At 42.7% G+C, this 288,358-nt stretch overlaps 8 protein-coding genes across 19 annotated transcripts in view; 4 read left to right on the top strand and 4 right to left on the bottom strand.

Moving 5' to 3' along the window:
* Positions 1 to 440: 440 nt before the first annotated feature.
* Positions 441 to 66,128, bottom strand: crtc3 (CREB regulated transcription coactivator 3). Of its 6 annotated transcripts, none has more exons than XM_015953969.3 (15): positions 65,806 to 66,128; positions 63,520 to 63,630; positions 52,734 to 52,862; positions 49,544 to 49,605; positions 33,002 to 33,064; positions 26,000 to 26,103; positions 15,812 to 15,850; positions 15,644 to 15,729; positions 13,905 to 13,954; positions 12,566 to 12,786; positions 11,158 to 11,393; positions 10,210 to 10,377; positions 9,222 to 9,305; positions 3,148 to 3,367; positions 441 to 850 (listed from the first exon to the last, which is right to left on the bottom strand). In XM_015953969.3, exons 1-15 carry the CDS (start codon positions 65,935 to 65,937, stop codon positions 645 to 647), a joined length of 1,911 nt encoding a protein of 636 aa, XP_015809455.3. In that variant the 5' UTR covers positions 65,938 to 66,128; the 3' UTR covers positions 441 to 644. The 6 variants fall into 6 exon arrangements, with proteins under 6 accessions (XP_015809455.3, XP_070410580.1, XP_070410579.1 ...); XM_070554479.1 differs by having other exon boundaries at positions 11,158 to 11,396; positions 49,544 to 49,603; positions 52,732 to 52,862; XM_070554478.1 differs by having other exon boundaries at positions 15,812 to 15,862; positions 49,544 to 49,603; positions 52,732 to 52,862.
* Positions 66,129 to 70,768: 4,640 nt separating this feature from the next.
* On the bottom strand, positions 70,769 to 148,901 carry iqgap1 (IQ motif containing GTPase activating protein 1). Its single transcript, XM_015953972.3, has 37 exons — positions 148,652 to 148,901; positions 147,495 to 147,597; positions 104,220 to 104,376; positions 100,352 to 100,429; positions 98,664 to 98,740; positions 96,569 to 96,636; positions 96,077 to 96,190; positions 94,678 to 94,856; positions 93,504 to 93,591; positions 93,256 to 93,413; positions 93,097 to 93,181; positions 92,852 to 93,015; positions 92,158 to 92,318; positions 91,957 to 92,081; positions 91,554 to 91,717; positions 82,499 to 82,589; positions 82,248 to 82,415; positions 81,687 to 81,829; positions 81,445 to 81,615; positions 81,278 to 81,361; positions 81,132 to 81,203; positions 80,779 to 80,848; positions 80,331 to 80,695; positions 80,091 to 80,254; positions 79,624 to 79,848; positions 78,799 to 78,939; positions 78,610 to 78,694; positions 77,266 to 77,498; positions 76,979 to 77,111; positions 76,789 to 76,891; positions 74,948 to 75,083; positions 74,781 to 74,868; positions 74,107 to 74,316; positions 73,860 to 74,026; positions 71,593 to 71,715; positions 71,389 to 71,497; positions 70,769 to 71,290 (listed from the first exon to the last, which is right to left on the bottom strand). Exons 1-37 carry the CDS (start codon positions 148,695 to 148,697, stop codon positions 71,177 to 71,179), a joined length of 4,962 nt encoding a protein of 1,653 aa, XP_015809458.1. The 5' UTR covers positions 148,698 to 148,901; the 3' UTR covers positions 70,769 to 71,176.
* cartl (cocaine- and amphetamine-regulated transcript-like) lies at positions 134,783 to 155,048 on the top strand. The gene is made up of 5 exons (XM_015953973.3): positions 134,783 to 134,871; positions 152,207 to 152,310; positions 152,387 to 152,697; positions 153,135 to 153,248; positions 153,695 to 155,048. The coding sequence occupies exons 3-5, from the start codon at positions 152,560 to 152,562 to the stop codon at positions 153,800 to 153,802; spliced, it is 360 nt and encodes a 119-aa protein (XP_015809459.1). The 5' UTR covers positions 134,783 to 134,871; positions 152,207 to 152,310; positions 152,387 to 152,559; the 3' UTR covers positions 153,803 to 155,048.
* A 49,144-nt stretch (positions 155,049 to 204,192) lies between these two features.
* cart3 (cocaine- and amphetamine-regulated transcript 3) lies at positions 204,193 to 205,517 on the top strand. Its single transcript, XM_015953974.3, has 3 exons — positions 204,193 to 204,470; positions 204,811 to 204,894; positions 205,006 to 205,517. The coding sequence occupies exons 1-3, from the start codon at positions 204,279 to 204,281 to the stop codon at positions 205,111 to 205,113; spliced, it is 384 nt and encodes a 127-aa protein (XP_015809460.1). The 5' UTR covers positions 204,193 to 204,278; the 3' UTR covers positions 205,114 to 205,517.
* Positions 205,518 to 232,002: 26,485 nt separating this feature from the next.
* cdkn2aip (CDKN2A interacting protein) lies at positions 232,003 to 239,873 on the bottom strand. Its single transcript, XM_015953982.3, has 4 exons — positions 239,528 to 239,873; positions 239,077 to 239,320; positions 237,501 to 237,625; positions 232,003 to 233,825 (listed from the first exon to the last, which is right to left on the bottom strand). Exons 2-4 carry the CDS (start codon positions 239,316 to 239,318, stop codon positions 233,236 to 233,238), a joined length of 957 nt encoding a protein of 318 aa, XP_015809468.1. The 5' UTR covers positions 239,319 to 239,320; positions 239,528 to 239,873; the 3' UTR covers positions 232,003 to 233,235.
* A 72-nt stretch (positions 239,874 to 239,945) lies between these two features.
* Positions 239,946 to 254,695, top strand: tubgcp4 (tubulin gamma complex component 4). Its single transcript, XM_015953981.3, has 18 exons — positions 239,946 to 240,134; positions 240,461 to 240,589; positions 240,876 to 240,998; positions 241,079 to 241,132; positions 241,206 to 241,262; positions 249,481 to 249,560; positions 249,826 to 250,027; positions 250,101 to 250,266; positions 250,342 to 250,466; positions 250,573 to 250,623; positions 250,695 to 250,800; positions 252,247 to 252,354; positions 253,072 to 253,216; positions 253,294 to 253,468; positions 253,608 to 253,742; positions 253,818 to 253,934; positions 254,010 to 254,149; positions 254,232 to 254,695. The coding sequence occupies exons 1-18, from the start codon at positions 240,057 to 240,059 to the stop codon at positions 254,236 to 254,238; spliced, it is 1,998 nt and encodes a 665-aa protein (XP_015809467.3). The 5' UTR covers positions 239,946 to 240,056; the 3' UTR covers positions 254,239 to 254,695.
* The window catches only part of tp53bp1 (tumor protein p53 binding protein, 1), a 37,309-nt gene continuing 3,632 nt past the window's right edge, over positions 254,682 to 288,358 (bottom strand). The window contains exons 2-29 of one of the 7 annotated variants that reach the window (XM_015953978.3): positions 271,077 to 271,296; positions 269,810 to 269,888; positions 269,636 to 269,711; positions 269,284 to 269,351; positions 268,101 to 268,187; positions 267,933 to 267,984; positions 267,681 to 267,850; positions 267,108 to 267,234; positions 266,930 to 267,024; positions 266,666 to 266,844; positions 265,428 to 266,397; positions 265,160 to 265,273; positions 264,921 to 265,088; positions 264,781 to 264,841; positions 264,162 to 264,254; positions 260,792 to 261,059; positions 260,437 to 260,505; positions 260,201 to 260,353; positions 259,825 to 260,045; positions 259,401 to 259,571; positions 258,594 to 258,991; positions 258,232 to 258,423; positions 257,980 to 258,159; positions 256,635 to 256,826; positions 256,385 to 256,479; positions 255,318 to 255,514; positions 255,087 to 255,223; positions 254,682 to 255,011 (exon numbers count right to left, since the gene is read on the bottom strand). In XM_015953978.3, the coding sequence (XP_015809464.3) occupies positions 254,809 to 255,011; positions 255,087 to 255,223; positions 255,318 to 255,514; positions 256,385 to 256,479; positions 256,635 to 256,826; positions 257,980 to 258,159; positions 258,232 to 258,423; positions 258,594 to 258,991; positions 259,401 to 259,571; positions 259,825 to 260,045; positions 260,201 to 260,353; positions 260,437 to 260,505; positions 260,792 to 261,059; positions 264,162 to 264,254; positions 264,781 to 264,841; positions 264,921 to 265,088; positions 265,160 to 265,273; positions 265,428 to 266,397; positions 266,666 to 266,844; positions 266,930 to 267,024; positions 267,108 to 267,234; positions 267,681 to 267,850; positions 267,933 to 267,984; positions 268,101 to 268,187; positions 269,284 to 269,351; positions 269,636 to 269,711; positions 269,810 to 269,888; positions 271,077 to 271,256 (4,995 nt within the window). In that variant the 5' untranslated portion in view covers positions 271,257 to 271,296 and the 3' untranslated portion in view covers positions 254,682 to 254,808. Of the gene's footprint in view, positions 255,012 to 255,086; positions 255,224 to 255,317; positions 255,515 to 256,384; positions 256,480 to 256,634; positions 256,827 to 257,979; positions 258,160 to 258,231; positions 258,424 to 258,593; positions 258,992 to 259,400; positions 259,572 to 259,824; positions 260,046 to 260,200; positions 260,354 to 260,436; positions 260,506 to 260,791; positions 261,060 to 264,161; positions 264,255 to 264,780; positions 264,842 to 264,920; positions 265,089 to 265,159; positions 265,274 to 265,427; positions 266,398 to 266,665; positions 266,845 to 266,929; positions 267,025 to 267,107; positions 267,235 to 267,680; positions 267,851 to 267,932; positions 267,988 to 268,100; positions 268,188 to 269,283; positions 269,352 to 269,635; positions 269,712 to 269,809; positions 269,889 to 271,076; positions 271,297 to 288,358 lie in introns of those variants that run through there. The other 6 variants (XM_015953979.3, XM_015953976.3, XM_054732532.2 and 3 more) reach the window with 6 other exon arrangements.
* On the top strand, positions 271,626 to 287,710 carry LOC107382025 (THAP domain-containing protein 6). The gene is made up of 6 exons (XM_015953983.3): positions 271,626 to 271,763; positions 271,909 to 272,098; positions 285,468 to 285,569; positions 285,825 to 286,032; positions 286,153 to 286,280; positions 286,529 to 287,710. The coding sequence occupies exons 1-6, from the start codon at positions 271,684 to 271,686 to the stop codon at positions 286,613 to 286,615; spliced, it is 795 nt and encodes a 264-aa protein (XP_015809469.3). The 5' UTR covers positions 271,626 to 271,683; the 3' UTR covers positions 286,616 to 287,710.

Raw genomic sequence — 288,358 nt, forward strand, 5'->3', positions numbered from 1 at the left:
GGCTTTGAGTTTTCTAGAAGAAACCCGTCGGCGGTCGCTGCTCCAGCTGCGAGCGGTAGCTGGAACTCTGCGCTGGGCTCCGCTTCTTTATTACAGCAGCGAGAAACGTAAATTATGTGTTGGCATTTCTGCTTCTCTTCTGCACGGTGATGGGGTTGCTATGGTGTGTAACCATGGTTATAGTGTTTCCATGGCTTCAGAGAGGAGGAATATGGGGCTGTGAGCTGGTGATGAGAGAAAAACACAACTCTGGATGGTCGCTTGTTTGTGTTTTCCGTTTTGGTTTTCAGTAGAGGCCGTCTGCAGGGAGCAAAGACTCAGAGCTGGACCTGCATCCGATCCCAGAGCAGGTTTCAAACACACGGCTGCATCGTTTTAAACAATCTGACAAACGTGAGCACAAGCATGCATCAGAAGCAGGTGTAAACAGTGTTCACGAGTCTCCCTATTCAAAGATGAAGAAGTCAGTCTGCAAGCTGCTCGTCTTTCACATTTCATGACTCTTAGTGGTGCTGGATGCATGCATGTGGTCGTTTCCACAGTGTGTGGCATGCATTTTAAGATTTAGACACTTTTACACTGTAAATCCGTGTGTGTGTGTGTGTGTGTGTTTTCTGTCTTAAACTGGGTGAAGCTCTTCATATTCAGAGTCTGTCGCTGCGGAAAGTATCCTCCACAGATGGGTCCGGCAACACCATGTCGGGATCACTGAGCATGCTCAGACCGTCCAGGCTGAGCGGCTCGATGCGCAGCTCGTCCTCCAATGGGAAGCCTCCCTCTGAGTCGAAGCACTCCGGTACAGTGGAGAGGGCGTTGCTGATGTCCTTCGACAGGCTCGGGTTAGAGTCATCTGAGACACAAACAACAGACGGCGGTGGGTGAAAACACTTCCTCATACTATGGCCGCCCTCATCATTAGTCAGGATGGATCTTCCTCCTGAGTTTAAAAGTGTGGAGCTGAAACTTTAGCTCTGATCAGACCAGCAGCACCTACAGGAGAATCAAAGCAAGAGCCCGAGGCAGCAGAGTCAACTACTTCATCTCCCTCCGGTGGGAACTGCCAACTCACTACAGAAGCTTCGAAAAACAAGCCGCCCTCTTTATGTCTCAAACTCCAACAAATGTTTACTTTTAGAAGAAAAGTACAATGTAAACACTTCAGATGCCAGGATAAGGTCTGTCAATGACCAGCCAGTAAAAATTTAGAGTAATTTTAGCTGCTGCTGTTTGGACCGCTGGCTGTAAAGCACATAACACACAAGCTTGCAATATAAAGCAGGACAGCACCAGTCCCCCTCCAGCTCGGCTGTGTGACTGCACTAACCTGTCCTGTGGGACCCTCACCATGTAACCCTCATGTCCATGCTGTCTCTGGAGGAGCAGATAGACAAGTCTCCTGTAACTTCAAATGAACCAAAGCTTCCTCCCAGTTTTTCTTTAAGCTGAATTTAACATCAGTTTATCATCATGAAACTAAAGAATAAAGTGGAACAAGAACTTCTTTCTTCTATTTCTCTCTCCTTTTAACTTCTCCGTGACAGATGATCATGTTGCAGCCGCTGTCACTGACCCCGCCCCCTCCCCAAGACCGGATCTCCCGACATCACAACGCTCGGTCTGACTGAGCGCTTCCAGGATAAATAATAATGAAATTATGAAAATAATAATGCGTGTTTGGAGGAGCGTCCGCCGATCCTCTCGTGTGAGCAGACAATCTCCCACTCTCTCTCTCTCAGTCGCTGATCGAGCGAGCGGAGCGCGACAACCCACTCAATTAACATAATTCACGGCCCAAATCCAACAGAACCAATCGGGCTGATTGGGTTCGGTCTAAGGTTACAGCTCCAGCGCTCAGCCCTGCAGTACCACATAAAGGCAGCCCAAAGTCTCCTACCCGGTAAATGTGGAGAACACCGCTCTGACAGATGTGGATGCTGCGCCGGTGCCGCCGTTAAAATAACAAAACTACATTCCACTATAATTGATTATGGTACTCTTCTATGATGCAGAATCGTTAATGTTCGCATCTCTTATTTGATTATTTTCCTCAGCTCTATACACCTCCCGGTCGGCTATCGGGGGTGGAGGTGGGGGGTGCGCGTGGGGTTTGGGGGCCACAAAGACAGGGCTCCCGGGCCCGATGTGGTCCACAGGCCGCCAACTGAGTATCACTGAACTAGAGAGGTGATTATTAATAAAACGACATCAGACGCAATCTGTTGTGTCTACAACCCCTGATCGGAGACCCCCAGCCAAGCTGCTCTAGTTCTGTGGATAAAGAATCTTTTAACTTTATGCGAGATGACCTTCACCTTAATTTGCACCTAATGAACATTGTGTATGAGTGTAGATAATGATTAACTTGTTAAATCAAACATTACTGATCATATGATCTAAATGGATCATTGTAAGAACAATATTCATTTCAACTTCACTGAATTAGGCACAGATTATTCAAGCATTTCACATAACATCTGGTTCATTCAACCATATGATTATTTAACTCATGAGTTGTAAAAGTTCACTTTTTTATTCAGAGTGTGAAATCCAGCAGTCTGAGATAAGTTTGACAATCTTGTCTTCATGGAATGTCAACAAGCACTGCAGACTCTTCTGGGTGTTAGAAGATAGAATAGAACATCCACCTAGATAGTGGAATTACGCCTGTAGGTGACCGGAAACATGCCAGTGTGTCATAAATTAATCACATTTTGAATGGAATTACTGAAATAAATCTGCTTTTTCATGATATTATCCTGATCCTGAAGACCCTGCTCTTCAGAGAGCATCTTCTTAACTAGCACCCTCCCTGCACCCATCCCCCCTCTCTACTGTCCACTCCTTGTTCCCTCCTCTCCATGACTGATGTCAAGTTGTTGTTATTGTTGTTGTTGTTATTGTTGTTGTTAGCCTCGGGCAACATGCCGGTTATCACTTGTAAGTCGCTTTGGACAAAAGAGTCTGCTAAATACATAAACATAAGCATATTCTAATTTAATGACCAGCACCTGCATATGGATCAGAACTTCTCCTCGCTAATATCCAAATACTAGAATATTGAGTTTTTCTGTTAATTAAAAAATAAAATAATAAATAATAATATTCATAATAGAGGAGACCAGAACAGCCATCAGGCCTCCGACTCACCTGTGAGGATGATGTTGGGCAACCCTCCACTGCAGTTGGAGTACAGCATATTGGATCTCATGTGCATCGGGTCCTGCAGGCTGCCGTGGCTCCCCCCCAGCCCTGACAGAGCTGCCTGAGAGTGGTATAGGGAGGACGAAGAGGAGGATGATGAAGGATCATAGCAGGACCCCCCTGCTGTGGAGCTCAAAACATTTTCCAGCAAACTGAACTGGTCCAACTGGGCAGCAGATGGAAAGAAAAGAGGCCATCGGGAGAAAACACAAGTCAGTCACGGTCAAACTGGCAGTCCCACTGGTGTCACAGCTCTTACAACGCTTCCTAATAACAAGGACTAAATAAAACTCTGTTGGGGCTCACAACTGTTCAGGGGCCAAGAATAACGGACAAACATAACCCCACAGTAAAGCTCTACAATGGAAAGACTGGTTTCCAGGGTATCTGCAGGTTTAAGGGAGCCAAATTTAAGACTTTTTAAGACCTTTTTAAGGCCACTTAGACCAAATTTAAGCTATTTTTAAAATTTAATTTCTGCTATAATTTCCAGCTATTGCCTGGGACCGGAGCTAACCACGTCACGAACGTGGGATTAACCATCCAGTTACCATTAAACTTGCACTTCTCCACGGCACAAGCTCCCACTAGCTTAACCAGCTAATGTGCTCATCTAAAAATAGTCCCCTTTCACAACCAACTGAATGTGTATGGTTCCGCTTACGCCAACATCATACACAAAAAATGCTGAAGACTATCTAGAAATTCACAAAAATGAATAAAATAATCTAGTTTATTGGGTCTTTGGTAATTTAAGACCTTTGGAAACTGTATTTAAGGATTATTTGTAATTTAAGGATTTTCAAGGCCTTAAATTTGGAAAAGTAAATTTAAGACTTTTTAAGGACCCGCGGATACCTTGGGTTTATGGGGGTGCGCTCATGACGTTAACTCATCCTGTCTTGCGGTTTGGCTCACTGAAATCCGCACAATGTGCCACCTCGTTAGAGTTCTCACAGTGTGACCTACACGACAGCCGAAATATGCTCAGCGTGGTCCAGGCTTAAGCATCATCAAACCCAATAGACGCATTTTTGCAGCAAGCACAGCAGCACATCTCTTCCCACTGGAAGCTTTTCAGACACAAATCGGCAGTGAAAACCTTTCATGCTGCTGAGGAGAATTGGGAGAATTGAAAGATTGCGCGTGATATCGGCAGTTCACATACTGACCAGCCCATTCTGTTCCGTTTACCTCGACCACAACCATGATCAAAGGTCAAGACTTTTTTTTAAGCAGCTGTAAATCTGCAGGTCTTTTGTTTTGAAAGTTGCCAGACTTTTTACACTGCTCTCATGCTTGACTTCCTGTCCTTCCGATCGGAACTACTGAGCTCGACCCATTCTGGGAGTGTAGTGTGGAAAATGTAGACTGAAAGCCAACATTTAGTAGAGCAATGCGCCACTACACTTCTGGGACGTGTCCAAAACGTGCTGCCTCAGGGCCGGTGGAAACCCTCTCATTGACTAAAATGGTGCCCAAATGCTGTATACCACATTTCACAGATGTTAAAGGGGCTATAGGGAAGTTTGACAGCCAAAACATGTATAGAAATAATAAATTTCTTCTTCATACATTCTCCTGCAATGCCCTGGTCCTGTAGAATGAGCCCTGGCATTTTTACTGTGATTGCCTGTTTTTCAGTAAAATCACAGAAAAAGAGAGCTGCTCGGGTCGAGCAGGCTGCTTCATGCACGTTCACGCTCAGGCATCGCCCGTAGAATTTGCTATCCGTAGCTTTAGCAGCAGAGAGAGAGGCAGTGCCACTCAGCGACTTTGTCGCTGTTCCTAACGCCTAGTGATGAACCTAGCTACATTTCTGAGGACCCTTAGCTACTTTCTGTAGAACTTTCTTCTAGATATTTCCTGCAAATTAACAACAAAACAGCCATTTTCACTCCGAACCGTTCTTTGGTTTGATGTTGTTTAAGCTGTTATCAAGGATATACATTATACAGATACATCAAATGTATCTGTAAAAGCTCAGGATACTGTGACAAAAGTTTATATTTTGCGAACGTTGAAGAGGGTTGGGAAATGCTAATTTCCTAACGTTCCCATCATTACCAGGAAACAGGACCACATCAGTCTGGTTCTGGCTTCCCTGCACTGGCTTCCGGTTTGCTATCATTCACACTTCAGACTCCTCGTCTTTGTTTTTAATTTCTTCCAGGGTGGTGCTCCCCCCTATCTGGCCACGCTCCTGAAAACACATTCCCCATCACGTGCTCTGCGCTCCTCTGACCAAGGCCTGCTCGCTGTCCCTCGGTCTAGGTGTCATACTCGCGGGGACCGGGCTTTCTCAGTCCTAGCACCGTCACTATGGAACCAGTTGCCACCCTCAGTTAGGCTGTCCCCATCTCTGCCAGTCTTCAAGAGTCGCCTAAAAACCCACCTCCTCCGCTTGGCGTTTCCTGAACGTGTTTGAATTTGGCCCTCTTTTACGTTGATTTTATCTCACAGTTTTCATTAGTTCACTTTTTCCCTTGTTTTACACATTTGTCTTCTGCTAGAATGTTTCACCTTTTTTGTAATTTGTAATCTGTAATTTGAATTGCTTTTATTTTCTGATTTATTCACTATATTTAACTTTGTACTGTACCATGTTCAGCGCCTTGGGCTTCCTGACAGGGTTGCGGAAGGCGCTTTATAAATAAAGCTTTGATTGCTTGAATGTAAGGGTGAATGTCTAAACTTATGACGCGTTAAACCAGCTGTTCTCAGAACGAACCCTTTCTCAGCAGCCATTATACTCATTTACATAGGACATACTTGCAAACTCAGAGGGTGTGAAAAAGGTGACCCCCCTTTGTCTCGACCAACATTTTAGGCTCCCAATCCGATCTTTCAACTTCAAATCTGACCTGATTTCAAGTCCTGATCCGATAGTTTGCCTTTACTATTGAAATTTATAAAGCTGAAATATAATTTTAGAAAGTAACTCAAGTTAACTTTCCATGACTAATTTCAATTAAGCATTACCATTATTGTTGTAAATCCCACGAAATCAACTTCCTATTTTGAGACTGGATGTAGAGTGTTATATTTCCGGCAGCTTTATTTAGCGGTGAGTTGCTACGGTGGAGATGGACTCCAAAGTTCGAAAGAGGAAAGACTGTTTGGTTACAAAGGGCACGGGGTGGGCAGCAGCCAGTAACAGCAGCGCTCTCTTCGTTACTCTCTTTTTATTCTTTGCTTTTTCTTCTGTGTGTGTTTTAATGCCCTTAAGGTGGGCACAGCTAATGCTAGCTTTCTTTAGCAGCTAATTTCTCCACTTTAAACGTCGGTTCTGTCTCCAGAATTACAGAGAAATGATGCAGCAGAATTAGGCTCTAGAGGGGATGGAGATATAAACCATATCTATCCTTTGTGGTTATGGGGAATGTCCGCTTTCTCCCCAATAAAATGAAAGAGCTCTCAGCGCTGACCTGGCTGCTGCGGGACGACTGACAGCCTGATGTTTTTTTAGGGAGACGTGGATCAACAAGCTTATAGCAGACTCTGAGGTTTCCCTGGAAGGATTTAAACTCACGCGAGCTGACAGGAGAGCGGAGCAATTCGGTTAGTGTCCAGACATCTTGAGAAATGTAAATTGCTGCTTGATTCGTCATCCATTTGGCTGACTTCTTATGGAAAATACGACCGTAAGCAGGGCGAGACTATCACACAGGATAAGGAGCTCCCTACAGGAGTTTCCCCCCTGGAAGTAGCACAGGCTAACGTGCAATAGTCTATTCTGGGAGATCGGTAAGACTCGTCAGTTATAATTGCCGATCTCTGATCACTGAAAAATTAGAAGAAAAAAAAAATCATCCCGATTCGATCCAGGGATCCATAGGGTTGGGCATCGTTTGATTTTGAACGAATCTGATTCCTTGTTTCGATTCCGGGTCCCATCGATTCCCGATTCCGATTCTTTCAAGAGATGGCATGTTTTACATGAGCCGGCTAACCACAGGTCCTACTTGATGAAATAATCTTAACTTCAACATGAATTTTAATTCTATGAACAATAACATCACCTTCATTTAGACAAAAAGATGTTTTGGAGAAAAAAAAAAGAAAAAGATTTGCAGCACAACCAGTGTGTTTGTTTCTGACCACAACCAAAGTCTGGAAGAAGCCTCTGGGATGAGAGGCTAAATGTCTCCAACATATCCAGAAACGTCCAGCTGTTTTCAGCTAAAACTCTCAGGATGATCATGTCCAGGATGACTGAGAACTACACCTCCACGCTGCAGCAGCGTTCAGTCAGAACAGAAAGTGAAACTTAAACGTAGCTGCTGTCAGTAACAATCTAACAGATTTTAAACATTAAAACTCAACAGAAATAGTTCAGAAAGGAAATTAAAATGTTATTTATTATTATTATAATTATTTATGGTGGCAGAAGCTGGTGTGGTCCACCACAGAGAAACTTCTCTAGCATGATGACTTTAATTATTCTACAGGTTATTGTTCAGCCCTCTGACACACACACACACACACACACACACACACACACACACACACACACACACACACACACACACACACACACACACACACGTGTTGGTGAGGGGCTGCGTCTGACTGCTGATGCTCCGTGTGTGTTATTATTTCTGCAGTGAGACAAACTCACCTCACATCGTCCAGAGTTTGTTCTTTAAAGCTTCTATTAAATCCACCGTGTTGACGTATTTTACAAGTTTCCTCTACGCTGCAGGAGTTAAAGTTTACATTACGGAGTAAAGGTCCGGCCCGAGGGCCGGGCTTCGGGCCAACGACTGTGTAATTACCTCGGACACAGGCCGGGCGCCTTTATTTTTTATCAAATTCATAAAAAAAAAAAAAAAAAAACTGAAACACTTGAACGCAGCAGCACCTGCCTGCTTCTCACGCACCGTTAGCTCAGTTAAGGTCTGTGTGGTTCATAAATGCGCCTATATAAACGAATTCTCAAACTGCTGTTTGAAACATGTGCCCCTATTCTAATATGCCATTTTATGTCCACTCTGATGTCAGAAACCATTTGTTTATTCTCATGAAAACGGCAGCATTCTGTTTTTCTGTGAATAAATTCGCTCTGCAGCTAAAAAAAATACAGCATTCATTGCTGGTTTTTTTTCTAACTTGAGAGCGCATTTTCAGAGCGGCAGATTAAATTTACAAACGCATCCAATTAATTTAATGTTCGTAAATTTCATCTGCCGCTCGAAAAATACGCTCCGTTAGAAAAAAAAGCTGCATTGATGCTGCTTTTTTTTCTTTTACTGCAGAACGCTTCTCACAGATAATTAGAATGCTGAGCATTCTATCACGCTAAAACATTATGAAAGGTTAAAAAAAGAAGAAGTCGGGCTCGGGTCAGGCCAGAGAATCCTGAAAACCTTTTCGGACCGGGTCAGGCTGGGGCTCCACCCCTTCGGGCCGGGCCGGACACGGGCTCAGATTTTAGGCCCGTGCAGGGCTCTAACCTGGATGATTGAGCACCTTCACCAGCATTAGGTTTTTATGGGGTTAAATACTGGCAGTGTTTACTCCGAACTCAAGCCCCCCCCCAAAAAAAAACAAAACAAGGAGCCTACTCTATGAAGGCAAATCCGCTAAAGTCCTTGACAGAAAACTGTTATTTGATGACTTTGTTCAATTTGACGAACTTTTAAGCTCAAAACCGCAGCGAGAAGTTGAAATGACAGTACTCGTAGCGCCGCTCTGTGTTGTCGTCTGCAGTGTGCCGTCTCTTTGAATGCGATTGTCCAAATGACGACACGTGACAAACACACCAGAACAAAGGTCGGTTGTGAACAAGAGGAATCGCCCCTCTCATTTCTCTGTTCTCACAGAGTGATTGAAGCCCAACAAAAGACCCCAAAGACATCCTTTGTTAATTACAAGTCAAGCAGGATGGCTCGCTGGCTGCTTCCAGGCGAGACTTTCAAATGTGACGTGTTGGAGACCACTGATCTACAAATTACCAAAGCAAACCCATATGTCCTGGTGGACTTCAGCTTTTCGTTGCATGACTCCTAATCTCTCACCTGATAGGGAAGAGTCTTGCCCTGGCGATTTGAGAAATGCTGCTCCACAAAGGGGTCCCCGAAGAGTGCCGCCATACTGTTTTGCTGTGGAGAAGAAAGGAGGACAGCTAAATTTTAAAATCAAATATTTGTATTCACTCTGAATGGACCACAAACTAGTTGTCATTTGTAATTAGGAAAGCATAGCAAAACCAGAGTTTCCCAGGCTGTACTGGGGACCCTTGTCCTGCATGTTTTTGGGGTTTTCCTGCTTCAGGTGATTTACATGAAAGCTAAAAGTTCTTATCAGGCTCCATCAGAAGTCTAATAAAGACCCACTCATTTGACTAAGGGGATCGTCAGGAGCCAGAGGAGGAAACGAGCTTTGGTTTGTTGTTTACTCGTTCTACGTTCATCTCTAGCCTGGAACTACTGCCTAACATCAACCTGGTTGTTACCGATCGTTTAACAGGTACTAACAGCAGGATGCAGTAAAAGCCACCTCGTTAAAACCACACAGTCTGTTTCTGATGCATCAAGTATTTCTACATTGTTTAAGTCACTACTTTTCTTTCCAATGCAGAACAACAGATTACTTTTAGGAGTCAACCCAAATCAAGATGGCCACCACAGCTTACCGTCATAAGCAAACAGGAAAATGGCCAAAAGTAATCATTTTCACATGTTGTAATAAAGTCCATGAATAATGATGTTTTTGAGAGGGTACCAAAACAACTGTAACTTCATTACTTTTCTACTTAAACTCATCTGCATTATTTACAGGAAATGACACTTATTTCTGTTCTTTTGCTAAAACAGAAAATCAGTTTGTGCATCAGTAACACACACGAAGCTGAAAATCTAAGAAACTACAACTACAACCTCTGAGCTGAAGAACTAGTTGACGGGGATATGTCTGGGTAGATTTTCACAGACCAGACTTTATTTCTACAAAACCGTTAAAACCCAAAATGCAAGTTTACGACGTGCACATGTGCGCTGCACTTACGTGGCCCGTGTTAAAGTCCAGTGGGATGTTCTGAAGTGGCGAAACTGGCTGCTGCGGCGGTGGCGGCTGGCGCTGTCGGCTCTGATCCACTGCATGCTGGGATTGCTGGTAGAGTGGATAGGGAGGGGGCGGTTCCCTTGGTATGTTACTGGTGTCCAAAGCAACTCCCTACAGACAAGAGTTACTACAAAGTTTAACAAACCAGATAGAAACAGCTGACTCAGTTAGACTTTAGTGGGGAGACTCACAACATCTCATCCATCAGAACAATTGCATTATTTATTATGTTGTCTTAACAGTTCTTTACCTTATTGAAATAATTTATTTTGTTTACATTTTGGACAATAAAAAATGTCCTTTATCATACAGCAGAAATGTTTTCTTCGTGTACTTTTTATTTCGTAGTTGAAATCTGGATCTGCTGTCGCCGACGCTGAGTCATGCCATTAAAGATCGATAATCTGCTGATGCTGAGCCTCAGTGTGAAACACAGTAGGGTTTGTGCTTAAAGTACATAAATGCTATTAAAAATTAATTCCACTGACACCTCGGTAGCTCTGCAATGCAGTAAAGAAAACACTGTTGGCTCTTCTGGTCATTTTGTTGTAGTTTCATACAGAAAGCAAAGATTTTCTGTCGTTTCTAACAAAAATAGCAAAGAAAATAGTTTTACATTTAAGATCACTTTCTACAAAAGGAACAGTTGAATACAGAAACATTTTAACACAAAATGGATTTATAGAATTTAAATGTTTCCATTTTATCCATTGATGAAACCGAGCGCAGTAGTAAACACTGACATGCTGATTAGCCATGTGCTCACAAGTAAAAACAACAGATTGGTTGTTAGAGGGTCCAAATCAACAAGGATCAGGATTCAGAGGTTAGTATTTGTTCATGATGATCTGATCCACTGAGCATGTTGCTGTCTGTGTAACGTGAGCGTACCTGTGTAATGGGGGACAGAGTGGGGGACATGGTAGGGGACAGCTGCTTGGCCAGGCCCCTGCGCTGGTCCTCTCCTGGAGACAGAGTGAGAGGGCTGATAGGAGCTGGTCGCCTCCGGGGTGAGTTGCTGGAATGACGCAGGGACGAGCTAATGGAGGGATTACTGAGAGACGACTGCAGCTGACAGTTGTTGAGAGAAGCCTGGATGGAGGGATTGCTGAGAGAGGAGGACAGACCTGCTGGGACAGAGAAGACAACACATCAGACAGGCCTAGGATTCATCTGGGTGTAAACCAGGAGAGCATGTGGTAGCTGCATGGATGTACATGATTTTCCAGTGCACTCTCTGGTCTCTGACATGAAACACTGGACTTTATTGTACAAGTGAGGAGAAAGAGCGAGCGATGGGAAGCACGGGGGAGAGGGAGGGAAGAGGAATGAAAAGAGCTGATTGTAGCGAGTGAAAAAGGGGGTCGAAATTCCTCCGTCGCTTTGGTGCTCGGCCAGGCTGAACTGTGTCGGACATGTGAGCCGAACAACACTTCTAAAGGAGAAGCAGTGGGTGTGATCTGCTGCTCACAGTGAGGAAGTCAGATACTGAGAGATGCCTCAGTGGAGGATTAATAATGTATGATCGGCTGGCAGATAAACACGGAGCAGGCTTCAGCTACTGAATCAGTGCTTCCAACATCTAAAGCTGGATGAATTCCCCAGCTCATTGAAACCAACAACAGAAAATCAACGCCAGATTCGTTTCAAGCAGAGCAGATAGTTTATGTCTTGATAACGATCAAAAAGCAGGCGTTTAAAGCTTAATTAAAACAGATGAAACTCGTTACAGCAGATGGAAATGTGATGTGGAGCTGTGCTGCTTGGTGACAAAAACCAGTTCTAAAACATAAAAAAGAAATCAGAGCTGAAACATTTATTAGTTAGCCTCTTTCTAGTGATCAAGTTTTAACACAGAACTAAAAAACAAACCAGAATGTAATAACTAGTAATACCAGAATGTTTCATCTATCTTGTAATTTCCATTTCGTATTTTGTAATTTGAATTTCTTTTATTGTTGATTTATTCAATATATTTACATACAACTGTACAATGTTCAGCGCTTTGGGCTTCCTGACAGGGTTGCGGAAGGCGCTTTATAAATAAAGCTTTGATTGATTGATTGATTGAAACCAGGAAAGTAATATGTTCACATTCTGTGCTCACAGGACTGTGATGTGATGTAGAAGAAGAAGAAGAAAATATCATTTCTATAGCTTTCTATGTGAGGGAGTAAAACAGCAAAAATATAAATAATTAGTTTTCTCCTCATCAACTCTTCAATCCAACAATGACCACTAATGTTCTGTAATCATTCCTTCTGTAAGTTTAGATGAAACAAACCAACCCTCCACTCACCCTGTGAGTTCCCAATGCCAAGGTGCATCATAGCAGCTGGCAGGTTTCCAGTGCTGTTGCCCCCGCTGAGGTTGGGGTACCCTCCGCCGTCTTCGGGGTCCAGCGGGGTGGACAGTGGAGACTGGAACTGCAGGTTGCTGAGGTCAGGCAGGGAGCCACCGGTACTGAGAGAGCCCTGGTAGTGGGACAAACCAGGGTTCTGCTCCGGGGACGGGAATATGCTGAAGTAGAAACAACGTATTAGACTGATGAATGCAGACTTTAATAACATCCTTTCTTTTATTATAATTAGACTTTTTGTCTAATGGTGTATTTTATGCTAATGTCAACACTAAATGGCTCATTATTTAGCAAACAAACTGGAACACAAAATTATGAACAAATGCTATTTATCTGCCTCCATCAACAACAACAAAAACAACTTACTGCCACCTTGAAGTCTTTTTCTGACAAGGACCAACTGTTGGTTACCAGATTACGAGGACGACTAAGGATTAGTCGCAGGGATAGAATCTATCTTTTGTTCCATCATGATTCAAACATAAATTTAAAAATGCTCTAAATTAATTTTAGTAATGACAATCAATACCACAATGTAAAAGGTGGAATTCACTGGAAGTGTAGCTTAAACAGATGTTTTAACAATTTAATATAAAAGAGCGCTGAATGTTAACCAAACTCAATCAGGTGTCTTAAAATCCTCGCGCACACACGCATGCACTCACTCACACACACACACGGATGCACGCACTCACTCACACACACACAAACGGATGCACGCACTCACTCACACATATACTCACTCACACACACACGCATGCACACACTTAGACGCACGCACGCACTCTCTCACACACACACACATGGATGCACGCACTTACACAGATACACACACACACACGTGCGTGCACACACACACACACACACACACACACGGATGCACGCAAACACGTACACATGGATGCACGCACTCACTCACACACACACACGCACACACTTGCACGCACTTACACAGATACACACGCACGCACACAAACACACACACGGATGCATGCACTCACACACACTCACTCACACACACACAGATGCATGCACGCACGCACGCATTCAAACACACAGACACACACACGGATGCATGCGCACACACACACGGATGCATGCACACACACACACGGATGCACGCACGCATGCACTCACAGACACACACACCGATGCATGTGCACACACACAGATGCACACAGGCATGCACTCACACAGACACACACACACGGATGCATGTGCACGCACACACACACACGTGCACGCGCGCGCGCAGGCACGCTCCAGATTTAACACTTACTTGATTCCAGGCACTTCATGTGAGTTAGGTCTTAGTGTCAGAGACTGGACCTGAACAGAAACAGAAACACATCACTGACACATATTTCCATCATTCAAATAATGAAAATCCAGCACTCTGATCTCACCTCACACATTTATCACCAGATTCACACATTCATTTGACTAAATTCTGCTCAAATATGCATTAAAAGGAGACGAGGCAGAAATCAAAACTTAACTCCTCGCTGTGCGTTCGTCTTTTTAACACCTTTATCCAACAGCTGAAATGTCTCCTCAGCCTTCATTAGTGTCTACAGGAGATATTCATCACTAAGTTAAACTAATCAGCTGTGTTCATGATCTAAGAAATAGAAATTACACTTTCTTCTTCTTCTTCTAAAACATGTGGGAAACGTGCTGGAACCAGACTGCAGCGCCAAGTATGTCAGCTTTATTTTAAATCCCAACAGAGCAACCTGCCAGTCTGAAGTTGCAAGTGGATATTCTGGTCACAGGAGGCGATAGGGGCTGGGAAGTCTTTCATTAACCCTGTGAAGGGTGGGTCATTTTAGCACATACTGGCTCAAGAAAATGATTTAAATATATGAAAATGTTTCAAAGTATCCCTTTAAAATCTATGGAAAAAATACAAGAAATTCTCATAACTACAGCCCCTAAAACCTGATGATTCTGATTATTTTAAGATTGAGAGGGCCCACTAAGACACACAATCACTTTCAAACAGAAAGTGTGGGTAGAGTACAACTCTGGTAGGGGGTGTCTTGCTCTTTAATGAAACCAGAGGGACTTTAGGTGGTTTCTGGACATTATAATCAAAAACCCAAATATTGGAAGAGTTTGGGAGTCCTTTGAGGATGATCCTTTGAACCTGAGACAGTTCGATAACTCTGGAATGTGATGAGTTTGTGTCAGATGGGTAAAACTGCTAAACCAGACCGGTTATGATGTCTGTAGCGAAGGGAACTTTGGGGAGCACTTTAACCACTGGGGAGTTCCTTTGGATATGAGGGAAGCTTAGTTATGTAGCTTGATTAAAGAAAACGAGTCTCTATTCTCTCTGTTTAAGACTGAGCAGGAAAGGCTGGTTACACAGGAAGGGTGGCGTGCTTTTGGTAAGGCGTCGCAGGAATCTAAGGTGTTAATGATCACCTGAACTGAACCTAGATGCTCTCAGACTGATGATTGAAAACAGCTAGAAAATCATACACACATTTGTGCAGCAGAAACAGAAGGTCACAGGGGTCAAACATCTATTTTATCTATGACAACTGAATGAAGCAGAAATCACGACAGTAAGACATTGATGTAAAAGAGGCTATTTATAAAACTTCACACATGGGGAAGCTTTTTTAAATCCTACATGCTGACTCATGCCTAATTATTTGACTCAGTCACACTCTGTGATATGGCAAAAGTGTGTGTTGGTTTACTTCTCTGCAGCAACAAAACTACAAACTGGTATTTCCTTTTTTTCTTTTACTTTTCTTTTTCTTTGTGTATGAAACACGCTCTGGCTGCTCCGGATCCAACCACAGGTTGTGCATTACTTCCTCAAACACCCTTGTTGTTATTTTATGCATTCGTGACGCCTAGGAAGTTCATTTATGATGCCTGACCAGCTGCTCAGGTAAGGTTTTCTAGAACGTTAGCTTACATGCTTAATTAAGGTTGACCTCAGAGGAAATCTAAGCCTTATTGTTTTTATCAGGAAAAATCAGGACTGAGTCTCAATCTTACCCTCTGGGCCTCCCGTAGCTGCTTGGGAAGAGGTTTACTGACACCTATTAGATTTTCTTCAGTAGGCAGAGACGGGAAAGAGAAGACTGCAGAGAGCAAAAACAAAGACACATTTTTAACCGGTCTTTAAAGAAATCCTCCATTTATGTTAAAATAATCCAAACTCACCATCTCCGGTGCCATCTATGTCTGCCTCATTTACACTAGCTGCATGCCAGCCTCCATGAAAAACAAGGAAGAGAGTGTGGGAGGGGGGTGATCGTTAAAGAACACACACAAAAACAAGAGCAGAGAAACATTAGATATTCAATATTAACCACCTGTTTGAAAATGCAAGTACAGGTGCTGGCCAGTAAATTAGAATATCATCAAAAGGTTGAAAATATTTCAGTAATTCCATTCAAAACGTGAAACTTGTACATTATATTCATGCAATGCACACAGACCAATGTATTTCCGATGTTTATTACGTTTAATTTTGATATTTATAGGTGACAACCAATGAAAACATCAAATCTGGTATCTCAGAAAATTAGAATATTCTAAAGGCCAATGAAAAAATGTTTGTTTCTCTAATGTTGGCCAACTGAAAAGAATGAACATGAAAAGAATGTGCATGTATAGCACTCAATACTTAGTCGGGGCTCCTTTTGCCTCAATAACTGCAGTAATGCGGCGTGGCATGGACTCGATCAGTCTGTGGCACTGCTCAGGTGTTATGAGAGCCCAGGTTGCTCTGATAGTCGTCTTCAGCTCCTCTGCATTGTTGGGTCTAGCGTATTGCATCCTCCGCTTCACAATACCCCATAGATTTTCTATGGGGTTAAGGTCAGGCGAGTTTGCTAGCCAATCAAGGACAGGGATACCATGGTCCTTGAACCAGGTGCTGGTGGTTTTGGCACTGTGTGCAGGTGCCAAGTCCTGTTGAAAGGTGAAGTCTGCATCCCCATAAAGTTGGTCAGCAGCAGGAAGCATGAAGTGCTCTAAAACTTCCTGGTAGACGGCTGCATTGACCCTGGACCTCAGGAAACAGAGTGGGCCAACACCGGCAGATGACATGGCACCCCACACCATCACTGACGGTGGAAACTTTACACTGGACCTCATGCAACGTGGATTCTGTGCTTCTCCGCTCTTCCTCCAGACTCTGGGTCCTTGATTTCCAAAGGAAATGCAGAACTTGCTTTCATCAGAAAACATAACTTTGGACCACTCAGCATCAGTCCAGTCCTTTTTGTCCTTGGCCCAGGCGAGACGCTTCTTGCGCTGTTTCATGTTCAAGAGTGGCTTGACACACGGAATGCGACACCTGAATCCCATGTCTTTCATGAGTCTCCTCGTGGTGGTTCTTGAAGCGCTGACTCCAGCTGCAGTCCACTCTTTGTGGATCTCCCCCACATTTTTGAATGGGTTTGTCGTCACAATTCTCTGCAGGGTGCGGTTATCCCTAGAGCTTGTACACTTTTTTCTACCACATTTTTTCCGTCCCTTCGCCTGTCTGTTAATGTGCTTGGACACAGAGCTCTGCGAACAGCCAGCTTCTTTAGCAATCACCTTTTGTGTCTTGCCCTCCTTGTGCAAGGTGTCAATGATTGTCTTTTGGACAGCTGTTAAGTCAGAAGTCTTCCCCATGATTGTGGTGCCTTCAAAACAAGACTGAGGGACCTTTTAAAGGCCTTTGCAGGTGTTTTGAGTAAATCAGCTGATTAGAGTGGCAGCAGGTGTCTTCTATATTCAGCCTTTTCAGAATATTCTAATTTTTTGAGATACCAAATTTGGAGTTTTCATTAGTTGTCACTTATGAATATCAAATTTAAATGTAATGAACATTGGAAATACATTGGTCTGTGTGCATTGCATGAATATAATGTACAAGTTTCACGTTTTGAATGGAATTACTGAAATATTTTCAACCTTTTGATGATATTCTAATTTACTGGCCAGCACCTGTATGTCTGGTGCAATAATCACCCCCCTCTGACAGAAAAAGACTCTTTGCAACACTCTGCAATTATCATTCAGTCTCATACACACAGCAGCTGGGTGTTTGGCATCGTGTTATTAATCAGAGATGAGGAATGGGGGAGAAAAATTGGTTGGGACTTCAAAGCCATGAGGAATAGAGGGAGTGTTACTGTTTTCCTGCAACAAAGAGGCCTTTTCTCTTCCTTCTCACTGCAGATTCACTTATAAAAAACATGCTTTTTGTTCTGGTCTCCTATATTTCATCTATTCTGTGACCAAGTCTGGGCAGCATCATTGTCTGAGCAACACTCGTGTTGCCCATTAGGAAAAATAAAAAGGCCTCCCTTAACGGCTCGCTCAAGTATCAAATGTGAACGTAGCAGCTTTCATTAGTCTTTTTACCCAGTGGCCACCCATTCCTGCTCCTTCCATGCACTCATTCTCTCTGAGGGAGCCAGCTTTCGCCTGCTGGTGCAGATGGGACAATGAGGTGATACAACACTCTGGCACCATTACATCCCCTCTTCAACGGTGTTTATTCACTGTAGCTCACACTTGCAACTAGGACAGAAGCGGGACAACTGATGTGGAAATGGTTGGCTCGTGTCTTTGGCAACATCAAACTCAATATGGATGTTGTAAAAGATTAAACAAGCTGTCTGCTGAATGAGAAAGCAACCAATCAGAGCCCCATTGGCTGTAGGGCGAATGTTAGATCCCCGCTGACTGAGGCTGCTCATTTTCCTCTGGCAGCAGCCAGCAAAAAATAAATTGCAAAATAAGAGTGTAGCTGAACTCGTCTGCTGAAAAGTGTTTCCGCCCGGTGGGGTGACTCATAGCTGTAATTCCTAGTTAGATGCTTCTTTAATCAGCCAGGGCTTAACACCACTCAAAGCCTGCTGAAACCCTGAGAGGTGTCAACGAGGCCCTGGGGCTTCACAGCTCTGTGCGCTCACGCTTAAGGCCATGAGGCAGCGCTGCTCGCTCTCAAACAAGAGCTGCCTTCTTTGGTGTCATGGTCTCTTTTAGAGGAAGCAGACTACACAGATATTTAGTATGCTTGCAAATAATGCTGCATGCAGAAAAGCATGCACGAAGACTAGAGTTTACGAAATGTAACCCTGAACCCAATTCAAATTCGGGTGGTTTGAAAGCACTCAAGACACGTTTCTAACTGATCTGTGCAACAATTCTGCAACTATTCTGAGAAAATATTTTTCTCAAGTGTTGAAAATTCAAGCTACAAAACATCAAGGCGAGGAAATAGAATTTCAGACAACTTTTACACAGTTGCAGCCCTGTGATATAACAGCTCATGAAAGACTGCAACACAAACTCATTGGTTGACTTTACAGAAGACGAAGGACACACGATTACTCAGGATCTTTTTCTGTTTGACCTATGACCCTCCTATAAGACAATACTAGCCATCCTATACATGTAAATAAAGTCTGGCCATGATGACCACGTAGACAGCTCAGTATGGGGTGGAATCTACAGTTGTTTTTCAAACAGTCTCCAAACACAATTGAGCAATGAACGTAACATATATATCACTAAGGAAATCAGCCAGACTCCATCAAAGAAGAAAAAGTATATACATCCTTTTCCAAAGTAAACAACTTAAGTACCTCTATATGTCCACGTCTCAAAGAAAACCCACGTCTAAATCATCCTAAGTTAATGTCAAAGCTGTTTCAAATGAGTGCCTTTACTGAACAAACACCATGTTTGTAGTTTTTCACCATCACAGCTCTGGTGCTAAGTCCACCCAATGTTTCTCTAAAGAACACTGTGGTTGGCCTGGCCTAAACTTGCCCGAGCCAATGGTGGACCAGCTGAGGCTACAATGGAGCGTGCCTAGGCTGGCCTGCAGAGCAAAATCTTTTGCTTCTGCTACAGTTTGTCTGGGTTTCTAGGCTCTGAGAATAAGTGTTGGGAACATTACTTTAAAAGAGTAATTAGTTATAGTTGTCAAAAAAAAGTAACTCAGTTTCTTTTTGAGTTACAAGATTATAAAAGTAACTAATTACTAAGAAAAATAACAATTTGGTTACTTTTTTCATAAAAGAATACAAAATGAAACCCCCTCTTAATTAATTTTATTTTACCATAAATTACTAAAGACTTGAACATAATACAATGTATGTCCAAATGTTTTTTTTTTTTTTTTACAAAATTTAACTTTTTAAATAAATGATCTCTTAACAGGAGGAACTACAAACGGGAATCATGACGCTAATTTAAACTATTCAAATGAAACAACACACGGTAGCGTGATGAATTGTCCATTTCTGACCTAAAGGCCCTGCTCTATTTGCTCTGCCCAAGCAAAGCCATAAGTTTCTGACACAAGCCTAATCTACAAGATATGGGCCAAGGCCACTCATGCTCTGTGCTCTTATCTAAACTGTTGCTTCCTCGGACAGCACAAGAAAGAACAAAGAAGACCAAGAAAACTACTAAATAATAATCAAATAACATTGTTAGTCCAAATAATCATGTGAAGCTAATGTTCAATCAATCTGTGAAATAAGAATATTAATTACTTGATATTATAATCCTATAATAGTGTATAATAAGTAATATAACTTGAAATATTTACACTAGACTGATCACACGTAATGCTAAGTCACATGACACATTTCCTTTTTCTGATCCAATCAGAACCTTCCAGATCTGACACGAGGCGTGGTTTTGTTGGTGCTTGGTAAATCCCCTTTTGTGGCAAATTCTGATTTGACCATAAATCAAAACATCCAAATTATAAAACTATGCCCCACATCATCTTAACTTGAGTTCAAAGCGTTCTAGAGAAGTTATTGGAGTAGCCAATCCGTAACTTTCCTCTTAAAGCCAAAATAACCTAACGACAAGCTGGATTAAATCTGTTGCATGTTCCACCTGCTGCAACGGTTCCTTCAGAATAAAAGCTGAACCATCATGGCCTTTCAGGGTCTCGCTGATGCCAATAAACTGTCGTGACCTGGGAGTAACTCAAGACAGGAAGGATCCGCAACCGCTGCTTATCTACAGGCGTCGTTTCCAAGAGGGTCTAAACGTGGACCACCGACATTCCGGATCTAAATGGGGACTTTCGTTGGGGTACGTAGACCGACAGATGGTGTCTCAATGTGTGTTATAATCTCCAAACTGAGCTTAGAGCGAAACACCATCTCACTCCCATCAGGACTAATCGTTTCTCCGAATTTGCTGGTTCTGAATATATTCACACATACACCATCCTCAGTCTTACTCCACCTTAGTTCATAATCACATAGTGTTTAAAGTTAGTCTTGTTTAATTTGTTTAGAAATAAATCTTTTAACTTTTAAACCTGACTCTCTCTTTCTTGGAGTTAAAACAAAGTGTTGCTCAATCCCTGCAATAAAAAGATCCGATCTTCTGGTTAAATTTATTCAAAGATCCATTAAGGTGATGTTTCATATTTTATAGTTTCTAATTAAATGTAAGAACATCTTCTCTACAACCCCAATCAACTAACATTTATAACTGCAAACAGAAAACACCTGTAAAGGATTCATGAATCTTTAAATGGTCTTTCAGTGTAGTTAAATACTGAAATAAACTTAATTTTGCACAGTACTCAAATATTTCCAGTTTCACATAATTGTGTGTTTTAGTAGCATTTATATTGCAGGTAATCTAGTAATGGTAAAATAAAATAAATAAAAATCCTCTAAAATGGGCCTAGAACAGGAACATATTTGAACTAGGACTTTAGTTTTCTAACTTGGGTCAGACCCAAACATAGAAGAGCTGAAGCTGTGTGGTGAAGACAGTAAGTTCTAGTGAAACCTGAGTGCCCAGTGTTACAGCAGGACTAAAGAAATGATCAGCAACAAGTTACAGTTGGATGATGTAGGGAGACAGAAGAATGTGACGAGGAATTAATGAACTGACGTGTGAGTGGTAAACAAGTGAGCGGACATTTGCGAAGTCCCGCTGTCACCTCAAGAAGGGTGCAGCTGCAGACCCACAGACCGCAGAGCAGATTCACGCCTGCAGATGTAGACTTAATCATCATGTCTTCCTCGTTCCTCACTGGCCGTGATGGGCTTGGATGAAAACATCCACTCCTTTAGCTCCCGATCAGCTGATGACAGCTTCCAACACACCGCGCAGCTGAATAATAGTAACACAAAAATGTTCTTATCGTAAAGGAAACAATGTTATGACAAAAGAAAACTGTAATTAGATTACTTGTTACTGAAGAAACTAACTTCCGTTAGTAACACTGCTACATCATCATAAAGCTCCAACTCCTGCTACCACATGGGTTGAAGTTGTTATTTGAGAGTAAAAACATTAGTTTTGTTAAAGATATGTGTAAGGCTTAATAAGTACAACATCTCGAGTCTGTGCTGCATGCATTTGTTTTATCGCGGCTTGATTTCTGCAATGCAGTGTATGATGGCTGAGTCAGGCAGCACTGAAGCGGTTGCAGTTGGTTCAGAACTCGGCAGCTAGATTCCTGACAGGCTCGAACAGCACATAACTCCTGTCCTGGATTCCCTACACTGGCTCCCTGTAGATTGCCTGGCAAAGTTTAAGGTCTTGTTGTTCGTCTTCCGGTCCCTCAACGGTGGTGCCCCACCATATCTGGCTGGGCTGCTTCAGATGCATGCCCCCCTACGCGCTCTCTTCGCTCAGCTAACCAGGATTTGCTCAGGAACAAGGCGGAAAACGAGGTGATAGGGCCTTTTCTATCCTAGCTTCAACACTATGGAACAAGATCCCACTTATTGTCAAACAGTCCCCATAATGAAGGTCTTCAAGAGTCGTTTGAAGACTTATTTTTATCGTTTGGCTTTTATGTAATATGGATTTTTAGAATTTTAGTCATTTATCATATCTGTTTTGTTATTTTATTCACTCTTTTATGGAGTTTTAATCAGTCTTGTGGTTTCTTTTCTCTTTAGATGTTTTTATATGTTCAGCGCCTTGGGATTCTGTAAAGGCAGTGGAAGGCGCTATGCAAATAAAATTTGAGTGATTTCTCGTCAATTAGTTTTTGCTCAAAATTGGGTATCTAAAAACAAAAACAGCTTCTACTTCATACTTTTTGCTTATATTTTTGTCTCAACAAGTACAAGAAATCATGAGCACACAACACTGGTGCTGGTTTTACTCCACTGGCTCCCCGTCCAGTTCAAGGATATGTGCCCGTGACCTCTGGAACAACCCACCTCTTCACATTAGATCTGTTCACATCCTTGGTCCTTTACAATATACTTCTACTCTCTGGCCTTTGGCACTAGTTAAACTGGTTCTCCTGTATCTCTCTAATGTTTTGATGTATTCACTGTCTTTTAGATTATTTTGTGCTACCCTTGGAGTATGTTTTACTGCTGTGAGGCACTTTGGCGCAGCTCTGGTTTCTATAAAGTGCTACGTTAAAATAATTGACATTCATCACAAAAATTATTCACTTTAAAAAGCAGGTTCAGGTGTCACTTCTCTCTCTGGAGCTTCTGTTTGTGTATGAAACTCATTCTTGGGTCACATCTTGATGTAACATCCTGTTTGGCTTAACGAAAGAGTAGAAATCAATTGAAGGAGCATTTTCCTCAAGCACCTTATCAGTGCAGAGATCAGAAAGAGGAAAGTGACAGGATGACCAGGATGAAGAAAAGAGGAAGGAAGCTCTGATGTTTGACTCAAGTTTTGATCTTTGACTTTGGCTCAGTTAGAAAATGAAAGAGTATTTTAAACAAAGAAAAGGGGAAATGGCAATGTGGCCGAGCTGACAAACAGCTGCCTGGATGGACTGTGTTCCCTGTTAATAAATGACCAGAGGAACAGAAACACAAACACCATAAAATGGGATGACAATGACAGAGGAGCGAGTGTGTAGACGCTGTGCAACAAGATATTCATCTCGAAAACATCAAGTAAAATGCACGGTATAAAAGCCAACTGTACAATCAGAATTATTTAATAATGATGAGAATCATCCTTGTTTGTCTCGCTGCCATGCTTCCTGCCCTTGTTGGGAGATAACATTCCACCGTCTTTCATCTGCAAACAGATCTCATCCGCTCTGTTCATCACATTCATTCACACTCACTTATAGAAGAGACAAAACACAGTGAAAGTTTCTCATAACAGTAAATGCAAGGTCAAACCATTTCTAATTCAGTGGCTCTTCATCCTAATAAAACCCAGACAGAACATGAAATATGTTCAATCGTTATACAAATTGATTTTCTAAGAATAAAAACAAATGAACAGACAAAAAATCCCATGAAACTGAAGCAATTACAGCGTCCAGAAATGACGAAAAGGAAAATCTGATTGGATATGGTTCTATTGGGAGGCCATTATGCTAGAGCTGAAATAATTCAGCGAGTAACACAATTAAGTTGACTACAAAGAAATCTTTGAGGGAACAGTCATTGATTCACCACTTCATTTAATTGATGCTGCATGCAGCTTTACTGGGTTCCAGTGATGGAACTCAGTAAGAAGAGCATTACCAAGAAACATCAAGGTGTTATTTTTTTATGTGAACAAATCAAAAGTTTAGCATCAAAGCCTTTCTTTTTTTTTTTTTTTTTTTTTTTTTTTTTTCACATAAAAAAATCTCAAGAGTCATCCTCAACAAGTTAAAGGTTTTGTTAGAAAATAAAGAAATCTGGCCCCTTTAAGTCTAGTAAATTGCTAGAAAACAGAATAAGTAAGAATTTGCATGTGAATATTGGAGTGCAGAAGGCCTTCCTAAGTAATTTCATAATAGAAAATACCCCAACAAAATAACTTTAGCAGCTCTTATACCAGCATACATGTGTTTAAAACAGAGCTCACTGCCTGGCCACATAAAAAGTTGCCATCTGGATTTAACTAAGCAAATAAATATGATTGTCCCATTGGATTATTACAGCAAGGGGGATTATCTTTCAGCTGGTAACAAATTATTTAACTAACTGCTGCATGGGTAAGAAGAGTTAGTTGAAAGGGATCCGCCCATCTTGCCTAGTGTCCATGTACACACCTGTGGGGGAGCCTATAATCTGGAGTTGTTGCAGTTGGTCAGGTCTAGGTTCAGAGACATGTTAAAGAATGAAGTTAACCGACTACCTGTACACACTGAATGACCAGGTGGCCTCCCTGATGGAACATGTATTTTCTAAGATGACAATGCCAGGATTCATCAGGTTCAAAATATGAAAGAGTGGTTCAGGGAGCATGAGACGTCCTTTTCTCAAATGGATTGGCCACCACAGAGTCCAGACCTTAACCACATCATTGGGATGTGCTGAAGAAGGCTATGTGCATTCATCAGACTCTCCCATCATCAGTACAAGGTCTTCATGGAAAATTAATACAACACTGTATGGAAATAAATATTCTTGGTAAAATTAAATATTAGTTTGTGAGGGCTTTTGTTTTGGGACAAACTGTATAATTTAAGTAAAGCCTTAAAAGAATGCATGTCGACTGACAGCTTTCAGGAATTGATCTTGTGGTCAAATCTTATCAAGCGTGAAATCAAACAATGCTAAAAGCTCTTGATGTTTTGGTAAAAGATACTCTAACAGTTATCATTTCAAATCCAATATTTTTTTACAACATATAGTATGCTGGGTGTGAGTTAGGGATCACGCTTAACCACTATAATTTTATTCCACTATCGGTAAACTGGTGGTTATGAATGGTTTTGTATTTTCTAAGGTTAACTGGTGATGACACTCATCCTGAAGTGGGTGGACTCTTGACATTAAACAGTTTTAAATGAACATCTCATGATAACTTTCAGTTTCATTAAAATCATCAGGTGGTTCATCAGATATTTTGCAAACACTACAAACAAGGAAAACCAGACAAGGGTAAAACCAAAGATACTTACCAAATACCCAAGTGGATGATAAACATTTACTCAAACATATATGCATATATTCAGTGATTATTTAAAGGTGTGGGTCACTGAAAAATAGTTATTAATTACTACTTCTGATTATAATCAGTCACTCAGAGTTTTTCATGCAGGCTGAACATGAAAACAGTCTCCTACACTTATCTGCTGATAGAAAATTGACAGTGAAACTCTAGGATTTGAAAAGTGTGACAGATCTACATCACTCTGTCACTTACTGTAACATTAACAGGGATGGCTGTTTTTGGTTCAGGGTACAGCAGAGTACATCTCGACTAGTAGAAGCTACCTGTTAGCATTAGCAACTACACAGCACGGCAGAACTCCTCCAGGCTTGTGTTATTTGTGGAGATAAAACATCAACATTGCAAAGTAAATGGCGTCAGTGGTAGAGATGTGTTGCTGTTAGCCAATCAGAGGTAAGAAAAAATGTATTTGTCTTACAATTAATATTGAGTTTTGAATAAGTGTGTGTGTATGTGTGTTACTCTCACCATTTCGCTGTGGGGGACCTCGGCCCATCTGCTGATTCATGCCAAATGGGTCCTGAGTGTTTGGGTTCATAGCACTTGTATGCAGAGCAGAGTCTGAGTTGGTTCTGAGTAGGAGGAAGAGGAGAATTATGCAGAGTATTCCAGCACCTTGGACAGAGGCAGAGGATTTCTGAAGGCCATAAGGTCAGTGAATCATCCTGCTCTGCCTCCATGCAGGCAGCATTTGTCTGCAGGCTCACGCTGACCTTACACATACACCCTCATAGCGCCAATCCAAGCAGTCATCAGTCTGTGATGAAAACACATTCTGGCTTTGGGACCAAATGCACGCCTTCCAGCAACTAATGTGAGAAATCTTCACATTTGCTGCCAACATTTAAACCAATTTTCCCCAGAAACACACTTATTAGAATGTGGAAATGCAGTCTCATTATTACTGCTTGTAAAAGTTCAGGGACATCATTTTCATAGAACTGACAAAATCATTGTACATTCTTTTTCACTAGCCTTTCATGTCTCCCGATAGTGATGGGATTTTGTTAAATGCAGCAATTACACTTTCTGTTTGAACCCTTAAGAGACAAGAAAATATTTATAGTGTCTATCTGAACAACTTAATGGTGTTTTTGTTTTTCACAGTACAGCCAAAAAGTTGAGATGGAATTAAAGATTCCCATTTGTAGAAAGCAGAAGTGACAATATTATGGAAGATGTGATTATTATTGTGACGAGTGGACTGGAGCGGTTTCAGAAATACAACCCAACATTGTGTTGTGTGGTTAGATGAGGCCATGTTTGAGTTGCTTTGGTGAGCTTTGGTTAAGCAACTGTGGAATTATCCATAAGTACCAGTAATCTACAGTGGTCAGCTGGCAGTCCAGTTTGGTTTGGTTTGGTTTTTAAAAACTATTTGGAGCATCATGAAGAAAGCAAGTGAAATCTATTGTCTGTAATCCTAAATGGTATAATCTAAAGAGTAGATAAACACCACTGTAAACATCTACCTCCCAACATTTGGTTTCTCTTTTTGGCAAATGAGAAAATGATTTAAAAACACGATGAAGTTGGTCAGTTGAGACACAATGTTTAAACACATGATTAGTACAGTTTTCACTGGAAAACTTTAAGTTTCTAGAAGAAGAAAAAAAAAACACATTGTACAAACACTTATTTTAAGTACTGGTTAAGTTTTACTGGTTGTAATATGAGCCGCACATCACACGTTTTATGTTCCTTTATTGGAGGATTTTAAACATAGTTTGAGTCAACTCCAGTTCTCTTGACAGCTTTCATTAATGTAGCCACATTTTCTTCATTCATGTGTGATTCTTTTACATTTAAATAAAGTATTGCAATAAAAACTAGTTCAAATTCAAACTGACAGGTTTTATTTGAGAGCAACAGCTCCACTGTCAGGTACTCGCAAAATCAGTTAGTCACGATAGATAAAATATAATTCATATATTTTTAAATAACTACTTTTAGAGCATTATTAGCTCATTTTGTTGTGGAGCTGAAAGCATAACTTACAATAATAATTTGCAGTAATTAGCATAACATCAACTAAAGTTTCGGTTTACCAGTTGTAAGGGTTTGCAAAATAAACATCATCTGGAGTTACATTGAGAGAAAAAAATATGGCTAGGCTGAGTTTCTCCCAATTCTGAACAGGAGTGATCTGTGTTGCAACCTTTAGATGTGCATTTAATAACTCTAACTGATGTATTTATTTACAAACTTTAGAGCTCTTAAAAGAAAAATACATGTCCCCATAGGGAGCCCAAGTCACACCCACCAACTTCCGGACCGTGGGTCCCCGGAAAAACAAAAAAATGAATGCAACTTTTGTACGTTCTTGCTGTGTTTGTCTTCAAATTCCATTTTTGGTTCTTTTTTTTAAACACAGATAAGGTTTTTCTTTACCTTGCTGACGTTTCGTTTGTGGCTGCAAACATCCTCAGAGCTGACGCTGATGGTGGCGTCACTTCCTACTCCGTTTTTCCGCGGGCAGCAGAGGACGTTGTCACCCTCTGCTGCCCGCTCTCCCCTCTCCGATGATGCAGTTCCATGCGCGATCCAATGTGTAGACTCCATCGTCTCTGTTCATGGTCCCACAACCACATCTCCTTATTTCTATAGCTTCCTTTATCCATCTGTTGTATTTCTGTTGTTCGATGTTTATGATCCTTGTGTTTATGTTTATTTATTTGGCAGACGCTTTCATCCAAAGCGACTTACAATTTATAACCTGTAGGGCATGTTGTGATCTGTGGGGGAAACCAGAGTACCCGGAGGAAACCCACGCATGCATGGGGAGAACACACAACTCCACATAGAAAGGCCGCAGCAGAGTTTTGAACCTGCGACCTTCGTGCTGCGAGGCAACAGTGCTAACCACTGCACCACCATGCAGCCCCATGGCCCTTGTGTTGTCACAGTCCATTATATGGTTTTCTATTGTGCAGTGATCTGTTACGGCTGATTTCTCTATTGTACTTTCTGCTTCTTCTTTTGCTGCTCTTGTGTGTCTTTGACCTGTTTCTTTCTAATACTCCTTTCTATGTTCTATTGTTCGTGTGTTGAGTTGGCGTCCGGTTTCTCCTATGTATGTTTTATTGCAGAGTTTGCATGGGATTTCGTAAATGACTCCACATTTATGTCCAGCTGGTATCTTGTCTTTTGGGTGTACTAGTCTGTTTCTAACTAGGGTTGTCACGGTAACCGGTGTAGTGGTAAACCGCGGTAAAAAAGTTGACAATAATAATAACCGTCTTGTTTTTTAAAAAACTATTATCTCGGTGGATTACCGTGGCTGCGGTGTAGGCGCGGCGACCCTTACCAGCCACCGTATCATCTGCTGAAGTTGCCGGCGGCACATACGCACTTTGTTGTTTACAACCAAAACTTTCTTGAAGCTAAAGCTGAAATAATGGCCAAAGGAGGAGACGGCAGCGCGCAGGACATTTCACATTTATTATCCCTCAAAGAAGACAAAGTGGGAAGTATGGGCATTTTTTGGATATTTGAAGAATGCCGAGGGACAGTTGATAGAAGACGGCTATCCTGTTTGCAGCAGGTGCAGAAAAAGTGTCTGTGAAAGGCAGCAACGCTTCAAATCTCATGACACATCTGCGTGATCGTCACCCACAACTCTACAGTCAACGCAAGGCAAGTTAACGTTAGCGTTTTAGCTAAAATGCGTGATCCGAGGATTTGGGTTGAGGGAGAATGCAACGAGTCGCTATATAAAGCAGCCGCAGAGCCGCTACCTGCATATAAACCGTGTCGCGGACACCCTCATGTTGAAATGACGCTATGCATTACGGGGCTCCCAGGGGCAGATAAGAGTTGGCCTCTCTCCGAGAATAATTATGAATTTAACAACGATTACTGCCTGATGACATTTTCCCAAATCTGCAAAGCTCACTGGAAGGACACAAACCGAGGACAATATTTTCCTGATATACGGTTTATTACTCAAGGGTAAAAAAGTATCTGATTAGAAGGCTACTTGAGTACTGAGTACCATCTGATCTAATATTCTTTAAATGATGACATCAAACAGACATAAAATAAGAAGTTATGGGCAAATATTGGCATTTTAAAGACTAAAGGGGAAAAATGTAAACAAATAAACAACATAATTACAAAAGAACAAATTTTAAGCAAAAATTAGACACAAACTGAGGACAATATTTTCCTGATATACAGGGATTATTTAGTTTCCTGAAAATGTAACACGTTTAAAAAAATACCGCGATAATACCAAAAAATGTGATAATTTTGGTCACAATAACCGTGAGGTTAAATTTTCACACCGTGACAACCCTATTTCTAACTGTTGTGAATGGTTTTGTTGGTTTGTTTATGTTGTGTTTTTTCATTGTTGGTCTTATTTTTTTCTGTTATGCCTTTGATGTACGGTAGGGTTATCACTGGTTTTGGTTCTTGTCTTCCTGGGTTTCTGGTTCTTTGCTTAGGTTGTTCTTTTCTTTCTGTTGTTGTTTTTGTCAACACTGCAAAAATAGCATAGAACTGGCAAAAGAACTAAAAATAGATTACAATAAAAGATAACGACACACTCATCTCACATGACGTCACATCCCTGTTCACAAAAACGCCAGCCCAAATAAGCATAGACATAGTAGTCAACAGGATCAGACAAGATAAAACTTTACACAAAAGAACAAACCTCACAACAGATGAAATAGCACAACTGATAGTACTGGTAGCTAACTCCACATACTTCACATATGATGACACAATATACAAACAACTGGAAGGCTTCGCCATGGGTAACCCGTTATCAGCCACCCTGTGCGAGTTTTTAATGGAAGACCTAGAAAAAAAAGCCATAGCCACTGCCCCTCCAAACTGTAAAATAAAATTATGGAAACACTACGTAATGACATACTGGAAATCATACCAAAAGGACAAACAGAAACACTAACACAACACTTGAATAACATTGACGACACAGACAACATAAAGTTCACATGAGTCAGAAACAGAAGGCAGTATAGCATTTATGGACATGAAAATAACCAGACAGAATGACGGGACCCTCAACATAAACACATATAGGAAACCAACACACACAGACCAATATCTATTACGGACATCAGAACACCCTACCTTACACAAAATGTCAGTAATCAGAACATTATATCACCGAGCAAACATGATAACATAAGAAAGAGACCATAAACAAGAGGACAAACACATAGACAATGCTTTAAAGACCTGCGGATACCTAAAATGGGCAATAAACAAAGGAAAACAACAAACAAAAACAGAAAGAAAAGAACAACCAAAGCAAAGAACCAGAAACCCAGGAAGACAAGAACCAAAACCAGTGATAACCCTACCATACATCAAAGACATAAAAATCAAGAGCAACAATGAAAAAACACAACATAAACACACCAACAAAACCATACACAACAGTTAGAAACAGACTAGTACACCCAAAAGACAAGATACCAGCTGGACTTAAGTGTGGAGTCATTTACGATATCCCATGCAAACTCTGCAATAAAACATACATAGGACAAACCGGATGCCAACTCAACACACGAACAGTAGAACATAGAAAGGTGTGTGAGAAAGAAACAAGTCGAAAACACACAAGAGCAGCAAAAGAAGAAGCAGAAAGTACAATGAAGAAGTCAGCCATAGCAGATCACTGCACAAGAAAAAACCATATAATGGACTGGGACAACACAAGGATTGTAAACAGCGAACAATAGAAATACAAAAGATGGATAAAGGAAGCTATAGAGATAAGGAGACGTGGATGTGGGACCATGAACAGAGACGATGGAGTTTACTTATTGGATCGCGCATGGGACTCCATCGTCGGAGAGGGGAGAGCGGGCAGCAGAGGGCGACAACGTCCTCTGCTGCCCGCGGATAAACTGAGTAGGAAGTGACCCCACCATCAGCGTCAGCTCTGAGTATGTTTGCAGCCACAAACGAAACCATCAGCAAGGTAAAGAAAAACCTTATGTGTTTAAAAAAGAACCAAAAATGGAAAATGAATGCAAGTCAATGGTGCTAAAAATGCTATTTTCTAATTCCGCTCGTTTTGTACCATGGATTTCACATATGATGTCCATAAATTTTAAACACTTTTTGATACCAAGAACACGCTTATTTCTGAACAGCGGGAAACACTATTTTAGGTTTTAAGTGAAAATAAGTCCAGGACTACAAATGCATTTTACGAAATCGAACCAGACACGGAGAAAACTGAGTGAAAAGGGCTGCAAGTTCATCAAACTTCCCACAGGAGGAAAGAACCACCATAAATCTGGTCATGTAGGAAGTAGCAGCTACATTGGGGGAGAGGAGATTATGTGGTGACGTCACATATGCGGCGTGCCGATTTCTGGTGTGTAGTCACGCTAATTACAAACTTTTACAAGCTGTACTACATGACTGGCATGGTTGAAAGACCCATCATTACTTTTCATTTTAATTGCAGTACAACATATGTGTGATCCAGGGCCTAATGCAAAGCGCATTAGAAAATAGCTTATTTTGCCCTGTTGGCTTGCATTCATTTTTTTGTTCTTCCGGGGACCCATGAGCTGACCGGAAAGGGAAGAGACTTAGGCTCCATATATAAGGTTCGGAGCTGGTAATGACTTCAGACATCCAAATATGAAGTGAAACACACACACACTTTAATTTTTCCATAATTTCTCACAAATTAGTTAAAAGAAAATTAGATAAGCCTTCAAGAAAAGGTCTACTTCTCCAAACTAATGTATCGGTTTTCTTCAATGATTTTATTACATTTTGCTAAGAGTGAGATCATATAAAGAAGATTGAGTAATTAAAAAAAAAATCTTCTTGAACATAGAAAAATCCTTCTGCCAATTAAAATCCTTCATAGATAAGAAAACTCCATTGTAAGGGTTAAAATTAAATCAGTCAGCTCTGAGAACAAATAACTGGAAAATTTTACTTTTGAATTGGGGAAAAGAGCTAAATACACTTGATGTTAAATTTACACAAGTATGCTTTTGGCTTTAACAAACAGCTAATTGCTACAAAAACAGTACAAAACCATTTAAAGTTTATGTAAAGATGCTGAAAGTAAGAAAATGTTAATAAGAGCCTTGATGTTAATCTGCATGTGGGCTGAGTCCTAAAGCTTGGTTAGTCAAAGAAAAATGATTAATGTTTCAGAAGTACCAGATTGGAATTATGAGAGCGACACCACAAAAGGGAAAAAAGGATGAATAAATCCATCATAACAGTTTGTGAGTGAAACATTGTCTATCAGTGCTCCAAAAAAGGAGAGGATTACAGAGAAGCTAAAAACCAGCTGGAAATAACAAAAATATGTAAGAGGAAGGAAGATATTAAAAAGCCGAAAGAAAATGCAAAAAACCAGAAAGCTGGACTGTTGTTCTGTGAGAGCGGGGGACAAAGCAGCAAAGACAGACTGAAGGAAACAGAGATCAGATGAGGGATGGAAGGGTCAAGGGTCACCTGTTGAGTTGTGACAATAATCTAAACCCAGGGCGTTTTTCCTCAGTCCATGGCTGCTGTTCCCTTCAAAGACAGAGGAAAACCGTGACAGACACACTTATCGAGTGAAAGCAGAGACCCCTGCTGAGAAAAGTGACATGTTTCAGTTGGAGTGAGCTGAAGGAGAATGTGGAAAGTAATCAAAGCCCGAACACCACAATTTCATGTATAAGGAAAATATAGAAAGAAAGGGAAATGGAAAACTGTAAGACAATAATACAGAACTGATTAACAGGACAGTATCTCAGGTTTATAAGCTCCATTCTGCAGTCAAAGTTTTATTCTCTCATTTTGAATCAAACAACAAATCTGGTCAAACACATCCAGCTCAAGTCTAGGAGGACAGAAAAACACTAGAAAAACCCAAAACAGAGCAATTGCAAAAAGTTTTTTTTTTAAACTGTTTATTGAAAATAAGATTGCTATTCTTGCTTAGAATTAAAATGGCAGAACTAGAAATGTTCTTCTGGTGTGAGTGCTGCTCAAAACGACCACGGACTAAAGTTCATATGTCAAAGAAATAAAAACAAAAACACTCATTTAAACCTACGACTGTTCTGGTTAGAATCTTCATTGTGTTAGTCTTAAAGGTCTTCTGTTAATGACAGAACTGAACCCAGAGAAGCTGCTGAGGAGTGGGAGCATACACATCTGCAGAATGGAGCCAAACAGGAGAAGAGACCAGCAGGTTGTAAATTAAACTGTTGAGAAACACTGTCAAGATCTTGTGCTGTAAGAGTAAAAACACAGCTTTTCTTTTAGTATTAACTTCAAAGAATAACACGGTGAGTGCATGTAATTATCACCAACAGGAATGAAAGAAAAAAGAGCTGGATCAACCTGCTGGAGCCGCTGGGAATTGAGATGAGCTCAGAGCACGATCATAAACTTTCTGCCCTACCATCCTGCTGCCTTAAGGGAAAACAGTACCCGCTTCAGTACACATCTACCACCAGGTTTGCTTCATCAGTGTAGAAAATGCATCTGAAGAGAAAACATCTCACCAAAAATAATGTTTGGGCTTAAACTTGCTGACTGACCCAATGCGTTCTCCAGCGTATGCTTTAGTACAACACGATGCAAGTTCAGCTACCCCTTTTGAATGGAAAACATTTGTTTGTATTTGTGACTAATAAATGTACATTGATTCAACAAAAACTTTAAAGGTTGAATATTGAACAATTTAATTAAAAGCATTTTTTTAAACACCTTGTCGGGGCATTAAGAGGTGTGCAGAATAAAAGGTACATCATTTCTTTAATAGCTATATTTTAATTAAAAAAATTATCAAATATTTATTTTGAGGGGCATGACACTGGGTTTATGCTTACATCTACCAGCCAATAGAGGACACTATTGCGGGATGCCAAACAGCCCGCTCTGCACAGCGAGGCTGACCCTGTGGAAAATGGCGGACTTGACGATTCAAGCAGCTGCTTCTGAGCTCAAAATATGTCGTTATCCTTCTCATAGAAACAAGTAATATAAAAATAAATAAGATGGGAACAATCACGTTAAATTTACCTATAATTCAGTTACTTGCTTTATATACCTCTCTTCACTAATATTTTCTTTTAAACACTACATTCGCACATAAGTGGCTGGGTTATGTTGCTGATTTTATCAATAGTTTCATTGTGAGTTTATTGAAAATGATCTAAATATGTGCTAGCTGGAGTTTCTAGAGTCTCCTGTCTGAAGAGAATGAAATTACTTAATAAGGTTGAACTTCATTCAAGTTAGCAAACTGTATTCCTGAAATCATCAAGTTTTATTAGCAAAGTCTAAAGTTAAAGGTGCATGATGAGAGACTGACATCCTGTGGTCAAATGTGGGTACTGCACTCCATGCATCAAGACAAACAAGTCCACTTTAAAGAACTCACCCTTTACAGATCAGTGCCAGAAGATATATTATGTGCAAAGAGGAGCTATATAGTTGTTAAGTAGTAAGTAGATACATGCATTTCAGTGTAACATAGAGTGGTTGATAAAAAAAAAAGTAGCTTGAGATATTATTTAGAGAAAACTTTTTTTATTTTTACCATCGACTGTGAGCATTGCTAGCTCAACGTTAGCCTCTACCCTTCTGTACATATTAAGAGTGAAACAAAATGAGTTTAACTTTATTTAGCTTATATTTTTTTGCCTTTTTCTTTTACATCTGGATCGCTCCTTTTACTGGTTTGTATTCTTTCCACAAGCTGCTGCTTTTTGCCAGACAATGTTGCGTTACAAATGCTAGACCAGTGTTTTGCTGCTGGAGACTTGGCAACATTGCAGCCAACATGATAGAGACAGACAGTTGAGTGTTGTTTTTTTTTTTTTTACCGTAAAAATCTTACTTAATTCATCTTTACCGTGGGTAATTATTGTTTTTAAGGTCAGTATTCAAATTTTAGGTGCAATATTGGATGCTGAAGGCAGGCATCATAAACAATAAACAACTAACTACTAAACTGTTTTACTTTAAATACTGTTCTGTTTTATTAAGGGTGTTATCAAACAAACAAATAATTTAATGTTTAAATTAATTAAATGAATGTTTCTCAGAAAAGGTTGATAATAAGTGAAAATATAACGTAAGAAAATTATAGGTAAAATAAATGTACCTAAAACTGAGCTTAATATTTTCAAAAACCCTTAGTAAGTACAGAGCAGCTACTTAAAAAACAAAACTAAATAAAAATGTGAAGTTGTTTAACACTAAAAATTTGTTTGGTTAACCAGAGGCCTGAATAATCCTCTCTGGTAACTGTTCTGCTGGTATTTCTTTATGCATTGTGTTACTTTGTGCGTAGTTTAAGAACAAAGCAAGCAAACTTCAGTAGCCCAGTGTGTATCACGTTACCTGTCCAAACGATGCGCATCACTTTAGGTTGTACGTCTATATTATATTTAGATACATGACGCAGGCTTTGGAATGCAGAGTAATGGTGGCACTCCCATCCAGAAAACAAATCTGGCTAATTCACACAATGACTTGCAGATTTTTTAGATTTTTATAGTCGTGAGTTTAAAACAGGGATTGGTTACGTGAAGGCTAATGTTATTTAAGCTTTCTGTTTGCACATGTTTCCGTTTTAGAAGGTGCAACAAGGAGTGCCCACGTTTCAGGAGTGTGGCAAGAAGCTTGTTGGTTTTACTATAAAGGAAAAAAAAATGAAGGATGAAAACCCTCAAGAATCAGAACAGAGTACCTCCCAAAGAGGCAGTGGTGGAAATGTTTCAGCTCTGTTCTCTGGAAAGCCTCTCTAATCTGCATTCTCCAGGGAGCATGGGCTGAGAGTTCATCCCAAGAGAAGTTGGTACATGAACAGCAGGCCAAAGATGGGTGAAAGGATGAGAGGGAGGGCGTGGGACTGCACTAAGGCTCTGACCCTCAAACAGATGGTCTCTGAGGGAACGAAGGATTGGACTCAGGTCTGATGTCTCCAGACTCTAGCTAGGAGTTGAAAACTCCAGCCCAGTTCACAGAGAGTTGGGAAATCATGAAAAAAAAAAAATATATATATATATATCCATGGGGAGAAGAAAGTCTGTTGGCTAGAATATGGTCATGGAGTGGTTAAAGGATATGTGAACAGTTCGGTTCCCCTGCATGTCTGATGTTAGGTCTGCTTTGCTCTCTCAGCACTGCTGTTAAGTTTCATCTTACAGAGGCAAGAAAAGCCTGACAACAGTTGTTTAAAAAAAAAAGAAAATACATAAATGGCCCACACTTGTATGGTGCCACTCAGAATAAGGACTCCAAAGAGCTTTACACCACAGTGTATCATTCATCCATTCACACACATTCACACACTGATGTTGATGAGCTACAATGTAGCCACAGCGTCTGGGGTGCACTGACAGAGGCGAGGTTGCCGAGCACAGGCGCCACCGTTCCCTCCGACCACCACCAGCAAGCAAGGTGGGTTAAGTGTCTTGCCCAAGGACACAACAGCAGAATTCTCTGTCCGAGCCGGGATCGAACCTGCAACCTTCCGATTACTGGACAACCCGCTCAACCTGTTGAGCTGCTGCCCCATAAATGTAGTACAGGCAAACACATTTATGTAAAAAATAAATCAGCTTTCCAAATATTGTGGTGTATTGCAATTAATTCTAGGCATATGAATCTTAGAGCAACTCACGATTGGATTCGATTCCGATTGTTGGGGTGCCGATTCGATTCAGAATCGATTCTCGATTCTCAATTTAAATCGATTCACAATCAGTATTAACAAAGAGTGTCAGCTCCAGGATTGACTACTTTGTTGTACAAGTTAGTTAAAGCTATGGGACATTTTTATTTGACTTTAAACTAGTCATGCTCCAAAAATGCTAATTTACAATGTAAAATAAAGTGATTCTAAAACTGTAAACAGAAACAATCTTTTGACCAAAATTCAACATTTTTGCGTACCTTGTAAAATATAACAAATCTGTAGTTCCTTAACAGTAGCTTTGAAAGTAATACGGCCAAATACTTTTCAAGTATGTGTAGAAACAAGTTACATGAGTAATCCTGAGTGCTCATTTATCAACTTAGAAAATAAATATGAGAATATCTAAAATTTCTGAGTATGGAAAAAAATTACATTGAAGAGCCCTCTTATTAGCAGATTGAAACATAAATCATCACAATTTATGGGACCAACAAAAGTAAACGGAGTACTGACTCTCCTAATAAAGATCAAAAAAGTGCATCTCACACCTGTAACATGCCAAATATTTCAGTTCTTGGAATCGATTCTGAATGAGAATAAGCATAATCCTAAATTTCTTTTCAGTACAGTTGCTAAACTTACACAGAATCATAGCTCTGAGCCATCTATTCCCTTAGCCCTCAGCAGCAATGACTTCATGGGATTTTTTTACAAGTAAAATTAATTCTATTAGAAACAAAATCAGCATCCTCCCTAATGCGATTTCTTCTTCCTCAGTAAGTGAGGCAGCATCAGAGGTGACTGTAGAACCTCATCTGTGCTTGAACCGTTTTGATCCAGTTGAGCTTTCAGAGTTATCAAAAATATTAGCTTCATCTAAACCTTCAACTTGCATTTTGGATCCAATCCCAACCAAATTATTTAAAGAAGCATTTCCTTTGGTTACTGCCCCCATTCTAGATATAATCAATCTATCCTTAGTAAATGGGTATGTACCACAAGATTTCAAGGTTGCTGTAATCAAACACTTAAGAAGCCTTCTCTGGATCCAGATGACCCAATGAATTATAGACCAATATCTAACCATCCATTTTTATCCAAAGTCCTGGAGAAAATAGTGGCCATCCAAGTATGTCAGCATTTAAACACTAATGCTCTGTTTGAGGAATTTCAGTCTGGTTTTAGAGAGTATCACTGCACTGAAACTGCATTAGTGAGAGTTACAAATGATATTCTCATGGCCTCAGATAAGAATCTTGTGTCTGTTCTAGTCTTGTTAGATCTCAGTGCTGCCTTTGACACAGTTGATCACAATGTTCTTTTAGAAAGACTTGAACATGTTGTAGGGATCAAAGGAACAGCGTTAGGCTGGTTTAAATCCTACCTGTCTGACATATTTCATTTTGTAAATGTACATGACAAATCTTCTTCATACTCCAGGGTTACTTGCGGAGTACCACAGGTTTGGTGCTTGGACCAATTCTTTTTACTACATATATGCTCCCAATTGGTAAAATCATTAGACAGCATGGGATAAACTTCCACTGTTATGCTGACGATACTCAGTTATACTTATACATTAACCCTGATGAACCTAATCGGTTGGGTAGATTACAGGCTCATCTTGAGGACATGAAAAATTGGATGACTTTAAACTTTTTGCTTTTAAATCAAGACAGACGAAAGTTCTCATCTTTGGACCAGAAATCCAGAAAAGGAAATTGCTTAGCCAATCGCCTGACCTTAATGGCATTACATTAATCTCCGAGAACAAAGTAAGGAACCTTGGTGTTATCTTTGACCAGGACATGTCATTCAAATCCCAGGTTAAACAGGTTTGTAGGATTTCCTTTTTCCACCTTCGTAATATTGCTAAGATTAGAAGCATCCTTTCCAGGAGTGATGCTGAAAAACTAGTTCATGCATTTATTACATCAAGACTGGATTACTGTAATTCATTGCTCTCAGGAAGTCCACAGAATGTAGTTAAAAGTCTTCAGCTTGTCCAAAATGCTGCAGCTAGAGTTCTGATGAGAATTAAAAAGAGAGATCATATCTCTCCTGTCTTAGTTTACCTACATTGGCTATCTGTTAAATTCAGAATAGATTTTAAGATCCTTCTTCTCACATATAAAGCTCTTAATAATCAAGCTCCATCATACATCAGTGATCTGATTGTTCCATATGTTCCTAACTGAGCACTTTGCTCTCAGACTGCAGGTTTACTGGTGGTTCCCAGAATATCTAAAATTAGGATGGGAGGCCGATCTTTTAGTTATCAGGCTCCTCTCCTGTGGAACCAGCTCCCAGCCTTAGTCCGTGAGGCAGACACCTTGTCTACTTTTAAGAATAGGCTTAAAACATTTTTATTTAATAGGGCCTATGGTTAAAATCTGATGTTAGCCTACATCTGGACAAGTGGGGGAGTAGAGGGGGGTGGAGTGTACAGTCAGTAAAGACGGCTCTCCCTTGCCCTGCCTCCAACGTGCCTCTATCTAAATAGGACAGATTATCCAGAGTTATCTCTGTAGTTATGCTGCTATAGGCTTAGACTGCTGGAGGATACACTGACCACTTTTCACACTCGACTACTTTCTTCTACAATTTGCTCTTTAACTGTATTATTTTCTGCAATTTCAGCTGTTAACTTTATTTTCTCTCCAAGTGTTTTTCTCCCCAGAAGAAGCTACAACGATGTTCTGCTGAGCTGTGGTGGCCTCATGGTGGTGGTGGTGGTGGGGGGGGGGGGGGGGCATCGGCTAGCACACTGCTGCTAACCACTTAAACATTCTCCCTCTCCTGATAACTTTTTGCTTTCCTTGACGTTGGATGTGCTACTACTAGTTTATCTGTTTAATTACAGATCCACTAGGATAAATACAATAAATTTTATCTCTCACCAAATAGAATATTTACTAAGAAATCACAATATAACTATAGACACATTACTTTGTCGTGTGTATGTGCGTGTGTGTGTGTGTGTGTGTGTCTGCTCGGTCTTCTCGATCCCCAGTGAGTCGTGGAGGATGGCTGCTTATACTGAGCCAGGATTCTCTGGAGGTTTCTTCCTGTTAAAAGGGAGTTTTCCTCTCCACTGTCGCTTTGTGCTTGCTTAGTATGAGGATTGCATCAAGTCACTGACATTAGTCAGTGACTTGATGCAATTTGCTGGGTTCTTTATATAGGAAACATTATTTCTGATTGGCTTATTGAACTGACCTGAATTGGAATGTTTATTATGTGAAGTGCCTTAAGACGACTCTTGTCGTGATTTGGCGCTACATAAATAAAATTGAATTGAATCTTTATAAATAAGAGTCCCGATTCAGACTTGAATATTTTTTCAGCACGTCTAGTTAATTCATGATTTGACAAGAGGGATGTGAGGTGGGGTTGCTATACATATCTGACTGCCTTAAGATAGTACCCAGTCTCTTAGGAAAACAACAGGATTCCTAAGGAAACAAAAAACTTCCAGTTTAGAGTATTTTATCTGTGTATGCTTTGTCACACAGGACCAGTGTGGGAACATATTCTCTACTCAATTACATTTAGATGTATTTGTAAAAACTGACTGGAATGGCCCTGTTGACTCAGATGAAAACAAGCCTGATTATTTATGAAGTGTCACAAACTTTTGGGTGTTGTTCAGAAACAAAGCGCATTTTCTTGGTTTCCTTGTGCTCCTGCGTGCAGATGTTTGCTGCGATGAAACAGTTACTGTGCTCTGTGGATCTTTTCCACAACTGAGGAAAAGTAATGAAGTGCAGATGTAGCTGGTGTTGTAAACACTTACTGCCCTACTCTCCCATGAGATCAACAAGCAGGGAATCTGCTACACAGTGCAGCAGCTCACATGTCTAAAACCCTACATGGATGATGACTATAAGGAGAATGTTTTCTTTTAATAATCTATTTTGAGTATGTTATAGGCACACTTCTAGATGAGTGTGTAACAAAAGAGAATTTTTTTCAACTTGACTTCCAAACTAAAGATCCAAGAAAAAGAGCCTCCCAGACTTGGCAGGACTTCTGCCCTGACAGATTTCCCACTTCCTGTCTGACACTCTAAGTTGTGTCTTTATTCTAAGCTACAAAATCTGTTGGCTGCCTGAAAGTAAAAACACAGTACAAATGACCCGAATGTACAGGTAATTTGGTATGCTTAAATGCACTAGTTGTTGGTAAGGAGCCGTTTGGTGACTTTAGATTGGTGCAAAACACAGCAGTCTTTCAGAATCCAAATAAAAAAGACAGAGTGCATTAGCCTGTCCTAAAAGCACCCTTTCAGGTCACATTTAAATGTATGGCGTTTAAAGCGTGCCACAACCCGTGCACGCGCATTGGGTCCACAGCGCGCGTGTGAACGGGACTCACGAGCGAAAATATACATGGCAGCGCGCGCGTGAACGGGACTCGTGAGCGAAAATATACATGGCGAGAGGTCATTTGTGCACTGAGAGGGAGCAAACTGTGTCTGTGAGCGCACAAGGATGTGCACAAGTGACAAACCTGCGTGCGCGCATTGTCAACGAGCACACGGCAGAGGAAGACGTGCCCGCGCGGCAGCCTCTGTGCGCGCTCGGTTTCTGACTCCTGCTCGCTCGGCTGTAAGGGCTTTTGGCACTCTGGAGGCGTGGCCTGTGGCAGATCTTCTCTGTCCTCTGATTGGTTAGTTCACCCCGCACTTTACCCTCTATCTATATAAAAAAGTCTGATATTCAGTAGTTGCTGGCATAGCTCAGCTGGGAGAGCGGGCGACTCTCACTCTGGAGGATCCAGGTTCGAATCCGGCCAAGTAACATAGAGTTGATGTCATATTATTCTTTCCTAATTCCTGTGATATTATTTTAAAGTTGTGACCGTTCAACTGTCATTAAATGTCCGAATGTTTGCTGGGCAGTGTTTTAAAAAGTGCACATAAGCTAGATGGTTTTAACCAGGTAAAAATAGACTTGTGGGTGTAGGTATGTTCAAGTTTAAAAAGTTCTTGCCTCATTAATGTATTGTTTATTTTTTTCAGCATTTAATTGACAAATTATCCTTTCAAATAATTAATTGATGAGTTACATAATTGTCCATTTAGAATTGTTGAATGGGCTGAGTCAAGTTTGGTGCACTTTATATATTTCAAAACATGTTTTTTTTAATTATGCATATAAATAATTTTAATGTTAATTTATTGAAATATTTATATTTCTTCATTACCTCACCCTTGTTTTGACAAAAACAAGACCTTGCTGGATAATATCACGGAGAAACTATTTGTTCACAGTACTTGGCTCAGTGAGGATCTGTATACCAAAGGAGGAGATGCTCAGAAATCTGTCTGCAGATTGTTACAACCCAGACTGGAATTGGTGGGCTGTAATAAGAAAGGAGACCAAACAGAGGAGTGGGGGGTTCAACAACTGATTTATTTAACCAAAGTCTGCCACTCCACAGGAACTGCCCCCGATGAACACGCAATGTTGCAGAGACGTGTCAACCATGACAGCCCTACAACATCCATAGCTTTGAGATACCCAGGACGAATCTCATCCGCCCCCGGGGCTCCGCCGCAGTGTAGTTGTTTGACTACCTCAGCAAATTCTGCCCCCAAGATTGGACAGTCCATCCCCAGGTCTCCCGGCTCCGGTTCCTCCTTGGAATGCACGTAGGTGGGATTGAGGAGCTCCTCAAAGTATTCCTTCCACCGTCCGACTATAGCCTCAGTTGACATCAGCAGTTCCCCATCCCCACTGTAAACAGTGTGAGAGAGTTGCTGCCTTCCTCTCCCGAGGCGCCGGACAGTTTGCCAGAACCTCTTTGGAGCCGATCAATAGTCTTTCTCCAGGGCCTCACCAAACTCCTCCCACGCCCGAGATTTTGCCTTGGCAACTGCCACTGCTGCAGCCCGCTTGGCTATCCGGTACCTGTCTGCTGCCTCCGGAGACCCACAGACCAGCCATGCCCTGTAGGCCTCCTTCTTCAGCCTTACGGCTCCCCGAACCTCTGGTGTCCACCAGCGGGTACGGGGCTTGCCACCACGACTGGCACTGGCCACCTTGCGACCACAGCTAGCAACAGCCGCCTCAACAATCGCAGAGTGGAACAAGGCCCACTCGCAGTCAATGTCCCCCACTGCTCTCAGGATGCAGTCAAAGGTCTGCCAGAGGTGGGAGTTGAAGACCGTCTTAACAGGTTCTTCTGCCAGGCGTTCCCAGCAGACCCTCACTATGCGTTTGGGTCTGCCAGGTCTACGCGGCATCTTCCCCTGCCATCTGATCCAACTCACCACCAGGTGGTGATCAGTTGACAGCTCCGCTCCTCTGTTCACTCGGGTGTCCAAAACATATGGCTGCAGGTCAGATGATATGACTACAAAGTCTATCATTGACCTGCGACCTAGGCTGCCCTGGTACCAAGTGTACTGATGGGCATCCTTATGTTCGAACATGGTGTTTGTTATGGCCAAACTGGCTTGCACAGAAGTCCAATAACGAAACACCACTCAAGTTCAGATCAGGCGGGCCATTCTTCCCAATCACACCCCTCCAGGTCAAGCTGTCATTGCCCACGTGAGCATTGGACAGCAGGACAATGGAGTCCCCTGATGGAGTACTATCTAGCACTCGTCCCAGGGACTTCAAAAAGGGTGGGTACTCTGAACTGATATTTGGCCCATAAGCACAAACAACAGTCAGGGCCCGTTCCCCGACCCGAAGGCACAGGGAAGCTACCCTCTCGTCCCTCGGGGTAAACCCCAACACGCAGGCAGAGAGTCTTGGGGCTAACAAAAAGCCAACCCCAGCCCTCCACCTCTCACCGAGAGCAACTCCAGCAAAGGAGAGTGTCCAACCCCTCTCAAGGACTTGGGTTCCAGAGCCAATGCTATGTGTCGAGGTGAGTCCGACTATATGTATATGACTGATTTGAAAGTCAAGATTGGGGAAATGAAACTTTAAGATGAAACTTGAAATGTGAGGACATCTTTAAAAATCCAGTCAACCAACAAAACAAAAACCCTGTTCAGCAAGTTTCAAGTCATTCATCCATCCATCCACCCATTTTCATCCACATATCCGGAGTCGGGTTGTGGGAGCAGTAGCCTAAGTTGAGAGGCCCAGACTTCCCTCTCCCCAGCCACTTGGGCCAGCTCCTCTGGGGAAATCTCAAGGCGTTCCCTGGCCAAGTGAGAGACATAGTCCCTCCACCGTGTCCTGGGTCTACCTTTAGGTCTCCTCCCAGTTGGACATGCCCGGAAAACCTCACCAGGGAGGCATCCAGGAGGCATCCTGACCAGATGCCAAAGCCACCTCAACTGGCTCCTCTCGATGTGGAGGAGCAGCGGGTCTACTCTGAGCCTCTCCCTGATGACCGAGCCTCTCACCCTATCACTAAGGGAGAGCCCAGCCACTCTGCAGAGAAAACTCATTTCGGCTGCTTGTATCCGCGATTTCATTCTTTCAGTCACTACCCAAAGCTCATGACCATAGGTGAGGGTAGGAACGTAGATCGACCAGTAAATTGAGAGGTTCTTCTTCTGACTCAGCTCTCTCCACCACGACGGACTGGTACAACGCCCGCATCACTACAGATACAGCACCATTCCACCTATCAATTTCACGCTCCAGTTTTCCCTCACTCGTGAACAAGACAGCGAGATACTTAAACCCCTCCACTTGGGGCAGGACCAAGCTTCCATAATACTGGTACTAAATTGAAGCCAACACTGAAGTGAAAATAATTGCAGTTCCACCCTCATCCGCTGGGGGCTGGTGTCAGAAGCGAGCAAATCCTCATTGACTCCCATGTTAAAAATACCAATTTCACAGCAGAAATAAACATGTTTACAGCCCGGGCCCGGATGTAGGCATGGGCAAGTGCAATAGTGACTGCCCCCCCCAAATGCGATGACATCTAGAAATCCCAAATTTCAAAAGATTTGATGAAAAGGGTCAGAGTTCTCTCTCTCTCTCTCTCTCTCTCTCTCTCTCTCTCTCTCTCTCTCTCTCTCTCTCTCTCTCTCTCTCTCTCTCTCTCTCTCTCTCTCTCTCTCTCTCTCTCTCTCTCTCTCTCTCTCTCTCTCTCTCTCTCTCTCTCTCTCTCTCTCTCTCTCTCTCTCTCTCTCTCTCTCTCTCTCTCTCTCTCTCTCTCTCTCTCTCTCTCTCTCTCTCTCTCTCTCTCTCTCTCTCTCTCTCTCTCTCTCTCTCTCTCTCTCTCTCTCTCTCTCTCTCTCTCTCTCTCTCTCTCTCTCTCTCTCTCTCTCTCTCTCTCTCTCTCTCTCTCTCTCTCTCTCTCTCTCTCTCTCTCTCTCTCTCTCTCTCTCTCTCTCTAAGCCCCACTCAAAGGGAGTTTGCAGTGTATTAGTGAGTCATATATTGTACAATCACAGTCATAAAGTTTTCAACCAGTAGTTTGATTTCAGTATGTATTTTTCCAGTATCACAAAAAATGTAATTTTATATGGTTAAAACCATCTAGCTTATGTGCACTTTTTAAAACACTGCCCAGCAAACATTCTGACGTTTAATGACAGTTGAACGGTCACAACTGTAAAATACCTGAAATTAAGAAAAGTAAACATGACATCTACTGCATTTTCCTTGCCCGGACTCGAACCTGGATCCTCCGGGGCGAGAGTCACCCGCTCTCCCAGCTGAGCTATGCCAGCAACTTCTGAATATCAGACTTTTTTATATAGATAGAGGGTAAAGTGCGGGGTGAACTAACCAATCAGAGGACAGAGAAGATCTGCCACAGGCCACGCCTCCAGAGTGCCAAAAGCCCTTACAGCCGAGCGAGCAGGAGTCAGAAACCGAGCGCGCACAGAGGCTGCCAAGCGCGCACAGAGGCTGCCGCGCGGGCACGTCTTCCTCTGCCGTGTGCTCGTTGACAACGCGCGCACGCAGGTTTGTCACTTGTGCACATCCTTGTGCGCTCACAGACACAGTTTGCTCCCTCTCAGTGCACAAATGACCTCTCGCCATGTATATTTTCGCTCGCGAGTCCCGTTCACGCGCGCGCTGCCATGTATATTTTCGCTCGCGAGTCCCGTTCACACGCGCGCTGTGGACCCAATGCGCGTGCACGGGTTGTGGCACGCTTTAAACGCGATATAAATGCCAACATTTTTAAACCGTGAGCTCGCATCACTAAATAAACTAGGCTCCGCAAAAATATATGCAAATAATCTGTGACTAAAACAGACAGTTAGCGCTTTTTCCGGGTACACTACCTGCGTTTAAACACAAAGATTGTTTTCAAACTGTTTTTCTACTTTATAAAATTCCCACATGTTGGTCGAGACGGAGACAGTTTAGACAAATACCACAGCAATAACACAAATCTCTTATTTTACTGGAGTTGTGAGCCAAAACCTACAGCTGAGGGGAAGTTTATCCATGTTGCACACTGTGACAACAATCTGCTGCAGGTTGGAGCAGGAGGCTAAATATGGCCTGCAGAGACATGACAGGGTTGATGCCAATCACAGAGCGGCATGGTTGAGCGAAGAAGAAAACACAGAAAAGTGACAGTTTATTCAAAGATGTTTACATAAAACTGTCACATCTGTCTTTAGGAACATGGATGCTTTATGCTGTGCTGTCATGCCCTCTACTCGTTTGAGTTAAACAAATTACAGTTTCACAGGGCTGCAGCTATATATCTGAAACTTGACTGAATATACAGTAACCCAGTATCAAACCATCAGGCTAATACCAAACATCTATTCTACTGATTACCTTAAACTATCCATTAGTGGAGATATAAAGATTCTCAATTTAACCTGATTTAATTCATATTAATTAGCCTGGATGACTAAAATTACCAATCAACAACTTAAAGAGAGCAGAAATGAAGAAGAAAATATCATTTCTATAGCGCCTCTCAAGATAAAAATCATGGGGCGAGTCACAAAAACAAAAAAAATGTTAAAATATAAAAAAGCATTTAGAAAATGTTTAAAAATATATTTAAAATGAGCAAAAATAGGCAATTGGGATTTAAAAGAAAAAATGTTGAGAAAGAGAGAGAGTGAATAGGAAAGAGGGAAATCAGTGGATCCTGAGGAAGGTTGAATAGGTGGGGAGAGCAGAATAAAGAGAGAGTGGTGAAGAAGGTCATGCAAAAGCCAGCTTGAACAAGTGAGTCTTCAGCTGCTTTTTAAAGGAGACCACCGAGTCCACTGATCTCAGGCTCAGGGGGAGAGAGTTCCAGAGTCTGGGGGCCACAGCAGCAAATGATCTGTCACCTTTGGTCTTTAGCCTGGTGCTGCACAACCAGTAGGCTTTGATCACTGGACCTCAGGGACCTGCTGGGGGTGTAGGGACTAAGAAGATCACCAATGTAAGATGGTGCTTGTCCATGTAAGGCCCTATAGACCAGAACCAGGATCTTGAAATGAACCCTGAAGTTGACTGGCAGCCAGTGAAGCTGCAGGAGAAGCGGGGTGATGTGGGTGTGTTTGGAGGACTTGGTCAGAAGCTGAGCACAGGCATTCTGAACCACCTGTAGACGGTTCAGAGAGGTTCTGCTCAGACACGTGAAAAGAGAGTTACAGTAGTCTAAGCGTGAGAAGATGAAGGTGTGGAGAACAGTCTCAAGTTCAGAGCGGGACAGAATGGGACTCAGCTTAGCAATGTTCCTGAGATGGAAGAAGGAAGAGCGAACAAGAGAACTGACATGAGAATCCAGGGTGAGAGCTGGGTCAAAGGTCACGCCAAGATTCTTGACAGAAGGTTTGGTGTGGGAAGTTGGGATCTCTGACCCAGTGGTGCTAGGTTGGCCTTGAGACATTTGATCACATGAGAGTAGAACTTAATTCAAATTTGAGAAAGAAAAGATGCCTCCACTGGCTGATTATGAATACTACAGAATTAATGTAAAATTCATGTTTCTGTGAACAGAGGGTGAGAAGATTTTGTTTTGTTGTTTTTTATCTCCTTTACTCTTAATCGCCACCACTTTAAGTATAGCGGCATTTTATACATTTTTTTGTTCCTGTTGAAACTCGGATATTACAAATGTATCATTCAAAGTACTTCATGAGTCCAGTAGGTATTTGAACAGCTATACTTCCTGTTTATTAAACCCACATTACATATTAGTTTATTGGTGGTCAGGTGATTAAAAAAAAAAAACAAAGCCTATTCTTCTTACACATTTGTTCCATCATCTTTTTATAACTGTAGAGTAATTTTCTCATGTAATAAAAAAAACTTGTAAAAATATAACACATGTCACATTTTTGATAACTACTGGGTAGGACCCGGGGTCGTAACCTCAAAGTTCATAATTCAAATGCCCATTAGGAGGGTTTGTGCATTTATTTCTCCATGAGAATAAATCTTCTGACAGTTATTTTACTGCTTTAATGATTTTTCTGAGTTTAAGGATTTTGTTTTGATGCACCTGTCTTTCTTTGCCATTATTGAGTACAGAACTTCAGTTAACCACACTAATTTGAAATGTGTTTAATAAGAAGCTCCCAGCTGTTTGTGTCACGTGTCTCAGAGAAACCCACTCACTGACAGCACTGACGTCTGGTTGATCTACAAAGACATTTGTTAGTCAACCTGTTTCTGTGCTGTCAACAATGAGAGGGTGTGGACTTTATTCATTTATTCAGTACAAGGCGTTACAGGTGCGCTCAATGCTGAGCTTGGTCGGCGTTTTTGTCGGTGCTGTGCAAGAAGACAAGGCAGGGTGATTGGCAGCTGGCCAAGGCAGCATACTAAACACAAGAGTAGAGACAAAGCAGCAAGACGGAGTGAGGAGGAGCTTGGCTGAGCTGTTTTATCACAGGCCCATAATTCACTCCCTTGTAAACACTGAGGAAAAGCTGTCTACCAATACACGGCTGCTCTACGTGGGCACAATCAGAGCTGGAAAAGAAAAGAAGCTTCTGGCACACAAGGCCAGCGCAAACACAATCAATGTCCTCAAGTTTCAGAGAAGTGAGAGATTCTGCACTACAGAGCACCGACAAAATCCCCCAACAGTTAAAGGTCTGCCGTTGGGTATGACCTTTAAAGCAAAAGGCTATCTGTCAAACACTTTCAGTCAGAGGCAGCCGTCCAAGGGTTAACACAGCATTTTCACACATGAAACATTTGAGCAGAAACAACAAAGGCCAACAGCTCCACCCATCACCTGGCCCTTGCCTCCCATTCACATCTCAGATTTGTGTTTGATCAAGGGAGACTGGTGTTTGAATCAGGACAGAAAATACTGGTTACTCCAGAGGCATGGCACAGGAAACACACTGGCAGGAGGAGGAAACGGTTCCAGATACAAAATATCCTACTGAGAGGAAGAAAAAAGAACAACAAGCACTCTGTCAGAAACTCAGCAGAGGTGGCACTCACCTTCTCCAGCTGTTGTCCGGAGGTGGCGACAGATACACCGCCCCGTATGGAGAGCTCTCCATGTAGGTTTTTGTTAAAGAAAATATGTGCACAAACACGCACGCACGCACGCACACACACACACACGCACGCGCACGCACACACACACACACACACACACACACACACACACACACACACACACACACAGGAATTCAGAAAAATTACATTTATTTTTTCCTGTTTTTTTTTTTATTCAGTCTAGGATAAGCTCTGCCCCTGCATCATGTAGCCCAAACTTTACAAGTATTCTATGAAATCAGCTAATAGTCTCACTATAAGGGAAGAGAACAACAGACAAGCCTCCTATGTCAAAAAAATTTAAAAGTTAAAAAAGCCACAGATAATTAGTTGATTTACTGCTTAGCAAAGTTCCTGGCATCATGTATGCAAACAGAAAAACATCCAGAACATGTTTTGTCTTGCTGTGAGTTGCTAACACAAACTATGGAGCAGAGCTGGCTCATCTCAAAGAGGCTGATTAGGAGTGGTGCTAAAACAAATACAAACAGAGCCACAGAAGACCTTTCACTGTCCCAAAAGCATTGGTTAAGGCCTCTAATCAATTAGTATCAGTAGTGAGCTAGAATTACACAGGCAGTAGCCAATCATCATGTTGAATACAAAACATGCGATAAGCCCCTTATAACACACACAAACACCACTAAATTGGCAAAGACTGACAGCATTACTGACCTTTCTCCACACAGAAGACAATAAACAGCTTTAAGACCGCTCTGATTACCAATGAAGGTCCCCAAATGTGCATAACACACAAAGTAATCAGCAGAACTGTTTTTCAGCACTATATTGCAGCAGGAACCACGCAATAGCAACTCCAATAAAAAATAATCCCTCCAAAGCAACAAAACTGCATTAATCATTGCTGCCTTCACAAAAAATGAAAAAGGGAAAACAGCTGCCAGGTGCTGCTGCCAACATGGAGTGGTAAACTAAGGGGTGGGGGGTTCCTTTTCTGTTCTTGAGCATACGGGCGTGTGTTAACACGATGCTCAGGAGGAACAACTAGTGTACTTTTGAATGAAGTTCCTGTTAAACTGTGATAAAATAGGGCTGGGTTCGGACGTTCACATTGAATTGTTGCTAAAAACTGAAATTTCAAATTTTTTGGAATTCAAACCCGAAGCACTAAGGAAAATGGAAAGTCTCATTAGTTGCCATGCACTGGTGAAATTATTTCTCTGCATTTGACCCATCCCCTGGGGGAGCGGTGAGCTGCAGACACAGCCGCGTTCTGGAAATATTTGGTGGTTCAAACCCCCAATGGAACACCTTAAAGCAGAGTGTCAAGCGGGGAAGCATTGGGTCCCATTTTTAAAGTCTTTGGTGAGACCCATGGATTTGAAACCACTGTCTCATAGTATAAGGGCTGACACTCATGCAACTAGACCACTGAGCTGGTTAAAATGGGGAAACACTCAGGTTTGTTTTTGTTCACATCACCCTGAACTGCTGATTTCAACAGCAAATTACTTTAGTACAAAGGACAGAACATCAAATCTTAGTATTTGAAACAAATATTCAGAACTTGAATCTCAGAGCAGAAATGAGAACACTAGTCTGCTAACTGACCCATACACTTAATTCAGATTCAATCCATCCCTGCACCAAACCCAGAGAGCAGGAGGTCCGGACCACGTCATTTTAGATGGTGGTGGTAAGGGGGATGCTGTGGTTCGTTGGGTGTGTGACCAGACCCAAAAAGACCCAGAGACGTGGGTCATGCAGTGGGGGAGCTTCTGAAGTCTGAGCCTTCTCCTTAGTCTGGTTTGGTAACCAGAAGTAAAGATAAATGTGAAAACTTATAAAGGTGCAGCTCTCTAAGGTAACTGATGTGTCAGCCAGGTCAGTCAGCAAATATTCCTTGTACTATCTATACTGAGGAGTGACCCTTCAGCCAACAGAAACACCAACCAGCTGTTTTGTTTATTTTAAAAGCATTGATTTCATGTTGAAGTGACATGTGATTTTTCTTTAAATATTATATATTTTTTAGCTACTATAAACTGCCATTTGTCCTTTTTATAATAAAATGATTTGAACACAAAAGCTCATACAGTTTAACATGGACCTGTAAATTACACATAAATGCAACCTGTGCATTTGGAGCGTGCTGTGACTTTCCTGCTGTCGTCTATCAGCCAGGCATCAAGCACAACATTTGTGCACCATTGATTCTAAAGACTAATTCCACTCCTAAAGCCGGGCGTACACTGTGCGACTTTATCACTCGCAGCGTTCAGCTTCAGCTCATACTGTACGACTTCCTCGCAGGGCAGATCTCACGAGTCATGTGCTCACACTGCACGACCCAGTTCTCGCATGCGACCTGACTGCTCACACTGTACGTCTGGTAGCAACACGTCGGACCTAAAAATATGCTAAAAACAGCAGTTTTTACTCAACACGTTAGACTTTTTTGTCTTGTTTTTCCTGATGTTCTTCGGGAGTGCTGCAGGAGGACACACAGGGATTTATGGGGGTTGGATGAGGAAAACGAAATAAAGAAAGTAAATCTGTGTTTTGTGATCAGTGTAATTTGACATGAACACAACAAACACGCTTTCTTGACAATCTTTGTGAGTAAAAAAACGTGTAGAAACAAAAACGAACAGCGTGTGTTATTAGGGAAATAGCGAGCGAGCTGCGTTGATGCATGATTGCGCATGCACCGTGAGCGGTTCTGGTACATTTTGGGTCGCAGCTGCTCGCAGCGCCGCTTCAACAGTGCGATACCCTCACGAGGGACGAGCGAAATATTAAACACGCCAGAAGTCCGTGCGAGCTCACGATTGCTGATCGGCAGCTGGTCACGTGGTGTTAATCGCCTCTCGTAACCCCCTGTACACTACACGACGCTCGGCGCAAAACTCGCCCCGATGTCGTGGATTCTCGCACGACTGGAAAATCGGCTCAAAAAAGTGAAAAAGTCGCACCGTGTACGCCCGGCTTAAGGCATCAAAACCTCTAGCTGCCTGCAAGTGTGTCGTCACAACTGTAACCACAACATAAAGACACACAAAACTGAACAACGGCCATCACTGACCTTCTGTGTTGATGATGACAACACATGAATGTACAAATGCTTTAGCGATCCTCTTTGGTCAAAGATTCATGATTGGAAGGATATTTGCCGTCCGTGTTTGTCAATGGGTCGGCGATGAGGAGAGTTAATGCGGTTACGGTCCCTGTGGACCCTCTCCACGAGCCCATGGTGGCGGGTCCCTCTGACTGAGTCCAACCCTGAAGGGAAGCCACCCTGTGAGGAAACAGGTAGAGGTAGTTCACATCAGACACAACAGCAGTTTCCAAAAGAAAAGCACAGATTCTATAGGGAGTTGTGTCTCTTTGTCATATGTGTGGTCTTCTGGAATATCAACTTTAGAATAATGAAAAAGATCTGTTGTAAAATCTTAAAGTCTGATTTAGATCAAACACCAAGTCAAACCAGACAACATAAAAGCACTTCAGCTATCCTGATTCGCGTCAACAGAGAGTCGGCTGAGGTATTTACGTGTCGTGCTGCGGGTACGAGGGAGAAACAGCATTCTCTGTCAGCGTCTTTATCAAAGAAGCAGAGAAAGGACAGGAAAGAGGGCAGAGGAAACAGCTTCAAAAAGATATGCTCAGAAGCTCAGGAGTTAGAGCAGGTTGTCCAGATCAGAAGGTTGCAGGTTCGATGCCAGCTCAGACACAAGAATGCTGCTGTTGTGTCCTTGGGCAAGACACTTAACCTGCCTTGCCCGCTGGTGGTGGTCGGAGGGACCGGTGGCGCCAGTATTTAACAGGCCTCACCCATCAGCGTGCCCCAGGGTAGCTGTGGCTACAATATAACTCATTATCAGCAGCATGTGAATGGGTGTTGTGAAGCGCCTTGGGGGGCTGTTGAACCCTAAAGTCTAATTTATACTTCCCCGTCAGCTCTGTGAGGGAGAGACGCACACGCATTGACAGAGACATTTTGCTCTCAGACTTTTCCGTCAGACGGGGATTGTTGCAAAGCAAACAAGAGCATAGCGCTACACTGAGGTGAGGTATCCTGCCATCATTACAGTCACTTATCTGGTCTACAATAGTGCCTTTGCTATTGTGTTTACATTGTTTTAATGTATTTCAGAGACTTTATAACACAGAAAAATGTGTCCCTTGGTCCTCTCCACCTCGTCATTCGATCAGTACCTCTAAACTCACGTTTCTAGTCTTTTCTGTCCACAAATACAACGCTTGTTGCATGTCTTTGTACTCGTTCAGCCAAGTCAGCAAATATTCCTTGTTCAAATTTTCAGACTTTATCTGTGACGCATTCTTCATTCTGTTTCGTGTCTGCCACAAAATCTCTCTTTACTTTTTGAAGCGGTAAAAACTGTGCTGTTGATACATTTAGAGGAAGCAGCATCCTGACCAATCACAAGCTTGTGTTCTGTCTTGACGAATAGGTAAAAATTGGGGCATGTCTCCATCTTCCTCTGCGAGCACGTCTGAGAGCTCTTGCATTGACGCATAATAGCGTTGCATGTCTCTGTCCTGACACAGATGTACAAATAAGGCTTAAGAAGGTGCTATACAAATACAGACCAGTTTAGCATTTACTGGATGAAATCACTCCCAAAGACATCCTCTGATGATGGCATCTTCTGTGCCAAGGTTAGGCAGCTATGACAGAGCCAGTTTTCAAACCAGGCTGAAGTATTTCAACCACCTCAGGGCATCTGTATCGTTTACCTCGAACACTGTGTTGCTACAGTATTATGTTACAATTATAATATGTTTAATGTGTAAAGAAAGCAAAGAAAATTTTTATATCTGCTGAGACATGAAAAGTAATTCAGTTAACATGTCTAAAGCGTACATACAGTAACATGTAGCTTTCGAGAGTTAGGGTGAATCTACGTTCAGCAGTCTAAAATAGTGCCATTTCTTTTGGTTACAAGTTGTAAATAAATGAACTAAAATAATCTTCATTTATAAAACTTGCATGTTACGTAGAAATCAGATTTATATCTATAGAAAGAACTATCTGAATATTTTATGCTTTAACCCAAAGATCGCTTACTGATTACTATCTCCAAAACTACATCAACATATTTAATATAAAAGTCAAATATTCAAGGTTATCGTGCATAACTGTCCTAATCATCTTCCAACCTTACACCTAAAATCAAGCAACTCAGGGAAAGTTAAGGAATACGAGAGAGAGAGAGAGAGAGAGAGCGCGCGAGAGAGAGAGAGAGCGAGAGAGAGAGAGACAGAAACAGAGAGATGGAGAGAGAGAGAGAGAGAGAGAGAGACGGAGAGAGAGAGAGAGAGAGAGAGAGAGAGAGAGAGAGAGAGAGACAGAAACAGAGAGACGGAGAGAGAGAGAGAGCGAGAGACAGAGACAGACAGAAACAGAGAGACGGAGAGAGAGAGAGAGAGAGACAGAAACAGAGAGACGGAGAGAGAGAGAGAGCGAGAGACAGAGACAGACAGAAACAGAGAGACGGAGAGAGAGAGAGAGAGAGAGAGAGAGAGAGAGAGAGAGAGGGAGACAGAGAGAGAGAGAGAGAGAGAGACTAAATTAAACAATCACAGGATGAGTGTGAGTGAGTGTGTGTGTGTACTCATCTATATATCAAAGTGTGGTCCTCACTTTGGTCCAATGTTACAGAGCTCTACTTGTTAGTTTAAGAGGTATGGTGTGAATTAAGTTTTACTTAAGGTTAGGGTTAGGAATAGACTTGTTATGGTTAGAGTTAGGGATAGGCACAATCTAGTCATTAAAATGAATCAAAGTCAATGACTGTCCTTACAATGAATGCTAGACGTGAATGTGTGTGTGTGTGTGTATGTGTTAGTACTACATACTGAGGACCATTTTCACTATTATCCCTACAAAGTGAGGACATTTTTGTGGTCCACACTTTTCTAAAAGCTTACCAGTTGGTTTTAGAGGTATGGTGTGAACTGAGTTTTAGTTCAGGTTAGGGTTAGGAATAGATCAGCATTGATTATGATTAGAGTATAGGTTAGGCATAGTGGAGTCACTGAAATGAATGGAAGTCAGTGAAGGTCCACACAAGCATATATTTGTTTTTTTATTCTTTCCTTCCAGGCTTGTTACGGTTCGATAAGTTTTTACTCGTATTTCAACACAAAACATGAAGTATGGAAGCACCAGGGTATGGAGTATATAGAACGGCTAAATTTTCATCCCTGGATGGTTTAATTCTGTTTAAGATTGATAGGCCTTTGGAAATGTTTGTTTTAATGTATCTGACAAGGCGTTTCCACATCAAGTATTATCATTTATAATTCCCAGAAATTTATTCATTTACAGTTTCTATTGGTTTCAATATAAGTACGTGTGTGTGTGTGTGTGTGTGTGTGTGTGTGTGTGTGTGTGTGTGTGTGTGTGTGTGTGTGTGTGTGTGTGTGTGTGTGTGTGTGTGTGTGTGTGGGTTATTACACACAAATCTGTGTACTCTTATCTATTATAGGAAATCATTTCGATAGAATGTGTGTTTCCCCCTCTGGCTGCAGAATGAAGGTGCACGTTCTGCATGCCTGGTTCTGCATGAAGCCCACAGGAGTGTGCTACAGCCACAGAGAACATCCAGATCTCAGCGTGCAGAAACTCAAACATGCAGCCACTTCTCTCTCTCTGACTGAACATCATACAATGAAACAACTGAACAGAGCAGATATAGTCTTTAACTGTGTGTGTGTGTGTGTGGGGGGGGGGGGGGGGGTCAGATGATCTAGAAAGATCTGAAAGTAATTAGAGCAAGAAATCACTTTGCAATGCTGTAAAATTCTATTTCAAATGTAGTTTTATTCAACTTTTTTAATAAGTTTCTTTTTGATAGTAGTTGTTTATTTAGAAACGTAAACGTCACCTAGCATGGGTTTAGTCAGTGACCCATGCTAACCTTTAGCGATCTGGGCAGCAGATTTTCATATTTTTTCTCATCTAATAAAACCTTAACTAAATCTCTCTAAACTTAAACGTTAAGGAAGGATGTATTTTTAAACATATTTTAGAAGGGCATTCTAATGTAGAATAACTCATTTGCGAGCAGGATCCAACAGGTAAATATGCAGAAGGATGGATGATAAATTACTATTTAAAATGTGGCAAAAGTCAGGCTGAGTTATCACCCTACCTCTATTGAGAATGAAAAATATAAAAGCCAAAGACCAGGAGAAAAGCAAAGAGATGTATAGAGCTGGAAGATCAGAATAATACAGATAATGACTCATTAACATTTATAATTAAGAATAAAGGTAATAAAAGAGAGGCTGATAAATGAAAAACTGAATAATAATTCATTACTTTAGAGTGAACTTTGAACTTGTTTAGGGAACTTGCACGAGACGTACCTACACATCAGGATGAAGACAGCTAAATGTGTCCCTGCTGCAGTAATAAGCTTGTGTGTGCTGCTGCCTAATGACAGCTAAGCAGCAAGAATTCACACAAGTAAAACGTCTTCGTCGTCTTCGTCTTCCTCCGCTTATCCGGGTCCGGGTCGCGGGGGCAGCATCCCAATTAGGGAGCTCCAGGCCATCCTCTCCCCGGCCTTGTCCACCAGCTCCTCCGGCAGGACCCCAAGGCGTTCCCGGACCAGATTGGAGATGTAACCTCTCCAACGTGTCCTGGGTCGACCCGGGGGCCTTCTGCCGGCAGGACATGCCCGAAACACCTCCCCGGGGAGGCGTCCAGGAGGCATCCTGACCAGATGCCCAAACCACCTCAACTGGCTCCTTTCGATCCGGAGGAGCAGCGGTTCTACTCCGAGTCCCTCCCGAATGTCCGAGCTCCTCACCCTATCTCTAAGGCTGAGCCCGGCCACCCTACGGAGGAAACTCATTTCGGCCACTTGTATCCGCGATCTCGTTCTTTCGGTCATTACCCAAAGCTCATGACCATAGGTGAGGATTGGGACGTAGATCGACCGGTAAATCGAGAGCCTGGCTTTCTGGCTCAGCTCCCTCTTCCCCACGACAGATCGGCTCAGCGTCCGCATCACTGCAGACGCCGAACCAATCCGCCTGTCGATCTCCCGATCCCTCCTACCCTCACTCGTGAACAAGACCCCGAGATACTTAAACTCCTCCACTTGAGGTAGGACCTCTCCCCCGACCCGGAGGTGGCAAGCCACCCTTTTCCGGTCGAGAACCATGGTCTCAGATTTGGAGGTGCTGATCCTCATCCCAGCCGCTTCACATTCGGCCGCGAACCTACCCAGCAAGAGCTGAAGGTCAGAGCTGGATGAAGCTAGGAGGACCACATCATCCGCAAAAAGCAGAGACGAGATTCTCCTGCCACCAAACTCGACACACTCCACACCACGGCTGCGTCTAGAAATTCTGTCCATAAAAGTGATGAACAGAACCGGTGACAAAGGGCAGCCCTGGCGGAGTCCAACCCTCACTGGGAACAGGTCCGACTTACTACCGGCTATGCGGACCAAACTCACGCTCCTCTGGTAAAGGGACTGAATGGCCCTTAACAGAAAGCCACCCACCCCATACTCCTGGAGCGTCCCCCACAGGGTGCCCCTGGGGACACGGTCATAAGCCTTCTCCAAATCCACAAAGTACATGTGGATTGGTTGGGCAAACTCCCATGCCCCCTCCATCACCCTTGCAAGGGTATAGAGCTGGTCCACAGTTCCATGGCCAGGACGAAAACCACATTGCTCCTCCTCTATCTGAGATTCAACTATCGATCGGACCCTCCTCTCCAGTACCTTGGCGTAGACCTTTCCAGGGAGGCTGAGGAGTGTGATCCCCCTATAGTTGGAACACACCCTCAGGTCACCCTTCTTAAAGATGGGGACCACCACCCCGGTCTGCCACTCCCTAGGAACTGCCCCCGATGACCACGCAATGTTGTAGAGACGTGTCAACCATGACAGCCCTACAACATCCATAGCCTTGAGATACCCAGGACGAACCTCATCCGCCCCCGGGGCTCCGCCGCTGTGTAGTTGTTTGACTACCTCAGCAACTTCTGCCCCCGAGATCGGACAGTCCATCCCCAGGCCTCCCAGCTCTGGTTCCTCCTCGGAATGCGCATTGGTGGGATTGAGGAGCTCCTCAAAGTATTCCTTCCACCGTCCGACTATAGCCTCAGTTGACGTCAGCAGCTCCCCATGCCCACTGTAAACAGTGTGAGCAAGTTGCTGCCTTCCTCTCCTGAGGCGCCGGACAGTTTGCCAGAACCTCTTTGGAGCCGATCGATAGTCTTTCTCCATGGCCTCACCAAACTCCTCCCACGCCCGAGATTTTGCCTCGGCAACTGCCACTGCTGCACCCCGCTTGGCTATCCGGTACCTGTCTGCTGCCTCCGGAGACCCACAGACCAGCCACGCCCTGTAGGCCTCCTTCTTCAGCCTGACGGCTCCCCGAACCTCTGGTGTCCACCAGCGGGTACGGGGGTTGCCACGTAAAACATATATATTTGAATTCACAAGAGCTGAGTTTCTAACTTTAAACTCTTACTTTTTGACAAAAAGTGAAATTGTGGCTCACTCCTTCCTTTATAAAAACCCTAAATTTGCATGTTGATTATAAAGACACTAAAAAGAGAAACAAATAGAAACAAAGGGGCTTTTAAGAACATTATTTCTGCACAACTGAGTTTAATGTTGAGAAGGCTGAACTTATTCAACATAAAAAGGTTTAATAACGGATTATCTTCAGGAGGAATCTAGAAGCTGTTTGGCTTGTTAGCTTTAGCTCCAGATGAGGAGGTGAATGGACTCGGAGTAAGACGGGCTTTCTTCCTCTGTGCAGGATCGATTTCTGTGTGTGAGCTTTGAGCTGCAAAGACTGCTCTACTTAAAAGGGCTATTCTTTCAAAAACAAGGGCACCTTTACCTGGACCTTCTGTCTCCCAGCACTCCTTAGAGAGCTGACCCACATACAAAGCACCACCATACAAAAAAGACCAGTTATATAACGTAAAGCACTGAAATGTTTCAAAGAGTACTGAGGATTATTGCATTGATATTTTATTCCATCTTTTCCCCAGCTGGCAGAAACCTTCCTGAATTATTTATTGCTCTCAAAAACAAGTTTATTTGCACTTGTGGATGGCGAGATCACTGGTGAGCTGTTTTTACAGTTGAACTGCACATTAGGACTGGATGTCAGACACAACTAGCCTTGGAAAACTCCTACATGAGAGAAGAGCCTTGAATCGGGTTGATTGTAATCTCTAGATAAGCAGAATTTAAAAGAAAACATTCATGTTTGGATCTTTTATTCATTTACTACTTCAGTTTATTCCCACCATAAAACTTGAGACGGTTCTAAAGAAAAACAAACTGAAATAAAAAGCTTCTTGAGTTTATTTAAGCAGCACTGCAGCGATGAAGCATAAAACCATTTATTTCATTTTAATCTGAACTGAATTTGTGAACAAAGCACAAACGAGTCATTCAGAGAAGCATTATGAACTCTGTTAGGTTTTGATTTGTTTTTAAGACTTGCAGCTAAACATACTGGTATTTATAAGAAAAGAAGAAAAAAAAACAGCTGTTATTTTTTCCCATCATAATTTTCTGGCAGTTTCTGGATCTGCTTGGGGTCCTGTGCCTGCCGATGACATCATCAAACTAAAGCAACACCACTCAGCCAAAATATATTACATCTCGTTTTTGATTTTGTTCTTTCACATCGGTTTTGGAAAGAGTTCAGTAGTTTTGTTATTAAAGTGACAATGTGTAGTTTTAATCATTAATCTCTGGAAATATCCATCAAAATGTTGTAGTAAATGACTTAAAAGCCCAGTTTTTGAAAAATATTGGTGGTTTCAAAACATCTAACCATAAAAATCTGTTCTAAAATACATGGGAGCGAGTCTAAGTCTAGGCAATGCCATATTGGATGCCATGTTTCCTTCTACGGACATTGTTGCTTTACGCGTTTACCTCTTTACTCATTGCCAGTGATGAAAAGGAATCTGATGTTCTTGTTATTTGGCTGGAAATTGCACTCCCAGGGATTTTTAACCCTAATGGCCATCCGTTGGTAAGGTTTTATTTGAACACAAAACGATGCTTGCTTGCAGTGATTTAGGCAAGTACTAGGGCTGGGTGATATGGACCAAAACTTATATCTCAATATCTTTTTGCTGAATTCCGATATACGATATATAACTCGATATTTTTCCTCCTTTAAAATATTTACAAGTTAACTCACTTCAAGCTGTCTTGAGAAATTATAAACATAAACCAGTAGATTAAATGCATAAAAATGTATTGATTCTTGTCAAACTTTAACCTTATTGTCTATTCTCAACCAGTCTGAGCTTTAGAAACACTGGTACAGCAGTCTGCACACACACACACACACACACACACACACACACACACACACACACACACACACACACTTGAGAGCTAGAGGTGTATCAAATGTCCCACAGGCACTTTATAATTATATATTTATAATTAATGTAAAATTATTTAAATTTCATCTAGAGGTGGCCCATATTGTATATTTCTTGTCCAGAGAAAATAAAATCTATCATGTTAAGCTAAATTTATAATGATGTAATTGCTTCTACTGAAGATCACATGGGTCATGCACCGTGGCGTTATTAGTTATCAGGGCAAACATTGCTGGAATCTAACAGTGTTAGCTCATTTCAGCGATTATATTGTAATGACTCAGTCTCTGGTTGCTATGGGGATTATTTTTGAACTACTGTCGCCGTAACTCACGCCTTAAAAACTCTTAACGTTTTCAACAGAATCGCTCATAACTGAGTATTTACTAGCATAGCAAACCAGAGCAGCAAAAACCAAAACCAGAACAACTTTTCTCACCCGTTGAGCTCCCCTTGAAAATAAAATGTTAACCCTGTGGTTTACTATTCAAACCCTTATAATTTGTTTGAGGTAATCTGGCCACTTCGGCTATCCGTAGATGTTTCCTCGTTACACAGGGGAGGGAGGGGTTTGGCTTGTCTCCGCACAAGCAGGATGGATAAACAGAACTCCATTGGCGTTGAACGTCCCCAAATAATTAAAAACCAGGAAGCCTAATGCAAAGTTTAGAGCAGCACATTTACACAGACGCTCTCAGATTGAGCAAACTTGTGAGAATACATGTTATAGCTGCTTCTTCTTCCGGCACTAGCAGAGTACAGACGCTTCTGCTTTTGCTCCCTTATCTTTTTTTCCCCAAGGCTCTTTGTCCTGTTTGCCCACAGAGCGCTTCTCTGCATTTCTTCTGAAAAACCCTATTTTTTAGAATGGATTTAATTGAACGCGATTGACAAGAATTTTTCTATGATGAGAACGGAGGAAGGGGCTCCCACTTGCGCGCAAGAGACACACGCAGCGGGATATATGCTCGATTCCTGGAAAGAATGGAGGATCGTATGCCTCTCCCAGTTGTCCATTGAGGACGTTGAAGATGTGTGGATGTTTGGCCTGATGATCACTGGATTTCTTCTGATTGGAGTGGGAGGATATCCGGTTTTCTGGAAATTTGGGAAGACGGGAGCGATTGGAGGGCGACCCGCACCCACGGAAAAAACTGTCCGTGTGGAGACCTCACAGACTGGGACGTTACAAGAGGTGAATCGTAAGCTGGACAGCGTTCTAGCTGCGATACCGGTATTAGTGCGCAAAATGGATGTCATCTCGGAGAGGGTCACCGGACAGTGTGGAGATGTTTAAAACCTGAATTGGCTTCACTGGAGGACTTGAATGATAAGTTACAGACTTGAAGGCAGAGAGGAAAATTATCTCTGCCTGACCCAAACAAAGTCTTGTTATCCGAATCAGACGCCATGGCAGCCTTGTGAATGCCAACAACAAACCCCCACGAAGGAATGCAGACAGATGCTGTGAAAACCCGACCTACCCCACCGCCTTCGGATTGGTGGACTTCAGCCTGACGAGGTCATCAACCTGCAGGTGTCGATGTGCTCTGCACTCCTCTCAAGATCTCCCTCCCACCTGTGGCTACAGTGGCTGAGCGCCATAGGGCTGCTCTCGCTAGGGAAACAGGATCCCAGCCCCCCCCCCCCCCCCCCCTCCACACACACACACACACACATGTCGCTTGCATAGCGGCTAATCGCTAGCATAGTAGTTTGACCAGTTATATCGATATAAAGTCATCTTGTTTCTTGTTTAAAAACTATATCGATATTTTAAAAATATCAATATATCGCCCAGCCCTAGTATGTACTATTCCTATCGCCAGGGAAACTACAGACTTTCACTTTAAATTCATGTTTCTTACTGCCTAAATGCTTTCTTTATAACCAATTTGTTAAAACACCATATTGTCTCTGTTTTTTAAAGAATGTGAAAATACATAAAACTAACATCCAGAAAGCCCAACAGTTCTTACTTGAACATTTTTAATTGTATTTACATAATTAGCAGCCCTTTCCGTTCGTATAAATATGGAATTCTGTATATTTGATTAGTTATTATATAAATAAATCCATTCATTGATTCAAAATGTTGTGCTTATTTGTTCAATGAAGCTATTAATTTTGTCTGATTTCATCACAATCACTTGTATTTTTGTCCATTTGTCCAAAATCGTCTGTGTCAAGTGCCAACATAACTTCTGTAAGTCATTTGTCCAGCCAGCCATCTAGGTGGAACCCGGGCCAGCTCATGCAAAACATGCATCCAATATGGTGTCCCCCAGAGACGTAGTCTCGCGCCCTACATACTTTAGATCAGAATTTTATGGTTTTGCAACAAAGCCGCCAATATTTTTCAACAACTTGACATGATTTTATTCATTTTCAAAATGGTTTGATGGATTTTTCTAGAGATTAAAAGGTAAAAACAACATATTTAAAAACACATTGTTTTTAGACTTGGAGAACCAAATTTTGCTCCCTAGCGATGCCAGGTGTTACAGCATGCTGGCTTCGGGTGGTGTTCTCTCACCTGAAACTCCGTATTGGTGTTGCCGATCTGATTGACATTAGGAAGGGAGCCTCCGTAGTACTGTGCACGGGACTGAGACAAACGAAGCTGCTGGACCTTCTGAAACTGCACCTGTACATCATAAGGTAGAAATAAAAATCAGGGAGGAAGAATTCTACACACACAAGATGAAATCTGATGTGTAACATTCATCTTAAAAATGAAATCTCACTAAGCTGCAATCAATTCCTGAGTTTTCCAGTTTATTTATGAGACATTTTATTGTGACCACAAAAGATTTTACCTCCAGATGTTTGAAGGGAAAAAACAAAAGAACACGAGGAGATATAATGCACAGAAAAGGTCTCCATCAGGTTTGAGGAGATTTGGATCACATGAAGGCACTCTCGAGACTAAACCACAAGTCTCCAGTGTTCTCCAATATAAACATTTGCTGCTCAAAAAGTATCAGAAAAATCCAACAAAAACATTTTATTCGTCTAACGTCTTGGATTTGCAGCTACACATCTTATGATCTCCCGTATTTTTTCATTGGAACAAGGTTAAAAGGGGAGGCGGTGCTTAAATAAGTGTGTGTGAAAACAAGAAACATACAGCTCTATTTTGCACATTTTCTTTCCACTTTGTTTTTTCCCCTCAACTGTACGACCTCATAAAATAACGACCACATCCTACCTAAGACCGCGTCCTAACACATGGATCATTCACAAAAATGCAAATGGCCTGCTGCAGAGCAGTTCCCAGAAGGATTAAAACCTGTCATCTGGTTACTGGTGTGAATATTCAACCAGCCGACTGCAGCTGTTTGCCGCTCGGACTGACTTTAGCGGCCCTGACTGGGTTTACTTTCACACAGGGTTCACCGATAGTTCATACTTTATTTCATTCAGTAACGACTCCACCACATCCTTTTTGGCCAGCCATTCAAAACCAGCACCCCTCTCACAGAAAGAGCACATTGTGAACAAATGATGTGAGAACTGTGCAAAAAAAAAAATAAAAAATAAAAAATTCTATTAAAAAAAAGAAGGGATTCAATATTGTAGTTAGAAACACGAACGGAAGGTTCCCTGAATGCATACGTTTCTTTTATATTATGTGTTATAAACAAAGGGTGGCTGGGGTATGGGTGCAACTGCATTTGGCATCTAATGAAAAAAACTACAAGTAAAAATTATTTTTCTCCCAAGATCATAAGCAGAGTCTGAACCGCTCGACTCTTTCTTCTGTTTAAACATTCTGATTCCCGTTTTAATGATCCACCTGTTGTTCACACAGCTGACAGTGAATGAGAAGTACTGAGTACAAGAACAAATAAATCCTTATTTCTGATTGTTTAACAGCAGTCCAGTTATCAAGTACAAATGAAAGAGGCTGCAGGCAAAGTGCCACACTTTCAGATTCAGTCGGAATGCACCTCAAGGACACTTGACTTTCTTCTGTGGCTACATCTGCTCAGGGAAAATAACCAAACAAACACAAACCCAGTAACCCCTCAGCTTCACCTACTTTTTAATGCTCGGTTCAAGGTCTGTGATTACATTTACAACTCATTTTGGGACCAAACACATCAGACACATTGTTCCCATTTCTAGGAAAGACTCAAAAGCGGGAACCTAAAGACCTTGTAACTGCAAATATCTACATTTTAGACACAACGTGGAAATACCCTCAATAGTTCCATTAATTAAAAAAATAGTTTCTGCTTTGTGAAAGTGAAACTAATGAGATGCTTTGTCAATGTTTGCAATAGTTTAATCTGGAGATGCATCTTTTCTGGTATTGAGATACAGATTTCATCTGTTAACACCAACTATTATAATATAAATCATTAATAGACACTTTTTATGAAGTATTATTTCTGAAGTAAATCTTTCAAATGGAATATATGTTATTGTTAGCATGATAATGGGTTTGTGAAGGTGAGAGATGTTTTTATTGGGCTGTTTATGCTGAATATTGTCCAATCCCCATCACCAGCTCATTTATTTTTGGTGCATCTCCAAGTTTAAACTCCATGCAAATGAAAACTTACATATCCGACTGACTTTATGGGTGAAATTGGTTGTTTAGCCTAAAATAATGAAGCAGAATTCTGCAAATTAAGAACCATAAACTCCACAAATGAATCCCTGACATATTTATGCAGATTTTTTTATTCAAGTCGTGCAGACATGTAACCAGAATAGTCAGCTGAGCTTAAACCCGAGTCAGCAGAAGTCATCTAAAAAGTGACAGCAGCTTCTTGAATGGGAAGGACCACCAAAGGGAGTTAGTTATATTTACCCTCGACACGGTCAGGTCTGTCATGAGCTGCTCAAAGGCCCGCGTCTCCTCTGCTTGCTTCTGATTATGCAGCGCGATCTTCTCGCTGAACTTCCTGGGGTTGGAGCCACCTGTGCCCGCGGAGCCGGACATTGTGCGGCCCGCAGTCTTACAACTTCAGCGTCTCGGTGGGGTGGGGGGAGTAGAGGACGGTGCAAGGGGAGGGGGGTCTATCTTCCAAAGCCACCCAGGGAACGGAGAAGCAAAGCCATCCGAGTTTCACAACATACGTCGCACATGAGCGGTGGAAAAAAAAACTAGTTGGCAGAGTCAGTTCTTTCCAACACGAGCTAACGCAGCTATGCTAACGTTAAGCTGCCGTTAATAAAAGTTGTTGTGAACGAAAAGTGAAGTAAATTCAGTCTCTGCGGGTTTCTACGTTTGCAAGTTAACTGTAGTAACTTTCAAGAAAAAGTACGCAACGATTACAGCAAGTTAGTTGCACATGTGAGTTTATATCAACACATTTCCACGAACTAGTTTGAATTTACCGTTGACATGACGTTAGCCGCGGTTGCTAACACAACAAGGGGAGTGAACGGAGCGCTGGAACAGCGGCAGCTAGCCAAGTTAGCTAAGCTGCTGCGTGAGCCATATCGGTAATTTTAACAAATACCCCTTATACCCGTTTGTTGACCATAATGTCAGGCCTGAATTAAAAGCAACTTTAAGGTTAGCAGCCTCGAGAAACGTTAGCGAACGTCTGCTCGGTAATTGGTGTTTCAACAAGTGTCCGCTCCTCTTGCACTAAATTGACAGAATTTCTACTTTTCTTATCCCAAACTGAGTATAAGTGACGTTTAAATACTCGCATGCGACGAGGAAACCCAATCCACGCAGTTAGTCAAGTTGATATCACAGCTCTTCACAGAAGAGAGGCGAGTCCTGTGTTTATCCACGGACAGCAGATAGATCTCAAACCCCAGTCCGAGGACTCCATGAAGCAAAAATAAACAGCACCGGTAGTAAAGCTTTTCCGATTTTCGCTGATAACGGAAAGCGTTAGAAAATCCTGTGTGTTATTTACAACTTATTAGTTGACGACTGACAGAGCAAAACAGCAGCTGAGGTCCGCAGGCTCGTTATCCCCATTCTGCTGCGAGAAAAACATTACCTCGTTAAAGACCGTCAGTACCGTCGGTGGCCGCAAGGCGGCGACAAAGTGACGATTTACCTTCTCGTCAATGACATTGATTTAAATTGGCTGGCCAAATCAATAGGTCACTGACGTGTAATCTGGGTTCAAATTAATTTCTGGTACTCCTTAATGTATGAGTAACTTTTAAAGCAATTATCTTAGCATGAATCCAGTCAGCTTTTCATTGTCTGGGGGTAAAAAAAAAAACAAATAAAATATCTAGTGAGGGCTTTCATCTCTATATTGTCATAAAAATGTTGTACTTTAAAAACAGTTTAGGTCACTAAAATATGTTTCAATGGTTGTACTTGTTAATTTTACTTCTGATAAAATCACTTTCTCAAAACCCATTACTCTTAAACAGACAAAACAAATGATTTACATACAAGTATTTGTTTAGCAGCTAAATAGCCAATTTATATTACAAAGTGTTCCTTATAGCTAATGCATAGTTTAAATTATTCATTTTCATTTCTGATATTAAAATAACACATTCATCCAGATTTTCAGAAAACCCTAACTTTTTACAATCTGACGGTAAACACAGACACTTTTCTGAAATAGTTGATAAAACTGAGTCAGAGTAAATGTAAGTACATCTACCTCTACTAAAGTGATTCTGTGCAGAACTGCAGTTCCAAGTTTCTTAAAAAAAATAAAATGTTGAAAAACTAGATGTTAGTGACCCCTACTGGATCCCTCAAATTCATGTAATCCTTCACTCTATGATCTTTCTATGATCCTAACCAAATCCAGCAGACGAGCTCACATCACCCCAGTTTTACAGTCCCTCCACTGGCTCCTGGTAAAATATAGAATTCAGTTTAAAGTTTTAGTCCTGACCTATAGAGCTCTTAACAACCAGGCTCCAAGCTACCTATCTGAGCTTTTATCCCCACACACCACCTCTCTGAACCTCAGATCCACATCTGAAAACCTCCTGGCTGTTCCTCGAACCAGACTGAAAACCAAAGGGGACAGGGCCTTTCAGACTATAGCACCCAGACTTTGGAACAGTCTACCTTCAAATCTCCGTCTCTCTAACACTGTAGAGGTCTTTAAAAATCATCTAAAAACTCACCTTTTCATCCAGGCATTCGCTCCCTAAATGTTCTAAAAGATGGCTTTGTTCGGGTTCACACCTTCACTTTGTTTATACTCATGATTTTATTTTCTATTTTATCACTGCTATTGTTTTTTCTGGTGTATTTATTGGTTAGAGGTATTTGCCCTGATCGTTATCATGTTGTACAGCGCTTTGTGATTTATATCTGTGAAAGGCGCTATATAAATAAACTTTTACTTACTTACTTACTTACTTTCCCCGAGTTAGGCAACCCGGTGCTTTAATGGAGTCAGACTACATGCAAAATTAAAGGTGTAGTATGCAGAGCCGGATTAACGCAAAGGCAAAGTAGGCACGTGCCTAGGGCCTGATTGGCTGGATGGGGCCCAGAGGAACAAAATTAAAAATAAATAAAAAATTAAATGTACAAATGTCCTATGATATAATTTGTAGATAGGACTCCTATCTATAATTTATTTCAATATTTATTAATTAATTAAAAATAGTGACAATGTTTATCTTAACCATGGACCGTTTCATTAAGGCGCCACCCAATTAAGGATGTCAGAGAAGCGGTCAGAGTCAGAGCGGGACCCAACAAAGCTAGCAGGTGTTTTTGAGTAGGCTAACTTTCACGATGCTTTCAGGTGCGGCAAAACGAAAAAAAAAATAATGAAGTGGAACAAAAGAAGAGACAGCGGGGGGGGGGGGGGGGGGGGGGGCTTACAGAAGTTTCTGTCGGGCTGCTCGGGGAAGCTGTCCGACAGCTGTGAACATGCTCGAGTCAGCAGAGCCAGAGGCCGGGCCGAAGTCAGACCCGGAGGAGACACGACCCAAAGACGTAGTGGAAGATGCGGCGGAAGATGCTGTAGCGCCAACGCCGTCAACATCAACGCCTTCACAGAAGGACGAACTGGAAGAACAGCAGCCAGCCAGAAGTCAGCCCAATAGTCTTACAGGAGCCTCTAGACCCAGAAAGGGTATTAACAACTAGCTACCCATCTGATCCTGCAAAGTGGTACCAAACTGATGACAGGATGCGTGAGTACTTTGCACTAAACCATCCCTCTCAAAATACTGGATATTCTTCGGCATTACAGAGGAAATCTGGAGACATGAACCGAAGCTTAACCAAGGAACATTTCTTTAGACGCGTTTCTGCTGTGACTGAGGCCCTGTGATGATGGAAGGCTGAAGATTATCCCGGAGTGGAGAATGCTAAATGGTTTCCTTGGTAAGTGTTGCTGGTTTTATTATTTTTCAAAATTTTTTATTAATGTTCAAATAGCAAAACAATAAGTTCACACTCAGAAAATTGACACAGAATTCCTGATTCAGCAGAGGCGAAAACAGCCTGAATGAGCATAAAGCAAGATCAAAACTTAAGATAACGTTTTCATTTTATTAAAATACTTTCTTTTAAGATTATAGATTGTATAAAATGTATACTGTAATAATTTAGGCTGCGTGTTTATAGTTTGTTTTTGCGCCTTTAAACATGCTTCAGTCCATTCAAATTAATCTATTCTTGAATGTCTTTCCACTATCATGTGATTAATTTGTCAACATTTATAAATGTTGTAAGCTATTGTATTTAGCAGAAAATCTTTTAAATTAAATGTAGTGATTAAATATAAACAGAGTAAATGAGACATATTTGCTCTGTTTACATAGTATAATGACACCTAGTGGTTATTTACTGGTACCGCCTTGACATTGACACTCCCAATCGATAAGATGAGGATAATTTATTAGCATTTAATACAGCTGTGTAATGACGTATAAATTATTAATATCAACACATTGTCTGATAGAATGTTTAACATACAACACATGACTTATTTTGGCACACAAACAACCAATTTGTAACCAAAGACTAGGCTACGTAAAATGCGAATGAACTTTTATAAGTAACTTTGGTAAGTTTCAGATTTCAATTCATTAAATAACATCGATGGAGGGGGGGCCCTAAAATGCAGCCTGCCTAGTGTAGTCCATTTATTTAATCCGGCTCTGGTAGTATGTAAGAATATAGTGAGAATTTTACAGTGAGAACATCCCAAGAGAGTCACTTTAGGAAGGTTATACTGAAGCATATATCATATCCAGCTGGTTGCTGGGGCTGTCAGTTTTTCTCTTTTCAAAACAAAGGAAGGAGGGACTGTTGAGCATCACTGAGTGTGGGGCTGTCGTGTCTCCTACGAGCCAATACTGCAGCGCCGGCAATTGTAATTTGACGGTGGTCGGCAAAAAGCTCCAGAGTTGTTAAAAGCGGTTGCAGTCACCACATTTTACCTCAGGATGTCTACATTATGCACCTTATTTATTGTCAATCACACAACAAAAAAATGTGCTGTCTTGTATCAATTGTTTCTGCAGTGATTTTCTTGTGCATAGGTTTATTTTAGTTGCACATGAAGAACAGCCTAAACAGGACTTTAAAAATAAGCATTGTACATTATAAAACCTAATAAATAAGCCTATCTGCCCAGTCTTGTGCTTTAGAAGTAGATAAACCAATGGAGGACAGCGTGTTAAGTTTACTTTTGTGGTTTAATGTTATGGAGAAAACTTAGTTCAATATATATATTTTTAATTGAAAGCTCTTTTTTTACTTAAATGCACCTTAAGAAGCTTTAGAGAACGTATGGATTTCAGTACAGCACAACACCCGGATCACGTACCACAGCCCTCCTGACAAGTACACACACACTAAAGAATGATGAATAACATGCTCATCAGGCCTTTATTAGTCAAATGAGATGATTTACTAACAGCTACAAAAGAAAACTCAATGTCTTTACACAAATGATTTTTTTATAATTATTCTAAGCCCATGCACAAGATATTCATAATATTTAGGACAAAAAATACAAATCTTGGACATAGATGCAGTTACAGACAGTAGGAAAAAACTTGCACAGTGGAGTGCACCATTAACAATAAAGCTCATATGGTTTCCACAAGGTAAAAAAAATTAATGCACATGATTTTGCATAGACAGAATGGAGAAGTGCAGCAAGGAATGTAGAGGACAGGTAAGCCGGAGCTTTGAAGCAACCCTCCAACAGGCGGGTTTTGTGGTCTAAATTCAGTGTCTGTAGTCCTCTGCTCCTCTCTTTTTATTACTATTTCCCATAAAATTTCTTGTTGAGAAGAAAAATAAGCAAGTTGACGTTGACAGTGGCTCTATCGAAGAGCTTCATCACAGCCACGCCTTCGTACTGCAGCTGGAGGAGGTCCTGAGCGGCAGAAACACAGAGACAGATGAAACACACACTCTAAAACCTTCGTGTTGCTCCTGTACAGGGGATGTAAAGGAAAAGATGACGTTACATACTTGATATTCTAACTGTAACGTCTCCAAGTGCACACCCATGAGCTTGGCCTTAACATCGAACACTCCAACAGTCTCTGATGGAGAGATCTCAAATATAACATTCTTGTACCTATAGGGGACAAAGAGGATAGGCGGGTTTAAAGCGAGGTGGCTGATTTACAATTTTCGATCACAATTGGGAACAAACAGATGAAATGAACCCACTGGTTAGGCTGCAGATCGTCTATTGAGATCAGTACACCCTTCTCATGGAGCCGAGCCGCTGTGTATTTCTGTGAAACTTGTTTACTCTTCTTGGCCTTGCTGTCGCCTGGTTTCTTTGACAACCTGAAAAGAGAACAAACATTCTACTTTCTGGAATCAGTCGGATATTTTATCATGGGCCTGTTTCACAGCAGACATCTCGACTTGAAAGACTGGTGAAAGCACGGATGTTTTAACATCCACTTCCACTAAATGGATTACAGCCCTTACTATTGCTACCTGTGCTTTCCACTTGCTTTCAAGTAAAAACGTCTGTTGCAAGAAAGTCAATAGACATCTGCTGAATTATTTATTTTAATTACTGACCAGGTAGTCTGTTTAATTAGCCTGGCAAGCCATTCTATATGTAAAGTTGCTTTGGATAAAAGCGTCTGCCAAATAAATAAACATAAATAAACATAAACATAAATAAAGTCTGGCCACGACTCGTAGAACCTAGTCATAGGGCAAAGGCTACAGTTGTCTTTCAACCCGTATCTGCGCACATCTGGATAGCACTAGGACTAGGGCTGCATGATATCAGGAAAGCCTGTGATATTTGATAACAACAATTAATATTGCGATGACGATATTACTTGCGATAAATAAAAACTTAACTCAGGAACAAAAATAATCAAAAACAAAGAAATAAAAAATAATCATAAAAATGAGAAATTGTGAGGAAAGGAAAAAAGAAAATGAACAAGAAAAGGCAATCAGTGGATCCCGGGATAAAACAGAATCAGCAAAAAGAGCTGAACAAAGCTAACTCAGGTGTTTGCTAACCATCAAAATTAAGTGCCATCCACCTCGAGGGCGATCAATGACATCTAACCCAACTGGCCAAATGGGTGAAGAGCTCCATTTGATTTGTTAAAAAAACATCATGCTTCCCTTTGATTGACTGAATGCATCATGTGTAGCGAACATTTGAGCTGACCATTCATTGCGACATTTATCTGTTCTTTGCGATATGCATATTATGCATGCTGATGTCGCGATAAAGATATATTTACAATATATTGTGCAGCCCTAGCTAGGACCAATCAGAGCAACAGACAACGTGACGTATTTACTGCTATGTAAATCCCTCAATGGGGCCGTCAAAAAAGAAGACGACGCAAATACAGCCTTTTTCTAAATAAAGGTCTTAAAGGTAGAATATGGAACATTTTAATAAAATCTATATTAAAAAAAAATAATACCTGCACAGGGCATTCAGAGGTGTTCAGGATTAATGTACAGTTTCTCCTTTTAAAGCTATATTTAAATAAATAAATAATTACTATTTTACTTTGCCGGGCACGGCACTGGGTTTGAGTTTACATCTACCAGCCACTAGAGGGCACCTTTGCGCTAAAGAGTCCGCTCAGCAAGGCGAGGCTGGGACTCTGTAAAATGATGGACTTGACAACTCGAGCAGCTGATTCTGAGCCCAGAAGATGTTCTAACGGTAAATAGTGTTGTAAAATAAACTCATTAGTAGAAATTAGTCCTCATCCTGTACGATTTACATGTCAGCAGTGAACCAACATCCCAACGGCTAGAAAATGGTTCTGTTGTTGGGATACCACCTCTGAACGCCAGAGTTCGCCAGAGTGTCTGTGTTCCACATTCAACCTTTAAGTACCTCTATCTGCTCACGGCTCAAAGACTCAAAGATGGCTCAAGTCTAAATCGTCCAAAGTTGATACCAAAGCCATTTCTAATGAGCACTGTTCCTAAGCTGATGCCATCTTTGTGATTTTTCTCTATTGCAGCTCTGGTGCTAAGCCTGCCCAAAGTCTCTACAAACGTCCTAAAATTGCTGGGGCCAACGGTAGACCCCAATGGGGCTACAATGGAGCGAGGCTAGACCGACCTGCAGAGCAAAACCTTTTGCTATTCTAACGGTTTGTCTAGATTTCGAGTCTTTTGTTTCACGTCTTCAGAAGTTCACAAAACACATCGTTTGATACAAATTCTAACCTTTGGAACATAGATGGTGATCGTCGTGGACAGAAAACACAAAACCACCAAGAGGTTCATTTTTACGAGCTGAGATCATTTCAAGCCTGAGAAACCTTACAGGTGGTCATTTCTGGAAAGGTATACTGCATCACCTTTGCATCAGGCTGTTTACACAGCACCGTGTCGCAAAACAAGAATCTGATGCAGAAGTGCAAAGGTGGTTTTAGTTAACTACGAGGGACGTAGAAAGCGAGTAACCTTAGAGGAAGTCTACTCACTTGCCCTTGCTGGCCAGGTTGTCCATGCACGTCTTGATGTACTGGTTGTAAGAATCAATCTGCATGTTGTAAAAACTGGTTTTTGAATTCAGAGCTGAGTTTGTCTGCTGAAGTTTCACAAGCTCGGCTTTCCTTCGCTGCCGATATCGCCTCTGATTCCTGATGTCCTGTAGATTACACACACACACACACTGAGGAGCTTGTACATCTGAAGGTTCATTTCCAGATTTGCTCGAGTGGTTTAAACCTTGGCGATGTCGTTGATGAGGTCCTGGTAGCGGTTCTCAGGATGAACCTTCCCCAGCTCTGCCAGCCTCTGCAGGTTGCTCTTGATCTTGTCCTTTTTTCCCTGCAGAGTCAGGCTGTCGTCCACCACCGGTTTGACCTGCTTCATCTTCTCTGGAGTCTTGGCGTCTCGGATCGCCCTCCTCTGCATGGCACGCTGATACTCCGCTTCCTAGAAGAACAGCACGGATTATGGCTTCAGACAAATATTTTAAAGAGAAATTAATGCTTAAAGTGCAAAATGTTGTATGTGGAAAAAAAAAAAACTTGTATGGATCCTATGTAAACATATAACTAATTTGGGTTTTAATTAATGTAAATTAACACATTAAAATTCAGGGCAACAGAAATAACTTGTTATATTTATTATTAGGGCTAAAAATCTTCCATTTTCTACTATTTTGCCAAAGAGGAGTTAAGTTTGCATGAACTTGATCAATTACAAAGTAAAGTCAGCTTCGGACATGTTGGGATAACGAGTTCTCGTTTTGTGCCTGAAGGCACCACAGTGTTTTTCCACTCAATCTAACATGGCACACACACCCTCTGGTGTTTGCCGTGTGAAGCGTTGAACTACGGACATTCAGGAGCACAAACCCAGAAAGCTGTCCACATCACCAGCCGAGCGTTGCTGACCTGTTCTGTGGTGGCCGTCGAATCCAGGATCTCCGTCAGAGTCTCTCCGGGCTGAAACCGGATCACATCCACGATGAGCCTCTTGGTGCTGCAAACAGCGAACCAGGTGATGTGAGGAATAAAGATAACCCCGATGCACAAACTCTGTTAAAGGTGTGTGAACTCACTTGAGCAGGAGGGTCTTGGCGTCCATCTCAACGTTGGCCTCACCAGGAACATCAAACTTATTGGTGAGAGTGAGAGAAACCTCCGTCTTTCCCATCAGCTCCTTATTGGGGTCATCAGGAGGAAGAGGATTTTCACCTGAGCCAGACGAAGAGCAGAAATAGTCAGAATTGGACTCTCCGGGGCTGATTTTATCCCAAATGTAACCTGATGATTATAGCTGAAGTCATAATAAAAAAAGAGTCAAAACTAATCAGTTTTCTGGAGATTTACCCATGACACCACCTCAGAGTCAGTGAGGCTGAATTATTGTTCCAGAGCTGTGTCGTTTTCTAAAGCCTCAATGGGAGGCAGCTGTTGGCGACATCAGCGAGGGAGTTTACAAAATGTCTCAAAACAATTACGAGCATTCTCAATTTTGAAGAACATAACGGTTTTGTTGCTTGAATTACGAACAAGTTAAAGTTTTTTCAGGACAGATGTTTGTGTTGACAGACGCAGAGGCCTAGGGGCTGCTTTTAGCTTACAGCTGTGCTTTCTCATAAAGTGGTCCCAGGACTAAAACAGCACCTGTGATTCCTTTATGTTACCAATTAGATTCACTTGCAGTCAGTCTGATTATTTAGGTCACCAAGCAGGATTGGGATCACTACTGAGTGATTTTCAAGTCATTTTTACTCACAATGCTAGTTGGATCCATTCACTTACTGTGTTTTATGCTAAGCTAAAGCTAAAGGAGTACTACCAGGTCAGGAGAATGACTGGGCCGGTTAAAAATGGTTTTTCCCCACGTATCCAACTCTGGGAAATATGTCAACAGACAGCATTTGAATTATGGGTGGAACACCCCTTTAGTTTCGGAGTCAGATTGTGGGACACCTTTAGGAGGGGTTGGTGACCAAACTGGAAACATAATGAAGGTGAACTGTGACATAATTAAAAGACTTTGTGACAACATTGCAACCAGAAAATTTTTAACTAAAGTCACATGAATGTCTCATTATTATGATTTGCAATTATGTCATATTTCAAATGGTGGAGCCATAAAATAATCTCTAAAATGGGCCATGCGTAATAAACTAAACTGTTACTTGTTGCAAAGTTTTGGGCCATTCCCATCCGTACCGGGTCGGCCCGGGTCGGCAGCGTAGGTTGTTTAAGCCCCATTCCCATCTGTACCGGGTAGCCCCAGCCTGGCCCGGTTGTTTCCACACATCCTTGCTTAGGTATGCAAGGAATGCAGTCAGAGACCCTTTCAGCTTCTGGGTAATCAGCATGATAATGAATGATAATGAATTGAGCATGCCTTAAGCCCATGTGGGCTGATTCTACCCACCAATCAGAGGCTTGCTCTAATGGAAGGTGTGAATTTGCTGTCAGCAGTGGGTGTGTTGGCCCTGGTCGGCCTGAAGCAGACCCCCTCGAGAAGAGGGCTGAGAATGAGCCTTGGTTGGTCCGGAAAACTACCAGGCCACCCAGATATGTAAACAACCTACGCTACCCGGCCCGGGCCGACCCGGTACAGATGGGAATGGCCCATTAGAGTTTCCAACTAGGAAAAGAACGTGGCTTTACTCTTTGCATCAGTGCTTCCCTTACATAGGCTCAGGACACACACACGCACGCACGCACACACACACACACACCCATACACACACACACACACACACACACACACACACACACGGAAGTGAAACAATCCACACGCACTGCCTCCCTCTGCATTTTAGAAACTGGCTTTCCTTCTCCTCAAGACATTTTTGCACGAGATCAAGAAAAAGAGTTACTATCACTTGACGTATCTCTGCCACCAGAATCTTCCTCCTCTTCTTCCTCAACTCACCAATGAGAGACTCCACAGTGGGAACTTCTCCCAGGTCCTCCAGCAGCTCATGGATCGCATCATTGTGTTCTGGAGCGATGGCATCCTGGTGGTCCAGCAGCAGCTGAAGGATCACATCTTAGTTATTCACTCTCTCTGAAAACATTTGGGACTAAACAGCTGATATGTGAGTCAGGCAATGCGATCTTACAGTGTGAGTGTTTATGATCTCTCCGATGGAGATGTAGATCACAGGTTTGCTGACTGTGACCAGATCCGAGTACTGATCCACGTTGAACTTGTCTTCAAGCGAGGGAACGTCACACGCAGTCAGGAAGTAACGCCTGTGATAAAAGACGGAGAGATGAAGTCACACAAGCTCAGGGAGACGAGCTTTAACCACAAAGGCAACAAAACACAATTATATAGGAGACTGGTTGAACCCTGAAGGGAAACTACTTTAGAGCAGATAGCTTCACGTTTTTCATCAGACCAGACCTGAACTTCTGGTAGGAGGCACCGAGATATTCATTGATGGGATTTAGGTGGGCGTTGTCTCCCAGGAACATCTTATTGGACGCAGCGTGCTGCAGCATCTTGGCCACGGAGCCCAGGTTTCGTCGCTGCTCGGTTGTTAGCTGACCACCAGCGGACATCTCAATGATGTCAAAGGCATCGGGTGCAACGATGGCAGGGTTCATGTAGCGGTAATACAAAAGGTTCCCCACGATCTGAAAGGTCAATCAGGTAACGTGACAATATTCAGAATGAGAGACACAAATCAGCTTTAGTTTAGATTTTTGCTAAAGTGCTTCAAAGCAGATTATTAAGATTTCTACGTTTACTGGGATTGCTGTTACAGGTAATCACTGGTTCTGTCTCAGACTGACCATGAGGGAAACCAGGAGACTGAAAGTTGGTGAATGAACAGCAGGATGCAGACATGTGTGAGTTTAAGCAGCTTGAGAAGGATGCTAGATGGCCTGGCTCACCTTTACATCAGCAGAGAGAAGGAGGACGCCTGAAATTCAGCAAAAAGAGACCGCAGCTGGTTGGAAACGTAGAGAGAAAAGAGCCACAGCAGGAAAGGGGAAAGAGAAATGTAACAAAAAAGAGAGACAGAACAGGAGGGAGGCGAACACAAGCCATTAGAGAAGCACAACGTGACGAGAAGCTCTGAGAGGGAAAACATGAAGGTTAAAAGGTCAGTTCACAATGTTCACTGGTGTTCTGTTACAGCGCGACCAACATGGTTCGTCTGAAATAGAATGTCACGCTTCTGAAAGATTCAACTGATTTCTTTTTGCAGAAAACGGAAAAAATAATCTTTTAAAACACGAATAGTTTCAAGAATAAAACAAATGCAACAAAATGACATAAAACTCCAGTGTGTTTTGCCCTCATTCTGTCGTCTCATTGCCCTGACTTTTTAAAACACCACAAAGTGTTTCAGGTTAGCCGAGTCTTACGAACTGCTCTATTTAGGAGGCAGGAACAGGTAAGGGCATGTTTGCAGAACTTTTTGTGATCATTTGAAGCCGAAATCAAACTACACATTTAATAACTGAACAGATCTAATAAAATTTACTACCCCAGATAAATGAATCACATTGTTTTGTGTCATTTGATAAATAAAACAGTTAGGCGAGCCTCCTCCACATGACTTGTGAGCAGACGTAGGAAAGCTTCAGGTCTACTTAATTCATGGCTTTAATGTAAACCCGAGTCTCAGTTTCACATCCGTGTGAAATAATCTACATAGCTGCATTAAATACAAAATGAGTATGTTTGTGATATGAGGGAAGTGACTCGATACGCAAATGACAAAGCAAAAATGTGGACCTTGAGCAGCTCGTCCTCCGTAGAATCTGGGAACTTCTCATGCAGCGTGTCCTTCAGCACCTTGGAGATGAACCGCATTCCATATCTGAGAGTCAAAACCCACACAAACAGTCAGATGGGCAAACCCGCCCTGAGAAAAATATATACAGAAAAAAAGGATTTATATGATGCTAGAAATGAGGCGCGTACGGGATCGTATCCACCGAGACAATGATGGCAGACAGGAATTTATCTGTGATGGTCTTCATGGTTTTGATGGAGGCCTCCAGCCTCGTTCGCACCTCCTCATGGGCCATAGCTTGTTCAGGAGTTACGTCATAGGGCAGCTTGCTGTCAACATGAGAGCAAAGAGGATAAATCACCAAACCGCTCTTCACCGCTGAGCCATCTAAACGCCTTCATCTTGTAAAATGACAAATAATTATAATAATAAATAAGAGAATAAATACAAATTTGCATTTGCAAAATTAGGTGCAAGTCCTAATGCATGACCTACAAGACACAAAACCAAGTTACATTTAGGTCTTAACTTTTAGGCTAGCTGAGAGCTCAATGAGCTGAAGCTAAAGAGGAAAATTACACAAATAACTACACAGAATTCATGAAAATCATGAAAAACAACCAAAATGCTGTTTGACAGGAGGAACTACATCCGCTCGGATCATTTGCAAACTAACTGCTGCAAATAATTAGAGGGAAATAAAAAATAAACATTAAAAATGCTCCCAAAAGCCCGAACTAACACGCACGTCTCAAAGTGTTACAGCAAACGCAAAATACATGAAGTTGCTGCAAATCTTCAGAAACAGAAAAGATTCCCGGAAGCAAAAAAAGGTGGTAGAATTATTTTTCCACATTTCTTTAGAATGCAAAACTGATCTAGCTAAAACCAGTCTGAAAATGAAGATTTGACTTCTCTAAAATAAGACGCTTTTCCTTCACGAGGTTTGTGAGGTGGGAGCGAAACCGTCCCGCGGTCCCGAGCTTTGGGAACCCGGACACACCGCAGCTCACCTAGCCTCTCCGGTCTGCGTCTCCATCTGGTTCACCCAGCTCTTGTAGATGTCCACCGGGTCGGTCTTGATGTTTAGCGTTTTGTCGTCCATGATCTCCTTGACGACCGGAGCCAGGATCTGCCTCAGAGCGTTCTGTCCTCGTGCACCGCGGTGGAAGCTCACCACCATCTTGATTACCGTGGGGTTTCCTGTGACGATCTCCTTCATCTGATCGACTTTTGACCTGCAGGCAGTTTCCCAAAGCACATGACTTTTAACACAGAGCTCCAGTTTAAACACTGTTCAGTTTTCATTCAGTTAAGACACAAATGCATGCCTCATGTTGAGTTTGTGCAACAGATGATTATTCAGATGATTAAAATACACCAGCTGTAGAAAAAAAAACAAGAACTTGCTGTATTTGAGTAAGAACAGATCTGAAGTGAAAGTGTGGTTTTAAACCATGGGTCCTGGTTTTGTCCTTACTTGATCTCCTCCTGCAGAGCCGTCTTGAAGAGTCTGAGTAGCAGGTACTCCTCTCGCTGGTTTGATGCGTAGTTATACAGGGTGAAGATCACAGAATCCATGAACTTTGTGGATTTATTCTGTGGCATCTGGAAGATCAGCTTGGCAAGATATACTGGGTTGGTCTACAAGGAAGAAGAGAGATGAGCGATAGTGAAGTGGTTGCTCTTCATCAGAAGAACATAAACTCTTTATGGTCACCTGTAAAAGGTAAAAGAGGTGCTGGTAGGCCTCCAGTTTGACCCTCTTCTCCTTGCTGAGGGCCTTCAGGCCTCCCCTCTGCTTGTTCATCATCATCATGTCTGATAGCTGGCTCTTGTTCTTCTTGGTGAGCTTTTTGCTGTGGGAAACCACCTCCTGCAGGGTAATCTTGTTCTTCACCAGCAGGCCGATTTTGATGTCCATCAGGTTCAGGTCGTTCTCCAGCTGCTGGTTGGAGCGGATGTTTGTGACCACCTCCTCACGGAGCCGCATCAGCTCCAACTCCTCCTGGAAGTCCTGGTCGCTGTGGTCCAGCAGGTGGACGAACTTCCTCACCACGGCCATTGGCGGGTCTTCGGCGCTGACTGTGGAAAGGTCACAGAGATATCCGTGATCCGAGGCTCACAAGCTACCTGATCCTAACGGCGGGTGAGCCTAGCCCACTCACTCAGAGTCTTGTAGTCATCCCTCGCTTTGTTGGCTCGAATGAAGGCCTGAATCTTCACCACTTCACCGATCTGCAGTGACAAACATCAATCACCTGGCTGATCAATAGTCCTCATTAGTTCTAAAAGGATGCAGAGTGAGTCAGAGAGGAAATGACATCACATAAGTCACGGTGCTAAATGAGCCTCTACCCCTGCAGGCTGGTGAGTCAGGGGAAATTCATCTCCCCACCGATTTAAAGCTTTCATTAAGCAACTTGTTTACAGTTCACTTGAGCTTTCCTGACAGAAAATGATACATTTCTTGTTTCTCCCAAATTTAATGAACAGCTACGTTAAGGAACCCCCGACTCACGTGGTCGTGGAAGTACTGGAGCCGATCCTTGTACTTCTTACGAGCTTGATGCATACGGACCAGGGACTGGATCTGAGAGGCAAAAACAACTCCTTCAGCGATTACTGAAAACTAACATTTCTGCATGGACTTGTTAATGATGTTACCTTAACAGCCTCTTCAGAATGATCTTCCAGATACTGCTTACGCTCATTAAACTCCTTCCTCTGTTTGTATCCCTTCCAGTGGGCCTGAGAAGAAGGTTCTGGTGTCAGGCTGGTATTTCTGATCATCTTTACCCTCTGAGTGACGAGTTTAACCACGGCAAGCTCACCTGTATCCGTGTAACAGCCGGGTCCTGGGATTTCAGGAAGTTCATCCGCTCCTTTAAGCCATTCCTCACCATATAACCACGGCAGCGAGCCTGAAGCTTTGTGATCAGAGTCTCATTGGCCAGCCAGAGCTGCTCTCGGTTGTAGGCTGTGGTTACCCCAGAAACCACCCCCTAGGAGGAGAATCTAACTCTTAAATGTGGTCTTAAGGAGCTTGAAAAGACAATTCTGAGAAGATCCTGACCTGGATGTCCTCCTTATTGAGCTGGGTGTTGTTTTGCACAAAGTTCTCTGGCGCTACCCACGTTCCCTCTTTGGTCTGCAGGTTGTAGTAGTAGTTGTGTCCTCCCTTCACCCAGTGCTGCACCCACTCACTGCTATCATCACCTGGGCAGGTAGGGTTTTGGGTCGAGGAGACCAGAGAGAGGTGTTAAGTGGTGCAGACGGTTCAAACCAAGCATAACTGACCCATCCCCACCTGAGCTCATCTCCTACCGTCCTGGAACATTTTTGCAAACCAGTTTTCCAATAAAAGAACATTTCTTTATTTTTCACCATTTGTTCTTGTTGATGTTTATTCACAAAGAACAGAACAGGACAGCTTTTTGAGGATTTCTGACAAATCCCTTCTGAGGGGGCGTAGGCTTAACTGTCACAACTGCCTGCACCTGTGCAGGTGTGCATAAAGGCATGCCTGCTGAGACTTGAACCTGTTTGATTTTAAATTTCACATCCTAGACCCTTTTCTGAAGTCATCCTTTCTGTTACAAAAAAAACCTCGTTTTGGTTTCAAATTTCTCCTCACCTTCCTTCTTCTTCTCCTCTTTAATGGTGGCCAGGTCGTCCTGATAGGTTTGTGCACACTCTGAGGTGACGCCATACAATCCTGCTCCAGGATTACGGAGAGCAACCAGAGTCTGAGCTGCATCACTGCCGTCAACTGCTTCATTAATGGCCTGGATGGACTGGGAGACTGCAGAGACAAACAAAACACACCACTTGGAGCTTCTGAAGGAAACAGACAGCAGACTGATGGACAAAAGTGTGTATTCTTACACTGTAAGGCGTCGCGTGTGTCCTGGTTTGCCCTCAGAATAGCATCCTGGATCTCATCCAGCCACAGAACAGCTGAAGAGTCCTGAGTCTCCTGAATAGACACAACAAAACAAATAAACACACACAAATCCTATCTGATAAGTCTAAACAGCAAGTTGGAAAATTCAGTCAAAATCCAAACTTTGAGTTGCCTTAAATGGTTTTATATCACCACCACACCCAGGACTCAAATTACGGCATCTGCTACAGGTGACCCACTTTCTGCTTTATTTTAGATTTTTTGTGAAATTATGAATAGAGCTGAACAAGAACAGCTTGTTTAGAAAGGATGCATGAGACAACCTCATCTTTGTAAAAAGAAGAGTTTTCCTAATCCAGACTGCAAAACTGTAAAACCACTCTTGTTTGTAGTTTTATATCGTCCACCAGGCCTTTACTCAGAGTTTTTGGATCAGATCTCTGATTTTTTTTTAATCAGATTTGGTGCTAAATACTGATAAGGTCATTGTAGTGGGGGATTTTAATATTCATGTGGACATTGAAAATGATAGCCTCAATGTAGCCTTTAGTAATATCTTAGACTCAATTGATTTTACTCAAAGAATACATAGCTCCACCCACTCCTGCCATCATACATTGGACCTTGTGCTGACTTATGGCATAGAGTGTGAGGAAATAACGATCTTTCCACATAATTCAGTCCTCTCGGACCACTTTTGAGTTTTTTATAACTGCGTTCTCGAGACATGAAAGTAAATTTTACTATAGTCGGTCTCTATCTGACAACGCAGTTGCATCTTTTAAATCAACTGTTCCATCTTTACTGTCCTCAGCATCTCAGAGGCATGTAGCAGAGGGCAATATTTTCAGTTCTAGCCCCTCACAAATTGATGCCTTAGTTCATCATGTTAATTCCTCTTTACGTGTGGCATTAGATGATGTTGCCCCTTTAAAAAAGAAGGTTATTAGGGACAGGAAGTAGGCTCCCTGGTTTAATTCTCATTTACGAGCCTTAAAACAAAACTAGGAAATTGGAGAGTACATGGCGCTCTACGCACCATGAGGAGGCCTACCTATCCTGGAAAAATAGTCTTGTGCTTTATAAAAATAAGCTTCGACAAACTAGAACTGCTTATTTTTCAGCACTAATTGAGGAGAATAAGCATTATCCTAAATTTCTTTTCAGTACAGTTGCTAAACTTACACAGAATCATAGCTCTGAGCCATCTATTCCCTTAGCCCTCAGCAACAATGACTTCATGGGATTTTTTACAAGTAAAATTAATTCTATTAGAAACAAAATCTTTAGCATCCTCCCTAATGCGATTTCTTCTTCCTCAGTAAGTGAGGCAGCATCAGAGGTGACTGTAGAACCTCATCTGTGCTTGAACCGTTTTGATCCAGTTGAGCTTTCAGAGTTATCAAAAATATTAGCTTCATCTAAACCTTCAATTTGCATTTTGGATCCAATCCCAACCAGATTATTTAAAGATGCATTTCTTTTGGTTACTGCCCCCATTCTAGATATAATCAATCTATCCTTAGTAAATGGGTATGTACCACAAGATTTTAAGGTTGTTGTAATCAAACCTTCACTTAAGAAGCCTTCTCTGGATCCAGATGACCCAATGAATTATAGACCAATATCTAACCTTCCATTTTTATCCAAAGTCCTGGAGAAAATAGTGGCCATCCAAGTATGTCAGCATTTAAACACTAATGCTCTGTTTGAGGAATTTCAGTCTGGTTTTAGAGAGTATCACAGCACTGAAACTGCATTAGTGAGAGTTACAAATGAAATTCTCATGGCCTCAGATAAGAATCTTGTGTCTGTTCTAGTCTTGTTAGATCTCAGTGCTGCCTTTGACACAGTTGATCACAATGTTCTTTTAGAAAGACTTGAACATGTTGTAGGGATCAAAGGAACAGCGTTAGGCTGGTTTAAATCCTACCTGTCTGACAGATTTCATTTTGTAAATGTACATGACAAATCGTCTTCATACTGCAGGGTTACTTGTGGAGTACCGCAGGGTTCAGTGCTTGGACCAATTCTTTTTACTATGTATATGTTCCCAATTGGTGAAATCATTAGACAGCATGGGATAAACTTCCACTGTTATGCTGACAATACTCAGTTATATTTATCCATTAACCCTGATGAACCTAATCGGTTGGGTAGATTACAGGCTTGTCTTGAGGACATAAAAAATTGGATGACTCTAAACTTTTTGCTTTTAAATCAAGACAAGACGGAAGTTCTCATCATTGGACCAGAAATCCAGAAAAGGAAATTGCTTAGTCAATCACCTGACCTGAATGGCATTACATTAATCTCCAAGAACAAAGTAAGGAACCTTGGCGTTATCTTTGACCAGGACATGTCATTCAAATCCCAGGTTAAACAGGTTTGTAGGATTTCCTTTTTCCACCTTCGGAATATTGCTAAGATTAGAAGCATCCTTTCCAGGAGTGATGCTGAAAAACTAGTTCATGCATTTATTACATCAAGGCTGGATTACTGTAATTCATTACTCTCAGGAAGTCCACAGAATGTAGTTAAAAGTCTTCAGCTTGTCCAAAATGTTGCAGCTAGAGTTCTGATGGGAATTAAAAAGAGAGATCATATCTCTCCAGTCTTAGCTTCCCTACATTGGCTACCTGTTAAATTATGAATAGATTTTAAGATCCTTCTTCTCACATATAAAGCTCTTAATAATCAAGCTCCATCATACATCAGTGATCTGATTGTTCCATATGTTCCTAACCGAGCACTTTGCTCTCAGACTGCAGGTTTACTGGTGGTTCCCAGAATATCTAAAATTAGGATGGGAGGCCGATCTTTTAGTTATCAGGCTCCTCTCCTGTGGAACCAGCTCCCAGCTTTAGTCCGTGAGGCAGACACTTTGTCTACTTTTAAGAATAGGCTTAAAACATTTTTATTTAATAGGGCTTATGGTTAAAATCTGATGTTAGCCTAAATCTGGACAAGTGGGGGAGTAGAGGGGGGTGGAGTGTACAGTCGGTAAAGACGGCTCTCCCTTGCCCTGCCTCCAACATGCCTCCATCTAAATAGGATAGATTATCCAGAGTTATCTCTGTAGTTATGCTGCTATAGGTTTAGACTGCTGGAGGATACACTGACCACTTTTCACACTCCACTGCTTTCTTCTACTATCTGCTCTTTAACTAGTATTTTCAGCAATTTCAGCTGCTAACTTTATTTTTTCTCCAAGTGTTTTTCTCCCCAGAAGAAGCTACAATGATGTTCTGCTGAGCTGTGGTGGCCTCATGGAGGGGGCCATCGACTAGCACACTGCTGCTAACCACTTAAACTTTCTCCTTCTCCTGATAATAACTTTTTGCTTTCCTTGACGTTGGATGTGCTAATACTAGTTTATCTGTTTAATTATAGATTCACTAGGATAAATACAATAAAGTTTATCTCTCACCAAATAGAATATTTACTAAGAAATCACAATATAACTATAGACACCTTACTTTGTCTTGTGTGTGTGTGTGTGTGTGTGTGTGTGTGTGTGTGTGTGTGTGTGTGTGTGTGTGTGTGTGTGTGTGTGTGTGTGTGTGTGTGTGTGTGTGTGTGTGTGTGTGTGTGTGTGTGTGTGTGTGTGTGTGTGTGTGTGTGTGTGTGTGTGTGTGTGTGTGTGTCTGCTCTGTCTTCTCGATCCCCAGTGAGTCGTGGAGGATGGCTGTTTATACTAAGCCAGGATTCTCTGGAGGTTTCTTCCTGTTGAAAGGGAGTTTTCCTCTCCACTGTCGCTTTATGCTTGCTTAGTATGAGGATTGCTGTATAGTCACTGACACTAGTCAGTGACTTGATGCAATTTGCTGGGTTCCTTATATAGGAAACATTATTTCTGATTGGCTTAATGAACTGACCTGAATTGGAATTATGTGAAGTGCCTTGAGACAACTCTTGTCGTGATTTGGCGCTAAGAAAATAAAATTGAATTTAATTGAAGAGTAGTTTTGTAAAGCTGCAACTACGTGAACGACAAGACCTCTGAAACAACGTCTGTTTAAACAGAGGAGACCTAAAGGAATGTCTACCCATAGCACCATGTTTGGCACAAAAAACAGCTTATCAGCACACACACCTCCAACCAGCTGTCAGCATGGTAGAGGAGGGATGGTGATTTGGGTTCTTTGTAGTCCTCGTGAGTCCTGTAGTCTTCAACTGAGTCGGAAAAGTGTAGAAGACCTTCTTCAGGTCAGGGATGAGGTCCTGCTCCAAGTAGAGCAGTTTATCTCTGGGTTTTGAGTGAGGTAAAGATGGAGCACGAGATCGATAGGCGGATTGGTGCTGCGTCTGCAGTGATGCGGGCGTTGTACCAGTCCGTCGTGGTGGAGAGCTGAGTCGGAAGGTAAAGCTCTTGATTTACTAGTCGGTCTACATTGCTACCCTCACCTATGGTCACGAGCTTTGGGTAGTGACCAAAAGAACGAGATCGCGGATACAAGCGGCTGAAATGTGTTTTATCCACAGGGTGGCTGGGCTCTCCCTGAGAGATGGGGGAGAAACTCGGTCACATGGGAGGGGCTCGGAGTAGACCCGCTGCTCCTCCACATAGAGAGGAGCCAGTTGAGGTTGCTCAAGAATCTAGCTTGGACGGCTCCCTGGTGAGCTTTTCCAAGTACGTCTAACTGGGAGAAGACCTGAAGGAAGACCCAGGACACGCTGGACAGACAATGTCTCACGGCTGTCTAGGTAACACCATGGGATTCCCCCAGAGAAGATGGCCCAACTAGCTGGGGAGAGGGAAGTCTGGGCCTCTCTGCTTAGGTTACTGCCCCCGCGGCTCGACCCCGGGTGAGTGGAAGAAAATGGAAGGATGGAGTCCTCAAGTCCAGCATGAACTCCTCTGTGAACCAAATTATTCTAGAGACTAATAGGACTTCATCTGTCTGACAGCTGAAGTTTAGACTAAACCGGGTCATAAAACAGAACAATAGAGACTATTCAAGTTGACTGAAAAACAAAATACTCGGGTTTCAATGGTCTGGTCAAAGCATAGACATGACCTGATTAGAAACCACCGTCCATCAATGAACTGAAGCAACACTGTTACAGGAGTATGGAACAAAGTTCCTCTACAGCAGTGTGAGCCATCGATCAGTGTGAGCCATCGATAAGTCACTCAGAAAATGATGGAGTCACTACACATTACAGCCACGGCTGAATCAGAGGATGGCCTTGTCGGACTTTTTCTTAGGTACAACATACAATACCTCTATTTAACACAGGAAAAGGCTTAGATTACTGTTCATTTGTGTTGTTCCTTTTACAGACAAGCTCATTTTAAACAGCTGTAGTAATGCATTTTCTTCTGAATCTATTCTCACAATAATAACATTTGTAATTCCTTTAAATCATTACTAGTTTATCCTACAATGATCACATGTGGAAACGAAAAGCTTTCACCACCAAAACCTGCCGGCCTGTTTGTCGGCCTCAGACAACAGTAATCACGTCTGGGTAATAACCATAATCTCATATTCGACTGGATGGAAACAGCTGGATGAAAATAATAAAGCAAACATAATTACACCTTTTTGTTTTGTCTAGCATTTAACTGAAGTAGCTCACTGGTACACTTTAGACTTGCTGTATGAATTAATCTTGTCTCATACCTTTTGTTATTTCAACAGTTTTGTTTTAATGACATATTCCCTACACAGCCTTTTCTCCATGACTTAAATGTAAGGATGTGATGCTGCCACTAGATGGCACTCTCCACCTCTGTGCATCTGAAAATCTGCTTTCTAGAGCACCTCTCACTTGTCCCCACCCCTTCAAAAGTCCTGAAAGGAGGCACTGGGTGGGTGTGTGTGTGGGTGTGTGTGTTGAGCGGGTGAATCTGACACCTAAACTGGTGTCTGGGTCTGGTTGGAAGAGGAGAGGCAGCGTGAAGTGGTGAAAATCTGCAGGTGCAGCAGCAGTGAGCCCAACAGACTTCGACTTTCGGTCAACAGACCTGAGCGAGCGCTGATTAGTGTTTGTGCGTTTCCATTTGCTGCTGTAATTGCTATTTGTGGATGACTCACTGCAGCTGAAAGGAGGCCTTAGATGGCGTGGTGTCAGAGTGAGCGGGCAGGGCGGAGGGCGATGGCTGGACAGTTTGATTTTCTCTTTATTAGCACATCATGGAAATAAAGGAAGTGAAAGCTGCGGCAGTTGAAGACTAAAATTATCGAACATTTTCCTCTCCCCTTCGTAGAATTTCCTCAGATATCCAGATCAGCACTGTACCATTTAGTTAAACGGGTAGCTTAATCCTCCAGGTCACACACACAAGTAAAAAGTGTTAAAATTTTGTCTGGATCTACAAAGTTATGGTAACATGACTAGAAGTCTCCGTCTCCAGAACAACACGCTGCCAAACTGAAATTCAGAGTGCCTGTGGTGATTTCCTGCAGCAACAAAGTGAAGTGATCAGTATCTGAAAAAGGCACAACATTCAGCTTTAGTCAGAAGAGTCTGGTCAGGACTTCCTGCTGTTTATCTAAGCCCCGCCCACATATTTTATCTGTGGTTTGGACTGTTCTAATACTGTACATCTAATGAGGCAACGCAGTCGGAAACTAAAACACTCGCCCGTTACTTCTCCCTCCTCCCCAGACCCACGTGGACTGAAGGCATTTAGGTTCTCTACATGTGACCAGTCCTTCTTGGAGAAGATAACTGATGATCCTGCTTTGGGGCTGAGGAATCAAAGACCTGAAATCCAACAGGAAGCTGCTCTAATCGTTTCCTGCATCTTCAGATCATCACTGGGACCAGAGAGAGTGAGTGTGTGTGTGTGTGTGTGTGCGTGCGTGCGTGTGTGCGTGTGTGTGTGTGTGTGTGTGTGTGTGTGTGTGTGTGTGTGTGTGTGTGTGTGTGGTCAGCTTTCTGTCCTTTTATGGAAACAAATGACTCGGACCCTGATTTCCTGTCGGTGTTTTCTTTTTGAGTAACCCCTTCTAAGAGTTTCCAAATGATGCCTTTCAAGTTTTTTTAAGTAACGGATTCTATTTGCAGTAAAACTACAGCAGGCTGTGGCCTTGAGCATGAAACCCCCTTTTCATCCATCTCTACACAAAACAAAAGTTAACTGAGCTAAAAGTAGCACTTTCCTTTAAAACTGAACGAGTAATAACTTCCAGGTCATGCCTGGCTGGTATTTTTAGCTCCAGTGTGATTTTTCTGCTCTGCAGCAAAACTGTAACCAGCATCTTATCTGCAGCTCAACCTTTGTTTCTCTTAAGACAAGAAAACGGGCCAAATAAGGTGCTCTGCTTGTAACGTCACATGCAAATGAGCTGTGCATGTGCTCAAACAATAAAACCACACTCATCACTGATGATAACTCAGGCAAATGAGTCAGAGAGAGCAGGACGAAGTGCTCGAGATCCTGTTTAACGCGTGTCAAGGTCTGAAACCAAAGAGCAAAGACAGAAGGGACCTACACTTCTCATAAAGATATACAACAGGAAGTGAGAGGGGGAAGGAGAGAGGATAACACCATCAGCATCTGCTGGAAGCCTGACTAGCATGGAGACATCTGCAACAGATCTAATAAAATACAGCTTCTACATGTTTTAGTTCTGTAACACATCATGACAGACTAATTAAGCCACTTAATGATTTGTCCTAGTCAGCTATTAACAGCAAATGTTCACTTTCTAAAATAAGATGCAAAGAAATAAACGTTTGCAAAAGATGTTGTAAAATAAACAGGATCTGCAGACATAATCCAATAAATCTGCCATGTTCAGCTCTAAGCCATGTGACAAATCTAAAATTTGGTCATCAGCTTGGGTTGTTTCAGTAGGGCTGAAACGAATCTTCGGATGATTCAATTCATTAAATCATTTGATTCATTATTTACTGATGTGAAGCTTCGTTAAATGTGCGCACCAGTCTGAACACACTTTACTGGTGCGCTGTGTGGTAAATTAGATGCTGTGGAGGAAAACAGAAACCAGCAAAGACAGAAACCAGTGTAAAAGGCAGAAACGGTCCAAAGTTTGGGGTCAAGAGTTAAACTAGGGTTAGGGCAGATTAGCTAATGCTAAGCTAGTGCATAGCACGCTCGCAAAACACGATCAAGTGTGGTTCAGAAAAAATGTGATGGTTGTGAATGACTAAACTCTACAAGCGGAAGAAAACTCCCCACCATCCCGTTTATTCGTGGATCTCTGCAGCTGCAGCTGCTACCTCGAGTCTGTTGTTGTACCGAGTCAGCGACTCGAGCCTACTCCGCACACCGCAAAAATTATAGGGCAAGCCGTTGTAGCATGTTCACAAAAATAAAATATGCCATCATTACATTGATGCTAGTAGAAATTTAATATTATAATTTCCAGTAGATTACTACCGAACATGTTACTGAAATAATTAAATTCTACTGATCATATGTGAATATATTTAGATAAAATTTAAATATGAGAAAATCCACTAGAACCAAAAATAATTTATGGTGCACATAATGCACATTTTTTAAAACTTCCTCAATAGCTTTAAGGTGTGGGTGTGAGTGACCCCCCCCCCCCCCAAAAAATCTGGATGCAACTGTCGCCTGGTCCTGTTTGCATGAGCTGTTGCATAATGCTCACAATTAAATCAGCTACATGCAAAAGCAAATGACAAACACAGCAAAAGTGAGCTCTCACTACACCCGGAAACCTGAACGTCTGCAGAACTGTGCAAACGTCTCGAGTCTTGTCATGCTTGCAGCCGTCAGCTCTGTGAGAATCACCTTGTTGTTGCACAAAACTCAGACTTCTTTTGGATTTGTTATAGATTCAGCTGAAGAGATTAGACCAAATTTGGTCTTTGTGGCAAAACCGCTGGTAACAAAGAGCCTAAATATCCATTTTAAAATTATTTCTCAGCAAAGCTGTTTATTATGGGACAGCACAACACTGGCCACTTGTCTTTAGGAGCCTTTCTCATGTCTGAATGAATAACAACCTTAACTAACAGAAATATGTCCTACATGCGTCTTTACGAGAGAGAATAACTTAGTATCTGTGAGACAACATTCTGTCTTACGTGGGCCTTCTCTCTGCGGGCCTCCAGCAGTATATCATGGTAGTGCTGAGCCACAGACGGGGCCACATCTGTGAGCTTGGCGGACGGGTTCTGCAGCATTTCCAAGGTCTTCAAGGGATCTCCCTCATCCAGAGCCTCGTTGATCAGTCCAATAGCTGCAATTCCTGCAACAACATGAGCAGAAGCACCCAAAGTTAGGAACGCAGCATAAAATGAATGACTGCTCTTTCATTTTTACAGAGTGGGCTACCATGAGGCTACAAGAACAACGATTAATGCATAAATCAACATTACAATCAACTCTAGGATTATTTGTGTTCATTAGCTTGGTTTATAATTATTAAACAGGCTGACTCAATATTTTAACTTGTAACAGTTTTCCGTATCTGTGTTGTTCTCGTACGCTCATGCTCCTCCTGCACAGCCAGGTTGACTTGGTCGATGCAGGCCTGAATGTCGTTCCAGGTCAGATAGTCGTTTCCCTCCTCTCTGGCTGCCGCTTTAAGATGCATCAGCTCATCCAAATACCTGAACAGCACAAGCACGGGAGGACAGTGACCACCTGAAAACAAACATCTTCAGAAAAAACAAGCACGGCGCTCACCTCTGAGCATACTCATTTTCCACGTTACTGAGTCCAGTGACAGAGCTGGACAGCTGCTTCCAGAGGGCGCCTCGGTCCCCAACGTCCATCGCCTGGTTCATCAGCACCACCGAGGACAGCATCTCTACAGCAACGAGCAGCTCGGGGTGGCTCAGGTATTCCTGAAGTATCAGATTCACTTTAGGTAAATTCAGTTTTAAAAGCGGAGAGTGGAAAGACTAAAGACAAAGACAGTTTGCAAGTGTTTTAGGAGCTTTAGAAACGATTTTAAGCAGATGGCTGTCATCTAAAAGCAGTTCCAACTTCATCAATTCCTCAGTTCATGTGACAACTGCAGGAAAACTGGAAATTAACAGAGTTTATCTCCTTCACTACATTTAAAACCAGGCAAAGAGCCCTTGAGTTGGATTCCCTGTGTTGCAACAGCCTTCTATAATTTTGTACATAACATGTCTGTGTAACTGAAAAATTTGTAACTAACGTTTGCTGCCTCTTGGCCAGGACTCCCTTGAAAATTAGGTTTTTAAACTCAATGGGACCTTCCTGGTTAAATAAACAATAAATAAAAATGAAAGTTTTAGGGAACCCCTGCTGAACTTGACCCCTGGGGGCCTAAGACAGTTTGCTGCTCTTACACTAATTATAGTGAATAAATAATCCTAAAATAGGTGCTGGTGTGTTTCATCATGGACACCTCTGGGCTTTGCTGCTGCAGACATGCCAGCTCCCTCTGGTAGAGATCTGCACAGCTCGGGTAGACCTCCGGCAGCTGAGCGTCAGGATTCATCAGCTCCTCCGCCGTCTTCTCCGGCACGCCTGCTCTGATGGCAGCATTGATGCTCTCCACCGACTTCAACACTACTCAAACACATTCAGGTGAAATGCATCATAAGGAAAAGAGCCCAGATGCAGGATAGAACCCATGTGTAATGTTCTTACTCTTCAGGTAGCCATCTGCAAGCGCATTGCCCACGTCCACTCCACTCTGCAGCTCGTCTTTAGTCAGAGGTTCTCCGGGAGATGTCTAACAAGATGGAACTCATGATTGAAAACACAGAAAACAAACAGGAAATTCCTACATGCACAACCTGCACCCACCTGCTCCTTAGCCTCCCTGTCCCCCTGCAGCTGTTTGAGGTACCAGCCTTTGTTCGGAGGCTGCAGGTTCTGGACACCAACGGCCTTCATAGAGGCATATAACTTCTCCTCATCTCCGTTCAGCAAAGCCTGATCAGCTCCACTCAGGGCTTTGCTCACTGTTGGAGAAATGATGACATTCCTCCAGTGAACCACAGAAACCAGGGCAAGTTTACTAATCTGTAAAAAAATGTCTTCGCCAGGCTTACCGTTGACCGTGTTGACATTTCCTTGGATCTCAGCCTGGGTGAGGAGCTCGTCGTAGATATCTCTCTCCACCTCAGCATTCTCCATTTGCTGCAACACAAACACGACTTAGAGCAAGGAAAACACAACAGTAGATGCTCAATACATCAGTAAACGTTTTAACAACAGGAAGTGACTAAAAACCAGGTATTGTGCCTTTTCAAAGTGACTTACTTATTAACCCCCAGAGACCCAAATTTAGAAAACAACTGCAAAATCTTTTTTTAACCTTTCACATGTTGTTCTAGGAGGCCAGATAAACGGGCCTATTTACACATTTTAACAGCCAATAGTGTTAAAGAACTGAACAATAGGACCTATTAGCAATGTAAATGTGCTTTTAAAAAGAAAAAAATGGGGAAGGTTTATTTTTGTAGACTTAAATTTGATGTTGTAATATTACAACCGTGGGTCTCTGGGGGTTCTTTCATTAAACCTTCATACGTCAAATATTCCAACATTTTTCCCATCGCAATTTTAGGAAAACCAGTCAAACATAAGGTCTAATTTTTTTGTGCCACACTAATGATGTATATTTCTGTAGCTTCAGGGGTATACAGAAGGAATTCAAGTGACACCACCAGGCCACGCCCACCAAGTAAATAAAACAAACCTCCTGACTCAAAATGACCTCAGGCTATATGAGCAGCTTCTATTACCAGAAAACAGAACTAAAATGAGGAAGAGCTGTTGGGAAATCGATCGTATGGAGAGATTCATCACAAACCTTGTTTTTAATATTTAGAATAAGTAAAAACTTAAACATATGAAACCCAAATGGATGACTGCATCTCAGAGACACTACTGGACCCCAGAAACAGAAAAAAAGTGATGTGCAGTGAACGGTTCCGCTCAGTTATGATAGTTTTCTGGGGAAAAGTGGCTAATTTACACCATTTTATAAACCATAAACTACACATGCTGTTTAGTATCTTGTTTATAGTAACTGAGAAGCTTTTCCAGCGTTCGAATGAAAACCGAGACTGTGTGTGAAGTTATGATGTTGCTTTGGTAGCTTCAGGATAAATCTAATGTGTGTTATCTGAAAAAGAAAACGCCAAGTTTCTTTACACAAATCTGTTTACTAGTTATTTTGTATCCCAAGTGGAATCTGGCTTTTGTTCTGAAACCTCTCACCCGTTTGCGTGAGCTGGCCACCTTCTCTCCCTTGGCTCGGTAAAGGACGTCGTGGTACTGCTGGGCTGAACTGGGATCCAGACTGACGAGCATGGCGTTGGGGTTCTGCATGGCGCCCAGCGTGCCCTCAGGAACGCCCTGATCGATGGCCTCGTTGATGGCGATCACAGCAGCGTGCACTGAGGAGGAAACACAGAAAGGGTCAAGACGCATTTCTAAATGAATGCTGGGAAGTTTTTATTGTTTAATTTGGTCCTCATGTATTCTTAGATAAACTAATGCAATTGTGAGTTTTGCGTTCCAATAAAAAACCCAGAAATTTTGATTTGACCAAGCTTCAGTCATGCTAATAACAGGACCACACGTTTAGCTCTTATTTTGGCACAAATGCACGAGAAGGTAAAAGCCCTTTAAAATATGCACTTCAAACTTTTCTAGAGTCATAAATTAAGTTTTAACTACATTTAATTAACATGATCACTAAGGACGTGTGTTGGTGAAATTATGGCAACACATAAAGTATCACGATACGGGGAGACGATACAATATATAACGATATATTGAGATACATTCAGACAAAATTAGCAATTTTTTTAGACTGAATTTATAATCGGAAAATTCAGTTAACAGTCCAAACTGATACTTAACGTTTAACATGAGGTATCAGAACCATAATAGAGGGATTTACATTTAAATGGTGGAAACGAAACCCATTGCATACTTCTGACAACTAGCGGTCGGTGTTGGAATTGCACCAAATGACAGAAAGTACACAAATGTTTGCAAGTAAATTCTTCCAAAAATCAGATACACAGCTTTTGAATATTGCTGGAAATAAATAACATGAAATATAATCATGTCGATGTTTTCTCACATCCCTAATGATCACTAGATTATGGTAACTGATCTGCTGGTTCATTCATTAACCAACTTCAAATTTGCCAACACAACAGAAAAGGAACAATATTTATAAAATGTATAGAAAGTTGACCTTGGATGATTAAGAGAAACGCAACATTGATGGTTTAACTGACATTCAGTCACTGTGGTCAGATGTGTGGTAACGTTCCTCATAAAGATCTTAAGCAAAAGCAGTGATAAAACCCGCCAAACAAAGGGATTAGAACAGGATTCAGACTCGGCTTATTAATAAAGCAGATCTGTATTGTCTTCTTTACAATTGCTGCTGGATTTGTGACATCTAAGAAAATCTCTGTTCATTAAATGTATTTTATCAGTTTTGTCGTAGAACAGTTGGGAGGACACATTCAATTCAGATCTGTTGAAAATGTGTTATTTTCCTAAATAAGCTCCAACTGGTGTTCATAAGTCTGAAGTTAAAGGAGCCTGAAGCCCCCCTTCCCTCCCCTCCCCTCCGTCGACATTTGACCCCTCTCACATGCAGCTTCGTCCACTGAAAGCTCATTGGCCAGGATCCCACCAATCTTGCTGAAGGCGGGCATCTGGATTCCATACTTCTCCAGCTCGCTCTTCATGTTGTTGATCTCCTCCTCTAAGAGAGAGAACACAGAGCAGAAGGAGCAGATCCAGGGGTTACAGGGGGGAAAATGGAAAGAAAAACAGGGAGACCAGCGACTGGGGGTGGGGGGAGGACTGGAGAGACAAACTGTTCCTGGCTCATGTGTGATAATCAGATTCCAGAGACTGGCTCTGGGACTGGCAGCTGAGCGGGAACTCAGACAGGAAAAACTCTCACAGCCTCGAATGACTTTCACATTTGCAGCAGCTCCTTCCCTCTGTGGTCTGCTCCTCAGTCACACAGGGTGAGAACAACCTCAGCACATTTTAAACTTTGGGTTACCATCTCTAAAACCCTGGGTTTAGGATGACACAAGCAGACACAGACTCATCCTGATGCCAGCTTACTTACCGGTGAAATCAACTTTTCCATACAGATCCTGGATCTGGGGGGCCAAGCCCAGCTTGAACAAGTACAGGCTGTAAAAGAAGCACAGATGACACCATGAACAGATTGTAGTGAGAGACACACACACATCGGATACATCACATGCAGTGGATTTAGCTAGAGAACATCCTCACTTTAGAGAAATGTTACAAAACAGGATCATGAATATAAAGCTTCAGAGTAGCGAGGGCACGCACACACACGCACACACACACACACACACGCACACGCACACGCACACGCACACACACACACACACACAGATCAGAAGGACATCCTACAACGATGCCGTTTGATTTGTTCATTATTGTTTCCTGGACTCCTGTTGCACACAAACACTGTGAATCCTTCACAATAAAAGCCCTGCTGAGCGTTTCCTTTTTGAACATAGTGGAGTTTTTGTTCTGCAGTAGCAGGGTCTCTCTCAGCGCGCCATCGCTGCTGAGGTGAGACTCAGTAAGACAATCATTTGGGACTTCTGAGGGTTATATAACAAAACAGTCAAGATCCCAAAACAATTCACCAGCATCAAGCTGATGGGTCCAACTGGACGTCCGTCAAGACATTGGACGATCCTGAACCAGACTTAAGGCCATTACTGATGCCCACTGCAGCCCCATAACCATCAGATGACTTATGAGACTGAAGGTCTCACAAAAATATCTTCAAAGGCCTCATCTCCTTGAACTCCACAGAACTGACTGTTAGGACATTAAAAGGTGGAAGAAGGTTTTATTCACTGATGAGACTAAATTTAACCTTGATGGTCCTGATAGTTTCCAATGTTACTGGCATGACCAGCAGATCTCACCTGAGATGTTTTCTACACACCACAGTGGAGGGGGCACCATAACGGTCTGGGTATTTTTTCCTTCAGTGGAAGAATGGAGCTTCAGGAGGTTCAGGGGTGTCAAATGGCTGCTGGCTATGTCCAGATGATGCCGAGAGCATCCCTCATGATTGAGGATCCCGGTCTGTGGCAACAGGTGAGCTTTTCAACAGGACAACGCTACAGCATATGGACTTCTTCCAAGGGAAGAACATCACTCTTTTTTACCATCCTGTGTGTTCTCCTGATCTAAATCCAATGAAGAACCTTTGTGGAGGAATGGAAAGAAAGTTTACAAAAATGGACAACAGTTCCAGCCTACATGAGGCCGTTTTCACCACTGGAAGAAATGTTCCCACTCGCTTAATGGGACACGTGCATCAAGCACGCCTCAGAGAGTTTTTGAAGTGATCAACAATAACGGCAGAACCCTTCAGAGTTTGTGTTTGAAACTTTGACTTTTGTTTCGGGGGGGTTAACAGGGTTTTTGGACTTTTGATCAGGTGTAAAACAGCCCATTGCTGTATCAGCACGGTTTCCAATAAATAGCAAGCTCCAAAACTGTTTTGTCTCACTCCCATTTCTTCTACTCTATTGGAACCTTGATAAAATCCAAAAGTGCAAAATATCATTTTCAGCTATTTATTAAGTGGTCTTAAACTTTTGATCGGGACTGTATACATAAAATATTCCGTAAAAAAAAAATCCAACCTATTTTAAAACAGCGTGTGACTCAGACTTATTAGGTTGAGCCGGTGACAGAAGTGGGCGTTTCATTTTGGGGTAAATTTTGGTTTAGATGTCTGGTTGCAGAGCCTGCATCATGAACATAAACACGTAATTAAACACAATAAACCATTTCTGCTTTGTGCTTTAGCCGGTCTCTGCATCCTTTTACCTGCAGAAAAACACTCCTTTAAAAGCCAACATTTCCGTACCTTCCACCACCAAATGTCGTTCTGCAGATAAACTCAATCGTTCACCTCATAAAAATGTCACAGGTTCAGGCCAAAAATGCCAAAAGGCCCCTGGGAATACACAGCTTGTAAAACTCCTGTGAATGAAGAATTCCTGCTTTCATAAACAAGCACGCCTTTGCTGACCTCTAACTGCTTCTTGGCCTGTTAAACATATCAGCAGAAGAAGAATCCAAGCTGTGTTCCGACTCCACGCTGCAGGGCAGCAGAAACTGAGCTCTAACTATGAGATGAAAAATAAAGAAACACAAACCTGAGAGCATGGATACAGTAGATGCATCGTGGCATGTTCTTTCTGTCATATATGTCTGTGGTTTCTGGGTAGAAGATCTGAAAGACAGAAACTGTGAGGTGAGCATCATGTTGCAGCACGTGTGTAGGAGTCACTCAGAATATTCAGTCAAAAAGGAGATTTCACAATGGTGACGTGCATTAACACGCTCCGGGGAGCAACTGGGGTCAAACAGCTGGAGGAACAGGCACAATCTTATAGAGTTGCCAAAAAATGACCACATTTATTTCCCACATCACCAAAATGCCAGTTTACTTCTAAAATGACCTCCAAGTGACCTTCTGAACCTCTATAAGGTTATCAGTAAAACACCAAACAAATACACTTCAGCACTGAGCAAACTTTCAACTCTGGAGTTCATTTGGCTGCAGTGAATAACCCTTTCAAATACTGATCATCACCTTTTTATGAAAAAAATCAGTAATTCACAATCAAAATCTACCATTTTACTTCTATTCCTTTGATTTAACAGCCAACCTTTGGATTTGTTGCATTCCACAAAATAAAATTTGCATATTAAATTATAAAATTTCAGAATGCACCACAAAGTAAGATTATAATAAGTTCTGTGTATGTGATGAGTGTTCGTTATATTGTGAATATAAAAGTCTTCTGTTTGTGGTAAAGTGGAAATGATCAAAAGTGTAGCTCTAATTTACCACATAAATGCAAAGTTGTATAAATTGTGTGTTTTGTATACAGATTTGTGTGATTTACAATGTTAGCCAATAGCATTATACACACAAGTTAAAGAACCTGAAAGGGCAAAAAATGATGTGGTAGACTCCATACATTTAAAATTATAAGTACACAGGACCTAAATGCAAGTTACTATTACTGAGACAAATTAGTAAAACATACTGGAAGTTTTGCTTGCAGTTTACTACTGCTTAACTATGTACAACTCAGAAAAACTACTTCAGTAAACAAATTTCCAAGTACTTTGTACTGGTTTGACTTAGTTAAAATAACTTTTAAATAAGTTCATTTTACTTGTGAAATGTTAGTAGCTGCTACACATAAAATCTAGTCCTGTGTACTTATTATTTTAAGTGCAATCGGTTTGCATGCTTTTTTTTCAAGTGGGCGGAACTAATCAGATTTAACAGTGTAACACATACAAGAGTGTGTGTTTTGAGTGTGTGTTCTCCCATAACCCAAAGAAACCTCAGAAGAAAAAAAAAACCTAAAATCCACTTTTTTAATTGTCATCTAACCTGAAAAACCCAGATACTCTTTAGATCATAGGAACATTTTATACACTGCTTATTAAAGACTAGATCAGCCATCAGTGGGCTATAAATTGTAACTTAACGGGAGATGACTTAAAGACTGGATAGAACTAATAACCGTCATAGGCAGCAGACCAGCTGTTGCTCTTATTTCAGCTTAAACATAAAAAAAACTCAAGCTAAAGAAAACGAATGTCACATGTCAACTAGAAACACTGATACAATCTAATTTTAAATGATGGTCACTGTCATCAACTATGACGAAGTTTTGTAGCAGCTCTAGAATATTGGCTTGACTTAGTTTATTTTGTAACCAAAAATCTTAAATAATCTAGCGTGGGTTTTAAAGTCTAAATTAAGAGGAAAATAAATGTTTTCTTGCAGCTTTAACTGTTGGACAGCTGTGAGTGCTCTCACCTTTGGCAGTCCCTTCTCTGACATGGCGTTGAGCCACTGGATGACATTATCTGTGTGTCTGAAATGAAGACCTGTTGCCTGTAAGAGAACAAAAAAAGGTCGATACATCAGCGGTATGTAATATTTTACAAAACCAAACACTCATGTATAGTTGTGTTTATCTGCAGTAATACATTAAGGTGCACATAGTTTATTTTGTTCAGTGGAATCAACAAAAATGGTTCAATGGTCCAACTTATTGGGATGCAGATCTTTACAGTAAGTTTACAAAAAAGATGTAAAAACTACAGCCTAGAGGCTCTTTTATGCAATGTCAGGAATGAAGAACTGTCAAGTACACAGGTGGCAGGAACAGCCAATCACACGTTAGCAAGTATAAGCAGAGCCAATAGATAAGCTTATGGATGGCTCTAATGGGAAACAGGCTTCAACACAAACAGCTGTTTTCCACTTGGTCCAAGTGCTCGACCAGTGTCCATTTAATAAAGTGTAATGCTGTTTTTGATGGTAAAAAGTGAAGGGGACAAAAACTGACGTTGGAAAAAAAAGGGGGGGGGGGGGGCATGTCCCCCACAAAACTATGTCCATGCCAACAGCCAAGGTGGGTTAAATGGCTTGCCCAAGGACACAATGACTAACAGACGGAGTGGGACTTGAACTGGGGTTGGCACTTAACTCCTCTGCCACTGTCATAAAATATATTTTCCCAGGATTATATCAGTAAACGGTTTTCAAGTTTCTTTGAGTGGAAAATAGATTCTATTCCACGATCAAAAACAAGAAAGTGATCCAGGTCATATTTTCAGGGTTAATTAAAAGATCATTTGTTTTATACTCAACCCTTTTCCTTATGATTTATCTGAAATACAGGGAGTGCAGAATTATTAGGCAAGTTGTATTTGAGGAATAAGTTTATTATTGAACAACAACCATGTTCTCAGTGAACCCAAAAAACTCATTAATATCAAAGCTGAATGTTTTTGGAAGTAGTTTTTAGTTTGTTTTTAGTTTTAGATATTTTAGGGGGATATCTGTGTGTGCAGGTGACTATTACTGTGCATAATTATTAGGCAACTTAACAAAAAACAAATATATACCCATTTCAATTATTTATTCTTACCAGTGAAACCAATAGAACATCTCCACATTCACAAATATACATTCCTGACATTCAAAAACAATACAAAACAAATAAGCGACCAATATAGCCACCTTTCTTTGCAAGGACACTCAAAAGCCTGCCATCCATGGATTCTGTCTGTGTTTTGATCTGTTCACCATAGTGTTGTCAAAAAAATCGATACCTAGATATAAATCGATACTTAAAGTGGTATCTAAATTAGATATTCCATCCCTGTGGTATCGATATTATGGACTATTATACACAGCCTTCTTCAAGTACACCGACACGCACGACAGCCAGATGCCGTAAAGCAGACTTCGCCTCCCAGACAAACAGAAGAAGACGCTGCATGGCTACATTGCAATTTCCCACGTGAGTTGTCTCCGATCCAAGTTTTGTCTGCCAAATAAATAAACAAAAACAGCGAATTTGGGAGGCGCTTCACAGCCCAACTTAATCAGCATACCAAGTCCGACACGTAGTTGTATATTCACGCTTACGTGCTTAAAGGAAAACTCCCGTTTATTGACACCCGTACTTAATTTCTAGCATGCAGTACGTTTGTTTACTCACGCTGACAACTTTGGTGCTACTTGGATTCCCCGGGGTATTTACCGTAGATCCATCGGCGAATCGCCATCAGTGTATATCCATATAACGGGTGCGGATGGGCACCCATGGTGCAGCCTCGAAATAAGACATTATCTGCACCAAAACATCTTCAAGTCGAAAGGTTTTGTTAGGAATCTTTAACGTGATTCCCCCTGTTCGTTTGGAGCGGGTCTGGGATTTCTAGGCGTGAACAGACTAGCCACGGCTAATCTAACCGGCGCTTTTAATGACGTCACTGCCGTGCGCCAGTCTGTTTTTAGTAAGATTACCGGTAGATGTACCTTTGTCCTACTGTGGAGAAATTTGTTTTCTCCCTTTATTGACCAACAGAGTTGTTCAAAAGTACAGAACAAAACATATGGCATTACAGCTTATGACAAAAATGCACCTTAAACAGAGTTTAAGCAGCAAAACATCACTCTGCAGATAGTGTATATATAGTGAGACAATTCATGATTTAAAGTGTTAACTTTGGCCAGTTTTTGTATGCACGTTTTAAAAAATGCTGATACTTGAAAGGTTTAAGCACTTCATACACTTAATTCTTAACATTTAATTTTTGCAATATAAATTGAGGAATGTTATTTTTTGAATAAACTTGTTCAATAAATTGGTGTTTTTAAATGGTATCGAAATCGAGTATCGAGTTTTTTTCAAGTATCGAATCGAGTTTGAAATTTTAGTATTGTGACAACCCTAGTTCACCATCAACATTGCGTGCAGCAGCAACCACAGCCTCCCAGACACTGTTCAGAGAGGTGTACTGTTTTCCCTCCTTGTAAATCTCACATTTGATGATGGACCACAGGTTCTCAATGGGGTTCAGATCAGGTGAACAAGGAGGCCGTGTCATTAGTTTTTCTTCTTTTATACCCTTTCTTGCCAACCATGCTGTGGAGTACTTGGACGCGTGTGATGGAGCATTGTCCTGCATGAAAATCATGTTTTTCTTGAAGGATGCAGACTTCTTCCTGTACCACTGCTTGAAGAAGGTGTCTTCCAGAAACTGGCAGTAGGACTGGGAGTTGAGCTTGACTCCATCCTCAACCCGAAAAGGCCCCACAAGCTCATCTTTGATGATACCAGCCCAAACCAGTACTCCACCTCCACCTTGCTGGCGCCTGAGTCGGACTGGAGCTCTCTGCCCTTTACCAATCCAGCCACGGGCCCATCCATCTGGCCCATCAAGACTCACTCTCATTTCATCAGTCCATAAAACCTTAGAAAAATCAGTCTTGAGATATTTCCTGGCCCAGTCTTGACGTTTCAGCTTGTGTGTCTTGTTCAGTGGTGGTCGTCTTTCAGCCTTTCTTACCTTGGCCATGTCTCTGAGTATTGCACACCTTGTGCTTTTGGGCACTCCAGTGATGTTGCAGCTCTGAAATATGGCCAAACTGGTGGCAAGTGGCATCTTGGCAGCTGCACGCTTGACTTTTCTCAGTTCATGGGCAGTTACTTTGTGCCTTGGTTTTTCCACACGCTTCTTGCGACCCTGTTGACTATTTTGAATGAAACGCTTGATTGTTCGATGATCACGCTTCAGAAGCTTTGCAATTTTAAGACTGCTGCATCCCTCTGCAAGATACCTCACTATTTTTGACCTTTCTGAGCCTGTCAAGTCCTTCTTTTGACCCATCTTGCCAAAGGAAAGGAAGCTGCCTAATAATTATGCACACCTGATATAGGGTGTTGATGTCATTAGACCATACCCCTTGTCATTACAGAGATGCACATCACCTAATATGCTTAATTGGTAGTAGGCTTTCGAGCCTATACAGCTTGGAGTAAGACAACATACATGGAGGATGATGGGGACAAAATACTCATTTGCCTAATAATTCTGCACTTCCTGTATACGTTAGGTCTCACATTATTATAAATCCTAAAGGATTTTAAAAGTGCCTTTATGTACCAGCAGCCTGGGCTGATGGGCCAGAATTCTTTAATTACAGTTAAGGTCGGCACTTTATTGGAGACTCATACTACATCAAAGATTTTAAGACAAACACAATAAAAGTTGGAGAGCAAGGTACTCGTAGCATTGATTTGGCATTTCTGCTAATAACAAAGGGAAAGTCTAAACTCTAGAATAGAAAGGACCCAGATCATGAAGAGGTTTTCTTTTCCTTTTACCTTGTAACGCGTCTGCTCGCGATCGTAGATCTTCTTTAGGGAAACGGTCTGCGGAGCAAAAAAGTTGCCCAGTTTGGCCAGATAGACACCATTCCTCAATCCCTCCTCCAGCTCTGTTGTTGGGGGCAACTCCTCATCCAGGCAAGCCTCCATCCATCTGCAGGGAGATGACAGGAAACACAACATGATAAATTCAACCGTTTCTTTCCAAAGATATTTATCTGAAAATCTGTTATCATAAAGCAATAAATGAACCAAGATTATGAGGTAAAACTGCAGAGATTATTCTGAGGTCTTCCAACAGATTATATCTTTTATTTATTGCTACATTTTCATATCCATCCTTGTCCAACACATGTTAGTTCTAGCTCGCAGAACACGGATGAAAGAGCTGAGCAGAAAGTAAATCACAGGTGTGGAGCGAGCAGCAGTTTCTCCTCCCGTGTTTTAAGGACCAAGACGACAAGCCCTGCCCGTGGCACCTTCCTGAAGTTCCCAGCATTCCTCATGTGTGACATTTCATTTCTTTGAGGTCATATTACGAAGTCACATTCCTGCTGTGTGTCTGACTCAGCTCTGGGCCACAGAGGTGGCGTGCTGAGCTCCCGTTCTGTCAGCTGGATTCCAAAACCAAAGCAGTTCAACCATCAAATCAAATTCACCGGAATAAGATAGGAAAGTATCCCAGAACTACTTCAAATAATTGCTTGTTGGTGTCATTAAAAGGTCTTGAAATGAATAGAGGCACACATTAGTTATGATAAGGAAATGACACAAAGTGACTAAAAAGGTGAAACAACTCAAAGAGAGATTAGTCTAGACAGAAGAAACAAGAGGATGATTTATAATACGACTAGGAAGAACCATCAAATAACTGCAAAAAAAATGTTAGATTTGGGTTTTTTTATGTTTGCTTTACCTGGAAACCTAGACTGCAACCACAACAAATTTTGTTGACAAAATTTTATCTTGTTTTTTTTCGTGACAATAATTTTCACAGACTAAAAACGAAAACACACACACAGCAATAAAGAGTAAATTATGATGAATATTGACCAACATGTTCGCTCACGAACAAGAGACGGCTACGAAACTTGACAGAAACTAAAATCTAATCAGAAAACAGAAAATCCAATGTACCAGACAAAAAGAACGAACCAGCAAATGGAAAAGGCATGATTAGACGAGAAAAGAGCCAGTCTATCAGAGTACAGACCTGGCTGCTGTTTAAACAAGCTACAGCCAACCAGACATCCCATATTAATGTTTATGCTGGTAAAATTATGTCTAAAGGGAAAAAATGTCTGTGGCTGGGAGTAAAAGCAGTAGATGTGACGCTCTGAAAAGTATTTGGTACACATCCGGGGTTTCCTTTGTTTCTGAAAGTGTTACTGTGTTGTTAGCAGCTAGCAGGGGTGGGAGAGTGGTGCTGGACCTCACCGAACCCAACCATAAAGGCATAAACCATGTCTTACCTTTAGTTTACCTTTAGATTAACACATTTAAAAGTTTTGATGGTACAATGTCATTTTCTGTCATGTTTACAAAAATTACTGCACATTATACAGATTAGATTACTTTATTAATATTGAGAAGCACAACTTTAAACGGTCAGTGTTCATTTTTGGTATTTTCCAGTAATTATTGTTATATAAACAATTATAAATATAGACTTTTATTGATATAAAATGTGAAATATGATTTTTTTTGTATTTCTTTACAGTTTCAAATAGCTCTAGTTAACATTTACTTTACACAAGCTGAAAATTATTGCATCAGAACAAACATATGTATATTTTAGTTGACTAAAATAAGACTAAATCTAAAACACATTGGACGGATAAATTGTGACTAAAGTTAAAAAGAATTTTAGTCAAAAGACTAAAACTAAATTAAAATTTCTTGTCAAAATTAACACTGATTGCAACCAGTTTAGGTGTAGTTTCCCAGTCTGGACAATAAACAAATTGCTGCTGACATCTATTACAATTTATTCATGTCCAAAAAGTGGCCCTTGGGCTGACTTTGTGAGGGGAGCCACAATTGCATTTCTAAACATTTTAGTGTCTCTCTTGCAGGCTGTGTATTTTGTCACTTTTTTAATATTTTTACATTTACATTCATTCCTGTTTAAATAAGTGTGTATAATATCACCAGTGAGCATGCAAGGTTGAGCTGGTCATCCACTTTAAGGAGTTTCTCAGTGCAAGAGCAGAAAGAGTGAAGTCAAACACGTCCCTTAAGAAAAAACAGACTCTTTCATCTGCTGAGAAAACACCCCCGCTCTTCTGTAGCTATGGCAACAAGGTTAACTGTATCCTGAGTGTGATTAAAAGATTCCTCTGCTCCGTCACGAGCCCTCTCTACATGTACGCACATGCATCTCTGCTGCAAGAGCCGCATGGACAAAAGCACAAAGGCTTTCCTGGAAAAAAACTAAGTTCTATCCCAATCCAAGCAGCAAAAACACAATCCAAATACGTTAAAATCCCAGTTGTGTTGTGAAGAACGACAAAAAGATGGTTTGTTTTAGTTGAATTTAACAGTGTCGGTATCTTTCATTTTTCAGAAAACCTTTTTAGTTGACTACTGTTAGAATGAGCAGCTCTACTCGAGTCCTTAAAAAACACCTCCATCTCATTCTCAAACACTTGTGCGTTTACTTTGTTTTACTAAAGTTTAAGCTTCTGGTGCTGACGTACTCACGCAAAACATCTTCAGACAATTCAGAATTACCGGTCACGCAATTTATTGAATTTTAGAGCATTAAACTGTACAAACCATAATTCTTCCTTTGCTGTGCTTCACAGAGGATAAGAGATTATATTATTAGAGTATAGATTCTCACTTTTTACATATTTAAAAATCAAAAATATTAAATGTTACCGAAATGTTTATAAAGTGGCCGTGAAATGTTTATAAAAGCAGCAGTTACATCAAATTTTATTGTGTGGTCTTATAGCTAATGTCTGAAAATTGTCTGAGAAGGACTTATGTTTATGTTAATTTATTTTGAAGAGAAGCTTTTATTCTAACTGATTCAGTTTACTCTAATGTGCGTTTTTGGTCTTGTGGGAGGAAACCACAACGAGGAGAAAAGTGCACAAGCAGCGTCCGGATGTGTCCAAATTTCAGTTACAGTGCCAACGACGTCAGGTCCATGTGAATTAAAAAAAGAGGGTTCAATAGAAGAGTCCAGTTGAATATTTTCTGTTCCGTGTGATTTAGAGCCAGCGGAACAATAAACTTCAACTGTATTTACAAATGAAAAAGGATTTTCAGGAAGTGATGATTTATGCAAAAAGCCAGAGTCCTGACGAAACTTTGATATGTGGAATAAAACAGTATTTCATCAACTTGGCATGAGTGTGTGCAAATGTGTTGTTTTTTTTTTTCAGATGGAGATGAAGATATATTTAAAAGAAAATCAGTGCAGAAATTTTGTTCAGCCGAAAAATGTTCATAAAGCTGCTGCAAGACTCCGTCTCATTCTTTATTCAGTTTCCCACCACTTTGATTTTTGTTAGGAGACTTGGTCTTCCTACAAACACTTGAGGATCCACGCAGACTCACATTTTGAAGGGCAAAGGGCAACTAACCAGCAGCTGAAACAACTTCCCTCTCAGGAAGTCGTGACTCGAGCTCTGCAGACAGGACCGCCATTGAGGCCGAGGTGACCGACCCGTGGCGCAGAGCCCGAGCCTGCTCGTCGGGAACAAACCCCGGTTTTCACTCCACGCTGGAGCAATGAAAGGCTTCATAAAGACAGCTAAGTAATGGCTCTTTTATCACAGCTACACACCCTTTTCCAGCCAAGCACAAACACAGTCACACCCTCCACTTAACCAGTGAGAACTGCAGCTATGAACGGGATTCAGGATGCTGTCGACAACAGCAGCCAAAAGAAATGTCAAGACTAGCAGGCTCGTCTAGAATAAACAAAAAATAGCCACAAATATGAAAGTATTAACTGGAATCTCCACAATCACAGAGCAAATACAGCCTTCACTGGGACAAGCAATGTGAAGGCTAATGCTAGATAATATTTCACATGTCTTAGTTGAAGGCAAATGTGATAAAAGAGGAAAAAATGCTCCCTATCTGATATCTAATCATCCTAGATGAAGTTAGAAGCGTTCTGACTAACTTTTATGTCTGTAAAGCATTGTTTTCTGTTTTTCTTGTATTTTCTGTTCTGTATGTTAATATGTAAATTTCAGTGCGTAAGTGCCCTACTGTGATTTGAGGAGGATGGCCGTGAGGAGTCCTGATTGGGTGACTGGAAGGAACAGACCCTTTAGGGAGGACCTGATGAGTCCGAGTTTGTGTCTTTTTGCTCATTAGATTGATTTAGAAGTAGGGGTGACCCTGCCCTTTTATTTAACCCAGTTTTTTCCTGTTTTTGTCAGTCAGGGAGGTAAGATCTGTTATCATGTGGTTCATTTAATTAGCAGGCCAGCTGGGTAAACAAGTTTGAGGTGTTATCTTTGTTATTTTGGCTCGCCATGAATTTTTAATCCTCCCTCTCCCCGACTAATTAGTTGAGTATTTAGTTTTTACATTTTTTTTTAAATAAGTCATTGTAAATAGTCCTTTTGGTGTGGTGCTTGGGACACCATCACACTAAACCAAAAGTCTAAATTAAAATCTTAAAATATCACAAAGTTGCTCAAATTCTTTAGATTTAAGAATGCTCAAGTAAAATATACAGATTTTATTCGCCTGGTACTGAGAGTTAATCAGAAACCAAGCATGGCTTCTGTCAAAACTAAACTTTTTCTACAGACCTAAAAATCCTCAGATGGAGATGTTTCCTCTATTTACTGATAACACGGTGTGAAGGCAGAAACATGGGTACACTTGCTCTGGACAGTTTTATGTCTCTTAAGCCTAAAAATGATAACAGTAGCTCAGGAACATGTAGGGCTACGCATGGAAACATGGAGCCGCCTCCTCTGATCGTCTCAGGAAGCGGAAGTCAGAGCAGAGTTCAGAGGTCAGTCTCATCGGAAAAGGTCTGCAACTGACCACCATCTGTCCAGGAAGACTCGCTGACGCCAGACCAGCAAACTGTCTCAGACTGTTGTGAGGCACCTGTTCACCACACTCCAGTTCCCGTTGCACGGCTTTATGCAGATATGTTTGTCCTTAAAGACAAAAATCCTTTGGACATGAGAGCGGTGCGCTTCCTCTTTATAGTCAGGATTTTCTCTGAGTCACAGACACCACAGACGTGGTTTCTGCTGCTGTTAATGTTTAACAGGTGGATAATCCAGACTCTCACTAACGGACCACACGCTTTTATGTTACACGGTCCATGGTTCATGTTAAAATTACAAATACTGTCATAAAACACGCACACACACACACACACACGCACACACGCACACACGCACACACACACGCACACACCAAAATGAGGTCTGGTGCAAAAACAATGTCAGACAGCAGAACCCCTCAACACTCTTTCATTAGCTCATCTGAGAGCGGCAAATGTATATCTCAATACTATAAATACTAAACTATAGGGAACATTTCTCTGTTGAAAATTAGCTAATCCGCATCTTAATCCAGTTGGGAATGGCAGCAGGAGAAGAGTTTCACTGTAAAAGAAGGAGATGCAGCCTTCATGGATCAGATAAATCTTTTCCTCCTGAGCTCCAACAATCCAAAAGATAAAACCAAGTCACGCAGTTTAAATATAAGTGTGTATAATGATGATTGAAGACAAATGGGCTGATGTGCTGTTTCATTTCTTCCAACAGAGGTTCAAACCCCAAAAACATTGGGTTTTCACTAATATTTAGCCGACTGGAACAATTGTTGCTCCATGGTCCACATTTGTTTTTTCTTTCCCTTAACCGTCAAGTGAAGGGCCTCAAGCATTTCAGGTTAAACTCTTGCAAAGAAGCACTTGCTGTGAGGAAATCCCCCGATTTTAGTTCAACACTCAGGCTTCATAAGGTCAGAATCTGTGCTAATTTTAGACACAACAGAAAGTCAAACTTACAATGAAAAGCAACAAGGCTGCACAAACAGATAAAAGGTTTGAGTAAGAAAATCGAGGGAAGTTGTGTGTGCTTATCTGGAAGGGCCGATCATGTGTGTTGAGCCTTATCTGGAGGCAACACAATGTCAGAAACAAAAATCCTGCTGTATTCCTGTTTTCTTGCCTTTGTTTAATTGCAGACCACTTCCTTCACTCTGATGCTAAAGAGGAGGATACATTTAAAAAGGTGAAGATACTTTAAAATAACTAATCGAAAGGATAATCACCGCTTTAATTCAATTAAATTCAGTTTATTTATATAGCTCCAAATCACAATAACAGTCGTCTCAAGGCACTTCACAAAGTAAGCGTTCCAATACAGTTCAGTTCATTCAGCCATTCAGTAAAAAGTTTCCTATATAAGGAACTAGGGATGCTCTGATCCGATCATGTGATCCGAAATTGGCCCGATCACGTGTTTTTGAAAGAATCGGAATCAGGAGAAATAAATCGGATTCAACCTTTTAAAACAACAAACATGACTTTTAAATTCACCCTGAGATAGAGATTTTCAAATGGAATAAAAAATGGCTTAGTTTTGATTTCAATAAGTCCCTCTACATCAGGGGTGTCAAACTCATTTTAGCTCAGGGGCCACATTGAGGGAAATCTAGTCCCAAGTGGGCCGGACCGGTAAATTAAAAAAATAACTTCAGATTGTTTTCTTTGTTTTAATACAATCAATATAAAACAAGGCTGGAGCCTGAGGACAGTGTATCCAAAATAGTACAAGTACAACACCTGATGTGTACTTGAAATTTTGAAAAAAATAAAATAAATAAATCAACAAATAAAAAAAACATTCCTTAAGTGATTCAAAGAGCTTACAGATCACATGGCAAGATCAGTTTCATGCAGCACTTAAAGTATATTTGACTCATTTTACTTTACATCTTTTAGCTTTCACCAGCACATCATTATCAGAAGTCACATCCTGAGTGGCGGCCAACTTCAGGATGTGATTCAAGTTCTTGTGTGAGCCTTGAGCGCAGCTTTGTTTTATTTATACTCATTACAGAGAAAACTTGCTCACAATGATAAGTTTATTTTCACTCTACATTGTAAAGTATGAAAATAAAGTTTACACAACCATCTCGCGGGCCGGATTTAACCCCCTTGCGGGCCGGATCTGGCCCGCGGGCCGCATATTTGACACCCCTGCTCTACATCAATAATATTTGTTTCATGTATGAAAACAACACAGTAACGTCACACAATTTACAGCAGACAAGGACTCAGACACCAAGTGCCGCTGTTAGCAAGCCTGCTAACACAGAGCTAACGCGTCTCCTCAGGAGAGCAGAAATATCTGCAGCTTGGCGGTATTTTAAACCGGACAGCGAAGGCAGAGCTATAGACACTTTAAATGTGTGCATAATGAGCATTCATCCTGCTGGAAAGGACAGCTCCATGATTCACTGCCTTCAAACAAGCTACTTTCGCTGTCGGCTTTTCCCTTCGGGCATCAACAAAGCAAATCACCGGTCTTCAATAATCCCGACTTTACCTAACAGTCACAGTTCACAGTGAAGTCAGACAAAAATGCGGAGCCAGCCGACAGAGAAAGTTACGCTAATGAATAAAAAGAAATTGCCAACAGACTGCTAAACATCTGGGTGTCTAGCAGGGCCGTGCAGAGACCTTAGACGGGGGCGGGTGCTCAAAGTAAAAAAAAAGGGGCACTCATAGAGCAATCCAACAAGTTCGAAAATTCAGATAATGAGAACCTTGGGTTCAAACAACATAATAAAAATATATCAATTAGTGTCATTAGTGTTAATGTTAGTTCATAAATAATATTTTTAGTTTTTAAAGCTGACTTATATCTAGAGATGTTACAACCACATTTTTGCCCCTGATCTGAGTCCAAGTTGTTTGATTTTTGATTATCTTCCACTACTGAGTCCTGTTCTGATACCAGGTGGTGATGCAACGCATTATAAAAGAAGAAAGAAGTCGTTCTTCTGTCTGTATTTGTTATTTTGTTATTTTAGCCTGAAAAGGTCACTCATTCAGGAAGTACATTTAACAGGAATCAAGATACTTTATTGCTATTGCACAGGTGTACAACCAAGTATATTTTGCACCTACTAAAGACAGCTCTAGTAAGAGGTAGTAAAATAAATGTAAAATAAATGCAACTACAGAGATTTATCCAGTGTGATCTACAGCTATGATAGCTGAGATCTTTTTCCTGTCCGGAGAAAATTCTTGATCCCATTCCATGATCTCACTGAACTAAACACTAAACATGAGAGCTCTGCTACCAACCTAACAACAACACCCTTTACACAAAGGCACCATCATCACGTACGTGGCAGGAGTCGCAGAGAAACTTAGAAGAATCTTCTCCAAACACAACATCCCGGTAAACTTTAACCCAACAACACCCTCAGACAGAACCTGGTCCATCCAGAAGACAAAACACCCAAACAGAAGCTCAGTGGGGTCGTTTATGCAGTCCAGTGTAGGAGCACTGTCCAGATGTTTACATTAGAGAAACTAAACAACAATTACACAAGAACATAACACAACACAGGAGAGCCACCTCTTCAGGTCAAAACTCTGCAGTCCACCTTCACCTGAAGGACAAGGGACACACCTTTGAAGATGACAAAGTCCACATTCTGGACAGAGAAGATAGATGGGGAGAGGAGTAAAAGCTATCTATGTCAAACGTGAAACCCCCACTTTAAATAGGGGCAGGGCTTAGATTTCACCTTTCCAGTACCAATAATGCAGCTTTGGATCTCATTCAGTTTCAGTCTAGGTCACATCTTCCTGCATCTAATCAACACGATGACTCACCACCAATAGAGGCTAACGACTCATCAGGAGATGAAGAGGCGGGGTACTCAGAGTAGTTTCTGCTCTTTAAATAACAACAGACAGCTACAGCTTATGAGCTTGGCTCTCCCATATTCCAGTTAGAACTGACAAAGCTCCTCAGAGGAGAAGTGAAATGTTTTAAAGAAACCAAAGAAGTCCAGTTGCCTTCATCTGAACCCTTTGGAGTAATAGTCAATAATAAAAAATACATACTAAAGTAATAAAACGTATATAATTATGCCCACATTCACTTTTACCATCTCTTTGTGGGAGGCGGAAAATGTATCACAGTTAACCCTCTTATGACCATAAATATAACTGGGTTTTTTTTTTGTTTGTTTTGTTTTACGGCTTAAAAATTGTAATAAAAGTGCAAAATATTTGTAACTCTGCTCCTTGTTCCAGAACAACCTCAGCTTTCAGTGTCTGGTTTGTATTTAGTGTTTATGTTTATTAAAGTCTGTAAAACTGCGGCTTAAATGAAAAAAATAAACAGAATTGAATTTTCTTTACATTTATTACTAAACAGGAACTTCAAAATGACTTGAGCAAACTATGTCAAAAGAACTACCGGTATTTAAACTCAGAACTGCAAACACTCAGAAAACAGTGTGACCCCTGACCTCATGTTAACCAGTTTAATGACTGCAGCCTGTCTGTGACCACAGGTCTACACTCTGGTCCAGAGAACGGGATACAGTAAAATAAATACTAGGTATCATAAAATAACACTCGTGGGCTACTTCACAGCTGTAGCTACATTTCTACCAGCATTATGAAGATCAATAAGCCAGATAAAAGGTTAAATCTAAACATTTCATAACAAAAAGTCAACTAATAAAATTCTGCACTGATAAAATTATATTTTCAGCTAAATAAATATTTATTGTACGTATAAATAATGCTGGAATGAAGCTGAATCATTTAGTAAACTGTTCAGTGTTCAAATAAAAACCAGTGTGACTTTAATCTGTCCCTCCTCATGTCACCATCTACAGAAACAGCCTTCTGGGACACCTGACCAACCAGGTGGATTTTATTTGTGACGTTTCCATAACTTTATAAAAGCTGCTGATGAAGATGATCCGACTGTCTCCTCCTTTCGGTTCTCGCTCTCCCGTTGCGGTTCCTCAGTTTCTTTCTGACGCTGCAAAGCTGGTTTCCTTCTAATAGCGATTTTTGGAGTAACATGAATTACATCATGTAATAGCTCGTTGGAAAGCTCGTTTTATGTACCGTTAGAAACCGTTTGAATTATTTTTATTTGATTAGTAATTCAGAAGTTATGACCCGGAGAATCTAGAGTGAGAAATATCAACATCTGTGATTCTTTGTGAGTTTCTGCAACACTTCAGGAGAAGTCTCTCTCATGTCTCATTTTCTGTCCCAGACATGCAGCTACCTGACTCTGCTCCACACACACTAACCACGGACTCAAACTCACGTAAACAAAAGCTCAGATATTAAAATCCATCCAGCTGACGTGAAGCAGGCAGAAAAAAACTTACAGGTAGATGAACGCAGACTCCTGCCCGCAGGCAAAACATCGGTTTGTCGTCTCCATGGCTACAAGGTAGAGCGACAGCAGGGACAACCAATCACACATTAGTATGATGCGACAGAGCCAATCGGTGAGCTTGTAGGCAGGGCTAAGGGAAAAAAGCCTTCAGCTTGAGGCGGCTGCCTCCGCATGGTCCTAGTGCCCGATTTGTATCACAGTATAACAGTTTTGTACGGTAAAATCTGACGAACGACCGGAAAAAGGGCACTCTGGGCACTTCGGACAAAAGGGGCAGGTGCTCATTCATTCCGATCAGGCTGTATTGGAGCTGAATATTCCAATTGACACGTTTACTTGAAGAATTTTTGATCTGATGTGCATTCATTATGATTATTTGTGCCCATATAAACGTATCTACTGATATAGGCATCAGTGTCTTTACAGCAATCCTCATACTAAGCAAACATGTAGCGACAGTGGAGAGGAAAATTCCTTTTTAACAGGCTCCAATAAATATGTCCCAGTTTAAACAATGATGAATTAATAAATGGGGAAATGGAAAAAACCCAAGAGAAAAGTGGCAGAATAAAAAGATGAATGAGAGCCAAGTTGCCCATTACACGCTTTGTTGCAGCGATGGAATCTGACCTCAGAACAAGCAGCTGAATCCACGCTGGACTCTTGAGTGAAGTCATCGATCACTAGATTTGAGTAGGTGAACTCACATTACTCATATTTTCTACATGCAAATTTCAATGCCTCAGGTCTTTACAGGATATAATTTTAAAGGTTTATAAGCACAAAACATGTTTAAGAATGCATATGAGCTGAAAATGACTAGTTCACTAGAACACATACAAAAGGAAAAAGCTGCATTCAATAACCTAAATTGTGTTTCTGATGTCATCTTGAAAGAGATAAGAAATAAAAGTAAATATTTCAATAATCTTAAATCTTTCCCTTTATGTAAAATTGAAAATGTTGTGTTCTTCAAAAATTCGCTTTATCCTCAAGGGTGCTCTCACGTGACAGACTAGGCTGGTATTACGGCGTTACCGTAAAGTGCCAGTGTAAAAAAAACAACAACGGTGTCAGTTCCAATACAGTCATGAAAAATAACAGTGCACATAAGAGACAAGGATTAAAAAAATAAAGATAAATAAAAGTAATTTAATGTATAAAATGGATGCAAGGTTGGATTTTCAGTTGTACATAAATAGTTTAAAATGTTTTGTCCAACTTTTAGGCGTGCCAAGAGAAATATGGCAGCTCGCACACCAGTTGACTTTGTGTCTAAAAAGAACACAACTTCTGCAGCCTCCTGTTAGGAGCCTGTTAATTCATTTACTGCCATTAACGACTAAAGTCTGATGCCATCTTGAAAGACATAAGAAATAAAACTAACTACTAAAGTCTACTAAAGTCGTCAATGACGTTTTTTTAATAGGGTGGGCCTGGGAATGTCTCTAAAGCCGATCTTCACCTGTGTATGTCGCACGTCACGTGATCAGGAAGCAGGAAATCCATGAATTAGGAGAAAAAGCGAGGAGCAAACCAGAAAAGCTTCTGCTCCTCACACTTCGACAGCAGACCGTGAAAGAACGGAAAAAACACACAGATTCTTCTTGATGTAAAGAGTGAGTGTACTATTTCTTTTGGTAGTTTTGGTGTTTACATGATCATGGAGCACAATGTAAGGATGAACCGATACAGATACCAGTATCAGTCAAAGTTAACAGATACCAATGCAGTTGCTTGAAAATGGCTTCACTGTAACTTGTCATTTCTGTTCACCTAATATTTTAGTTTTGTGATGATTTCCATTCATATATTTTACTTTTTATCTACCTCACAGTCTTTTCCTCTTGAAAGCAGAGAAGAAAATAAAATCTGTATTCCAAATCATTGCATTTTTTTGTGTGGTAGAAGTATCGGTATCTGTAATCGGTATTGGTGAGTACTCAGATCCAAGTATCGGTATCATATCAGTTTGGGAAAAAGTGGTATCGTTGCATCCCTAGCACAATGTTCTGTTACTCTTCTAAAAACAGTAAACACTCAACAACACTGGCAGTGAGGGGCTTATTTGGTTTCTGAACTGTTAAAAGTGGTAATTCCTCTTGAGGCTTACGCCACCATTTTTAAATGAGTCCAGGGAATACCGTACACGTGGTAAAATGTGGAGGCAGTTGGACGGTATTAAAATTCGGATACCACCCAAGCCTATGACAGACTGATTATTTTCAGCTTTATTTAAGAATAAACAAGAGCTTCTTATAATATACTGTAAAGTAGGACTAACCCTACACATCTGCATGTCATCTGGAAACAGCAAGGCAGCAAACAAACATTTTCTAAGGGATTCAGGTCAGATAAGAAGTTTCCACACCTCTGGCTTGGCTTCACATCAGGTCAGCATGGGTAAGGGGTTCAGAAGGCTAAACAAATGGGATCTCCTTTAAAAAGGAGTGATCCGACTGAACCAACAGTCTGAAGAAGTCCAGCTGTATTTAGAGCAGCCATTTGTCTTCCCGGTTTGTTGTTGTTAAACCTAAACTCAACTCAAATCACATAAATCAGACAAAATCCCTTTGCTCACTTCTGTTGGATGAACACCTACAACAGATTATTTGTGTGCAGGGTTTGCCTCTCAAGTCAAACAAAGAGCCCATGTTTTAGAAATGTTTTTGTATATTTTATCTGCAAAGGCAAAAAGTCCAAACAGGACAACAGACTGGTTCTGGCCTGAGAGGACAAGTGAGTTGTGGCTTCAAGTTTCACAGGTGAGAGCCAGTGGGGTGGGGTGGGGCAATTCCTGCAGGACCTTTCATGGCGCTCCGATCTCTCTCCCTTTGTTTTGTTTTTTATTCTGTCTTTCTGTTTGCTCCCAGGCCAGGTGATTCAGGCCCATTTCCCCAGAGATATTTTTGTTTCTCAGGAAAAAAAGCCATCAGGTAACAGACCAGAGGGCTTGCAGGTAGCACCCCAGCACCCCAGGCATGTTGCCAGCAAATGTCTTGAAAAGTATTTGCAGGTATCTTTAGTACTATTTTCTGCTCTACAGATGTGTTAGCAAACAGCAAAAACTCAGTAATTCAAAACCAATGTTAGAAATGATGAAGCTAAACCTGGCAGCAAAGAGGAACTGCTTCTTCTCTGCAGCTTCAGCTCCAACTCTAAAATAAAAAAGCATCAAATACTAAAATGACATCAACTGCAACCACAGCTATGTCGTATAATATCATATTGTCCACGATCATATTAGTATAAAAGTGTCACTTTGTGAAATGAACAACAATTTTAAGTTACAGCACTGTGTATAGGTTTATACTTTTTAACCTGATTGGAGCCAACTGAAGATAGCAATGTGAAAACTATATTCTGTTAAAAACTCCTGAAGATAAACCTGTAGCAGACGGAATAAGCAGGTCAGAGGTGAACAAGAACCAGAGGCCGGTATCGGCTCTCAAAACCAGAATCGGTGCATCTCTACTCTAACTATGGAGAAAAATAAAGTTTCCAGCAAGTTCAGCTCTGAAGAGGTCAGCATTTTAAAGACAAGGGTAATCATTTTATTATCTCAAATAAGCAAACAAATCAGAACTATTACATTAGGAGGCCAAGCAGTTACTGAACATCCTGTGCCATTAAACTGCATCATAATAGAACCAATAAGCAGCAATGAAAAGACCAGTGATGACCTCATACATAGAACTGGAGGATTACCAGTTAAGGCCCTATCCTTTAACTTGGATTCAGAAAGGAAGAGTACAAAATAAATAATAAACAACACAACTGTTGCTTTGCATAAAGAACATCTTTGTTTAAGCTTTTATTAAAGCTTCAATGTTTTGGGTATTTAAACCTTTTACAAACAAATATTTCTGCTTTACAAATAAACTTAACATGAACGGTAAAAGCTTTGGAAGTGGCTGGTTTTCATCAGCCTGTGATCCATCTCCCAGCAGCTGACAGGACGGATCAGACATGTGTGACCAGCTTTTGAAACATCACTTTAGAGCCATTGTTCCTTCTCAAACAAACAACGTCAGGGCCTGCTCTTACATAATACATCAGCAGCAGCAGAAATACACAAGAGGGTTTGGAAACTTTTAGAAAACAGGAAATTACAGGCAAAAATCCAGAGCTTCAAGGGGAACTGGGCCGGTCTGCAGCAGAGGGTGAGAATGAGAACAGTGAGCTCCTGTTTAAATGGTAACAAGACCAGGGGCAATTTGAGCCAAAACGAGATGATCAGCTTTAAATCTGAGGCCAAAGGCACCAATGTCATTCCTTACTTTTCCGTTCTCACTTCTATACATCTTTTTCACAATGTTGTGACTGTGAGCAGGAAACAGGAGAGGACTTTAATCCTTAATGCGACACTCAGCGTGACGGCACGGATTAAAGACAAAACACAGATCATCCCTCTGTTGCTTTAATGGATTGTCTCCTTATGTCAGTCATCTGTGTGTATTAATAATGATTTCCATTTTTTAATGGTTTTAAATAAGATTTGCACAATTTAGAAGGTTTATAAATAATAAGAAATCCTGTGTTCTGTTGCATTTAGAGACATTCTTCTGCTCAGTTAAGAAAGGTTTTAAATGGAGACGCTTCAATCCAATCACAATGATCGCAAACAGAGTCGGCTGAAAACAGCCGCACACTGAGGAAGTGATTTCAAGTATGAGCTGCAAGGCTACTTTTACATTTATTCTTAATATTAACATGTTTCTTATTAATTTACTTCCTAACGAGTGATGTTTTATGGCAAAACAACAAAGGAAATGACAAATACAGAAAGAAAAACATAGTAATTATTAAAAAAACCTTAAAGGACAAGTGTGTTCTCCTTTTTTCTTATGGCATTTCTAAAGTATCGGATCGGGACTCCGTATCGGCAGATTCTTAAAATAAAACGACTCTGAATCTGACTGGGAACAAAATAATGTGATCGGAAGATCCCTAATTTTAAAAGATTTTCTTTAGTTTCATTTTTTTAATCTTAATCTTCAGTTTATGCAAATGCAATTAAAGAGTTCTACTCAGAGATCCAGATAGCCAAACAGGTGCTGCAGCAACCTCAGTGAAGTAATCCACTAACCTCATCACTCTGCTGTTTGTGTCATTTGGTCCTACAACAACATGCTGGTTTCAGTGCAAATACCGATCATTTCTACGGACTTTGCTCCAACATAAATGTAAAAAGAAGTTTTCAACATTTAAAAAGAAAGAAAACAAGAAGCTGCAAATATTTGCTGCTAAACCTGGCAGTCTTGTTAACCAAAGGATAAACACAAATGGTGTATTTCTACCAGAGTGAAAGAAAAACTGAACACATCAGAATGAGAAAAATACTTCCCATGCAACTCAAAGTAGAGGCCAACCGCGTTTGGTTTTTCTATTCCCAATACCGATATGTAGAAGACACGGTCAGCTGATATGTACTGCCGATTTTTATGGCAGATATCTAGATTATTTCCACCTTATTTTCATGCTAAAATTCCACTAATAACATTGGTTTATATACATAAAATTTCTGAAGATAACTCAGTTTTTGAACTCTGAATTTAACCAACTGTTAAATCTCAACTTTGTGCACTGCTCAGTGTTAAAGTCAGACACCTAAATAAAGTCAATTTAAAGTATTCATTATGCAAATGTTATTAGTAAACTTAAAAATACATTATGCAACAACACCACGCTGCACGAGGATGTTTTCTGACTTTAAATCAGCTTTACTAAGGACAATTATCGGCCAATGCCGATGTATAAAAAAACGGTGTATGTATATACACATCTATATCTTTATATATCTATATCTATCTCCATCTATCTGTCCATCATTATTTATTATATATATATATATATATATATATATATATATATATATATATATATATATATACACAGGTCCTTCTAAAAAAATTAGCATATTGTGATAAAGTTCATTATTTTCTGTAATGTACTGATAAACATTAGACTTTCATATATATTAGATTCATTACACACAACTGAAGTAGTTCAAGCCTTTTATTGTTTCTAATATTGATGATTTTGGCATACAGCTCATGAAAACCCAAAATTCCCATCTCAAAAAATTAGCATTTTTCATCCGACCAATAAAAGAAGTGTTTTTAAAACAAAAAAGGTCAACCTTCAAATAATTATGTTCAGTTATGCACTCAATACTTGGTCGGGAATGCTTTTGCAGAAATGACTGCTTCAATGCGGCGTGGCATGGAGGCAATCAGCCTGTGGCACTGCTGAGATGTTATGGAGGCCCAGGATGCTTCGATAGCGGCCTTAAGCTCATCCAGAGTGTTGGGTCTTGCGTCTCTCAACTTTCTCCTCACAATATCCCACAGATCCTCTATGGGGTTCAGGTCAGGAGAGTTGGCAGGCCAACTGAGCACAGTAATACCATGGTCAGTAAACCATTTACCAGTGGTTTTGGCACTGAGCAGGTGCCAGGTCATGCTGAAAAATGAAATCTTCATCTCCATAAAGCTTTTCGGCAGATGAAAGCATGAAGTGCTCCAAAATCTCCTGATAGCTAGCTGCATTGACCCTGCCCTTGATAAAACACAGTGGACCAACACCAGCAGCTGACATGGCACCCCAGACCATCACTGACTGTGGGTACTTGACACTGGACTTCAGGCATTTTGGCATTTCCCTCTGCCCAGTCTTCCTCCAGACTCTGGCACCTTGATTTCCGAATGACATGCAAAATTTGCTTTCATCCAAAAAATTAATTTGGACCACTGAGCAACAGTCCAGTGCTGCTTCTCTGTAGCCCAGGTCAGGCGCTTCTGTCGCTGTTTCTGGTTCAAAAGTGGCTTGACCTGGGGAATGCGGCACCTGTAGCCATTTCCTGCACACGCCTGTACATGGTGGCTCTGGATGTTTCTACTCCAGACTCAGTCCACTGCTCCGCAGGTCCCCCAAGGTCTGGAATCCTTCTCCACAATCTTCCTCAGGGTCCGGTCACCTCTTCTCGTTGTGCAGCGTTTTCTGCCACACTTTTTCCTCCCCACAGACTTCCCACTGAGGTGCCTTGATACAGCACTCTGGGAACAGCCTATTCGTTCAAACATTTCTTTCTGTGTCTTACCCTCTTGCTTGAGGGTGTCAATGATGGCCTTCTGGACAGCAGTCAGGTCGACAGTCTTACCCATGATTGGGGTTTTGAGTAATGAACCAGGCTGGGAGTTTTTAAAAGCCTCAGGAATCTTTTGCAGGTGTTTAGAGTTAATTAGTTGATTCAGATGATTAGGTTAATATCTCGTTTAGAGAACCTTTTCATGATATGCTAATTTTTTGAGATAGGAATTTTGGGTTTTTCATGAGCTGTATGCCAAAATCATCAATATTAGAAACAATAAAAGGCTTGAACTACTTCAGTTGTGTCTAATAAATCTAATATATATGAAAGTCTAATGTTTATCAGTACATTACAGAAAATAATGAACTTTATCATAATATGCAAATTTTTTTAGAAGGACCTGTGTCGGTCTACCCTTACCTCAAAGTACTAAAACTGCATCGATGGAGCATCTTCCTGCACAAAGGTGAGACATTATTACCTTTAATCAGTGTGCAGAAAAAAATGTTCCTGTAAAATGTGAAACATTCGACCAAATGCCTGTTTCCTGTTCAAAGGATCGATGAAACACTGCTGTTTTAACAAGTCACATAGAAATTCACAAGGACAGATAAACACTGGGACCAAACTGGCGTGTGAAGAGTTTTCAGCTGTTTAGGACTCTGCTCTGCACTCATGGAGCTGAATTAAAACTGAGCATGAAGTTAAAGGAGCAAATGTCAAGCCCACCATTAGGTCCTACTTGTGGGAGGTGATGGAAAGTTCAGGAGCAAATGATAATCGAGTGGGTTAGCTGGCTGATCAAATCAGGCTGTCGAATGTGATTTTACAAAGTTTTGTGACTCAAAGGCCATTTCTAATCATCTTTTAACATTCATTTAACAAAGAGTTTATGACCCATTTTTACCACTAGTCCAGTGGTTCCCAAACTTAGCCGTGCACCCCCTTCTATGTCCCGACTGTGTTGACGCACCCCCCAGCCCCCACATCAGGGCATGGCTCTATATATATATGTGTATATATATATGTGTATATATATATATATATATATATATATATATATATATATATATATATATATATATATGTATATATATATATATATATATATATATATATATATATATATATATATATATATATGTGTATATATATATATGTGTATATATATATGTGTGTGTATATATATATATATATATATATATATATATATATATATATATATATATATATATGTGTGTGTGTGTGTGTGTATATTGTATATATATATATATATATATATATATATATATATATATATATATATATATATATATATATATATATACAGTGGGGCAAAAAAGTATTTAGTCAGCCACCGATTGTGCAAGTTCTCCCACTTAAAATGATGAGAGGTCAGTAATTTTCATCATAGGTACACTTAACTGTGAGAGACAGAATGTGAAAAAAATCCATGAATTCACATGGCAGGATTTTTAAAGAATTTATTTGTAAATCAGGGTGCAAAATAAGTATTTGGTCAATAACAAAAATTCAGCTCAATACTTTGTAACATAACCTTTGCTGGCAATAACAGAGGTCAAACGATTACTATAGGTCTTTACCAGGTTTGCACACACAGTAGCTGGTATTTTGGCCCATTCCTCCATGCAGATCTTCTCGAGAGCAGTGATGTTTTGGGGCTGTCGCCAAGCAACACTGACTTTCAACTCCCTCCACAGATTTTCTATGGGGTTGAGGTCTGGAGACTGGCTAGGCCACTCCAGGACTTTCAAATGCTTCTTACGGAGCGACTCCTTTGTTGCCTGGGCAGTGTGTTTGGGATCATTGTCGCGTTGGAAGACCCAGCCACGTTTCATCTTCAAAGCTCTCACTGATGGAAGGAGGTTTTAGCTCAGAATCTCATGATACACAGCCCCATTCATTCTGTCCTTAACACGGATCAGTCGTTCTGTCCCCTTAGCAGAAAAACAGCCCCAAAGCATGATGTTCCCACCCCCATGCTTCACAGTAGGTATGGTGTTCTTGGAATGCAACTCAGTATTCTTCTTCCTCCAAACACGACGAGTTGAGTTTATACCTAAAAGTTCTACTTTGGTTTCATCTGACCACATGACATTCTCCCAATCCTCTGCTGTATCATCCATGTGCTCTCTGGCAAACTTCAGACGGGCCTGGACATGCACTGGCTTCAGCAGCGGAACACGTCTGGCACTGCAGGATTTGATTCCCTGCCGTTGTAGTGTGTTAATGATGGTGACCTTTGTTACTGTGGTCCCAGCTCTCTGCAGGTCTTTCACCAGGTCCCCCCGTGTGGTTCTGGGATTCTTGCTCACCGTTCTCATGATCATTTTGACCCCACGGGATGAGATCTTGCGTGGAGCCCCAGATCGAGGGAGATTATCAGTGGTCTTGTATGTCTTCCATTTCCTGATAATTGCTCCCACAGTTGATTTTTTCACACCAAGCTGCTTGCTTATTGTAGATTCACTCTTCCCAGTCTGGTGCAGGTCTACAATTCTTTTCCTGGTGTCCTTCGAAAGCTCTTTGGTCTTGGCCATAGTGGAGTTTGGAGTCTGACTGTTTGAGGCTGTGGACAGGTGTCTTTTATACAGATAATGAGTTCAAACAGGTGCCATTAATACAGGTAACGAGTGGAGGACAGAAAAGCTTCTTAAAGAAGACGTTGCAGGTCTGTGAGAGCCAGAGATTTTCCTTGTTTGAAGTGACCAAATACTTATTTTCCACCCTGATTTACAAATAAATTCTTTAAAAATCCTGCCATGTGAATTCATGGATTTTTTTTTCACATTCTGTCTCTCACAGTTGAAGTGTACCTATGATGAAAATTACTGACCTCTGTCATCATTTTAAGTGGGAGAACTTGCACAATCGGTGGCTGACTAAATACTTTTTTGCCCCACTGTATATCCCTATGATATATATAAATATATATGTCAGACGTCACGCTAAACAGTCTCTTGACAGACATGGTTAAAAAAATATGATCAACCTTTTTCCCCATCACTTTCATTTTTATGTTTATGTATTATGTATTTTTGAAATAGTAATTAATATACATTCAGTAGCATTACAATTTCCTTTGATTTAATTTTAAGAAAATATTTAGAGTGCCCAGGTAGCACATAAACAATGCAATTTAACGGTTTTCTTAAAGCAGGAACGCTTAACCAGAGCTCTCTCCTTCCTTCTGCTCTGCGTAAACCTGAGCTGATCACCTACTTGTGCATAATCAAATGTCTATACGGGAAAAGATGGAAAAGATATAGCCATGAGGTTCACTTTTGCCTCAGACTGACTTATTGCTGTTTTATGGTGTGGCTGAATCTGCGATCCGCTGCCATGCAGACTGGAATAACAAATGCTGCAGTAACATGAGTCGTCAGGTTCGGAGTCACTGGCTGGAGCGGACTCGACTTTAATACGTCATCCCAAAATAGAAGCTAATATCTTAATATGACCTTGAATGAAAAATGTTGTTAAACCTCTTAAAAGTTTTTATCACGGAGGAGGCAGCGCTCATTTCTGTCTTCAGTCTGACAGCACAGCGCAGTGTGCGCTTATTGAATCAGTGTCTGTGTGTGTTTGTTTGTGTGTGTGTGTGTGTGTGTGTGTGTGTGTGTGTGTGTGTGTGCGGCGCAGCTCCATGAGCCGCTCAAGTCACCGCGTCTCGTTATTGGCGCTATTTAAACCAATGTTGTAAAATTGCTTCTGCCCAGCCCAGATGTGCTCACTCGTGCACCCATGAGCCGTGGTACCACTGGAACGCGTCTGATCTCTGACAGACGCACTCTGAACTTCAGATCTTCAGCGCGCTGTCAATAGCCTGAATGGGAATCATTTCTTGATTTATTTTGTTACATCCACAATGTTCTGTGTGTGAGGTTTACAACGTCAGAACACCTGCATGAGACAGGTGTTAATTACAATCTGCCAGAATGACTCACCACCTTCAGATTTCTCCAACACCGTTAAAAATGATCAAATACAGAACATATCTTGCTATTAACAGCGTGCACAGGTCAGAGTGCTGAAGCTCGGAGCGCATTATTATTATGAAGCTAGGGCACACACACACACACACACACACACACACACACACACACACACACACACACACACACACACAAAATATACTTGTGTTCAGTTACATTTATTGTGCCCACTTACTTTTTCTTAGGCCCACCCACAAATGAGTTTCTGGCTACGCTAATGGTGACATATGACCGACTTCTCTGAGCTCCGCAGCCATTACACTTTTCACCTCGCGCACCCCCTAGCGGCAGCTCGCGCACCTCCAGGGGTGTGCGCACCACACTTAGGGAATCCCTGCACTAGTCTATTGGTTTTAGGGCCTGGGAACCATCAGTTGTGTTTTCTCCCCTCTGCTCTTCTCCCTGTACACCAATGACTGCACCTCCAGCCACGAGTCTGTCAAGCTTATCAAGTTTGCAGATGACACCATCATCTTCAGACTCGTCTTTGACGGGGATGAGTCTGCCAACAGAATGGAGGTTGAACAGCTTGTGTCCTGCTGCAGCCACAACAATCTGGTGCTAAATGCACAGAAGACAGCAGAGATTGTTGTGGACTTTAGGAACCACACACCGTCACCTCCCCATAACCCTGTCTGACACTCCCATCATGACTAATGTCACTTCCTGGGCACTACCATCACCCAGGATTTCAAGTGGGGGCCCACCATCACCTACGTCATAAAAAGGCCCAGCAGAGGATGAACTTCCTGAGGCAGATGAAAAATTTCAACCTGCTAGTAGAGTCGATGAGGCAGTTCTTCAGCACAGTCATCGAGTTCATCCTCACCTCCTCAATCACTGTGTGGTATGCTGGAGATACCATCAGGGACATGAAGAATGCAGCGTGTCATGCACTCTGCAGAGAAGGTCATTGGCTACAAACTCCCCTTCCTATAGGACCTGTACACCTCCAGGACATTGAGGCATGCAGGTCGGATCACAACTGACCTGTCTCACCCTGGCTCCCATCTGGCAGGAGGTTCAGATCCATTCAGACCAGAACCTCTCACCACAAAAACAGTTTCTTCCCCTCTGCGGTCGGAGTATCAATTGTCATATCGTAGTACTGCTCTTTTCTTGCACCAAGTACAGCAGCAAATTCCTAAAGCTGTTCCTAAAGCACTGTTACTTTGCAAAGAAAAGGCTGGAGGTTTGAATCCTGGCTGCAGTCTTTCTGTGGAGTTAGCATGTTCTCCCTGTGCATGTGTGGGTTTTCTCCAGATACCCCACTTTTCTCCATCAGACAAAAATATGTTGCAAGCTCTTGTAAGATCATTCTTTCATTCATATGATCTAAGCCATGTCCTAGATTAAAAAAAAAACAATTAGAGAAATTATCCAACACTTTAGCATCAGACGCAGGGACCTGAAAAGGCTCAACAGCCTAATAAAAAAGGCTGGTTCTGTTCTGGGGACGACTGTGGAACCACTGGAGGAGATAATGCAAAGAAGAGAATCAAAATGATGGACAACCCTGAGCATTCTCTTCACAAGACTGTCCGACAACGGAAGAGTGTCTTCAGTCAGAGGCTTCTTCAGTTTGGCTGCAACACTGACCGCTACTGGAGATCCTTCCTGCCAACAGCCATTGTAATATACAACAACTCTTTGATGACTTGATTATTATTATTATTATGAGCTACTACAGCAATCAATTTCCCTCTGGGATTAATAAAGTATTTTTGAATTGAATTGAATTAAATTGTTCCCATGTGTGAGAGTGTTTGTAAATGGCTGAGTCACTGTGATGGACCGGAGACATGTCCTTGGTGTCCTCTGCCTCTAAACATGTTTTGTTTTTCCATTTTCGTTTTTCTGCCCCATTACTTTCAGGTCATCCTTGTTAAGACTCTCTTTACTACAATGTCATTGTTTTGTTTGCATTTGCTCCAAAACACATGCTTTGCAACATTTAGTGTTGCATTACTCTCCTGAAGTAATTTATTCATTTTTATTGTCCAAAATCACGACTCCATTGAGGCCATTATTCCTGTCAATCTGCCAAAGCTTGTGTTTGCTAACTTATAATTTTGTTCCTACTTGAATGCTTAAACTTGTGTAGGCTTTTGTTTCAACAGGGAAAATTCTCAGTTACATTTATTTGGTGGGGGAGGGGGTGAATGCCACAAATTAAGTTAAGCTTTTGAACAGATGGTTATAGATTTATAACAGTATATCTTAAAGAGTAATTTCCTATTTTTCACATAATGAAGCATTTTGGAGTCCAAAAAACATGCCAACAGATACAATCATTTACAAATCTAGGAAAAGCAGTGGAACAATGATCAAGGTCAAACACCAGTAACAAACAGACAGAGCGACAGACAGACACAGAGAGAGAGACTAAATTAAACAATCACATGGTGAGCAATTCTATAGGTTTCTGGAAGTGTTTAGAGCGCTTTGTGTGTCTCCAGATACCCCACTTTTCTCCAACAGACAAAAATATATTGCAAGCTCTTGTAAGATCATTCTTTCATTCATACATTGGAAAAGAGAAGGAAACTTATCCGTGGGTAATCCTGTTGTCTAGTAGCTCCGTTTTGGGCCAACTGAAAACAATAAGTGCAATCAGGGGCTGTGAATGAGCTGTTTCTCCCCTCCCTGAAAACACTCATCAGGTGATCTAGGTCTCAACCATTGCAATCAGCTGCTGCATGAACACCTGTTTCCAACTAGTAGCACAGCATAAGTTTGGTGGCATAACTGAAGTGTCAGCCCTTGTGTGTCAGCCCCTCTGGGGTAAAGACATACGTGTCTACCTGCGCGTGTCCACAGAGCAGGTACACAGAGCAAACAAACTCGACCCAGACGCTGCTCCATCAACACCTTGCAAAATGCGCCATTATCCTATACCTGTGATCACTGGCTTCAAAGGAAGGTCACACATAGCAAACCACTTTCGCAACCTTCAAAACCTCCGCTTGCTAAACCCAACTGCCCCCGAAGACACCCACCTGTCTATGGGACTGTGGAACGGCCAATCAGCTGTAAACAAAGCAGACTTCATTGCTGCATATGCAAACCACCCGTCACTCGATGCACTGGATCTCACTGAGACCTGGATCAAACCATGTGACAATCCTACCCCATCTGCTCTCTCAGTTAACCACACTTTCTCCCACACTTCTCGTGCATCTGGCCGAGGTGGTGGAACGGGCATGTTAATTTCCAATAAATGGATATACAGTCAGTTGCTACCATCACTAAATGCAACTCCTTTGAATACCATGTCATCCAGGAAACTGTACCGAAAAAATTATTTTTGGTTGTCATATATCGCCAACCAGGTCAACTCAGAGACTTTCTTGATGAACTCGACACCCTGCTTTCCTCCATTCCTGAGCACGACTGTCCCACAATGGTCCTTGGAGACATGAATATTCACCTGGACAATCCCAGCTCATCAGGCTTCCTGTCACTAATGTCATCATTTGATTTAAAACTAGTACAAAGTCCTCCAACTCACAAAGCTGGAAAAGCACTTGACCTCATTTTCACCAGAAACTGTGCCATAGACACAATCTCTGTCACACCGCTGCATCTTTCCGATCATTATTTCATCCATTTCAGCACGACTCTACATGGGAGGTCCACAGCTTCCTCCCCAATGGTCTCATTCCGCCGCAACCTCCGCAATCTGGCACCCAACCACTTCTCCTCTCTTGTTGCCTCCACTCTTCCATCTCCCAGCACATTCTCTGCTTATGAAGTGAATGATGCCAACAAGTCACTCTGTTTCACACTCTGCTCTTGTCTTCACAACTTGTGCCCTTTCGCCACTAGACCTGCTAGATCAAACCTGGGCATTTTACAGCCCGCGGGCCACATACGGCCCTTTGGTTGACTTTGACCGGCCCGCGTAAGGGTAATTGGAAATTACAAGATAACTGTATTTTCTCATTTTACCTCATGCATGGACTAAGGCTGCATTGCTTTTATTTTGAAGGTTTTTTTACGTACACAATGACGCAATACGTATAGCAACAAGTGCCTGCAGTTGACATGGTGATTGTAGCCCCCAAAAATGTCCGCTCATGCAAAAAAGAGAAAGATGCCCAATGCAGGATTTTCAACAAAAATTGGACTGCTAAGTATTTTTTTACTGAAGTCGGAGGTAAAGCCGTGTGTTTGGTTTGCGGGGAGGAGATTGTCGTGTTTAAGGACTACAATTTGAGTCGGCATTACGACAAGAAACACTCAGAAAAATACAAGAACTTGTCTGATGCTGAGAGGGCACGGACATCCGAAGCTTTGCTAGCAAAGTTGCAAAAGCAGCAAGGCTTTTTTACTAAGCTTCACACATCCAGGGATGCAGCAACCAGGACCAGCTTTGTGATATCCCACAAAATAGCTAAAAACAGCAAGCCGTTTTCGGAGGGAGAGTTTGTCAAAGAGTGCATGGTGGACTCCGCAGCACTAATATGCCCTGAAAAAAAAGGCGCATTTGAGCAAATCTCGCTGTCCAGGCGAACCGTGACCAGGAGGATCGAGGACATTGCGGGGAACCTGGAGCTTCCGCTGCAACGTGAAGTGGCAAGTTTTGACTTTTTCCTCATTGGCCTTAGACGAGAGCTGTGATGTCCGCGACACGGCCCAGCTGCTCGTAGTTGTCCGGGGATAACGGACTTCAAGCTCACAGAGGAGCTGGCAGCAATGCGGTCGATGAGAGGGACAACGACAGGGAGTGATCTTTTTACAGAGGTAAATGCGTGCATGGACACTCTGGGTTTGAAATGGGAGAGACTGTCAGGTGTCACAACAGACGGTTGTCCAAATCTTACAGGGAAAATGTCGGACTTTTGAAACGCATGCAAGATAAAGTGACAGAAATCGATGCAGATCAAAAATGGGTGTTTTTGCATTGAATTATACACCAACATGTGTTTTGCAAGTCAGTGCTAAAAATCAACCATGTTACTGATGTTGTTACTAAAATAATAAACTTCATCAGGGCGCGGGCAATGAATCACAGACAGTTTGTGGCTCTTTTGGGGAGCATGAGACTGAGCATAGTGACATCGGCTACCACACAGCTGTCAGATGGCTCAGCCTGGGGAAAGTGCTGAAGAGGGTTTGGGACTTGAAAGCAGAGATTCGAGAGTTTTGCGAGAGGAAAGGTAAAGACATTCCAGAGCTCTCAGATGAGGATTGGATTGCAGATTTTGCATTTGCTGTTGATGTGACTGCACTGATGAATGAACTGAACACCAAACTGCAAGGCAAGGGCCTTTTTGTTCATGAAATGCACAGCCTCGTGAAGGCCTTCATGAGAAAGCTGCAGTTTCTTTCAAGTCAACTGGAAAGCAACACTCTCACTCACATGCAAACCCTGAATGAAGTCACACCATCAGCTGATCACCTCAGCAGGTACTCATCCATGTTAGGAGCATTACATGGTGAGTTTTCAAGGCGTTTTGAAGATCTCAGAACAATCGAGGATGAAATGCACATGATTTCCTCTCCCTTTACCTGCAGTGTGGATAATGCACCCAGTGATGTGCAGCTGGAACTCATTGACCTGCAGTCTGATGCAGTACTGGCAGAGCACTTTAAATCAGGATCTCTGCTGGATTTCTACTCTTCTCTTAAGGAGGAGAACTTTCCAAACCTGAGGAGACATGCTCAGAAGATGTTGGTTCTCTTCGGCTCTACCTACATTTGTGAACAAACATTTTCAATGATGAAGTTTACAAAATCCAGGTATAGATCCTCTCTCACTGATGATCATTTGTCAGCTGTGCTTCGCATCTCCACCTCAGACATTCAACCTGACTGATGCACTCGTTAAAGCCCAGCGGAGACTAGATTTCTCTCACTGAACAAGAAAAAAATCGCTTAAAATCACGAAATAAGGTGTTTGGACCACAAATGTAGGCAACTAGCAGTGAACTGGGACACTTTTTTTTAAACCTCTTTCTCAAGATCACAGTTCAGTGATTTTATTTTACAGACAATACTGTGTGTCTGTAGAATGCTAAGAACCTCTTTCCAACAATATTTGAAACTCAAAATGTGTTTTGGAGTGAATGTGACTGAAACTGTTAACTAATATAAGTCACAAATGTTTAACAAAAACCACATGTGCACACTTTGTTTACCATTGCCCTGGGAAATTTGAATAAATCACATTTTGGTAAGCCAACCTCACTTTTTCCTTTTTGCTCATTTATAACATATAGTCTACTCTTACCAGCTTGAAAAAACAATGGTATTTACTGCTTTTTATAAAGAAATACCATTAATATTATGCATAATTGACTTCAGCCTTTTGGCCTGGCCCTCCACAATATTTTCTGTTTCTCATGTGGCCCCATGGAAAAAATAATTTCCCACCTTTTCATTGCCCCCTCTTCAGAGAGCATCTTCTAAACCAACACCCTCCCTGCACCCGTCCCCCCTCTCTACAGTCCACTCCTTTGTTCCCTCCTCTCCATGATTGATGTCAAGTTGTTGTTGTTATTGTTATTGTTAGCCTCAAGGGCTACATGCCGATTATCACTTGTAAGTCGTTTTGGACAAAAGTGTCTGCTAAATACATAAACAAAGATTTTTCGAAAGATTTGAATCAACCTGTAATACAAGTCCAGACTCAAAGGTTCATTAGAACTCCATTACTCCACTTGTTACTCATTTGAACAAATCACTTCTCTTCCTTTTTTACTCTAGTGACATTTTTGTCATCAGATCTTTAGGAATCTAGTTCTCTAGTGGAATTGAAACCATCCAGTTACGCCCAAAAACAACCACGTGAAAAGATGAACACAGGTGGTGAGTGAGTGAGTGAATCAAAACAGCTATACTCCACTGCACAAAGCCCAGGCTGACAGGAAAAAAGGGTTTCAGATGTGTGACAGACCTGACTTGTGCATAAGGTGCCCCTCAGTGAAGCCATGGGGAAGCCAGTGGAGATGGTTTGGTTAGTGGTTATGCGTGATTGGCACAGTGAATCAATAAATGTGGGCATTGCACTGAAAACATGTCGGACTGCATTCCCAGAATGCCAGAGAGCACAAACAAGAGAATAAAAATAGAAAACATTTTTTCAACAGGTGCCTAATCCATCGGAAATAACATGTTTCATTAGAGCAAGCACAAAACTCAGATTTGAAATTACATTTTTTGTGTCGAGAATGACATGTACAGATAGGCCATTTGCTTAGCAGCGCTGCAAGAAGCCACCCAGATGCCTGAGCCCAAAAAGATGGTCTACATCAAAATAACAGTGGCCCAAGCACTTAACCTTGTGGTACCCCTGTAGAGATGCAATAGGGTGTCAGCTATTTGTCCCCACAAATGCACCTTGAGTTACAACTCAAGCCAAGGTGGTAAAAATGACCTATTCTTGGAGAGCACAAAGAGTAAAATGATTAATCAATTGTACAAAGTTATTGTAACTTCATCTCGATAACCCAAGTTTGGTTGAGAAAAATTTGTCTTTTAAATTACGCAATTTTAAAACAAATTCAAGAATGAAAACATGTATTTCATGTTGTTCATTTTATATCACTATAGTGATTTTTTTTGGGACAACAGATGTTTTACTGGGTGAGAAGAAGACTAAATATGTCTTGGTAATTTAAGCATTTTCATTATTTAACAAAAGGCATAAAACATTACCATGACAACCAACTACTTGGACTCACTTTTGGTCTCTTTAGAAATGTCAGTGAAAATGTAAACAGGGTGTGATAAATGTCACAGGCCGTCGGGGCTCTAGCGGTTTGTCTTCATTTTATGGAAATTTGAAAAAAGAAGTGATAACACATTTGCATCTCTCGGCTGTGCTGAATTCTGAGACTGGATCCTCAAACACCCATCTGCAAGTAGTGAAATTACAACACAAACACAGCACTGTCACATTCCTTAGGTAAATCCTCACACCCTGCTGAGCACCTGTCTCATTCATTCCCTTCATACCACACATGCACACATGCACAGAGACTTTCACACCCCACAGCATCAGCTGGTAGAGAAATATTTAAGGTACTATCAGGATCAACCAATAAGGATCAGGGCCAGATTAACACTTTGTTGTACCCTGGGCAACAATATTCAAGGGCTCCATCATCACTACCCAAGGATCACCATAATATGGTCACATACAGAATATTTTACTGCAATATGCAGTAAATATACTCAATACTTGAATGCCTGACATCACGTAACCCGCTCAGGGTAACCTTTGACCCACCTCGTGTGGACTGACCAATGAGGAGAGGGTCTTAACTTGAGGCCCTCTCTTCATTGGTCAGTCTGCATGAGACTGACTCTCAACTGACGTTCAAAGTCATTGGCAGCGACGCGTCTCTGTGCAGCGCAAAAGCCCGGGTGGACAGTTTGTTTAATATAGGGTGATCATATTTCCAATTCCAAACAAGAGGACAGGGGATCTGTGCCTATGATGTCACACTATGGCAACGCCACACAAACCACGTTGGGACCCATTTTTTTGTAAGAACTAAATAAATATCAGATTCTTTCAATAAAAGGGCTCTAAAACAATTCATATGTAAATATTTAGCATATTTATTGTAAAATCTCATTTTTCTGCTTTAGTGCTGCAACAAGGTTTTATTAATAATAAATTATTATACCTTTAGTTTTACTACAGCATCGTTAAGCTTCCTGTGCACAGATTATTAAGGATGCTTGTTTCAGCTGTGAGATTAGACGACAGGATCAATGAACAAATAAGTTGTCACACACTCTAACTTACCACTGGTTACCATTAGTTATCAGTTACATTTGGTACCACCAGAGCTCTGTTAAAGTCCAGACTGACTCAGATCTTGATAACGACTCACATTTATTCATCAGAACCAGGCATTCTGATGGTACCAGAGCCTTTTAGGACTTCAAATGTACTCAGACTTTAAAACTGGATAAACCATATTCCTGTTGGCATTTGTATTAAGTGGTTGTTGTTTTCCTGACCTAAAGTGTCGGTGGATGAGAGTTCGTCCAATGCGTCCTGCTCCTCTCAGCTGCAGACTCCCAGCACTCAGCCGCAGACTCGTCTCAGCAGGACAGCAGGACAACAGAACCGTTCAGATGGACAGCAGACCCAACACGCCCAGACCCGGTTGAGCCGTTCCAGACAGGTCAGCACTGTGCACCAAACCACTAATGTTTCTCTGATCACATCTGCTTTAATGTTGCTCTAATCCAGGGGTGTCAAACTCATTTTCACTAAGGGCCACGTTAGCCTAATGGTTGCCCTCAAAGGGCCACATGTAACTGTAAAACATTATAAATGTAACCAAATATAATGTAAAATAAATGCTACTACTTTATAACATATAGTCAAATGTATTTATTACTCATTCAATTTATAAATATTACTGTGCATTTAAAAATTGTTTACTTGTTGCTCAATAAAGCAACTTTAACATAAATATAATCAAATTTGTCAGGTGAAGAAACCCACATTACTCCACTGCTCAACAATCAAATTATTAAAAAAATATATAAAGAAAAATATTTAAACAAGTTTAGGGTTTACCTGCGTTCAAATGTGCGTGGCGGCCGCCTCCAGCTAATTTTGTGCCGCCCCAGCCTGATTTCACTCTGCCCCAGCTATATGGATGTTATTTTAACTGCAGTTGCAGCGTTGCGCCACTACAGGGTGCTGTATCAGCAGCGGTGCATCGAAAAGCACTAAAACCGCTGCAGAAAAAGATGAAAAATTGCTTTTCTCGCTAGTTGGTACATATCTATGGTTGGTGCTATTGTCGTCCTGATTTTCCCCCAGGCTCTTCCGTATCAGAGCAGGGCTGTACCTGTCTGTGCGTGTCTGTCTATTTTTAAACGTAGCACTGGTGCAACATCTTTGAATTACTATTTTCCCCAGAACTTTATTGAACAAAAGTAAGTTACGTGTAAGAAAAAAGCTTTTTACTGGCGCACAGTGTGGTCATCCGGATGCAGTGGAGGAAAATGAAGGAACCAGCAAAGGCAGAACCGGTCCAAAGTTTGGGATCAAAAGTGCAGCTACACGCAGATCGGCTAATGCTAAAGCTAACGGGTAGCAGTCTCACGATCAAGTGGCGTGCTGAAAAATGTATGATATACCCTCAAATAAAAGCGGCCAGTCTGCAGTTAAAGCACATCTTGTTCGTTTTATTTGATATCCATTGTGGTGGTGTATAGAGCCAAAAATGTTAGCATTGTGTCCATGTCCCAATATTTATGGACCTGACTGTAACATGCTGTGATTAATGCACTGCTCAAGTGCCTCCTATGTGCCGCCCTTCAGTGTCAGGCAGCAAACTGATCAGACGAGGCCAAAGTCATGATAAACTTGAATTTTCTTAAATTTATTTCACTCAAAAGTAAAACCAGAGCAACCAGAAGTACACATAAAATGAATATGAATGCTTTACAAAAGTGCGGGCAATTTCTTCAGCCACAGTAAAACTAGCTCTCACTGCTGCATTGTTTTTGGCTTTGGCTTTTGTGAACGCATACTGCTGCCATCGCAGTTTGTCTTTTAATTGTTTGACTATTTGTTGTCTGATAATTTAGTTTTTCATCTGATAATATTAGAACATGTCAGTAATGTCTGAGGGGCTTTTATAAACACTGTGTAACTAATACTCCTGGAGAGGGTTTGAATTACATAGAGGCTTCTGGGGAGCCCAGTTATGGGGGGGGCATTTTGCCTTGGCCCCCAAAATGTCTTGAAACGGTCCTGGGTGTGTGACTGAGTTTTGAAGGTGATCTGAATTGTGTCAGATGTATAATTATTACATGTGTGTAACTTATTGTTTTATACAGGTAAAAACGTGTAGTGGAGATAAATCTACCTACATTTTACTTTTTGTTTTGTTTTCTTGTTTTTATTTAACTATTTTCCTGTCCTGTCTGTCTCTCATCTTCCTGCATCTCCTCTAAACTCTCCAGAAAAACTGATGCCTGGATTCTTACTTTTTCACCTCATCAGTTACTTTTGAGCAGATCAAAGGGATCTCCTGACTGCAAAGCGGAGAGCGCGTTTTGATGCTGCGTCAGTGAGGTGACATCACCGCAGCACAGGTGATGAGCTCCGCAGTAGTAGAGCGCTTCAGGCACAGATAAGACAGAAAATAGAGAACATGGGCGGACATGAACGATCGTGTGTTAATTATAGTTTTTTGGTTGCACCACTTTGAGAATGGACCGTGCGCTGGAAGCAGCAGCCTGGAGCGCTGCGCACCAACGATCATCGCTGTGCCGCTCTCTCTGCTCTCTGCTCAAAAGAGTCCATGAATGATGTAATATAGGTAGAAAACTTTTTTCCGGCTCCCCTGCATGTGTAGGATATCCAGCTCCCCATAATTCGATCCCTGCTCCTGGATGAAAAACCAGACATTTTCATCAATACAAGAACCCCCCGGACGCCCCGTACAGAGAGTGAAAAGTGGACATGTCCGGGGAAAAGAGGCCGTACGGTCACCCTAGTTTAACATAAAGCGGGAGATTACAGATACAGATTTTGCCTGTGCCCTTGCTGCCCTGGGCCTGGGCCCTTTAGAGTTCGTGGACCCCTGGGCAATTGCCCAGTTGCACACATATGGTTAATCCGGCCTTGATCAGGACACAAGAAATACAGCCAGAAATTAAAAAAAAAAAAAAACTGGATGATTTTTGGTAAAATCTGCCTTGGAAACAAATCTTAGGCCTAGTCCACACGTAGCCAGGGTTTTTTAAAAACGAATATCCGCCCCTCCAAAAACTTGCATCCACACCACCGCGTTTTAAAAAAAAACTCTGTCCACACGTACCCGGATAAATACGTTGTTAAGGACATGCCAGACCTGTAGGCGGCAGTACTTCCCCCGTTCTTAACCTCGTCCTTCGTCTGTGGTCTTCCACAAGGAGCAGTAATTCCGCTTGCAAAAACAAACAAGCAGAAAGCGCTTGGACAATTGATGGATCGGGTAGTGACAGAGCGCAGATCTGCGGGCTTCCATGATGCCGGCTAGTGTAAACACAGGTCGCACACGTGATGTCAGCATTTTTTGTCGCGGAAAGTGACGTTGCGGACCTTAAAACTCTGGTTTTGTCTGTCCACACGCAGACACCCAAAACGGAGAAAACACAGATCTTCACTTTGGCCGGAGTTTTTAAAAAGATCCGTTTTCGTGTGAAAAAACTCCGTTTTCGTGTGGATGACAGGCCAAAACGTAGAAAAATATCTACGTTTTGGCAGATCTCCGGCTACGTGTGGACAGGGCCTTAGATCAGTTAGCAGAATTCTCTCGGTCTGAAAATGTATTTGCAAGAGGACAATTACTTATTTTACTCTGAGAAATCTGAATTTAATTTATTTTAAAAGATCATGACGTCATGTATGGTTGTAAAAACTAAGGAGAGGCTTGTTTCTCAAACATCAAGATCCTGTCCAGTGCGTTGGTCACAAGGAGCAAAACCGCTGATTTTGTAAGGAAGCGTGATCCAATCATTTATAGTGTGCATTTTATTAACTCTGCTTTTTTATCACTACACATAGTATATTTATGACAAATAGCACAAAGAGGTAATTATGCTGCATAAAAGATCCTTTACACATCTGGAAGTTCATCTATCAGAAGATTAAGAAATTCTAAAGCTAAAAACAATGCCAGAAAAGTAGCGATACGACGTGTTATTCCAACAGTAATCAAGACAAAAGTAGGACTCAAAAAGGAAGATGACCATTGGTTCCTCAGCTTAGTTGTAAGGGACATGGCACTTCCACATGGTGCACATGGTACTGAACCAAAACAGTAATGACAGAAGTCGTAGGGGAAAAACATCAACAGACAAAGGCAAATAGTTTCTAATGTTTGTCTTTCACATGAACAGAAAAAGATGAATGTTTACAGAACTGTGTAAAAGTTTTAGGCAGGTGTGGAAAAAATGCTGTAAACTAAGAATCCTTTCAGAAATTTAAATGGTTGATTATTTATTTAAATTTACTAAATGCAAAGTGAATGACTCCTGAATGTTTTTATTTACATGTAGGAATGTTTTTATTTACATGTAGGAATGTTTTTATTTACATGTAGGAATGTTTTATTTACATGTAGGAATGTTTTTATTTACATGTAGGAATGTTTTTATTTACATGTAGGAATGTTTTTATTTACATGTAGGAATGTTTTTATTTACTTGTAGGACTTAACATACTTCACATTCATGAACAACCTTCTCATTTATAAACATAATATTTAACTCCAGAACCTACCCTTCCCTCCCTTTTCCGAGTGTCCACCAGTCAGTCTATCGTATTGTTAATTTGAAAGTATTCTCTTAAGGTTATCCATCTAAGGGGTCATGGTATTTGAAGTAGCATTATTGATTCTTGGTGATGATACAGTAGGTAACGTCTATATACAGGGGGATGCAAAAGTTTGGTCAGCCTTGTTAATCTTCATGATTTTCCTATATAAATCGTTGGTTGTTACGATAAATAAAATTCAGTTAAATATATCATTTAGGAGGACTGCGCAGTGGTTAGAGCTGTTGCCCTGCAGCAAGAAGGTCCTGGGTTCGCTTCCCGGCCTGGGATCTTTCTGCATGGAGTTTGCATGTTCTCCCTGTGCATGCGTGGGTTCTCTCCGGGTGCTCCGGCTTCCTCCCACAGTCCAAAAACATGACTGTTAGGTTAATTGGTCTGCCTAAATTGTCCCTAGGTAGGGGTGTGTGTGTGTGTGTGTGTGTGTGTGTGTGTGTGTGTGTGTGTGTGTGTGCGTGCGTGCACACGCATGATTGTTTGTCCTGTGTGTCTCGGTGTTGCCCTGTGATGGACTGGCACTCTGTCCAGGGTGTACCCCGCCTGATTGCCCATTGACTGCTGGAGATGGGCACCAGCCCCACTTCCTCTGCATCACTCTCACATGCAGCATCTCCTTGTGTAAAGTGCACTGAATAGTTGGAACGATTCACAGTGACTCCATCTGCAGAAAGATGATGTTGTAGGTCTTTGATGCTGGTCTGTGGGTTGACTCTGACTGTTCTCACCATTCTTTGCTTCTGTTGATCTGAGATGTTTCTTGGTCTGCCACATGGAGCCTTAACTAGAACTGTGCATGTGGTCGTCCATTTCCTCAACATGTTTCTAACTGTGGAAACAGAAGCTGAAATCTCTGAGGCAGCTTTCTGTATCCTTCCCCTAAACCATGATGGTGAACATGTGAGAGTTGTTCTGAGAACCCCATGTTGTTACTCTTCAGAGAATATTCAATGAGGAGGGAACCTTACATTTTTTATTGTCCTCCTTAAATACTCCCTCATAACGGGATTCACCTGTGTATGGAGGTCAAGGGTCATCGAGCTTACCAAACCAATTTTGAGTTCCAATAGTTAGTTCAAAAGGTTTTGGAATCAATAAAATGCCAACAGTGCCCAAATGTATGCATGTGGCTCATTTTATTTAAACAATTATTGCACATTTTCTGTAAATCCTATTTGTTTCACTTCTCAGTACCACTGTGTGTCTCCTTTATGGTCTGTTTAACAGAATTATTTTTATATTAACAACCAACAATTTATACAGGAAAATCATGAAGATTATCAACGCTGCCCAAACTTTTGCACCCCCCTGTATGTACTCAAAGCCACTGCAGTGAAAAGAAATGAGTAACACTTCTAGTTTTGAAACCAATCTTTGTTTTTCACTCAAGCGTGAAACTTTTGCACAATACTGTATATGAGAAAAACTTTCACAAGGCTGGGCAATGTAACCTAAAACTAATATCTCAGTGTTTACGGGCTTCATCAAGACATACCTTATTTCAAAATCTAATTTAGTCAACGAGTTACTGTTTGATTCAGAATGTAGACAATATGGCCTCCAAGACATAAATATCACACTATTTTTTTCAGTCAATCATTACCAATTTATCATTAGATTTTTCACTATTAAACATTTTAGTATTCTGCAAGTTACTGAGCAGTTCAGTCGACTTCCATAAAAACATCAAAGAATAAATAATATTGGAGCATTTGGAACAGATTTAAGTTTTATTTTTATTTCTAATGGATCCCCATTCATCAGGGACCAGTGGAGGGGTGGAGGCACCTACTAATAAACATTAAAAGCAATTACTGATGCAAAAGTAATTATTGTAGAATTTTAATTCTTAAATTAAATAATATATTTAAAATAGGAAGACTAACAAGACAGACCAATGCACAACAAGAAATAACTTATATTGAATTTGTTTATCGCTTGGCAGAAAATTGTGCTGGTCCTTGGCCAGGTAGTTGGGAACCACTACACGTTCTGATCTTTCTGCTTTGGTACAATACCACAACCACTCACTTCGGTGTCTCTAAACATCTGACTGCTACTATACATCATCAACCCTTCGTAATTATCAGCACATTTTTCCCCAGTGCAAAGTCAAATATTTCTGTGAAATAAAGTAAAACCTTCATTTAGAAATGAAAATAAAATCCAAACTTTAAGGTTCAAACTTTACGTAACAGGATCATTTCTACATCACATCATTATCAAAGCTAAGCTAATCCAACTCCGTCAGACACAGGTGAACTAGGCTGTGATACATAGTTGAGTAATAACTGAAGTGCCACCCCTTCCCCCACCTCCACCTTCACATGCTAATTTCCTGCAGGAAGTGCCATCACAACATGGCCTCACATGTGGGTTTTGAAAGGAAAAGCAGAGTCACAAAGATAAAACCTACTGAGGAAGGTGACCCGATTTGCTCCGGATCTCATGTGAAAAGAAAAATAAATGCAGATTTGTGTCTGGAGTCCATTCTAGGTTGAAGCGTGAATTGACTTTTTTGGGCTGATTTTGACAGGAAGTGTCCTGTTAGAATAAAATAAAGAAGGTTCTGATTAATTCCTTCCAACTTCCTGGAAAGTATTCTAGACACTAGAAAGGTTAATGGAAGAGACAGACTGAGGAAAAACAGAAGAAACAGCTGTCCAGGAACTTCCTGAACATCACAGATGGATGATAACCAAAGAGCAGGTGAGGGATGAAGCTCAACTAACACTCATCCTCACAACCATATGACCACTCAGTTTCTATTTTACAAAACACACACCTTGCTGCAGCACCCTCTGCTCACACCGGAACCTGTCGCTATGACAACTGTAGGTTTCTGTGGCAACAGTGGGAGATACAAAATTCAACAAAGACTGAGTCACTTCCTGTCTCGTGCAATACTTCCTCTTTTGAATCTGTGAGTCGGCGGCATTTTCAACTCCAAAGGCATCAAGAGCACACAAACTAATCCCCATCAACAGTCAGGCACAGAACAAGTCTCATTTACTTCTTCAGTCATCTCAACCTAGAACTGGCTCAAAGCAACAATAGCATCTAAAAAAAGCGGAATCTCGATGGGACCGAAACTTTTTTCTGCTTCGCTACTAAGCAGATTAATAAGCTGTTTTTTTCAGACATATGATAAACAACATTAAGGAAAACCAGCTTGCAAAAAAATTCCACATTTTCACTTTTGTGTTACGGTGCCAAACTGACAATAGAGCTCCGGACGTCACGTGACTCTCACAGAGTAGAAGCCATGTTGGCAGGCAACAAAGGTAAACAAAATGAACAAGATCGGCTTGAATTTTACTTCGTCGGAGTTTACTTCACACTTTAAAACTGAAGAAATCGTTTTATACAGTCAGAAATTAAATAGACTAAACATCTCCGACCCTTACCGTGCCCCTGGGATACTTTTTAAAAATGCCAGAAGCTGTCGGAGCGGACTTCTTACTGGACCTGGCCGGGGAACCCCTTGGGATTTCCCCGGAGGAGCTGGCCCAAGTGGCTGGGGAGAGGGAAGTCTGGGCCTTTCAACGCTACTGCCCCCGCAACCCGACTCCGGATGGATGGATGGACAAATAACAGATTTACACGTAAGTAGTTTAAATAGAGTGCTGTGCTGTTTGAATGCATAAACTGAACACCAAGAGAAATCACTAGTTTGATTTTTTTTCCCGTGAATAAAATAAATATGTCAGGCAGGAGCGTCTCAGGATCTGTCTGAGATCTGTCTCAGTGAGACAGATAATAGCAATCCAAAGTACTTTTTATGTGTGATCTGACAACTGATCAACCATTGCTTAAAAATTAAATACAGCTTAGCCGGTTAATTGCTGTGATCATAAAACACATAAACGGCAGCACGCAGAACTCACGAGGCAACGTTTTATGTGATGTTTACTTGTTGCTATGAGTAATAAGACAGAAAAAGCCACGCCAAAATAAGTTTAGGAAGCCCACTAAGAATCATAATAAAAGCATTTAAAATAAACACCATACACAGTTGAGGAAACGTTGGTTTAAGTACCTGATATGAAGTGGTCGCTGCATAAGCGAAAACCTTTACTCTCGGGATCCCACAGCTTTATTTCAGCCCGGTCACTAGCACGTTTTATTACAATCATCCAATGTTTGCAGCGCTCCGGATCTTGGGGAATCCTATAGATGGCTCATTCCTTATGTCGTCCGCGTCTGTTCTACATCCTGGGACACAACAGGAATCTACCATATTTCCCGTTTTATTGAGTTTTTTGACAATAACAAATAGTCCAGCTGTGGGCTTCTGCCTGCCAATATGGCGCCGTTTCGATTTGAACTGTTGCATGCCGGGAGAAGTGACGTCAACTCCCGGAGCTCTATAGGCGAGTTGTGAACAGAGTCGCAAATTTTAGGATTCCCGCTTGCATGTCCCTCATGGATGGATAGAGGATAAACCTTCTTGAACAAAGCAGTAACAAAGGTTTCTCATTATTTGCATAAACAGCCTAGTGAAAACACACACAAGTACCCAACTTCCTCAACAATCCAGTCTTTGTGATTTCTGTAAAACGCAGACAGCTTTCATAATCCACATGATCTGATCCATGTCTGCTATTATGATTACCATAAAGCCATCAACTCCAACCCTCCTTGTTTTGCTGCAAACTGTAGCAGAGAAACACCAGAGGACTCATTCAGACTGGAACCCTTCATGTTGAGTTGTGTTCTGATGAGTGACGCCTGCAGCCCCCAGAGCTCAATGCTAAAAGAAGGTGGTTGCACAAGCTGCTGAACACCAACACACACTCCATCTAGACTTCTTCAGTACGGCTGCATGTGTGAGTTTATCTTCAGTGTGAGGAAAATATCTCAAAACTCAAGATAGAGGTTACAGACTTCACTGGATGTACGTTTGCAACTGATTAACTTTCGGAATCGTTCCAATCCAAGATGGCCGCCACAGCTAGTCATGTTAATGAGGAAATAAGTGGGTCCAGACAGGGTGTGTCCCAGACTAAGACCTTGTGCAAATGAACTTGGGGGTCCTCTAAAGCATCTCTTCAAGCTTGTGCTTGGGATGTGTTCCATCCCTCTGGAAGAGCTCCAACACTGTTCCTCTCCTGAAGGTTAAACTTCCCAAGGACGATAGTGACTATCGCTATGTAGCTCTGACCTCATGTAATGAAGACCTTGAAGAGGTTAGGGCTGCAGTTTCTGAAGCCACAGATGCAACATATCCAGGATCTGCAAGGGTGGTGGTGGAGGAAGTTGTCCTCCATCTCCTACATCACAGCCATGCACACCTGGATGAAGGGGGCTGCGCTGAGGGTACTCTTCTTTGATTTCTCCATCCATCCATTATCGTCTGCTCATCAGAGGGCAGGTCACGGGAAGAGCAGCCTAAGCAGGCAGGCCAAGGCATTATCTGGCCAGCCGAGAGACATAGTCCCTCCAACATGTGCTGTGTCCTCATTTGAGTCTTCTCCCAGTTGGACGTGCATGGAAAGCCTCACCAGGGAGGCATCCTAACTAGATGCCCAAGCCAGCTCAACTGGCTCCTCTTGATGTGGAGGAGCAGCGGGTCTACTCTGAGCCCCTCCCAGATGAGTGAGCTTCTCACCCGATCTCTAAGGGAGAGCCCAGACACCCTGTGGGGAAAACTAATTTCAGCCGCTTGTATCCGTGATCTCATTCTTTCGGCCACTACCCAAAGCTCGTGACTATAGGTGAGGGTAGGAACTTAGATTAATGGGTAAACCAAGAGCTTTGCCTTCTGGCTCAGCTCTCCCTTCACCACAACAGACCGGTACAACGCCCGCATCACTGCAGACGCAGCACCAATCAACCTCACACTTCATCTTTCTTTCTCTCATGAACAAGATACTTAAACTCCTCCACTTGAGGCAAGACCTCATCCATGACCCGGAGAAGGCATTCCACCCTTTTCCTACTCTTTGATTTCTCCTGCACATTAAATACTATTCAACCTCACGAGCTACAGGAGAAGAGCAGCAGGATGGTTGCAGAGCCCTTCCTGGTGTCATGGATCATGGATTATTTGTCTAATGGGCAGCATGGGAGGATCGATCTCCTGCACCCTCAGCTGCAGAGTGGGGGTGCCGCAGTGAACATTATTGTCTCCTTCACTCTTCACACTGTATATGTCTGACTTTTGCCACAACACTGCAGCTTGCCTTATGCACAAAGTCTCTGATGGTATGGCTGTTGTGGCCCACATCAACGGGGGTGAGGAGAGGGGAGTGCAGTCGGCTGGTGGAGGACTTTGTGGCCTGGTGCCAGAAGAACCAGCTGCAGCTCAATGCTCAGAAGACCAAGGAAGTGATTCTGGACTTCAGGAGGAAAACTCCTGCACATCAGATGGTGCTCATAGAGACGGTGATGAGATTGTGCCATCATACAAGAACTTGGGGGTAATGTTGAACATTAAGCTGGACTGGGCCACCAACACAGGCCAGCGTTACAGGATGCCAGTCCAGGATGTGCTTAAAGATTAAAGATTAAAGTCCCATTTAGTCGTCACACACACAGGTGTGTGGTGAAATTTATTCTCCGCATTTGACCCATCCCCTGGGGGAGCGGTGAGCTGCAGACAAGCCGCGCTCGGGAACTATTTGGTGGTTTAACCCCCCAATCCAACCCCTTAATGCTGAGTGTCAAGCAGGGAGGCATTGGGTCCCATTTTTTCAAAGTCTTTGGTATGACCCAACCAGGAGTTGAACCCCTGATCTCCCGATCTCAGGGCGGACACTCTACCACTAGGCCACTGAGTCGGTGTATGTGCTTTCTTTGGAGGCTGCAGTCAAGTCAACATCTGCTCTAGACCGCTGCACATGCTCCACCAGTCCGTAGTGGCAATAGCCCTCCTCTATGCTGTTGTGTGCTGGAGTGGCACTGGAAGCAACGCTGAACAAAATCATAAAGAAGGCCAGCTCTGTGTTGGGGCTGAAGTGGAGGAGGTGACTGGGCAGAGGACTGTCTAGATTCAGGGCCATGCAAGAACAACGCCTCACCGCCCCTACATGAGGTCTTCAAGGAGAGGAGGAACGTGTGCAGTAGCGGACTGCTGTCCCCGCACTGCTCCATGGACAGACTGAGGTGGTTATTTCTGTTAGACTGTCAACTCTCTGTCCAAGCATGAGGGATTGAGCTGATTGGATCTGTGAACGGTTTTGGTTGAGGTTTTTTTAACCTATTGTATTGAAAGTGTTCACTACATAATCTGACTGATACTAGATCACCAACACAGTGTAAAATCAATAATAATTCATGATTTGACTAAAATAACAAAATCTCCATTCATCTTCATGTGATTTTAGGGGATTTTCACATTTGTGGTGCTTAATTATTAAATTAAATAGTTTCATTTGGTACAGTTGGTTTGTAACCCTAAGTAGGCAGTGGTCATGCTGTGATCCTCACAAACTCCAGTGTGATTTGTTTATAGGTCTACACTGTAATTCTCTGCCAAACACCTACCGTAGCCATTTATGCCTCGTCTGATGTGGTAGAGTATCAGTAGCTGCTAGCAAACCAAAGATGAAAAGGGGACTCTCATAAGCAACTGGGTGATCCCTCTAATAGAAGACGACATTTGTCACCTCCTATAAAAGTCTCATAAAATGACACAGTCAGTTAGTGAGTGTCTCTGGAAGAGGGAATGTTTAATGCATCATATGAAGTCATTTATAATTCCCTCTCCTAGCTGGAGACCAGATTCCTCTGGAAAGTGCCTCCTTTCACTGATTTGCTTTTTAAATAGGTGATTTGGATTGATGAGCAATTTGGAATGTTTTATAAATTTACAATAATGTTAAAAAGCAATCTGAAGGGTTATTAGGCGATTGAGTCTTTAGAAAACCAGTTAACCGTCGTTTATGCTCGACTGCACACGTTCCACTTCACTGAACTAGCTGATGTATTTTAATTGTGATGTCTAGGGTAAGGTTTCTTTCTGCAGAGGGAGTACAGCACTAGTGCGTTATGTTGCATACATATGAAATATGTACTTTGCATCACAAGTACTCAGGCTAATGCAGCTGATTCAGAATCAAAAACCAGACAGGACAGCAAGACATCTGGATCTGTGCAGGAACTTAAAAGCTGAAACCAGACAAATCAACTGGTTTATTGTCTCATGAGATTTCTAATTTCAATAAACACCAAAAACTTTGATAATCAGGACATTTTCCAAATAAAAATAATACATATTTTATTATTTTATCCTAAATCACAATACAATTGATTATTTGCCAAAAACTTCCAGCAGAAACAAACTGGACATGTCTCATTGTCGTTCAGACGTTTATGGCTGCAAATATTTGATTGTTGATCTGAAATCCAAAAAATTATTTTTACGGCTGCATAAAGAACAAGATTTAGAGTCAGAGATGGCATCGTGGCCTGAATAAAAACCTCTTAAATCCTACAGGCATGCTGCAAAAACCACCAGCCCCTTACCTTTTGGCTTCCTCCAGGTGACACAGATACTCATAGGCCATGTTCTGCTGCCGCTGCTCATCCATTTCCTCCGCCGTGAGCCGCTCCACGCCATCCAGGACAGCTGCAACCACACAAACAAAATCACACACCTAATATTGACAATAAATCAAACGTTTGCACCACAAACAGCACAAAGTGCCACAGTTTTAACAGTATAGTGTTCAGGTTCCACTAGAGGAGAAAACAGTGATGCAACTTCTCCCAACTCCCACAAAAGCTGCTTGTTGCACAAGAAACAACCCCTGCTTATTAGTCATCTGCTAGTTAACACACGCTTTGTGTCTCAGGGTTGTCGCCCTGAGTGATGTGAGCATGCATGTTGCTGTCAGGGCTTATTCAGACCCCAAGGACACAACCAGGACTGTGGAGGTTACAGAAAAAAGGCAGAGCCTGCGAGATTACACAAAATCCAAAGCTTTTCTATTTTTTCCCCTTAAATTACGGTGAATGCGGGAGGAGGGAATACAGCAGACACTTTTGACCCTGCCAGGTCTGGAATGAGAGAGGGAAGTGTGTGGGATCAAAGGCTCCTTCATCTGAAGGTAAAACATGAGCCTGGGTGAAACCTGAGACGTAAAGTCAGGAAAATATTTCACTCCAAATCCATTAGTTTATCATCTGTAAATAATAAAAACAGAAGGACAAAGATTTACTTATTAAAGCCACTCAAATTATCCATTTGTCCATTTTTCTAAACTTTTGCTAGACTTGGGCGGTGGTTGTTGCTTTGATATTCCCATTTCATTCATACACAGTCAGGAAACAGAATGGTGACTGCTCTGCTGTGTTTTGATTACAACATAATTAACTTATCTACTCAATTTAAATAACGTGTTTGCAATGTGCCAGTGAAAAAATGAGTTGAGTAAACTGTAAGACAGGCCTCCTCCCTAACAGTGCATCAGTGAAACGCGGAAGTCATAATAAAGCTGAAAAAGCACGCTGTCAGAGGTAAAGCTGACCTGACTCTGCGTCTCCAATCAGAAATATATAAATACATATATATGTTTCCTTGAGTTTGAGGAGTTTCCATGAGCAGCAGGCGGGCTGCGGCCCGGAGCGCTTCCTCTACAATAAACATCTTAGAATAAAAAAAGTGGTAAATGTGGACTTACAGCCATATCTCGGCCGCGGCCCGTCTGTCTCGTCTGAAGTTGACATCCTCTTTTAGAGAAACTCTGTGCAGCTGAAGAATTTATTCAAAGTGATCCTGGTCTGAGTCCAGCTTCCCAAACAGCGAAACAAAAATACGCAGCAGCCACAGAAACCCGGGAAGGACCTCGCGGTCCTCTTGTCTTCGTCTGCAGAGTTTGAGCTGAGACTTTTTTCTGCTTCTTCAAACCTCACTGATGTCACTGGGTGTGTTCTTAATCCTGAAGTATGCGTTTCAGGAAACAGGGCAGCCTCCGGCTGGACGCGCCGACTCCGCAGCGCCCTCTGGCGGTGCCAGACGCTCCTGAGATGGAGTCTGGAGTCTGGACCTTCACATTCCCATCTGTTTCAAAGTTTAAATCGTTTACTTTGCTTAATTAATAAATACATAACCATACAAACACGGAGGATATTGATACATTTTTAACTAAACAGATGCTTTGGTGTAGATTTTGGAAACACTTTATTAGATTAGGGGGTTCTATAATTTATACTTTATTTTCACACTACTGGTATTATTGTCTCTTGTTTCTGTTTTCATGATTATTTGTCTCTTGTGCTTTAGCGTGTCATTTTGTGCTCATTTCATTTGATCTTATCTGTACAAAGTTTTCCTACTTCTGTAAATTGACTAAGAGAATAAAGAATACTTGACTTGACTTAAGAAAAGGGAAGTTGTGGGAGTTGTGTTTGAAATCTGGTACTACTTTTTTGTTCATCTTAGCCATTTAGAAGAGAATATTTTAGTGTCATCATCCTCAATGACGCTTTAAAAATCATCTTTCTTGCTTTATCTCTTGTCAATATTAAGATTAAGGAGGAGGACTTGAAGGAGAAGAGGAAACTGGATTCATTAAGGTTGCAAGAGTTACTGAAAACAAACACTTTCTCTAATTTATTTTAAAAGAAAATGCTGCAAATTTTTGGTATTGGCAACAGGGCAAAACTGTAATTATGTACCAGTGTAGTTTTCCCTATCTCTGTTATAATCTCTACAAAACGGTAGAGTTATGTTCGCTCACATAACCCAAAAAACCTGATAACAGTTCCCATGAGGCCCATTCCACAAGGTCCTCCCACCATCTCTGGTTTTATTCAATGTTAGATCTCTTAGCAACAAGTCATTCTTAGTAAAATCTTATCTCTGCTCATGATCTGGATCTCATATTTTTATCTGAAACTTGGCTAAATGACAGTAGCGGTGCACCAGGTCTAATAGAATCAACGCCACCAAATTTCACATCTCTAAACGTGCTTCGGTCTGACAGGAGAGGTGCTGGTGTAGCTGCTCGTTTCTATTTAAACAGCTAGTGTGTGATGATTGTGACTCTGAGTATATTTGTGTTGAACTGAAAGGTACACCAAAGTGTTTGTAATCTACAGGCCCTGCAGGGCCATGTACTCTTCCTAGAAAACCTCACTGAGCTTCTTTCTGTTATCACAACAGACTTTGCACAAAACCAGCGACTTTTTTATTCATGTTGATGATGCTAAGGACAAATCTGCAGAGCAATTCCTTAGCGTGCTTAAATTATTTGATCTTCAGCAAAATGTCCATGATCAAACCTACGATTTGGGACACATGATTGACTTAATCATAACCAAAGATATGGATGTGTCAAACGTTGTTAAGGATGTGGGTCCACCTGACCATTTTTGTGTTTTTTCTGAGATATCCGTTTTACCTGCTACACATCACACCTCAGTTGTTCTCAAAAAAAGTTATCTGGGCTAATCACTCAGCATCCGTTTTTATGGAACGTATGAATATGTCAACAAGTCTGAGAATCAACTGTGCTGATTCACTTTTAAATCATTTCAACTGCAAAACTCTGAAGTCAAGGACTTCTGCTGTGTGAACACCTGAAAAAGGTCAAACTTATCTCTGGCATAAAACTCAGTGGAGCTTCACTAAATCAGTTACTAATGAGAAAAGAGAATGAGACGAGTGTCATTTCAGTAAAAGTAACCCACCAGATCACTATGAAACCTTCAAAAGGCAGCTGCACACTTACCACTCTGAATTAAATAAGGCGAGACAATCCTTTTTCTCCAGAGTCGTTAGTGATATTATTAACATTTCTTGTGTTCTGTTTGCTTCTGTTGAGAGGCTAACTAATCTCCTAACACAGTTAGTCCACTGATTTCCTATCCCAAACTAAGTGTAAGGAGTTTGCTTCCTTTTTCAATGAGAAAATAAAAAAAATCAGATTGGCCATTCATTATTTCTTGTCAACTACCAGACCACTGCTACAAACATACAGCACCAATGTGTAATGCCACCTTCCAGAGTGATTAGTGCTGAAAAAACTGGAGGACATAGTTGCCTTAAATTGATTTACCTGCTGTCTGGACAACCTGCAAACGAACTTCCTTAAAAATGTTTTTAGCTGCTCGAAAGCTAAAAATTGTTAATTGCTCCGTAATGTCAGGTACTTTTCCGAAAATCATTGAAAACTGCTGCTGTTAAACTTCTTCTAAAGAAAAGAAAATTAGATCCCTTAGTGATGAATGACTGCAGACCAATCTCTAATCTCCCTTTCATTAGGAAATAAATTAAAAAGCAGTAGAGATCCAGCTGAACAGCTTTTTGGAGACTAACAACCTGCTAGATAGTTTCCAGTCATGCTTTAGACAACACCACAGAACCGAGACTGCACTGATTATCCATCCATCCATCCAACCATCCATCCATCCATCCATCCTTCCTTCCTTCCTTCCTTCCTTCCTTCCTTCCTTCCTTCCTTCCTTCCTTCCTTCCTTCCTTCCTTCCTTCCTTCCTTCCTTCCTTCCTTCCTTCCTTCCTTCCTTCCTTCCTTCCATCCATCCATCCATCCATCCATCCATCCATCCATCCATCCATCCATCCATCCATCCATGGTCACTTATCCAGGGTTGGGTCATGGAGGCAGTAGCCTAAGCAGGGAGGCCCAGACTTCCCTCTCCCCAGTAACTTGGGCCCGCTCCTTTGGGGTGATCCTAAGGCATTCCCGTGCCAGCCGTAAGACACAGTCTCTCCAGCGTGTCCTGGGTCTTCCTTTAGGTCTTCCCCCAGTTGGGCATGTCTAGAAAACCTCACCAGGGAGGCTTCCAAGAGGCATCCTAACCAGATGTGCAAGCTGGCTGCTCTTGATGTGGAGGAGCGGGCCGCCGAATCCGAGCCCCTCCCAGATGGCCGAGCTTCTCACCCTATCTTTAAGGGCGAATTTCTGTTTGATTACAATTAATACTCATATGCTGGTAAAATATTGTAACTAATTATATTTATTTATATGACTTTTTAATAGCATATGAATTTATTAAGTGTACAATCCCGCTAAATCTACTGTGGATGTATCTTCTCTGTGTGTTTGTACTGCTGTAGCTAGTTGCTGTTAGCTTTTCTTCCATCTAGCAAAAATAGTTTCTGTTTCTATTGCTTCTATCTGACTCAAGAAACATTGGTTTTTATGTTACTTCCAAATGGTGTAAAAAAAACAGAAACATTTGACTGACCATCTCTATGCTGAATTTTTCAGCGTTAATAGATGTATTTGGCGAATTTGATGGAGTTTGAGTTCCTGTGCAAGTTTCCATTGAAGAGCTGAATTCAGTTTAAATTCTGATGGAACCACCTGAGCAGGTAATCATGTCATTAGTGTGGATTTCATCAGCCATGAAGGCTGGATCTCTGTTACTCACAAAAGTGATTCTTGTAGGTAACAGAGACGAGTGCAGGAGTCTTCTCTGTGATGCTGCAGTCTCCTGGGCGGGGCTTCATTTACTGATATAAGAGAAGTAAGGATGGGTTGAGGGAGAACATCCTGCTGTGAGCCTCAGCTCCTCCGTCCTCTGATCTGTTGCCTCCTCCTCATCCCTCTGGACCAGTTCCATGGAGAGCTCCAGGCTGCTCCACAGACTGCTGCTCGTCGGCCTCCTGTCCATCCTGTGTCATGGCCAGGCCACTCGGGAAGTCTCTGCTGAGAACTCTGAGATGGACAAACCAGCCCCAGCCGCTGACAGAGACCTGGTCAGTAGGAGGTCTGAATCTAACTTGTGTTAGAAGTAGGAAAATCTTCAATATTTTGTAAAGTCCATTAACATGTACTGATGTAAGATGATACATTTCTCAGTTTGTGAATAAAATGTTAATTTTTGCTAACTAATCTACATTTTTATGTTTATTTTGATCTAGCATAAATATAAAAGTATATATACTCAACTTACCTAACATAATTATTGTGGATTTTCTCCATAATATTTTAAAGTTTTCATATTTTTTGTATTAATATTAGTATGTCTGTGGAGCAGATCTAATATTTTACCCTCCAGTAGAGATGTCATTTTAAATAACTGGAAACTGGAACTTTTACTAAATAGTTCCAGTGTGACCAACACCAACTTAGAGTTCTGTGTTCTCCATCTGAGGAACAATATTGTAGTTTTATTTATCTGCTCATAATGCAGCGTAACGTTGCTTCTGCTGCCATTGTTGCTGCTCAAGTGGAAGCTCTGGAGGTTCTGCTGGGCCAGACGCGTGATCGGACGTCTTCCAATGAGAAAAGAGGGAGCATCCCAGTGGTAACTTCACTTTTTCTGAAGTAATATCGATGAAATGCACATTTACAGCCTCAGTCATGAGAGAGGGCTGTTGCAAACATCCTTTTGCTACTTTTTAATTAAACCTGTAAGCAAATTAAACTTGCCACTAATTAAAAGATAACACCAAAATTACAGCAACAGTTGTTAACTGTAATTACAAACCAAATAAAGATTACCTGCTGACTTTGGTTTGGTGAGAAAGTGGCTTTAATAACACCTCTCAGTGAAAAATCCATCACCATCAGGCTTGGTGTGAGCTAATGAACAAGATCTAATTATCTGGATAAAAAATCTGCCTCTCTCACTCTCTAACAAATAAAATACATTAAATCTACAGAAAAAAACACGTGAATGATTAATCTGAGTTAACTGAAATGTGCCAGGCCTAACTCTTGTGGTGGTTTTTAATGTCCTCCTCTCCTCAGTGTGGGATGGGAGACCGCTGTGCCATGAAGTTTGGACCTCGTATTGGGAAGCTCTGCGACTGCAGACGAGGAGCCAGCTGCAACTCTTACCTGCTCAAGTGCATCTGAACAATGTTTTCCTCCTTTTTGAAACAGATTTAAAACAGCTTCCTTCATCTGCTGCACAGTTCCCATAAACCTGAAGTCTTTCATGGCTTTTGAGCTGCTGATGTTAAGACAGCTGTTGCCCGATGAGCTTGTTTTTCTCCTGCCGATACTCCTGGTGCATGAGGGTGCTTCATGTTACGATAAACTGATGTATCACTTGGTCTGTCTGGTGTTTCTTTTCACGTTCCAGTTCATTTAGAAAGCACAAACCGCTGTCAAGACGTTAAACGTTTGATCTGCTGCTCTTTATTTTAGTCCTTATATTGAACCAAACTGGAAATATTGGTGAAGTGATAGAAAATCTAAAAAAACATGGAGTTCTTCACGATCCCCTTGCGGACTCCATAATGTTATGAAAAAGTTGCCTAATATTTCTTTAAAAAGTTGTCACCACATGCCACACACACTGCAGTGAATAAAAATCTGAACATTCTAAGGGAAAATGCTGTTGAGCATCATGGAAGGTTGTAACCAACCATCGTTCAGGTTTTTGCTTCATCTGGACTGTTTCCAGGTGTAATAATAGAAATGAAAGCCCACAGGGTGAGCTGTAAGCTGTAATTCAGCATCATGTCAGGGGAATAGCAGGTCTTTGAGTTGTGAATAAAATGAACTTCTGGGTTCTTCTTGGAAAAGACATGACAGACAAAAACACATCATAGGATGGTGACATTCATCCACATGAGATGTTGTGCAAGACTTGAACTGGTCTTTATGGAGGACTCTAATTTCCCTCTTGTCGTTCTGAACATATTCTGCCTCAAACATCAGAGCGTGAGAATTTTGGCCCATTCATGTTGCCGTTTTCACCCCAAACTGTGTGTCCAGCTGTGATAACAACACCTAACAGCACACGCAGCTTGCTTTTGTCTTTTAACCCCTGTGACCAGAAAAGACTGAAGAGTTCATTAAATTGTTCTTTGGTGGAGGTACACTTTCATTTCTTCAAACCCTGAACGTGATGAGATCAGAAAAATCAATCTCATCACATACTCAGAGTCGCAACAAACTACACACACCCCTGCATGTTGGATCAAAGCAGACACATCTCCTTCAGCTCTTAACTTAAACCTCCTGAAGTTTCCGTTTGGTGTTTTCCACCAGGCTGCTGGAAAAGTAGGACCTCATAAACAAAAAATAAATAAATAAATAAATAATAAAAAACCAACATTCCTTTTAACTTTTAACAATTTATATACATTAAATATAAAAATACATGCTAAACAGTATTTTTAAAATAAAAAAATGCTGTAACTAAATATTGTTTCCCTAATCATAACAACGATAATATTTTAAGTACCACAACTGAACAGGAATGCATCAAGAAGCTTTTCTCAATTGAAAGAAATCTCTAAATGTTGGAGATTCCCATCTAAAAACTTTTCTGAAATGTATGAATATAATCATTTTATGCAGATTGTATTTCAATACACATGAAACATATTTCTCTGATAACTGAGGTATAAACTTGCCAAAGTTGGATAGAAAATCTAAATATATACAATATTGTAAACTTGATTTGTTTGATGTTTTTATTCAGGTTTGTTAATCTTGTAATTAATTTGTCGCTCCTGTTCAACCTGTTGTTTGTTGTCTTCGTTTCTATTTATCGTCACTAGATGTCCTCAGTTACCCTTTGTTAGATTATCCTGTTGCTCCACTGTAAGAGGATTTAATCACACTCTCGATTCATTAAAATAAAAAGTTAAAGACTGAACACAATTATTATTTCTTAATGAAATACAATGTCCTTCCCTCTCCTGAGGATGACCATCTTATTTTAGAAACTTCTAGGAGCTGGCTAATGACACTTAAATGTTGTCCAAATGGCATCCAACATGTGCAAATTGGGGATGTTGTTTTAAAGTAATGAAATATAAATATATGCCTTCATCTGAACTTTAGCAGTATTTAGGTGTGTGACGTCAGCTGAACGCTCAACATTAAAGTTGTAAAACATCTCAGGAGAGGTGCTGAAACATTTACCAGCAGCTGCTTGCAGACCCATCGAGCTGTGGTTTATGAAACAGATCCATCATCTCTGTTTAGAATGTAAAACTAGTTTGCGTTTTCATTATGAATGCTGTGAGTGCAGCAAACTCACTCAGAATTATGAACACAAATCCACTACAACTCAAGACTTTGTCTTAATTCTCAGATACCACCAGTCCCAATTAGTTTGAGTCATGCTGGTGGATGAATGCGCATCCGATTAGTGATGCCAGAGTGCACAGATTGAAAATAATTTTACTGGGATTGTAATGAGAATAACTGGAAGACCGTTGCATATGCTGCAATGACAGGGAGAGGGGGTGGGACTGTCTCAGTGCCAGCTATGGGAGCTCCTCTTTGGTCTGTGGATTCAGCTCCTCTCCTCAAAACGACAGACAACTATTACAGCCCACAGAAGTTCAAGTATCCAAAAATATAATGTCAAAGTGAGGTACAGGCAATGTCATACACAAACAGGCAGAAGTCAGCAATACTTATCAGGGGGTTGAGCAGGGATCAGTAGTCAAAGTTAGAGCTAATGTCGGGGTCCAGATGACAGATGGGCGAGGGAATCCGTGAGGGGCAAGGCAGGCAGAATCAGGGGGCAGAAACATGGTCAAAAGTCAAAAGGCTTGGTTGATAATATCGCTGGAGTGTCTACTGGCACAAGGCTGCCGATAATCTGGCACGGAGACAGAGCCTGAGCTGTGCTTAAGTGGAGGAGCACACAGGTGAAGCAAGGAAACACTCAGGCAAGGCGCAGGTGAACTGGGTAAAGCTGATTAACAGGAGGACCGGCAGAAAGGAAAACAAACAAGCAGGACAGGCATGGCAGAACAAGGTGGAACCATTACAGGGATGTTTAAAACCTGCAGGGAAGGCAATCTGTGTTCCACCAGCATCACTGCAGGGTGCAGACGTAATGAGGCTCCTGCAGACTGGATTAGTTCAGAGTGTAAAGTAAGCATTGATGATCTGTACTGGGATCAGACCATCGGATTCGCTATAAGAGAGAGACAATCTGATGTGTTTCCAGGAATAAAATCTGCATTTGGGATTTCTAATTTTAATTTCTGTTGGGATTACAGAAAATGCATTAGGTATCTGTTACAGGCGCAAACTGAATGAATGAATGAATGAATGAATGAATGCATGAATGAATGAATATGTTTATTTCAGTCAATAATATCTTTACACAAAAGAAATTGACCTACAAACCTAAAACTTAAACAAAACAAAAACAATGACTGAAAAGGGTTTGAAAGTGAAACTCTTATCCAAGGCCAAACCTAATTACAAATTAGTGCATCTACCACCCATAGTTTTGCAGTCGACAAATGAGAACACAATAGTTCATATCAGTTATTTACAATCAAATAATTGACTATTACACATACATTTTATCAATTCAATTATTTCTGATAAATAAATCAAAAGTTATATTTGATTTTAAACAAGAATTCATTATGGACTCCTCCTTGAACCGTCACCTTATCGTGGTGGAGGAGTTTGAGTGCCCTAATGATCCTAGGAGCTATGTTGTCTGGGGCACTTAGTGCCCCTGGTAGGGTCTCCCATGACAAATTGGTCTTAGGTGAAGGGTGAGACAAAGAACGGTTCGAAGGATCTTTCATGGCGGTTAAAACGAAGAGTCGGAGTACCCGGCCCGGAGGGTTACCGGGGTCCCACCCTGGAGCCAGGCCTGGGGTTGGGGCCCGTGAGCGAGCGCCTGGTGGCCGGGCTTTCGCCCATGGGGCCCGGCCGGGCCCAGCCCGAACCGGATACATGGGCTCGTCCAACTGTGGACCCACCACCCGCAGGAGGAACATGAAGGGTCCGGTGCAATGCGAATCAGGTGGCAGACCAAGGCGGGAGCCTTGGCGGTCCAATCCCCGGACAAGAAAACTAGTTTTTGGGACATGGAACGTCACCTCGCTGGCGGGGAAGGAGCCGGAGCTTGTGGCAGAGGTTGAGCGGTACCGGCTAGATATAGTCGGACTCACCTCGACACATTGCATTGGCTCTGGAACCCGAGACCTGGAGAGGGGTTGGACACTCTACTTTGCTGGAGTTGCTCCGGGTGAGAGGCGGAGGGCTGGGGTTGGCTTTTTGTTAGCCCCGAGACTCTCTGCCTGTGTGTTGGGGTTTACCCCGGGGGACAAGAGGGTAGCTTCCTTGCGCCTTCGGGTCGGGGAACGGGTCCTGACTGTTGTTTGTGCTTATGGGCCAAATATCAGTTCAGAGTACCCACCCTTTTTGGAGTCCCTGGGACGAGTGCTAGATAGTGCTCCATCAGGGGACTCCATTGTCCTGCTGGGGGACTTCAATGCTCACGTGGGCAATGACAGCTTGACCTGGAGGGGTGTGATTGGGAGGAACGGCCCACCTAATCTGAACTCGAGCGGTGTTTTGTTATTGGACTTCTGTGCAAGCCGCAGTTTGGCCATAACGAACACCATGTTCGAACATAAGGATGCCCACCGGTACACTTGGAACCAGGGCAGCCTAGGTCACAGGTCGATGATAGATTTTGTAGTCGTATCATCTGACCTGCGGCCGTATGTTTTGGACACCCGAGTGAAGAGAGGGGCGGAGCTGTCAACTGATCACCGCCTGGTGGTGAGTTGGATCAGATGGCAAGGGAACATGCCGCGTAGACCTGGCAGACCCAAACGCATAGTGAGGGTCTGCTGGGAACGCCTGGCAGAAGAACCTGTCAAGACGGTCTTCAACTCCCACCTCCGGCAGAGCTTTGACCACGTCCCGAGAGCAGTGGGGGACATTGAGTCCGAGTGGGCCTTGTTCCACTCTGCGATTGTCGAGGCGGCTGTTGCTAGCTGTGGTCGTAAGGTGGCTGTGCCAGTCGTGGTGGCAACCCCCGTACCCGCTGGTGGACACCAGAGGTTCGGGGAGCCGTCAGGCTGAAGAAGGAGGCCTACAGGGCGTGGCTGGTCTGTGGGTCTCCGGAGGCAGCAGACAGGTACCGGATAGCCAAGCGGGGTGCAGCAGTGGCAGTTGCCGAGGCAAAATCTCGGGCGTGGGAGGAGTTTGGTGAGGCCATGGAGAAAGACTATCGATCGGCTCCAAAGAGGTTCTGGCAAACTGTCCGGCGCCTCAGGAGAGGAAGGCAGCAACTCGCTCACACTGTTTACAGTGGGGATGGGGAGCTGCTGACGTCAACTGAGGCTATAGTCGGACGGTGGAAGGAATACTTTGAGGAGCTCCTCAATCCCACCAATGCGCATTCCGAGGAGGAACCAGAGCTGGGAGGCCTGGGGATGGACTGTCCGATCTCGGGGGCAGAAGTTGCTGAGGTAGTCAAACAACTACACAGCGGCGGAGCCCCGGGGGCGGATGAGGTTCGTCCTGGGTATCTCAAGGCTATGGATGTTGTAGGGCTGTCATGGTTGACACGTCTCTACAACATTGCATGGTCATCGGGGGCAGTTCCTAGGGAGTGGCAGACCGGGGTGGTGGTCCCCATCTTTAAGAAGGGTGACCTGAGGGTGTGTTCCAACTATAGGGGGATCACACTCCTCAGCCTCCCTGGAAAGGTCTACGCCAAGGTACTGGAGAGGAGGGTCCGATCGATAGTTGAATCTCAGATAGAGGAGGAGCAATGTGGTTTTCGTCCTGGCCGTGGAACTGTGGACCAGCTCTATACCCTTGCAAGGGTGATGGAGGGGGCATGGGAGTTTGCCCAACCAATCCACATGTGCTTTGTGGATTTGGAGAAGGCTTATGACCATGTCCCCAGGGGCACCCTGTGGGGGACGCTCCAGGAGTATGGGGTGGGTGGCTTTCTGTTAAGGGCCATTCAGTCCCTTTACCAGAGGAGCGTGAGTTTGGTCCGCATAGCCGGTAGTAAGTCGGACCTGTTCCCAGTGAGGGTTGGACTCCGCCAGGGCTGCCCTTTGTCACCGGTTCTGTTCATCACTTTTATGGACAGAATTTCTAGACGCAGCCGTGGTGTGGAGTGTGTCGAGTTTGGTGGCAGGAGAATCTCGTCTCTGCTTTTTGCGGATGATGTGGTCCTCCTAGCTTCATCCAGCTCTGACCTTCAGCTCTTGCTGGGTAGGTTCGCGGCCGAATGTGAAGCGGCTGGGATGAGGATCAGCACCTCCAAATCTGAGACCATGGTTCTCGACCGGAAAAGGGTGGCTTGCCACCTCCGGGTCGGGGGAGAGGTCCTACCTCAAGTGGAGGAGTTTAAGTATCTCGGGGTCTTGTTCACGAGTGAGGGTAGGAGGGATCGGGAGATCGACAGGCGGATTGGTTCGGCGTCTGCAGTGATGCGGACGCTGAGCCGATCTGTCGTGGGGAAGAGGGAGCTGAGCCAGAAAGCCAGGCTCTCGATTTACCGGTCGATCTACGTCCCAATCCTCACCTATGGTCATGAGCTTTGGGTAATGACCGAAAGAACGAGATCGCGGATACAAGCGGCCGAAATGAGTTTCCTCCGTAGGGTGGCCGGGCTCAGCCTTAGAGATAGGGTGAGGAGCTCGGACATTCGGGAGGGACTCGGAGTAGAACCGCTGCTCCTCCGGATCGAAAGGAGCCAGTTGAGGTGGTTTGGGCATCTGGTCAGGATGCCTCCTGGACGCCTCCCCGGGGAGGTGTTTCGGGCATGTCCTGCCGGCAGAAGGCCCCCGGGTCGACCCAGGACACGTTGGAGAGGTTACATCTCCAATCTGGTCCGGGAACGCCTTGGGGTCCTGCCGGAGGAGCTGGTGGACAAGGCCGGGGAGAGGACGGCCTGGAGCTCCCTAATTGGGATGCTGCCCCCGCGACCCGGGCCCGGATAAGCGGAGGAAGACAAAGACGAATTCATTATGGAGTGCCACAAGGGTCGGTCCTCGGATCTAAACTGTTCATATTGTTTATTAATGACGTTACAGATGTATCTAATCTACTTGGTACAGTTTTATTTGCAGATGATACCACATTGTTTTATTCAGAATTAAATATGCATGAAGTAACTCATGTAATAAACAGTGAACTGATATGGTTTGATATAAATAGACTGTCACTGAACCTGAACAAAACAGGTATACTGTATATTTATGCTGTTTGAGAAAAAAAATCAGTGATGTATTTTTAAGAAATGATGGAACAGATTTTCAAAGAGTAAAAGAAAGTTTCTAGGAGTTATGTTTGATGAGGATTGGAAATCACTTGGAAATCACATATAAGTTAAAAATTGCCAAAGCTATAGCAGTATTATATAAAGTCAAGTTTCTACTAAATTGTTTTATTGGATTATTAACGTTGTATCACTCATTGATTGAACCATACTTAGTTTACTGTGTAAAAATGTGGGGAGCAACATGTAAAACCTTTACACAACCTTTGTTAATTCTACAAAAAGAGCATTGAGGATGATTAATTCCCGTAAGTATAGAGATCACTCTATTCCATTTGTCACACCTGTCCTGTCTCCCCACTCTGTTCAGTCATGTCTCTTGATTGCTCCCACCTGCATCTCATTTTCCAATCACCCAAGCTCCCAGCTCCTCGTGTATTTAAACCCTCTCAGTTCTGTGTGTGTTGTCGGTTCAGTGTTTCATTGTCCTACGTGTTTTATTAAAACCCTTTTGAATGTCCCGGTCTGTTTGCCTTCCTGCTTCCCCTGCAACTGGATCCTCACCTCTGCTCACCACACCCGCACGTCGTGATAGAATGAACCGACCTTCTGAAGGATCCAGCGGGAATGTCCTGCCCTGGGGCAGTCTGCTCCCAGAGCTCACCAGCTCCGTACCATCCCCTCCACCACCGCCTCGCCGCACACAACGCCGTCGGAACTCGTCCTCGGCGATCCCCTCCACCCTCCTGAAGCCAGATGGGAGGTTAGGCTTGGAGTTGCAGCTGGACCGCTCCAGCTTTGTGGGCACCAGACTGGCGGTGTGCTCCCCTGGAGTTGGTCCACAGTGCTGGGAGGGAACCCAGGCCCCGCCGTCGCCTCCAGCCCAAGAGCTGCGCCACGGGCGCTTTGCAGCTCCGGCTGACATGACCCCGGGTTGTACGGTCTCCTCCCACTCCAGGGGGGCCATGAGAGGGACCAGACTGGCGGTCAACCCGGTGGAGTTTGCCCTTCTCCAGGCTGAGCTGGTCAGTCTGGAGATTCTCATCAGCCTTCAGGAGTTCCAGCTGGACACTGTATCCTCCCTGGTTCTAAAGGAAGAAGAAGAAGAAGAAGAAAATATCATTTCTATCGCACCTCTCAAGATAGAAATCACGAGGCGCTTCACAAAAACAAAAACATGTAAAAAATATAAAAAAGAATTTAGAAAATGGTTAAAAATATATTTAAAATGAGCAAAAAACAGACAATTGTGATTAAAAAATGTTAAGAAAGAGAGAGGGTGAATTGATGAGAGGGAAATCAGTGGGTCCTGAGGAAGGTGGAATAGGTGGGGAGAGCAGAATAAAGAGAGAGTGGTGAAGAAGGTCATACAAAAGCCAGCTTGAACAAGTGAGTCTTCAGCTGCTTTTTAAAGGAGACCACCGAGTCCACTGATCTCAGGCTCAGGGGGAGAGAGTTCCAGAGTCTGGGGGCCACAGCAACAAATGATCTGTCACCTTTGGTCTTTAGTCTGGTGCTGCACAACCAGTAGGTTTTGGTCACTGGACCTCAGGGACCTGCTGGGGGTGTAGGGACTAACCCCGGCTTTCCACAGCAGCCGTCAGCAGCACGTTACTGCAGCAGCACGTCATAGCTGCTGATAGGAACGGCTGTGGTCAACAGAACCTTTTCCACAGGAGCCGTCAGCAGCCGTCAGCAGCGCGAGTCGGCCGCGTCTCAGGAGCAGCATGTCGCGGCCTTTACGCGCCGGTTCTATTTCCTACGCGCGACGCCTCTGAAACGGGTCAAGTTCGACATTTTTGGGGAAGGAAAGACAGGAAATCGGACGCGGAAATGGAGAGAAGCTCCCGAGATTTTCAGAATAAAGAACGTACTGCCTTCCGGTCGCTTTACTTTAAAAAAGGTTACTAACTGTGCGGCCCCGTGAGAAGTTATCATCTAGCTAGCGGTCTCCTTTGTTTTTCAGGTCCGTATTGGCGATTATAAAACGGACAGAATATAAAAACACAAACATTTTGGAGCCATGTTGTAGTTTTCTCCTGCTTGTTGTTGTGTTTACTGACGAAGTCACTCATGTGACTTCGTGCCCTGTCGGTGACAGCTGCTCCTCTGCTGCGTTGCGTCTCGTGGGAAGGGCCAAGCAGCAGCTAGACGTGCTGCTGCAGTAACGTGCTGCTGACGGCTCCCGTGGAAACCCGGGGTAAGAAGATCACCAATGTAAGATGGTGCTTGTCCATGTAAGGCCCTATAGACCAGAACCAGGATCTTGAAATGAACCCTGAAGTTGACTGGCAGCCAGTGAAGCTGGAGGAGAAGCGGGGTGATGTGGGTGTGTTTGGAAGACTTGGTCAGAATCTGAGCACAGGCATTCTGAACCACCTGTAGACGGTTCAGGGAGGTTCTGCTCAGACACATGAAAAGAGAGTTACAGTAGTCTAATGGGCCATTCCCATCTGTACCGGGTCGGCCCGGGCCGGGTAGCGTAGGTTGTTTGCATATCTGGGTGGCCTGGTAGTTTTCCGGACCAACCAAGGCTCATTCTCAGCCCTCTTCTCGAGGGGGTCTGCTTCAGGCCGACCAGGGCCAACACACCCACTGCTGACAGCTAATTCACACCTTCCATTAGAGCAAGCCTCTGATTGGTGGGTAGAATCAGCCCACATGGGCTGAAGGCAAGGATGTGTGGAATCAACCTGGCCAGGCTGGGGCCGACTGGGGCTACCCGGCCCGGGCCGACCCGGTACAGATGGGAATGGCCCATTAGCGTGAGGAGATGAAGGTGTGGAGAACAGTCTCAGGTTCAGAGCAGGGCAGAATGTTACTCAGCTTAGCAATGTTCCTGAGATGGAAGAAGGAAGAGCGAACAAGAGAACTGACATGAGAATCCAGGGTGAGAGCTGGGTCAAAGGTCACGCCAAGATTCCTGATGGAAGGTTTGGTGTGAGAAGCAAGCTGACCAAGAGAGTCTCTGACTTTGGGAACCAGCTTGTCTGGGGCACAGATGAGGATCTTATTCTTATCTTCATTCAGCTGAAGAAAGCTCCCAGCCATCCAGGTTTTAATAGAGTCTAAGCAGGTGTGTAACAGCTGCAGCTTAGACATCTCATGGGGCTTAAAGGAGATGTACAGTTGGATGTCAGGAGGTGGTGCTCCGGTCAGTGCCTCCACTCCTGTCAGCGGCACTGCCACCGGTCCAGCCAGCATCACCGCCTGCAGCCTTACCTCCATTAGCTGCCCCCAGGGCAGCTGTGGCTACATTATAGATCATTCCTACCAATGTGTGGATGACTGATGGGTTGTAGAAGATGCTATACAAATACAGGCAAGTTACTACTAATAATTATGGTTTCAGCTGAAACAATTACTTGTTTTAAATTAATTATTGTCATCAGTGTCTTAATTTGTTCCCATTTTCTTTGACGTGAATGACTACACCTTTCTTGTGAAACTCTATTTTCAGTAAAATTAAATGCTTAGACTTGTAAACATTACTCAAATCTTTAACTCATTTGAACCCATTGTGGATTAATACAGTAAAAGCAAAATTTATTGTTTAAGGCATGGACGACCTCTGGTGCACCATTGTCAGAAACTAGGAATGAGCCACATAGAGCAGTGCTTCAAACAGCAGGTTTTGGAGTCTTATTCCCTCATATTTGGACATTTCTGCTCTGATTGGCTAACAGCAACACAACTCTTCCACTTACTCTGTTTGCTCTGCAACGTTGCTGTTTTATCTCCACAAATAACACAAGCCTGATGAAGTTATGCTGTGTTGTGGAGTTGCTAATGCTAACTGTTAGCGTCTAATAGCCACAATGTTCTCTGCTGTTTCCTGGATGCTAATCCAGCAAAATCTTTTGCTTTTTTTACTCTCCATGTCGTCTCTGGCTGAAAAAGCAATCAGAATAGATGTCTGAGTGCTGAAGCCTTACTCTCACAGGTGGAGCAGTACATAATGGCCTGCCTGATATTGAAACTTTATTAGAAATGCTTTTGGTTGTTTTAAATCCCAACGGACATGAAGACAGAAATTACAAAGAAAGGGGTGAGGAAAGCAAGAGGTGTGCGGGGGAGGATGTAGACGAATCTGCTTCTAGACCTGCTGAAGGAGAGTGAGAGGAAAAAAGGGACACACAAAAATACAACAGAACCTAAATATCACTGCAGTAGGATTTATAACAGTAATAATATTTGCTGAAAAGCACACAGTGGTAATTCATAGTGATTTTAGTGCCAACCACAGCCCATGGTAATGTCTCAAAAACATCCCAGTCCATTCCTGTGAGAGCCTCATGTGAACACTTGTGAGCGTATACGTCTTTGTGTATGTAAGGTTTCTCTACAGGAGTGTCCAATAGTGAGTGTGAGGGCCCACAGACCTGCCCCGCAAGACCCCTGGAAGGCATGGTGAAGACCCAATCCCCAAAGATCCAGAGGGCCCTCCGGAGCATGTCATCGCAGGGGCAGAGAACAATCACCCACCCCCACCACCCCACCCCACCCCCCACACCCATACCCCCACCCCACGGGCCAGGATAAATCTTTTGACTTTAGACCCATCTCTGCAGAAATCATTGAATGAAGTTAGAAAAAATCTACTGTAGTGAGGACTCTCCATGAAAAGACAAATGCATGAAAACCAGGTTCAGAAACACAAACTAAGATTCTGTAATTCAAAAGTTAAATTGATTCCTAAAAGCAGCATTTGACTCTTCCTTAAAGAGCAAGTCACCCCCTACTTCACTCCCACTTAATGTCTGAAAAATGCAACAAATACTGTTGCCTGGCAGACTGAGAGGGCTGCTAACAAATACACAAACACACAGGCTTAAAATGGCATTGTGACATCATAATGTACCAGTTTACATCAGAGCATACCTCTTAGCCAATAGCGGTGGCAGATTTAAATTCAAACACAGTGCAGAGTTTTTACCTGACAGTTTTAGGCAGAATATTTTAAATTTAACTAAAATGCACTTAAGTTCCAAATTATTGACTACACATGTCTGCAACACGATTAGACACTCGTTCATGTCGTTTATCAGCAAAAAAAAGTCAGTTTGGGGGTGGCTTGCTCTTTAAAGACACGGGTAACCATGACAACACCATTATGACAGTTGAAGTGACGTGACAAAAACTGTCTTTAAATAACACTTAATAGCTTTTTATTGTCATGTTTTAATGTCAAAGCATTAACTGGTGTGTATTTGACATAAAAAGAAACATTATTCATCACTTCCAGCAGTCAGAATAATGACGAATGTTGTCTAAAGCCACCCTTTGTGGGGTTTTTTAATGCCGTTTGAACATTTTTACCTGAATATCTTCACATACTGCTCCAGAAGAGACAGCTGGACAGGAGATTGAAGCTGGTCACTGCTGAACTTTGGGCCTGAAGCCATTCCTACATAGACACCACTCAGCTATGAGTGTTATATAGAATCACATTACAGCTGTCCAGCAGAAAGACGGAAACCTGGTGACTGATGTGGTCATTAAATCAGCTCTAACAACAGCTGCTCCTGGGGATTAATTATTCATGCTTGTGGGCAACATCTTATTCTGGATTCACGTGTTAGTGTAAAATACTGTTCTAATGACTCCTGATGAATGACTCGAGGCTTTAAAAAAACACCTAAATGTCTTCTGAGATTTTCAGCCACCTGCTTAGAGTTCACTATTTTATGGTAAACATTGTATAAACTAATCATTTAGATAAACTGTTGACTTTTATTGCCTTTTCTGAAACTTTTAACATTTTTAGGTCTCACTGGGAGCTCCATCACACAGCTGGTGCCGTCTTAAAACAAAGTTGACATGAAGACAGATGCATAGATCAGGAGCTAAGCGTAGGAAGCTCTAATAAAAATGTTCATAAAAATGCTTTTTGTTATATTAAAGATACTTGAAACTGAGTCAGGATCTCAACGTTCTCCAAACTTTAAAATATCTGAACTAGGGCCGGGCAATATGGCCTAAAATCAACATCACGATATACTGAGGCTTTCACCTCGATAACGATAAATGGACGATAACTATAAGTATGCGCAGAAAAAAGGTTGTCCAGTAGATGGGGCTGTCACATGTAATACATTGAGTCACATTTTTATGTGGCTCAAGCTTCTTAAAGGGACATGAACGTTGCCAACCAACACACATCTTTTCATTTTTTTATCATAAAATTTATTGACATGGGAAAACTTATCTCGATAAGAGTCAGAAATTTCGATAACAATAAAGTTTTGATTTATTGCCCAGTCCTAATCTGAACTATTTATTTACAAACTCCCAACAGCCTCTTGTATTTTTTTTGTCTCTCTTCTCTTGACTTTAAATTTTGTTTTTTCTCTTTTTTATATCTTTGCTAATCAAATAAAGTCTTAGCAAGACATGAAATATGTCATGTTTTTTGTGATTTATGGAGATCATCATTATTTCACCACCACAATGCTTTCTGGGAAAGTGACACCTTTTAGATGCAGAAATTTTATGTGACTTGGTTTTCTATTGCTTGTGAAAAGTAAACAGTGCTGCAGCCTGCAACGTTTAGTTGCAGAGATTTTAAACAAAGGCAACAAAAACAACATGGGAAGAGGAAGAAGCAGAAGAAGAAGAAGAAGAAGAAGAAGAAGCAAATAAAATAAAACCCACAGATGACCGCAACATCTTAAAAACCATTATTAATGTTGCCCACACTTTTTTCCTGGTGCTTTTGAGTATAGAGCTCCGGACGTCACGTGACTCTCAGAGAGTAGACGCCATGTTGGCAGGCAACAAAGGTAAACAAAATGAACAAGATCGGCTTGGATTTTACTTCGTCTGAGTTTACTTCACACTTTAAAACCGAAGAAATCGTTTTATATAGTCAGAAATTAAATAGACTAAACATCTCCGACCCTTACCGTGCCCCTGGGATACATATAAAAAACGCCAGAAGCTGTCGGAGCGGACCTCTTACCGGTCCTGGCCGGGGAATCCCCGGAGGAGCTGGCCCAAGTGGCTGGGGAGAGGGAAGTCTGGGTCTCTCTACGCTACTGCCCCCGCAACCCGACTCCGGATAAGCGGATGAAAATGGATGGATGGACAAATAACATAGATTTACATGTAAGTAGTTTAAATAGAGTGCTGTGCTGTTTGAATGTATAAACTGAACACCAAGAGAAATCACTAGTTTGATTTTTTTTCGTGAATAAAATAAATATGTCAGGCAGGAGCGTCTCAGGATCTGTCTGAGATCTGTCTCGGTGAGACAGATAATAGCAATCCAAAGTGCTTTTTATGTGTGATCTGACAATTGATCAACCATTGCTTAAAAATTAAATACAGCTTAGCCGGTTAATTGCTGTGATCATAAAACACGTAAACGGCAGCACGCAGAACTCACGAGACAACGTTTTACGTGATGTTTACTTGTTGCTATGAGTAATTAGACAGAAAAAGCCACGCCAAAATAAGTTTAGGAAGCCCACTAAGAATCGTAATAAAAGCATTTAAAATAAATACCATACACAGTTGAGGAAGCGTTTGTTTAAGTACCTGATATGAAGTGGTCGCTGCATACGTGAAAACCTTTACTCTCGGGATCCCAGTTTCATTTTAGCCGGTCACTAGCGCGTTTTATTACAATGATCCAACGTTTGCGGCGTTCCGGATCTTGGGGAATCCTAGATGGCTCATTCCTTATCTCGTCCGCGTCTGTTCTGCATCCTGGGGCACAACAATCAATTTCCCTCTGGGATTAATAAAGTATTTTTGAATTTGAATTGAATTGAACAGGAATCTACCATATTTCCCATTTGACTGAGTTTTCTGACAATAACAAATAGTCCAGCTGCGGGCTTCTGCCTGCCAATATGGCGCCGTTTCGATTTGAACTGTTGCTTGCCGGGAGAAGTGACGTCAATTCCCAGAGCTCTATTGCCAGTTACAGCTGCTAAAGTCGTAAACAGAAGCTGGTGGTTAGACGTGGAAGCTAAAATAAAAACACGCCAGCAATTATTCCACCCAACAATATGTTGGTTTGGCCATTTTAATAGAGTAAGTGCAAATCTGAAAATATTTGCCCAGCTTTATCCAAACCCAACCCCGGTTCAGTAAATTGAGGGAAAACATTTATTGTGTCAAATTAATTTTAACACCTGACCCCTACCCAGCTCTGTGTGATGTTTACTGTGAACAGCTGCAGAGAAGCTCTGCAAAGGACACAAACTCTCTCTCTCCACACTGGCTGTGGAAAACAGCCACTGCACAAACACCAGTTATGTTGCTCCTCTCTTCTCCATCCACTATTCTCTCTGTCCAAGCTCCTGGACTCTATCTGAAAAGACCAAACAAAAAACATGGTGTGAGTAAAGGAATGCTGCAGCAACCGCATGCAACAAGCATTTCAATATAAACAACAATCACAACATATCAGCTGAAATTTTCATAAAAGCTGATTTATTTAAATTACATTTACAATCACATTTTTATAACTAAACCAATGTTTAATGAGTATGTTCTATTACCACAAGTCAGCATTGGCTTTTACACACAGATACAACAAACATGCACTCAGAATTATTCATTATTATTACACATATTTGTTCTCTGAGATGCAATAAAAAGTGATATATGAGGAGATAAAATAAATGTTTCATGGTGGGAAGGGAAGCATGCATCCTGGATATTAAACTTTAAAATAAACCTTTTGCCATTTTATGATGTTAAAAATCTTCAGTCTTATACATGGACAGGAGTTCCTCGTGACTATTGTAAGGATAGGTAGTTTACATCTTACTTATGAACCATAAAATGTGAGATTCCATAGAAAAAGGAAATATCAATCTGATGGATCTTTGAATCTTTTAACCAGAAGATCAGAACTTTTTATTGCAGGGATTGCGTGACACTTCATGTGAACTCCAAGGAAAGAGAGAGAGTCAGGTTTAAGAATAAGAATAAGAATAAGAACAACTTTATTTATCCCGAGGGAAATTCTTGTGTCATGTGCATGCTCAAAGTAGTTGGAGAGACAAAGGAACAGGTGAAATAGAAATATGATATACAATATATTCATTAAAAAAAAAGTTCTACAGTAGTACCATGTAGGATAGTGCAAAACAAACAATCGCATATCTCAATAATTAAATACATGACTGCATCCTTGTGAATAAGTAATTAAGCCGTCGGTGCAGGCGATTCACAAAAGTGATTAAAGTATTGTGTAAAAGAATATGGGTTTGTAGCAGCATGTGATATGATGGGGGGATAAAAAACATATTTACAATCAGAACTCTTGGGTAATATGTTAGACAGGCCGCCGTCCGAGACAGCGCCGGAAGCGCATACGCGAAATAGTTAAGAAATTTATTTCTACACAATTTAAACAAGACTAACTTTAAACACTCCGTGGACTGATGGAAACTAAGGTGGAGTGAGACGTGCGATGATGGTGTGTGTGTGGAATGTTGTTATCAGAACCAACGGATCCGGAGAAGCATTCAGTTCTGAGTGGGATGTTCAGGGAAAACATTTGGACAGTTTCTTTTTGGAAATTTCTTCCAAAAAGAGTTTTTCTCCCATTGAGTTGTACTGCCTGGTCCTAGCCTCTAACTGCAATTTGTGATGGATAGACTAGCAGAGAAGAGTGAGCTGCTTAAAAAGCTGCTCCACTGATAAGGTGGGAAATATTTAATAAAGTTATCATCACATATTATAGATGTTGAAATTCCTTATTTGTTGTTTTAATGATCCTTTACAGATTTATTGTGCATGGGTATTAATCCTTAATTTTGTGTGATCATGTACACTAAATCATCACTTATTCTCTATTACAGGCTGTTCTGATATATTTGAGGAGTCGTTCTGTCTGTTCATTGTGGACTTGGGTGCATGCAACGGTCACTCTGTTAGATATGCTTTTTCATCATCTGGACCTAGTAGGAACTCATACTCGACTCCTCTTTGTGGACTTTTCGTCCGCTTTCAATACAATCCAGCCTCATGTTTTGGTTAATAGGCTAGAGGAACAGTTTCACCTGAGTAAAAGCATGCTTGGGTGGATACTAGATTTTATGATCAACAGAACACAAAAGGTCAGAGTGAATAGTACCCTGTCGGATACGAGAACTGTGTCTACCGGATCTCCTCAGGGCTGTGTTTTGTCCCCGTTGTTGTATATTTTATACACTAACATGTGCCAAAGCAAACATGAGAGAAGGACAATTATTAAACATGCTGATGATTCTGTAGTTGTAAGTCTCCTGAGAGAAGGGGAATACAGCCATAGACCTGTTCTTGACGATTTTATCTCTTGGTGTGATGAATCATATCTACAACTTAATGTAATTAAAACAAAAGATATGATCATCGATTTTAGAAGGAAGCCTCAACAACAGCATGATCTTTCCATAATTAAAGGTCAAACTATTGAGCAGGTGAAATCATATAAATATCTGGGGACAATTATTGATAGGGAACTGAATTTTGAGGAAAACTGTGATGCTGTGGGTAAGAAAGGCCAGCAGCGTTTGTACTGCCTTAGAAAACTGGCCTCATTCCATGTGGACAGGACTATAATGTCCATGTTTTATTGTTCTTTTATTGAAAGTGTTTTATCCTTTTCCTTAGCCTCATGGTTTGGCCAGGCAAATCTTAAACAAAAGGAAACACTGAACAGGATAGTAAAGTGGTCGGGTCGCCTGCTTGGAAAACAAGCGAAAAGTGTGGCACAACTGTACAGTGGGCAGGTAGACAGAATTGCCAACACTATTGTTAGGGACACGGGCCACCCACTGCATGCCCAGTTTGCCCTCCTGCCATCAGGACGGAGATTTATTGTGCCTAAGTGCAGGACCAAGAGGTATAAAAGGAGCTTTATTCCTGAGGCAGTAACAATTCTCAATAAGAAATGAGTCTGGCGTGGCTACTTTACTTGATTCTATCTCTATTTATTCATGTATTGCTTTTATACTTTTTATATTTTTATGGATGTGTGTATATTTTGTGAGTGTGTGTGTGTAACTGGGCGCTCATTCTCATGTCACATGGCAAATCAAATTTACCTTCGGGTACTAATAAAGTTACCTTGACCTTGACCTTGACTTGTTCGAAGACCTGCTTTCTATCTGCCTCCACTGTACCAAAGTTTGGCTGTTGAGTGTCTTTTCAAATGGTAAATTTAAAATGTTTTATGAAATCATACTTAATTGTGGATTATTAGAGACTACGTAATGTTTCCCATGTCCCTCACAGTTCGGCCTCTTGACATGTGTTCCCCCCATCCATGTTTGACGACCTGCTTTCTCTCTGCTTCCACTGTACCAGAGGTTGGCTGTTGAAGGGTAAGCTTATAATGTTCTATAAAATCCTACTTAATTTGGGAAGATTAGAAACTTAATGATGCATCCCATATTCCTTTCAGTTCTCCATTGATGGCTTCTTTTTGACTGAGTCACCGCTAAATCAAAGATGTTTCAGGTCTAATGCTGCTATTTATTTAGATCATTTATCAGGATATTTAGTTTTTATTGTCTGGGTCTGTTTTTAACAAACACTGGGTGTGCCCTACAAGATTTTTAAAAACTTGAAAGGTAGCACCAGGGCTCTTTCCATTAGTCTTGCTGCCCCACCTTTAGTCATGACACAACCTTTGTTGTTATTTGACAGTATAATGAATGCAAACTGATTGCTTGATTGATTGATATAGCTGTCGATTTTAGTCCTTGGGTTAATTTACATTCTTTATTTGTTAACTATCACAGAATATGACTATCCTTTGTAGTATACAGAGAGGAGACGCTGAAAACTTTGCCGACTTCTATGTAGTGTCCTCGGCTAATGTAGTGGGCTGGCCTGAAGAGAAAATTCCAGGGCCAAATTTCGATCCCAGTCCACCCCTGCCCTAAGGTGGTTGTGAACGAGAGAGCCAAGCTCCCGTGGGACTTCCACATCCAAACTGACAAAATGATGATGGCGAACCAACCAGACATTATGGTGGTGGACAAACAACAGAGGACAGCTGCAATGCCAAGTGATGGCAACATCAGCAAGAACGAACGTGAGAAACTAGAGAAGTACCAGGGCCTCAAATAAGAATTTGAGAAAGCCTGGAGAGTGATGGTGGTGGTGCCCGTGGTCATCGGGGCACTCAAGCAGTAACCCCCAGACTGGAGGAGTGGCTAAAGCAGATCCCAGGAGAAACATCAGACATCTCAGTCAAGAAAAGTGCAGTTCTAGGAACAGCTAAGATACTGCACATAACATTCTTTTTTGTTTGTTTTTGTTTGGATTAAATCTTTATTTAGAATGAACATATATCTATAAACAAAACAAGATGTAAATGACATAGGAACATGATCATCCCAGTGCCCCCTCCCCCCTCCCCACTTGAATCCACGATGAGTAGTGGACGGTGAAAGCGTCCCATCCTTCACCAAGGAGTATCAAGGAGAGTCCCTTAATGTCTTAAACAACTGAAAAGAGACTGTGCTTGAGAGGGGAACCTGTAATAATTAAAGGATTAAACACAATTATATGGAACAGGAAACATAACCAGAAACTGAGGGGTTGCTTGTGCTGCTACCAAAAAGAAGAAAAAAAGAAATGAAATTGCTAGGTTACAAACGGTTAATTAACAGATTGAATCAGATAAAGTCCGCTCTTACGGGGGAAATGAATAAGATCCACTTGCTCCAGATTTCATAGAATTTGGTCTTCCGATTATTTAACAAATATGTCAGTTTTTCCATCCTAAATATCTCTAAAATGATCCCGTACCAATCATCCAGTGTGGGGAGTGCAGGGCTCAGCCATCTTCTCGTTATTGATTTCTTACATGCCACCAAGAGTAGTTGCACCAACTTAATCTCACTCCTACATCTCAGAAAGGGGACAAGCCCCATGTATAAAACCTTAAAGTCCAGAGGGATTTGAATGTTCAAAACTGTATTTAACGAGGTCTGAACTCCTGTCCAAAATTCCTTTAACCTGGGACAGTCCCAAAAAAATATGCAAATGATTAGCAGTAGTAGCGCTGCATTGTCTCCAGCATGGCATATGGGTGCCTTGATATCTCTGCTGATATGGGGTTTAAAATATCTTATAATATTCTTCCAGCCATGTTCCCTCCAGCTCTCTGAGCTCTCTGAGCTAGATGTTGACCAAATTTTGCTCCACTCCTGAGAAGATATCCACTCCCAATTCCCTCACCCATTTGTCTTTGATGTAAAAAGTGTTGGCCTCACCGGCACTAGAGATGGCTTTATATAATTTTGAGATCTATTTAGTTGGTGTCATAGTTAAAGCACTTTTCAAAATAAGGGAGAAATATGACTCTGCATCTGTAAAATCAGTCAGTTTGCACTCGTGAGTGATATATGACCTCAACTGTAAATATCTGTGAAAGTCATAGTGTGTCAACGCATGTTTGTTTCGTAAGTTCTCAAAGCTGATAACAGTGTTTCTATGGGCAAGAGAAAGAAATGTTGTGAGATCATAATTCAACCATGATTTAAAATTAGAGTCTTGTCTATTTGGAGCAAAATCGGAATCATATGCAAACCACCTAAAAATTCTTAACATTTTCTGTAGCCCACAAATGTTGATTACTTTCTGCCAAGCTTGAAGGGTGTTGGTCAGCCAAGGGTTGCCCAGCCCTTCCAGCTGGCTCATTAGACCCTTGTCTGCAATAGCAGCCTGTAGGGGAAATCGGACTGACAAGTTAGATTCCAGTTCCTTCCACCTAGCCTCGTATGATTTGTCACACCAGAATAGAAGGGGGGCTATCTGAGCTGCGTTGTAATAGTTCCTGAGGCAAGGGAGACCCAGTCCTCCCCTTTCTATGGAAAGCTGGAGGGTGGTGTACTTAATCCTTGGCTTTCGGCCTTGCCAGATAAATCTGGATATCCATTTATCCCATTCAGTGAACTGGTGGTCACTCACTTCAATTGGCAAATTTCTGAAGAGATAAAGCAGCCTGGGGAGCACATTCATCTTGATTGCTGTTACCCTGGAACTGAGACTCAGGAAAGGGACCAGCTTCCATCTGTGCAGATCAGCTTTTATACCCGCAGATATTGACTCGTAGTTTGCCTGGAAGAGCCCAGAGAGGTCCACTGTTAGATATATTCCTAGGTACTTAATTTTCTCATTATCCCAGTTGAGCTTGAATTCCCTACGTAGGGCAATGGAGGCTGAGTAATTCAGCGTCATCACCTGTGTTTTGGAGATATTAATCTCCAATGCCAGATAGCATTCCAAAATTAGTAAAAGTAGACATCAATTCGCTAAACGACCTCTCTGGATCCTCCAGGCAGACCATTACATCATCAGCAAACATGACTATTTTATGCTCCACTCCTGACAGAGTTACACCTTTAATATTATAATTGTGCCTAATTGATTGACCCAAAACCTCTATAAATAGGTCGAAAAGGAGTGGCGAGATTGCACACCCCTGCCTGCAACCCCGCTGCTGTCACACCCTGTCCTGTCTCTCCATTTGGTTCAGCCTGTGTCCCTGTTGATTGCTCCCACCTGCCTCTTGTTTCCCAATCACCCAAGCTCCCAGCCCTCCTGTATTTAAACCCCTCCAGTCCTTTGTCTCTTGTTGCTTCATTGTTTCCATGTCCTGCGTGCGTGAATCATTAAAAACCTTTCAGTTGTCCAGTTTGTCTGCCTGCCTGCTTTCTCCCCTGCATTTGGATCCTCACCTCCGCTCCACTCACCAGCGCACCCTGACAGAATGAAGCAACCAGTTGAAGGACCCAGCGGGGAGATTCTCCCGAGGGAGTACCTGCTCCAGTGGCTCGCTCCAAGCCACCACCCGGCTTCTCCAGCTCCAGCTCCAGCTCCGCCTCGCCGCGGACGACGGCGCCAGCGTGCACCCTCGGCCTTCCTCTCCACCCTCCCAGCGCCTGATGAGAGACCGGATCGAGAGACGCGTTCGGATCACTCCAGTTACGTGGGCACCCGTCTGGCTGTGTGCTCCCCCGGCGTTGGTCCACGGCGTGGGGAGAGACACCGGGCTGCCCCGCAGTCCTGTGTACCGGGATGGAGCTGTGTGCCCGCCGCTGCCCCTGCTCTGCACAGCAGTTTGGACAAGCCCCCGGCCAGACCAGCAGTTCCGGCTCCGACCCAATCGGCGCCTCCGTCATCTGCTGAGGGAGGAGCGTTGGCCGCAGCCCAGCTGACTGAGCTCGTCAGTCTCCAGGCGGAGCTTGGCCGGTTCCGCCAGCTCATCAGCTTCCAGGAATCCCGCCTGGACGCTCTATCCTCCTCATCTCAGGACCAGACGAGCGAGCCCGGTGTTCACCCAGCGGAGCTCGCCGATCTCCGGGCTAAGCTGGCCCAGCTCCATTGGACCCTCAGCCTTAAGGAGCGTCAGCTGGACGGTCTGTCCTCCCTGCTTTCACCGTTCTCAGCACCACCTGCTCTGTCGCAGCCAGCTCCAGCAGTGGTCCCGGTGGACGCTCCGCATCCAGGTCCAGCGGAGGTCCCGGAGGTCGCACCGCATCTGGTCCAGCCTGGCCAGGCAGCTCCTCCTGCAGCAGCTCTGCCTCCAGCCCAGAAGCTGATGATACCGGTCCGGAAGTAGGCGGTCCCGGCCCAGAAGCAGAAGGTTCGGGCCCCAAAGCAGACGGTTCCGGTTCCGGCCCAGAAGCAGAAGGTTCGGGCGTCGAAGCAGACGGTTCCGGTTCCGGCCCAGAAGCAGACGGTTCTGACCCCGAAGCAGATGGTTCTGGTTCCGGACCAGAAGTCGACGCCTCCGGACCCGAAGCCGACGCCCCCGGACCTGAAGTCGATGGAAGTCGACGCCCGTTCCTGTCCTGAAGTCGACGCCCGTTCCTGTCCTGAAGTCGACGCCCGTTCCTTTCCTGAAGTCGACGCCCGTGTCTGTCCTGAAGTCGACGCCCGTGTCTGTCCTGAAGTCGACGCCCGTTCCTGTCCAGAAGTCGACGCCCGTTCCTGTCCAGAAGTCGACGCCCGTTCCTGTCCAGAAGTCGACGCCCGTTCCTGTCCAGAAGTCGACGCCCTTGATGACGTCCCCGAAGTCGGCTCGTCTGACGACGTCGCCGCCTCCTCTGATGACGTTGGCTCGTCTGACAACGTCGCCGCCTCCTCTGATGACGTCGGCTCGTCTGATGACGTCGCCGCCTCCTCTGATGACGTTGGCTCGTCTGACAACGTCGCCGCCTCCTCTGGTGACGTCGGCTCGTCTGACGACGTCGCCGCCTCCTCTGATGACTTTGGCTCGTCTGACGACGTCGCCGCCGCCTCTGATGACGTCGGCTCGTCTGACGACGTCGCCGCCTCCTCTGATGACGTCGGCTCGTCTGACGACGTCGCCGCCTCCTCTGACGACGTCGCCGCCTCCCAGGTCTGCTCGCCTGACGACGTCGTCGCCTCCCAAGTCTGCTCGCCTGACGACGTCGCCGCCTCTGATGATGTCGGCTCGTCTGACGACGTCGCCGCCGCCTCTGATGACGTCGGCTCGTCTGACGACGTCGCCGCCGCCTCTGATGACGTCGGCTCGTCTGACGACGTCGCCGCCTCTGATGACGTCGGCTCGTCTGACGACGTCGCCGCCTCCCAAGTCTGCTCACCTGACGGCGTCGCCGCCTCCCAAGTCTGCTCGCCTGACGACGTCGCCGCCTCCCAAGTCTGCTCGCCTGACGACGTCGCCTCCCAAGTCTGCTCGCCTGACGACGGCGCCTCCGAAGTCTGCTCGCCTGACGACGTCGCCTCCGATGACATCGCCTCTGAAGTCGCCGGCTCATCAGAAGTCGGCTCGTCAGAAGTCGGCTCGTCTGAGGATGCTCTCTCCAGTCCAGAGGTCGACGCTCTCTCCAGTCCAGAGGTCGACGCTCTCTCCAGTCCAGAGGTCGACGCTCTCTCCAGTCCAGAGGTCGACGCTCTCTCCAGTCCAGAGGTCGACGCTCTCTCCTGTCCAGAGGTCGGCGCTCTCTCCTGTCCAGAGGTTGGCGCTCTCTCCTGTCCAGAGGTCGGAGCTCCCTCTAGTCCATCATCTCCACCGTATCCAGTGCCAACGGTGGTTCTGGAGGTCATACCGTATCCGGTCCAGCTCTTCTACGAGTCTCAGGTCCAGCCCGTCCAAGGGGCTTTGTCCCCGGCCCAGCCTGCAGAGACTATGTCCCCAGCCCAGCCTGCAGAGACCCTGTCCCCGGCCCAGTCTACAGAGCTCCTCTGCCATAGACGCCGGCCCCCAGGAGCCCGTCGTCGCCTCCTCCTCTGCCCCAGGCGCAGGCCCCCAAGAGCCCGTCGTCGCCTCCTCCTCTGCCCCAGGCGCAGGCCCCCAAGAGCCCGTCGTCGTTATTGCCTCCTCTGCCCTGGGTGCAGGCCCCCGGACTCTGCTGGTCCCTGCCTCCTGATCATCGGGCCCTCTGTCCCTCTCGGCCCTCCATCCGGGTCCTCCTCCTCCGGCCCTGTTATGTGTTCCTGTGGGCTTCTGGAAGCCGCTCTTTGAGGGGGTGGGGGGGGGGGGTGGTGGTGGTGGTACTGTCACACCCTGTCCTGTCTCTCCATTTGGTTCAGACTGTGTCCCTGTTGATTGCTCCCACCTGCCTCTTGTTTCCCAATCACCCAAGCTCCCAGCCCTCCTGTATTTAAACCCCTCCAGTCCTTTGTCTCTTGTTGCTTCATTGTTTCCATGTCCTGCGTGCGTGAATCATTAAAACCCTTTCAGTTGTCCAGTTTGTCTGCCTGCCTGCTTTCTCCCCTGCATTTGGATCCTCACCTCCGCTCCACTCACCAGCGCACCCTGACAGCTGCAGAACAATAGGCTTAGACAAATCACCATTCACCTTTATACGAGCTGACGGCTGATCATAAAGAGCTTGGATTACTCTAATAAACCCATCTTGAAAACCAAACTTCCCCAGGACCTTGTACAAAAATACCCATCTGACAGAGTCAAAAGCTTTCTCCGCATCTAGACTACCTATAATTGATTGGGTTTTGTTTTGTTGTAATTGAGTAAATATGTGTAGGATTCTTCTAATGTTATCAATTGTTCGTCTATGGCAAATAAAACCAGTTCGATCTAGGTTAATAAGGTCAGGTAACAGCTTTTCCAGCCTACGGGCGAGAATGGAGGTAAACAATTTGTAGCCCAGGTTGAGGACGCTGATTGGACAATAGCTCCCACATTCTTGCCTATCTTTTCCCTCTTTTGGGATAATAGAAATAGTTGCCTTCCTCCAAGAGGGTGGGATTACTCCCTCCTGAAGAGTGTAGTTAAATGATTTAAGAAGTATGGGGACTAATTCTGCCCTCAAAAAGCGATACCAATGAGAGCTGAAACCATCCGGGCCCACTGCCTTACCTGGTTTTAATCTGGAGATAGCTGTATTAATTTCCTTTGCTGAAATGGGGTGACTTAAATACTCATTTTGGGGACCCAGGAGTGCAGGTAATTCTAAGGGACTAAGAAAGGCGTCAATACTACTCTCCTCTGTCGCAGTGGGTTGTGAATACAAATCCCTAAAAAAATTTCAAAACATTGGTGGATGTTTTCTAATTTTGTTAGCAGATTAGTAGTTTTGGGATCTTTGATTTGGTAGATCGCATTTTCCTCCCTTTGTTTGCGTAATTTATAAGCCAGGTATTTTGCAGATTTCCCTCCTAACTCGTAATATTTCTGCCTCAAAAAGATTAAATTGTTTTGGTCCTCTTGTGTATAAATATCATTTATTTCACCCTGTATATGCCTGATTTCCTGCTTTATAGTAGGAGTTGGGGAGTCAACATCTGCCTGCTGTTTCAACTTTAAATTCGCCTGTGAATCTACTAATTTCTGCCCTTTGATCCTCTTAAAGTGGGAAGCGATAGAAATTAATTTGCCTCTTATTACCGCTTTGAGCGTGTCCCATAGAATAGTTGGGGATACCTCTCTTGTGTCATTAGTTTCCAAAAATTCTTTAATGTCCTCCTTTATTTTGGAAACTACAGTTGAATCATTAAATAGGTTTGAATTAAATTTCCACAAAGTGGTACGCTTTTTCAAAGCCACCAGTAGAGATAAAGAGATGGGGCTATGATCAGATAAATCCCTAGTCAATATATCACATTCCCTGATCCTACATCTATCTGCATTGAACATAAAAAAATAATCCAACCTTGCATATACTTTAAATTAGCCTGAGTAATGAGTAAAATCTTTAGTAGATGGGTGGCGATCTCTCCAAACGTCCATTATTCCCATCTCTAGCATATAGCTACAGACTTTTCTGGCGAGAGCTGTTGCCTGGTTAGTCGGATTAGAGGAGTCCATTCTAGGATCAAGCCTTAAATTTAAATCCCCTCCACATACAACTGTCCCCCTGGAGTCCAACATTAAGTCAAAAATATTCCTGTAGAAAGGCCAATCACTCCCAGGTGGGGCATAAACATTTAGTATTATAATTTCAAACCCATCTATCCTACCTGTTACTCTAACAAATCTCCCTTCCTCGTCGCAGACTTCAGAGATGTGTTCATAATTTAGAGAACCAGAGATAACTATAGCCACGCCCCTCTTGTGTTTCGTTTTGACTGAAGAAGAGAATACGCATTTAAAGCCCTTTCTTTTCAATCTTAAATGGTCTGTTTGGTTCATGTGTGTATCCTGGAGCAGTGCGATTTGGGCCTTCTCTTTCCTTAATTTAGACAATATTTTACTCATCTTAACCATATTCAAAACCCCATCAACATTAAAAGAAATAAGTTTTACTGGCTTGCAGCATGCAACCCCCCCTTACAAAGAAAACAAGTATAAACAAATGAACACAACTGGAGCTTAAGGGCTCCTGGGCTGACTTCTAACGGTGGATCTCTTCCACTGTCGCCCTCAAAGTTTGAAGGGAAACCCCTTTTTACTCCCTGAGTTAGGGGGCCTTCCATCATAACGGCACTCATAACAAAGGGACACCTTTCCCAACCTAACGACGTAAATTATAGTTCGCCATATTGTCCAGTAACACCCACGTATCAAAGTAATTTCCCCCCTCGCCTGTATACTTGCAGCTTCTCTCTGTAGTCTGGGACTCCTCGGTTCTGTCGCGGGCGTCAACCTCCAGCTCCCTGCCACAGCATTCACCTTTGCAGATTTTCTGTGGGATTCCCCAGTGGGGCAATCACCTTCACGGGCAGACCCTGACTCGCCAGGTCCACCGTTTCCTCCTCCACTGTGTTATAGGTTTTCGCTCCTTCTTCATAAAACACCTTAAGCCGCACCGAGTACAGTGTCCTCAACCGAAGATTCTTCTCCTTTAAGACCTTTCGAGTCTCAGCTCATTCCCTCCTCATAGCCATGATCTCAGGGGGGTAGTCGTGGTCGAGGCTGATCTTGTTGGAATTCAGCATGAAACATTTCTTCTGCCAGGCCAGCCTTAACACTTCTTCTTTAATAGTAAAACACAAGAATTTTACCAGGAACGATCTGGGTTGGGAATTATCCAGAGGGGGTGGTGAAAGCGCTTGGTGTGGTCTCTGAATCTGTAGCGCTGTTGAAGAAGAGATGCCGAGGTTCTCCCGAAGCAGCTTTTCCACAAAATGGGCCGTAGATGGAGCTCCCGTTTCTGCCCCCTCCGGTACGCCATATAGCCTGAGCAACTCCCTCCTCGAGTAGGCCTCCAGCGAGGTCAGTTTTGCTTGAAGTCTTTCTTGCATTGTTAATTTCTCGACCATAATCTCGTCTGTGTTTTGGATCTTATCTTCATGTTCAGAGACCCTGGTTTCCACCTCGTTGAGCCGTGCGTTAGCTTTATCCAGCTTGCCTCTTATTTCCAATAGTTGCAATTTCGTGTCTTTGCAAAATTCTTTCACCTCCTGGCCAACGTCTCTCAGCTCTTTCAATACCAGCGTCAAGCTGACCGGGTCCTCCTCATCTTCAGTCCCATCCATCAGTCCCATCCATCAGTGACCATCCCCACTCGGGGCGGGAGAGTAGCTTCGGCTAGCCCCAGGGGAGCTAGCATTAGCGTCGGCTGCTAGCTGCGAGTCGCCGTCTTCGGCTCGTTCAGCAGTTAACTTCTTGGCCTTTTCATTTTTTCTGGACGTCATTTATGCCCCCTTATTATCTTAGATTGCACTTAGCTAGTTAAAGTTTTCGCTTTGGGGCAGTTTTGATAATTTTTCAGTCGAGAGCCTCCCCTGCTAAGATGCCATCCCCACCAGAACTGGAACCGGAAGTCCTGCACATAACATTCAAGCTCCCAGGCCTCGGTAGAGAACCCGAGCTTGGAAGGATGAGATCATCCGCTGAGGGTGAGATGGGGATTTTACACTCTCACACACACACACACGCACACACACAAACACACACACGCACACACACACACACACACACACACACACACACACACACACACACACACACACACACACTTGAGATACTTGTGTTTATGCGGACCTCCATTGACTTCCCTTCATTTTGGTAACTCCACTATGCCTAACCCATACCCTAAACAATTAGTAAGCTTTAACTTACTTTTGGATTCTTCAATAAATTCTGTAAATATGAGAATATTTACTGATTTATTAATTAATTAAGATATTCTTAGATATACGGGGCACCATTCCCCTTTAACCGGGGAAAAATTGAATCCAAAACTCTTATCAGTCTTTCTTGAAGTTCGTAGAATCTTCGGAGCAGAGACTTCTCTTCGACACAACAAAGCTACTGGAGACGAAAATCTGAATTTATAACGTTTAATTAACAATTTGTCAAATGAATAAACAGTGGCATAAATGAATAATAACCATGTGATATAATAAAAGGGTGTATATTCAAAATAATGTTCAAGGTGTTTTGTGTGTATGTATGTGTGTGTGTGTGTTTCTAAAATGGAGTCTGTATGCAAGATGGCTGACCCCTTTGTCTGGCTAAAGTGTGGGTGGCAACTTGCACTTTAACTTCCAAGGCACTTAGAATCAGTAGTAACTTAACCTTAAATCACTCAAAACATTTCAAAGGATCATGAAACAACACAAAAGATTAATCACGAATAATATCTTTTAGTTTAACCACGTGGCCAAGCAGAAAACATTTAAAGATACCAAACCATGATCAATAAGCAGTTTATTCTCTATCAAAATGACCCGACGGACGTGTTTGGGAACGAAAGAGGAAAACACGAAGCTACTTTTTAAGCAATAGCGCGGTTTTATTGCTTATTCTGGACTATAGAGGAAACGGGAGAAGAAAAGGAGAGAGAGAAATGAGTTTTCTGATCACCAGAACAGCAAGGCGTCCCCCGCTGTTTTTTGATTTGACGGTTCTCCGTGTTTCTCCGCAGTTTGGCGTCGTCCGTCGGTTTGATGCTTTCTCCGTTGTTTTGGCCCCACGAGTGTTTCTCCAACGGGCTGGACACAAAGAGAACGAAGTTTCTTTTGGGCTGAGTTTGACAACTTACAGCGTCTCTGAGAGCTGGATGGAGCTCCGCTCGTTCCCAGTCAGGTCCTGATGGAGTTGGAGTGTAGTTTCCAGCAGTTCCGTGGGCTCAACTTGGGCACTTAGAGCTTCCGCGTGCTCAAGGGAGTCGGAGCGTTCGATAAGCGTGTCCTTACCGCCAGGTATCCTGGGAAAAAGAACGAGGTTTCTTTGTCTCTGCTGAAGATTTATGGTCTTATTTCGCGGGAAACCTCTGTGACTCCCACACAAGCACAGAATGTGTTTCTGGTATTAGGCGGTGACATCATCCCAATGCTTCCGTGTGCAAAACATCATGGGAAATGAAGTTTCTTGGCGCTGATGTGATTATTTGCTTTTCAGAGCAATTTAAGCACAGTCATTTTGGAGAAAATCACTGCATAGTAATTTCCTCATGAGGTCAGACCCTCAACACTAAACAGGAATTCATAACATTCTTCTATAACCAAGTTTTACACAGTTGGGACCAGCAATATAAAAATGTCCAAAAGTTACAGGTTAAAGTTAAAATTTGTCCACTTGATGGTGTAGCAGAATATAATTGGTATATTCTTACACTTTTATTAAGGTCCAGAGATATCACTGATCCAAACCTGAGCTGGGTTCTTTGGACCGGGCCCTTAGAATCAAAAGAGGTTGTTTTTACTACAGGGAATTTTATTCAAACACCTTGTATTGAATTATAGACAAGAAGAGAGAGATGGGACGTTTAAGAATATTTATTTTATAATTATTTGAAACAATCACCAGGACTAACTCTCTAATGATGGATGCAGATGAATGTAATGCTGAAGTGTTGGTGTGTGTGTGTCAGTTCAGAATCTCCATCTGGTGGAGGCGAGTCTGAGTGTGAGATGTTGTTTGCCCTAACTGACCGACGATGGACTTCAGGAGGAAGACATGAGACGCAATCTATGCTGATCTACGTACCGTGCGGAGACCTCCGTGTTAGATCCGGATGCCAGGTCCTCGGACCCTCCTTGGTGCTGGAACTGGTGAAACAGCGTCGGCAGCACGACAAACCAGTCAATGCATCGTCTCCTGGTACAATGGCAGGTTTTCAGCGTCACTTAGAGACCCCCCTTTTTAAGTCAGAGAGTTCAGCTTTTATTCTGAAGGAACCGTCGTCTTGTTGATAAAACGACAGAAGTTTCCAGCTTGACAGTTCTCAGCTTAAAAGTAGAAAATACAGCTGGCCAGTCTGTACTTCACTTAGCGATGATGGACATCAGCTGGATTTGAGAGCTGGTCGAGTACTTGGTTGGAACTCCGTTGGAACTGCGTTGAACTGCATTGAACTAGCGTCTGAGCGTGCGTTGAACTGAATTAAAATGGCGTTGTTCTGTTTTATTAAGCTTAGTTGTTTATGATTCTTAGCGAATCGGAGTGGACAGATTAACTAAACACCACAGAACTCTGCCACGCATCAGAAAGGAAGTTCTGATTGGATGAGTGAACAATGTGTCATGTGTTTACCTTATGTGGATCAGGATGTCTAGCTCAGTTAGCCCAAAGTCCTGTTATTCATTAAACACATAAATCATAACATTGTGATTTAACAGATCAGTCACCTGATTATTATTGACCAACAGTTGTTTTGATTAGCTTTATTAGAAATAAAGTTCTTTGATTAACTAATGAAAAGCGTTCTTCGTCCTTCTTCTGTCTTCTTTGCTGGAATGTAAACATCAGAAGCAAGCACACGACCTTGGCAATTTATGCACACTGTCACTGTGTCAAAGGGCAGCTGGTAAGGGCAGAAATGGCATATTCATAACGCTACAATGGTTAAAGAGGTTTTGCTTCAGATGACCGGTCTGAAGCTTTTCTCAAGAGCTGATGAATCACCAGAGTGATCCAGTTTTAATGTTCTCATGTTATGATTTGTGTAGCCAACCAGAGATTGACAAGTTGAGGAATATTACCAAGACAAATCAGAAATACGCCTTCTTTGATCTGGATGCTCTGATCTGGGGTAAAGGGCTATCTATGTGTCACGCATTTGACTTAACTTTGTTCTTGTGTGAGTGCAAATGGTGATGACCTCGTCATATCAACATGCTGAAACATATATCAATCAATGTAATCATAACATAATATTCATTTCAAACTTCAATCACAGATTAACGAAAGCATTTCATTATATTATAATTATTATAAGTAGCAATAAACAAACATTTATTTAATGATTATCTAGCTTATAAGTTTTAGAAGTTCATATTTAATTTAAGAAATCATTCTTTGATTTAGCAACTAATCCAAGCTGCGAATGTTCCTTATTTGGAGCCATGAAGAATCCTGTAGGACGATAAGGATGAACCTTGAGGAGAGAACATTATTACTGACAATACGTTATCATGTGTTCAGAGCTGCAGAGAGGCTCTGAGCTCCAGCTGATGGGATGAAGGCAGGCCAATTTAAAGGGAACACATGTAGTCTGGTGTCTCCTTTTTGACCAGATGTTGAATGGCCAAACTGTACCTAAAAACTGACCATTGCTGGATGTTACACACACACACACACACACACACACACACACACACACACACACACACACACACAGACACACACACATATCTAAGTAAGTACATTTTATTTCTATAGCACTTGTCACAGACATAGAATAACAAAGTGCTTCACATAGGTCAAAACAAAATAAAACAAAGTCATAAAATCAAAATGATCTCAGAACAGAATCAGATTAACATCAGAAAAAATAAAGTCATAAAATTATTAAATTTCATAAACAGACGAAATATTAAAAATTTGAGTTAAAAACAAGAAAATAAAAGGTTTAGTTAAAAGCAGCTTTAAATAAAAGGATTTTTAGCTGTTTTTTAAGTGTCCAGACTGTCAATGCTGCGTAAGGATAAAGGAATACCATTCCGGAGTCGGGGTGCAACAGTCTGGAAGGACCGATCACCTCGACTTTTATATCTGCTCTTTGGAATGTCTGGAAGGTTCTGGTGTGTGGACCTGAGGGCTCGGGTTGGGGCATAAGGCTTTAACACACACACACACACACACACACACACACACACACACACACACACACACACACACACACACACACACACACACACACACACACACACACACACACACGTATGTAAGTATAACACATACTTTAGATAAAATGTTAATGAAACAACAGCCTCAGTAACATTTAAGAGTAAAATAAAGCTACAAGTACATGTGGTGAAAGAAATCCCAGCAGAGTCTGCTCACAAAGGGTTCCCATTTTGGAATTTAAAAGTGAAAGTCAGCACATTTTACCGTTTTTTTTTTTTTTTTTTTTTGGCTGAGATTAGAAATTGAATATCTATTTTTACCCTAAAGATGTTCTACATCGGTTCAGCTTGAATATAACTCAGAACTCTTTGCTATAACGTCTCTTCAGTGAAGTGAAATCTGTTTCTTAACCAAAGGGAAAAGCTGACTGCAGGATTCTCTGTTTACACATCCTGATAATGTGGACCCACCAGCTGATCTCAGTTCTGGACACAAAAGATTAGATAAACATATGTCTTAGACTTACAGTTGTTTACAGACGTTAGGACCCATTTCTCAATACTTAGGTCACATTTGCAAAACTCTACATACAGTGTGCACAACAGAAGTCTATGTGGGCCAAACTGAGGATCAATTATCATTGCTTTGGCACAAAATGCATTGAGTGACTACATCTCTCAAATGTCATGAAGTCCCTTCTCACTCAGACACAACAACTGCCAAAACTCATTGTACTAACAGGACATTTTGCACTTGCTTACATACTGTTCACAAAACTGAAAACATGTTCAAAACAATAACATACTGCAAAACTGAATATGACAGCAAAATCCAACAGCAATATGTTATTGAAACATCAATGCAGTTTAACCAGCCACAGCTGACTCTAATTGTAGATGAACAGCTGCACAGGTGTTACACTTTCAATGTCATTATAAAAGTAGTCAACTGCTCAATAGGTTTGTGTTTGCAAAAAAGGCAACAAGAGATAGGAAAATAATAAATATTGCATATAGTGCCGCTGAAATTAAATCTATCATTAAAGCATATATAATGGAAGAGTGGCAAAGAATGTGGGAAAGGGGAGAGAAAGGAAGACATTTGTTTCAGATACAAGGGAAAGTAGGAAAATGGAAAAATATAATGAATAGTAGAGATCAAAGGATAATATCAAGATTAAGATTGGGACATACTGGGCTTAATAATACGATGCATCTGATGGGGAAACATCCCACAGGTTTGTGTGGATGTGGGGTGGGGGGGGGGGGGGGGAGAAACTGTGGAACATGTTTTGTGTGACTGCATGAAATATGAGGGAAGTAGAGGGCAACTCAGGGAGAAATTAAGAGACATAGGAGGTGGAGTGATGACTGTAAGGAATTTGTTAAATGGTGACGAAAGGAATTATAAGTTGGTTGTTGGGTTTCTAAAGCACTGTGGTGTGTTGGATAGAATTTAGTTGTTTTTTTTCTCGCTCTTACTCTGACTCACACTCCAGCACAGTATGTGGTGGAAATGCACCTAGCAGTTAAATGCCACCCGCCATTAATACTCGAAGAAGAAGAAGAAGTAGGTTTGTGTTGTGATGTAAACATGGACCCAGCCAGAAATAGAGAAGTGGCTGAAAGAGGAAGAATAGAGGCTGGGAGAGGGCGAGGAGTACGTATGCGTGGTGGCAGAAGAATAAGAGGAAGATCAAGAGCTGGAGTCTCAGATGAGATCAGATACTGTAATTGATCATGTAGTAAATCATGGTCTCTCAATGAGAGAGGCTGGTCAGAGAGTGCAGCCCAATCTGCAACGCTCTACAGTGGCATCTATTGTTGGAGTTTTCCGGCAGGCCAACAGGTAACTTGTATTCTGCAAGGGCATGTGACTCAGTTGCACATGTCAGATGTAAATAATGTTATGTGTAATTGTTTTTGCATTTCTGCTTACTAGGACTCAACGGTTACCTCACACAGGAGGGAGAGGAAGGATGTTCACTGATGTGCAGGAAACCGCCATTGTTGTTATGGTAATCAGAAACAATGGGATAAAGCTCACTGAGGTCAGACGCAGTATCTTGGCAGACAACGTTACCTTTGCAAATATTCACAGTGTAAGCCTAACAACAATTTCTAGAGTCCTGAAGAAACATCAGGTCAGGATGAAACATTTGTACACTGTGCCTTTTGAGAGGAGCTCTGAACATGTCAAGCAACTCAGGAACCAACATGTCCAGGTAAGAACTGTTACAGTGATGAACAATACCAACACACACAAAGACAATTTGTACACATTTACTACAGTAATGTAACCGCTTATGTTGCCTTGTGGATAGTTTTCAGAGAGTCATGGAGATTGAAGGCATGCAAACACGCCACATTTTCATCTATGTGGATGAGGCAGGTTTCAACTTGGCCAAAACACGGCGACGAGGGAGGAATGTGATTGGGAAGAGAGCCACAGTGAATGTCCCGGGCCAGAGGGGTGCCAACATCACAATGTGTGCAGCAATCTCCACTGATGGACCACTGTTACACAGACCAGTAATTGGGCCATACAACACTGGACGGCTCCTTGCGTTCCTGCATGATCTCTATGGAAGGGTTGTGCTAGGTGAGGAAAGGGATGTGGACAGACGGAATCAGCCAACATATATAATTGTATGGGACAATGTGGCATTTCACCACTCCCATGCAGTCAGAGTGGTTTGTGGCCCATCCCAGAATGGAGTCACTTTTCCTCCCACCTTACTCTCCATTCCTCAACCCCATAGAGGAATTCTTTGCCTCATGGCGGTGGAAGGTGTGCAACCATCATCCACATGATCAAATGTCCCTTCTGGATGTGATGTATGCTGGATGGCTGGACATGTCAGCAGTAGATTGCCAGGGATGGATCAGGCATGCCAGAAGATTCTTTCCCAGGTGTATTGCCCTAGATGACATGAGATGTGGTGTGGATGAGAACCTGTGGCCAAATGGAGAAGACCGAGTAGATTAGCATATTGAATCTGTATCAGTGGATGTTGTGTTTACAAAGTCGTGTGTTTTGGAAGTACTTAGTGCAAAAACAAATACCATTAAAAATAAATGAACAACATGAAATATTGACTAATTCTGCATCGTGTCTGATTCATTCCAGTAACATCTATTGGAAGTATGAACAGAGATGTGTCCTTGTTTTACTCAAGAAAACGTAATGCTACATGTTGTTAGTGTTTTTTAGGTCTTTGTTTTGTGGGTGACAAAGTGTGTTTGCCGGCTGTCAACCTTTGCTAGTGTTCTGGAGGAATGTGTTTATTTGAGACCTGAATGAAGTGTTTTGGTGGTTGTAGTGCATTTTGAATGTGAAATGAACTGTTTTGCCAAGCTGAAACTCAGTTAGGAGAACTGTGTGAAGTGTCTAGCAAAAGTGACATTAGTACTGAGAAATGGGTCCTAAAGTCTGTTTAAAAAAACTGCACCTGTGAAACCAGATTATCATAATTAAACACTTTTTATTTTAATGTCAGCACAAGGATAATAAATTGTCAGCTCAAATCCCTCTAAAGCAAGAAATTATTCACTCAGACACATTTCATTGCAATCACATAATCCACTAGATTATGACTGCTCCTGTTATAATAAAGACCAAAGATAAATCTGCTGAGAATCCACAGTTTTGGTTAGAAATAACACCCGGAAACCATCCGTGACTGTTCCTTCACAGACGCAGTTTCCTGCTTTATGGTAAATGGCCTGTTCTTGATCTAGCGCCTTCTAGAGTCCTGGAACCCCCCAAGGTGCTTTACAACACAATCAGTCATTCACACACACACTCATACCCTGGTGGTGAGGAGTAACATTGTAGCCACAGCTACCCTGGGTAGCACTGACAGAGGGGCGTCTGCCGAACACCGGCACCACCGGTTCCTCCGAACACCACCAGCAGGCAAGGTGGGTTAAGTGTCTTGCCCAAGGACACAACAACAGACTGAGCGGGGTTCGAACCTGCAACCTTCAGATGAAGGGGTAGCACTTAACTCCTGTGCCACCGTCTCCCTGCTTTACTCAACCTTTAGTTGCTAGAAACTCATGAATATGCAAGTTTGATGTTATCATATTAGCATCATGCTAAAAAAAGGTATATCTAAAAATCAAACAATTAAAAACAGCTCTTATTTTTAAATTTTCTAAAGATTATTTGAAATTTCATTTTATAAGGTGACAACTATTTACTTTTTAAATTCACTTTTATTCAGAATATGGCCACTTCAGGTGAAAATAACATGAGAATAAAGAAGTGCAGTTGCCTTCATTTCAACCCTTTTGGATTAATATGGCCTGGATGACTGAGAACCTTCACCAGCATATCTGAAGTTTATAGTTTGTATCTGTTTTATCCTTTTCTCCCCTCATTTGTAAACTTTTGATTGATGCCTATCTCCAGCGGTCAATGGGCAATCAGGCGGGGTACACCCTGGACAGAGAGCCAGTCCATCGCAGGGCAACACAGAGACACGCAGGACCAACAACCATGCACACAAACACACACACACACACACACACACACACACGCACACACACACACACCTAAGGACAATTTAGACAGACCAATCAACCTAACAACAGTCATGTTTTTGGACTGTGGGAGGAAGCCGGAGTACCCGGAGAGAACCCACGCATGCACAGGGAGAACATGCAAACTCCATGCAGAAAGATCCCAGGCCGGGAATCGAACCCTGGACTTTCTTGCTGCAGGGCAACAGCTCTAACCACTGCGCCACTGCGCAGCCAAAACTGGGTTTCACTTTTAGTTCTTTTCTTTCTTTTAACAAAGATGTTTTGTTAAACTGTTGTATCAGGTCATGTTCATGAGATGAGACGGAATAAAGTGAAGATTTTGAATCAGTCTGATGAATTTCTTCATATTTTCAAATAATCTTTAACAAACTTGCATAATTTTAATGCAGTAATTACACAGGATTAGCTTGAATTGAGCCAGACGGAAAGGAACTTCATCATAATTGGGTTTAATTGAGGTAAAAATTTGATTTATTATTTTAAAAAATGGATTGATTGAAAGTTCAGACTTTCATTAAATTTGACAGCTGAAGGCAGTTTGATTCAACTTTAACAGAAAACTCTGAACCTTTACTTTAAGTTTATTTGCTTTCAAATAACAAATGTAAAGTGAACGTTGAAACCCTTCCTGCAGAAGTCATCACTGGGTAATTTTCTCCTGTGAGACCCAACACACCAGCAGCTGTGCTGCACACTAGTTAGATTTAGAAAAGACTTTAAAAGGCATGAAATGAACACCGAATCTGAAATGTAAATCAGAAGCTGAATTACACGCTACAAGTTGGGTTTTTCTATTTTTTATTGGTGGTGTTTGGTATTCAAGTCAGAAACGCAGGTGTTAGAGAAATGACACCTGAAGAAAAGCGCTGACTCAAGCTCAGTAATAATTAAAAGCCTATATCTGATGTTCAAACTAAAACATTTTTAATTTCTGTCTGAATTCATGTTCTGTGAATCTGACCGCTCTACTTAATGGAGCTGAAACTGGAGCTGGAACTGTAGAAGCAAAATAAAATTAAACTAAGTTTTTTCTTGTTTTTACCACCATCTGTGCAACCAAAAAACATAATTATACATTTCAAGCCTGTTCCACGTATCATTTACAGGTGAGACCCAACTCACCTTAGTAAAAATAAGTAATAAATAATCCAAAGTGAGACAGATTCTGTAGATTAAAAAAATCTGATTTTTAAACACATTTGTTGTGATTTATGGGTTTTAGTTTCGTGCCATTTGGCTTTTGCTGTTTTATTTTTGTTCAGGAGCTGAATAGTTGGAGCACTTTGTCTTATAGCAAGAAGATCTTGCTTTTGCTTCCCAATGGGGCCTTTCTGCATGTTTGCATGATCTCTCAAATGCATGTGCTTTTACGGGCACTCGTTCTCTTCCACAAACCAAAAGTACATTACTTGGTTACTCTGGTCTGATGCTAGATGTGTTATTTTTCTCCATGTGCGCCTGTGATGGACCAGTGACCTATCCAAGATGTCTCACACCCACTGACTGCAGAGGATAGGAACCAGCCCCCTTTAGCAGGAACAATTGGGTTTAGAGATGAGGGAAATGACCCAGAAGAGTTGAGGCATTGGACTCAATCACAGCAGGGTAAATTCAGAAGCTTTGGCGATTCATCTTGAGCTTCTGCAGGAGAAGTGAGCCGGTTCAAACTGGGATGAATGTAAATACCGTATGTCAAGGGTGTGATCTGGGGAGTCATTTTCTTTAGATGCATCTAAACATTGAACGTTTGACTGTTCCATCATCCTGTCACAGTCTTTTATCATCTTAATTCCCAGCAGGAGATGAGAGCTTTTAATTTCTGTAGTTGTACAGTTTTGTAGATCTTCTTTCATGAGTAAAATGAATTCACATGTTCAGCCTTGTCTGAATTAAATGTGATAAAAATGAATCACTGCAGAGACTTTCACTCTGCAGCCTGTTGGCGCATCCCGTTCAGGTGACCGACCGTATCACTTACAGTCGACACATTATTGCAGCGAAAAACCTGAAGAAAGTTCAGATTTTATGGATTTCTTTCCCCAAGGAGTGGCAACAAATGATTTTGTATCAGTGGACAATCATAGAAGCTCCAGATTGGAATCGATTTTGTTCCCAGTTTAGCCCCAGTACATTCAGGACTTGAAAAAGATTTCAGGATTCTTTGGTTTGTTTTGTAACATGACATTGATCAAACTGAGTCACCAGTCAGTCAGACAGTCTGATTTTTGCATCACACCACGCTTTAATAGCTCAATTATTTTAACATTTGCTTTACAATAGACGCATTAATGTTAAATAATTCTGTAGGATAACAATGCATGTTATAATGTCACTTGGTTTACATGAGTGTTGGTGTGATCAGATGTGATCAGTGATGATGCTGAGTTTGCAAACGAATCAGCAGTATTGTGCAACTCCAGTAGGTCAGTTAACATCAACAATAGAAAAAAAAAGCTTCAACAGACGTCCCAAAAATAAAGGCTAAAACCTTAAGAGACCAACAAAGGACCATTCTATTCTATTCAAATGTATTCTATTCTATTCTATTCTATTCTAAAATAAGCAGTGTCTGTTTATGAGAACTCCAACAGCAGCTCATATTAAATCAAATACAAATGTTTGTGTTGTTGATTTCTGTCACATCACTCCTATTTTTATGAATTTTCTTGATTTTCACAAAAATAAAATAAATGCTTGCTCAGCTTGAGTCTGAATTTCCATCATCAGGTGCAAAGTTGCAAGTAAAAAAAGTTAATTACACATGTTTTACATAAAACCCAGTAGGTATGTGTTCTACTAAGTTCATGTTACCATTAAGATGAGTTCACGTTAAAGGAGCTTCATGGATCAGACACCTTTGGCTCGGTTCATACCGCAAGATTATCATGATGATATTTCACCCAATTCTCCCCTTCAGACAATCTTAATTACCGGGATGACTCTAACAATAATCTTATCAGACATTCTTGTCATGTGTGGTGAGTTAAGACTGCTACAGTCTGCCCTGATGGATGTCAGGAATCACTTGGTTAGTAAAGCAGGAAAATTGAACATGTTGGATTGTATTGGTCCAATTTTGAGGACAAACAAGTGTGCTGCTTGTTGAATGTGATGGTTGGCCAGTCAGAAAGTGAGGTGAGAAGCGTGCTGCACACTCCGACAATTTAAAAATCCTGCCACGTGAACCGCGCTGAACACTGGAAAAAGGAATGTGTGCATCTGCGGGTTCATGTTTATGTGTGTGTGTTCAAGCACATCTTTACATTCATGAGCACACACACACCCCCCCCCCCCCCCACACACACACACACACACACACACACACACACACACACACACACACACCCTATGCAGAGACGCAGCAGAGATGAGAGAAATTCCTCATTGCTGGAAAACATGTCACCATAGTTTCATCTACTCTACAATTACAGAAGGCCAAACAGTGTGCATTATTCAAGGAAAAATGTAGGCAGACAGAAGCAAAAAGGTCCCAAACTCACAACCCTTAATTACCTCTCGGTGACGCACAAAAGCGAATCTAAAGGATGCTTCGCTGACAGAGCGAACTTGTGCCTGTGTGTATTATTTACCAATCCAAAAGCAGTTCCTTTGTCCCCTGTGTTCAAAAGAAAAGGGTGGAGTTCTGCACTTTTTCTCGTGAATAGTTTATCATTCATGCAATATCATTATTTTTCCACTTTGATTGTTTGCTCTTTTCTTCCAGTTCTTAAAAAGTATGAACCCTAAAAGCTGCTGCTTCTTCCTCCAACGGCCTTTTCTGCAACACGACAGCTCACATTTGAAGACCTCTTCGATGAGCCTGGCAGCCTTTGAAGGACTCAGTTATGATTTATCAGAGGGAGATGACACATTTTGCATTTAATTAACACCTCCATTCACACAGCTTTACAATAGACGCATTAATGTTAAATAATAGGCTAAATAAAATGGTTTCAAAAACAGTGTATGGTAAATAAATGGTAAATGGCCTGTATTTAATATAGTGCCTTCTAGAGTACTGGAACCCCTCAAGGTGCTTTACAACACAGTCATTCACCCATTCACACACTGGTGGGGATGAGCTACGTTGTAGCCACAGCTGCCCTGAGGCGCACTGACAGAGGCGAGGCTGCCAAGCACTGGCGCCACCGGTCCCTCCGACCACCACCAGCAGGCAACATGGGTTAAGTGTCTTGCCCAAGGACACAACGACAGCGACAGACTGAGCGGGGCTCAAACCTGCAACCTTCCGATTATGGAGCGAGCACTTAACTCCTGTGCCACCGTCGCCCATGAAAATAAACTGTAAGGAAATAAAAATTCACTTCTTACAAAAAATAATGTAGGTAATGATCTGGAGCTATTGGAATGCGGTCTCGGGGCTTGGGGGGGGGGAACAAAACTGGTAAAGACCAAATACAGAAACATTGACAACAGAAAAAAGGTGTGAAAATGTGCTGAGGCATGTTTTTAATTGAAATAAGGATTTTATTTTTAAGATTACCACCAAAAATCATTACGATAGCCGGAGGGTTTGCAGGTTTTACCCTGGTTTCACACTGAATGCATCGGCGACGCGGAACATCACTGCTTCAAATAGAATCTATTATAGTCTATGGACTGTTTCAAACCAGAAGCAACGCAATAATTTCCTGGCGCATCCTAAAAGCAGCTCACCATGCTGCTAAAGATAGAATCGGATTCTATTTTTGCCACGCTTCTGGGATGCATCAATTTCCGTAGTTAATATAGGGCTAGAAGGAAATCACACACTGTTTTAATGTAAAATCTCCAGTAAGTTTCAAAATAAAAGTACTGCAGTGATGCAGTTTCACATGAAGTTTACGTGTGACCCAACGATTTATTTAATCATGACATTGTTCCAGAAGTTCAGCAGTGTGATTTTCATGGCTTTAATCCTGGCAGTGGTGAGGAACCACATCATCAAACAGCAATATAAAATGTGGTTTCCTTCTTTTTGGTTTAATGGCAGATTGCATAAACAAACCATGACCTGAAGTCTCAAGGGATTGTGTGAGCTCGTGAGTCCAGTGAAGAGCACAACGAGGAAGTCGTGCCGTTGCCAAGACTCTTCCGGTGTGAAAAGGAGCACTTTGAAGTTTGCGAGTAAACCATTTAGCACCACCGATACTTCCGTTAAAAGTTTTACAAAAGATCAACACTTAACCATTGTTTTGGCAGTTTATAAGTACAGTACTTGAAAAATGTGTTCATATTTGAAACTTTGCTCATTTTTGGTGCTTAATGAATGTCTGGTGTAGTTTGAACTTGTGTTCCATCGTTACACTAACATGTGAGGTGCTCTGCCTATAGCACAGTAGCTGTGGTCATAGCAGTTAACTGCTATGCTCATAGCACATTGGCTGTACCCGTAGCTACAGTGGCTATAACTACAGCCACAGTGGCTACAACTATAGCTACAGTGGCTATAACTACAACTACAGTGGCTATTACTACAGCCACAGTGGCTACAACTATAGCTACAGTGGCTATAACTACAGCCACAGTGGCTATAACTATAGCTACAGTGGCTATAACTACAGCCACAGTGGCTATAACTACAGCTACAGTAGCTACAGTGGCTATAACTACAGCCACATTGGCTATAACTACAGCTACAGTGGCTATAACTATAGCTACAGTAGCTACAGTGGCTATAACTACAGCCACATTGGCTATAACTACAGCTACAGTGGCTACAACTATAGCTACAGTGGCTATAACTACAGCCACATTGGCTATAACTATAGCTACAGTGGCTACAACTATAGCTACAGTGGCTATAACTACAACCACAGTGGCTATAACTACAGCCACAGTGGCTACAACTATAGCTACAGTGGCTATAACTACAACCACAGTGGCTATAACTACAACCACAGTGGCTATAACTACAGCCACAGTGGCTATAACTATAGCCCAGTGGCTATAACTACAGCCACAGTGGCTATAACTATAGCTACAGTGGCTATAACTACAACCACAGTGGCTATAACTACAGCCACAGTGGCTACAACTATAGCTACAGTGGCTATAACTACAACCACAGTGGCTATAACTACAGCCACATTGGCTATAACTACAGTTACAGTGGCTACAACTACAGCCACAGTGGCTACAACTATAGCTACAGTGGCTATAACTACAACCCCAGTGGCTATAACTATAGCTCAGTGGCTATAACTACAGCCACAGTGGCTACAACTATAGCTACAGTGGCTATAACTACAACCACAGTGGCTATAACTACAGCCACAGTGGCTATAACTACAACCACAGTGGCTATAACTACAGCCACAGTGGCTATAACTATAGCCCAGTGGCTATAACTACAGCCACAATGGCTATAACTACAGCTACAGTGGCTATAACTACAGCCACAGTGGCTACAACTATAGCTACAGTGGCTATAACTATAGCCCAGTGGCTATAACTACAGCCACAATGGCTACAACTACAGCCACAGTGGCTACAACTATAGCTACAGTGGCTAAAACTACAACCACAGTGGCTATAACTACAACCACAGTGGCTATAACTATAGCCCAGTGGCTATAACTACAGCCACATTGGCTATAACTACAGCTACAGTGGCTACAACTACAGCCACAGTGGCTATAACTACAGCTACAGTGGCTACAACTACAGCCACAGTGGCTATAACTACAGCTACAGTGGCTACAACTACAGCCACAGTGGCTATACAGCTACAGTGGCTACAACTACAGCCACAGTGGCTACAACTACAGCCACAGTGGCTATAACTACAGCTACAGTGGCTACAACTACAGCCACAGGGGCTACAACTATAGCTACAGTGGCTACAACTACAGCCACAGTGGCTATAACTACAGCTACAGTGGCTACAACTACAGCCACAGTGGCTACAACTACAGCCACAGTGGCTATAACTACAGCTACAGTGGCTACAACTACAGCCACAGTGGCTATAACTACAGCTACAGTGGCTACAACTACAGCCACAGTGGCTATAACTACAGCCACAGTGGCTACAACTATAGCTACAGTGGCTACAACTACAGCCACAGTGGCTACAACTATAGCTACAGTGGTTACAACTACAGCCACAGTGGCTATCTACAGCTACAGTGGCTACAACTACAGCCACAGTGGCTACAACTACAGCCACAGTGGCTATAACTACAGCTACAGTGGCTACAACTACAGCCACAGTGGCTATAACTACAGCTACAGTGGCTACAACTACAGCCACAGTGGCTATAACTACAGCCACAGTGGCTACAACCAAGGACGTAATTTTCACTTTAGAAGTGGGGGGGACACGGGGGGGAGGGGGAGGGGGAGTATCTTTACAATATGTTCTAATGGGAAACCGGCTTCAACACAAACGGTTGCTTTCCGCTTGGTCCTACAGCTCAACCAGTGTCAATTTAATATAGCGTAATATTGTTTTTGGATGGTAAAAAGTGCAGGGGTCAAAACTTGACTTTGGAAAAAGTGGGGGGGACATGTCCCCCCTGTCCCCCCCCCCCAAAATTACGTCCATGGCTACAACTATAGCTACAGTGGCTATAACTACAGCCACAGTGGCTAGAACTACAGCCACAGCCACATCATTAAAGAAACACGTTTCCTCCCTCACGAGAGATTTGATGTTTGTTACCTTGTAAAACTGAGGCCAAAGCATCGCATTCAGGTTGAGGAGAAAGGACGTATCTATGGATGGCAGTTACACTGATGACTCACTCAGTCATGAAATTAGATGTGACGGTTTTTGGTGAAGTTTGGGTTTAGGAGACATGACACCAGCGCCTTAATGATGCTCATTAATCATGGTCTTATTCCACACAGATGACTTGTGAGACTTGAGATGCAGTAATTAGTGATGAGTCACTATGTTAACACTCGGCGCTGCTGTGCACGGCTGCCACTACACCACCTGATGACCAATCAGAACCCGACGCTGGGACAGAGTTTGTATGAGAGAGTTTGAGGTATAGCTGCTGTGGCGTTGGCCCTTTATGTCACCTCATCTCCTCCGTTCCTTTGTTCTGTCTGCCTAAGAGCTCCATTTGAGGTGTTCTAAGGAATACTAGATATTAGGTGCTAACAAGACAGCTCAGCAGCAGTCGCTTCAGTCTGTGAAATTGTTAAATGCAGGACTCATGGATCACTGAAAGTAAAAATACATTTCTTCACTGTATTGTAATTCCACTTTACTGTCCCACCTCCCTTATTTTACAAGTTCTAATTTACCATAAAACAAACAATTTTTAGGAAATTAAACCAAAGCCTGTGATTTATAGTCGACTTCCTGGAACTGCGTCACACATGCATCACACAAAATGAAACAATCATGAACCTTTCAAAAAGAGAGAAAAATACCCTGACCAGCTCATTTACGTATTTGGTACAAGTGTGACTGCTTGTTAACACAAATATTTGAGCAGTCTGTTAGGTTGCAGCAGCTCACTGCATTCAGACACCTACCTGTGGTGAAACAGAGCTGTTGAAGTTCAAGCTGGGCATCAGAATGGAGAAGAAAAGGGATTTAAGTGACTTTGGATGTGGTATGGTTGTTGAGGCTGTGTTTAATCAGAAACTGTTGATCTACAGGACAGCAGGAGCTCAGGAGGTAGAGGTTGCTGGTTTCAATCCCAATTTAAGCGCCTTGTGATTTTCATCTTGAGAGGCGCTATAGAATGATACATTCTTCTTCTTCTTCTTCTTCCCAGCTCCGACCAGAGAGACAAGACACTTAACCTACCTTGCCTTGTGGTGGTCGGAGGGACCAGTGGCGCCAGTGTTCGGCAGGCCTTGCCTCCCTCAGTGCGCCTCAGGGCAGCTGTGGCTACATCGTAGCTCATCACCACCAGTGTGTGGATGGATGAACAGTTAAACACTTTGGAGTCCTCTGATTCTGAAAGGTGCTATACAAGTGTGGATCATTTACAAATAAAATAAATTCTACTTTACCTTTCCATTGATGATTCATGAAGAAGAAACAATTTTTTATATAGCACCTCTCCAGATAAAGATCACAAGGCACTTCACAAGAACAACAAAAGCAAAAACTGATTTAAAACAGCATGAGAAAATTACAAAGTAAAAGTTTAGATTAAAAAAATTGGAATAAAATATAAAAAAGGAAAAGGTAATCACGGGATCTCAAAATAGACAGAATTGAAAGACACTCCAGCTTGAAAAGAAGCAAGAGAGGAAGAAGAGGATGAACAGAAGGTCACTTCAAAGCAGCCTGAACAGTTGAGTTTTCAGCTGGGTTTTAAAGGAGACCACTGAGTCCACTGATCTCAGGCTCAGGGGGAGAGAGTTCCAGAGTCTGGGGGCCACAGCAGCAAATGATCTGTCACCTTTGGTCTTCAGCCTGGTGCTGCACAACCAGTAGGCTTTGGTCACTGGATCTCAGGGACCTGCTGGGGGTGTCGGGACCACCTGCATAATGTATTTGCCTTAAAATAGTGATGACATAAACAATTTTATTACTGGTGTCTCTGCATCAACAGTCCGTGCTAGTGAGCCAGAATTTTTGGGGCCTGAACAAAATCACTGAAGGCCACAACTAGCATGCAGTCCTCGCCTTGAATGCCCTGTAGTAAAGTTTTCATATAGTAATACTGCTAAGCACTTTTTACCATAAGTAATACCATTTAACCGCTGTTTATCTGTGGTTTTTAGAGGTTGACGGTTACAATTATAGCTTACTGCCTATGTGTATATACATGCACCTTTGTCATTATTTTTCTTTGAATTATTCTGTAAGTCACCAACCTGTGTGAAGCAAAGAGCTGCTTCGCGATACTCCAGTCGTTTGAAGGGCTACAGTTGATACACCAAGTTTTGTCATGCTCACAATAGTGATCCTTGACCTAGAGTAGGTTTGAATTGAACTAAACTTCAGCTATAATAAATACGTTTGAAGAAATTTAAACAGTTTTATTACCAAATCTATATCAATGTGAATGAGATAATGATGGATTTTTTTTTTTTTTTTGGATGGGAGAAATATACGAAGTTGCTACCGTTGGATGCTATTTATAGCCAAGGCAGTGAAGCAGGCTTCTGGACTTAGCGACTGCACTCTGGAGTCACATGTGGAAGCTGTGATGAGCATTTTATTTCTGTCTTTAGCGCTGTAGACCATTTATTGCAGCACAGAAATGCTGAATAGTTTCACAACTTTTAAAATCGCGCATTATGTTTCGTTCAACCCCGCCTGCTGACGTGATGGCCTAAACTGCGATTGAAACACTCGTCTGAAAATTCCAGACCCTTACCGCAGTGGCGGTGCCAGGGGAGCGCTATAGCTACCCCTGGATTAGTTATTGCACCCCCATAGCACCCCCAAGTAAATGTTAGATTTTTTTTTAATTTAATTTTAATTTCACGTGTGGATGTGATAATATTTAACGTACAAAACAAAAATAATCAGTAAATTATTATATAGATAGTAAAAACTTCAACCAAAACAGGAAATTGATGTTAACCTTTGACCTCATTTTCCACCTGTGAACGAGTGAAAGGTAGAGCTAGTGGTAAAATGGATCAGTTTTTGTTGCCCAAATTTCCACGGGTTCAGGCAGAAACGAATGAATCTTTGGAAGTGATCTCAGACCCACAAAAACCTACGGGTCTGGAAGAAGAGGGTCAACCCTCAACCGCCGCAGCAGTCGAGGGCTTTGCCGCTGGAAATGCGTTAGCTAACCTTGCAACACTATAGATGGTTTTCTGTGTGGCCGTATGTGTTTATGATTTCATGGAAAAGTCAGCGATTGTTCATGTTTATAATGTATATTAATGATTGTTTCAGGTGTTGTTGAGGTGTTGTGCACGCATATGTATCTGCTAGTGTTGAAGGTGTTTTAGAGAACAATAGGTACGCATGACCACTTCCTCCATTGTACCCTCAATAAGAAGACTAGCTCCTTCATAGCACCTGCAGAAAAAAAAAATTCTGGAGCCACCACTGCCTTACCGGAACACACCGGTCCAAAAATATCCAGATGGGACATTCCAGACCTGGCGATGGAAAAGAGCTGTTATAGGGCTTCTGGGGGCTTCTTGGTGCCCACGGGCACCAGGTTGGTGACCTCTGCTCTAAGTGTTTGTGATTATGTAACAAGTGAATTTCCCCATTGTGGGATCAATAAATTCTATTCTATTCTATTCTATTCTATTCTATTCTATTCCATTCTAAGAAGCAAGTAACAACACTAAGGCTCATAGTCAGTATCCACGTGCTGTCAGAACAACAGACTAAAACCATCACTGGGATCCTTATGAGGAGCACTAGAGATCTGGGATCAGGTGAGAAAAACAATCATTGAGAGCTTTTAAGAATATTTTTTTAAGAATAAAAGTAATGGTTGTTTAATGTGTAGGTTTGGAGGAGGTCTCAGGAACTTGAGGAGCCAACCAGAGGGGTATAACAAGGAAGGTGGTGAGTCCAGAGGTCAATCGGGCAGGTGAAGCTGGAGATTGGGCAGAGCAGAATATTTGTTTGTTTACTTCCAACAAACTGTCCGTGCGGAGTCTGATGAGAGACATTTTCACAGAGATCACCATAGGTCAGCTTCCAGAGGTCAGAGTGCAGAACCCACTGAACCACCTGCAGGATACGGAGAAAAAAAGAGAAACTAAAGAGAAAGGAAACTTATTTAACCTTGACCTGTTAAATGTGCATCTTGTGTTCTGATTTAAAATCAGAGCTCTCCTGCACACACTGATGATCATGGAGCACAACAAAAAGAAAACCAAAATGCTATAATAATGAGCATCTGACAACAGAGGCTGGTGGCTCTGAAGTGGCTTTAAATGAAATGTGTTGATGTTGCTGCGTTTTTATGGCTAACAAGATATTTAACCCCTTGGTGATTCTCAAGAGTGAAACACATAAACCCTAATTTACCCTCAAACTTACAAACCTCCTAAATGACCTCTACACATGATGGCAGGCTAAGAATGAGCTTAAAAACAAGTTCTGTGCCTCTAGTCTGGATCAACATCAGAGCCGGATATCAAGCCAGATTATTTTTGTTATTTGGAGCTAAATAAAGAAATGGAATGAGGTTGTTTTTGAACATGTTCCAACGCTTACATAAGTCTGTATTTTTTTACTTGCCTGTATTTGTTTTGATGTAAAGTGTGCAGTCGGAAAACTCACTTTCTTATTAACCGTGCAGTCTGTTGGCAGATGGAGTCAAATGGCTTAACGACCGACATGTTACTCTGAAAACACCAGAGAAGCACATGAGGGACGCTTCTCCTGCTGAACTGTACACACACACAAACTAACGACCTGTTTGTGAATGAAATAGCCTGCGTGGCTGTTGTGAATGAAATGTTAAATTGGCGTCTCAGCCATTAAAGCCGGTGTAGAGGGAGACATGAGTCATGCAGCATCCAGCACAATCAAAGCTTCCTGCTCTTCCATCTCCGTCGGCTCTGAATCCAGAGATCAATGCAGGATTTAATGCTGGGATAACTCAAGCGCAGGATGAAGAACACGATCGGAACAGTAACGTTCATCCTGTGGACTCAGAAAGGAGGAGAATAAATGTTTAAACAGCCTGTTTATTCGTTTATATTTCACACAACTGACTTTCATTTTTCTGCTGACCTTGATTTATGGTAAATGGCCGGTATTTGATTTATTATTTGCTCCAAAGCAACTGCACGTTTGTTATGGTTCTTTTGCATCGATCTCTGTTTTGGCTGGTTGGTGTAATTGTTGCAGGTGTGTTGTTGGTTCAAGAAGCACATCAGAACTTTTATCAGACTCTTTTGACTGAAGCTGATTAAATGTTTTGTCTGTTTTTGTTGTTTCAATCAGAAAAACACCCAGTTCAGGTAGAAGACTTGCATGTTTGTAAAGTAAAACACCATTAATGAATTTGTACAAGAACTGCCAATTATAAGAGAAAAGTTACAGATTTTATAATCTGTGTAACAAGTGTTCTCTGAAACACACCAGTGCTGCTATATTTAATCTCTCAGCTTTCTGTGTTTCTACTCCATATTTAGAGTGAATGTCAAATGCAGAAAACAAATCAGTTCGTTTGTCTCGGATAGCAAACTTCTTGTTGTTTGCATAATCCGTTTTAATTTGTTATTCATCATCCATGTATGGGCTTGTCTTTTACTCTGTCAGTAACTAGTCCGAGCTGCTGTTTGTTGACTTCTTTGTGGGGTTTTTTTGCCCAGCAACTTTTGCGTGATGACTCACCCAAGGCAGCTGTTACGCATGACAAAAAGAGCGAGGGGGGTGAAAATCAAAGGATAAGGTGGAGCAAACAGATGGGACTTCTCACATAAAAAGGTGTTTGTCGTGCAGGAGCGGTTGTTTTTGATCGTGGAACTGGCCACATGCTGCCGCGCACCGGGACCATGCAGAGCTCCAGGCTGCCGAGCGGCGCGCTCCTCTGCGCGCTGCTGCTGCTCTCCGCCGGAGCCGCCGGAGCGCAGCTAATGGACACGGAGTCCGAGGAGGAGCTGAGCCCCAGAGCTCTGCGGGACTTCTACCCGAAAGGACCGAACCTTACCAGTGAGAAGCAGCTGGTAAGTCCACGCACCTGCACCCGCAGTCTGCGCGCAAAAAGGCGAGGAACCCAAACCGAGTTTGGGTTCATTTTTAGTACTTTTGTGCGATTTCCCCTCAAAAATGTTGTTGTAATAAAATTTTAGAAAAAGGAATAAAACTAAACACCATTTGTAAATGTATGCATTTGTGATTTGTGTTCATCTGACTTTTTCTCACGAATTTGTGCGCGCAACTGGAATTTAAATAATAAAACTAAATTCAACAATTTAGGATATTACAGTAAATTATAATCGCGTTGCATTTAGGGGAAATTTAAAATAATCAACGTTTCCTGAGTTTGTTTTTGTTACTTATCAGCTTGGAGCTCTCCAAGAAGTTCTTGAAAAGCTGCAGGCTAACCGACTTCCGGCGTGGGAAAAGAAATTTGGACAAGTTCCAACAGTACGTAAATGCAAATTTAAAAAACCTTTTAAGCCATCAACATGTTTCTTTTATTCTTGTGGGCCTAATCCGTCTCTCTTGTCTCCTGTTTCCGCTCCCCCTTTTCCTCAGTGTGATGTCGGGGAGCAGTGCGCAGTGAGGAAAGGCGCTCGGATCGGAAAGATGTGCGACTGTCCCCGCGGAGCTTTCTGCAACTTCTTCCTGCTGAAGTGCTTATGAGCCTCTCCGGATCTGAATGTAGCATCGAGAGAAGAAACAAACAAAAAAAAAACTTCATAACTTTTTAAAAGGTCCAGGTGAGGAGCAGCTGGAGTGACTACCAACACTTAAAATAAAGATTTATTGCAGTTTTAACCCTGTCTCACATCACAGAAGGAGTCTGTGAGGGTGTCATGAAGGTGAAACAATGACGAGAAAATTATAAATATTCATAAAGTTCTTGTAAATACTCAGATCCTCTTTATGTTTGTAGAAAACTCACAAGCCACATCCAAAATGTAACCAGCAATATCATGGAAGCACATCTATAATCTCCATCTGCTGTGATTTAAACCCAGTTTGTTTCATATATGAATGTTTTGTGTGACTCTAATAAACTGTGAATCCTCTTGTTTTGTAAAGCACTGGAGTGGCTGTAGATTCTTAAAAAAATCATAAAATTCTCCTGTTTCTATCATCAGAGGGAGGCAACATTTGATCGGTGACATCACACATCCTCAGGGTGGTCAGGCTGCTCAGAAAAACAACAGAGGGTTTAAAATTAAACCCGTTTCTGCCGCAGAGGAAGCAGATAGGAGCCAGAGAAGTGGCTGTCACATTTCAGTCATACTGTCAGCGAGCCAGAAAACACACAGCTTCTCCTTCATCTTCACAGGGCAGCTCCAGGCTGCTGATGACAACATGTGTTTGAAAGAAGCTTAACTAAAACCACATGAAAACAGTCTATATATAATTTTTGGCAAATGAAGATCAGGTCCAAAGCTTCAACTTAAAAGCTGCAGCTTAGTCAGAATAGTTGTAGTTTTTGTCCTTTCGCAGAACGAGTAAACTAAATAAATAAAAGGGTAAAGTGAGATCATGACTGGTTCATAATTTTTGTCCTTTTCAAACCTTTATGCATGATATTTTAAGAGGAGGAATCCTCCTGAAGCACTGACTCAAAACTCAGCATCAGACGCTTGCAAGTGTTCATCTATTTGTCTTTTTGAAGCTGAGGTGAATTTTAGGGTGATGTTCCTGCAGTTGGTGTCATGACTTTAGCTTCTGGACTGTTTTCGTGCCGTTCTCCACCTGGTCACACATCTAGTTTACCTGGATTTGATTATCTTCACCTGATCATCATGGTTTAAACCTCCTCGCAGCCTCAGCTCTGATGCCAATCATCCACAACCTCCTTGTAGACTGGATGATCATACACAACCCTCATGCCGTCAACAGACGTTCAGGCGAGTCTGCTTCATAAACTCCCTTCACATCAATACTTTTTCCACCGTAGACTTTTGTCGTGCTCCGTGCATTCGGTGTGTTGGCTGAATGAAGTTGTCTTACAGTAGAACACTGGCATCTGTTCAGCACAGATGTGGATTGATCATCCATTAGGGACCATTTCACAGTTTAGGTCCCTATACCATCATGAAAAGTTCGAAAAGTTGTTTGTAGATTGACCTGAATCTTTAAAACTACAGAAACTCAGACAATTAAGGTCCTAAACTCCCATCAATCGTTTCAGCAAGCTCGGAGCTCGTGGTGTTATACGTTGCTTCTAGAGGTGGTTCTGGCTGGTGGGCTTGCAGTTCGGGTCCAAGTGCATGAGACATCTTTCTGAGGCAGCCGTTGGAGTTTTTAAAGAGTTTTTTTTTTTTTGAAGAAAGTCAGGACTGGATACCAGGAGACAAGCCAGGGAAACAGTACACAATCCAACAAACATCGCAGGGCAGAGTATAACTGCATGAGGGTAAGGGAACACAGGTGAGCAGGGTACCGAGGGGCAGGTTAGACAGACACAACAACAGAGGAAAGGGAGCACATCGTGGCACTGGCACGATTAGTGAAGGAGTTCAAGTGTCTTGTTTCTGAGGGATAAGAGCACACAGAGACAGCTGGGGTGAGGAGGAGGTAATGAAGATAAGTAGAAAAGCAGATCTGTGATTTACATGGATCTGTCCATCCATCCCTCGCCTGTGAGAGCTCCCTGATGTGAGCTTCCTCGACAGGGGGCCAGGCTCAGCCTGCTGAGGAGATGAGGAGCATCCAGCTTGGAGCAGAGCTACTGCTCCTCTAACATCTGAAGGAGTCAGCTGAGGGGATTCTGATGAGGATGCTCTCTGGTCTCCATCCTCTAGAACGGGAGCCACCAACCCATGTGAAGCTGAGCTGCTTCATGGGTACTGAGCCATGTGGTAAACACAGTTCTTTAAATCAGATAAATCATATTTTAATGCTTTCAAGTATTTTGTAAAAGTTCAAATCTGTATTTATGCAAGTGTGATTAGAAAAGGATGGCAGCAGAACGAAAGTGCTTTCATGTTTTTCTCAGTGGTGAGGTGTCATTTGTAGAACGGACTTACAGCGCCCTGCCCTAGAGGCTCCCGTTCGCCAGGACATAATCCGAATTCCCGTTTTGATGGGGTTTGCTCTTTTGTTAATTATCTGGTAGGCGATGAAAAATGAAAGATGAGAGGAATTTAAGAAGCGAAAGACTCAAAATCCACATTAACATTAGAAATAAAAACCAACTGAAATAAAGATTTAGTTTCATCTTAAATTAAATAGCTGGAAAACTTCTCAAACTGCAACACTGCCAAGATGTTCCAAGAATATTACACAGGTAGAAGCTTTATCCGGGAAAAGGGACAGTAAATATGAAATGTGTCATTTGAACCTCCTAAACATTTTCAATCAGCTGCTGTTGCTAACGGACGCTCGTGTTGATGAATGCCAATCCGGTTTCTATGAACAATAAAAAGCTGCTGACATTTTATCCACTTCAAAGCTGCCAAAAACAAGCAGCACTTCCACATGGGAACTACTTTGTATTTTCAAGGTTTCTGTCATTTTAAACACTCCTTGTTCCTTTTGCAGACGTAAGTTGGAGTAAAAATTGAAGCCTATAAAAGTGGATTTAGAGGGTGAAAATCTGCAGAAGTGAAATCTCAGTCTGTTTAAATTTATAAACATTCAACAGAATAAATACATTTAGTGGAAATTGAATGCAAAAATGTTCACTTTACCCATTTTGTTCACATCTGTGTTTATCCCACACATCACTGTAATCGGTATTGCTGGTAAAATGTAATTAACTACATATCAGAACACCCTCAGACACACAGGAAGAACCATTCTGCTTTGGGCTTTGCCTGCAAATTAAAAAATTCAGACATGACCCGAATCAGCCGATTGTGTGACAACATGGTACTTTCTGATCTTTAATAGATCATTTACTGTTTTACCATCACTAGTAATGAGTCCAACTGTCTGGTGCCCTGAGAGCAACTTTCATGCTTGACAGAAGATGACGCTCTTCTTCCCTGGACACTCAGTGACCTTCATCTTGGTGACGCCATCAGTCAAACCGTCGGCCTCTCAGAGCTCCATCGCCAATAAATCAGTCAGAGACACGCTTGAGTTTGATTATATAAATGATTGTTGCTAATTAAGGTAACCCGCTGACCTTTTCTTTAAGGCTGGTGTCAGATGAAACATTAAAAGCACTCAAAGCAGCCTTTACCTCTTACGTCCACTTAGACACGATGCTTCTCATCTACATTTCTGTCATCACGTCATTAAGATTTGGCCTTAGAATTCACTGGGAGTCATTGGACCAGAGAGCTGACCTGTGGTCAATTATCTTCCTGAACAGCTTTTATTCTGAAACTTTCTTTATGTTGGTCAACAAGTTTAAGGTATTTTTCTTTATTATGTTTGTTTGTTTGTTTGTTTTGGTTCCCCAGATTTTATTAGTGTTGGTTTTTATCCATCATTTTGTTCTTATAATAGCTTCATTTCCATTTATTTTGAAAATGTAGTAACCTCATAGTTTGGCAGAATTTCATTTCCTGTGGTGACCTGAACACCCTGGCACAAAATTCACCTAAAATTATAAACTTTTCCCAAAATTAGATTTCTCTAAAATACATTTGATTATTCGGTTCAAACCATCTAAAAAATAATTTCTTCTTTTAAAAAATGACATAGTTTTTGATCTTGGAACCATTAAATCAATATCCATCCACCAATTCTCTTCTGCTTAACCGGAGTCAGGTCGCGGGGGCCTAAGAAGCCCAGACTTCCCTCTCTCCAGCCACTTGGGTAAGCTCCTCCAGGGAAATCCTAAGGGCCGTGATATACTTTGCTGTTTGACCTCGTGTTGAGGCTGCATCTTTAATCACACACTTGCTGCTACACAGCACTGCACCGCATGTAGTACTGAAGTGGTCCGCTAGGAGTCACACTAGAGATCTCCGACCGGATAAGAATCAGAAGCAGAAGGTTTTATTGCCATGTGTGCGAGTCTGTGAGAAATCACAACATTAGGAAACTGGTGTGGTACTTGGTGCAAAAGAAGATAAAAACAACAGATGAGCAAATTTAGGAAGTGATTATGTACTCATGATAAAATATTTAATGTAAAGTGACAACAATTAGAGAAGTGGTTTTTATATGCAAGACAGTGTAGGTATTAATCAGAGCAGATCAGTTCAGGTACAAACACAACCGGGTCATGTGACTGGAACAAAGCGACTAGAGTGGGCAGATTGTCGTTCTTGAGCCCAACAGCAGAGGGGAAGAAACTGTTCTTCTGGTGAGAGGTTCTGGTCTGAATGGATCAGAGCCTCCTGCCGGATGGGAGTGAGTCAAAAAGACTGTGTCCAGGGTGACACGGGTCAGCTGTTATTCGACCTGCATGCCTCAATGTCCTGGAGGTGTACAGGTCCTGTATGGAGGGCGATCCTTCTCAGCAGAGCCTACAACACGCAGCAGCTTCTTCTTGCTCCTGATGGTGGCTCCAGCACACCACACGGTGATTGCTGTGTAGAACTGCCTCATCTACTGTACTGATAGGTTAAATTTCTTCAGCTGTCTCAGGAAGTTCATCCTCTGCTGGGCCTTTTTTTATGACGGAGGCAAGGGCGTCAGTTTGTTTTCAGAATTGCTGGGGACAATAACCATACACTTGAGTGGGGTTTAAAAATTGCTGGGGACAATAAAGTAGGCTAGCACAGGGGTCAGCAATCTGCGGCTCTGGAGCCGCATGCGGCTCTTCCATGATGGGGCTCTCTGTGCTTGTAAAATAATGAATGGATATTTAAATAAAATGCTTTATATTTTACTGCATTAATTTTACATCTGTATGCCAATTCTAAATGTAAAGATTGTCTGTGTAAACCTGAACAGGTCCAACCCGGTCTTACTGTGAGACCGGGTTGATGCGTCACGCTTGTGCGTAATCATAGGCGCTTCCTGAGCTGAAGAGATTCTGGGCTTCTCCTCAGACGGCTCCTGGATGTGTCGCCACATTGGAGACAGGAACAAGCACCATTCAGCCAAAGTTTCTTCATCAGGGAACATTTTCTAAGTGACAAGTCTCTCTGAGAGACAGGGTTTGGAAAACACTTGCTTCAGTCGGAGGAATCTTCCCGCATGCGCTCTGGTTCTGCGACGTGCTCCAAGCCCCTCTCCACAACTTCAGCTTGCTGTGCACCTTATGTAGTACACGCTGACAGTGAGCTGCGCTGAGCAGTGTCCAGCTCAGATGTTCAGATGGGAATCTTTTCTTGAGTGATTTAGCTACATCTGCAATTTAAGTGGAATAAAATGTCAGTTCGTTTGCATGCGTCGGGGTAATTCTTTCTATTCTTTCTCCGTCAAAATAAACGGTCAAATACGGGAACTGTCCGGTCAACACAAGCCCTGCTTTTAACTGTTCTGTTTTCTTGTGAAAATTGTTGCAAAGAGATAAAATTTAACTTGATTAACACCAGAGCCAGGCGCACTGCGCCGTTGTCTCCGTCACTGTAAATGAGGGAAAAACAAAATGATCGGATCCTTTTCTGACCTTCCCCACCTACAAAGTTTAATTACAACAATCAAACGTGACAGAGCCTGGATTTGTATTCTGAACAGTCTAAACATGTTTTAAAAAGAAACGTATGACAAAAGTGGCACCTGCTCAGTAAAACCACCAACAGGGTGAAAAATACCATAAATTGTAGGCAGAGACGGGCTACAACTTATGGATCCACTTTATATAAATCGTTTTATTGATTATCGTCTTATGAAAGATAACTTTGACGTACACGAGCGACCAGGCGCGTTGCAAGCTGTTCAAAAGTGTGGGGGATGTTGTCTGTGCCTAAAATAATTTCATACTATTCATCTTGTTAGTTTAATTTCCATAATAGCGGAGCAGGTGCGAACTTTAGACGCGTCACGCATGTCTCCATTTTAAACATGTTTAAACTGTTCAGAATACAAATCCAGGCTCTGTCTCGTTAGATTGGTGTAACTAAAGATTGTACTGAATGAAACTTTACATTAAACCATGGTGAAAAGAAAAGGATCCGATTAAATCGTTTCCCCCTCATTTACAGTCACGACGTACAGCTTATACGCATGGCTCTGGGGTTAATCAAGTTTAGTTGTTTCTCTTTGCAACAATCTTCACAAGAAGGCAAAACAGTTAAATGGCAGGTTACAGATATTTCCATTTGACTGTTTATTTTGACAGATAAACTCAAGGATGTTGGTTGTTTTGAAAGAATTACCCCGACGCACACTGATGCGCATGGATGAGCTGACATTTTAATCGTTACGCACATCGCGGAGGTAACTAAATCAATCAAGAAATGATTCCCATCAGAACGTCAGAGCTTTATACTGGACACTGTGTTCAGCACGGATCGGAGCGCCCACAGTGGACAGTGGGCTGAAGATCTGTAGCGGGGATCGCAGCGCAGAACCACGGTGCATGCGATAAGATTTCCTCCCACTGAAGCGGTCTGGAAACCCGGTCTCTCTGAGGGATGTGTCACTTGGAAAAATGTTCTTTTTATGAAATTATGAAACTTTGGCTGAACAGCGCTTGTTCCCGTCTCTAATGTGTTTATGTTTATGTTGTTTATGTTGTTTATGTGCTTAGCAGACGCTTTTACCCAAAGCGACTTACAATTTATTTGATTATTTTTTTTAACCTATAGGGCATGTTGTGATCTGTGGGGGAAACCGGAGTACCCGGAGAAAACCCACGCATGCATGGGGAGAACACGCAACTCCACGCAGAAAGGTGAGTTTTGAACCTGCGACCTTCGTGCTGCGAGGCAACAGTGCTAACCACTGCGCCACCATGCAGCCCAATGTGGACACGAATGACGCATCCAGTCTGAGGCAGAATAGCCTCTTCGGCTCAGAAAGCACCTGTAGAGACATCTGATTACGCACAAAGTTTATGTGGAGCAGAAGCGGTCGGGCCACGGCAGGTGAAAAGTTCCTAGCCTACATGAAGTGAAACTGTTTAATTGTAACATTAATATGTTACTGGACATGCTGGTCTGGTTGGTTAGACCAGTGTTTGATGTGGAAAACACACACACACACACACACACACACACACACACACACACACACACACACACACACACCAATTAAAATAATGCTGATAGCGTGGACTAGAAGACAGGTGATGTTTATCAGGCTGCTGTAAAATGTAATCTCCATCCACATCCAGACACAATTATCCTCTATTCTGTCTCTATTTGCTCTGCTCTTGTCTGGCTGATGTAGCTGACGGTGCGCGCAGCGCGCCTAACTAGCAACTGATGCACATTTTACGCATTTGGAGAGGTGGGCTGGATGCTTTGCTTTTACTGGAAGATGGTCCACTTAACACACGGGTGTAGACTACATATTAATGACAAATGAATGAAAAGTGAATTGTGAGTTTTTACTTCATATTTTAGAAATTAAAATGACGGGGGAAAACATTTATGTTGTCTTTTTAAACTAAATTTTCTAGCGCGACCTGCCTGCTTCACTTAAGTCACTGCTTATTAAGGTCCGTCCAAAATTACCGTGGCACACCCAAAAATGAAAACCTGGCGCCGCGCCTGTTATAAACCTCTGCAAATTGTTGTTCTTCACTTTATCAAACTCAGACTTTGTACAGGTAATGTCAAGATGTAAAATTATGAATTCAGTCTAGCTATTCCCTCCCTCTCCTGCTCTCCTGGAAACCCGACATCGGCTGTCAGAAGCGGGAGGTGAAGAAGGAGATGAGGCAAACAGAGAGAGTGTGATGTAAAGAATCCAGACTGGTGTGGAGGTGAGCAAAACAGCTGGAAAAGTGTGGGTGTTGAATGATCTCAATAAGAAAAGCGTGGGTGTTGCATCGCCCCCATCCCCCACTGTGGGAAATGGGTAATAATGGCTCTTTGATGGGAACAGGTTGCCGACCCCTGGTATAAGATCTGAGCTGGTAAAACAAAAATCCTCATCAGCAGGCTTTTTTGAAAGTGGGGGGGACACAGCTGCCAATCACAAATTTTGCCGGGGACATGTCCCCGGTTAAAATGACGCCTATGGACGGAGGTGATGGTGGGCTTCCACTTGAGGTCTTGGGTGATGGTGGTGCCAAGGAAGCGACATGAGTCCACCATCGTGAAGGGAGTGTCAGACAGGGTTAGGGGCTGTCTCTCAGAGACTTGTCACTTAGAAAATGTTCTCTGATTATGAAACTTTGGCTGAATAGTGCTTGTTCCTGTCTCCAACGCTGCAATGCATCCATGAGCCTGTCTGAGAAAAAAAGTCCAGAATCTCAAATCCTCTTCAGCTCAGAAAGCGCCTATAGAGACATTTGATTACACACAAGCAGGTGACCTGTTAGCCCGGTCTCACAGTAAGACCGGACCTGTTCAGGTTTACGCAGACAATCTTTACATTTAGAATTGGCTTATGGATATAAAGTTCATGCAATGAAATAAAATGCATTTGATTTAAATATCCATTCATTATTTTACAAGCAGAGAGCCGCAGCAGATGGATGGAAGAGCCGCATGCGGCTCCAGAGCCGTGGGTTACCGACCCCTGAGTTAGGGGCTGTGTGCTTCCTAAAGTCCACAACAACCTCCACTGTCTTCTGGGTGTTTAGCACCAGGCTGTTGTCTGCAAACTTGATGCTTGACAGACTCATGGCTGGAGGTGCAGCTGTTGGAGTATAGGGAGAAGAGAAGAGGGGAGAGAACACAGCTAAAACATCTAATCAATTTAAATGATTATAATCGATTATTAAAATAGCTGACGTCATTAAACAGCAAGTAAATCATTACCCTAAGCCATTCCCTGGCTAGACGAGAGACATAGTCCCTCCAGTGTGTCCTGGGTCTTCCTTTAATTTTCCTCCTGGTTGGGCGTGCCCGGAAAACCTCACCAGGGAGGCATCCAGGAGGCATTCTAACTAGATGCCTGAGCCACCTTAACAAGCTCCTCTCAATGTGGAGGAGCTGTGGATCTACTCCGAGCCCCTCCCGGATGACAGAGCTTCTCACCCTATCTCTAAGGGAGAGCCCAGAAAGCCCGCGGAGAAAACTCATTTCGGCTGCTTGTATCCGCGATCTCGTTCTTTCGGTCACTACCCAAAGCTCATGACTATAGGTGAGGGTAGTAGATCGACCGGGAAATCAAGAGCTTTGCCTTTAGATGGTTTCTCAGTCTAAGTTAAACTACTGAAGTAAATGGACTTTTGCACCATATTCTTTTTTTTTTTCATCTGTAAACCTGTAAGGGGTTTCTAATAAGATTAATTCAAATCTGATCTGCTTTGTCACTCTAATACTTCACATTCATAACTAACTATGTCATTTACACCTACGCAGAACGGTTCAAGTGTTGTGTGAAAATAAGCCGTTTAGTTTAATCAACAGAGAAAGAAAATGGCTTTATTGATTTAAATGTTTATTTTGTAAAGGTTGGTTTGGCGAAAGCCCCAAACTGTCGTCTCTCAGCAGCAGCCTGACGTGTTTGAGCTGTGCTGACTCATCACAAGCTTTTGCTGTTTGGGAAATCATCTTCGCTTGGAGCCAACAAAACTGATTAATGAAGCCGTTCCAAGAACATTTTAACCAAAAACAGAACAGAATTTCATCTTACGTAATCAACATTCTTTTAACTGCTGCATTAGATAACGACAGACCGTGAACACGTATTTTTTAAATATATATATTTTTTAAGAAACTCTGCTTCAGGTTATTTTTCTTTTTAAAATTTGAATAAAAATGGGTTTGGAGCAGTGATTAAAGGAAAGAAGCACCTGAGACATGTTTGAGAAGAGCGTAACAGTCAGACTCGTGGCTGGTCTGGATGTAAATAAGACCATTTGTCTTATTTCTTGAACTGCAATACTTTTTCCAGACAGGGAAGCTTTGCCAGTAATCTTTTGGGAATGACCTCAGATTCGTTTAGACATTGGATTTGAGGACACAAGCTTTGTTTTTTTTTTTTTTTTTGGTTTTTTTGGTTTTTTAGTTACAAACAGCAGCTTCTGTTTTTAGACCAGTGTTTAGAATAAGAGATTTTACTCAATGACCAACATCAGTAAAGCAGAATTAGCAGGAGGCCTCTGTGAAGGAAACGTTTATGGATTGATTATGTTTTCCTTTAAAATACTTACATGAGCAGTTTTCCCAAAATCCGAGAGTATAAAGTAAAGTCTCAGGATGGATCACATTGTGATCTGGTGGCAAACAGACGAGTGACTCACAAATCTATGCAAAAGTCTTGATTCAGCCTTCATTTCTATATGTTTTTCTTCAAAGCAGCCAGACTTTTGTGAAATCCTTTAAAATGACTGTGACCCTTATTATTTTCTGAAAGTCATTTGGCTATTTGTCAAATTAAGTATTACTTTATTATCTGATCACAGTGTGTATTATTTTAGTGTCCTTACACCATCTGGAACGTTGGCAAGTAAACCTGAAATCCATCAAAAACCTAACAGACACATCCCCATCCTCCTTCAGCCGATCATCGACCGTTTTGAGACCCAAGCTTTGGTTTGAAGTGCAAATTTAATTTTCTCTATTTGGGACAGGACCCAGAGTAAATCAAACATTGTTTTCGACCAATTAACACTTCAAAACAATGTAGTGTTTAAAATACTATACTAATACTAAATATGTATATAAATGGAAAGCTGTCTCCCTAAACATGGACTGGATGGTGTAAGATAATGCTCTGAGGATGCATGGTTCTGGCTAAAAGCTCTTTGGGAATCCCCTTGTTGGTGTTAAAATAAAACATGTCTCTCAAACAGTTTTCTTTCAGATGTGCATTGATTCAAACCCCCCACCCTCCCAAAAAATTGAAATAAATATGTCTTTGTAACTGGGCTATTTGTTATTGTCCGAAAACTCAAATGGGAAATATGGTAGATTCCTGTTGTGCTTCAGGATGTCAGAACAGATGCAGACGAGATAAGAGAAGATCCATCTACAGGATTCCCCACGATCCGGAACGCCGCAAATGTTGGATCACCAGAATGATACACGCTAGCCTCCACGCTAAAATGAAACTGTGGGATCCCGAGAGTAAAGGTTTTCGCTTATGTAGCGACCACTTCATATCAGGTACTTAAACCAACGTTTCCTCAACTGTGTATGGTGTTTATTTTAAATGCTTTTATTACGATTCTTAGTGGGCTTCCTAAACTTATTTTGGCGTGGCTTTTTCTGTCTCATTACTCATAGCAACAAGTAAACATCACGTAAAACGTTGCCTCGTGATTTCTGCGTGCTGCCGTTTACGTGTTTTATGATCACAGCAATTAACCGGCTAAGCTGTATTTAATTTTTAAGCAATGGTTGGTCAATTGTCAGATCACACATAAAAAGCACACAACGTTTCACACACACATAACCTTGCTAATGGTAACAAAAATCTCCACTTGCCCTCCCGGTGACAACAGCGCTGTCCTTTGCAGGAAGAATCCAGATCTGGATACCGACAACAAACCCTGATTGATTCCATTTGTATCCCTCCAGGCTTTACTATGCTCTTAGCGATGCTCCGGAGTAGGATGAGGGAAAATTAACAAGGAAATCATAAATGTCAGGGTATCTCAAATCCAGTAAGAGGTCCGCTCTGACAGCTTCTGGCATTTTAAAAAGTATCCCAGGGGCACGGAAAGGGTCGGAGATGGTTAGTCTATTTAATTTCTGACTATATAAAACTATTTCTTTGGTTTTAAAGTGTGAAGTAAACTTCGACGCAGTAAAATCCAAGCCGATCCCGTTCATTTTGTTCACCTTTGTTGCCTGCCAACATGGCGTCTACTCTCTGAGAGTCACGTGACGTCCGGAGCTCTATAGAGATAAACCTTACATATACAAGCGCGGGTACGCACACAGGTGCTCACATGGTGCTCTCATAAGTATGGACTTGGGCATTTTAACACACGTCTTAAGGCTGTGGTTGGCACTAAATGCACTGTGATTTATTATTGTGATTGTTCAGTGAAACAATGTTGATTTTATATGTCTTCATCAGGTTGATGCAGTGATAGTTTGCTCCTGTTGTATTGTTGTGTGTCCCTTTTTTTAATTTTTCTCCTTCTGCAGGTCTAGAAGCAGTCTCTTGTTCATCATTGATTGTTTGTGGACCCCCCCCCCCCCCCCCCCCCCCCCCCCCTTTGTCTCTTCCTTTCTCTTTCACCTCTGTCTCCGTGTCTGGTCGGAATTACAAAGCATTCAAAAACAATAACAATAAAGTTTTAAGCATCAGGCGTGACATTAAAAGCAGACGCTTTGATGCTCCACCTGAGAGTAAATCTGTAAGGCTTGTCTCCAGCATTCAGACATCAATTCTGTTTGCTTCACAGCCAGACAGGACACAGGGGGAATAAAAGGAAGTAAAGCCTTTAAACTGCTGTAAGAAGATGCATGGAAACAATAAAGTTAGCACCAAAAACCACCTGAAACCTTTCATCACATCTAAATAAGAGTTCAGAGAGAAAAAGTGCAGCAGCATGAAAAAAGCTTTGGTGAATGCACGACTTCTTGGAATGTTTAAGAGTTAGTTATGAGTGTTCTACTTGTGCTAATTCAGCTTCTGCATTGAAATTCAGCAGAAGTAAATGTGGGAATGTGGCTGAAGGAGTGCAGCGACGGTGATGGTGGGGCGACGGTGGCACAGGAGTTAAGTGCTTGCCTCGTAATCGGAAGGTTGCAGGTTCGAGCCCCGCTCAGTCTGTCGCTGTCGTTGTGTCCTTGGGCAAGACACTTAACCCACGTTGCCTGCTGGTGGTGGTCTGAGGGACCAGTGGCACCTGTGCTCGGCAGCCTCACTTCTGTCAGTGTGCCCCAGGGCAGCTGTGGCTACATTGTAGCTCATCCCCACCAGTGTGTGAATGGGTGAATGACTGATTGTGTTGTAAAGCACATTGAGGGGTTCCAGGACTCTAGAAGGCGCTATATCATATACAGGTCATTTACCATTTACCATTTAAAATGAGCACATGGACAGTAAGAAACTTTGATTGTGGCTTAGCCAGAAAGAAAAGCCGGTTTATCTTATTTCCTGAGTGGTAATACTTTCTGTAGACAGGAAAGATTTGTTATTGATTCCTCTGGGAATTACCTCTGATTCCGATAGAGACTGCATATGCGGACAAGAGCATTTCCCACCCGCACACGATGGACCTGCAGCGATTGCCTATCAGCAAGGCCGTTTGTTTGTGTGTGATAATTCGACAGAATGACAGATGGAGATGTTGACAGAAGCAGGAAGAGGCTGACGATGATTGAGGGGAAGACTGATGGAGGCACAAAGATAGACGAATGATGGAGTCTGAAATACAGAGCGCTCTGTGAGAATTATGCTGGCTGCAAAGCTCTCAATACGTCAACGACAGACAACAACGCTCACGGCAGGGAGGGAGATTAAAAATGTACGAACAATGTTTAAACACATGCATATAGAGCTGGACGGTCCCTGTGTCCCTGTTACATGTATGCATTTACAATTATGGAGCTGTCCACACACTCTGCACACATTTCCATCAACATTCGTTTGCCTTCCATTTAAACACGAACATTTCTACTGATGAAAATGTTTGCTTGAAATTGATACGTTTAGTTTTTCACTTTTTGCATTTTTATTTCATTACATCAATGAAAAAATATGAATAGAGTTTAAAGAAATCTAATGATAGATATATAGAGTTCTGATTTTAGGATTCAGACAACACACAAAGAAAGACACATTTTCATGTCAAATTTAACAAAATAGAATGACTGGTTTGACAGGGACGAGGTCCTGCCCATCGACATACACTCAACAAAAATATAAACGCAACACCTTTGTTTCTGCCCCAATTTTTCATGAGATGGACTTAAAGATCTAAAATTCATTCCAGATACTCAATATAACTATTTCTCTCAAACATTGTTCACAAATCAGTCTAAATGTGTGATAGTGAGCACCTCTGCTTTGCTGAGATAATCCATCCCACCTCACAGGTGTGCCACATCAAGATGCTGATCTGACATCATGAGTAGTGCACAGGTGTACCTTGTAATGCCCACAATAAAAGGCCACCCTAGAATGTGCAATTTTTTGTGCACAGGTGTACCTTATAAGGAACGAGGTAAGAACACGAGACAAAGTGGAGATAGAGCTCTCGCATGATGCTGCTGATATTCCAATCACAAGGAAGGTCACATACATGTGATGGAGCTGAGGAAAGGCATTACCCATGTAGATATTTGCAAATGGTGGAGAGGTCTATAAACTCTTCACTGTTATCATCATCAGTCTTTTTGAAATCTTTCTCCAATATTATTTTTGCAACAAGAATCTCATTGGAAAGTTTGTCACTGTCACTTCCTGTCATTTTCTGAAGAGGACTTAACATGTCAGGATCCAGAAAAGAGGGAGACCGAGGTTGAAGGGAGTTAACTGCTTTCATGAGATCGAGATTGCTTTTTGTAGTATCTTGTCTCCATCTCTTCTACAATGACTATGTCCAAAATGTTGAGAAGAGCTCTCTTCAGAGCCTGGCTAGGAGTTGTGGAGTCTTCTGCGTGGCCCACAGTGGACATTACAACACTACCTGTTAGCAGTGACCTTGTTTTTCTTTATCTTTTAGCAGCTGGTGCAAGTGTGCTGGTTAATGCCTCACTTTCCTCATCTCTCGTCTGCTTCAAAGCCTGCAGAGATGCACTGACTACTTCTGAAGCACAGGTCAACAGAGTGAGACTGCAGCATAGAATTTGCGCATGTTGACTCGGTTCACTTCAAAAACAAATTAAAGAAGAGAAAGAGGCAAACTAAAACCATGAGAAAGAGTAACCAAATAATTCCAGTGACCGACAGCAGAAGAAAACTTCAACCAGTGGCTCAGCTAAGATAACAACGGTGCGTCTCTGTTCTGCTGCTGACTGTCTGGGAGCGTGTGAAGCGAGTGACACAACAGAGAACCAAATGCAGTGGCTGGCCACACCTCCCTATGCATCTACCACTCAGCAGCTACTTTGAATGAGGGGGAGAGAGAGAGAGAGAGAGAGAGAGAGAGAGAGAGAGAGAGAGAGAGAGAGAGAGAGAGAGAGAGAGAGAGAGAGAGAGAGAGAGAGAGAGAGAGAGAGAAGAGAGAGAGAGAGAGAGAGAGAGAGAGAGAGAGAGAGAGAGAGAGAGAGAGAGAGAGAGAGAGAGAGAGGAGAGCACTCTGACCCTTTTCATCAAATCTTTTGAAATTTGGGATTTCTAGATGTCATCGCATTTGGGGGGGCAGTCACTATTGCACTTGCCCATGCCTACATCCGGGCCCGGGCTGTAAACATGTTTATTTCTGCTGTGAAATTGGTATTTTTAACATGGGAGTCAATGAGGATTTGCTCGCTTCTGACACCAGCCCCAGCGGATGAGGGTGGAACTGCAATTATTTTCACTTCAGTGTTGGCTTCAATTTTGTACCAGTATTATGGAAGCTTGGTCCTGCCCCAAGTGGAGGGGTTTAAGTATCTCGCTGTCTTGTTCACGAGTGAGGGAAAACTGGAGCGTGAAATCGATAGGTGGAATGGTGCTGTATCTGTAGTGATGCGGGCGTTGTACCAGTCCGTCGTGGTGGAGAGAGCTGAGTCAGAAGGAGAACCTCTCAATTTACTGGTCGATCTACGTTCCTACCCTCACCTATGGTCATGAGCTTTGGGTAGTGACTGAAAGAATGAAGTCGCGGATACAAGCAGCCGAAATGAGTTTTCTCTGCAGAGTGGCTGGGCTCTCCCTTAGTGATAGGGTGAGAGGCTCGGTCATCAGGGAGAGGCTCAGAGTAGACCCGCTGCTCCTCCACATCGAGAGGAGCCAGTTGAGGTGGCTTTGGCATCTGGTCAGGATGCCTCCTGGACGCCTCCCTGGTGAGGTTTTCCGGGCATGTCCAACTGGGAGGAGACCTAAAGGTAGACCCAGGACACGGTGGAGGGACTATGTCTCTCACTTGGCCAGGGAACGCCTTGAGATTTCCCCGGAGGAGCTGGCCCAAGTGGCTGGGGAGAGGGAAGTCTGGGCCTCTCAACTTAGGCTACTGCTCCCACAACCCGACTCCGGATAAGTGGATGAAAATGGGTGGATGGATGGATGAATGACTTGAAACTTGCTGAACAGGGTTTTTGTTTTGTTGGTTGACTGGATTTTTAAAGATGTCCTCACATTTCAAGTTTCATCTTAAAGTTTCATTTCCCCAATCTTGACTTTCAAATCAGTCATATACATATAGTCGGACTCACCTCGACACATAGCATTGGCTCTGGAACCCAAGTCCTTGAGAGGGGGTGGACACTCTCCTTTGCTGGAGTTGCTCTGGGTGAGAGGTGGAGGGCTGGGGTTGGCTTTTTGTTAGCCCCAAGACTCTCTGCCTGTGTGTTGGGGTTTACCCCGAGGGACGAGAGGGTAGCTTCCCTGCAACTTCGGGTCGGGGAATGGGCCCTGACTGTTGTTTGTGCTTATGGGCCAAATATCAGTTCAGAGTACCCACCCTTTTTGAAGTCCCTGGGACGAGTGCTAGATAGTACTCCATCAGGGGACTCCATTGTCCTGCTGTCCAATGCTCACGTGGGCAATGACAGCTTGACCTGGAGGGGTGTGATTGGGAAGAATGGCCCGCCTGATCTGAACTTGAGTGGTGTTTCGTTATTGGACTTCTGTGCAAGCCGCAGTTTGGCCATAACAAACACCATGTTCGAACATAAGGATGCCCATCAGTACACTTGGTACCAGGGCAGCCTAGGTCGCAGGTCAATGATAGACTTTGTAGTCATATCATCTAACCTGCGGCCATATGTTTTGGACACCCGAGTGAACAGAGGAGCGGAGCTGTCAGCTGATCACCACCTGGTGGTGAGTTGGATCAGATGGCAGGGGAAGATGCCGCGTAGACCTGGCAGACCCAAACGCATAGTGAGGGTCTGCTGGGAACGCCTGGCAGAAGAACCTGTTAAGACGGTCTTCAACTCCCACCTCTGGCAGACCTTTGACTGCATCCTGAGAGCAGTGGGGGACATTGACTGCGAGTGGGCCTTGCTCCACTCTGCGATTGTTGAGGCGGCTGTTGCTAGCTGTGGTCGCAAGGTGGCCGGTGCCAGTCGTGGTGGCAAGCCCCGTACCCGCTGGTGGACACCAGAGGTTCGGGGAGCCGTAAGGCTGAAGAAGGAGGCCTACAGGGCATGGCTGGTCTGTGGGTCTCCGGAGGCAGCAGACAGGTACCGGATAGCCAAGCGGGCTGCAGCAGTGGCAGTTGCCAAGGCAAAATCTCGGGCGTGGGAGGAGTTTGGTGAGGCCATGGAGAAAGACTATTGATCGGCTCCAAAGAGGTTCTGGCAAACTGTCCGGCGCCTCGGGAGAGGAAGGCAGCAACTCTCTCACACTGTTTACAGTGGGGATGGGGAACTGCTGATGTCAACTGAGGCTATAGTCGGACGGTGGAAGGAATACTTTGAGGAGCTCCTCAATCCCACCTACGTGCATTCCAAGGAGGAACCGGAGCCGGGAGACCTGGGGATGGACTGTCTAATCTCGGGGGCAGAAGTTGCTGAGGTAGTCAAACAACTACACTGCGGCGGAGCCCCGGGGGCGGATGAGGTTCGTCCTGGGTATCTCAAAGCTATGGATGTTGTAGGGCTGTCATGGTTGACACGTCTCTGCAACATTGCGTGTTCATCGGGGGCAGTTCCTGTGGAGTGGCAGACCGGGGTGGTGGTCCCCATCTTTAAGAAGGGTGACCTGAGGGTGTGTTCCAACTATAGGGGGATCACACTCCTCAGCCTCCCTGGAAAGGTCTACTCCAAGGTACTGGAGAGGAGGGTCCGATCGATGGTTGAATCTCGGATTGAGGAGGAGCAGTGTGGTTTTCGTCCTGGCCGTGGAGCTGTGGACCGGCTCTGTGTCCTTGCAAGGGTGATGGAGGGGGCATGGGAGTTTGCCCAACCAATCCACATGTGTTTTGTTGATTTGGAGAAGGCTTATGACCGTGTCCCCAGTATGGGTATGGGGTGGGTGGCTTTCTGTTAAGGGTCGTTTGGTCCTTTACCAGAGGAGCATGAGTTTGGTCCGCATGGCCGGTGGTAAGTCGGACCTGTTCCCGGTGAGGGTTGGACTCCGCCAGGGCTGCCCTTTGTCACCGGTTCTGTTCATTACCTTTATGGACAGAGTTTCTAGGCGCAGCCGTGGTGTGGAGGGTGTCGAGTTTGGTGGCAGGAGAATCTCGTCTCTGCTTTTTGTGGATGATGTGGTCCTCCTAGCTTCATCCAGCTCTGACCTTCAGCTCTTGCTGGGTAGGTTCGCGGCCGAGTGTGGGGCGGCTGGGATGAGGATCAGCACCTCCAAATCTGAGACCATGGTTCTTGACCGGAAAAGGGTGGCTTGCCAACTCCGGGTCGGGGGAGAGGTCCTACCTCAAGTGGAGGAGTTTAAGTATCTTGCAGTCTTGTTCACGAGTGAGGGTAGGAGGGATCGGGATATCGACAGGCGGATTGGTTCAGCGTCTGCAGTGATGCGGACGCTGAGCCGATCTGTCGTGGTGAAGAGGGAGCTGAGCCAGAAAGCCAGGCTCTCGATTTACCGGTCGATCTACATCCCAATCCTTACCTATGGTCATGAGCTTTGGGTAATGACCGAAAGAACGAGATTGCGGATACAAGCAGCCAAAATGAGTTTCCTCCGTAGGGTGGCCGGGCTCAGCCTAAGCGATAGGGTGAGGAGCTCGGACATTCGGGAGGGACTCGGAGTAGAACTGCTGCTCCTCCGGATCGAAAGGAGTCAGTTGAGGGGGATTGGGCATCTGGTCAGGATGCCTCCTGGACGCCTCCCTGGGGAGGTGTTTCAGGCATGTCCTGCCGGCAGGAGGTCCCTGGGTTGACCCAGGACATGTTGGAGAGGTTACATCTCCAATCTGGTCCGGGAACGCCTTGGGGTCCTGCCGGAGGAGCTGGTGGAGAAGGCCGGGGAGAGGACGGTCTGGAGCTCCCTAATTGGGATGCTGCCCCCGCGACCTGGAACCGGATAAGCGGAGGAAGACGACGACAACGACGACGAAATGACGCTGGCCGTAACATAGGACACAACAGTAGCAGTCTCTGGTCAGAGCCGGGATTACTGGATTATCCCAGATGACCGAGCTTCTCACCCTATCTTCAAGGGAGAGCCCAGCCACCCTGTGAAGAAAACTCATTTCAGCTGCTTTTGTCCGTGATCTCGTTCTTTCGGTCACAACCATAGGTGAGTGTAAGCGTACCCAAAGGCCAGTAGTTACATCACCAATGACCAGAAATTAACTATTTAATTTGGAGACACAAACTGCGTCACACATCCAGGGATGCAGTATCTGTCTGGCCTCCAAACAAGAAAAGCAAAGATCTATGACATGCAACCAAATAATTGGCCGTAATATGTGCTTTCCTTTTCTTGGCTGGAACAAAAGTCATGCAGAAGATGAAAATTTCTGCACTTTCACTCTGAATAAAGTTCATCTTCCTTGAATCAAATATGGCTTTTTAAAACTTGATAATTGCATAAGTGTCATAAAATCCTCTCTTGTTAAATCCCAAAGTGTTTGAATAATGTGTGCATTAATCAATGATGTGTTAAAATGAATAGTTTTCCTGCAATGATTCATTTTAGATCTTAAACTACACCAGATCAGTACTTGTTGATTTAACAAGTTAATCTATCAGTTTACTCATACATCATAAGATTAATGTTAAGGTTTTAATATTCACTTCACATAAATGTGTAAAAACATTTTCACCTCACACTGAGAACTAACCTCTCTGAGGATCTGAGGGAAGGCGTGATATCAGAGGTATTTTGGTGATGCCTTTTAAACGTGTCAAATAGTGATTTGTATAATTTTATAAACAAAGTTGATAAAAACAGGAATCACTTCCTAATCTAGTTCGTCTTCGCCGTTCACTTGATAAGGCCAATCGGGTGAACAAGCATTTCGAGACCATCCTCTCTTTGACCTCAAGGTCAAAGCCTCTCTGCAATGCTTGCAAGTGATTTCAGACAGAACGCCTTTTTTAAGAGCCACCGAACAGCCGTAGACGCAAAATAGACACTCCAGCTTCCTGTTATTACCTTAAGATAACCCAGACTAGAAGAGTCATATTCTGAGCTGGCTATGAGCTCTGGTGCCAGAGGTCCATGCCATCGGCAGTGTCCAACTTGACCTCCTGACCCCCTGGATCAGTGCTTGAGTTGTAAATGAAACGTTCCTGGAACGCAAATACGGATGTCAAACCAAAGGTCACTAAAGGCAAAACAGATGCCGGAACACACGGAGGGGGGGGGGGGGGGGGGGGGGGGTTTCGGTTGATTCGCTGGAGTTTTTGACAATTAAAATTTGCACCCACATTTTCACATATAACACATTTTGTTTAACAAAAAAAGTATAATTTCTTACTAATAAAACGTTGTTGCAGCACTAAAGCAGCAGAAAAATTAGATTTAGCAATAAATATGCAAAATATTTACATATGAATTGTTTTAGAGCCCTTTAGTTTGCAGAATCTGATATTTATTTAAGCTTTTCACCTTGGGAAAAAAGGGGTCCCAACGTGGTTTGTGTGTCGTTGCCATAGTGTGGCGTGGCATCATTGGTAGGAGGTAGGAACAGATCTCCTGTCCTCCTTTTTGGAAAAAGAAATATGGTCACCCTACTGGAGAGTCCACATAGATAATGTAATATAAAAAGAACGAGGATCGTCTTTGGGCTCCCCCTGGGTGTGTAAACTGAGGGCTCCCAGGGGAGCCTGCCATCCTTTGGGGTGAGCCGGGATCCCTTTAGCTCACCCGTGATTCGAACCCTGCGTATAGCACAAGTTGGTCGCATGAGTTAACGGAACCTCACAGACTGTTGCCGGAACGGTCCTTTCAAAACAAGACGTTTCCTGGATCTTGTTCTGGCAAGATCCAGCTCAAATTAAGGACTGCCCTGGATCACTTGGGCATCTTCACACAAGGGTGCGTAGATCGGCTCAAACTGCATCAGATGGTTTTATAAATAATTTTTAGCTTATCAAAGCATACAGCCCAATTGATTTTATCACCCAGACTCCACAATCCGTCTCAGATACTTAAAAGGTTTTACTAAAACATCTAGCTTACATTCCATCATTTCACTCGTCATCTGTCATCCTGTACAACCACCACTTCATTCATACTTTGTCATGTACAATCATTTAGTTTAGGAAACTAGAATTTATAACTATATTCTCAACTCTGTCTGAATTAATGTGAAGTGTGTATATGGTTCCTGAATAAGTCAAAGAAACTAAAGTCTTCTGATTAATAATCAGATTGATATTTCATATTTAAATAGAATATCACATCTTATTGATCATTTAATATATATGCAGTTGTAACGTGATGACGGAGCCATTCCACCGAAGGTTATTTACCCTCTCTCCTCAGACGTCTCTGACACAGAACTAATCTGCATGAGACTGCCTCAAGGTCATGCATTTGCTTCTAAACTGCTTCCTTTCCAGCCCAAGAGAAGAATGAAGACAAAGGACTCTTTCTTTTTAATAAATCAAAGACCTCTATTTTTAATAAAGCTAATCAAACAAAGTGTTAGTCCAACAATAATGTGGACCAATCTGTGAAATGACAATGTTATGATTAGTAAGTTTTAATAAGTAATATGACTTTAATCTAGCTGCATTAGACATCCTGATTACAAGTAATGTAAATGCATGACACATTGCTTTTATTCATCCAATTGGAATCTTCCTTTCTGAAGAGTGGCATAGAAGAAGAAGAAGAAAATATCATTTCTATAGCGCCACTCAAGATAAAAATCACAAGGCGCTTCACAAAAACAAAATGTAAAAATATAAAAAAGCATTTAGAAAATGTTTAAAAACGTAGTCTCTGTGGTGTTTATAAATCTGTTCAACTTTGATTTGACCGTAAATCAAAACATCCAGATTAATAAAACCAGTCCCACGTCATCTTAGTTCAGTTCACCGCATTCTAAGAGAAGTATCGGACCGGCCACCCGGACTTCCTTTTTATGCAAAGAACCAACAAGCTGGATAAAATCTGTTGCACTTTACCAACCAAGCAACGGTTCTTTTCAGAATAAGAGCTGAACTCACTGACCCTCCTGGTCCATCTGACGTTGTCAACCAACTGTCGCTTTTTACCTGGAGACAATCCAAAGACTAGTCTGTCGTACTGCTGATGCTGTTTCATCGGCTCCGGTACCGAAAGGGGGGTCCGAGGGCCTGGCAGTCTGGATCTGTACGGAGGTCTCATCCTAAGGGTATGTCTGGTGCGACAAAATGGCGTCTCGTGTGTTTATGAAACTCCGATCATAGCTTAAAAGCACAACATCACTTCCCACTCAGACTTGCTTCTCCGGATACGAGAGTTCTGATGGCAACATCACTCACACATACACCATTCATCTCACGTCTCATTCACACCAAGATCCATTCATCACTTAGAGTTTAGAGTTAGTCTTGTTTAAAATGGTTTAGTAATAAATCTTAAACATTTTAAAGGTGACTCTCTCTTCTGTTGTCTCTCAGTTAATACGAAGTGTTACGTAATCCCTGCAATAAAAAGTTCCAATCTTCTGGTTAAAAGTACCCAAAGATCCATAAGATTGATTTCATATTTACAATGAAATCTCATGTCTTATGGTTCATTAAATAGATGCAAATTAAGCCCTTACACAGTCAATCCTTAATGCTACATGAGTGGTAGGAATGTAGATTGACTGAAATCGAGAGCGTTGCCTTCCGGCTCAGCTCTCTTTTCACCACGACAGACCGGTTCAACGCCTACATCACTGCAGACTCAGAACCAATCCGCCTATCGATCTAGCGCTCCAGCTTTCCCTCACTCGTGAACAAGCCAGAGATACCTAAACTCCTTCACTTGAGGCAGGACCTCGTCCCTGACCCAGAGAAGGCATTCTACCCTTTTCTACTCTTAAAAAAGTCAAATGTCTCCTTTAAAACAATCCGGGATTTTCTTAAATACACTTCACTGTGCAGTCATGGTTCCGGCTTTGGTCAGAGCTGCATGACTTTCTACGCAGAACAAATAACAACCATGACAGTTGAATTGTTTGTTTCCTCTGTAGAACTCCTTTTTGCACACAGTCGCATGCTTCTTAGTGTCTGCCCTTCATTTTATTTTATAATTTTTGATAATAATCTGTGATTCACAGGAAGGGCAGTTTTTCTGATCTGACGAATTCCAACATCTCTGACCTCACCTTTCATCCTTAGAAGTTTTTAAAGGTGTGGTTGACTGAAAAACCATTTTAAAATGATTATTTAGGATTGTTATGTCACTCTGAGGTTTTCATGCAGGCTGAACATGAAAACAGTCTTCTACACGGATCCCTTCCATTAGCTTCTGATAGAAAATAGATGGTGAAATGTCAGGAATTGAAAATCCTTACACTGTGATGTCACACTGTGAGTTTGCGTTCATGGCCTCACCCATCTTGGCTCCCAGCCACCAACAGGAAGGCTTTTTTGATTTTGTGCAGCGAGACGAGAGTGCGAATTTGTGACTTTGCAACATGGCTGAATGCGTTCTGTCAGCCAATCAGAAGCAAGGTGTGCACATATCATTAATAATAATGAGTAATCCTGTTTTCAACCCACCTCTGCATCTCAGAACAGGAGCATTACAGCTTTTTTAATGGCTAATAAGGCATTGATTTACACTAAAGAACACTGCAAATGTTTCGAATAAATTAGTAAACCACACCTATAAACATCTGATTTTGTGACATCATGAGTCATCAGAGGAGGTTTTGAAGAGGGCAGTGATCTTAGAACGTCTATTGTCTCCCCTTTCTAAACATCATCCTACCAGTGTACCAGAGTGTGCTTGTTTAGTCTCCTATGATTTTGATAGCAACGTCTGCTGAGCGCAAAATAACCACTAATGTCTGAATGATCCCAAATACAGAAAACCTTCGAACACTAAAGACTAGTTAACATGTTTTTGCAAACAAAGAACATCACAGTGAAGATCAGCAGGAGTTTACAAAGAAACCACACGTAAATCTTACAAAGCCACTTATCAAACGTTCAACATGATCATGCACAGCTTTTCAAAACACAAATGTTTTAAAACTAAAATGCCCCAAAATGCCCAAAAGATGCAGATATCACTAGATAAAAATGCTAGTTAATGCCGAATCCTTCATGAAAACGAACTGAGTGGCTCACATTTTATTTCTTATTAACTCTGCTGCCCTCTAGCGGTGAATCGTGATATTTACTGTTGAAGATGGGTCTTTGAGATGTTCAACCCTCTCAGGCTCAAAATAAGTTTTGATAAAAGGACGAACAGCTAATTCCTTCAGGGGTACTTCTGAGTTTAAAAAAATGCTCATGAAGTACGTATGTGGAGTAACCAGGTAGGTAGGTTTTAATGTTGCAAATCTGCAACAACTGACCCCTCCAGAGGTTAATATAAAGCTAGATTTATCTTAATTTGCAGGAAAAACACTGATTTCAAATCCCAAGCAACAGTCTGTTTTGTTGACAACATGTTAGGAGGGAAGATGATTTTCATGCTTGTGTTCACAAGTACTGATGGAGTCCAAATGAGTGCAGATATGATGGCCCAGTCAGCTGTGATAATTGGGCCTGGAGACATCCTGCTCATATAAACAATTGTTCAGCTGGGGCAGGATATCATGCATGAATGTCACAAAGAAACAAATGACTGGTTGTTTATGATCTATGCGATTCATGTCCATCTTAATAAGGATCTGACTCATAATAAGTCTAATGAGAGGACAGCTGAGGCTTTCTCAGAAGCCTAAGCAAATGTACTGAGATAACTGACCGGATACACACTCATCCTTTGCATTTCTGAAGTTTGTCCATCTATTGTAGGTGGGTTCCTTTCCTAGGGCTCTGCCTTCTTTAGGTCTGAACCATGATCATGTGACATCAGGGTCCTGGTGATAACATACAGAAACATGTGAGGGTGCATCATCATGCAGAACCGTAAAAATCCAGATCAGCACCTCAAGTAGAAGTTGGTATGAATCAGGAGCCGCAACTACAGAGGCACATGTTAAAGGCAAATTCTACAATGTTTGTTTTGTTCAGGGAGTATAATTTCACTCATATTGTATCATTTACTATAAATCAGGGCCAAGCAGAGAGCGTTGAAGGGGCAGGTGCTCAAGCACCCTCCAGGATTTAGTTATTTTAATCTGAAAGAGGTTAATTGGGGTTGTGCATGTTTGGCCAGCCCGTCAATACTAGATAGCATTTTTACCTAAAATAATTTATTTCTAATATGTTTGCGGTGGTCTTCTTACCTGAACATGATCAACCTATTAAGGATCGAGACATCATATGGTTAGATTGTAACGGTTTCTCTTCTGGGTTGGTTTAGTTCGTTTTATGGGGTGCCAGTCAGGTCTCCCTCCTGACTTATGGTGTTTAAGAAATTAGCTTTGAACCCAGTTTTCCTGTCACACAAGGACATATACTTGAAATGATTTTGTATACACCCTCGATTTCTATAAAAAGTGTAGGCAACCAGCAGAATAAGGAGTACAGCACAGTCCATGAAGACAAATCAGCAGTCTTGTCCTTGATTTTGGTGTAGCTCCATTTTAATTTTCCTTTTCATCTTCTTTTGTCTTTGCCATTGAATAAGGAGCTATGACACAAAACAAATATATTTACATTAAACACAATACATTCAAACATAAAAAGAAACCTGTAAAAGAAATAATCTGTACCAGAACTCTCTCACTTGACAGGGGTGTGAATGATTCTTCTAGCAGGACAAAGGACACAATTCAGAAACTCTAAAGACAGACTTGTTTAGCCCTTAGCCTTAGGTCTCGAGGACTTAACACAGGCACGCCAAGTATTTTGGTTGGTGTTTGGTCGGCTCAGAGGACTAATGGGCCATTCCCATCTGTACCGGGTCGGCCCGGGCCGGATAGCGTAGGTTGTTTACATATCTGGGTGGCCTGGTATTTTTCCGGGCCAACCAAGGCTCATTCTCAGCCCTCTTCTCGAGGGGGTCTGCTTCAGGTCAACCAGGGCCAACACACCCACTGCTGACAGCAAATTCACACCTTCCATTAGAGCAAGCCTCTGATTGGTGGGTAGAATCAGCCCACATGGGCTTAAGACAAGGATGTGTGGAATCAACCGGGCCAGGCTGGGGCCCACTGGGGCTACCCGGCCCGGGCCGACCCGGTACAGATGGGAATGGCCCATTAGATTCTCCTCTGGAACGATAGGTGAATCCACGTCGTCACAGGAAGACGCTCCACATGCTGACCCTTTCTCCAGCACAATACATCCAAGGGAATCAAAGGAAACGATTGGAGAAAAAAACAGGGGAGACACAGTGTGGCGTTCCTTTTGAACGGTGAACTTGGGCGTGGCGCACAGGTGCTGAGCATTTGCCATCAAGGCAGAGAGGAGGCAGGAAATGAGCAATGCGGTGCAACCTCAGGTTGTCATAAAGATGTTGGGCATTTACATGATGAAGCACCTAGAATGTGTGACATAACCCTTTTAAATAAACCATTAATAAAAAATGAGAAAGAGAAAAAAATATATATCATTTTCTGCTTTAATCATTTATTTAAAAATATATAGAAACAGGACCACTGCTGTAAACACACACCAACATGAAAGAGCACAGTTGTACACACTTCAATGCAAGCCCTTTCATCAGCATCTTCAACTCAGACTGAGACAGAAAACACAAACTACATGTTGCAGCAGCACTTGAACAACTCAGAACTGTACAGTGTCTAAAACAATATCCTTACATCAGCGCTGCTCTATATTAAACTTCTTAAATGGTATTATTTTTAATAAACTTTAACAACAAAACTCAATAAAAGCGGCAGCTTTTAGATCAGTGTACAGTGAGAGAGCTACGGCTGTCCAAAAGGGATCTGAGAAAAACGAACACCGCAAAATAAACGACAAACACTTCATTACAGGATTGTGTTTGCGTCACCGGTTTCCAAATTACTGCTCAGGTTATGGCTGACAAGGTTTTCCAATGACAGGATATTTGAAATGACAAAAACATACAAATTAGAAATGCTTAAACCATCAATTTCCTTTTTAGGTAAAAAATAACCTACAGAAAAGAGAAATATTGGCACTAGAAAACCTCTACGCGGCCCAGCCCTGCTCAAACCCAGTTAACGTGCAGGTCACTGGTGAGAACGATGGTAAGCGGAACAACCCTGGTATGTAAGGGTTAATGGGAACTGCTCTCAAACAAACACTGATCTAGTCACAACAAAAACTCATTTCATGTCTTCAGTGGAGTCATACTCTAACCGTTAATGCACTCCTACAGCACAATGGTCGTCAAATCTGTGAAAATAACTTATTAGTCTGTGTGAATCAATGTACTCATCAATTATCAGTAAGGAAAGCTAAATGAAACTAAACCTAGCTAGTTTATTCCAGGAAGCGGAATAAGCTGTTGGTGTGAAGCAGTGAGCCTTTGAGCGGCGACTAATTCACCAAAAATGTTGTCCTCTGATGACGTTTTATTGTGCCTTTATTGTGAAACTTTAAACGATGCTACACACAATCTGACTTGTGTTTAGATGTGGTTTTTCTTTTTGCAGATTTAAGGCTGTTCTCCTGTTTTGGTGGTCTAGCAAAGATATTTGTCTGCGTTATGGAACCAAAGTACATCTGGAAACACATCAGGACGCTCCAGTGAACCTCAGCTTTAACTACGATGTTTAACTAGATAACAGTCTGGTCCCAACATTTACGAATTCCTTCAGTAGATCAGGCCAAATCTCCACAACCTCTATGAAGAACCGTCCTCCAGCTGCTCGTCCTGAAAAGGGTAGCTGAGAGCCGGAGGGAAGCCCTGACTCCGAGGCTGTTCATCCAGGAGCATCAAGTCCTCCATGTCTTTTCCTTTGTACCTCCGCCTGCAGATCTTCACAGTCACTTTTCTCCCCTGAAAGACTTTTAGAGCTTCTTTGGAGGCCATGGCTCTGGCGGCAGGCTCATCCCGCCCGTACCCTGTGCCCATGTAGACCGTCTGGCAGCGGATTTCACACACGTGGCCTTCCTTCTGAGCACGGCTCGCGGGGAGACCTGCAATGTCCTTCAGTGGCACAAACACACAGGTCAGGGTCTGTTTACATGACTCCACGCAGCTCCGAAGGATTTCAAAGTGGTCCAGGTTTGGACCGAAGCCCCCTGCTGAGACCAGCTTCCAGGCCACAGCTTTGTAGAGACGGTTGAAGAAGGGCTGATGCTCTGTGGGAGCCTGTGGACAAGGCCCACATTTCTGACCCATGGGCCGCGCTGTGGTCCTCCCAGCAGGTCGACTGTCAACCTCATTGGGGGCGCTTCTAGCTCTTTTTACCCCACTGTCAGCATCACCCTCTGTGAATGACAACTTTGTTTACTGCACAAAAACAACAGATTCAAGCCTTTGTTGTGTAATATAAAGACTTTAAATCCCTGCAGCAATGATGCGTTAGAGTTAACAAGCTGGATTGGTGTAGAGATGCATGGTGTGCAGGGGGATGCAAAAGTTTGGCCAGTCTTGTTAATCTTCATGATTTTCCTTCATCGTTGGTTTTTACAATATTCAGTTAAATATATAATTTAGTGACAGTGACGTCTGAGAAATGAAACTAAGTTTATAGGATTTACAGAAAGTGTGCAATAATTGTTTAAACAAAATTAGGCAGGTGCATACATTTGGGCACCACAAAAAAAGAAATGAACTCAACATTTAGTAGATCTTCCTTTTGCAGAAAAAACAGCATCCAAACACTTTCTATAGGTTCCGATGAAAGTCTGGATTCTGGCTGAAGGTATTTTTGATCCTTCTTCTTTACTAAACATCTCTAGTTCATTCAGGTTTGATGCTTCTTAGCATGAACGGCTCTCTTTAACTCACACCACAGGTTTTCATTAACATTGAGGTCTGGGGACTAAGATGACCAATCCAGAACGTTCTACTTGTTCCTCTGCATGAATCCTTAGTAGATGTTGAGCAGTGTTTAGGGTCGTTGTCTGCTGATATTGAGTGGAATCCATGCGTCCCTCAACTTTAACAAGATTCCCAGTCCCTGCACTGGTACACAGCCCAAAGCATGATGGAACCACCACCATGTTTTACTGTAGGTAGCAGATGTTTGTCTTGGAATGCTGTGTTCTTGTTTTATCAGTCCACAGCACCTTATTCCATAACGAAGCTGGCTTGTCCAAATGTGCTTTAGCAAACCTCAAGCAGCTCTGTTTGTGCTGTGGGTGGAGAAAAGGCTTCCTCTGCATCACTCTCACATGCAGCATCTCCTTGTGTAAAGTGTGCAGAATAGTTGAACGATGCACAGTGACTCCATCTGCAGAAAGATGATGGTGTAGGTCTTTGGTGCTGGTCTGTGGGTTGACTCTGGACTGTTCTCACCATTCTTTGCTTCTGTTGATCTGAGATTTTTCTTGGTCTGCCACTTGGAGCCTTAGCTTAGGAGGTTACTGAGAAGGGCTGGATGATGATTCAATAGTTCAATATACCAATCAAAACCACAGGCTCGGGCACGGTGTGTCACCAGACCCTCCCCCCTCAAGGCAAAACAGAACATGACGCAGCGAGAAGAGGTGGAGAAAAAATTAAAATCCAAAACCAAAAACTGAACTACTTGTCATCCAAGCAAAACCATCCATACAGCACAATATCTCAATCCGAAATGACTTCCTAAGTCTGGCTCCTTCAAAGGCAGTTCGAAATCTGGGTGTTGTGATTGATGAACACATGACCTTTAAAGATCATGTTGCTTCTGTTGCTCGTTCATGCCGCTTTGCGCTGTACAACATACGAAAGATCACACCATACCTAACACAACATGCCACCCAGCTCCTGGTGCAATCTACTGTCATCTCCCGCCTCATTTACTGCAATGTCCTTCTAACTGGTCTTCCAGCCTGTACTGTGAGACCTCTTCAAATGGTCCAGAACACAGCAGCGCGTCTGGTCTTCAATCAGCCAAAAAGAGCACACGTCACCCCTCTGTTCATTGAGCTCCACTGGCTACCGCTAGCAGCACGCATCAAATTCAAATTGCTAACACTAGCATACAAAGTCCGAGACGGTACGGCTCCCATCTACCTGAATCCTCTTGCAAAGGCTTACGTCTCGGCCCGGCCGCTGCGGTCATCACAGGATCGTCGGCTAGCAGTGCCTACACCACGCTCAGGACAATCCAGACTCTTCTCATGCATCGTTCCACAAATGTGGAATGACCTACCAAGCACTACCAGAACAGGGGCTTCCTTTTCAATTTTCAAGAAACTCCTGAAGACCCTGCTCTTCAGAGAGCATCTTCTAAACTAGCACCTTCCCTGCACCCGTCCCCCCTCTCTACTGTCCACCCCTTGTTCCCTCCTCTCCATGACTGATGTCAATGTTGTTGTTGTTGATGTTGTTAGCCTCTAGGGCAGGGGTGTCAAACTCATTTTAGCTCAGGGGCTACATTGAGGGAAATCTAGTCCCAAGTGGGCCGGACCGGTAAATTAAAAACAACTTCAGATTGTTTTCCCTGCACCCGTCCCCCCTCTCTACTGTTCACTCCTTGTTCCCTCCTCTCCATGATTCATCATGCTGCCTCACTGCCACCTACGACTGACTGGAAGTTGGTTGTTGTTCTTGTTGTTGTTAGCCTCAAAGGCAACATGCCGATTATTAGTTGCTTTGGACAAAAGCGTCTGCTAAATACATAAACATAAATAAAATGGCCAAGGCTTCACGTTAAATATATTTTCCACAATATTTAAAATATTTTTCAATAATTATCGATATCGATCAATATTAAAAAAAAGATCAATATACTTTTTTTCTACATCATCCAGCCCTATCACCGAGCTTACCAAACCAATTTTGAGTTCCAATAATTAGTTCTAAAGGTTTTGGAATTAATAAAATGACAACAGTGCCCATATGTATGCACCTGCCTAATGTTGCTTAAACAATTATTGCACACTTTCTGTAAATCCTATAAACTTTAGTTCACTTCTCAAATATCGCTGTGTGTGTCTCCTATATGATATACTTAACTGAATATCGTAACAACCAACAGTTTATGCAGAAAAATCATGAAGATTAACAAACTGCCCAAACTTTTGCACCCCACTTTACATTTTACTTAGCCTAGTGAACTACACCAAATTCTTGTTTTGCAAAGACTTTAAATAATATATTAATTTTGTCTTGCTTGCCAGGCTACATTTTACTATCAAATCTATTCAAAACTTGTAGCAAGCAACCACACTGCACAGACAGGTTCCTTTTCAAAGTATAATATAATGTGAGACGTGGACAAAGCTATGCAATCCAAACCGGTCCTATGTGGAAAAGGCTGTCATAAACATTAACTGTGATTAAGCGTGAAACCTGAGTTTCAGTACTCACACACTGGCCCGAAAACATAGACCTGAAGAAGTAAGTGACAAACATGGAGTAAGATGAAGGTCCTAAAAAGCAGCACATCATGTCATGTTCTAAAGAGATCGAAGAACGGGAAAACCCAGAAGCCTCGTCAGGTTCAGGTTAAGGTCAGAGTTCATGATTCAACAATAAGAATGAGAGGGGAGCTAAAATAGTATCATGGAAGAGCTCCAAGGCCAAAATCTCTGCTGAGCAAAAACAACTCATCACACATTTCCTAAAAAATATCTTTATGGTCTACAGGACTCATAGGAGAACGTTGCTGACCCAAAACATTTAAATGGGACAAAATATATTTTAAAGTCTTTAAGGAAACAAAATACATGGTAAGAGCAATGTAGCCTTTCAAACATATGTATTTGTTAACTTCTATCCATGCTTATTTCAATTATTTAACTTCACAATACATATTTTATTCTAATACATTTTAGGTCACCTGAATGACTTCAACAGGCTATAAATACAAGATCATGTAAACACTTTCAAAACAACTATGTTTATCATTCAAATGCAAAAAAAGCAGATATATCATATAAGCTGTAATATAAATGCTAAATTTAAGTGTCTCTTTACATGTTTGGTGATAATAAAAATATTCCTTGCATTACCAGCTGCACAGCTCCGCTTTCCTTTGGCCATAATTCCTTCTTTTGCTGTTTTGTGGACAGGAGCATCCTGGACAACTATTCCCTCACCCATCTCCTTGATCTTATCCATCACAGCCTGTGGATAACTAACAAATGACAAAAAAGTCACAAACAAATCCCAAGGTCATGATCTGCTTTGTGTTGTTTTTGCAGTCACTGAACTTGCAAATAGGACTGCACAATATATTGTCATCACGATATCAGCATGAGCAACATGCATCTAGCAAAGAACAGAAGACAATCGCAATGAATGGTCAGCTCAAATGTTTGCTACACATAATGCCTTCTGTCCATCAAACGAAAGCATGGTGTTTAACAAACCAGAGAGAGCTCTTCGCCCATTTGGCCAATCAGATGGGTTCTCATAGGTTGGATACCCGGCCCCTAGGTGAACAACACTTAATTTGGATGGTTTTGCAAAAACCTGAGTTAGCTACTTTCTGCTTTTCCCAGGATACACTGCTTGTCTTATCTAGGTTATTTTCTTTTTCTCTTTCCTCACATCTTTTGCTTTTCTGATTTTAATATTTTTTTGTACTTTTTTAATGTATTTTTTTGTTCCGTAGTTAAGTTTTTTGCAAGTCATATCGCCATCGCAATATTAATCACTGTTATAGTGTATGGCAGGTTTCCTAATGTCGTGCAGCCCTACTTGCAAAGCATTCGATTAAACACACATTTGACTGAATAGATGGTGGAGATAACCTTAAGAGTGCATCATCAGCTTTCAAGAGTCTCAGCTGGTAACCATGGTAACTTACCAACGATGCCTCTACTTTTATTTATTCTGCAAAATCAAACTACTATTGTAAGTGATTCTGTGTCTAGAAGAGAGAAGCATTAGTACTTTTTATGTTATATTATTTACTATGAAGGTGTTGCACAATACATTTGCTCTTTTAATACGGCTTGATTCAGTCTTGTGAAAACTCGGGACAGACTGTCAAACTGACAGATGTTAGACATCATTTTCAACTCTACAGTCCGTTGCAATTTGCAAAGCCTGCTGAACCTTTCCTCTGTAATGTACAGCTATTTGGGCTGATTTAGTAAAGAAGCTCAGAAAGGAACAGACTCCTATTGGGGATGTCTAACAAAACAAGAATAGCAAAAGATACACTCTGACTTTTAACAGTAAGAAATAAAAACAAATTGGCACTTGTATATCTGACACAAGAGGGCAGTAGACATGAAAAGACATGATATGGAAAGTGTTCAGTGAACGTACAAATCCTTATACTCCATCTGGATGCTTTTAGACCAGATGGGGTTTGTTGTGTATTTATAACTGTACTCTACCAGGGGGCATAACCTTAAGCAATGAGCTGTACTGTACATCCTTAGTTTATTGAAGTTTGATGATAACAACTTATCAATGTCATTTTAAAAGCAAAGTCCATTCAAATAGTCCAAAATAACCTGGGTTTCAGCACTTTGTTGATTGCATTCAATGATTTAATTTTATTTATTTATATTTTTTGTTGCATGTATAAGCAAAAACAAATTTGTGTGTAGCTCTGTCGGTGTGTCAACCTACTTGCAACCGAGGAAGACGTGATTTGCCCAGACCATGGACAGAGACAGCAGCCTGTCCAGGCTGCTGCTAGGGACCCCAGGTTTCACCGTGGGGAAAGCCTCCATGTTTCTCAGAATGAACTCCCTCCGAGCCGACCACTGCTTGTTGCTCTCGCAGTAGTCTCGTTGTGTGTCGATCCATTGGGCCAGCTCAGGGTTCTGGCTCAGGTATTCTGAGACATCTGCGCTCATATGCCCCGCCATCCCTGGTGGACAGACAGAGATTTCCAAAACTCGCATTTATGTTGGTTAAACACAAAGATCTGTACAAAGTTACATGTCAACAGGTCAACACAAAGCATGTACTGACTACACTGGCTTACTAATGGTTAATGTTTAAGTTGTTATTGTGTCTGGTTGATTAGCTAGGGTGACTAAATATTTTCATATTACTACGAAGTGACTCAAATTACCTGACAAGTTGAGCCGCGTAACATTAGCTAAACCAAACACCACGCAAAAACCTACAACACTGAGACCAGCCTTTCCACAACAACTAGCGAAATTTTCATTGCCTGTCAAGTCAGTATGGAGCCGTTTGATATAAAAAAAAAAACTACGACATACTAAGCCGTTTCTGTTACGATTCTGCCAGCTAGCTAGCTATTTGTCCAAATATGACGCAAGACCACGACGTAACCGGAAAACTACATTACCCAGAAGACAATTGTGCGCCACAAGTTGTTACGAGTGTTTTACGATTTTAGCATCAACACAGCCACCATTCGCTATTCAAGTGAAACTAACTTGCAGCGCAAAAACACACTGATTTATTTTGTGATAAACAATAAAAACAGACAGCGCAACCCCGTCTACAAAAACGTGACGCAACCAGTGCGTTAAACGTAAGAAACCTGCGACACCGTGACCGGAAGGCGCTGGTTTGTTTTTGTCTGAGTGAGAAGCTTTGCTGTGTTACCTGTTGTCACTAGATGAAAAAACATGATTCACGAGCTGTTGTTGGCGCTGAGTAGATACCCAGGTGCAATCTTCTCATGGAACAAACGAACAGGTCTACAGGTAAAAACTGACTGAGCAATGCCGTTTAAATGCTAGCACTCAGTAGCAAAAGCTTAACCTAGCTATTTACTTCTAAAATTACATTGCTTATCATATGGCTGTGTAATAATTTTTTTCTCACTCTTGGATGCTTTTTATAATTATTTTACCTTGAATATATTTGTTGCTGCACAGTTCTATTGATAAGAGATTTTCAATTAATTTTATTTCAAAACACCATTTACACTCTTGATTCCATTTTCACTTGCGATCAACCAGAGCTAGTTTATTAAAAAAAGATGCCAGTCTTTTCTCAGCGTGACATCATCTTTTAATTTCCTTTCCAGGTGTCCCAGGACCTGCCCTTCCTTCACCCCAGTGAGACCAGTGTCCTGAACCGGCTGTGTAAACTGGGCTCAGATTACATACGCTTCACTGAGTTTATAGAGCAACACACCGGCCATGTTCACCAGCAGGTTATTATCGGTGTCATGAAACGTTTGCATATGATTTAAACTTTTATTGCTCACAGCTTAATTTTTGAGTATCTCCATCAGCACAAATGTACTTTATTAGCTGGTATTTGATCACATCAAATCCAACACAGTTTATATTAAAATACAAAGAAAATATCCTCAACAAAACATGAAATAAATAAAATTTAAATTGAACTTTCCTTCAATTCTTCACGTCATTTAAAATACTTTTCAGTCTTTAATCCAGAACGAAGCCCCCTTTGTTTATACACAATGTATTTTGCAGGAACACCACATGAACCCGCTGAACCAGACGGGACTTCATGGAATTTATTTGCGGGCATTTTGCACTGGTCTGGACTCAATGTTGCAGCCGTACAGACAGGCCCTGCTGGACCTGGAGCAGGAGGTAAAACCATCAAACAGCTAATACCCGGGACTCATTGAACACATAAGAGGAAGCTCATTTGACCTGTGTGTTTGTTTCAGTTCCTGGGAGATCCACACTTGACAATATCTCACGTAAATTACAAGCTTGATGAGGTAATTCTGTAATAAAAGCTTAACAGTTGTTTACTTGATTCAAATCTGTCTAAAGCTGCATTTTTTATTGAAGTTTCAGTTGCTGTTCCCCTCTGTTATGGTGGTGGTGGAGACCATAAAATCACAGAAGGTAAGGAACGCTTAATGCATGAACTTAATAAAATGAAATGTAAACTCATTTTATCCCTCACACAAAAGCTGCTGCTGTTTTCTCACAAATATATGATCAGTCATTCCAATCCGACCCTTTGCACAGTATAAACTCTTCATGTTAGTGGGTTACCTCTGACTTTTGACTGCTCAACAGCATTTTTATTAATGTCAGAGCTAGACTTTCACTTAGATTCTTTTGCAAAATTGTTTTTACATTTAAGGACGTTGTCCTTCTTTAAATTCTTGATTGCTTCTGATAAAATTTCACTCATAGGTGTGACACCATGATTCTGTCACCACCGTGCTTCACTGATGAAATACTCAGAAACAGTTATTTCTTTCTTTCTTTTTTTTATTCAACCAATCAAAACATGTCCGGGTGTTATTTTTTCCCTCTACACGATCTGTATCGCACTGCTAAAAAGCAGACATGCCCCTTTTCTCCTTTTAGACCAAAAATGCTTTTTAATTCTACTCAGAGATCCTTATAAAGAGCTTTAAGATATACTCAGAAGTTTCTCTGGATTCTCCTTTAACATGATAGACTGTTAAGACATTAATCCTGGCTCCTTAATCCCTAATTCTTGGTCAAATTATAAGGGATTTTAGACTTTCCTACAGTTTTGTGCTTTTATTTGAAAGTAGACTTTACAAAATACCCAAAATGTAAACAAAACAATCTCCTTCTAATATTAAATCTGTAACTGAAAGAATCATAAATATAAAAGATAATGCTTTTGTTAAATTATTTTAATTGGACTATAAAGGAAGGTCAGATACCTCCCTCTTGGAAGGAGGCCATTATTTCCTTGATACCTAAGAAAAATAAAGATAGAAAAGACTGTATAAATTATAGGCCAATATCAATTTTGAACATAGATTACAAAATATACACCTCAATTATTGGGAAGCGACTAGAAACCTTTATAACAGATCTAATAGATGAGGACCAGTGTGGGTTTATACCAGGAAGACAAACACAGGACAATATTAGCAGAACTATCCATATATTCCATACAATTAATAGAACATAAAATTAGTTCAGCCTTGATGCCGAAAAGGCATTTGATAGAGTAGATTGGGGTTTCTCTATTAAACTTTGCAAAGATTTGGATTTAATGAAGATGTAGTTAAGATCATTAAGGCATTGTATCAGCACCCCACTGCTAGAATTAAGGTGAACGGCTCTTTGTCAGATCGTTTTGAGCTAAGTAGAGGCACAAGGCAGGGATGCTGTTTAAGTCCCACGCTTTTTGAACTGTATATCGAGCCATTGGCACAAGCAATTCGACAAGAGGAAGGGTTGAAAGGGATCGTAATAGGTGGAAATGAACACAAATTGGCTTGTTCGCGGACGATGTTATGTTATACCTCAGTGAGTTAGATACATCTCTTCCTAGACTTTTGGACTTATTAGAAAGGTTTAATCTTTATTCAGGTTACAAACTTAACATGGCAAAATCACAAGTTATCCACTTCAACTATACACCAGGAGAGGAAATTAGAAATAGATTAAATATCAATTGGAAAACCCAAGTAATAAAATACTTGGGGATAAATTTAACTAAAAAACAGAATTATTATATGAGGCTAACTATTAGGGATGAGCCGGATACTCGTCTGAAACGAGTATCCGGTACGGTTAAAGCATTTTTGACGAATACGAGCATGAAACGAGTAAAGCTCGTAAATATCTGTAATCGTGCTGAAGGAAAATCCTCATTGGGTAACTGACTGTCTTCACGCTCTGTGATTGGCCAGTCACATAGAGCACCCGCTCCTCCCTACACACAAAACTCTCTAGCCGGCCGGGAGCTCAGTCCGTCCGGCTCATCCACGCACACACACAGACAGTAACAGATCTTGCTGTGCTTGCTTCACTGTTGCTCACGTTTCTTCAGTTTTCCCTAGGTTTTCTTCAACTCGCCTCTTTTTCGGTTGAATATTTAAAGTTACTTTTTTCTTAACTTACATGGTGCATTTGACAAGACAGAGCTGACGTGCTGTGTCAGTCACTCACTACCTCCGCTCCTGTCGTGTTTTTTTATTTTTTATCTCCATCTCTCTCCCTCTCACCCTCTCTATGTCTCTCAGACACACACACCTTAATCAACATTGTTTTGTTTAACTTTGTGTGGGGCAAAATGCCAAGAACATTAAGAAAAAAATCAGTTTAATCAAATTAAAATAAAATATATATATATAAAGTTGTGTCTGGTTCTAGCATTTCATATTTCCTAGTTCCTACTGCATGAGTTCAGATGTATTAATCCATGCACTTAAATATTAATGTTCTGATTTTATTGAAACACTTGTTCTGTAATAGTTTCTTTACTATTGTGATCAAAAATATTTAATCTCAATTCTGAGGCTGCTCTGTAAATAGTTTTCAAATAAACAATACACATATCAACTTCTGATCATTCCATATCAATTTCAGACTTAAAATAATGTATTGATGTAAACCACGCCCACTTCCGGGCTATGCCACGCCCACTTCCGAGTACAGATACAGATAATTTAGTTGGTTGAACAGATACAGATACAGATAGTGGTGTACTCGCTCATCCCTACGAACTATAATCTAGTTAATGATAAGATAAGATAACAACTTTATTCATCCCGAGGGAAATTGTTGTGTCATGTACATGCTAGAGACAAAGAAACAGGTGAAACAGATATAAGATATACGATATATATAGTAAAAATAGTGTACAGTAGTATACAATAGGATAGTGCAAGAGAAATACTCCGATAACTCAACAAATAAAATACATGACTGTATCCTGGTGAATAAGTAATTAAGCTATCAGTGCAGGTGATTTTCGAAAATGATCAGAGTATTGTGCAATAGAATTAAGGGTAGTAGCAGCATATGATGGAGGAATGCAAACATATTTCCAATAAGAACTCTTGGGTAATATTGCACGGTCTGGGATGGAACAGAACAGCCAAGGTAATAGTATTAGGAGAATCACCTACAGCGTGAGGAAGAGTTAAACAATCCTATTGCCACCGGTACGAAGGATTTCCTGTGGCGGTCAGTTCTGCATTTAGGCGCAATGAGTCTTTTGCTGCGTGTGCTTCGGTGGTCCATCATGTGGGCGTGCATGGGGTGGGAGGGGTTGTCCATGATAGAGAGAAGCTTTTTAAGCATTCTCCTCTCAGACACCTCCTCCAGGTTCTCCAGTCTAACACCCAGGACAGAACCAGCCCTTCTAATCAGCTTGTTCAGCCTGTTGGCATCAGCTATCTTCACCCCACTGCCCCAGCACACAGCTGCAAAGAACACAACGCTCTCCAACACCGAGTGGTAGAACATGGTCAACATTTTCCTCCCAACATTGAAGGACCCGAGCCGCCTCAGTAGGAAAAGCCGACTCTGCCCTTTTTTGAAGATGGCATTGGTGTTCTTGGTCCAGTCCAGTTTACAGTCCAAGTGTACACCCAGATACCGGTAGTCCTCAACGATCACAACGTCAGCCCCTCTTATGGTGACAGGAGTAGGAGGTGGGGCCTGCTTCCTAAAGTCCATAATCAGTTCCTTAGTCTTTGTGATGTTAAGTTGTAGGTGGTTTAGCTCACACCACTCCACAAAGCTGTCCACCACACTCCTGTACTCCACCTCCTGACCATCCCTGATACAGCCCACGATGGCAGAGTCATCAGAGAATTCCTGCAGATGGCAAGACTGAGACTTGTACCTGAAGTCAGATGTGTAAAGGGTGAAGAGGAAGGGTGATAGAACTGTCCCCTGCGGCGCCCCCGTGTTGCTCAGGATGTTATCTGAGCGGCAGCTCATCAGTCGGACATGCTGTGGTCTGCTTGTTAAATAGTCCGTAATCCAACCTACAAGTGGGGCGTCCACCTGCATTTCTGTGAGCTTGTTCCCCAGCAGTGATGGTCTGATCGTGTTAAAGGCACTAGAGAAGTCGAAGAACATGACCCTCACAGTGCTCCCAGCAATGTCCAGATGAGAATATGCCTGGTCCAGCAGGTAGATGAAGGCATCCTCCACACCGATACGAGGTTGATAAGCAAACTGCAGGGGATCCAGCCAAGATGATGGGAAGAGCTGGCTGTGGAGACAGGAGACGCTGGGCAGTCGAACCTATTGAAGTATAGATTTAGGTTGTTAGCACTTCCGACATCCCAACACCTCTCTTTTGTCTCAGGCCAGTGATAGCCCGCATTCCATTCCACACCTCCCTGGTGTTGTTTTCCTGCAGTTTGTTTTCCAGCCTCTGTCTGTAGGACTCTTTCCCCTCAGCAATCATGGCTTTCAGCTCCTTCTGCACCAGTTTCAGCTGATCTCTGTCACCATTTCTAAAAGCTCTTTTTTTCTTGTTCAGGGTTGCTTTTATGTCTTTGGAAACCCAGGGCTTATTGTTGGGGATGCACAGTATGGTTTTTTGGGGGACTACCGTGTCAACACAGAAGTTGATTTAGTCTGTAACACAGCCTGTCAGATTGTCAATATTGTCCTGACTGGAATCACAAAGAACGTTGGTTACGTATTGTAACCCCAGATTCTATGAGTCTAGTCGCAGCCCTTAAGTGAGCTGCTATTGGAAGGGTGATCTCAGCATCGTCCAGTCGGTAGGAGCCAGCTGGCTCCTGGCCGATGTTGAAGAACTGTAACGCCTTGTCCAGCGAGTACGTGCCAGCCACCGGAATTTCCTCGTAGGTGGAGGGGGTGAAGTACTCGACCCGGCGGACCTTTTCAGCCACGGGCAGAGCGGTACAAAACGGGCACGAGGCCTGGGGGTCAAGGCCAGGCCAGCATGGTGAGCCCCGAGACAGACCTTATACTTGGAGTGCAGGTCGCTGCTGGAGATGGAGCCCGTCTGGCAGGCCGGGCAGGTCCTGGCGTCGCTGGACATGGTCAGTGAGTAGATTTTTCTTGTATAATTGCTCTTAAAGGAAGCTCTTAAGCTTGGCGTGAAGAGAAAACGGAGGCGAACAGTGGGGTCATTCCACTTATATAACCCACAAGGGGTGCCCACTTGGTGGGCGTACATTTAAGCTCTTCATGATTGGCTGATGCTGAGATCACCCTTCCAATAGCAGCTCGCTTAAGGGCTAAGACTAGACGAAATAGAACATACCAGTCCATTGACTCAAAGCATCCCTGCAAAGTCTCTTCCAACTCCCTTGTCCATGTTGTGACCGTTTTTGTGGCTGCAGGTTGTCTCTGGACGGCAGGTCTATAAAGGGGCTGGAGGGAGACCAGGTTGTGGTCAGCCCTGGCCAGGGGAGGGAGAGGGCTGGAGGTGTATGCCTCAGCAGCATTGGCATAAAACAGGTCCAGTGTTTTATTGTTTCTTGTTTTGCAGTCCACATACTGCTTGAATGTAGGTAGAACAGTGGAGAGGTTCGTGTGATTAAAATCGCCCGTTATAGCCACAAACGCAGAGGTACTACGATTTAGTACGTCCGCTGTCGCAGAGCTGATGATGTCATATGCCTGCACCGCGTTGGCATCAGGAGCGATGTAAACAATGATGATAATGGCGAGGGAAAACTCACGCGGTAAATAATATGGTCGGAGACCGACCGCCAACATTTCAACGTTTGTTACACACAGCCATCCTCACCTTAATGTGACTAGGGGAACACTAGCGGTTGTTAACATAAAGAGCGAGTCCACCTCCCCTCTTCTTCTCACCACTACCCGAGTCCCTGTCCGCCCAGCCAGGGTTATATGACTCTGTGTTAGGTAGTTTAATGTATTACTGTCTTACATGTTCCTTTTTAAGTAATCATATGTTAATAAGTAAGCCACAGAGTTTTTTCTCCTCTCTCTAAAGTCGGGCGTACACTGTGCGACTTTTTCACTTTTTTGAGCCGATTTTCCTCTCGTGCGAGAATCCACAAGATCGGGGCGAGTTTTGCGCTGAGCGTCGTGTAGTGTACAGGAGTTACAAGAGGCGATTAACACCACGTGACCAGCTACCGATCAGCAATCATGAGGTCGCATGGATTTCTGGAGTGTTTGATATTTTGCTCGTTCCTCGTGAGGGTTGAAGCGGCGCAGCGAGCGGCTGCGACCCAAAAAGTTCCAGAACCGCTCATGGCGCATGCATCAACACCGCTCGCCCGCTATTTCCCTAATAACACACGTTGTTCGTTTTTATTTCTACAAGTTTTTTTTTACACACAATGGCAAGGGTTGTCAAGAAAGCGTGTTTGTCATGTTCATGTCAAATTATAGTGATCACAAAACACAGATTTACTTTCTTTATTTTGTTTTCCTCATCCAACCCCCATAAATCCCTGCGTGTCCTCCTGCAGTACTCCCGAAGGACAACAGGCAAAAACGAGACAAAAAAGTCTGACGTGTTGTGTAAAAACTGCTATTGTTAGCATATTTTTAGGTCCGACGTGTTGCTACCAGAGTACAGTGTGAGCGCATGACTCGTGAGATCTGCCCTGCGAGGAAGTCGTACAGTTTGAGCTGAAGCTGAGTGCTACGAGTGAAAAAGTCGCACAGTGTACGCCCGGCTTTACTGTGGAATGCGGCTGATAAACCCTGATGTTTGTCTGGTATGCTGTGGAGGTTGGTGAAATAGCCTGTCCGGCAACAAGTATCCATGGTTACTGAGTTTCTGGCTGTCAGTCACAAATTAAGGCTTCCTTTCTGGAATGCCCTGCTTGACAACAGAAAAGCTAGCAGTCACCCCTGTAACTTGAGACTTCCTTTTAGAAGGTCCCGCCTTAGATAGAAGCAACAGTGTTATTGGTTAAGTGTGGACAGTGATGGATTGTTCTTTGTCTTTGTCTGCCTGTGCTTCAATAAAACCATCTGTGGTGGAGAGAACACGCCAGAGTTAATCGAACATGGGCCTTTGCAGGCTTTTGGCCGGTTGCTCTCCGCTGCCTCTTCACAGCGTATAAAACCTACTGACTTCTCTCCTGTGTGGTTCATTCCAGGATATAAAAATACCCAACACTGTTTTTAAAGACTGGATGAGGAAAGGTTTAACAACCTTCTGTCTGGCTACTAAAACTAAAATGATAAGAACTTTCCAGGATCTGAAAGACAAATTCGATTTGAAAAATCAGGATCTCTTTAGATATCTTCAATTGAGTCTATTTCAACAAGGAGATTAAAGGGGGAGCCTCTAAAGAGTTTAACCCGGTTGTTGAAACAATATGTCGATCTTACAATCAAAAGAACACCAAGATTATCTCAAAATTATATAACAGCTCGATGAGTAACTTAAAGACTACATCACTTCATGTAAAAACAAAATGGGAATGAGAACTAAATGTAATGGCAGAAGAGGAATGGTACCAAATCTGCAGTATAGCACGGGCATCTTCAAACTCTGTGCTGGCGTGAATTTAACTGGAGGTGTATCATTAGGTTTTTTATCACTCCACATGTGAAGAGCAAACTGCTTAAAATAAAACAGTTGTGTTGGAGAGGATGTGGCAGCTTTGATGCTCATCACACCCATATTTTCTGGACTTGTCCCACTATTCAGTCATTTTGGACTCATGTTGAAACCATAATACAAGACATCCTGGGATACAACGTGCCAAGAGAAGCTACTGTACTATTTTTGGGAATCATAACTAAATGGGTACGGAATGAGGACCATGACTTGTAAAGATTTTGTTAATAGTTGCAAGGAAGACCATAACAAGACTCTGGCCCAAGCCCACAGCACCAGACCAACTCCAATGGATGATAATTGTACGAGCCATATCGCAGATGGAAAAACTGACATATTTTAAGGTTAAGAGAATCCGAGTACAATACTAAATGGAAAAAGTGGATTTGTTTTATGGGTCTAGATAAGTGACAAGTGTATAGATAACGTTGGTATGTATACTTATGACTGATACATGTATTTGTGGTAATGAGAATAATCTCCTTCATCTCCTCTGACCAGGTTTTCTTTGGTTCTGTTGTTTGTTTTTTGTTGAAAAACTGCAATAAAAATAAGTTATTATATATATATATATATATATATATATATATATATATATATATATATATATATATATATATATATATATATATATATATATATATATATATATATATATATATATATAAGATAAATATATGAGATGATGATTATAATAATATGAGACAATTCCCGTCTAACAATCTAATATAGGATTACTGTTCTATAAGGGAATGGCCCACCCCAGTAACAGAGCTGTGTGTCTGATGGTTTTAGATCCACGGCTGTCAGATCCTGGAGACAGTTTACAAACACAGCTGCGGGGGTCTCCCTCCTGTACGCATGGCTCTAGAAAAGTAAGTCCCCTCCATTTGGAGTTCTGTAGGTTTTAATGATTGTAAATCAAGACATTTCAGCGCTTTTTTGCAGCTTGCTTGTGTTGCATATGACGTATTTGTCTCAGCGGTCCGAAAGTTCATCTGGTTTTGGTTTGTTAATGAGGCCTATTTTGATTCTTCTGCACTCCGCATAAAGTTTTTATTATTTTATGTTTGTGTATATAACGCTGACATTCTGACAGATATTGTCTTGGTTTGTGAGTTTTCTTTCTGCATTTTGCAGGATTCTGGCTGCGTGTCATGGTGTGATGTACAAGCAGTTAGCAGCATGGATGCTTCACGGATTGCTGCTGGATCAAAGTGAGGAGTTCTTCATAAAGCAGGGTCCCAGTGCAGGAGGTGCTGCTGCCAGCCAGGACGAGGAGGAGGAGGACCTGGGTCTGGGAGGTTTAAGTGGCAAGCAGCTCAGAGAATTACAGGACCTGGTGAGGCCGGTTAAAGTCCTTCATCAGTCCGTGGATAGGGTCTGTCTAACAGCGTTTACTCTAATGTCTTCAGAGGCTGATCGAGGAGGAGAACATGCTGGCTCCATCACTCCAGCAGTTCTCTCTGCGAACAGAGATGCTGCCATCTTATATCCCCATCAGGGTGGCTGAGAAGATCCTGTTTGTTGGAGAATCTGTTCAAATGTTTGAAAATCACAACCACAGCCCGTCCAGAGCCGGTACTTCATATATATGTGGAGTCTAGCGCCCGCTTATTAGTGACCCTCAAACACATCTTTGTCCTTTTGTTTTAGGCTCCATATTAAAGCACCAGGAGGACCTTTTTGCTGCTGAGCTACACAGACTCAAACAGCAGCCGCTGTTCAGCCTGGTGGACTTTGAGAATTTAATCGATCGAATCAGGAGCACAGTGGCAGAGGTGAGCACCAGCATCGCTGCATTACTTTACTCGGTTAAATAAAAACACAAGTTGGCGGGGACGGCGCTGTAAAACGTAACCCTGGTCCTATTGTTTTGATCTGCAGCACCTGTGGACGTTGATGGTGGAGGAGGCAAATCTGCTGGAACAGCTCAAGGTTTTTCATTTCGTAATTGTTTGTTGAACTCGGATATGCGCTGTGCTGACGATGTTTGTGATCTCCTCCAGATCGTTAAGGATTTCTACCTGCTGGGTCGTGGCGAGCTCTATCAGGTGTTCATTGACCTTGCTCAGCACATGTTGAAGACTCCTCCAACAGCAGTCACCGAGCACGGTAAACATGTCTGCACAGATCTCACTCACCTCTGGGTGTTTTTATTTTACCTGGTGTTAAATCATATCATATGCATTCTGTATACATGAAATATTTTACAGAATTATGATCCATAGCAAACTTTCTTGAGACAACCAGTTCCTCTCATTTGGGTGTTTTCTCTGAGGAAGGAGTTCAGACAGTGGTGGTTAGATGCCAGAGGGGTCTCCTCCTCTTCATCAGATCATAATCGGGTTCATCGTTTTACAGAGGAAGACTCAGACCCTGTAGATGAAGAGCTGTTTTTGACCTCCTAAACTGGTGTACCTGTAAATGTTTCACAAATAAACGTGTAGTCGGTTGTTTGTTTAGACTGTCAATCATTTTTTTGACGCTTTCACGAAAGGCTGTCGTCGTGCGTTCTTGGTGCTGGGTAGTTTTCACTTCCTGCGCATTCTGTCTATGTGCAGAGTGATCCGCTTTTATTCCTCGTCGTTCTCACCGGGTTCTTTTGAAAATGGCCGAGAGTCGCAAGAGGAGAAGTGTCTCTGAAGTCGGGCCCTAGAAATAAGATCAGAATCTTTTTTTAGGAGACTCTTTCCAACGATGGCGTACGCTTAAAGCGAAGGTTGGCCTCCCCCCAGACACCTCTGTTGCTGGTTTTCTGCTCGACGGGTAAGCTGAAGTTCGGCGTGCTGTTTGGAGGAATTAATTTCAGATTACTGCTAGAAGAAGCGCTGCAAGGCCGGCAGCAACTTATAAACAGAGTGTGCATTTTTTTCTAAACAGACCCTGCATCCAGACCAAATGCCTGAACCGCCTCAGCTGGCTCCTATTAACACGGAGGAGCAGCGGCTCCGCTGTTTGCTCCTCCCTCTCAACGGCTGAGCCCAACCTCCCTGCTAAGGAAACTCCTTATAGCCGCTTGTGTTCATGATCTTGTTTCTGGCATTACTCAGCGCTAATGGCCAAAAGTCAGGATCGAGATGAAGATCACCTTCACTGTCTGGCTTAACGCTTTCTTCACCTCAACTGACCAGTTCAGCATCCACACCACTGCAGACGTGTGCCCTGATCTCCTGCTCCCTCCTTCACTCACTCCAGAATATTCTGTGAAACAAACCATTTAGTTGACTTGTTTTCAATTCTCTTTAGAAAATTCTAATTCATTTAGAGGAGGTTTTGGCCTTGTTTTGTGTGGCTGACCCAGTTTTTTTTAGTCTGTGCAGAGACCGAGATGTTTGCCTGTTTAAGCCGCTTGGGTCACCTTACAGCTAATAAGAGACAACAGAAGCACAGAGTCGCCCTCACCTTCTGATTTAGCTCTAGTGGGTTGTGACCAAAAAGTCATTGTACACCTGGGCTTCCACCATCTGCTGGTTTCTGTTGATGAAAAGTGTCTGAATTTGTGTTCACTACTAGCAGCAGTCATGGATTTCATGTGCTGAGACTGTTTTCTCCTTCCAGACGTGAACGTGGCGTTCCAGCAGGCTGCTCATAAGGTGCTGCTGGACGACGACAACCTGCTGCCTCTGCTGCATCTAACTGTGGACTACCAGGGCAAAGAGAGCAAAGGTTCACTTGTTTTTTATATTAAGGTCATGAAGGAAAATAAAAGAGGGAAAAAAAATCAGCCTTGGGGAATTTAGAGGCGGAGAAATGGCTCATGTGCCCTTTTAGAAGATGTTATTGTTGTGTACATGTGTGATCTAAAGTTTCTCTGTTGCAAACATGCGTTACATGTTTGTTGAAAAATATGAACTAATAATGGTGATGGTGAGTGTTTGTGGACACGGCATGCCAGCAATGAAATGACTTGTTTTAATATTATTCAGTTTTAAAATCAATTCAAGCAGCAAAATAACACAAACAGCGACCTGCATCCACATGTAGGAAGTCGCTGAGATACGACGCAGTGGTGCAGGTTGATGACATAATGCTCACCGTCCCAATTCTGCAGTTGTTTGCGTTACTTGTTTACTACACACTCGAAGCCTTGGCCTACTTGTGCTTCCACCAATGCACTTCATAGAGGACTGTAGCTGCATTGAGAGAACTCATCCAGGGTTGGAGACCTCTGAGCCAGATGAAGAGTCATGTGAAGAACTTATACTTGTAGTTTCTTTTTCCAGTGCTTCTACTTTGTCTGTTTCTGGTAACCGCTGCAGCTTAGTGAGGATTTAAGAAGGTACTTAAATCAGGATAAAATTATATTTTAGATCTTACAGTAGGAGGAGTCTCATGTAAGGTACATAGCTCCTTCCCATTTACACCGTTGTCCATCGTCTCCAGAGGCGTCAGGCCCCAGAGACGGGGCCACTCCTCCTCAGGACACCTCCCCTCGTGAGGTTCCTCCCACCGGCTGGGCGGCTCTCGGCCTCACCTACAAGGTTCAGTGGCCGCTGCACATCCTCTTCACTCCTGCCGTTCTGGAGAAGTGCGTACCTCCTTTCTAAAGCCCATGTGTGTAGCTGTGACCACCCTCACCTCCTGTTTGCTCCTCCTCCTGCTCAGGTACAATGTGGTGTTCAGGTACCTGCTGAGCGTGCGGCGGGTGCAGTCACAGCTGCAGCACTGCTGGGCGCTGCAGATGCAGAGGAAACACCTGTCTAGTCAGACGGACGCTGTGAAGTGGAGACTCAGGAACCACATGGCGTTCCTGATCGACAACCTGCAGTACTACTTACAGGTGAGGAAGCCTGGCAGATGTTTAAGGATGAGTGTTTTCAAACTGTAATAAACTGTTTTATACCCGAACCGGTTTGTCCACGTCTTTCGGTTCAGATTTGATCAGATGACCTGCTTGATGTTTATTTGTTCCTCTTCAGGTGGACGTTCTAGAGTCTCAGTTCTCTCAGCTGCTGCAGCAGATCAACTCCACCAGAGACTTTGAGAGCATCCGACTGGCCCACGATCACTTCCTCAGCAACCTGCTGGCCCAGTCCTTCATCCTCCTGAAACCGGTAGAGCTCAGCCTGCTGACAAGACTCATCATGGGTGTTTACGACAGAAGGTCTGATGGTAACGTGTGTCCTCAGGTGTTCCACTGTCTGAATGAGATCCTGGAGCTGTGTCAGAACTTCTGCTCTCTGGCGAGTCAGAATGTGGCTTCACTAGATGAAAGAGGAACTGCTCAGCTGGACCTGCTGGTAAAGGTAAGTCCTGGAGGAGCAGTTTTGAGCAGATGTTGTCTAAAGATCTGTTTCACAGAGCGGACTCTGAAATTTCAGGGTTTTAGACGCCAGTCGTCCCTGCTGTTCAAAATCCTCTCAAGTGTGAGGAACCATCAGATCAACTCGGACCTGGCTCAGCTGTTACTGCGTCTGGACTACAACAAATACTACACACAAGCTGGGGGCACTTTGGGCGGGTAGGGCATGGATAACACGTTCATTCATCCAACTGTGGTTGGACGCGCTTTAACCAACAGCGTAAAATGGTTCTTGTTTCAGTGTCTAAGAGGAGCAGAAAGGATGAAGATCTGACCATCAGCAGAAGCCGCGTGTTTCTCCAATTCACTGCTGCATGCCTACTGAGACTAAACACCCACACTTCCTCTCATTTACTCAAGCCCAGAGCTTCCTATGGAACTCGTAGCTTTTAAGGTCCTGATAAATAAACCCATCTGACTCATCTGAACTTGCCACTAAGTTAGTGGTTAATTTTTATAATCTGAGAAAATAGAACAAATCAAGGAAGCGGGTCCGGGTCTTTGCTCTGATCATAAATGTTCCTGGTTATTCTGACACGTGTTTGTGATGAAGTTTATTATATAAAGGCAGAAGCAGATGAATGTTCTCGGTAATGTTTGTGTCTGGGATTAGACATTACCTTGTATAAAGTGTAAATATAAGAAATGCTCCTGGTTTCATTTCCTGTACATAAAATAAACCTAAAATCGGTTTAAATGAAACAAGTCACAATTTATTATCCATAAAAACAGACAGGTTATATACAGCAGAGGCATGCAACAGAACTAATGCTGAACACTGAGCTTGGTCGAAGGCATGTCAACAAGTTGGAATCGGATTATGAGGAGGAGGAGGAGGAGGAGGAGTGGTCGTGGTGGAACTGAGGCTGGCTGTGGAAACCGAGGCACTCCCCGCAGATCAGACTCTGGATCAGCCACTCAGGAGACACCAGCGGGACTTCCTGTGAAGTCACTTTTTTCTCCACCTGCGGTGGACAGGCCTGGTCTGTCACCACCACGTCGTACTTTCCAGCAGGAATGTCTGCAGACAGGAGAGCAAACGGTCATTTTGCTTTTCAGATACTCAGCTGTGGTCTTTGGGAAGTGGATCTGTTACCTGAGCTGTCCTTGTTTGGCTGGAAGTGTCGGACAGAAGAAGCTCCGCCCATCGTCATCAGCTGGGCCCAGAGCTCCGCTGTCTTCTCAAACACCAGGAGGACCCGCAGCGCCTTGAACGGGCTAGATCGAGGATGCCTGAAGAAAAACAAAGTAGCAAATGAGGTCATGTTGATTTTGTTTAATCCACAGCAGCTCGTAGTTCAGATCTATCAACAGCGCCTCAGCTCACCACTCCATTATAGCATCATTCGGCCCCACGCCAGCAGGCAGCAGGTAATTCCTGTAGTTCAGCAGCTTGTTCTCTTTGCAGCAGTCTCTCACCCAAATATGAGACACACACGGCACGCCGCTGGCCAGGCACAGCAGGTACTTCCTGGTACGGCAGTGTTGGTCCGCAATCAGCAGGCTCTGGTACGCAGCTTTACACTGGAGGAGAACGAAGCACAGTAGCCTTAACCCTTAAAAACATTTGTGCAAAAGTCTTCAGCCACATTTCTTCTTTATTACTTGATGCCGAGACTTAATGATACTGATTAGTGATGTGTCGGTCGCGAACGAACCGGCTCTAAGAGCCGGCTCTTTGCAGTGAGCGACGGGAGCCGGCTCGTCATTGGGAGCCGCCCCCTCCCCTTTTGCTTTGGTGAAAGCTACAGGCGATTGGTCAACACGTGTAACTGCGTGTCCAGACTGTCCACACACAGAGCAGTAGGGACGGGGAAGAGGGAGGATCAGACTCAGACACACAGCAGAGCACATGCGGGTGGAGGGAGACGAGAGGGAATGAAGAGGAGGAAAAAGACGAGAGAGAAAGGAGAGTGCGACGAAGACGGTGAGAAAATGAGTGCCAGCAGTTGGAAAGTGGAGATTTCTTAAAGTGTTCAGTTATTAAATCCATAGAAATGACAAATATTTGATATATTGCATTTTTTTTACATTAGAAAATCATTTAAAATAGTTTTGCATTATTTTGGTTATAAATGGACTCTACGCAACTGAAAATCTGAGGAGCCACTTGGGAGGCGAAAGAGCCGGCTCTTTTTGGTGAGCTGAGCCAAAAGAACGGGCTCTCTAAAAAGAGCCGGAATTCCCATCACTAATACTGATCTAAAAATGGTTCTACACTAAAAGAGTGGATAAAACAGCCAAAGTCCAAGCATGAACATTTAGAGCTGATCAGCAGATTAATGGAAAATGTGGCTGCTTTAAAGGAAAAACTGAACCACAACCACAAAACAAAAAACTTTTACGTCCAACATTTCACCCAGAAGTTCGACAGGTAATAGTTTTAAATGAAACCTGTTCCTCGTTGAAGTCGGGCAGGATGAAGCCTCCACCTGCCTGCAGCTGGGACTCCGTGTAGGCTTTGTTGTACGGTCCTGTCTGCACATAATCTGTTAATAAACCAAAGAGAGCTCCTTAATAATGAACTAAATCTAACCTGTATCTGCTTTAGCACAGAAGAAACGAAAAAACATCTGAGCGGTAAATAAGTTTTGTTTTAAACATGAAACGATCCCAACAGTAACAGTACTCTGATCTGTCTCACCCTCCTCCTCGTCGCTGGTGCTGGTCTTGTTGGAAACACGGTCGCTCTCTGACGAGGCCGTCAGCATGAAGGCGAAGCCCATGAACAGAGACGCGTTCTGAGGCAGCGGGCCATGTGACTCGCTTATGTCACACGGCCGATCAGCCAGATCTGTGCCGCTGCCGGAGGTGTTGCACACACCCACCCGCTGAGCTGGAGACAGGGACGCAGTTAGTAAAGAAATTACGTACTTAGTTCCGTGCAGAAGTCCTAAAAATTCTTCACATTTTGCTCCTAAGCAGCCAGTCTTTTAAATGTGTGTGTTTCCCAGACATTTTGAAGGTTTTCTTTTGGATTTTACAGCCATCAACCTGTCAGACACAATTTTCTTTGGCTGAAAAAATATTAAATATTCCAGTTTCACAGATGAGATGACCTCGTTGATCCTAAAAATGCAGTTTTACAGACTGTAAACAGCAATAATGTGAATCTCATCTGTAGAGTTGCCCCGGTGATGTCGCTGGATTATCGTAAGATTTGAGGAATCTGGTCAAACAGATGAGGAAAAAAAAAGATGAACAGGTTCTGAACAGGATTGTCACTAGACCTGAAACATGCATCATCAGTCATTTCATGCATTTGCAGTCTATTATTTAGGAGTTATGGGTTGGAGTTGAAATAAACCCAACCATTCAGACTCAAGGACTGAAAATGAGTGGAAAAAAGAAATCAATCAAGTCTTGAGAAAAAGTTTGGAAAAACCTTCAGAAAGTCTGGAAAACGTCTGATCAAAACCATTTACGATATTCCAAATAAACGCAAATTCAGCTAAATCATCGCTACTTTATACTTTAGCAACACAACCTTATCTGAAAGTGTGGTGAATGACCACATTTAAACATCTGTGAATGAAGACCAAATGTACTATTACACCCTGATATCCCTCCACCTGTGGACCCAACACCCCAACCATCAGTGGCTTATTGATTACCAAGTCAGCCTGAGAAGAAGCCATCAAATAGCATCAGAGGATGGACAGAGGTCACATAGAGGTCAAAATGTGTTAGTTACACTCATAAACATCACACAACTCAATTCACACTAAAACACCTCATCAGAAGTCAGTATAAGAGGAAAGACACAATCTAAAACATTAAAATGTAATTTTAGTATCAATTATCTTTTTAAAAGTCTCATTTATAAAAAAAAAAAAAAGTTCTACCCCCCCCCCCCCCCACATCAGATAATTCAATCATAAAATAAAATATCGGATTCAGTTCTTTTTATAAAATTGAATCCCAGCTGGTTTAAAACTGTTCTAAACCAATCAGAGGAGTGTCTGGTCCTGGTGGGCGGGTCCCCATACCAGCTCTGGCTCCTCCCCCTCTGCGCCCTCGCTTAGAGGGCGTCCGGGTTTCCTCAGAGGACATCAGCTTCCTTTTGCCAGAGGGGCCGGGGGTCCGGGGGCTGCTGGAGGAGCTGCGGTTGGGTGTGTTCTGACCGCTGGGGGTGCCTCTGCGCCTCCTCTTCCCCTCCACCAGGTTATCTAAAGGAAGACAACCGAAGGTCAGAAACAGTCAGACTCGGGCTCTCTGGTCTGGAGGACACGTTTTCTTACCCAGACTGATGTCGGAGGCTTTGGCCAGTGGAGCGGAGGGCTCGTAGGGCCCGAGGCTGTGCTGCTCCCTCAGCTTGTTCCCCTGCTCCAGAGACAGGATGACCGCCGTCCGGTTGTACCACTGCCTCTGGCCGTCCTTCTCCACGTTGTAGAACAGATCCTGACCTTCTGTCTTATGGCCTTTAATAACACCTGCATACATCAGAGTCAGAGCACGTTAGCCACAGCAAGTAACAAAATTATCACCAATAAATACGTAAAGTGCATTTTGAAGTCTTTTTCAAAAAACACAGAAATTCTAAAAAAAAATAATCATCCTAGTCAGTTCAACTACAAGCTACAGAGCTCCTAGTCTTCCTCACCTATGCTGAAGTACTCGTCTTCCAGCAGGGCAGTGACCTCCGTCTCCAGGGGGATGGGGTCACACAGAAGGATATCCTTCCCGGCCACCTCACACTCATAGCCGTCGTCGAACCGAAGGCGGAAACTCCCTTCGCCGGCGTCTTTTATGATGCGGCCTGAGTAGAAGTAGCCATTAGACGACCACTTGGCGACCACCCGCAGGCCGACGAAGCTGCTCCCAGCTGAGCTCGTCTCGTCCGGCGACGACCTGAGGGAATCCGAGCGGCTGGACGGCTCGGGGTCTGTGGGGCTGGCGTGGAGGCGTGGAGGCAGCATGTGGGAGTAAGGCTCGTCCTCCGAGGAGGTCTGTGTCCGGCTCTGAGCGTCAAGTCTCTGCAGCGAGCCAATACCAACCCCCCTAAAAGGAAGAGCGAATGTTTTCTCAAGACCCGCACAGCTCCTGCTACTGAACACCAGTTAAAAACCTTCTACTGGTTTTACTGGTTTGTCTGTGAGAGTCTAAGAACAGATTCTGCTATTTATGGATCTCAATAAATTTGTACTTATAGCAACTTTGATCAAAATGCGGGTTAGCATCACAAACCAGCTCCGTGTCATCGAGAAGCTGCTGTTTTTAGGGTTTTGTTGAAGGTCCTTGATGACCGTTAGATTTTCGTGTTTTTAGGGAGGAAAGAAAAGCCGATCAAACACTAAGTTATTAGTTGCAGAAGAGAATTAGTGAAAAGAGGAAAAGTGAAGAGTTATTCGTAGCAGTGAGGGCTGCAGCAGTCTGTTTCCTGATTCCAGCCAGGTGTGGGCGGACTCACCTGGACAGGGAGGAGCGGGACGGGGGCCGGCCCCTTCTAGCCCTTCCTCTGGGTGTCAGCGGGACGAAGGCCCGGGACCCAAAGGTGCTGCTGCCTCTGCCCAGTGTGACCACTGACCCTGCCCTGTGACCCCTGTGACCCCTCTGTTGATGCCCACCTCCCCTCCTGGGACTGCAAACACACAGAGGGGACGAACAGAGGCAGTCAGGTTGCACAGGCACTGGTCTGAGGGGGCTTTGGAAGCGTGTAAGCGGCCCCAGACTGTTGCCTATGACAACCTGAAGCTGAAGCAAGTGAGGATCAGTGAATCACTGAGATATCAGGCTGTTAGAAGGTCAGAAGACGTGTCAACTCTGCATGCAGCTAGAGCAGGACAGGAAAGCGTCGAGATCAGAGAGAAACGCAGACATAAGCGGGGCAGTACCTGCTGGATTTGGCTCCTCTGCTCGAGGGCATAAGGAAGTCAGGTCTGGGGTTTCCGGTGCTGCCGCTGGTTCCTCCGGAGCTCTGATGGAGGCTGGAAGCTTTGGACGACAGGGAGCTGATGTCACCCAGGTCACCAGAGGTCAGAGAGCAGCTACCTGTGCGGCACGGAGAGATGTCGCTGTCCAGGACCTGGAAGTCCACCACAGGCTCTTCACTCTCCTGAAAACACAGAAGTGACATCCTCAGGGTTCACATGGATGCTGGAAATCCTTCAGAATGACTACAGAAGGTCGTATTGCTTGAAAAGAGTCTAGATATAAATGTGGTCATAATCAGTCAGATAGAGGTTAGCCACACACACACAGAACTGTTACCTCGGTGACTCTGCGGTCCACCTCTTTGCCATCCTCATAATACACGTCTGTGATGATCCGTGTGACGGTGGTCCGCACCTCCTGAGTGGTGCGCACATGTCTGCGGTGGGCCGAGGGGGCGGCTCTTCTGAATGACGGAGATTCTGGATCACCCTATGAAGGTGAAATCAGAGTGTGAACCGCACAACCGCATCGGACGTGAACAGAAATTATTTTAGCTCCACGAGTGTCCGTACCCGGCCGGGAGGCGAGCGCAGGCCCGGACCGTCGAGGCTGGTCTGCTGGGATACGGTCCGCTGCCGGAGCTGAAACACACGCCATCGGGACTCATCATGAGACTAACTGTTAGCCTAACAGCTTAAAGAGAAACTTCACAAATATTTTTATCTTCAAAGCAGAAGCATGAACTTTATTTCCCTTTCACTAGTCCTAAAATCAGACTCAGTCAGGCAGTTTCCCCTCTTCAGCAGGGAGTGAGCACAGTGTTCTATCATTTATGGATGCCAATAAACTCTGTGAGAACTACTTCATCACCCAGCAGGAGCCTGGCAAACACACTTCAGACGAATCCTCGTTACTGGCACTAACAACCTTGCTGGGTGGAGTGGAGGTGGTGTCGTTGTTGGGCGTCTGATGGGACTTCGGTCCAACATCCGCGTTGTTCAGAGGAGGAGGAGGTGGTGGAGCTCGAGAGTGTCCTCGTCTCTCCTCAGACGACTCAATGGAGACAGCGGAACCTTTAAGGTTCTCCTGTGGCTCTGGTAGCGCATCCTGTTGTTCTGATTGGCTGTTCGGGAGACTGCTGCACCCCAGAGATGATGTCTGAGAGCTTCTCAGCGGAAAGGAGAACAGCTTCCCTCTGGAAGAGACAAATGAGTCCGTGGTAATGAAACTAGAGAGTCAAAATTCACCAATAGCTCAGGCAACAGAGGATATGTTCCGTTGTTACAGCAAAGAAGGCACAAAAACAAAGAATTTAAATATAAACATTAAAAACTGACATTTTGCAAATCCAATGGTAAGTTTCAGGTCTGTAGACGGTGAGTCCGATTCAAGTCGAGTCTTTCAGGAGTAAATCCAAATCAACTTAATAAGTCACACCTCAAGTCGTCAGAGGGGCGAGTCCAAGCATGAAACTGGAAACATTTGTCAGTAAATCAACAAAGACTGAGAGACCATATAAAGGCTCAGGAACCCTTTGCAGGTGTTTTGGATTCATTCGCTGGTTAGACTGGGACACTTTGAATGTAGAACAGCATAGGGCTGCTCAATTAATCGAATTTTAATCACGATTACGATCTGAGTTTTGAACGATTATAAAAAACAAAACAAGCCGATTATTTGCTCCTCCCGCTTGCGCTGCCCTGAGTTGCAAATGAAGCGCTCCTCCCACAGTGTTGCCAACTTGGCGACTTTGACGCTATTTATAACAGCTTTTCAGACCCCCTTCTAGACTTTTTAACTTAAAAGTACCTAGCAAACACCTCAGAAACATCTCTGGTAACCCTTAGCTACTTTCTGGATAACTGTTGTCAACATTTCCTGCAGGTTAGCTAAACACTCCGCCTGCGCTCCGGACCGTTCTTCAGGACATTAGGAAAGGGAATGATGTAGTGACGTGTCAGTCTCTAAAGAAACAGCTCTCAGAGTCAGCTCTGTTGGATTAACCAGAGTGAGTGACACACACACCGTACCTGCGGACTCCTGAACCGCTAAAAACGGCTGAATGTGCGCGTGCGGCGCGCTAAACACACATGCAGCTTGCCCCTGATTGCTGTGAGACCGGGTTGGGGGTTGGGGGGTGCAGCTGTGGTTGGGACAATTATTAAATTAACTGATGGACTTGTAAATTATAAATAAGGTAGAAATAAGTTCCTCATGCTGATAACTAATAACTAATCTCTCTGAGGACACGGTGCTAGTGCACTCTCCTACAGCACCTTGACACAACTCAATAAATGTTATGCAACATTTTGTGAACATCAATTTATTTGCATTTATTTGTTATAAATGCCACTGTATAATTCTTGCTGTCAGTATTTGCAAGATATTGGTATTTGGGTCTGTACTGGTTAGACTTAAATGAGTTAAACCAAGGTCTGTAGCCCTTGGGTCATAAACTATGAGCTATAAGTATGTTGGTCTTTTTATACTGGGAATCAGGAGTTCTTTTAGTGATCATCTTGTTTCTTATTTTTGTCCTGATTGTGCCCTGAGCAATTTTATGACTGAATAAAAACAAATAAAATCAACATAAATTGAAAAATCGTCCTAAATAATCGTGATCTCAATTTCAGTCACAATAATCGTGATTATTATTTTTGCCATAATCGAGCAGCCCTAGAACAGCGAACCGTTTATTTTTATCAACTGCAGAGTCAACAGTCAAATGTTAAAAATAAAAATGAAAAAGAGCTTTTTCCCCTCCAGTCAAGAAACAAAGCATTTTTATGTTCATGGAAAATCAAATCTTCAATATTAGAACCAAATTTTTATCTTTTACTCAAAAGAAGTTCATTTCAGAACAATTCATTAGATTTACCCGTGCTCTAAGACTAACATTCACTGTGGACCGCAGCAAATGGAAATTTTGTTAAATTATTTTTATTTGAATGTCGTTAACAAAGATTTTTTTTAAAGTAGTACAAGCAGGGACTGGCATCCTGAAGTCGACGACGCAATGCTCACTGTCCCAATTCGACAATTATTTGCACACTTGTGTACTTCACACTCGAAGCCTACTGTTCCCTTCCTCCGAGTGCACTTTGCTGAGGGCCGTAGTGTAGATTGGGTCAAGTTCACATCAACATAAATAACATTAAAAGTTTTATCCAGTCAAAGTACAGCATAATTTAATCCACGCGGAGGACGAGAGCAGCTGTGTGATGTAAAATGTGGCGTTCAATGACCAGAAGAATCTCTGTTTTTTACAGCGCTCTTTATGGAGCCTAAGTCTCCTCCCTTTCCGGTCGGCTCATGGGCTCCTGCAAGAACGAAAAAACGAATGCAAGTCAACGGGGCTAAAAACGTTATTGTCTAATCCACTTTGCCTTACGCCCTGGATCACATATGTTGTACTTCAATGTCAATGAAAAGTAATGACGGGTGTTTCGACCACGCCAGTCACGTAGTTTGAGATTTATTAGCTTGTAAAAGTTTGTAATTAGCGTGACTACACACCAGAAATCGGCACGTCGCATATGTGACGTCAACACATAATCTCCTCCCCCGTAGCGTAGCTGCTACTCACCACATGACCAGATTTATGGTGGTTCTTTCCTCCTGTGGGAAGGTTGCTGAACTTACAGCCCCTTTCCCTCCGTTTTCTCCGTGTCTGGTTCGATGACATCACTTTAGTAGTCCTGGACTTATTTTCACACAAAACCTAAAATAGCGTTTCCCCCTGTTCGAAAATAAATGCGTTCTTGGTATCGAAATGTCTTTAAAATTCACGGACATCATGCATTCGTTTTTTCGTTCTTCCGGGGACCCGTGGTGCAGAAGTGACTCAGGCTCCTTATGAGACAACAGAGCCCCGTGAGTTATGCTGTTGGGGTGGAATTCCAGGTGTTTTCTGTGTTAAGAGTTTAGTAATGGTAATTGTAAAGCAGCACGATCTGTGATTATGTGATTGTGCTTTCATTCTGCTTCAGTAGGAACTCTTCTAAATTTACTAATGCTTATGCTACTGAGTTATAACCAATCAGTGCAGGTTAACCTAAGGTTCAGCTAAGCTTCTCCACTGAGCCATTCCAAGTACCTACACCTGTTCAGGTACTCCAAAAGTTCCTGAAAGCAGCCATTCAGCCAGCCGGTGAAGTGGAGATACGCGCATACCGGGAAGTTCCAGATGAAGTTCCGATAGCGGAAACGCGGCTGAAACATTTTTTAAACGACGTTTGCAATTTGTTAACAACCGCTGCAGCCTAATGTGGCACTGGCCCTCTGAGGGCCCTCTTACCTGACAGGTGAGGTGATGCATGCAGGCTGGTGGTCCTCCTCCGCCTCCTGCTGTCGGTGCACCTGTCGGACCCGCGTGAACACAGACGGGCTGCTGCAACATCACACATCACCTCAGTTATTCTGATGACCAACTACAGCTGCAGGTGTGGCTACAGAGCAGAACCTCTCTGGCTACTCTACAACCTTCTCACATTCATCCTCTGGTTCCTGCTTGGACTCAAACTCATAATCAGAGGCAGAAATGGAAGAGAAGGAACTGGATCCTGTAAAAAAAACTCAACACCTTTAAGCTTCTTGAAGTAAATCTGCAGGTGTTTGAACTTTTGGCTGCTGTAGGGTGAACCCAGCCTGCAGCTTCTAAACAACGATTTAAGCATCAAGAAGAAGAAAGAGCGATGATATTAAAAAGGAGGATTAAAAATGTGAAACAAAAAGAATCTAATAAGATTGCAAAAGAACGGACATTTTTCCTACAGCTTGATGAGCTTGTTAACTGGTGTCATTTGTGCTTTTCACCATCTTACGGTTACGAGCAGATGAGAATTAAGACAACTATGGTAGGACCGGTGTTTAAAAGCAGGATTTAAGATCACGTGAGGGTCTGAATGTCGTGTTACCTGGATACAGCTGTTGAAACGGTGGTAACCATGGCGACGGCTCCATCCTCCAGAGTAGGCTCTGAAGAAAAGAAGGTTATAAGATTGAGCATCGTTTCTGTGGATCGTATCTGATGAAACAGCCAGGAAACGGTTCTCACTCTGGAGACTGAAGCGCTCTGAGCTGCCCTCCTCCACGGGGGTCACCAGCTTCATCCTCAAACTCAGCCTCCCATCTCCCTTCTCAGCTGCATCCTCTTCATTTTCCACCAGCGCTCCGTCGCTGGCAGCACTCACCACATCCGTCCTTTCAGAAAAGGGGGCGATCTCTGCAGAAAGCAAATAAGCCAACTCAGAAGGAGATCTCGTGTCAGTGAGGGTCTGGGGTAAAAGAACCCACCAATGGGGGTGCTGTGTCTTAGAGTCTGCTTCAGCTGGTTGATCAGAGGCGGCGTGGCTCCAGCAGGACCAATCAGCTCCCCTTCTTTAGGAAGAGTGAAGTGGAAGGAAATGTCTGTGACACAAAAGGAGAAATCAGGAGACAAGAGCTCTCAGCTAAAAATCCACGTTGCTGTTTGGTTTTTCTTGTTGATGGAGTTTTATTTAGGTAAGCAAATAAAAAGGTTAGGGAAGTATTTACAGAGAGGATAAAAGTGCTCAGAGCTCACCTCCTGAACTATCGCTCAGACTCTTGTCTTTGACTCCTTCTGGTTCACGATCAACGTTTTCCATCTGGGAAAACCCAGCAGCAGCATCCACTTCTTTCTGACTCTGTGACTGGTGGCCATTAGCAGAGACTGACAGCTCGTCTCTGACCGGCTGGGAGATGTCAGCCTTTGACCTCTCGCTGTCCGTTACAATGATGACGCCGTGCTGATGCTGATCTTGACTCTCCTCGTCCTCCATGGGTTCAGGGGACAACATCTGGCTCTGGGAGAGGACCAGAGCAATTCCTGAAACGCCACTGGTGTTCTCCGCCTCCATCACCACCTCTTCCTCCTCATCGCCCTGCTCTCCTTCATTCATCCTGTCCTTATCCTTTGGGCTGCTGCTCACCACTTCCTGCCACTTAGCCACGGAGCTGACAGCAGACGTCTGTGAAGGCAAACTGCAGGACGCAGTGATGGAAGGCGTCTCCGGCACACAGCTGTTAACAGTCACATCAGAGGAGTCCAGCTTTAACTCAGTCTGGTCACTGGAGTTCACATCTTTTACATTCTGTTCATTCAGAGAGGCTCCTGCACATTTGTGTCCATCAGACTGCAGCGGCGGAACGGTCCTGCTGTGTTGCTGCGCCGACTCAGCAGGGATGGAAGCCTTGGAGGTCGTGGAGGTTTGTGGCTCTAACAGAACGAGGTGACCTTCAGTTTTCTGACACTGACGTAAAGGCAGAGAGTCGCCGGTGTCCACACCCAGCAGATCTCCCAGCTCCTCTATCTGCGTGGCCTGACTGTCGTCCTCAACCTGATCGGGGGTGTTTGGACGTGGATCGCAGCTCTCCGTGTTCACGGAGAGCTGCAGAGGCGAGGAGGACCGAGCTGACTCCTGGTGCTGAGACTGTGGCTCGCGAGGAGAGGATGCAGACTTCTTACACGACTGTTGAGGTGCCTCCTGGCTCTGTGTTGGGACGAAGGCGTCCTGGTGAAACGGATACAAAAATAACATTTTTCATAAACATCTTTGCTTTTTAAACAATGGATTGTTATTTGGACAAGATGAGACGGCACATCACCTCTGCGGTGATTGTCTCATAGATCATGTATCAGTATCTGAGTCAGTAACAACAGAAACACACGCGATCATCTCAGGGTAAAACTCCGACATGAAAGGCGATGGGCCGAGTCTTTATTATACCTTTTGTTACTTGATCAGAAGTAAAAAAAGAAAAAGAAAATGAAGCACGTACATGAGAGAACTCTGGCTGGGAGGGTAGAGGGAGAGTTGGCCCCAGAGCCAAGATGGATGAGTTCTGGGATGAGGGGGTAGAGACTGATGGGCGTGGCTTCAACTCGGCCTCGGTTTCCATTGGCTCTTCCTTTTCACCAGCTCGGTCTTGAGGGGGGAGTGACGTGTCCATCGGTTCATCTGCGCTCGACAAAGCAAATTAATCTGAGCTGTTGTCACCGGCCCACCGGTTCTTATTATTTAAACCCAATCACGAACCACTTACCGCCTTCATTTTCTGCTTCGGTTGGTGAGCTGGGAATGATTAAAGGAGTGTGGGAGAAGTGTTCTGGGGTGGGGGCGACGAAATCAACGGAGGTCCTGGAGAACAGAACCAAACATCAGCGCGTTGCTGCAGTGTGTGTGTTACAGGACATAGAACATGAGAAGGGCGTGGGGCTTACTGGGACAGACTTTGCTGCACCAGTGTTCCCTGTCCAGACAGATGGAGCAGATGGAGGGTTTGGCCGGGTGTCGGGGTGGGGAGACCTCGCTGCTCTGGCTCGGATACGGTGCTGTCGACTGCTGCAGCTGGGAGGTTTAGATGAACAGTTATTTATTAAATGTAGAGCAGCAAACCGGCTCCTGCTGCTGAGATGACAAACTTTCACTTAATTCACTTTATTTTTGTATTTTATATTATTAGCTGCTCTTCTGCTGCTTTGCTGTCTTTAAATAACAATAAAGACTTTGAATCAGGCGTTTTTAATGTAGCTGATACTTCTGTGTGATGGCAGCAGAGTCAACAGTTTGAAAATTAGCTAATTAACGTACGCCACCAAAAAGCCGAGAAACAACCAAATTCACATCAGTTACGACATTTATGTCAGTTAGTCATTTAATTGGTTTTCTACCACATCTAATGATAAATGGGGGTTTTGTTTATACATCTCATCTCTAGTCCTAACTGCACTAACAGCTTGGAATGTGTCGAAGAACTGAAACGCAGAAATGAATGCATAGAACTACGAATGCACCTGATTTATCAGCAGCAAACAGATCCTCTTGTGAGGACAGGACCTCACAGTCCTGATGGTCCTGCTCGGCTGAGGCCTGCAGGTTCTGGGAGTGCAGCAGAACCTGGACATTGATTTGGTGGCCTGACTGAGCCGGACACTCAGATGAGCTGCTTGAGCTCACCTCAGACCTGGAGAAGAACAGAAAAATCAGTCCAAAAGCAAAATATGTGCATTAAAAAATGAACGTAGAATTCAAAACATCACGTGTACCTTGCTGCTTTGTGGTCCTGACTCTCTGAAGTTCTGGAGCTGATGTTCTGATCTGCTGGGACAACAAAAGGCTGATTATTTGAGTGGTTTGGCATCAACAGGAGTGAAAAACAGAACTGAACACGAAACTTAATTCTGCATCAGGAAGCTAGAAAAATAAAAAGATACCCGATGTTCTTCTCCTGTCTGTGTTTTCATTAGTCTGAAGGTCCTGACTCTGAGAGAGCTCCAGAAAACCAAACTGAGAAGACCCCCCTACAACACACACACACACACAGACACAGACACACACACACACACACCTTGCTCATTACAAAATAAGAGATTAAAGGGACTTTACGGAGTTTTGAATTGTTATGCTCGTGATTGCCCCCTCAGGCCAAAAGCGTAACGGCAGCTTCAATAGTAGGCTCGTGCACGAGGCGTGCATGCTGTACGTGCGCACTCCTTAACGAAAATAACAGCTGAGACAGTCCCTTGTGGTGTGTGTGGTGTGTGTGTGTCTCTGTGTGTGTGTGTGGCTCAGAGGACAGGAGAATACGCAGCTAATTAAATAATTTGGTTCTGTACCTTTCTCTTCAGCACAGCCGACAAAAGTTTATGATGGGCCAGTCCTCCTGCATGCTCAGATCATTCCCTTCCCTTGCTTGAAAAATTGTTCCAAAATGAAAGTTGAACCCACATCTTTTTTTATCTGTGAATTCAATGCTTTTCTGCGAGTCTCAAATCAAAATTTGGGCATCTTACTGAAAAAAATATACCATTAATGTAAAAAAGAAACTCTAAATGAACTATGTTCACATCCAGAATCAAACCCAGGTCCTCAGTACGAGTCCGACATCTCACTAGGTGAGCTAAAGCACCAGTGTCATTTGATGTATCTGTAACATTTATATCCTTGATGACAGCTGAAACAACGTTCAAAGAACGGTTCGGAGCGAAAATGGCTATTTTGTTGCTAATTTGCAGGAAATGTCTAGAAGAAAGTTCTACAGAAAGTAGCTAAGGGTCCTCAGAAATGTAGCTAGCTTTGTCACTAGGCATTAGGAACAGCAAAAAAGTGGCACTGCCTCTCTCTCTGCTGCTAAAGCTACGGATAGCAAATGCTACGGGCTATGCCTGAGCGTGAACCCGCATGAAGCAGCCTGCTCGACCCGAGCAGCTCTCTTTTTCTGTGATTTTACAGAAAAACAGGCAATCACAGTAAAAATGCCAGGGCTCATTCTACAGGACCAGGGCATTGCAGGAGAATGTATGAAGAAGAAATTTATTATTTCTATACATGTTTTGGCTGTCAAACTTCCATAATGCCCCTTTAAAGAGACACACTCTTCCTCCCGGAGCCACTGACCTTCAGCCTGAGTGCAGTTTGTTGTAGAATCAGCTCCAGGATCCATCTCAGAGTCCTCACCTGCAAACCTTAACAACAAAATTTAAATATTACACCAAAAACAAATTAAATGCAGAGCAAACATTCAAAAAAGGAAAACATCACCAGGAGGTGGCAGTATTGGGTTACGTTATAAGTTGTTTTAATGCAGTGAAATAAAAAGATACAAGTAGTTCTGTAATAGTGGGAATTTACTGTAAATAGCTGATGAGTGGGGGTCAGTCACCTTACCATTTATTTTACTTATTTAAACAATTCAAATGCAAATCATAACAGCAACAGAAACCCAGTTGGTGTCTGGTTTTCACCGTACGTTTTCTTGTGTGTTGGAGGGAAGATGTTCAGAACTTGACTCTCCTCTGGCTGCGGGTCAGCCACTGCTACAGTGTCTGTACATAAACAACAACCACGATGTTTAAGACGTAGCCAGGAGGAACCCTGGGACAGGATCTGGTACGGAAATGAATTTCATTAGAAAATCAGCGACCTGGTTCAGCCTGGCTGTTGTTCTCTGATTGGCTGTCACTCTGGGAGAATCTGCTTCCTAGTGGTGACGAGATCAGCTCCTGGAGAGTTACAAAGAAATAAATTATAATTATGCACACATAAAAGAAGATATCAAAAACAAGAATAAAATGCCTGAAATGCACACCTGGAGGTGATTAGTACACATTTACTTAACAGAACTGCTAAAATCTGAGGAGATGTAGTCTCTATTACCCTTTCTTTAAGATCAATGTAAGCTGATATTTTTTTTAAATCACTCACCTGTGTGGCCAACTTCTGCCACTACTAGACTGAAGAAAGGACCCAAAGGACACCAACACAGTTTTTTAATGTTTTGAGTTTGTTTTATATTTGAAATTCAATGGAGATTTATTGACTTGTTTAATTTATATTGCACACAGTGAGAGTTCAGTTGTCTTTCACAATCAGTGTGCTGCTAAAACGTATATAAATTGGCCGTAATAATCGGTTTTAGATATCGGCCATGAAATTCTTTAAAAATCGGTATCGGCCTTTAAAAAATCCACATCGGCCGGCCTTTGCACAGCAGAAAATGTCACAGCCTCCTTTTTGCTCACAAACACACCAGAACTAATGTTGGGTGTGTCGTGTTTACATCCTGCAGCCTGTGTGATGCTGAACATAGAGAGAGGACAGTTAAATATGTGACTGAGTAAAATCATGAATGCTACTGATAAAAAACAGACACCTAGAAACCCCAATGACTCTGCCATCCCACTGCTTGTGGAATAATTGTACTTAGTACAGGTACATTTAGCAAAAATCAATTCAATTCAAAAATACTTTATTAATCCCAGAGGGAAATTGATGAAGCAAAGGATGTTACAATTCTGTTGTTACTGCGTGCATTTGCTGCCATTTGACCACAGTAAACTTATGCAGTTACTATTTCTTCCATCCAGAATTGCACCATTTTTTCACCATAAATCACTGAATGGAGAGCAGCTCCATCACAGGTCTTCTAGATTTCAGCAAAAGTTAAACATGTTTGGGGGGTAATTTCAAATTCTATTGAGCACGCGAGGTTTAAACAGTTGCATCACGTTCTTTTTTTTTTCGTTATCTGGATCCAGATCCTTCAGAAAAAGCAGCCAGCGTTTAGCGCCTCGCTCCTTCGATTGGGTTCAATAACAAGCAGAAATTCACCAGAAAACCTTAAGAATATCTCTCTTTGTTAAGTTAAAAGCGAATTATTACAGTTCCTGGATGTGTACGTTAATCCTTACCAGGACCGGGCTGCGGGCGGTGGGCTGCAGGCTGGACAAGCGGCGGGCCAGCAGCGCTCGGTAGCTGGTCTCTGGGTCGTCCTCCAGAGCAACGCTGTCCGGCTGAGAGTCCTCCACAATCAGGCACGGGTTCTCGGGCTGAGGCAGGCTCGAGTCCAGCTCACTTCCTCCGGGATCCATGAGGGCAGTCCGGGGACAGGAGGCGTGCTGCTGCTGTTAGCTAACCGAGCAGCATGGAGACATCGAAGAGGGACATGTGAGCCTACGACAGGATATTACCTGACTCAAGCCGGTGTAGCACATTAGCTTTAGCTACACGCTAACGGCTAAAGCTCCGCCCAACAACAAAGAACGTGTTGCCCTTTTCCACTTAAGAGCTAGTCCACTGTGAAGCAAAATCATATTCCTGAGGAACTACACATTTCTCTGTTGACAATTCGCGTATTTCTTTTATAAATTCACAGGAATGTTACTTAAACACAAACACACCCTCTCCAAACATACGTAGACGCCTCCCGCGCTGGAGACCAGCATCGTCGCCGCCATATTGGGTGGGTTTCATCATCTAGCTCCAAACCCAACCGTACTCGACGAGAAGTGAGCAACTATGCCAGTCTTTTGCGCAGCCTACGGTTGCAACAACCGGCGTACAGCCGAGACTAGATCGCGTGGGATTACCTTTCACAAGTAAGATTAAACAATATTGGTTATTTGACCACTGATAATATAGTCGCAACTAACGTAATGTGGCTATCAACAAAATGCTAACGGCATGCACTGCTACTCTCATCTCTTGCTGTGTTGTTTTCTTTTTTCCCTTCATATTTTCAAGGTTTCCCAGGGACACAGAATCAAAGAGGGAATGGGAAGTTGCTTTAAGAAGGAAGGATTTTGTTGCCACCGAGTTTTCCAAGATCTGTAGTGATCACTTCGAGCCAGAGGACTTCGACCGAACGGGTCAGACTGTGAGGCTAAGAGATGGTGTGATCCCATCTCGCTTCAACTTCCCATCTAAACGAAGGGTATGTGCATTTTTATTCTACATGCTAACAGAGGTCTACGCTTCTTGTATGTAAAGTAAAATGTAACCATCGGTTCTTTCTGCACGTTTAGGAATAGACTCCGTGCGTCTTAGCATATGCTACTTCCGGGGGGGAAAACTAGAGCGTTTCACTGACGTTGCGAGCCGCTGCATGTTTACGCTAGGATTTACGGTCGGGTTTTCCATCAGAAGTCAGCCAAATGGCTGAATTAAGCGTCGATTTAAACTTCTCAAGATGTCTCGGGCATTTGCCGAATATATCGTTAGATGATGTTCATCGAATTTTTGATCTTTTTCCCCCGCGCGCGAGAGAGAGGATTCAAATTTTACATCTCCCAGTATTTGTATAGTTTCGAAGGTAAGTCACAACAACATATCCTTCATAATTATATAGAGACCATTAACACCGAAACAGTCATTTTTTATATCTTTTGGCGATTTTTTCACGGGTTGTTGATATGTTGTGTGGGTGTTTGGTTAGGGTTAGCTCATGTGAGTGTAACAGGGGAACATCGGGCTATTGACTAACGTTCCCCCGTAGTTTGAATGCCTGTTTAAGGCATAATAACTGTCACTATACAGGGATGTGCTCCTAAATGTAGACGACGTGTCTTCTCATTTTGTAATGCATTTTGCGTGTGTGTTGAGTGATGTAAACAACAAATGGATCACTTTTCAAACGTAAAAATTAATAATTTGATTTATTTTTTCATGAGAAAATCTGCTTCAAGTGTCTGTATATATTATCTTTGTATTACAGTTCCTGCACCTATAACTTAACAACTAACGTTATTCTGTTACTAACTTTACTAAAATTGTTGTTTTTCTGCAGCGTCTGACAACGATCAGGGCACTGGAGAGGTGGTGGTCAGGGCAGAATGCTTCAGGTCCATGAAGAAGACAGAGAAAGCTCACAAACTCAGCGTATGATCTTAAATAGAGGCATTGTGAAATTGTTGTGTTCAGTGTGTATAATGTAATAGGTTGGATGCAACTTATAGGATGTTGCTAGGATCATGTCAGGCTGTCATATCAGGGACGTGCTCAGAAATCAGTGCATTTGACAAACATGCTATCTTTAAAAATTGATTATATTTCTAGGGATATTCAATATTTATATTAAATACATTGAAATGTTGTACTTTGTAGGTGGTACTGAAAGATTCACAGCCTGTGCAACTGCTGGACTTCACCTGCACGTGTAAGGCTGGAGAAGCTTTATGCAACCACTGTGTTGCTCTTCCTCAATCTGCACACTATTCGCAGTTGAACGTCCAAGTTGTTCCCCCAGTGTTAAGCTGCACTGAAGGTGAACAACAGTGGCATAAGCCAAGAGTTATGGTGAGTCCAATCATCACAGTATTTTTTATGTAACTTTATATATTGTATTTATTTTGACCATATTTTAATAGGGGATAAAGCCAGGCCCTGTGGAGAAGATGGTTGTCCTCTCAGCCAAACCCAAAACAAGAAAGACCACAGAGGGAGTGCGGTAAGTACTGGCTGATGGGGTTTCAGATAATATCACAGCATTTTATAGGGCAATAATATTTAATACAGAATGGGGGGCTTTCTAACACAGGGCTCTAGAACAGTGTTTTTCAACCACTGTGCCGCGGCACACTAGCATGCCGTGAGAGGTTTTTTGAGACATGCACAGGAGCTTCAGATTCAAACACGCCATCAGTGGTAAAATAGTGAGTTATCGGGCCTACCAAGTAATAAAAATGATCGGTTTCAACATTTATGTTTATGTATTTAGCAGACGCTTTTGTCCAAAGCGACTTACAAGTGATAATCGGCATATTGCCCTAGAGCAGGGGTGTCAAACATACGGCCCGCGGGCCGGGTCCGGCCCGCAAACGAGTTATGTCTAGCCCGCGAGATGGTTGTGTAAACTTCATTTTCATACTTTACAATGTAGAGTGAAAATAAACTTATCTTTGTGAGCAAGTTTCCTCTGTAATGAGTATAAATAAAACAAAGCTGCGTTCAAGGCTCACACAAGAACTTGAATCACATCCTGAAGTTGGCCGCCACTCAGGATATTGATGTGCTGATGAAAGCTAAAAGATGTAAAGTAAAATGGGTCAAATATACTTTAAGTGCTGCATGAAACTGATCTAGCCATGTGATCTGTAAGCTCTTTGAATCACTAAGGAATGTTTTTTTATTTATTGATTTATTTTTATTTTTTTTTTAATTTTCAAGTACACATCAGGTGTTGTACTTGTACTATTTTGGATACACTGTCCTCAGGCTCCAGCCTTGTTTTATATTGATTGTATTAAAACAAAGAAAACAATCTGAAGTTGTTTTTAATTTACCGGTCTGGCCCACTTGGGACTAGATTTCCCTCAATGTGGCCCCTGAGCTAAAATGAGTTTGACACCCCTGCCCTAGAGGCTAACAATAACAACAACAACATTGACATCAGTCATGGAGAGGAGGGAACAAGGGGTGGACAGTAGAGAGGGGGGACGGGTGCAGGGAGGGTGCTAGTTTAGAAGATGCTCTCTGAAGAGCAGGGTCTTCAGGAGTTTCTTGAAAATTGAAAAGGAAGCCCCTGTTCTGGTAGTGCTTGGAAGGTCATTCCACATTTGTGGAACGATGCATGAGAAGAGTCTGGATTGTCCTGAGCGTGGTGTAGGCACTGCTAGCCGACGATCCTGTGATGACCGTAGTGGCCGGGCCGAGACTGCATTGCCCTTCTAACTTGCCTTTGCAAGAGGATTCAGGTAGATGGGAGCCGTACCATCTCGGACTTTGTATGCTAGTGTTAGCAATTTGAATTTGATGCGTGCTGCTAGCGGTAGCCAGTGGAGCTCAATGAACAGAGGGGTGACGTGTGCTCTTTTTGGCTGATTGAAGACCAGACGCGCCACTGCGTTCTGGATAGGGATGGGTACCTTTGACATTTGAATCGATTCGGTACTAATTCCCGGTACCTAGGAATCGATACCGGTACTTAACGGTACCAATTTTCGATACTTTTGAGTGTTTATTATTTAATTGTCTTTTATAATTAAATATATATTTTTCTCAATATATAACAATATTTGATAAATATCACGATAAATAACATACAACTGTTTGTATTTTAACATCGTCCTTGTAGTTTTATAAGTTGATAATTAAACTGAAGCAAACATCTTTACTGTGAACTAAATTTACTGTGTATCTTCATTCCTTTTACCATCTTTTTTCATCTTAAACAGTTTATTTAACTGCTGGAGCAGATTAAAACGATGATGCCTCACACTTACCCTCAAATTCCACTACCTCCGCCACGAACGCCGGAGCAAAATCGGTCCCGTTGTAGTCAATCAGAGCACTTCCACTACTGCGGCCATACTCCGGCAGTGCGGCGCAGTGCGCCGCCCTCTGTTCCGGCATCCGGCAAAAATAGAATCAATCCTATTTTTGCCGGACGCCGGAGCAACTCCGCAGTAAATGGACAGGAATCACAACCGCCCAACAGGAAAAGGAGCAAGCACAACTTCCGTTTTTCACAATAAATCGATAAACAAAAGGCGTTTTTTGTTTCATATGCACAGGTTTAACAACTTTTAACAACTATCAATGGTGGCTGAAGTTTAAATGCACAAAAGTAAGCCATAAATACAGTTTCCACTATCAAAGCAGTCACACTTTGTTGATCCAAACACTGCTGATCTCTCAACACAAATGATGGGCAGATTAAACAGTTCATTTCGATGCTTCTCCCACACAACGGGTGTTTGGATCTAACTTCCGCGTTTATTGCTCGGACTGTATCGCAAGATCTCGAAAATCCCGCGCATGCTTGTTTGCCCACCTCAGGTCTCCGCACCGGAGCGGAGCCGTTGTAGAGCGGGTACCAGTAAAAATTGAGTTCAGAAGCGAGCGGAGGCGGACCGGAGCGGAGCGGAGGTAGTGGAATTTGGGAGTTAGATCGTTGTCGCTGGTTTCATCTTCACCCAATCACCCGTAGCATTTAGTAAAGTGAAGCCAAACTTTAGAGCTCGTTCATGTTCTTCTAGTCGGAAATTCGGAGTTCCGAGGAGAAAGCTTCCGTTCCGCTAATGGTGCGTTCGCTAACATATCAAGCTAATGTTATCTTAAACATTTTATTCACCTACCGGAGCAGATTAAGATGAGGATGTCTCACTTAGATCGTTGTCGCTGGTTTCATCATCACCTAGTTACCCATCACATTTAGTGAAGTGGACCCAAGCTTTAGCGTGCATTCTTTCTACCATGCTGCTCTGTTTACAATTGGCTCGCAGGGACCGATGACATAACGCTCTTGCACATGCGCAGCGGTCTTGGCAAGTTCTCGTTATGAAGGACGGGTACCGAAACGAGGCACCGTTTGAAATGACGTGAATCGGTGCTCGGTCGGTACTATCAGATTTCAGATTTATTGGCCAAGTAAAATTACATTTACAAAGAATTTGTCTTCGGTAGATGTTCGCTCTCTAAAACATACAACAACCACAATAAATGAGAATAAAAATACCTAAAAACACATAAGAACATGTATACCCACACACATGTTCATTTACACACACACCTATATACATATATACATACCCACACACGCACGCACGCACACACACACACACACACACACACACACACACACATCCATAAGCATACTGAATTAGTATTAAAAACTATAGTAAAAGGATGGTAAAAGAATCTACAGATTCAGGAGAGAAATGGCTGAAGGAAAGAAACTGTTCTTGTGTCTGGTAGTTTTTGTGTACAGTGATCTATAGCGTCTGCCAGATGGGAGGAGATGGAAGAGAGTAGATGCAGGATGTGTGGCATCTTGGACAATATTCACTGCCTTTTTCCTGGTCCTGCTGATGTACAGTTCCTGGACAGAGGGCAGTTGGGCACCAATGATTTTTCCTGCTGTTTTAATAATACGCTGTAGTCTGCATTTGTCCATTTTTGTGGCTGACCCAAATAGACAGTGATGGATGAGCAAAGTATGGATTCGACTGCAGCAGTATAGAAGATGATCAGCAGCTCTTGTGGTAGGCCATACTTCCTTAGTTGCCGTAAGAAATACATCCTCTGCTGAGTCTTTTTGAGGATGGAGTTGATGTTTGTTTCCCACTTCAGATCCCTGGAAATGATAGTTCCCAAGAACTTGAATGAGTCCACCATTGACACTGGGCTGTTGGATATTGTGAGGGGGGGCAGCACTGTGGGAAGCTTCCCAAAATCCACGACCATCTCCACAGTCTTAAGGGTGTTAAGCTCAAGATTGTGCTGACTACACCAGACCACCAGCCTCTCAACTTCTCGCTGATAAGCAGACTCATCACCATCCTGGATGAGCCCAATGACAATGGTGTCATCTGCAAATTTCAGGATTTTTACAGCCGAGTCATTAGAGGTGCAGTCATTGGTGTACAAAGAAAAGAGCAGTGGAGAAAGGACGCACCCCTGTGGTGTACCGGTGCTGATCAGCCTTGTGCCAGACGTAACATTGTTCAGCCGCACATGCTGGCTCCTATTTGTTAGGAAGCTGGAAATCCACTGACACATAGCAGGGGAAACAGTGAGCTGAGAAAGCTTTGAGGTGAGGATTTCTGGTATAACGGTGTTAAAAGCAGAGCTAAAATCCACAAACAATATCCTTGCGTAGGTCCTTGGTTGATCAAGATGTTCCAGGATGAAGTGCAGCCCCATGTTAATTGCATCATCCACTGACCTGTTTGCCCTATATGCAAACTGCAGGGGATCCAGCTGGTGGCCTGTGGTGCTTTTAAGATGGGACAGCACCAAGCGCTCAAAGGACTTCATGACTACTGATGTCAAAGCCACGGGTCTGTAGTCATTCAATTCGGTAGGGGAGGATTTCTTCGGTACTGGGATGATAGTTGAGCTTTTGAAGCATGATGGAACCTCACACAGCTCCAGCGCTCTGTTGAATATCGTTGTGAAGACAGGTGCTAGTTGGACAGCACAGGTCCTGAGGCAGGAAGGAGTTACTCCATCTGGGCCTGGTGCCTTCCGTACTTTCTGTCTCCTAAAGATGTTGCAGACATCCTCTTCCTTCACAAGGAACGCAGCTTGTGATTTAGAGGAAAGAGGAGTAAAGCCGGGCGTACACTGTGCGACTTTTTCACTCGCAGCGTTCAGCTTCAGCTCAAACTGTACGACTTCCTCGCAGAGCAGATCTCACGAGTCATGTGCTCACACTGCACGACCCAGTTCTCGCATGCGACCTGACTGCTCACACTGTACGTCTGGTAGCAACACGTCGGCCCTAAAAATGTGCTAAAAATAGCAGTTTTTACTCAACACGTCAGACTTTTTTGTCTTGCCTGTTGTTCTTCGGGAGTGCTGCAGGAGGACACACAGGGATTTATGGGGGTTGGATGAGGAAAACGAAATAAAGAAAGTGAATCTGTGTTTTGTGATCAGTTTAATTTGACATGAACACGACAAACACGCTTTCTTGACAATCTTTGTGAGTAAAAAAACATGTAGAAACAAAAACGAACAGCGTGTGTTATTAGGGAAATAGCGAGCGACCGGCCGGCGTTGATGCAGGATTGCGCGCGCATGCGCCGTGAGCGGTTCTGATACTTTTTGGATCGTAGCTGCTCGCAGCTGCTCGCAGCGCCGCTTCAACAGTGCGATACCCTCACGAGGGACGAGCGAAATATTAAACACACCAGAAGTCCCTGCGACCTCACGACTGCTGATCGGCGGCTGGTCACGTGGTGTTAATCGCCTCTCGTAACCCCCTGTACACTACACGACCGCTCGGCGCAAAACTCGCCCCGATGTCGTGGCTTCTCGCACGACTGGAAAATCGGCTCAAAAAAGTGAAAAAGTCGCACAGTGTACGCCCGGCTTAAGAGTGTCCAGGTGAGGGGTGGCGGCTGCAGCTATGCTGGAGTGGAGGAGGGGTGTGACATTCCTTTCCTCAAAGCGGCAGTAAAAGCCATTTAGCTCCTCAGCAAGACCATGATTAGCATCAGAAATGGAGGATGGTCTCCTGTAGTTGGTAATTTGCTGAATGTTTCTCCACAATAATGTGGGGTTGTTGGCTGTAAACTGGTTTTTCAGCTTTGCTGCATACTTAATTTTAGCAGCTCTGATCTCCTTGTTCAACGTGTTCCTGAGTGATTTGTACAGAGGCCTGTCTCCTGCCCTATAAGCCTGCTCCTTTGCCCGTCTCAACTGGCTCAGATTTGCTGTAAACCATGGCTTGTTGTTATTAAAGGTGCGAAAAGTCTTTGTTGGCACACACACTTCCTCACAGAAGGTGATGTAGGATGTCACAGTGTCCGTTAGCTCGTTCAGATCGCCGGTGGCATTTGCAAATACTCTCCAGTCTGTACAATCAAAACAGTCCTTAACTCCTCTTTTGCTTCATTTGTCCATTTCCTCACTGTCCTGATGGCTGGCTTTACAGATTTTAGTTTTTGTTTATAAGTGGGGAATTCGGTCGGTACCTTAAAAAGTACCGAATTCGGTACCCATGCCTAGTTCTGGACCATTTGAAGAGGTCTCACAGTACAGCCTGGAAGACCAGTTAGAAGGGCATTGCAGTAATTGAGGTGGGAGATGACAGTAGATTGCACCAGGAGCTGGGTGGCATGTTGTGTTAGGTATGGTGTGATCTTTCGTATGTTATACAGCGCAAAGCGGCATGAACGAGCAACAGAGGCAACATGATCTTTAAAGCTCAGGTGTTCATCAATCACAACACCCAGATTTCGAACTGCCTTTGAAGGAGCCAGAGATAGGAAGTCATTTTGGATTGAGATATTGTGCTGTATGGATGGTTTTGCTGGGATGACAAGTGGTTCAGTTTTAGAGAGGTTGAGTTGGAGATGGTGGGATTTCATCCATTTTGATATGTCGGAGAGACAGTTTTATATTCGTGCAGAGACAGTGTGGTTGTCCGGTGGAAATGACAGATAGACCTGGGTGTCGTCTGCATAGCATGCATGTCCACATTATGTATTGATTACAATGTTTCTGTATGTGTGTTCTTAACATTCAGGAGCAAACTGTACAAAGGCCTTCACGGGGACCTTCCTGACGGTTCTGCGGGTTTCTGAAGTCTACCAACCATTCTCCGACACTGACCGGCCTATGATCTGCAGCATGGGAATAGGCAAAGATATCCCACTGGTGGACTCACTGCTCGGCAAGGTGCAACAAGGAAGTCCACTTTCTTATAAACAACCACCCAAAGAGAAAGTGAAGGCCCTCCATAATGCTCCACCTCCTCCACCATTGCCTCTGCAAGACTACAGACTGAAACCATCAGAATGCATGTTTGTCTGTTCCAGGAAGCAACAGCTGCACATGAAAAGTCTTGAGGTGACCCTCGAAATGTCCCGGAGCATAGAATGTGCTACGCGAGAGCAGTGTGTGCGTGCTGATTGGCACAATGTACGTAGACCACAAGTGACTGCATCTCGATTTAGAGAGATCTGTCATGTGGGTGAGCTCTCCGAAGAGCTGCTGGCTGAACGCATCTTGAATGGTACTTGCCAGACAGGCACTATGAAGACAGGCTTAGAGTTAGAGGCAGATGCTATCTGGGATTACTGCCAGATAAAACACGTGAACCACTACAAATGTGGATTTGTGGTGCACCCGGATGCACCATGGATTGGTGCATCACCAGATGGTATCATTTTTGACCCATTAGGGCATCCTCAATTTGGCCTATTAGAAATAAAATGTCCAAACATTAAAAATGATGTAGACGCACCTTACCTCAAGGTCATCAGTGGGACATTGCAGCTTAAACCATCACATGCCTATTATTGGCAAGTTCAGGGCCAGCTGCTAACTACAGGGATGAGTTGGTGTGATTTTGTGGTCTCTGCTCAAGAAGATGTGTTCATCCAAAGAATACAGAGGGATGAGGGTGTGATGGAGACAATGAAGTGTAAGATAGACATGTTCTATTTTCATGTGTTCATGGACAAATTCCTTGCACTGTCATAAATGGTTAGCTTGTTATTCCTGACTTAAATGTCATCAACACACATGGTCTGAAAAGGCATTTGTATTATTTTCCATGTTGTTCAATTTTTTTATGTATTAATATCTGCAGACTTTGTGTTTAAACCATTAAATAAATGTTCATATGTTTACTGTTATAAATTTCAAAGTATGTTAAAATATAGTTGATCATTTGAAATTTGTGTTTTTATTTTTGAATTCCAGGAAAATAGTATTTATCATCTTTAAATCTATTGCAGTCAATAAGAAGCACACAAAACAGAGCAAATGGCGGTTCTGTTAAAGGAAGACGGTTTTATTTGCAAAGTAAACAATAAAACATCTATCACTGAACTTTATTTAACCATGGAAGGGGGTGTGTTTTCAATTTTACTTAAAAACAAAATCAGCTACTTCTACTGTTGGGGAATAACTATTTACATGAATTTAAAATACATATTACAAAACCATAAAACAGTTACTCAAACTTAGTAGTAACACTTTCATCTCCATTTCACTATTAAAGGTAAGAATTTTGTATTCAGTAACAAAAAGAACTGCAGATTATTTTTCCAAATCCTGGCTACTTCTCCCACATACTACTACACAGACAATACCAATTTCAAGCTTTTACTCAAACACCCATTTTTTGACCAGGGGTCCGTATTGGTAGTTTGTGAGGAGAAATGCTACAGTAAAAATTTGGTTAATATTTCCGGAAATGGAAAGAGGATGACTGTGTCGAAAAGTTTGTTTTCTTTAACCCTCCTGATGAGCCTCTCCACGTGGACCCTCAGACGTGCAATGGACTGGGTTCTAAGCACATCCACCTCTGACATTTGGGCTTACTTGGCCAAAAAGGTTGGGCGATGGACTTTCCCGGGCACTAGCTCATCGATCAGAAACCCTTTGTCCACCATTACATCCATCGTCCGTTAGGAGGGAGGAGATGCCGGAGTGACGGAAAATGTCCTTGTCACTTATGGAGCCTTCAAAAAGTGCTGACACAAATGTGAGTGCTCCATGGGGGGACATGCCAATGAACGCTTTGAAGGTACAGTGTGACTTGAAAGCTGAAAACACCTCGCTCTGGAGCAGAAGGGAGGAGGGTGTTTGGCACCTCATTTCAGTACAGTCAAGAATGACCTGAGTATTTTTGTAAGGGCCACTGAAATCTGTGGGGCAGTTTGCTCTCACTCTGTCAGGTGCCATCCAGATGGAGACAGATCCAAGCAAGGTGTACAAAAAGTTGGACCGTGACACAAGTATTCTACTCTCTGTAGCTCTGTGGATGTTAAACTTGTGACAAAGTTCCCTTTGTGTACAGCCGGTTGCCAGATAATTGAGGAACAGAAACAGCTCATCAATTGGCAACAATTTCTGGAAGAGAGAGAAAAAAATGGTCCAGTCAGCAACAAAAATATGTAATCAACACAGAACAACCAGGTTGTAATTTTGTTGAACTTACAGTTGGTCTGTTCATAGGGCTCTCGGTGGATGTGCTGGTAGAAAGGCTCTTCTGACTGCTGGTGACCCTCACCATTCTGCTTGTTGCCTCTTCAATTAGGTTCCAAAAGGCCATCAGATGCTCATATGATGGAAATCTGTTGTGGATGTAAATGTTATTTTTCTGGAGTGATTGCTAATTTTCAGATCAAACTTAAATGGAAACAAAGGGGTGCCATCATGAAATTATTTTAATATATATATATATATATATATATATATATATATATATATATATATATATATATATATAGATAGATAGATAGATGGATAGACAGATCGATAGATCTACAATGGTATAAATATATAGGGTAACTTAAAAACTTCAGGATTACTTGCCTTGTATAGTACCAAATGTCATCGGGTGATGTGGCAAATCGCTGCAGTCCAAACCCCTGAGTGAGGTGTTATGACTCAAGCTGCTGCCTGAGCTCCTCAATCTCCCTTGACATAGATTCATATTTAATGCGATCTACGACAATCCAAGAGCTTGCTGCATAATCATGATCTTTAGTCATGGGGATGGAGGCTGGATCAGACTCAGCATAACCCGCGATAGGGATATTGGTGTTTCCATCCTCTGTGTTGTCGTCCTCGGTTGCCATAGCCACGGTGTCAACAGGCCGAGGGCGGCGTTCCCAAACTCTGGGTCCCTCTGACTTATTCGTGTAGTCATTCCAGTGGAATAACGACGGAACAACTTTTGGCTGAAGACATCGCTTTCCAAAGGAAGACAAGAAGATCTCGCCAGTCTCAAAATGCCGACTACACACTCTAGAGCTGGCCGTAACTGAAGCGGTCCCGTCTGATTTTTATCAGCCATTGTGCCCGCAACTCAGGATCCTTTGGAAAGGAGTGAAAACTAAAGCTTGGTTTATGCTTGACGCATTCACTTTCCGCTTGGTGAAGCGGCTCGCGGATGAAACGCGCTTCACAACTCGCAGCGTTTATGGTTCGTGTGGCTTGTCTCTGCGGTGAGCCAATATTCTCCAAAACTGAACGGGGCAGCATGGAGCTCTACGGCATGCACCCAACACTACACCATAGTAGAAGTAAAAATTACTGTTTACAACATGGCATTTCAGCATTTTTTAACAGCGTCCTCGTCTTTTCCGACAGTGTGAGCTATTTCTCTCCAAGAATTATTAACAACATGTTGATCACGGTGATCTCTGAGAGCTGAATCATACAAATGTCTGTATTGACAAACCTCTGCCATACTAGTTCTTGCCGGTTCGCCATGTTTTTCCGCGTCCAACCGTCCGGGGGTTAGAAAATTTCCTAGGTGCGCAGTGCGGAAATTTTGGGCCGTGCGGAGGCGCGGTGGAGGGGCGTGGTTGTTAAAATGACGCAATTTTGCCGCGCATAAACCAACCTTAATGGTTTTGTTAAATCTCCCCCCAGCAGTACACAGCGGGACGCAGCAGTGATGAGTGTTCCTACCTTCTGCTCTTTGTAGCTTTATGGCATGCATCCAACACTACACCATATGCTTGACGCATCCGCGAGGTTTGCACGGCTCCGCGCGGCAAAATTGTGTCATTTTAACAACCACGCCCCTCCACCGCGCCTCCGCACGGCCCATACTTTCCGCATCGCACACCTAGGAAATTTTCTAACCACGCGGACGGTCGGACACGGAAAAACATGGCGGACTGGTAAGAACTAGTATGGCAGAGGTTCGTAAATACAGACATTTGTATGATTCAGCTCTCAGAGATCACCGTGATCAACATGTTAATAATTCTTGGAGAGAAATAGCTTGCACTGTCGGAAAAGATGAGGGCGCTGTTAAAAAATGCTGGAATGCCATGTTGTAAACAACAGCAATTTTTACTTCTACTATGGTGTAGTGTTGGATGCATGCTGTAGAGCTCCATGCTGCCCCCTAGACTGGACTGATGTGATGGGACCACATCAGTCCAGTTCTGGCCTTCCTGCACTGGCTTCCGATTTCCTATTGCTCACAATTCAAAATACTCGTCTTTGTTTATCATTTCTTCCAGGGTGGTGCTCCCCCCTATCTGGCCACACTCCTGAACAGACGTTCCCCATCACGCGCTCTGCGCTCCTCTGACCAAGGCCTGCTCGCTGTCCCTCAGTCTAGGTGTCGTACCCGTGGGGACCGGGCTTTCTCAGTCCTAGCACCGTTACTCTGGAACCAGTTGCCACCCTCAGTTAGGCTGTCCCCTTCTCTGCCAGTCTTTAAGAATCACCTAAAAACACACCTCCTCCGCTTGGCGTTTCCAGAACATGTTTGATTATGGCCCTCTATTATGTTGAATCCATTCCACAGTTTTCATTGGTACACTCAATCCATCCACTCAATCCAATTGTGTTTCACACATTTGTATTTTACCGGAATGTTTCATCTATCTTGTAAATTCCATTTTGTATTTTGTAATTTGAATTTCTTTTATTGTTGATTTATTCAGTATAATTACTTACAACTGTACCATGTTCAGCGCTTCGGGCTTCCTGACAGGGTTGCGGAAGGCGCTTTATAAATAAAGCTTTGATTGATTGATTGATTGATTAAAGTTTGGGAGAATATTGGCTCACCGCAGAGACGAGCCACATTAACCATAAACGCTGCAAGTTGTGAAGCGCGTAACATCCGCGAGCCGCATCATGCGTGAAATACGCGATCATTCCGTTTTTGTTTTTGACAACAGTAGTAATTCAGCAAAACAAAAGCACTAAAAAGTTAGCAGAAATGAACAACTCTACATCCGGTCTCAAAACAGGAAGTTAGCCTTTTCTCGTGCACAGGGTCTGGTCAGGCTGGTATGTTGTGTATTACACTACACTGTGGGATACGAGGACATTTTTGTGTTATTTTCAAGTATGTGTTTCTTATATTTTAGCTTGTCGCAAAAAGGATGGCAACAACTTCCAGCAAAGCTGAAGAGAACCCACCAGTGGATATTTGTCAGCATGTCCCTTTAAGTAAACCTCAACCCAGTGCTGTGAGTTTTTGTATTTATTATGTTCCTTTCAGCTGTGAGCATCACTCTGGTTAGGTTAAAATATCTCTTTTTCCAACTCTTTCCAGACATACCAGTTATAGACACACACACACACACACACACACACACACACACACACACACACACACACACACACACACCTTCTCTTTCTCACACTCACAGTGCTTGCAGTGACATTGCATTGTGGCGTGATATAAACATCACTGAAAATATTTTCATCCTTCATCCTATTAGGACCACTCCTATGCATTGTCCAGTTCTCCCACTCACCTAAAAGCCAGACTCAGTCAGGCTTTGGCCAGAGTAGAGAGTCTAGAGCGGGAGAACCTGAACTCAAAGGCTCGAGAACGGAGGACAAAAAATATAATAAAGGGGCTACTGGAGATTCTGAAGGACAAGATCCTCATAAACGAGTTGAAGGAAGGACTGGACGTCCACTCAGGTCAAATGAATTGATAACACAACTTTGAATTTCATCAAATGTTTATACTCTCTGTCAGACATTATAAAGGTCTCATTTCAAGGGAACTTACTAATTTAGTATTTGTTAATTGAATTTCAGATGTTCCGATGGACCTCTCTTCAAAGCAGAGCTGTGAAAACAAGGAGGACCAGAGAAGGTTTGCCCTCACACTAAACATCCATGGTCCAAGAACTTCTTCCCCTGACGTATCCACAGACATTGCAAAGGTGTGGTACATGTTTTTTATTCCACTTTTTAACATGGTGGTTAAAAAACCTAAAATATTTCAGCTCTACATACTTTGCTGTACAAAAAACAGGGAACTGATGTACAGGTTTTGAGTTTCTTGGTGCCATCGTCACTAATTTTAAAAGTCTTTAAAACAAAAACATTCTCAGAGAAAAAGAAGAAGTGCCCAAAATAGAGATCTAAGTGTTACAACACTTAAAAAGCTATTTATTTTGTTTGTGGAAAGGTGGATGGAGTCTTTGGACGCCAAGCATGGGCTCAACCTAATGGTGCTGGACATGTTGCAGAAAAGACGGGAAGAAGACCCTGCTAATTATGACTCTGTGGCCCTCGTGTTGGATGCCATCATCACCAAAGACATGTCCAGTGCAATCCCTATACCCAGAAAAATGTCTGGATATGGGGATGACATGGATGAGACTGATGCAGCTACGGGGGTGCTTATTTTAATTTAGTTTGGATTTCAGTGTCGTTGGAATCTCCAGTCGCCCGCTACATGTCAAAGCTTCTGTCACCAGACACACGGAAGGTCCTGGTTGTCTTTGTTCTGGCAGAATTACATGCACGTGGCACAAGAGCGGTCTGCATGACCGTTGAGGACTTTTTTGAACATCCAGTGATCCACCCTGCATGTCTGTGTCACATGTTGAAACTGGCACACAACATGTTGCAGGCTTATAGCGCAATGAACGTGTAAAAATGTAAAACGTATACTGGGTCTCTGCTCCAGACCCCTTCCTCACGTAAACCTTTATCAGAAAGGATTTGATTGGTTCAGGGTTGGGTTAGGATTAGGGTAGTGCCATAAAACTAACTGGCATTCTGCTGTGACAAAGACGTCACAGCAGAATGCCAGTTAGTTTTATGGGTTTAGTGCCATTGACTTTTATTATTTATTCTGTATTTCCGCTGAGTAAATTCACAGTTTAGGTCTTTTTTTTTCATTCTTCAACAGAACTCTACCACCCCTCAGTTCTTCCAAAGTTTTATTCAATGGGGGCCTGTTTTTTCTAGATTTTTAAGTGGTCTTCATCCTCTATAAAGGCTCATTGTTATAATAATAATAATTATCTGAAATACAAGTCTTTGATCACCATGGTTCTGTGATAATGTTCTAGATCATACAGTTCCGTATGGTACTTAATCCTGCAGGGTGTGGACTGGTGAAAATGTTCTTTTGTGTTAATAAATGTGAGGGCACTTCAAGGTTTTACGAGCTATTCTATGGACTCCTTCCACCTGCTAAGATAAATCATGTAAAATAGACTAATCTGGGCCATTTGGTCCCTCGGTGGGATTTCTGAGCCCTACACAGGTCCCTGAAGGTTTTTTGAGGAACTCTGGAAAAAAATGCTATATAGGTTTTTCCTTTTTTCATTAAAAATACCCTCACTGTAGAGTTGCTGCATTTTGTCGTCAGCACTGGTTATTTTTAGATATTTACTTCCAGAACGTCTCCATATTACCATCAGTGTAGTAAATCTTAAAGATGAATCTATAGAAACTTTAGATCAGTTTCTTACATATCATCTCCATCCCTTTCTACGAATATGCCATTACCCTCTTCCTGTCATCTAAAATATGCTGTAATACTATCAGTGTTGGAAACCTAACTGATGTGAATCTCCTTTTTATAGCATAAGGTGATTTAGAGTTATTAAAACCACAAAGACATTAGATTAGATGCATTTTCTAATGGGTTCCTAATCTTGTGCCGTGAACTCAATTTTGAAGATGAATGCACAGCATCTTAAATATTATCATGACTTTGTCATCATCATCTGACATCCTCTGTTTCCATGGAGACACCACATTTTAGTAACCCTGCAGATCAAGCTTGTGTGGTTCACAGAGAAGATACAAAAGCACCCATTGGCTGACCGACTGAAGCTGGAAAGGTTGAAGTCTTTAGAATGAACATAACTAAGTCTGAAAAACCACAGTCACCAGGAGAAAAGGTCTCCTAAACTCAGGACCGTCTGTGCCTGGAGACCCTGAAGAGTTATTACAGCCACCAGTCTGCATCTGTCTGGTAAAAGCCAACACTTAAAGGCAG

This window comes from Nothobranchius furzeri, chromosome 9, assembly GCF_043380555.1.
Source record: "Nothobranchius furzeri strain GRZ-AD chromosome 9, NfurGRZ-RIMD1, whole genome shotgun sequence".
NCBI lineage: Eukaryota > Metazoa > Chordata > Actinopteri > Cyprinodontiformes > Nothobranchiidae > Nothobranchius > Nothobranchius furzeri.

Coding starts and splice junctions, on each gene's coding strand:
- crtc3 (XM_070554477.1), bottom strand. CDS start 65,937: ATGTCCGGCTCCGCGGGCACAGGTGGCTCCAACCCCAGGAAGTTCAGC. Junction 15,863..25,999: donor AGGTCCCCCACAGCGAAATG/GTGAGAGTAACA, acceptor TTTTTCATGGAG/GCTGGCATGCAGCTAGTGTA. Junction 9,306..10,209: donor TGGACTTTAACACGGGCCAC/GTAAGTGCAGCG, acceptor TCTTCTCCACAG/CAAAACAGTATGGCGGCACT.
- iqgap1 (XM_015953972.3), bottom strand. CDS start 148,697: ATGTCAACTTCAGACGAGACAGACGGGCCGCGGCCGAGATATGGCT. Junction 147,598..148,651: donor GCCGCGGCCGAGATATGGCT/GTAAGTCCACAT, acceptor GTGTGGTTGCAG/CTGTCCTGGATGGCGTGGAG. Junction 93,592..94,677: donor TGGCCAGCTCACGCAAACGG/GTGAGAGGTTTC, acceptor TTTGTGTTGCAG/CAAATGGAGAATGCTGAGGT.
- cartl (XM_015953973.3), top strand. CDS start 152,560: ATGGAGAGCTCCAGGCTGCTCCACAGACTGCTGCTCGTCGGCCTCCTG. Junction 152,698..153,134: donor CAGCCGCTGACAGAGACCTG/GTCAGTAGGAGG, acceptor CTCATAATGCAG/CGTAACGTTGCTTCTGCTGC. Junction 153,249..153,694: donor AAAGAGGGAGCATCCCAGTG/GTAACTTCACTT, acceptor TCCTCTCCTCAG/TGTGGGATGGGAGACCGCTG.
- cart3 (XM_015953974.3), top strand. CDS start 204,279: ATGCTGCCGCGCACCGGGACCATGCAGAGCTCCAGGCTGCCGAGCGGC. Junction 204,471..204,810: donor TTACCAGTGAGAAGCAGCTG/GTAAGTCCACGC, acceptor GTTACTTATCAG/CTTGGAGCTCTCCAAGAAGT. Junction 204,895..205,005: donor AATTTGGACAAGTTCCAACA/GTACGTAAATGC, acceptor CCTTTTCCTCAG/TGTGATGTCGGGGAGCAGTG.
- cdkn2aip (XM_015953982.3), bottom strand. CDS start 239,318: ATGGCGGGGCATATGAGCGCAGATGTCTCAGAATACCTGAGCCAGAAC. Junction 237,626..239,076: donor CACGTCTTCCTCGGTTGCAA/GTAGGTTGACAC, acceptor GTCATTTGTTAG/TTATCCACAGGCTGTGATGG. Junction 233,826..237,500: donor AAAGCGGAGCTGTGCAGCTG/GTAATGCAAGGA, acceptor TGTCATTCACAG/AGGGTGATGCTGACAGTGGG.
- tubgcp4 (XM_015953981.3), top strand. CDS start 240,057: ATGATTCACGAGCTGTTGTTGGCGCTGAGTAGATACCCAGGTGCAATC. Junction 250,467..250,572: donor TCAGGAGCACAGTGGCAGAG/GTGAGCACCAGC, acceptor TTTGATCTGCAG/CACCTGTGGACGTTGATGGT. Junction 252,355..253,071: donor CCAGGGCAAAGAGAGCAAAG/GTTCACTTGTTT, acceptor CATCGTCTCCAG/AGGCGTCAGGCCCCAGAGAC.
- LOC107382025 (XM_015953983.3), top strand. CDS start 271,684: ATGCCAGTCTTTTGCGCAGCCTACGGTTGCAACAACCGGCGTACAGCC. Junction 272,099..285,467: donor ACTTCCCATCTAAACGAAGG/GTATGTGCATTT, acceptor CTTATATTTTAG/CTTGTCGCAAAAAGGATGGC. Junction 285,570..285,824: donor GTAAACCTCAACCCAGTGCT/GTGAGTTTTTGT, acceptor TCATCCTATTAG/GACCACTCCTATGCATTGTC.